We start from the raw sequence: 282,356 nt of genomic DNA, 5'->3' as shown, positions 1-282,356 counted from the left end.
ATACCAATTGTAGCTTAACATTCAATTGAATAAAACAATATCTTAACAAGTTGATCAAGTAGTAAACACTTTGAAATTATTATCTTACATAATTCTAGGCACATTCGACTCTCGACGCTGTGGCGCAAAATGATGTCAGAGTAAATAATTGAGTAATTTCCATGCATACATTAAAGGTGTGAATAATAAAAAGGACGCACACCCAACAAAAAAAAAGGAAGAGAAAGGGAGATAAAAATCTGTCAAGAGGCTTGTCATGTGGCACGTCGTTATCGATATCGGGGCATCCATAAACTTTGATATGCAAACTCTGGCAACTGATGGATGGATGGATGGATGACTGACTGACTGGTTGGTTGCCTGGTTGGTTGGTTTGTTGCCTGGTTGCCTGGCTGGATGGTTGGATGGTTGGATAGCTGGTGACGAGCGCCGTCGGGGATTGGATTGGATGCGATTGGGGAATTCGCTGGGCGCATTTATGAAATGAAGCTGAAATATTGGCTGCTTACTGTGCTGTAACATCAATTTGCATGGAAATCAGCAGCAAACCGCCGTCGCCGCCGTCGCCTGTCAATGTACACCAGTAATCCTCCACACCTCCGCTTCCACTCTAGACACACTGCGGGGGAGCTCCACAAAACATACGAAAACATAAACTTCAATTAGTCGCATATTTTTGTGTGTGCATGGGAGCCAACACACACACACACACACACGTACACAGCTTCCCCCATCCACTGCCTGACCGAGTCGCCTCCCACTGGGGCAGGCACCGCAATTCGCTTAAGCAATCAACTTGGGTACAAAGCAAGCGACACCAAAAGCAGGAGCAAAAGCAACAGAGACTTGGGTGAGGGGATTGATGGATGGACTGCGAGGAGTCGAGTCGAGTCGAGTCGAGTTGAGGCAGCATCAGATGGAGGCGTGACAGTCTGTCAGCACAGCGTCCGCGCGCGCCGCAACAGCGTGTGAGATTTGTCATCAAAGCAGCAACAGCAGCAGCAAAGCAACAAAGTGCCGGGCAAAGCGATGCGACGACTCAAATTAATGTTAAAGTGTCGAAATTGCAACTGGTTTGAGAGTGGATTACCTCACAAAAAGAACGGGTTCGTTACATAATTTCACTTTCTTAAAGTTATCGATAGCTTAGTTACTATCGGAATCGATAAAATGCAGAAAACGATTAATACTAAAAAGGAAGAATTAACAAGCTCCAAATGAAAAGTACGTTACTCAAAATTAAGGATTCTTCTATCGACATATCAGTAGAGTATTGTTGTTATCGATATCAATTAAATTCAAAGAATGATTTTTCTCAATGAAACAACTTAATGATTGAAGAAGCTCAATGTGAAAAGAAGGTTGAATACTACGTATTTTTAAAAGTTATCTATATACGTACACATTGGTTGTTATCGTTATCATTATCGATTTAATACAGAAAATGAGAGCGAATGTGAAGAACGAACAAGGAGCTTGTTGTAAGTTAAATACAGTAATTTTCTAAGAGTTATCGATGCACATATGTACATACATATCGGTTGTTATCGTTATCGTTAACATGCCGCGAATGATTTATACTAACTTTGAGATTGATCTAGAATAGTACGTAAGGATACTGAAAGTTTGTAGATATATTTATCGATTGCCAACCTTATCGATAACACGCACTCAGCCTCGATTTATACTAATTTAATCAAGCAATTCACTTACAATAGTCGTCAATCTGTAACCGATAATTATAGTTTTTAAATACGTCCATTTCCTTATCTATCTTACAATAGTCGTCAAATCTGTAACAAATCAGTAATCGATAATTATAGCTTTGGACTACATTTCTTAATTATCTTAATATAATCGTCAAATCTGTAATCGATAATTATAGTTTTAAGCCGCATCCATTCTCTATCTTTTCATACTAAATGCACGTTGCGAAATAATTGTGTTACCATTTCCCTTACTTATCGCACACTTAAATATATCGATTAATATTAGCTTAAGCTGTGGCTCTGCGTTCGCCGGCATTTCCCGTGGCTCAACTAGCTATCTAAAAGCATTTACCAGGTAAATACAGAGAGCAACTGGCAAATTTAGTGGGCTGAACGAGCGAACCGGACGTACGCCCACGATTCAGAAATTCAGCCTTAAGGCAAATACTATTTTATGTTATGCTAGGGGTTGAGGTCAGCTTGCGATAGGGGTCACTCAGTCGGATATAGTCTGTGATAGTCTCCATACTCGTACTTAGCCCGAGGCTCGAGTCGAAATTGCAAACGGAAGATGAAACTTCTGGCTGAAGACAGCTTATGGCCACCAGGGGCAATTTACTCGTCGTACTCTCGACTCTGCCATTTAGTTAAACAAATGTGCAATTTGCCCACGAAAACATTAAGATCGAAATTCCAATGAAAATGCGAAAGGAAAGTCAACAATTTTATTCACAGTTTAATGTCAGTTTAATTTTTAATAATTTTTCACTATTTTTTCATTTCAATTTTTTTTTTTAATTTTTCTCGATTGCATTTCCGTTGACACTTGGCATATGCCGCTTGTCGATGTGCGTAGTGGAAAGGGGCGTGTCAAGGGGTGGAATTATTAATTATAGTTTTTTTTTTCAATTTTCCCGCTGATGCATCTTCTAACTAACAGAGAGCAAAAGTTCTTTGGCAAAAGGTTGAGAGAGAAAATGAAGTGAAAGAGAAAAAGTATTTGTAAGCTTTTAACATTTTTATTAATTTAATAAAAATACAAATATAATATATATTATATAATATAATTGGTATATTGATATAGTACTACATGCAAAAAATACCATAGAGTGCACTTTTAGCTTTGTTTAAATACTAAGCTGACAATAAATGCCTATGGAATTCTAAAATATGTATTTAAAGTAAAAAATAATAATCTTTAAGAATTTTATTACAGTCCACAAAAATTCAAAACTTTGTAATTAGAATATTATTTGAAATTAAATAAAGTAAATGAACATTTTATTTCTTTTCAGATATACTAAGCTGACAACACATGCATTACCAATTATAAACTATGCAATTAAAGTAAACAATAATATATTTCTAAAACTATATAATATTTAATTTTATTGCAGTAAAATGCAATGCATTAATACATTGTTTTACTGCAGCTTTTTTTTTTGTTGCCATTCACATACTTTTATCAAATTGACAGTCAGCGGAAATTGCGCTTAATTGCGGCGACAAAGCGCAGATAGCAGAAGCAATAAAAAAAGGTGAACAATTAATAGAGTGAGAAGAGTATGCGAGAGTCGGGGCTCTGTGTTTTCTCTGTGTGTGTGTGTGTGAGTCAAAGAGAGGAGCTGAAGCGCAGCAAATCGCCTAAAAGGCGGCATGCAAATTTCAATGCGATGTTCGCTTTGTTTGTTTTGCGGCCAGCGATTATATTCAATAATTGTGTGCATTTAGATAAGTTACAAGCCTCGGGGGCAACAGGGCCAAAACAGGCCACGAATCAACTTGCCACACACAAACTCATACAGAGACAATTGTGCCTCGACTGCGACTGCGACTGATGTTGGCCACTTGAGGCGCCGCATTGAAATGGTGGCCAGTCACGCCATCGTCGCACCCTACCCAAAGCCCAAAGGAGACGTGTGTAGGTGTTGAAAGTAACTGCAGGCAGGTGCATTGTCATACTTGCGCTCTTCCCCTTCCCCTTCCCATCCACCCTCTCCACACGCTCCACTTTAGACTCAGACCGCATGCCACAAATTGAGCAACGTTGCTTCAACGTGCTTTGGGTGGGTGAGTTGGCTGGCGAAATGTGTCGGAAGTCTTTAGTAAAAGTTAAATAGAAAGCATATAGAAGATTTATACGCAACTCCCCGTTATATTTATGCAAATACCTTCGGCTCCTTCTTCTTCTTCTTGGCCGAGTGGCAGCTCAAGCTGTTCCTCGCCTTATCGAGGCCAGAAACCACAAAGGCAATTTATTAATTTCCACTCGTCATGCAGTGCAGAGCATTGCTTAAAGTATTTCGCAAATGAAATAGATAAAAATATTTAATAGATTGCAGATTAAAGGAATGACTTAAAGCTAGAAGAATAAACGTTTTTATTTCGAAATAATTTTGAATTGAATTGAAAGATATATTTTAATGTATTATTACTTTGCACTCTTTGGTATACTTTCAATTCAGTACTATGCCAACATACCAAATAAAGCCTTTGGTATATTTTTAGTATTTTGGAGGAATATTAGTTTGGTATATTTTAAAATTAATAGCGCACTGTTTTTTATTTTCTTTTTAAAATGGAAAGATGTATAGTTTTGGTATACTTTTAGTATTTTTGCGGTATATTAATTCGTTATATTTTAAAATTAATAGCGCACCGTTTTGCTCTCACTCAAATTGGGTATAGCCATTCGTATATTTTTAGTATTTTTACGGTATATTAATTTGCTATACTTTAAAATTAATAATAACGCACTGTTTTGATCTAATTCAAAATGGGTATCAGTTTAGTCTTTAGTATATTTTTAGTATTTTTGTGGTATATTCATTGTTGGTATATTTTAAACAATTAATAGCACACTGTTTTGCTCTCATTCTGAATAGTATATATGTAGTATTTTTTTGGTATGTTCATTTGGTATATTTTAAAATTAATACTGCACTGTCTCGCTCTCAATCAAAATGGGTAGCGCTATAATCTTTGGTATATTTGTAATATTTTTGCAGTATATTTTTAATACTATATTTTTAAATTTATACCACATTGCTTTACTCTCATTCAAAAATGAATACCGGGTAACTCTCAGCCAATCACACTCGACTGTAGCTTTCTTACTTATGTTTTTCTTGATTTATAACCTTTTATTTTCATGCGCATTCAATTGAAGTTCAATCGCCACGTGCTGTGGCAATTATTAAATAGTTACCCCATTATGTTCAAAATCTCCATGGTTTCGTAACTAATTTAAGTAGATTTCACAACTTTTATTCTGGCGGCCAGTTTGAAAACTTCCCCGTCAACGGAACAAAAGTGGCAAGGGAAAGATTTCTCGTTCTTTTTTGTAGTTTAGCACTTTTTGCCGTTGGCTTAGCTGCCGCTGAAAATTAAAACATTTGTTGCCATTTTCTATCGCATCGCAACGATCTGAGCAATTCGAGCAATTTGTCGTCGGCCGAGAGATTAAAATGCGGCAAAATGGAAAAAAAATAAAATAAAATAAGAGGGGAAAGGAAAAATGAAAATAATAAATAAAACGCACGAACAAATTATGAAAGCAATCAACGCAGAAGGGAAGGGGAGGAGAGAAAGTAAGCGAGAAAGAATGAGAGATTTAAGTCTTATCAGCGATTGTGAATTTGAGCGTCACTTGAAAAAAGGACAACTACAGAGAGAGAGAGAGAGAGAGAGAGAGAGGACAGCTTAATATAGACAAGTCGATGGATGAATTTGTCACATTAGAAGTATTAACACAGAAGGCAGCAGCAGCAGCATATGTGAAGGAGCTGATAAGAATCCAATGCAGCAGAAAATCTGGACACAAGAGAGTGAGTGAGGGAGAAGGGGGTGGCTGCTGCTGCTGATGTTGCTGGTGGTGGTGGTTGTCCTTGTTGTTAATGCAATTTTCAAATATTGTTGTTGTCAGCGTAATTGCCAGGATATTAACAGGCAGAAAGGGACACCGAAAATCTCACTGACTGACATCGCCATCGGGGGGGATTACGCTGGGCATTATGAGCAAATTAAGTGTGAAGTGGCATTTGGGATTTATGTACACACACACACACACACACATACATACGCTTAGAGTTGCAGTCAGCGAAGGATGCGAAAGATCGTCGACTCTTAAGCGCCTTTGCAGCCAAGTTCTAAACAAAAGGTTCAACGTCGTTGACATTCGCTCACAAAAGGTGTCACATGTCAAGCAGCTACTGAGCTCCTTCCCTTCCCTCCCCTCATCACTCTCTAGCATTTTTTTGTACTTTTTTTTGCTTTTTGAGAACAACAAACAAACAACATAAACAACAAAGTTTGTCGGCGTGGCGCGATTTAACCCCAAACACACACACACACAACTGCAACTCATCTTAGCTTATCATTTACACTTAAAGGCTCAGCGACATTCTCAATGGCGGTGACGGTGGCGGTGGCGGTGGCACGTGCCTGCATGCCGCATCCAACGGATTCATGCGCGTCTGTCCAGCAATTGACCCCTCCTCCGCCTCCGCCTCCGCCTCCTCCACCCTCTTCCATTCATGCCAAGTTCAACGTTAAAGTATTATTAACCGCAAAATGCTCATAAAGGATCAATTTGTGCGCACACGTGTCCAGGATAATGCCACACAGCATAGCACTTCTCTCTCTCTTTCTCTTTCTATGTGTGTGTGTGTGTTTAGAAGCAACATTAGTAGCTTGGGCGGAGGGGCGTGGCAGCAATTGCGACAAAGCGTGAAGTGCACATAAATCAAAGCAACGGCTGCCAAATGGACACAAATTTGATGACAGCGCATTGGAGTACTGAATGTGAGAGAGAGAGAGAGAGAAGGAAAGAGAGACAGAGAGAGGTGGGAGGAGGAGACTATAGAGTCAAGGGGTGAGTGATGAAGGGTATAGCGAAATTGATGAACTGCTTCCTCTTCCTTAATACTTCAAACGACTTGAGTGGAATGCATATTCTATTGCACTGTTCCACATTCTCACTGTGTTCCACTTTCAACTGTTTCACAATTCCATCGATGCACTTTCTTAATTGTTCTTTCGTCTGTTGTCCCTCACTGTTCCACTTTCTCATTGCGTTCCACTTTAAACTGTTTTCCATCGTTTCACTTTCTTAATTGTTCCTTCGTCTGTTGTCTCTCACTGTTTCACTCTCTCACTTTGTTCCGCTCAACTTTGTTTTACTGTCTTAACGATTCACTTTCGCTTTGTTCAATTTACTGTTCCACATTCTCACTGTGTTCCACTTTCCACTGTTTCACAATTCCATCGCTTCACTTTCTTAGTTGTTCCTTCGTCTGTTGTCTCTCAACTTTGTTTACTCCACTGTTTCACAATTCCATCGTTTTACTGTCTTAACGATTCACTTTCTCTTTGTTCAATTCACTGTTCCACATTCAAACTGCGTTCCGCTTAACTGTTTCACATTGCCATCGTTTCACTTTCTCATTTGTTTCTTCATCTGATTGATAATTCCAACATTCCACTTCCTCATCGTTCAATTCACTGTTTCATTTTCTCACAGTGTTCCGCTCAACTCTGATAACTTTGCCTAGGAATTTCACAATTCCATCGTTTCATTTTCTCAACACTATTCTTTGAGACTATTTTTTCAATATTCCACTGGCTACATTTTCTCAATATTTCAATCCACTGCTTCATTTTCACACTATTCCATCTTAGCTTAATAATTTTGTTTAGCAAGCTGCAATCACATATCGAGTTTATTTAACTGTTTCCCATTTCCATCGTTTCACTTTCTCATCGTTTACTCCACTGTTTCACTTTCTCAATGCTCCGCTCTACTTTGATAACTTACTTTGAAAATTATTGATCACAAGGTGTGTTTAATCAACTGTGCCCAATTCCATCGTTTCACACTCCCATCGTTCCGCCTTGCAACTGCTTGCCATCACAATGGACATCATTATACAGTATTCAATCGCATATTTTTGAAATACAAACTTCCTATCTAAAATTGCGCTGTTCCATTTCAATTTATCACTGTTTCAATTCCATTGTTCCACCATTTTCCCACTTAAATCCTTTCCAAGTTGCCTCCCTGCCTGTTTTAGTTTGTAGGTAGCCTACTTTGGTGTTCCATTCCCACTGTTCCTTGTCACTTTCTACTTTAGCTGCCGTTGCACGCACATTAAACTGCAATTAATTAGGTTCAACGCTCACTTCGACTGCCGCCAATCCGTCAACTGTCCTCAAGTCAGAGAAGTAACAAAAAAAAAAAAAACAAAAAGCAAGAAAAGCAAAAAGAAAATGTGTATTACACCCCCTGCTGATGGCAATTTAGTTAGTTCGAAATCGCGCCTCTTGGCCAAATGGCCTTTAAATTGGCAGTTGGCGCAACGCATCATAAATCCCAAACGGCACCCAAGACAAGACAAGACGAGGCAAGTGCAACCAGCTTCAATTTGTGCTGCTTCTTCTTTAACTTGAACTTCAACTGCATCTTCAACTTCAACTCTTTTCCTTTCATTCATATCACCTTTTTCCTGAGTCGACTTCAAGCTTCTCTGTTTTGCGTTACATCTCCAACAACTTCAGTGTCTTCTTGAACTGCTTCTCTGCCTCTCCCTCTCTCTCTCTCTTTCTCTCTCTCCCTCTTTCTCTGCCTCTGATCTTCCAGCACCTTATTCTTCTTTTCTGTCTTTAAATTCAGTCTCCTTCGGCTCCAACTCTTGACTGCATTTCCATTTCCATTTACGACTTAGCGGAAGTATCGTTTGGCCTTCTCTCTCTCGCTCTCCCTCTCTCCCTCTCTCTCTCCCTCTCTCCCTGTTTGTGTGTCTCTGCGCCTGTGGCCGTGGGGCATCGTTGGCGGTCAGCGGCGGCGGTCGCAAATTATCAACAAATTAGACTTTTCGTCGAAGCCAAGCTCTGAAGCTCATCATTTCGCTGCATTTGTTTGCATGTCTCGTTGTCATTTCGTTGATTTTGGCGGCGTCTCCTCTTTGGCCCCGTCATTTCTCTTCTCTCAGCATGTTCCTCTCTCTCCCTATTCCCCTCCCTCTCTCTCTCTCTCTCTCTGGGTCTCCGTTTTATGAGCTGCTCGCCGCCGCCGCTGGTAAAGTGATTTCTTCAACGCTTTGTTAGCGCACAGGATTAATGCAGCTGTCATTAGGCGTTTTCGGCTTAAACGGATTCCCCTTTTTACCACTCTGCGATCTCCCTCACACACTGGCTCCCTCTCCCTCTCTCTCTTTCTCTCTCGCAACGTTTGCTAAATGCGTTTTTAACGTGCTTTTAATTGTCAGTTCATTTCGAAATTCAGTTTGCTTTTGCTTTTGCTGTTGCCTTTGCCTTTAGACTGAAGCTGCTTGAGCGCAAATTAAATCAAATTGAAACTAATTAACATAAATAAATTTACACAAAATCCAATCCGCAATATGCCTCGTTACAGGCTTTCACACTTCCACGCTTCACTGACTTCTCCTTCCCCCCTCCATCCACCGCTCAGCTGTGACATTTACAAGCGACAACTGTCAAATTGGACAAGTTGCATTTGCAAATAAATAGAAGCAGCCACCGTTCGGATGGCAAATCGTTCAAACGGAAACGGAACTGACGCCACACACACATACACACACACACACACACACACACACACACACACACACACACACACACACACATACACACACACACACACACACATAGACGTCGTTGTCGTCATCGTCGCTTTCCATTAGCCAACTCTCTCCGACTCTTCGACTCCTCTGCCAAAGGGTGTGACCATAGCCCAGTGGGTGAGGAGAGGGGGGAAGGGTGTTCTGCTTCTGCTTCCGCTTCTGCTTCTGCTTCTGTTGTAGCATCTCCATTCGTCTTCATCCCCGTTTCTGGCTCTGCTTAAAGTTTTTAGGCGCAATGAAATTAATTGGATTTGGATGCTGTGGCAGTTAGCTGAAGCTCACACCTTCGACCCCCTTCCCCCTTCCCTCCTCCACTCTTGCCTTGGAGTGTGGCACAAATATTTACACTGCCTTCTGGGCCACGCGGCGTATGCGCAATGTACTGAGACTTCAAATATACACTTTCATTCACAACAAATTCAAAAGTTTTCTTTCTACAGTCATGATTTACTTTCATTTCATTTCATTTTCATTCATTTCATTTCAATCATTTCATAATACACAATAAGATTAGAAACAAATTAATGAAATTAAAGAAATACCATATAAGAAAAATAATAATTTTTTCCATCCAAATTTAAGCTCGTCAATTCTGAAGATATTTCTAAAATCAATATTTACAATTTTGATAGAATGCCTTTTGACGCTGGAAACACGAATTTCGAAATTTATGAAGCTGCAGAAATTTCAATTGCAGTTCTAAACAAGGCTTTTATAGATATGATTTATAATACTATATAACGATTAATTATATATTTTTTTTAAACAAACATTTTCAAAGAAAAGTTTTAAAAATAAAAGACTCGCAAGATGATAAAATATGTAGAAGAACAATTTGTGTATAAAACTTCACTAATTTTAAACAAAATGATTAAATGTTAGAGCAACTTGTATTAAAAATACCATTATAATATAATAATAATACAGATCGCAACATTTTAAACACGACAGATTAGAGAAGCAGTTTATGTAAACAGTTTAGAAGAACTTACTTCCCAATATGGATTGATTATCCAAGAGTATTATAAACAGATTATTATTTTATAAAGATGAACACATAACTAGCGTATTCAGTGCAGTATTATTTAGAAAATATTCCGAAAAAAATATTAAAATATATCAAAGGCCATATTTGGTATATTGACATAGTGCTGAATTCAAAATATACCATTGAGTACTAAAATATACCAAATTGTCAGCTGCTGCAATTGAATTCGAATTACATGAATTTAATTGAATCGATTGAAATAAAAAGAACAACAACATGGAAGAACAAATTAAGTAGTAAATTTCAAATTTAAAGTAAAATGTAAGAAAAACAAAGTATAATTTGCATTGCATTTAATGAACGAAAGAATTACTTAGTTTAGAAGAGCACTTTAGCTTACATCGATTGAAATAAAAAGAACAACAACATGGAAGAACACATTAAGTAGTAAACAATATTCAATTAAGAACAAAATGCTCAAATAACTAGAATTAAAATTACATTTAGTAACAGCTATTAAAGATAGTTCGCATGATTTTAAACATTATTAATAGCAGATTATTTTAAGTAACAAAGTGTGTTGAAAGCAAAAAAATATTAATATTAATTAAGAGAACAAACAATTTGTAATATATTACATACTATTTTATTTAAGTTGAACTTGAATAGCATGAATTTAATGAACAGAGAAGAAGAGCATTTTAGCTTAAACTGATTAAGGATGCGATGGTAATATGAACACATTATTATTGTAGAGCCGAACAAATTAGTTAGTAAACATATGAATATGTTTGTTTGCCAGTCAGTCAGTCAATCAGTCAATCAGTCAATCATTCCAATATGTCCATCTGTCCCTCAGTGTGCACATACAAATATCCTTCCTTGTGGCCTTATCCACTCGCTACTCATCTAACTGGTCTCTGGTGGTGGATTCCCTCATTTCCACTTTCCACTTCACTTCAGTCACTACTCGCTGACCCCGTGTCGACAGTCGACAGTCGACAGACGACAGACGACAGACTGTCGTTGGGTTTATTTGCAGAATGATTTTTCAATAATTTATGTATGACATTGCCCGCAGCCACTTGATTTAATGTGCGGGGTGTTACTTTCAACACCCTCCAATCAGCATAATAATAACAACAACAACAACAACACGACTCAAATAGTAGTCGCAGTTGTTGCTGTGACAATGCAATTATAAATGGTGACAAAATAATTTCCGCTGCGTGATTTTTATGACAGTTGTGTGTGTGTGTGTTCGACCGAATGCATTTCGCAGGCTCCAGATTGAACATCAACATCAGTTCAAATTAAATAAGTATTAAGTAGTTTATGTGCTGCAACCCCCAAAGAGCAAAGCAAACCAATGAAAGGAGCTCACCACCACCACTCTCTCTCTCTCTCTCTCTTTTCCCCCACTCTCAGCGCCTTTTCTTTAATGTGCTTAGCTCGTTTCAAATGCCAATTTAATGAACATAATTGGATAAAAAGCCAACATCGACCAAAAAGGGAAACCATAATAAAAAGAACCAACACAACATTGCATATAAAATATGTATAATTTGTGTTCATCCTGATTTCCGGTCTGTGTTGTGGGTGCTTCGACTTTGCCTTCAACTTCGCCTTCAACATCAACTTCAACTCTAACTTCAACTCTAACTTCAACTCCTTGTGGCCTTGTGGCACCTTCAGCGTTGGCCATCGACAGCGCCGCCAAATGAAATCATAATTTAAAAGGCAGTTCTCTCCATGTCTCTGTCTCTATCTTCACTCTCTCCTCACGCCTACACCTGCCCCTGGCAAAAAAAAGACAACAAAAAAAACCATCGCGATTTCATAAAAGCTTGTCATTTCGTGCACGCAATCGCATTGCGTTCTAATTGGAAATTGGAAATGGCTGAGAAAAGGCATAAAAACGACAAGCGAAACTTGTGCGAACTTCGATAAAGGCATTTGGCTGTTGTTTCGCTGTGGATATCAGACAGAATAGACCCTGTAACTTCTGCATTTCATATAACTAGCAATGCATGCATACAACAACAAAACAATTTTGATGCTAACTCAAATTTTTCCATTTTTTATTGTAATAATAATACAAATAAAACCATATGCTGCAATTCGACAAAATTTATATACTGCAAAAATACTAAAAAAAAAAACTAAAATACACTGAAAGCTATGTTTGGTATATTGATATAATACCATATTAAAAATATATCCTTTTCATTTGCGATTAATACATATTCTAAAATTATACCAAATTAATATGCCGCAAATATACTAACGTATACCGAAAACTATATTTGGTATATTTGAGTTTGTTCGACTGTGAGATCCTCGCTACTCTCCCTTAAATTATACCAAATTAATATACCGAAAATATGTTAGAATATGCCATAGTACAACATTTTAAATATACCATGCAGATAATACAAAATACACCAGATTGTCATTCAAAGCAGCTAAGATCTAGGTGTTCATATGGACGGACAGACAGATGGACGGATGGACAGACGAACATGGCTGATTAAAAATATATGTATATACTTAGGAGATGATTCGTTTTGTCTCTATATAATATATACATATAGTATACCCTTCCAGCCTATGAGTAGCGTGTAGATAAGCAATAGTTGCTAACAAACAATTTGTTTTTCTTAATCACAGCAATATAAGAAACATTTTTGATAATGAATTCAATTAATTGGATGTTGGGTGATTAAAATGTTTTATAATAATAACTTTTCTTTGTTATTTTGGTTTATTAAATAGTTGAACTAATACAGCAATAAAATACCAAAACAACACATTTTAGGGAAAACTCATCAAGACCAAACCATATATGATAATTATCTCATAAGGACGTAAAGTAATAACTTTGAAATAAGCATTATATTTAGAATTAATATAGAATTAATATACAAAATGTAGGAGACAAATATATTTAGAACAAATCTATAAAATACTCTACATGTAATTCACATATGAGTAATTTTATTACTTAATCATAGTCAATGACGAAAGTAGAACACTTACATAGTTAGTAATATTAATGTCTTCAAATAAGATTGGAATATGATAAGTAAAGATTCGCTATATGAACCTAGTTTTCTAATTTTAAGACAACTTGTAAATATGAAACTTATCGATTTGCGTTTAAAACATTGATGGGTTAAATTTAGGATTAAACACTTAAAAAACTTTCTGCATAGTTCTGATTGAAAATTGAGAGTAATCTATGAAAAATATAGCAACAAATTCACAATAAAACTTCAAAATTTAAATAATTTTATTATAGATGATATTAAATAAAGCCGAAGCCGAAATATTATATGTCAGAGTTCATTTTAATTATATTTAGCCTTTTAAAATAAAATAAATTACCTCACTCCCACAATTTGTTGAACAATTATTATATTATATTGAAGGAATAAACTTTATAAAAGTATCATAAATTGCTCGTTAATTTATTATTATTATTATTATTGTATTTAGTTGCAGCTTTGGCTGCTCGAAGTGCGCCAATTGAAATGTTATAGTCGGTGCTTTGCATAACCAACAAATAAAGGGAAAAAAGGTGTCAAATCCACGCGGCCTTCGTCAATTAGCCGCTGCTTGTGTGGCATGCCCCACGCTGGAGGGGGGAGTGGGGGGTTCAGCCTGCTCTCGACAATTGTCAACGTTGTGGCACGGGTCACAGCATTTTCATAATCAAAGTGAAACGCCCCCCGGTCAACGCCTCCTTAGTCCACCTGTAAAGAAATGCTGACAGCTGTTGGAATTTCGCCCTTTTCAATTTGAATAAAAAAGAGAAAGGTAAAGGTAAAGGTAAAAAACAGAAAACCTGCAACACTTGCACCTGACCACAAAAGAACACTTGGACAATGGCATTGTTGATGCAGCCGCTACAACTTCATTACCAACCCCCCAGATCCCCAACTCCTCTCCACCCTCGAGCACTCACAAATCCACCCCACAAGTCAGAGCTGAGCCAGGTCAAGCCATCGCGTTGTGGGTCCTAAGTGAGTTGCCTTTTTATTGGCAGTCGACACAACGACACAACGAAGGAAGGACAACCCCCAATCTGAATGAGGGAGTGGGTGGATGGGTGGATGAATGGGGGGGGGAGGGCTGACTAGCGAGCGAGGTGGATTTTAATTTACCCTAATGCGTCTATAATTCGAGCCATTAGTGCAATCACATTAGAAACGCTCGACAACCCTTTTGCCAAGTGGCAAATGACCAACCAACCAACCAACCAACCAACGAGACAGCGAACAAAACATTCGACGAAGTAACTCGAAGCGTTGCATACCCTGTAAAAACAAATTGTCTTATTAACTTGAATGCAGCAAATGGATTTAATCATATATCAAAATCACTTCATTTCACTTGAGAAAAAATATCAGTTATCAAAGTTATGAAAAAAAAATATGTATTTCCATTTTTCTGATGTTTGATCTACTCAATTTAATAAAGTAACTTAATAAAAAATAAAATGAAATATTAAGTTTATTTCTCTTATTTTTACTCAACTAATAAATTAAATTTCATAGAGAACTCTTATTAAAAATTATTTAATTAAATCGAATAGCTTAATAAAAATTGAAGCATTGATTTTATTTCTATTATTTGGACTCACTTGTTAAATTAAATTTTATAGAGAACTCTTATTACAAAAAATCGAGTATATTAGTAAAAAAAAATTAAACTTTATTTGTATTTCTCTTATTTTTGTTGAACTAATAAATTAAATTGTATTTATCTTTTATTCTTATTTATATTTTTATTGTTCAACTTATAAAATACGTTTTATTTATCTTCAGAGCACTCATTATATGTACATAACTATTATTAAAAGTTATTTTACCTATCCTATGTTCTTAAGCTGCTTCCGGTTGCAGACCAAATTCTTCTTTTAATAGACTTTCCTATCACCCAAAATTTATCTGCTCTACTGGATCTGATAATCTTATAGGCTAATTTATTTTGTATGTTGAGAGTGTGATAAAAGAAAATTTAAAAAAAAATGTTCTTAAGCCTTTTCTATTTTATTATCAAATATTTTCATATTTGAAATCTTTGAAGATATCATAATTGGCATTTCATTTGTCTACAGTTGAAATTAATATGGAGAATTATATTATTAATCTTTTCTCCATATTAAAATCAAATAGTACTTGTATATAGTATAGTATTTCTATTTCTAACATATTAAAATACATAAAGAAAACAAAACATTTGAATCTTATTTGTGCTAGAGTAATATCATTTAGCATCATTTTATTTTCAGCTCAACGCTAATGATTTAATCCAAGAATAAATATCAATCGAAAAATAATTTCAATGTTCCATAAACTATCATATATTCAACAACAGACTTAGCTCAAGAAAAGTTTCAAGTTATTTTTTTGGAATCTGATTTACTTATGCATAGTTCACTTCAACAAAACATAATTGAATCATTGGAATTTGGTTTTCTTATGCACATTTGATTTTAATCAAAAATAATTGTACTACAAATTTTCAAAATAGAAATTATATATATAGTAAATAAGTGAGTCACACCCGATCTGCTCTGCAATACACCCCAAGATAATGTAGGGTATACGCTGCCGTGCAAAAGTCAGCGCTTGAGCTGCGTGCGACGAAGGTGGATTGAATCAAAATATTATTTCATATGTTGACACTCGCACGTAGCACGTAATTAGGACGCCATTCAAAGTTGACTTCAGACTTGAGGTTGGTAGTTGGGTTGCTTGGACACGCTTGATTGGCTGGGCCAATTTAAGTATCGAGTTGAGACAGACACAAAGAAAACAGAAGAGAGAAAAAAAAAGAGCTAAACAAACCCTTCGATAAGCGCAGACTAATTAAAAATCAATCGCTGAGCTCCGCTTTTAATTGGACTGAACAGCAATTAATGTGCATAATAGCCAGCGAATGTTTCCTTTTTGTACTTTATTTTGTTGCCGTTGAAGTTGTTGTTGATGTTGTCAATATCCTCGACACGTGTCCTGCGCAAATATTGCAGGGGAGAAAAAAGAAAGAAGAAAAAAATAGAGAGACGAACTAGATGGGAAAAGTAAATGAAAGCAAATCGTTTGATTTTTTTATGCGTTTATGTTTCATATTTATTTATGGCTTGTCCAACAAATTACGCGCTTCAGTTGCACAAAAAGGCGGCCAACACGTGCCGCACTCCCCTCACCCTTCCCCCTCTTGCCACATCGCTTAGTTGCTGCTGTGACAGCAACAGGGATTGACATTTTCAAAACTGAATGAATCTGCACTGAGCGGAAAATGGATTTCTAATATTTGCTCTTAAAAAACATATTACAGAAAATACCACAAAAAAAAAATGTATGTTTAAAAGAGTTTTCTCTATAAAGATGAGCTTAAAATATGCTACGCTGCGTTCGTCGTCGTCGTCGTCGTCGTCGTCCGCGAGTCTTCCAACTTTTCCCGCAGGACGTCCGGGCTTAAAAGTTGAGAAAAATGAAACTTTTATGAGGCTCTCTCTGCTTCTGCTTCGGCTTCGGCTTTTTAGCATTTTTGTAGCTGCTCTGCTTTTCGATTAAATGCTTGAATAGCTCCCTAAAATGCCGCTCTCTTCACTCCTCCTCTCACTCCCTCTCTCTTTCTGTCTCTTTCTACTACGCCTGCTTGCGTTTTTTGGGCGCTGGCAAAGCTGGAAGTCCGCTATCAAATTCGGATATGTTGAGTGCACGCGATTTGTTCAAGCTCTTCATAAAGTTGCTTTTGCTGCCGAAACCGCCGCCGCCGCCCGCCGATAGATGGCGCCGCTCGCCATCTGATTTGCTTGCTTGCTGCTGTTGCGATTGCATTTGCCGCACTTCCCCGCTCACCGTTGTCGTATAGAGCCGCTTCTTGGCCCGTTTCGCCTGCTGCAGCTTCTCCGGATCACTGTTAACGAGATATATATTTAATATATATTTATATATGTGCATATTTCATTAGCTGACTTACCGCTCGGTGTAGGTGAGACGATTGGTGGGCGGTGCCGGCTTGGGGGCGGCATGCTTGTGGGCAAACTTGCTGGGCGCCTCCTTGAGGGCAAAGCTCTTGGCAAAGTGTCCCATGTGGGCGACGCGCACATTGAATATGGACTTCAGCTCCTTGGGAAATGTCGAATAGAACTTCATCCACGAGACAAAGGCTGCAGAAACCAAAAAAAAAAAGATATACAACAAAAAAAGAGAATGAGAGAAGAGAAGAGTCGAGTTGAGTTGTAGCATGTTAATGCTTTCAGAATTAATTGATGTGTTGGCTTAAGTGCCTGCCATGTGTGTGTGTGTGAGTGTGCGAGTGTGTGTGTGTGTGGCATTCATTACAAAATAAATTTGTTAAAATGACAAATGAGCATTGTCAGCAAAGGATTTCTCGCGTTGCCATCCCCCCCTCGAAAACAAAAAAAAAATGCAGCAACGATGTTGCCGTTGTCCTTTCTCCGCTGACTGCCTTTTTATGTCCCTGCGTCTGTGTGTGTGTGTTGTGGGCATGTCCTTGCTAATTACGCAGCACTTATGCCAGCCAATGCCAAATTATACAACAATGATATCAAATTACCGCAACGTGCGCACCGCAAAGCCGCAATTGTCCTTACAGCATGTGAGTCTGATAAACATCAGTTAGACATTATGCATACTACCAAATATACAGACAGCTCCCATATCTTTGATAGACTACTCTTCCCTTTCACTCTCTCTCTCTCTCTCTCACTCTTCATTCGTTCATTCCTCTAACGCATGCAAATGTGTTGTGAAATGTTAACGTTCTTTGTCCTGCTTTGAGAGAGACAGCTGTGAAGTGCTCGACGATAAAGTCTGACAAATGATTGGGCCACAAAGTGGCTTCTCAAGTGAGAACCGTTCACATGGGAGCAATTCAATCCAACGTTTGTACCGAACCCGAAATACATATGAATATAGATCGCTATCTTAACATGCAAATTGAGGCGTATAATTGTCATTCACTCCTTTGGCAAATCATCGTTACTATTTGCTACTCAATTCGAAGCGTTTATTCTGTTCAATTTCAGTTGCAATTGTACTTAACCACAATCGAACCGGTTCATAGCAGCGCATTTAAACAGTTCTCTAACATTTTCTAACAAAATGTTAACAACATATAAACTATAAACTTAATGAAAGAAGTTTCATCAATATAGCTGCAAGTCAAGTTACTACTGTGAAGTTATGAAGCTGAACCGGTTCATAGCAAGGCAATTAAATAGTGTATTTATTATTTATTATTGTACAAACTAAATTTGAAATTGATCTAATAAGCAGAGTCAATAAAAGAAGTTTCACTAACTTAGCAACTAGCACTGTCACGTTATCAGCCTAAACCATTTCTGAACCGGTTTACAGCGCTGTCATTAAATAATTTATTTATATTGCTCAAACTAAATTTGAAATATATCAAATTTGTTAAGTCAATAAAGGAAATTTCATCAACTTAGCGACAAGCACTGTCAAGTTATCAGCCTGAACCACTTTTGAACCGGTTCATATTATTGAAATAGCAGCAGCTACAGTTTGTCAAAGTTCCAAACCAATTCACAGCACCAACTAATTAGTCAAAAGTATAAATAAATACACATAAAAGCATAAAAACATGTTGAGCCATCTGTGAACCGGTTCACAGCAATAAATAATTCGCTATGTAAAGTAAAGTTGGGTGAAAAATACCGACTAACTTTGGCATCATTAGCTAAACAATAGCAGTGAGCGCATTAATCCCAAATCGAGGCTCAACTTGTGAGAAATGGAGAGCGAGAGATGAGGAGGAGGAGGAGGAGGAGGAGGAGAGTCACAGCAAGAGGGGGATGTAGAAGACATAAAGTCAAAGACGCAGCAGCTCAGCCCCGGCAATTAACTGGCAACAGTCGCCGTTTCATCCTTTCGTTACGTTCACAGCTTTCAGCGCAGCTCAACGCCATCCGTCCGTCTGTCCGTCCGTCCGTCCGTCCATCGTTAGTCCCTTTTTGCGGTCTCTGAGTGTGTGTGTGTGTGTGTGTGTGGGGTGTCTCAAAGTCAAGCCCTTGTCTTTGGGGCTGCTTAATTGCCGCAAATGCGATTACAGTCAAGTGGCAGACATTAAACAAACAAAAAGTATGACGAGCCCGGATGTTTGGAGACGTCTGCAAGCCGGAAGTTGCGAATAAAATAAATGTCATTCGAGCACTCTCGCCCCCCTCACTCTCTCTCTCTCTCTGTCTGTCTGTCTGAGGGTAGCTAAAGCCGTGAAGCCCAAGGCAAAAATCTGAGAGCCCAAAGACCGAATGTCGTGCCAAAAGCAGCCAGTGCACAAAACCGCACAAAATGGCTTTTTATGCCACATTCGTCCCCCCACCACATTCCCTTTTCCTCACCCATTCCTCAGCGATTTCCATTGTTTAGCTGTGGGGAGGATTGAGGAGGAGAATTTTTGGGGAGGTGGTTCAACTAATGCGTCCGTCGACGGCAAATGCAAGCGGATATTTTTATAAAGCGCGCGTGTCCATGTGGTTTTCTCTCTCTCTCTCTTTCGACTGTGTAGGCGTGGCAAATTGTTGTGATTGTTTTCTGTCTCTCCCTCTCGACCGCAAATACGCTCCCTGCTTTGTCTTTTTTTTTTTGTTTTTTTGGTCGACAGGATTCGACTTTCAGCTTCAGTTCTGTGTGGTTTCACACACAAGCAGACAAAAGTATAGAGTTAAAATGTTCATTGTATCTACTTCAGTATTAAGAGCACTTAATCATGTGGTTACACTGGACAATGGCAACAGGCTTTGATGTTTAGTTAATGATTGAATGATTAACGGTGCACAGCTCGTCAAAAAATTCCCAACTTAATGTCAACACAATTCCAAAAGGGGAGGAGCGCTCTTTGCAAATTAATATTATAGTTAAGCAGGAAAGAGAAAACAAAGCTTCAACTGAAATCGAAAAGATTGATTCAGGGATTGCATATCTCTAAGTTCTTTAGTTTGTAACCAGTCAACACTTTTTAATACATAATGTTTAAGAAATATCCTAATTGCAGAAAGAAGTACAAGGCTTGATTTGTAATGAAAAATATAAATCAAGGGATTAATTTATATCTTTGTTAGTTATTAAGCTTGGAGACACGCAACATTTTTACTATGAATTGATTCAGAAATTATTAGTATTATTTTATTAAAATAACGAATACAATTCCTCGGGCCTTCAGGCTATTTTTTTCTAAGCTCCCTTGCTTACGAAATATTTCAATTTCATTCGCTTTGCATCGATTTGATTACTTAAGAGTTCCTAGTAATATATTTTATCAAGTGTTTTCTGCATTATTATTATTATTATTATTTGGAAATTATACAAAATTAATGATATTGCACTAGATAACATAACAGAAAGATATTATAGAATCTTTATAAAATGTACTGTTTATATTCTAGAAATTAATCGAGTTAAGAGTTGAACTAGAAAACAAGTTGATACCGATGATACCAAATAGAACTAAAATATGATTTATTTAAGAAATAACAATAATAAGAACAACGAATCTTTAGAATCTTTATAATATTTGTTATTCATATTCGAATTAAGAATTGAAGTAGTATCGAATAGGAAACAGAACTAAACCATGATTTCTTTAAGAAATAACAATAATAAAAACAACGATATTATAGAATCTTTATAAAATGTATTGCTCACATTATAGCAATTAATCGAATTAAGAATTGAACTAGAAACTGATTTCATTAAAAAATGTATACCCAAATATTGTATTAACTATAGAACTAATTGCAATTACTGTTTCTAAACGAAATTCCTCGACACCTCAAGAGTGCATTTTAGCTGGAAGCTGTTGCCAATTAACATTTGTCCCGACTTATTCAACCAGCACTACGTTGCTCCTTTGACCCAAGGATGTGCAATGACTGTTCTATCTCCCTCTCTCTCTCTCTCTTTGTCTTTCTCTTTCTGTCGTGTATCGTTTTCTTGCTCTTTCGCTCGAGTAGTTGTTTTCTATTTTCGTGTAGTTTGCTTTTATCTGCTGCTTTGTAGAGTTTTGTTCAAGCGTAATACTTTTTAATGGCTTTTTGATTGGACACAGCACAGCAGAGCACATCAACTGCAACCAGCTTCAGTTTCTCCCCTCTCTTTCTACTCCTCTTCCATCTCTCCCTCTCGCTCTCTCGCTTTGTTTGCTCGCCCAAGTTTTACCAAGTGGCTTCCTGTCTTGACGCTTGACTCGACGCTTAAGTGCAATTTGAGTTGCCATTTTGCCTGGTTGCCTTTAACTTCAGCTTCAGCTTCACAGTTCCTTCTCCTTGTTTTTTTTGTCTTCATCTTTATTATCATGGTTTTCTCTTCAGTTATATATATCTCTTCTCCTTTTTTTTTGTGTATCATTCCTGTTGTTTTGCCGTTTGCATTTCACAGTTTCCGTTTCCTGTTGCGATTTTTGAGTGATTCATGATTCATTTGCATCCCATTTTAATCAACGTGGGCGTGGCACTTTACTAGTTCCAATCAAACAGATACACATCAATTTCCTTTCAACTCTTGTTTTCCCTTTCCCTTATCTCGGACTTTCCCCTGACTATAGCTTGTCAACCCTTTCCCACTCTCGACTTTAGCTTTCTTCCCACTTTTTTTTTGGGGGGGGGGAAGGGAACGCATTGCGTCGTCCTTCTGCCTTGGTAACATCTAATTAACTTTTTATTTCTCAACCGCGCTGCAATTACAATTTCAACAGGACATTAACAGGACAGAGCAAAAAACACAAGGAAAAAAAGGGAATGAAAATATATCTACATCAATTGAGTGGCTAAACCGCAGCTGCAAATACACTTTTCTTCCCTTGAATTGAGTTTTATACTTTTTTAAACAATACCTGGCACTTTTTTAAAGCACTACAAATCAGCTAATAAAATTTATTAATTCAATTTCCTACTAAAACGGAGCAATTAATTAAGTTATTAACTGATAAAACAAAAAACCTTTTTTTTTCTGATTTGATGAATAAACAGAAAACTTGAAAATTCTAAACATTCATCATAATAACTTTAATCAGTGATAAAAATCTGTTTCTTGCTGCATGATTGAATTTTGTCAACTATATTGCTTGGCATTGTTTTGATCTTCAATCGGTGAATGAATGAGAACAAAGAAAAGATCACAACGAAATGTAATTTTATATTAAATTATATTATAAAGAAAAGCAATATAAATTTGAAAGTTGAATCAAGGCAATTAATGCTGAATGTTGATGTTAGTTAACAAGCTAAATTTGAGTTGAATAGATTTAAATATTATTTAGAAATAATACACAAAAATGCATAAAATAATTGTTTTCAGACTCAGGAATTCTATGCCAAAAATTCTAGATTTATTTGGCACTCTCATACGGCCATAAAGAAAAATCAGATTGCAATCTAATAGTATTAAATAATACCAAATAAATCAATTTAAAGAAAAACTATTGCAACTTAAAATATAAAATAATATCATAAAACGAATTTGAAGAATTATGATACCAAATAAAATTTTAATATAAAATAATGCCAAAAACGTAAATTAAAGAAAAATTATATTGAAAGCCTAGCAAATTTAAAGTATAAAATAATACAAAAAAATCAATATAAAAAATTATCTCAGATTGCAAACTTATAGTATAAAATATTACCTAAAAACACTTTTTATAGAAAAATTAAATAAGAGGCATTGCAAACTCATATTATAAAATAATATAAAAACAGTAATATATGAAAAAAATGATGTCAGATTGAAAACTTATAGTATAAAATAATACCAAAAAAAACAATTGTTTGAAAAATGACAACGAAAGCATTGCAAACTAATAGCATAAAATAATACTAAAAAAGCATTGCAAACTTATAGTATAAAATAATACCAAAAAAAAGTATATTTAAGGAAAAATAAAATCAAGTTGAAAACTTATAGTATAAAATAATACCAATAAAGCAATCGAAAGCATAAAATAATACACAAAAACCATTGCAAAGTTATGGTATAAAATAATACCAAAGAAAGCAAATCAAGTGCAGTAATCGAAGCGCATTATTCATGTCGTTGGAATGCAGACAGCCTCATTAACGGAAAGGGTATAACGAGCACAAGGATATGCGGTGACGATGGCGGTGGCGACGACAGGAGTGCTGGTCACTTTACACAGCGTGGAGTGGTGGGCGGAATCAGGGGGAAGGGGGAGTGGCAGTCAGTCTGACAGTCAGTCGATTCGACACGCAATCGAAATTAACTTCAAATATGAAATAATTTTTCCGTGTTGTTTTTTTTTTAACGCGCGTTGCCAGCCGCTATACAAGTGGGCGTGGCCTCGAATGTCCAACTTATAATTGGAAAAACAGTGTCTATCACTTGCCTCTCCCCCTTCCCCCCTTCGCGTTGCGCCATTCGACAGAGCAGCGAAAAAAAAATACATACATATATATGTATATGTACATCGTAATTACAAAGTTAATATTCTTTTGGGTGAAAGGATTAAATTGCTAGTTGCGTTTACAAATGGGACATGGAGGATGGAGATGGAGGATGGGGAGTAAAAGTCACAGCCAACAACTGCCATGGGAACTTACCCTTGCACGATTTGTCGTTCAGCTCCCGATCATCCTCGAGCAGCGATTGAAATTTATGCTGCAAATTCGAAGCTGCCTCCTGGACATTCCGTGCCTCCGGATCCCGCGGCACCAGCGCATCCAAATAGCTGTACATATCCGCCTGCTGAATGCGAATGCGTTTGTTCTCCAAGTGACGCACAAATTGCGCCTCGCTCGGCGCCAGGAACAACACCGCTCGACCTCGTCGACCGGCTCGCGCTGTGCGTCCAACGCGATGCACAAAGTCCGCTGTCGTCTGTGCTGCGGTGTATTGCACCACCAGCTTGATGTCGGGCACATCGATGCCACGGCCAACAACATCGGTGGCCAGCAGGACACAGCTGCCGCAATCGCGAAAGCCACGAAAGACGCCCTGTCGCTCCGTTTGCGTCATCGAGCCATGCAACCTGCATAGAAATCAATGAAATTAATTGCAAAGTTCATCTTTTGAGAAATACAATGTCTGTCGATAAATGCAAACCAGTCAAACAAAGTTGCACTTATGTGCAATCTTATGCACTTCAAAAGAATCTCACAACAATTATACATAGAATGTTTTTTATAAGTTTTTCCAAACAAAAATTATTTACTATATTTTTCAAGCAGCGCTGTTTACCTTTTGCATATGAACCTTTCTTCATAAAAAGCAAATAAGTGTTTTAGTTCAAACTTTCGTTTAGAAATTACTTTTCCTAAAATAAGTTCTCATGATATGCAATTAAAGTTTAACGATTCCATTGCTTAGTAATTATTTAAATCAAGAAAAGAAAACTTTTCGAACTACATTTTTCAATTCATTTTTTTTGAAAAGAAAGAAAGCAATATTCCAACAACTTTGCAAATATGTGAAATATGCAATTATATGCACATAAGTTAAAGATTTTTCAATTGTGTTCAAGCAAAGTTTGTGCTTCAAAAATGCTGCAATAATCCAAAATATGAAATGCATTTCAGTTAAGAGCATTAAAATAAATGAAATACGCAATACATTTCAGTTAAAGCAGTTTGAATCAAATGAACTGCATTTAAGTTAAAAAACTTAGTGCAGATAAACTATTTTTTGCAATTAACTTTTCAATATAAACATTTTGCAAGCAGAGCTCATTAAATGAATGCTTCAGAAGTGCTGCAATAATCCGAAATACGGAATGCATTCCAATTAAAAGCTTTCGAGAAAACAACTGCATTTAAGTTAAAGAATTAAGTGCACATAAGCTAAATTTCGCAATTAACTTATCAAACTGTAAAGTTTACGAACAAAACAAAACTAAATCAATGCTTCAGATGTGCTGCATTAATACGAATTAAGAAATTAACTTGGATTTGCAATTAAATATAGTTGCAATTACCGACATCATAGTATTATCAAATATAGTTGCAATTATCGACATTAAACAATCATCAAACACTCACTTGAAGAATCGCAGTCCTTGAAGCAGCGGTTTCTCACCATCATTGGCCTGCTCCTGTTCGGCAGCCAGTTCTTCGTCGTCCTCGTCGAGGACGCGACGTGTGAGCGCCTCGTTCAACAGATCATGATGGAAATTCACCATTTCAGTGGTGCTCATAAATATGATGGCCTTAAACTGCTTTGGACTCGCCGCCTGCTCTTTGGCCAACAGCGCCGAGATGGTGACCAAACGCAGCTTTGGCGGCACAATCACATAGCTGAGTTGCAGATTCTCCGGTATGCTCAGCACACCAGTCAGATCCTCCATGTACTCGCCGAGTCCTTCAGCGAGCTGTGCCTCAATGGTTTCCTTCTCGTAGCCGCTGGCGTTGCCTTTGATCGCCGCCTGAGCGGCCTCATCGCTGTTGTCGATGTACAGTGGATCCTTGAGCGTCAATCCCGCCAGTTGTTGCACTTGCGACGTGAGCGTGGCACTCAGCAACATGCTCTGCATGGCAACTGGAGTTGCTTCTGCCTCTGCTTTGGCTGCCTCTGTGCGCTGCTTATCGATGGCCTCCACCAGCTGCTTGACATCACGTTCATAGCCCAGCTCCAGCAGACGATCGGCTTCGTCGAGCACCAGAAAACGCAGCTTCGACAGATTAAATGTGGCCGTGTGCAGCAGATGATCAACGAGACGTCCAGGTGTGCCCAGGAGCACATTGATGCCCTTGCGTAGACGCGCCTTCTCGCTCTTCCGACTCTCGCCGCCGAGCAATGTGCCCGCCACAATCCAGGTATACGGCTTGAGCAGCTTCTGGAACAGTTCGTATGTTTGCAGCGTCAACTCACGCGTTGGCACAATGATCAAAGCGAGCACACCGTCGGTGCGCTTGATGTGCGGCTGTTGAGCCTGCAAACGCTCCACAATGGGCAAAGCGTAGGCCAACGTCTTTCCCGATCCCGTTTGCGAACGCACTAACACATCACGGCCTGCCAGCACCTCTGGGATGGTCTTCTGTTGCACGGTGGTCAGTTCGGTGATGCTTAGCAAATCGGCCAGATTCTTTTCGGCATGTGGATGCAGCCCCAAGCTGGATACTTTGCTGCCCGAGAAGATGGTCTCCTTCACGGGCTTGACGGCGCGTTGTCCCAGTTGCTTAAGTGCGGCCACATCGCTCTGATCGAAGAGTCCAATCTTCTTGGTGCGAAACTTGTTTGCCGTCTGCGCTGGCGTCTTTGGCTTGCCATCTGCATCTTCTTTAGCATCAGCAGCTATTGTTGTTGGCTGCTCGGCGGCACGCTTTTGTCTGTGCTCCTCATCCAGCTTCGCCTTGAACAGATCCCCGGCACGTGGCTGCTTGTTGGGATTCTCTTTTTGGCCACGCAGAGCGGCACGCAGTTGCTTTTTGTTGCGCAGATCGTTGAGCAGCGGTTTGGGTGGCTCCACCACCTTGGGCTTGGGAGCGGGCACGCTGGGCTGTGCGGTGAATACATTGAACATGAAGCTGTTGTCGTCCTCAGTCGCATCCTTGTTGCCATTAACAGCAGGTTTAACGGACTTTTTGGGCAGTTCTTTTGGCTGCTCCTTTGAGGACTCTTTTAACTGCGCTGCCGGTTTTGTGACTGCTGCCGGCACCTTTGGCTGTGTCGCCACACGACGGCGCACCACCAGCGCCTTCACCTTGGGCTTCTCTGCATTGAACTGGAATTCAAATCCCGACGACGCCGCCGCTGCTGCACGTGTTTTTTTGTTCAGCGCCTTTGCCACAGGCGCCGCCTGCAATACAAGCACATATGTAAAGTCTATCAATGCTGCTTGCTAACGCTTACCTTTTTCACTGTTTTAATAGCCGGCTTTGTTATTACATTGAACGTTATATTGTCATCCATGGCGCATTCGATACGTTTGTCTAAGAACAAATTTTGTAAATAAAAAACGTGCGCGCGCTTCTTCTTCTTACCACGCACTGGCAGAACAGCTGACCAGCACTGGCAAGCAGTGTGCAGACACACAAGCAGTGCGCGCGCAAGCTGTGCAAATGTACAGCGCAGTGTTTGGTGGCAACGCCGCGCAGTGTTGCCAATGCGTGCTGAGAGCGCGCAATTCAAACTCCCGAGAAAATGTAAACACGAATGAGTTTCGCTATTTATTTATATATATATATATATCTTGGCAAATTTAATAACATGTTTCACTTTAAAGTAATGTGCCGCTGCGTGGCTGTTCTCTATGCTTACAACAATTTCTCGATTACAATCACAAAAAAAAAAAAATTAGTACAACAATTGATGCAAAGAATGCTTCATACATATATAGAGAGTGTGTGTGAGTGTGTGTGTTTTTTTTTTGCTTTAAATGGTGGGTTGTGTTTATTTTGTTTTCTTTCTTCGTGTTTTTGTTTTTGTTTTTTTTTGGCTAGCCCCAGCTGCGAGCCCCACAAATGTCAACAACAGCCCAGCTCATAATGGTTACCGCCGGCAAAGGCATCAACTCCACCTGCAGCTCCAGCTCCTCCCCTGGCGCCTCCTGCGTCGCATCCCTCTCCGCCTCCGCTGTCTTCTCGGGTGCTGCTATTGACAACGCCTGCTTTTTGTCTACAACAATATCCGCATCGATGTCCTCCATGTGGAGAATGCAATGCGTTGCCGTTGACATGGCGCCTGCTCCCCCCTCAGCCTCAGCCCCGCTCTCGTCGTGTCGCTGGCAGGCTGCATACATTAACTATGCCGTCACGTAATATTCACGTTGACGTTTTTGGCATTTCTCTCGCGCAATGTAGCACAATGCAATCGTTATAAGCAACGCTATAGTCACGCCCATGCCAATGCTAACCCACATAATTTCCTCATTGATGCCCACATACGAGCGACCTATAAAGAGAGAGATAGAGGGAGAGAGAGAGAGAGAGAATACAGAGGATGAATTTTAAATGAAATTTCAAGCACTCAGTGTACTATGCTTTTCAACTGCAATCGATGCGCATTATTGCAATTGAATGGGCAACAATTCGGTGCCAAATGTTTAAATAAATTATTTAAATTAGCTAAACTCACCATTGTAATAGTGATTGGAGTAGCCGGCTTTACCGGCCACACGACCTGCTGGCATTTTGCTTTTGTTTTAATCTGTTTGTCTTCGTTGGTTTGTTGGCTGCCAAAGAAAAGTTTGCACAGCACAGCGTAATAAATAAACTTGGCGTTCCGTTCCGTTGCCAACAGTTGCCAATAAAACCGCCAACTCTTATTTTCTTTTCTACTGTCTCCTTCAGTAGCTTTGCTTAATTACAATTTATTTTCGGCTGCATTGCGGCCTTGGCTTGATTTTGCCAGTGCCAAGTCAAATGTTCTGTAAGTGAAAAAGATATTAAGCTATTATAGTTTCTATTTCAATTGGCAGCAATAAATTTCAAATGTCGCGCTCTTAAATTCAAATTTAAAGTAGTAGCAAGTAGTGCGCACTGCTTGCACCTTTCGCAATTTGTGCGCTGTTAGTCAACACTATTATGCAACACTATAATATGGCGGCCTAGCCGGCGACGCTCTCAGCTGATTGGCAAGAAAAACAAAAGCTAACAAAAGTTTCGCGCTGCGTTGTTCTATTTCGTATAAATTACGTGTTTTTTTTTATTTTTTTGTTCAGTGAGTGAGTGAGTGTAAGTGATAGTGTGATAAGGTGTACAAATGGAGCAAGATAACGTTGCTGGTGTTGCTGCTGCTGACGAATTGCCAGCGGCGTCTCAAATTGTGGAGGCACAGCCAAATGCCGGCTACGATTATGAGGCGCAATTCGCGGGCAAACAGCTGTGTGAGTTTTGCTCCACACAGGAGTGCACCTGTGGCTGCCGTAAGTACGAAATTTAAATACTTATGTACGTTGAAAGTAGAACACGCCAATCAATATGCACTCCGTTATGCCGAAGCTTATTAGTTTTAAGTATTTTCGTTTCGACCTCAAAAGAATAATATCTTCTAATGGCATACTAATACATATACAATGCACACATACACACACACACACACACACTTGTATTGCTCGTCTGCATGAAAAACCCATTTTCGGTTTGTTGGTAAGGTCAGCAGATCAGAGCTCATTGGTATGCGTGAAGGGCGCTGCTCAAAAATCCATATCATAGCAGCAGCAGCAATGATAGATTAAAGTTCCGCTCAGACGCCTCGTTGCGCACAAATTGCACAAAATGCCTCCTGCTTGTTGCCTGCGCCCCACTTTGTAGCCACAACATGGCGGCAACTCCAACACAACCCCCATCCCCACCCTCCTCTACAGCAGCTACGTAAAAAAAAAGTGTGCACACTCGACTCTAAAATACTCGGTGCACTCTTTAGTGTGACCAACACAATCAAGCAGTGTTTTTAACTGCTTTCCAAAATACTTTCTATTGAACTTCTTAGCAGCTATTCAAATTCTGTTAATTATTACGTTCAAGGTATTTTTATTTTTTCTGGACTCTGCTTCTATAATTAGTTTATAATAATTAAAACAGCTGTTTTCGATAGTTTTTAATATCACAAGTGGCCATTATAACTTTTTATGATTTTGCGAATTTAATTCTATAATTAGCAGCTTTTGAAAATCTATCGAAACTGCCCTAAATAATATAATATATGCATTGAAGGTTTTAAGACACTATTGCTTTGCGTCTTAAGTTAAGTACATTTCTTTAAGAACTAAGTATTCCAATCTTATCAATTTTTCGCAATAAATAAATGAAAAGTGCATGCAATGTTTACCAGTAATAATCTTACAAGAAGCAATAAACTTAAGGGCAAATGCTTGTTTTTACTTGGGCACTTATCTTTTCTATTATTATTATTACTATTTTGAAATAAATTGACTGCCTTACTATAGCCTGCTTGAGTCACACTGCAATACAATTTGTATATATATATTATAATATATAGAGTGAATCAGTTATATGTAAAGTATTCCGATATTAAACCATTTATTTCTCTCTGTACAATTTTCGACTGACACAAACTGAGCATACCCTTCGACAGTTTTTAGCTAGCGGGTATAGGAAGAAGAAAAAAGAGAAATGTTTAGCCACAGGAAACGGCAATAGTGATGCGGCTGCTGTTGTAACAGCTATTGCTGTTGCTGTTGCTGTTGCAACGCCTGCTACTGCTGTTGTTGCTGCTGTGGCAGCTACTGTTGCTGCATATTAGAAACTGCAATTGAAGTGGCTTGAAGGTCACTACGTTGCCCGGATTCGAGTCCGAATCCGAATCTATTTCTCTATGCTGACCGCATGAATTATTCACAAAATCCAAATGAACATTGCTTTTTTTTACGGAATTTTGTATTTTTTTTGTGTGCTGTGCACCCGTAGAAAATGAAGTGAAATGAGCGATAAGACGTAATCGTTATGTGTTTGTGTTTCCAACTGCGCTTTGAGTGTGCTTCAAGATAACGCCCATGCCACACCCACATTGCCTAGTAAACATTTTCAATGTTAAAGTCAACGACTTTAATACAATATTATAAATGAACAGCACTTCTGATGCAAATTATTATCACTTGGAAAAGCTAGCTGCAGATTTGCAATTAAGCTTTAAATATAAAATTAAGCTTATTGTGAAAAGAAGATAAAAAAGAATATTAAATTTGTAAAATAACCAAATAAAAACCTGCTTGCAAATAAAATGCATTTATGGGGACTGTAGTACAAAAAATGGGATCTTTAAAGATGGTTTCTTTTCCCCTCTCTACTTAATCACAACTTATGTTGTCAAATTGAGCTTGGTTTTATATGCATTGAGTGTGTGGGATATTGTGGCATAATAAACTTAAAGTGCATCGTTATAGAGGGAAATTGATTTAAGCTATTTGCTTGATGTTCGCTAAAATGCAACTTTGAAATTGAGTTATGTGAGTTTGAAGCCCCAAAAACCACTTTGGAACTGTTTCCAAATTGACTTTAAAATCCCCACAAAAGGAACACAAAGTTTTAAGGTTTTGTCGAAACTTGTTCGAGATGCTGTCACAAGAGATACAGAGAAAGAGAGAGGAGAGAGAGAGAGGAAGATTGTGCAATCAGGCAACGATTGTTGGGCAAGCTTAATACATTTAATCGAAATCATTCGACGACCTCGACACTTCCGCACACAATTTGCTGAGAAAAAAAAAACAGAATGGAGCTATGCAACCGAGATAAATATAGAGAGCTTAGCTAAACAGTTAGTTATTTCGCTTGCAACAGTTGCAGCAACGAGTACGAATGCATCAAACAATGCTAACACACCGCATTGCAGCCCAGCTCGAGGCACAGCCGCTGTTGAACAACACCCAATTGCTTAACTTCGAGGTGCGTAGCCGCAACATCGATTGGCGACGATATGTCCGTCCCCTCGACACTCAGGTGCGTGGCTCGGGTGTCTATCTGGACGCACACACGGATCTGCTGGGCGGTCATCGGCGCGAGGTGAACGCGGAGAATCAACGCGAACTTCTCGTCTGTCACGACATGATGGGCAACTATCTGGCCGATCGGTAAGCTTTATAACAGATATATACTGAATACGAAATACTGTATATATAATATTTACTAAATATTAAATACAGAATACTATATACTATACAGCAATATACCATATATATAATGTATATAGTGTACACTAAATACTTAATATGAAATACTAAAAACTAAAACCAAAAGATGAAATACTAAAACCCAAAACTTAAAGATAAAATACAAAAACTAAATACTGAATGCTAAATACTATATACTAAATAACATACTAAATACTGAATACTATATATTATATACTAAATGATAAATACTAAATACTAAAATTACAATATACTAAATATATACCATACAGAAATATACTAGATATATACTATTTATAGTGTATATTAAATACTTATTATGAAATACTAAAAACTAAAACCTAAAGATGAAATACTAAAATCCAAAACCTAAAAATAAAATACTAAAAACTAAATACTGAATGCTAAATATTATATACTAAGTAACATACTAAATACTGAATTCTATATATTATATACTAAATGATAAATACTAAATACTAAAATTACAATATACTAAATACTTAACACTAAAAACTAAGTGCCAATAATAAAGTCTAAATACTAAACACTTAATTCTAGGTATACAATATACTTAATACTAGATATACAATATACTAAATACTAAGTATACAATATGCTAATCCCTAAATACTTAATAATCAATAAAAAATACTAAGTATAGAATATACTAAAAACTAATCACTATATACTGTATACCACATAAAGATAATATACTATTTACTATTTACTGTACATTATATACTATCTAATATATGCTATATACCATATACCATTCTAATATTTCTTCTTTTCCCTTTACCCCATATATACTTCATATATGTAATATACTATATATGTACCATTCTAATACTTTTTTCCTTCCCTTTGCCCTTCCCAGTCACTATCACAGCTCGCAAAAGTTCGACGATTATCGTTTTGTGCACTGGTCGGCTGTCGATTATTTCTGCTACTTCAGTCACAACTATGTGACGATTCCGCCCAGCGGTTGGCTCAATGCCGCCCATCGTCACGGTGTCCCAGTGCTGGGCACCTACATAGTGGAAGGATCCGCGGGCAACCAGCTGCTGGAGGAACTCCTGGCCAGCCGCGAGAGCGTGCAACGCGCTGTTGCCGCCCTCACCCGGCTCTGTCTGCACTTTTGCTTCGAGGGCTGGCTCATCAATGTGGAGCACTCAGTGCGCGAGAGCTATATGCCCAATTTATAGTGAGTAGTGCTTACTTTAAAGATAACTTAGAGCAAAATGCTGATATCAATATTGAAAGCTTTAAGTTTCCAAGCTGGGATTCTAGTTGTATACATTTACATTGCACTCATTAGCTAAATCTGTTGATATGTTTATGTACATTGAACCTGAAACTAACATTCTGGCAAGTTTTTATACTCGCTACCCATAGGGTATTATTTTCTGGAGGCTAGAAAATACTTTTGAAAAAAATGTCTACTTACTAAGGGTCTTAGTTGATTTAACTGATAATCTGGTATATTTTAACACTATTGGATATTTTGGCAATATCAACGTGCCAATAGCATTTCGGATATTTTTCTTGTTTTTTTTTTTGCGATATATAAATTTGGTATATTTTAAAATGAATAGACGATATTTTGCTTTTATTCAAAGTGGCACTGCAGCTTTCTAGCTAATTAACATAGTTCAGAGTCTAAAATGAAAATAAATCAAATTGAAATGCGACTTGAATGTTCTTTTTAGTTTGTTATAAAGACTTTCAGCTAGTTTCATATTTCCATTTGGTTTGTAGATTAGAAATGCAACTCGAAAGAGATTGGAATACGTTCCCAATAAGGTTCAATTGTATTGAGTATACGTATACTGACTAAAGGAATTGTATTCGTTATTGCACTTCATGCATTCCTTAGTTCAAATAAAAAAGTCTTATGTAGTTCAGGAGTTGTTAATATCAACAAAAGTGGATTCCTGGACCATAGTGCATTAAATAGTGTCGCCCTCAAAAGTATGCTACAAAATGCATTTACTAATTTGTTTCCCTTTTTCGTTTTGCAGCCTGTTTGTGGACGAGCTGCGTCGCGCGACCGAATCCCAGGTGCCGCATGGTCGGGTCTTCTGGTACGACAGCATCATTGATAGCGGCACGCTGCGTTGGCAGAACGAGCTGAATGAGCAGAACGTGCGTTTCTTTCGCCACAGCCAACGCATGCTGATCAACTACACGTGGAACGATAAAAATCTCGCCATAAGCGAGTTGACAGTCGTCGGAGAGGCGGCGCCTAAGCAACGTGTCTTCATGGGCCTCGATGTGTTTGGACGCAATCAGTTGGCTGGATTTGAGAGTGCACAGACGCTGGCACGGGTTGCCAGTCGTGGCTTCTCCGCCGGGATCTTTGCCCCCGCCTGGTGTTACGAGACGTTGCAAGATTTCGGTTACGACATACGCAACGAGGCCGGCAACGCTGACTTCAATGCGGCCTTCTTGCAACGCAACGAGAAATGGTGGTCGAGTATTTGGCAATTGCTTGCAACGCATCCGTATCGCCGTTTGCCATTTTACACGGATTTTGGCGTTGGCTCTGGATGTGAGGACTATGTCCGTGGCACGCGTCATATGCGGAGCAAAGCCTTCTTCAATTTGGCGCGTCAATCGCTGCAGCCGTCGGTGCCGTTGCATGGCAATGCGGAGCACAGTTTTGATACCGCTTTCGAGGGCGGCTCCGCTTTGCGTGTCCTCAACTTTGAGCGCGCCTTTCGACTGTTTGTCACCGACTTTGAGCTGCCGCTGGGCGTGCTACTCTTGGGCTATGCCTACAAGTTGACCTCGCACCAGCCGGAGCATCAGCAGCTGGACATTGTGTTGCGCTGCTGTCCGTTGCGTCGCCAAGGGCAGCAGCTAAGCTTGTATCTGTTCTGCGGCGATTATGCGGAACACATCATCACGCCGGGTCGCTGCTATTTGCAACCGATCAACGGCGTCATTCCGCGCCATCTGGTGCCCCAGCAGCTGCCAGCGGAGCATGGATTGCTCGGCGAGGGCTGGCGTATGCGCTACTATGTGGCACGCTTCGATGGACCGGTGCGGGTGCTGGACATTGGTCTCAAGTGTCGACGGGAGACGAGGATGGAAACGGAAGCAGAGACCCAGTCGGAGGCGTATCTGGGCGCCATCTTTGTGCAGAGTCTGCAGCTGAGCGATTGGACTGCGGTGCACCAAACAACTGCGGAAAACAAGGCGCTTATTTCCGCCTACCATGGAGCGCTCTTCTTGGGGGCAGCCTCGCAATAATAAATGTCACTTTTAAACACAAACACGCAACTTAAATGCACGCTCTTTCTCTCTCTCTCTCTCTCTCACTTTCTCGGTCTTTGTCTCTGCCTAGCGCTTTGTCTTCGGCGACCTGTGCAATTTGTTTTTTTTTGTGGAGCGCCGCTTTATACCGCACACTCTGCTCAAAAGTAGTAAAGGGTATTGTAATTTGTTATTAAAAGGGAAGCATTCAACTCTGTATTCAACAATATTGTTCAATCGGCGATGGCGCTTACCTGTTTTCACAGGACAGCCAAGTAATATATTCTACTGAGGCAAACTTAATATAAAAAACCTAATTTTTTTGAGTTCTTAAGTCTTCTTTAGTTAAGTCAACTTTTCTATTGTCTGAATTTTGGTATTGCCAAATTTTGGTATAGTATTTTATATAATTTCAATTTTTTTCTTTATCTTTCAACAACTTAAGGAATCGAAATTGAGTTCGTTCCCCAAAACAATTTAGAAACGGCAGCGCCTATCCCACAATGTATGCTCTTCTTATATGCTTTTGATTTCGACTTGTTCGTCGTCGAAATAAATATTTCGATCTCACAAATTGTAATAATAATATGCTTAAGGATTCTACGTTCTACGTTTATTTCATTTAGTATTTGATAGAATCCGTTTGTCCGTTGAAAAGAACTCGTTAATTGTGAGAATTATTTGAGCTTTTGTTATCCGTCTGTCCGTTACAATAAACTTGTTAATCTCAATAACTATAAAATCTAGTATCAGCAAATTTGTTAACAATATTCTTTAAAGTTCAAGGCTTTTACTTAACTTTTAGTCAGACCTACTAACGCTGATATAAGTATCTTTTTTTTTTAATAATCTTGTCCGTCTGTCCGTTTAAATAAACACTTCAATCTCAGGAACTATACGAGTTGGTGTCATCAAATTTCATAATAATATTCTTCAGAGTTCAAGGCATTTCATTAACTTTTAGTCAGAGCTGAATCACGTATTACGTTTTTTTTTTCGATTTGTTTTTTTTTAGTATTTAAGTAATTTCAGTTTTATGTCACACATTGCCAAAGAATTAAATTTCAAATAGTTAATAAACTGCAAATATTTTGTATGAACAGTATCGGGTATCGCATAGTCGAGCACACTCGACAACTTGTGTGTGTTTTTTGGGAAGAAGGTTGAAAGGCAACTCATCATCATTTATCAAGGAGCCAACCTTTTGGGTCAGCTCCGGTTACGCACATTCGCTTCTCTCTTTCTCTCTCTCACTCCCTCGTTATAGACTGTGCAACGATTGTGTTGCATGCCACACTGCTGTGTGCAGTTCATTTGAAAAAGGCTTTAGCTTGTCAGTTTGGCCATTTGGCCATCAGTCAACTTCACTTGCAGCGTCTAAAGGTCGTGTCAGGCGTGGCACTTGCGCCTTTGTGTATACCCGCTACCCATAAGCTTGAAGGGTATTATAACAGACAGAAGAAGGCATCTTCGCCCTATAAAGTATATATATATAATATATTTATGATCAGAAGGCGAGACCATAAAGCTAAGTCCGTCTGTCCATTCGTATTGCCACTTCCTCCCTCGAAAATCGAAAAACAAGCGTAATATTGAAGATATAGTAACGATTTTTGATACAAATAATATTAACTACAGTATTTATGATTCCTCAAAATTTGTTTGCAATGAGATACAAATTGTATTTAGTTATTTAAGAAATACTTTTGTATGGGGTAAAACTTCCACTTGCTTTAGCTGACCATATGGTATATTTGAATGTGTTACTATGTCAATATATCAAATATAGTCTTTGGTATATTTGTAGTATCTTTGAGGTATATTGTAAGAATAATACCGCACTGATTTGCTCTTATTCAAAATGGGTAACGGGTATCTCACAGTCGAGCACACTCTTACTTGCTTTTTTTTTGGCAGGTTGTGATGGGAGGGGGGTTGCAAGTTTGTTTGTCAACAGGCGCCGCACAATATTGCGCCACAATAACTTGCAGCAGTGGCAACGGCTGCTTGTGCTCTTGTGTCCAGTGCTGTTCAAACTGTAATCAAGTGCGCTTGTTTCTCTTTTGGGAGATTGCATCACTGCCTGTGTGTGTGTGTGTGTGTGTGAGTGAGCGAGCGTGTGTGTGTCACTTTGATATAATTTGCATATAAATTCAGCTCACTTCCCCTCTCACCCCCCTCTCCACTCATCCCCTTTGCTGCCGTGAATTGCGTGTGACAATTTTTTGTTGCCTACCATTTTGTGGAATGTCAATGTTGAGTGCGGCAACTGCACTTCCGCTGCAATTTTAATGCAGCTTGCCGCAGCCTGACATCAATGCAACGTGCCACGCCCACTTGCCACAGCATGTGTGTTTGAAAATATAGTTTGCAAACAATTTACGGCATGCTGTATCGTATATACCCTAGGATATATGTATGTATGTACATTCAGTATATAAAAATACTATATGCATGTCATGCAATATGCATAACACACACTACATGCACACCAGATGGCGCCAAAGTGCTACTGTTGCCGCTTCACTCGCAATAAAACTATCTCGATTTATTGAATATTCCACAATATCAAATTGTTCACTCAACTTGGGTGATGTGAAGTGTGTGTGAAGAGTGAAAGAGAGAAAGAGAGAAAGTGGTATTATTATATTAAAACACACACATATGCACACACACTCAACATAAAAACACAATTAAAATGCATCAAAAACAGTTTTCAAATTGTTTTCTTTGAAATTGGATTTAGTTTGCCCAAAGGCAGCTCACAACTGTAGTTAAAACAATTTTATAAAATTCTCTGCAATGCCATAAATATGAAAGAACAGTTTTATATGTTAAATTGTTTAACTGTTTTGTTTGGTGCATTTTAAAGTAAGTTATAAACAAGTTGGCAGCGAAAAATATAGGAAAAATTGTTAGAAAAATTCCTGAATCTGCCAATTTAAAATATCAAAAATGTATTCAAAGAAACTGCTCTAAAAATGTTTATTTTTAAAGAAATAATTCAGTATTAATAGATCATTTTATTTATAATTTGAATTTAAAGTCTAAATAAATCTAGTCTTTAAAAAAAATTCATTAAACTGACGATTTCTAATACCAAAAATGTTTTTTAAAGAAACTGCTCTAAAAAGTTTATAAAGGTAAAGAATTAATTCCGACTTTACAGACCATTTTAGTTGAAATTCTTATTTAAAGTCGAAGTGAATAAAGTCTAGTCTTAATAAAAGAATTTTAAAACTGTCAATTTCTAATACCAAAAATTGTATTCATCAAATTTAAATCCATAAATTTAATTTTGATTAGTAAATAATTCAGACTTCATAAACCAAATAATAAGTTCAACTTAATCTCATAATTTGTAATCTGAATAAAAATAGTTTTCGCATGTTAATCCGTTTAGTTTTCACAAAGTTAGTTGGGCAAAATGTTCTGTAATTTTCATTTATGTAAATGAGTGTACTAAATTTTCGCTAGAAGTTGCTCATACGCCGCGTAGTCCGCAAGTATTAATAGTGAGAGTGATTTATCATTCGACATTGCTAATTGCCAAACTGGGTCAATACAAAAAATGGAAAAGCAGAACGCAGTTTATTATTAAACGAAACGAAACGATTGTAAAAGCGAGATTATGCGAGGGGGAGGGAGACAGCATTATGGGGATAAAAGTCGTATTATAAATGTATCTTTCATATTTATTTATAGACTCTGAGCGAGTTTTTAATGCAGCAGCAGCAGCAGCACTTTGCGCGTTGTCGCCGTTGACATCATTTTAACATGCATGACAGCATCTCTTCTCCTTTCCCCCCTCTTCTTTACCAACCTCTTTTAGTCTCACACTCAGTTTTTTTTTTTTATTTGTGTAGTTTGGTTTTTGTTTGGCCTTCTTCTTCTGCTTTTTGTACTTCTGACAACTTTTGCTTTCGTTGCGCTTTGACTTTTTTGTTCAAGCTCGACAAACTCAGCGCGCTGATGCGGAAGCGTAAACGCAACATGCTATGCACACTGCCACACACACATACAGACAGTGTGGCAATGTGCGAGTAATGTGGTGGCATGGTGGCATGTGGCAGAGTGAGGTGTGAGGCAGGCAACTCATTCTGCCCTGGGTTAACGAAACGAGCGAAACGAGCTGGCGAACGCTTATCATCATTAGCATTATGTGCTTTAAGCTGGCAACTATATATCAGCTCGTGATTTGTGCCACGCCCCCCCGCAACGCCCATGCTGTCAGCAGTTGGATTAATGTTGCCAGCGTAATTAGTAAAGACTGGCCCCCACACACAGTGGGCCAAAGAAGGTCACTGTGAATAGTTCGAAAAAAGCTAATGCTGAATATACAGCTATGATAAAATCCAAAGCTATTTATGAGAGTTTGTTAAACACTTTTAACACTAAAAAGTTTTGTATTGCAAAATGCATTCCTTAAATGGATTCTCTTTAATTTAATCAGTTCTTTAGAATTTCCTTTTATATTTTAAGAGAGTGCTGTAGTTATAATCATAATTGTTCGAGGGAACTTAATAATTAGTAAAAGGAAGCTAAATGTAGTATTAAAATAATACTGAAAACAACACTTCGAAGATTTGAGCTCTACTTGAGTAGATCAAATTATGTTAATATGTATATATGTATATACAATATTTTTATAATGTCTGCGACTGATTCAAGTCGTCATTACTTTGATAGGGAATTTGGTATATTTTGAACTCTATGGTATTTTTTGAGGGTAGTAGTATATCAATATACCAAAGATATCCTTCGGTATATTTTTGTATTATTCGCTTTGTTGGCATTTCGGTATATTTTGTATTATATGGTATATTTTTAGTGTATTTGTATATCAATATACCAAATATAACCTTCGGTATATTGTAGTATTTTTGGCTTTAGTTGACATTCTGCTATGTTTGGTACCTTATGGTATACTTTGGGTGCTCTAGTATATCAATATACCAAATAAAGCCGTCGGTATATTTTTGAATGTGCTATCATGAATCAATATACCAAATATATCTCTTGGTCTATTTTAGTATTTTTCGCTTTTGTTAAACATCTGGTATATTTTGTTCTCTATGGTATTCCACCAAAAAATCAGCAAGCAGAATATATAGCTATTAATTCATTTGCTAATTTGCCCCACTGTGCGCACTGCAATCACATAGCACAATAACAACTCTCGAGGCGCTTGGCGTGGCACGTTGTTTGCAACAGCTCTCGATAAAAGTTCATGCGATGACCGCAATTCGAAAGCTGCTCGATGACCACGCCCACTCGCACACCGGCCCCGCCTTCGCCTCTGCCTTATTATGCGAGAGTGAGTGCGAAATGAATGCAATGCATTCGTTGCATGAATAACTCAATGAAACACCAGCAGCAGTAGTTGGTCATTTGCTTGTTGCATGCCCCATTGCACGTTGCAAAACGTTGCACCTCATTTTTAACAATTTGCTGAGAACGAAAAACGCAAAAATAAAAAAGAAGAAAAGAACAAACGAAAAAATCAACGTACGAACAACCAAAGCACTCAACTGGCAGCTGCATTTGACCCAGTTACGAGAGATGAAAGGGAGAAAGGGAAAAGGAAGGGGTAAAGAGGCGAAAAAGGAGAAGGAAGAAGAGCACAGCAGGCTGTGCGGCGGCATTGTGACCGTGTGTCCTGCTGCTATGATTTACTTTTGCCATTTACCGAGTATTTTGCATTTTGTTTACATAAATTTATCAAAATTTAACAGCAAAATGCAAATGAAATCTTGAGCCAAACCCCAAAGGTCCAATGTGAAATTCGAATGTGAATGTGAATGCTATCAAATGTGCCTTAAGTATGTGAGAGAGTGTGAGAATGTGTGTGTGTGTGTGTGCTTCATATGCCAAGATAGTTACTTGAAATGCAATTTCGGTAGCTACTCGTTGCTAGAGCAGATTTCACTTGCTGCGCACACTCTTGAAAAGTGAATGAGTTGGTGCACTCATCAGCTTGAGTGAATACTTCAGCTGCTGCTTCACGTACTTTAGAGACTTTAGGTTATGAGCCAAGCCAACCATTAAAGCGCAGTCTCTCTTTATATACTACTTCAGAAGAAGACGTCCAAAAAACAACGATTGTGTCATAAAAATTGTACCCCGGAAATTTCACGTTAACGTTAAACAAAATTCGTAGCGTGCTTTTCAGCGCGCTTCAAATAAAAAAATTGTAGCATACTTTTCACCGCTGCTTCACGTGCAAGTGGACCAAAAGAGATCACCTTTAAAGTGACTCTAAAATGAAATGGGGAATGAATGGAATACGCAAAGTAAGCAGAATATAAAGGATGTTTATTTATAAAGCAAACAAGTAAGAAAGTTACAGTCGAGTGTGCTCGACTGTGAGATACCCGCTACCCATTTTTAATAGGGGCAAAATATTGCGGTATTATTTCAAAATATACCGAAAATACTAAAAAATACTAAAAATATACCAAATGGTATATGTGGTATATCGATATAGTGCCGCATTCAAAATATACCATAGACGGCACAATATACCAGATTGTCAGACAAAGTAACTAAGAGCCCTAGTAGGTAGGCGTTTTTGCCCATACAAAAGTATTTCTTTAATAACTTCGACAATTTTTATCTGATCGCTACAAAATTTTCAGGAATCATAACTACTATAGTATTTATTGTATATACCAAAATTCGTAACTCTAGCTTTAAAATTACGCTCGTTATTCGATTTTTTTACGTGGGCGGAAGGGGGCGTGGCAAAAATTTGAAACAAACTTGATCTGCGTGCAAACATAACAAATGTTGTCGAAAAAAAATTATAGCTCTATCTCTTATAGTCTCTGAGATCTAGGTGTTCATACGGACGGACGGACAGACACACAGACGGACAGACGGACATGGCTAGATCGACTCGGCTGTTGACGCTGATCAAGAATATATATACTTTATAGGGTCGGAGATGCCTCCTTCTACCTGTTACATACATTTCCTGCCGGCACAAAGTTATAATACCCTTCTACCCTATGGGTAGCGGGTATAAAAAGGTTTTTTGTAAACAAAAGTTTGAAGTTCAAAGTTGCAACAAATTTTATTTTAATATGTCGACTTATGATCTGTTTATTTGTAATGCAAAAAAGTCTTTTTTTAATTTATTGAAGTATCAAGAATTCTACAATCTTTTATAAGAAAACTATCCAATTTAGAAACTAAGCAAAACTTTGACATTAAATATTATTTATCAAGATTAAAGCATCAGTTTATGGTCTCCGGCAAATGAAATGCAATTTGTAATTTGTAATTTTGAATGTAGAAGCAAATCTCAAGTAAATTCATCAAGCCTTGACAGCAGCATTTACTTAAAACGTATCTTGCGATCTCTGCAAAATAACTGATGAGAATTTGCCAGTCGGTTAAGCCTGCACCGAGCATCGAGCAACCAGCAACCAGCAACTGAAGCTATGCATCAAGCACACTTTTGAGTGCAAGACTCATTTGAGATACGAGTGGAAGTTTTGTAATAATCTGGCAGTTAGCTTTCATTTGGCAGCCGTAGTTACTGCTGCAAAAACTTTGCAATAAACCAACATAAATAATAATAATTATAATAACGATGATGATGATGATGATGCAGCCACTCATAAATGTCGGTGGCAATGTTAACAGTGTGTGTGTTGGCGGCGGTGGCGGCGACGCTTGCAACTTTGGCTCAGAAAACTTGCAACATTAATTGGCAAATGCCAAAATGACAGTTTTTGTTACTACCACTTGCAGCAAACTTGCAAGCAAAGGAGAAGCAAAGAGTCTTCCAAGCAAGTGGAGCATGCGAGAGATGCGCTTTAATGTCGCAATTAAAAATAATGCTGTATACTTTCGGACGGCTGTTGAAATTACCAAAAGAAAAAATGCGCAGTGGACAACGTCCAGCAAAAATGTTTGCTCAGCTGCTCTTTTCATTCAATTTCTATACCCGCTACCCATATGGTGGAAGGGTATTATAACTTTGTGCTGAGGGAGGCATCTTTGACCCCATGAAGTAAATATATTTTTGATTAGACGAAGCGGAATAGCTGTGTCTATCTATAAAACTGGTATATTATGTGCACTATGGTATATTTGGAATATAATGGTATATATATATATTGATAATACCAAATAAGCCTATCCATCGGTAAAACTAATACAAATATATAGCCTATGATATATTTTAATGATTTTTTGCTTCGATTGTCAATGTAATCTATTTTGTATTCTATAGTATGTTTTGGATGTAGAGGGATTTAAATATACCATTTATATACTATATAAATATACCATTTATACTTAGTATTATAGCCATGCCCGTCTGTAAATCTGGTATATTTTGTACTTTATAGTATATTTTTAATGTATTGGCAAACCAGTATAGCAAATACCAAAGGGTATATTTTTTGGTATTTTTCACTGCGATTAACAATCTAACATATTTCATATTCTATGGAACATTTCAAACGTAATGGTATCTTTATATACCATTTTTAGCCTACGGTATATTTTGGTATACTTTGCTATATTTTAATATTTTTGCGGTATATTTTTAGAATATGATTTTATTGAACATGGATAGCGGATATCTCACAGTCGAGGACAATCTTTCTTCAGTTTTTTTATATGTTAAACCATTCTGCTGGGAATTTTGTGCTCATCTGCGTTTGCTTGTAATCACAATTAGATTTAAGGCATCGAAATGCTGTTGATGATCCCCATGCTGAATGCCAGCGAGATTAAATTGCATGTATATCGAGTGCAGCACAAACACAAACACACACGCAATCGGAAATGTGTGTGTGTGTGTGTTTGGTATTTGGCTTTTTATTCTTTGCCGCCCACAAGGCATCATTATGAACGCACTAATGAGTTTTCATGCTGCACATTCGCATTCGCATTCGCATGCCGTTTCTGTCCCTGGTTCTGCAATTACGCACAGATTAAAGCATACTTTCGGGCTGTTGTCGCTTTAATTGCAAAATAAGCCCAGTCCACACACACACACACACACCGTAGGCAACAAACGCCAACTCATCTCGAATTTTGCAACGATTGCGTTGCGGTTTGCGGTTCTTAACAACGCAACGCAGAGCAACGCAACGCAATAATTTTGGTGAATTGATTCACCTGTTAAAACGTATGACGCACAGCACAAAAATACCACAAATGAACCGCAATGATTATGCATAAATACGCACATTCCTCAGTTCTGAATTCTGTGTATTTACGATTTGCCAACAATTGGTTGCACTTTGCCTGTATGCCAACAATTTGTGTGTATCTCTCTAATGGTTATTAAGCATTGCCTAGCAAACATTAATTATGAACTCTTACCGCAACTTAATTTTGTGTGTTTTATTCAACTCTCATAATTATTGTACATAAATGAATTTATGGATTATTTTCCACTAAAGCAATTTCTACCTCAAGTATATTATAAATTGTATCTCAACTAAGTCTTTTAATTATTGCTCATACAGAAATTTTTCCACTAATAACATTTTTAATTCAATTACATATTTCCCTACAGTTCTTATCTCTCTTAACTATTTTGCATATACTTGACAATAAAATAAATTACTGACCAAATAAATGCTATTTATTGTATCTCTTTAAAGTCTCATAATTATTCCTCATTTATGTAAAGTGAATAATCGAGCAATCAGTTTATTACCATATTTATTTATGAATTTGTTAACTCGCATAATAATTTTGCATATCTTTCAATTTCAATAAATTACCTAGCAAATTATTATGGATATTTTACCTTAACTCAATTGCAACTCTTTTGACTCGCATTTTTAATGTTCACTTTTTCCATAACAACAATTTGATTTAATTTTTACTTTTACTTAAATTCAGCCAAGTTATTGTTATTGCTAACACTTTACACTTAATTTCTTTTAGCTGTTTCTTTTTGAACACGCACAATTATTATTCATATTTGTAAATTGCATTTAATTGTCTGTAATAAGACTTTTCGCTGGCCACAATTTCTTCGCTTTTTCCCATTCATTGCAACGAAATAGAATGGAGTATTCCGCAAATCACTAGCACCTTCAATTCGCCATAAACAAAATAAGAAAATGGAAAAACTGCACGTTTTGTTTCTGTTTTATGTGCTTTCTTGTTGCGTAGTTCATCTGCGGCTCAGCTCGTAAATCTTTAACTAACAGCCTTAGCGTGTTCCTTACACTCATTTCGCAGTCTTCGCTTTGATTGCCATAAAAAATTAGACAAACGAATTGAAATCCCCCAAGCTTACCATAAAAATTATTTTCTTTTTTTTTTTTTGCTGGGACTTTATCATAAAGCCGAGCGTACAACACATTACGTATACGCAGCGTATATCCGGCTATCACTTTGCGTTGCGTAGCGTCGAGTCGAGTCGCTGAGCATTAAATTGTTAGGGACTGTATTCGAGTCTCGCGGCGCCTCATAACTTTTCCACTTGGTCCGGCAAACCGAGCGACAACAAACAACACACAACAGCGAACAGCGAACACAACAATAGCAGCAACAACTAAAAATACAACAACAATGACGATGATGGCGCTAAAATTTGTCGGCCGTCGTTTTCATCTTCCGTTTTGCCTCCATTTGCAATACTCCTTAAAAGTTCGGACAATTGAAAGGGTTCTGATGCTTTTGATCGATACTTTGGCAAGGCTAAGAAAATGTTATTTAAACATATGCATGGCAAATTCACAGCGAACAGCTACTACTTATTTTTAATACTATACTATTCTACTGGAAATTGTATCAGGTATCAAATTTTAAAAACATTAGTTTCAGATTTAATCATATACTTTCCTTGCCTCATTAAAAACGCTTTCGACTCTTAAGCGTATGTTGCCATTAATAATATTGCATACGATAGTTTAACTTTGTGACTTTTGAGCTTTGCACTTTTCATAATTCATTATATTATAATATTTTTAACTATTTTTACTTAGCTGTTGTTTAACATAATGAGTTTCTAAAGCATCATCGCATTTTTTTTTTCTAATTTAAAATTAATTTTTATATTTAGAAACTCATTTTGTTAAACAATAGCTAAGCAAATAAATGTTAAATATATTAACATTATGATAAACGAATATTAAAATGTATTTAGCTTTACAGCATATCTATCAGTCGATCGATTGTCGCTTCAGCTGCTTTTTGTTTTGTCGCCTTGTTTGTGTTTGTCGCCGTCGCCATCGCTGTGGTGAGAAAGGATTTCTAAAGGATTTCCCATGCACAAAACTAATTTTTCTTGTTTGCCAACATGGCTAAACAACATTCATTATTTTTTGTTATTTTTTTTCGGTTTTGGTGTGACGGATATCCGTCATTTCTTTGTTGTTGTTGTTGCTTTCTTTAGGTAATACGAAAATAGAACTTGCAGCTTTTCGCTTTTCTGCTGTGTCAATCGCAAACCCAAAAGAAACATGGAAGAAAGCTACAGTCGAGTGTGCTCGACTGTGCAATACCTGCTATCCATTTTAAATGGGAGTAAAACAGTGTGGTATTATTCTTAAAATATACCAAATAAATATACCACAAAAATACTAAAATATACTAAAGACTATATTTGGTATATTGATAAGTACTACGTTCAAAATATATCATATAGTACAAAATATACCACAAAACATACCAAATGAGTATTTCCGAAAAATACTATAATATATCAAAAGCTATATTTGGCATATTGAATAGTACTACATTCAAAATATACCATAGAGTGCAAAATATATCACAAAATGAATCGAGTTAATTTACCGCAAAAATACTAGAATATACCAATAGCTATATTTGGTATATTTATATAGTGCTGCATTCAAAATATACCAGATTGTTAGCCAAAGCAACTAAGAACCGGTTCTTTTTGCAATACAAAAGTTTTTCTTAAATAACTTCTAGAATTTGTATCTGTTCGCAACAAACTTACAATACTTAATGGGGTCGAAGTTGCCTTCATCTCCTTGCTACATATACTTCGTGCCAGCACAATGATATAAAACCCTTCTACCCAAATGGGTAGCGTGTATGAAAACTTTATACTGATTTATTTTGGATGCGCAATTGTTGGGGAATCTTGTTGCCAATCAGCTCAGCAAATACAAGTAAACACTCACACACACACACACACCCAAGCACTCACACACACATATGCATAGAGCTGACCATGCAACAGGCGTTGAGACGTTGTGTTATCCTTGGGCCAACACTTTGAATGCGCAATAAATCAGCAAAATCACATTTTGATTGCTACTCCACAGCTCGAGCAGTGCTGCTCAAACTGTAGGCAGCAGGCAGCTATTTGAGCCATTTATCTCGCTGTGACAAACAATGAGAAGCAGCAGCTGACGTCCTCATCACTCAAGCATAAACATGGCCCGATCATATCCTTCAATATGGATGACATATCATCCAACTTTCTCTCTCTCTCTCTCTTTGGGCTAAATGGCCCATCATTTATCTCAGGGACAGAAACTCGTAAGTTGGTTAGATTCATCGATATTATGTGAGACTGGCTGACTGGCTGGCTGGCTGGCAAGTGCCTAGGCATTTGACAATGCCATGAATGATGGACGATTTCAAAAATCAGTTGAAAAACTTTTGCAGCCGACAGCGTTTGCCACTCAAGGACACTCAAGGAGTGCCTTTAATCAGCCTATTAATTCATTGCATTGAATTAATATTTAATCACGTATTTGCGCAGTATTCAATTTTGCAAATTGCTTTAATCAGTTGTGAAATGTCTTGCTTACGATTTCTATAGCAATATCGATTCGAATTATGTGGAAAAACAAGCTTTTATTCAACGAGTACAATCACTCAGTTAATGCTTTCTATGAAATTGAGTTCTTTGGAAATGCGTTGAATGCAAACTCAACTCAAGATTTATACTTGATGTGCTCTTTAAATTTAAATGCCAAGATGACGAATATTGTTTAGTTTTCGATTAAATGAAAACTCTTTGACTTTGTGATGAGTTCAACACTCGTCATATGGTATATTTGGAATGAACTAGTATATTGATAATACCAAATATAGTTTGCCATATATTTTAATCAAAAGGCACATTTTAGTATTTTTTCCCTTTGATTGCCACTTGAATATCTAATATATTTCGTACATTTTGAATGTAATGGTATTTCAATATACCACGCTATGTTTTAGTATAATTGAGCTTTGCTTGACAATCGAATATATTTTATATTCCACATATACCAAAGGGTATAACTATCTCTCATATTTCCCATTAAATTGATAGCATATTTTAGTTAGTTAAAGGATGGAAAACGTGCTTTCATCAGCATGTTTCTCATATCTTCAAACCCTTCAGTCACCTGCTTGCCTGCCTGACAAACTCACAGTTTGGGCATCACTTTGACGTCACACGCAATTGTTTCTCACTGTCGTTGAAATTGTTTGAGTTGTTGGTGTTTAGCTGCTTAGCCTGTTGTCATAAAATGAAGAAGAAAAAAAAAATGAAAGAAAATTCAGCCAAGTTTGGCAGCGCGAAAATTTGCGCTGTCAGCGTCGTCAGACGCCTTCCGTTTATTTTCGTGTCCTTACTCTCTCTCCCTCTTTCTTTCTCTCTCTCTCTTTCTCTGCTTTCCCTTGACTTGCTCCTGACACACTTTGATGCCGAGCGACTTGAGCAAACACGAAAGTGGCAAACACACACAGACTCCAAGACTCTTCAGCTCAGACAGCGACTGCGATTGCGACTGAGACTGAGACAAAGTCTCGCTTTTGCTTTGAGTGTGGCTGTGGAATGTGGGCTGCTTATACAGGGTCGGATTTCAGCCGGAAAGTATTTAAAATCAATCAAACAATATTATCTTTAGCCCACTTCGATTTCTGAATCATTGTATTTGGAGCCAGTTATTTTGCGCTACAATATTTATGCAATGTAATTCATGTGTTTACGCAGCTTAAACAAATTTTGCATAGTAAATTGTGGGTTTGCCAATGCTAATTACACACAAATTATGAATGTCATTTCTAGTTCGGTTTACTCGTAATTCAATTTACCATACATTTCATTGGCAATTTCAAATTGTGAGAGACTTTAAATTTGATAGTTTTATATGGCCACAATGTATATCGAATTAATTGATTATCAATTTTGTCTATAACTAAAATATTCCTTGATTTATGTACTAGCATTTTAGTTCATGATGAATTTACTGACCTTTATCTGCTGTGTTTATTAGTTAAACGCTATGAAATGTCTATACTCTTAACTACTCTATAATGCATATATCTTTATTCTTGTCTAAATTTAATTCGTTTCCATTTATGTAATGGATTTTTATTACACATCCTTTCTCTTATCGCATTGACGTAACCACATTAATTAATATTATTATGTATTGCTCTTTAAAGTGATCTATATATTCCTCCCTATTATATACATATATATAGTTATTAATATGATAGGCTCAACTAGACCCTTTTAATGCTTAATACTTGTTTATTGAATTATCGCCTTTTGTTATCACATTAATTATTGATATGGTTTTTATTAAGTGATCATTGTATATACTCCCCTTTATAAGTTTTATATAAACAACTTCTAGAGGGGAGTATATACTATAGGCTCAGCTAGACCCTTTCAAGGTTTAAGTCAAAAAACTGACCACATTATTTATGCCTATCTAGTTTCATTCTGTTCTTATTTGTTGACACATTGATTGTGTTATGGACTTTTTGCGCTATACATATAAGCTGTTTATAGACTCACCTAATGCAAATTATTTTTGCTTTCTATTATTTCTTTGGGTAAAAGAGACTATAAGAGATTCCCCATTTTTTGACAGTCCGTATTACATTTCGGTATATATTTGAGTATTTTTCATATGTTAATTTAGTATATTTAAATGATGATACCATGATATTGTAGTATTATCGGAATATTAATTCAGTATATTTAAATGATGATACTGTATTATTTCAGTATTTTTGTTATATTACTTTAGCATAGTTAACTGATGATACCACACTATTTCAGTATTTTTTTGATATATGAATTTAGCATATTTAAATGATAATACCGCACTGTTTGGCTTTTATTGAGAACGTGTGTATCTTACAGTCGATCACACTCAACTGTAGCTGTCTTAGTACTTCTTATAAATTGTCTAGCTTTATATGTTGTCATTCTCTTTCCTGCTTTTCTCGCTCCCACTTTTGGCGGGTGATCTATTCACTGTGTTCACCATGTAAACTGTTTATAGGCTCACCTAGACCCTCTCACTATGCTCTCTATACACTTCTTAAGCTATCGCTTGCCACACTCCGCTCCTGAGCACACACGCACACACACACACCGTAACATACACACACTCACACATAGGCACGCACACACTCGCCTAGCCTAGAGTTTTTATTATACATAATGTGTTTGTTGTTTACGAGCTACGCACTTTTCCATAATGGAAAACTAAAGTTTTGCTTGGCATATTTTCACCAGTTGTCGAGATGATGATGTTGTTGTTGTTGTTGCCATAAATAAGCGCTTAAAGCAGCAGCGCGTCATGGCTGCCAACCTATCTCCCTCTCTCTCTCTTTCACTTTCTTCCTCCCCCCCGTTTGCCTACGTGTCTGACTCAGTTACTTGTCTGCTTATGCTCATAAGTTAGTGACATGACATTTGTGACCCTGTGACCATATCCCATGTCCATTGTCGACTCTGGCATATGCAAAGCGAGAGTTGAATAAATCAAATCGTTTGCCAGAGCAGCAAAAACAGCAGTAGAAAGCAAAAATTGTTCGACACTGACTAACTGTTGGCATTGTCAGCCAGCCAGCCAGTCTATGTCCTGGCCCCAAAGTCCTGGCCAAGGTCAGTAGTTGGCACACACTTGGAATTATTCTCATTCCAAGGCTTGGCTTCTAGGTCTACAAGAAGCGAGGAGGAGCGAGGAATGTTTGTGTGTGTGTGCTTTGTTGTGCTCTGCCAGGCGAAACGGAAGCCATGTGACATGAGCACTCCTGTCACAGGATGTTGCTCGGCATCTGCATGTGATCCATACGCATTCACGTACACAAACACACATTCGTCCCATTGCTCATCCAAGGATCATCGTCGTCGTCGTATTCGTCGCTTATCCTTGTGTCATTCAAATCTTGCTTAAATAAACTTGTCGCTGTCTTTTGTCCTGGGCGCCACTTGGCAGCTGCCTGTCAGACGCTGCAAACGCAACACACACACCCTCAAACACACACACACACACTTTACACACATAAAGCCATCGCTCTACACAATTTCAATTAGAACTTATCTGACGCCCAAGCGCAGTTGATTGTAAAAAGTTGCGCTGCTGCATTGTGCATTTTGTCCGCTCGTCGCTCGCTGTCTGGCAGCGAACAAAAATAGAAAAAGAAATGTAATAAAATCAAAGCATAAAACGCCATAAATACCCTTGACAACGGAGGTCAACTTAATGCTTACACTTTGCCACAAAGCATGCTTTTGTAGCTGCATTTGGCGTTTGTTTGTTTGCTTTGTGCATTCAGACAGCTGCAGAATGCAAGGCATGTTTAGTATGTGACCCAGAGCTACATTCATTCAGAGTTGCATTGCAATGGTTTTAATGAAAGCAAAACAGTACTGAAATACCACAGGTTATTTTTGGTATATTTATATACTAGTACATTCCAAATATACTATACCACATAGTAAAAAATATACGCGATTTTTAATCAAAACAGAATTTGGGACGAGTTTATATACGAGGGCGTTCGGTAGAGCTTTGGTACAATATACCAAATTAATATACTTAAATATACCAACATTTATTTTTAGTATATTTATATACTAGTACATTCCAAATATACCACATATGTGCTTTAGAGCTCATACAACATATCAAATTAATATACCAAAAATCACATACATTATACCAAATTAATATACCAAAAAGCTCATACAATATACCAAATTAATATACCAAAAAGTTCATACAATATACCAAATTAATATACCAAAAAGCTCATACAATATACCAAATTGATATACCAAAAATACTGAAATTTTATTTTATCGATATACTATTTCGTTCACAACACTTCATTAACTCTGCCTCTCTCTGAGACTTTAATTTGTAAATGTGATGGAAGTGTTACGAACGTTAATAAAAACGTATATCTAAAACATTAAATAAAATATTAAAACATCAATCCGATATTTAACTTTTCATGAGAGTTCTACAACATTCATGAAACCAGTAATTAATTATTTATATATAATATATTTAACAAGTTCTATTTGAATGCTTTAATAAAAGTTGTTTATCTTTAATTACAGATTCTATTTCAGTGAAATCTGCCGCAATACTTTTTGGGTAAGTACTTAAATTCAATTCTAATTTTAAATAATTCTTGGAATTTAATTTTTCAATTTGAAATTTTGGTTAATTCTTGGAATTCTTCTTCGACTTCTTAGATCTATTGCTAGAGCATCTGCGTGTCGACTTTGCTCGCAAATTCAACAGAATCGCATTGCTTTTGTCGCTTGTTATAATTTCGACCCTTAAGCTGCAATTGTCAATTGCATTTGTGCCCCTCTTCACCCTCTTCTCCCTCTGCTTCTGTATCTTTTTGCGCACTCTTCCCTTACTCAGTTGTTACTGCTTTATTGTTGAGTTACTTTTGCCGCTGGCAACCTTCACGTTGGCTTTTAATTAACTCTCCAAACACATTATCAATATATGTATGTATGTGTCCCTCTCTCTCTCTCTATCTCTCTCTCTCAGTCTCTCCCTCTCTCTTTCTCGCTCTGTTTGTATCTAAGTGGATTTCCCAATTTGCAGTGCATTTTCATGTCCTTGTTGTGGTTGCTCATTGCTGTCATCTGAATTAATGATAAACATCGATGTGTTCTCAACGCCAAAATTGTGTTCATGTCTCTCGTGCATTGTTGTTGCTGTTGCTGGTTCATTGTCAGTCCACCCAGGGCGTGGCACAATGGGAAGGCGTAATTACACGTGGCCAGCTAATCAAGTTGTGCTTGCTGCTAAAACTATAGCATACTATACTATAGCATACATACTGCGTCAATTGAGAACTCAAGAGTTTCGAGTGGAATTCTGTGATTGTTTCGAATTAACTGTTCGAAAGTGTTTGGAAAACAGAAAACTTCAGCAAGGAAATTGAACGGTTGCAACTTATTTCGTTTGGCAGTCAATGCAAAATGTTGCCAAATAAAAGTGCAATAAATATTGCATTAAATTGAGTGCTGCAGCATTTGATAAATTTTATTGGACTTTCGAGACAAAAAGCGCACACGCAATAAGTTGGCAATTTACTTAGACTTGTGTGCTCACAAATGGCATGTGGCATGTGGCACGTGCCAATTTCATGCAACTTATTCAGTTGCAACATCAAATGTCAAGTGGCATTCTAAGCATGCAGTTTGACAGCCATTGGAATTGAGCTAGACGAAGCAAATGGGTATATAAAAAAAAAAAGAAACAAAACAAGGGAAGACTCTTGAGCGAATCTTTTTCTGAGCAATTAAGAGTCAAATGAGTTGTAAAAGAAGTGAGCTAAATGAAAAGCTCTAAAGACAGGGAGCGCACGCATCTCTAGACCCAAGTGTGCTCTGACTAACAATTGCAAAAGTTTAGCTTAGCTGCCACAAAAAACACACTCAAAACACTCTAAGAAAGAGAGAGAGAGGAGAGTGGAGAGAAAAGAGCGCAGTCAGCTGCAAGAATTGCACGACAGACAAGACAGCATGAAATAGCAAATGAATTTGCAAGGCAACGGAGAGGAGTGGAGTTCACATTGAATTGCCAGCTGAACAGACTAACTGTAATGCCCACTAACAAGCATGAGCTGCTGCAAGGGATACGCACATGAAGTGGCCTGCCCCCTGGTGGCAAGTTGAAGGCAAACAAGCGAATGAAGCCAAGATATGAAGAGGGAAAAGACAAGAGCAGCAGCAATTGCAACGGCAAAATAAAGTGAGAATGCCACATCAGAGTGTGCTCGACTCGGAGATACCCGGTACCCAAAAGTAATGCAGTATTCCTTAAATATACCAAACTAAAATACTTAAATATACCGTAGGCTAGATGTGGTTTATCAATATATTAGTGCATTCTAACTGTTCAATGCAATATAAAATATACCAGATAGTCAACCAAAACTGAATGATGCTAAAATATTCCGTAAGCTATATATAATATACCATTTCATTCAAAATGAACTATAGAGTACGAAAAAATACTAAAATATACGTATTGCCGCATATTTGGTATATTATTATACCATTGCATTCAAAATGTACTATAGTATATGCAGTATATTAGATTGACAATCGAAAGGAAAAAATACCAAATTTTTATATAATATACCAAATATTGATATATCACTACATGCTACTATAAAATACAAAATATGTAAGATTGTTCGTTAAAACGAAAAATTAAATAAATCTATCTATTGTGTATCATCAATATACCATTCAATCCTAAATATACCAAAGTATACAAAATATACCAGTTATACAGACAGTACATACAAACATACATATGTATATAGTTTTTAGCTTTTGATTCATTTCGTGAATGGACAAAATTATAACATCCTTCTATCCGTTTGGTTAGCGAGTATAACTACATACAGCAAATAAATTGAATGCTAAATGCAACAAGGAGGGCAAGGGAAAAACAGCAGAAAGCGAGATGAAAAATTGTCTATATTTTTTGTATGCTTTTGGGCGCATTGATGGGCGTGGCTGTGAAGAGAGAGTGAGAGAGAAAGAGAGAGAGAGAGTGCGTTACACTAAGCGTGATGTGCATGCTTTGCGGTTAGCCAGCGGCATTTTAGTCCACAGACACGTACAATATCCTCAATAACATCAGCGTCAACATATTAATACCGAACAACAAGCAGAAGCCCAGTGGGAGCATCACGTGAAAGTGCTGACTTTGGCAGCATAAGTTCATCAATCAATTAAGTTAATATTATCACACACACTCGCTTCAGCTTGAAGGCAAACGAGCGAATTCGAAATCATTTTACTAGTATTACGATACAACGTTAGCGTAAGTATCTCGAGCACTTGATGTGCACTAGAAGCTTTTACAACACTGGCTATTGCGAATGACAGCTCGTTGAGTTAGTAAAGCAAATCGAATTTAGTTAATGTCAGCTTACAGCTGTGAAAGTTATGCTTACAATTGGAAATTGTTTCATTATAAACTGCAAAATTAATTTGAAGCTTAAGCAATATATGAATTTACATAGTAAAATATAAATTTATAGCTCTAAATTCAAATGAAGTTTAGTAATTTAAAATTCATATACTAAACCGATTTAATAAGCAAGTTTATGCTTAAAATACTAAATAATGCATATTACAAATTAATGTTAAATCAAACTATTAACATTATAGTTTACATTTAGATGTAGGCACACAAAATTTAAAATTTAAATGTTCGATTAAAGATTTTATTTAATTTTGTAAATTCAAATTTTATTTGAAATCAGAAAATTATATTAAAAAGGGTTTCATAACAAATATAATAGGAAAACTGTTTTCAATTGAACTCTTAAATTTTGAAAAATAAATATAAAATCATTAATATGAAACTGCTCAATTAAAATTCGTTAAAATTTAAAGCTGAATGCTCTTTAGCTCTATCTCAATTTATGGTGCATACTATAATAACAAAAGTATTTAAAATTCCTGCAAATTTGGTTTTGATCAGATAAAAATCTGGTATATATTGCACTCTTTGGTATATTTTACACTCTATGGTATATTTTATATGTAGTATAGTATTACAATGTCGGTATAATTTTAGTATATTTGTAGTATATTAATTCGGTATATTTTAAAATTAATACCACACTGTTTTGCTTTTATTCAACATGGGTAGCGGGTAAATAATAAGTAAATAATGACACTCATTACCATAAACAATGAAACTAATTGTCGAAAAACCAATCAGACTAAAAGGGGACAAACTTGAATTATTGAAATGTTAAACAATTAATTAGTGTACAATGTGCTTGCATATTAGATTGGATTAGCCTGGAAATATTAACGCACAATGCCAAAAATCAGTGCCCAAAGCACTTTATTTAATTATTATTAAGCTAAAGTTTCGCTGAGTAAATTTTGTGTGTTGCTTTCGCTGCTGCTGCGAAACTTTCTGCCGAGTTTACAACATTTTCTCACCACATATTAACTTTTCCCATATGCATTGTAATACAAATAATTGCGCTCAAAAACGCTGTTGAATATTCCATAACCCCTTCAAAAATAGAAAAACTAAGCAATTAAAGTGACATAAGAGTAGAAAATTGGATGTGATGAAACGAAGTGCACTTTAATTTCACATTATGCATTCAAAAAGCAAAGCTAACATTTATGTCAAAAGCAAAACACTCGACCAGTAAACAAGCTGAACAGATAAAGGAAAACGAAAATGAAATCTATTAAAAGAGAGAGAGAGAGAGTCTGTCCATATGTGTGTGTGTGTAAGAATGAGACATTTATTGATACAGCATAATGGAAAAAGGCAACAGAAACTGTGCGAGAGAGTCGAGAACAGTTTTATTTGCTCAAATCATCTGCAAAAACAAATTGAAAACGCGTCGCAGCGTTATCGATACACAAACACACAAAGGCACGCACACACACACATAACTATATAAACACACACACACACACGCACGTAAAAGGAGCAACAACAAAACACACACACACTTATACTTTAATTGGCAATGATATTTAATCATTTGCCAGCATTGCGACATTGTCTCTAACCTGACGCCGCCCTTCCCTTTCCCCTTTCCTTTCCCTTGCCTTGCCCTTCGCCCCCTCCCTCAGCATAGCTGCGGCTGCTACTCAACTTCTGACTTTTGTTCCTTCGTGAAATCACGTCAGCCTCCCAAAAAATCTGTATGAAAATCTGTTGCCCAGGCTCAGGCAACTCACAAACTCCCATTCTCGACGACAGCCAGTGGCATTTTTTTTTTTTTGGTTTTTTCCCTATGCCCCCTTCTATATACCCTCCCAAGAATTAGTCAATGCGGTATATACGACTCGCACGCACTTCATCTCAAAGAAATTTGTGACTATGTCAGCTTCAACTTGATTTTTTCTCACTTTGCAGTGCAAATTCAGTTTTACAGTCTACAGTGCTTGATAAACCTGCGACTAAGTTTGATCAGTGTATTCAGTGCTTGTCAAATCTTCAAGTAGATTTGATCACAGATTTTAATTCTTATAATAACCTATTCCAAATATTGAAGTTTTTCTTTTATTTATATCCTATTCTTTAGCACAATTCATCAAGCCTTCAGTGCTTGTCAAACGTTGTAATGCATTTTATCTCCCGATTCTATTAAGTTTTTATTGCCGCACTCTCTTATTTACAGGGAATTTAGTGCAGTTCATCAACGCGATTTCGTACAAGGTTTGATCACAGTATTCAGTACTTGTGAAACATAGTTATGAAATTAAATTTCAGCTCTTATTCATGCTCTATTCGTGTTCGTTTTGCAGAGTATTTAACACAGTCTATCAATTATATGAATTCGCTGGCATTAATGCTTGTCAGCTTTCGCATCAATTAAGTTATGTATGCTGCTTTATTTTTCTTGCAGGGTATTTATCGCTGCCAATCAGTGCTTGCAAAACCTTTGAAAATCTCTGCCATACATTTCACGTTTTATCCCCTTGCAGGGTATTTGTCGCAGTCGCGCATCGCACGCATTCTGCTTGCGGCATTATTCATGCTTGTTTTTCATTCACATGGCAGCAAATACATAAAAATATTATGGCATATATTTGCCGACTGACTGCCAAAGGCAGCAACAACGAAAAAATAAAACAAATAAGAAAGCTATAGTCCAGTGGGCTCGACTGTGAGATACCCGATGCCCATTGTGCATAGAAGCAAAATAGTGCGGTATTAGTTTTAAAATATACCAAATTAATATTCCTCAAAAATATTACCACATTTATATACCACAAAAATACTGAAAATGTATCAAAGGTAATGTTTGGTATATTGGTATAAAAATAAACCGAATTAATATACGGCAAAATGCAAAAAATATACTGAAGTATGGTATTAGTTTTAAAATATACCAAATGAATATACCGAAAATATACTAAATGTAATATTTGGTATATTGATATAAAATATACCACATTTACATACCACAAAAATCCTGAAAATATATCAAATGTAATGGTTGGTATATTGCAATAAAAATATACCAAATTAATATACCGCAAAATACAAAAATATACTAGAGTGTATGTTTGGCACATTGAAATACATATGTATGTATGTATTCATTATATACTACAAATTATACCATAGAGTGCAAAATATACCAGATTGTCAGCCAAAGCAACTAAGACCCATATCTTCGCGACTGTTGACCCTAATCAAGAATATATAATATATACTGTATAGGGTCGGAGATGCCGCCTTCTGACTTTTACATACATTATCCAAAGTTATAATACCCTTCTTCCCTGTGGGTAGCGGGTATAAAAAGGGGGAAAGGCAAAGTTCGAGGGGAGTTCAGGGGGAAGCAAAGGTTGAGGCAGTCGTCTTTCAAGAATGTCAATTCAGTTGGCACAAAATAACGAAAGCAAAAATCAAATTTCAGCAGCATAAATGTTTTGCTGCAATTTCATAATTGAATATTAAATGAAATTTGAAATTTGTGCTTAAGTAGCTTCAACTTTATTGATTGCGTTCGTTTTTGCGGCAACAACTTGTGGCATCCATCGACTGCTTGTTATCGGCTTACAGTTGTCGCTCTCTTAACGGGCATTCACATACATACATACATACTATGAGTACTCATAGTCGCATTCGCATTCGCACTCGTTGTTAGAGATTATCTCAAGCCATTAGTATTTGAAAGCTCAGCTCGCACTTTGCCTTCTAAGCTTCAGTTGCGCGCGTCTTCATCTTCATTTCTTCGATTCTGTTGTCGCTTAACAGCTCCCTTGTTACTCTCACTCTCTGTCTCTCTCTCACTCTCTCCCTCTCTTGTACACACCCATCTCTCTCTTTCTGTCGTGGTGATTCGCGTCTCTATTTGCTGCTAGTGACGACTCTCGGTTGCCACCGCGGGGAGTCCCCCAAGTCGTAACAATCTTATTCACGAACATTTTTTATGCGCTGTCAACCTTTTTTGCTTTCGCTTGCTTCATTTTATTTTATATCCTCTCCCTCTCTCTCTCTCTCTCTAATACCCTGTAAATACTCTTCTTAACGAGCGCAAATGCATGTGTTGCTAAAGCATTTAACGAGTTGTGTTTGTTCTTCACAAATATTTGCCATTGCAACATTTGGCAATCAGCTCTGACAATGAAAGGTTCGCTAAAGAATAAATGTGTATTTGCTCAATTATTTGATAAGATTGACTAATACAATAATAATAGGATTAATAGTTTCCAAAAAATGCAATATAAAAACAAAAGCTTCTTATAAAAAGCTTATATTGGGACTTGTTAAAGTCGAGGAGCACTCAATAAAATATTTTCTTAAATAAACATAAAAAATAGTAGAAAAATTATATTTATTGAAATAGAATCAGTTAGAAACTTAAAGCTTAAATGTCATGAGCATGTTTACTTCTAGCTAAATATAACAAGTAAGAAGGTATCCATTTGTAATAAAACTATCTTCTAAAACTATCTTCTTCTAAAATGCCTATACCAAGCATAGGCTTAGGTATATTTTAATGGTATATTTTTAGATGGTTTTATTGAATATGGGTACTTTCTTACTTGTTATACTTAGCTAGAAGTAAATGTGTTCATGATTTTTATGCTTTAATAGTTACAGGCGCATTGGTCTACCCTATGGGTATTATTATGGAATAACACTACAAGTTTGACGCGCTGAATATCTATTACTACTTAACAATACACATATATGGTTACTTTGCCCTGAACTGTGTATCAACCTACAGGGTACTTACATATGTATCACCTCATACTTAAATTAGAATTGCTCAATGGTTCTTAAAGAGAAATAAAAGCTTTGTCAATATATTTGTCAATTTCCATGCAAGTGTTGTTAAGGTTATTTTTATATTTGTATTTGTTAATCTATTTCATTCAATAATTTAACTTTTATATCGCGAATTTTTTCAGTGATGTGGTTGTTTTGTTCTTTACCATTTCCGTGACAAATTTAGGCACATAAAAGTTGCTAAAACGGTCAGTCTAAAAGTGGTGGTCATTTGTTTCTTTCCCCTGGAAATAATGATGGAGCAGACAGTAAATAGCATTGAACTTAAATTCAAAGGAACTAATAGAATTCTTCTGTTTAGTCACTTCATTATTTTGTAATTTGAAAAATACAGGAAAAATGCTAGTCGTGTGGCTAATCATGAAGTGTGTCTCGATGCTGTTGTCCAGCAAGACGCGAGTAGCAGTTGGCATATTGTTGCTTTGGCTGCGAACTATGCACATTAAGTCAAAGCCACATGCTTTTAGAGCACAGCAAATAGCTGCCCCTCCATCTCCCATGCAACAGCCCCCCTTCTTCGTCTTGCAACAGAGCGAGTCTCAAGTGCTGTCGCATCAACTGTGGCCTGCATTTCTAGAGCAGGACACTCGAGACAGACGCAGACACAGAGACAGAGTCGGATAAACTGCAGCTCGTGGATCCTTAGCACATCAGCAGCCTGATTCCAGTTGCTGCTGCTGCTGCTGCTGTTGCTGTTGTTGTTGTTATCCTTGTTGCTGTTGTTGTTGCTGTGGTTGCTGTCATCGCTGTTTGCATTGTTTTGCTTAGATTATCTGCCGGTTTCTGCACAGCTGCCTTCGAATGGGATGGCAACAGCGCGATATCAAGCATGCTGCATGTGCTTCCTTGTTGTTGTTGGTTGTGCTTATAGAGCTGTTAACCATAGCATATACCCAGCCACGCCCCCCTCCCACAGAGAGAAAGAGGTTTTGTCTCTATCTGACATTTTCATGTAAATTAAATAATACTCAACGCAAATAAATGTAGGCAGAACAATGCTCAGCTACAGCTACAGCTACAAGGATATGCATACGACCACGCCCCCTGCTACCCCGCCCACAACGAATATACACATAAAAAAAAAGGTCAGCACGTATCCTTTACAATTGGAATCAACGAAAAACTTTTTTGCCCATCATCAGAAATTAATGAGTTTCAACAAGTGGCAAAGAAATACAGAAGAAATATAGACAAAAAGGTACAAAGAATTCCTGGTATTGATGGGGCGGCAGTGAACGACTAGGCACATACCCTAGGCCACGCAATTGTGCTGAAATTTTAAGAATATGCTTTTCAAAGGTGTACATTTCAGTGTATTAAATAATAAGTTTGCAATCAACAAATGACGAATGTCAAATAAGGTTTTGAAGTGTGCTAAAGTCGAGAATTGTTTTTATCTATTAGATAATATCTAAGCTGTTAAAGACTTTCTTAGCTGTTAACCAATTATGCTGAAATTTTTACATTATGCTCTTAAATCGTCGATATTTCAGTATATTAAATATACAATTTGTGTTTTGCAATTTGCGAATATGAAATTATTTTTTTAAGAGTGCTAAAAGTCAAGAACTATTTCTAAGAATCAGTTAGAAGTTACCCTTGGCCATTAAAGATATTTGGCATGTAATTTTCTGAATATGCAGGTCAACATTGTATATTTAGTATTTTAGTAAATGCATTTTAGAAGTATGCTTAGAGTCAAGAACTATTTTCAATTCTGCATCAGAAGTTACCCTCGGCTATTAAAGACTCTCTTAGACATTGAAAAACTGTGCCTAAAAATTTTAGAATACGCAGTTAAATCGTCTACATTTCAGTATATTAAATATTATACACAAATTACGAATGTATAATGAGTTTTGAGAGTGTGCTAAAAGTCAATAACTATTTTAAATTATCTTTCTACGAAAGTAAAACGATTTCTAAATGTAGCACAAAAGTCGAAAACCATTTTAATGTATCAGTCAGAAGCTATAAAGCAATTGTGCTGAAATTATTGGAATGTCCAGTTAATCGGTATATATTTCAGTATATTAAATATTCAATTTGTAATCCATAAAATACTTATGTCCAACAATTCCTAGGCATAGGTAAAAAATTCAAAAAAATTTATAACTAATCATAATATTTTATTTGTTTCTAGATTGACATAAACTCGCAGCTGCAGCTAAGTTTTTGTTGTGGTAAGTTCAGAATATATTATTATTAATAATATTATTATTACTATATTACCATTTAATAATAAGAAAGAAGAAAAGCTTATAATATGGAGATCTTCCCATGCATTTCAATTCATTTTCGAAGCTAGCGTATAGAAGAAACAGTACGTGATATTTGGGCGCTCTAATGTGACCACACTCAGAGTTCCTTGAGGTTGAATTCAATTTAAAATGTTGTATGTAGAAGTGTGCAACCCTAATGCCACTCACTGCATATATTTGCACTAGTTAGCAAGGCCTTTTTGGCCAGGATAACACAAATATGTATGACGAGCGCGTCGTCGTCGTCGTCGTGCTTGAAAGCAAAAGTTGAACATAACTTGAACTTGACCACGCCCACATACCACTTTTTTTTGAGGGGAAGGGGGCAACACCAGCAGCGGCAACAAGAACATCGCGTTTAGGCCCTTTGGCATTTTGAACATTTTCCACATTCTTGCCCATTTTTTTTTTTGGTGTTTTTTTGGTTTTGTCTTTGGCTGCACGAATTTTTTGTAGAGAAATTCAAGCACGTGTTTTGGTTAAGCAACATGGAATATAGTTGAATCCTTGCCACACTTTGTGTTGTTTTTCTTTTTGTTGCTTAATTAAAGCAACGGCGGCGGTAAAAATAAAAACATACAAAAGGGACGGCCAGAAGAGAAGATGGACAAAAATGATTCAATTAGCGGGCAAACGTTGAAGGCAAGCTGCTTGGTTAGCACCGCATTGCTCATACGCCGCGTGTGACAGACCAAAAGCAAAAAAAGAAAAGAGAAGTGAGATGAAGAGCAGCTGCAGCTTTGCTCGTTGGCTTTGCTCAAAAATGTTAATTACAAAACCAAATTATGTTTATGCATATTTCAGGCGCTTAATGAATTTATAAAACTCTCGCTCTTGCGTTGATGAACAGGAATCGCAGTCGAGTTGACTTAACCCAAACTTTGAGAGGTGTGGCAGCAGAGTAGAGGGGTAGAGAAGGAGGTAAGACTTGAACTTGTACTTGTGCCTGTTGCGTTGTACAACAACTTGTGCGCGGCAACTTGAGAGCTCTTCAGCTGTTGCCCACGTTGTCGCTATAAATGGCAAATTGTAGTCTACTTTTAGGCGCACCTGACAAAAAGACTTTTACTCTCATCTAGCAGACATCGCTCCGCTTCTACACTCTCGGGAGCTGCCCTTATTAAAGTACAGCCCCTTGCAGCAACGAAATAGAAAAAGTTACTGCAAAGCTGACATAAATCAAAAGCAAATGCAAGTCGGCTTCTCGCTTTATACCCGCTACCCCAAAAAGGTAGAAGGGAATTCGAAATTTGTGCATACCAGAAAATTTAGGTAACAGACAGATGGAGCCAACTCCGACACCATAAAGTAATATATATATATATTTTTGATCAGCTATGTCCCTCTAAGCACCTGCCTTAAGCTTGTGCCACGCCAACTTCGGTCACCTCAAAATGGAAAAATCGAATATTAAGAGCAATTTTAAAGCTAGAGTCATAATTTTTGGCACACACAAAACAGTATATATCATTCCCTCAAAAATTTGATTGTGATTAGATAAAAATTGTCCCCAGATATTCAAGGAATACTTTATGTGGCAAAAAAACTGTTAACAATCTGTCACATTTTGTAATTTATTGTATATTTTGAGTGTAATACTATGTCAATATACCGAATAATACCTTTGCTATATTTTAGTACTTTTTTGGTATATTGGGATTATGTTACACTGTTTTGTCTTTATACAAAATGGGTAGAGGTTTAACAATCTGATATATGTTGTACTCTATGGTATACTGTGAATGGAATAGTATATAAAAATACCGAATACGTCTTTTGGTATATTTTAAGAATAATGTCTTATTGTACTCTATGGTATATTTGGAATTTAATAGAATATCAATATACCAAATGAAGCTTTTGGTATATTTTTAAAATGATGAGACTTTGAATTATTTCATATATATAATATATTATTATTATTATTATTATTATTATTATTATTATTATTATTATTATTATTATTATTATTATTATTATTATTATTATTATTATTATTATTATTATTATTATTATTATTATTATTATTATTATTATTATTATTATTATTATTCTACATTATTATACATTATGGTATATTTGAAATGCATTAGTATATCAATATACCAAATAATACTGTAAGTTATATTACAGTATTTTTGGGTATATTAGAATAATGTCACACTGTTCTGCCTTTAATCAAAATGCTTATCGAGTATCTCACAGTCGAGCACACATGATTGTAGCTTTCCAAGTTGTTTTTCTTTCTTGTTTAGCTTTATGTGAAGTCAAGCACCTAAAAGCAGGCAACAAACACACATTGCTCGCAATTGTGCTTGGACTTTTGGCTCTGCCTCGGCCATTAAATCTCATTTGAAATGTAATTTAGGACTTTTCATTTGGAGAGCAATAATTGAAACGAGAGCACAAACTCAGGACTCAGACATTCCAGCAATTCAGAATCCAGAATTCGTCTGCTTACTTTCCATATACACTTTAGTCTGATTTAGCTGGCTCAGATCACATTGCATTACACCGTTGAACAACATTTATTGGCGACTATTAAATTTGATGTATAATACCAGTTTATATTTCACGCACAAAAATGTGTCGCCTAGAATTAATGTGTCAAATTACAATTAAATCATAACAATAACATTTTAACGCGCGGCAATAATATTTATGTAGGCATATAAGCATTAAAACCGAAACGTAATTTAATAATAAACATATCATTTTAATGTGTGATGGAAATGTTTTAATATTTCCTCTACTCAACATCATTTTCTTTAAACATAGAAAAATATTTATTGAATACAAAATCCGTTCATTTGTTTCTCTTCACAATTCGTTCGTTTTCTAGAAATTCGATTCAACACAAATATTTATATTTGTGACAAAAACGGTATTATATTTTTACGAAATAATAACAAAATGCGCTCATTATTTTGAATTCTTTCATGTAGCAAAAATTGTCATTATATTAAGCCTCAAAACATATTTAATGCCTATCAAATGGGCTTGAAGTGTGATTGAAATTTATTAAACAAAATAATTTTCGAAGTACAGTAGAGTGTGCTCGACTGTGAGATACCCGCTTTCCATTGTAAATAAAAGCAAAAGAGTTTAGTGTTTTGCTTAAAATACAACAAATAATATACCATATAAATGCTAAAATATACCAAATGCCATATTTGGTATATTTGAATAAAGACAAAACAGTGTAGCATTCGTTTTAAAATATACCAAATAGTATGCCACAAAAACTACAAATATACTGAGGGCCATCAATGAAGCGCTACATTCGAAATATACCAGATTTTCCATACAAAAGTATTTCTTGAATAAACCCAAAAATGTGATTACATATATATTTATAAAGAACAATATTTTTAATAAATTCTTAATTGACGTTTAAGAATTTGTGATAATGTGATTAAATATTTCTTAAATTTAGTAGAATCCTCAATTCGAAATGCGCACTCTTCATTTTTATTTGAAGACATTACTAAGAATTATGATTTTTATAAGTCCTAATATCTCGCAATCATAATTTGTATTTCGCATACGAACTGGAGACAGTTTGATAATATTTTATCATCAAGTACTTTTTTAAGAGCAATTTCTGTAGCATATTTCGCAAAGAAATTGTTCGCCGTCAAGCAACAATTTGCAAATGAAAAACAATGCACGATAAAAATCTTGGATTATGAGAATTAATTTTTACCTGATTTTGATGATGCGCCGCACTTTTGTGTGTGTGGAGCAAAAGGTCATAAATCTAAAGATAATTTAATGCGGCGCGTTTAACGACGCTTTAGCGACCTAGCAACAGAGACATAGCGACAACATGAGGGTAGCAGTTGCCACGCCCACTTCGGGAGAGGAGGCGAGGCGAGGCGAGGTCAATGAGCTCGAGTCGCAACGTCGCGACGTTTTGTTGCCACTTAAAGCCTTACCTTTTAAGCCGCACTAAGCCAATTAAACTGGACAAGCGAAAGAATATAATAAAATGAAACTGTTGCACACAGCAGTGGAGAGAGAGAGGAGAAAAGTGTGTGGCATGCCCCAGTTTGGGGCAACTACAGACAGAAAGTTGATAATAAATTCAACTTTGCGCCGGCAAACTCATTATGCAATTGCCAGCTAACAAGCGAAGACAATCACTCGAAAGTTAAGATCAGCACGAAGAAGAGCATCCAGCAGTGCTTCTGCAACTGTACAATGCTCTTCAAACTAAAGTGAAATGCAAATGGCAAGTGACACTCTTCGTGTTTATGCGGCGTATGCTTGATTTGCTGCCTTTCATTTATTTATATTTATTTTTCGCCTTATTTTTTTTCGGTTATTTTGTTATGTTGACTTTCGTGCAGCTAAATAATAGATGAGGCATGCCACAGCGTACGGCGCGGCGCGGCGTTGGTGGCAGGCGTGAAAGATTACAGAGGCTTTTGCCCGAATGTCAAAATGTGAAAAAGGACACTCGACAAACAGACAAACAGAAAGACAGGATTTAAACGGCGCAAGTTAATCGCCGCCACATGTTGCAACTAAACACACACACATACTTAAGCTAGTCACAGTCTTCTGTGAGGTGCATGTTCACATCAATACTCACAGCGTGTGTGAAGATATCCGCAACAACAACAACACAAAAAAAGAAGAGCAATTTTTACTTTTTTTTTTTGGCAACGCCTCGTTTCAAATTTGCAACTGTTATTTTGTACGTCGCTCGGATTTTGTTTGAATTTCTATCTGCGGCAGGCCACAGGACGCGTGAGGCAAGACAACCTGCCACTGGGCGACACAAATGCGAACTGAAGAACTCAGTCGTTGGCTGCTGCTGTTTGCTGTTGCTGATGCTGCAACGAACACGACACGACTCGGAATTGGCGCCTCGTGTGTTCAGTCCCGATTAAATTGGCGACTTGCCCCGCGCCACATTTCTCGTTCTTTTTCCTGGGTATGTATGTGTGGAGGTCTGTGTGTGTGTGTGTGTGGCCAGGCTGGGGCATGGCACAGCTTAACTTTGCCCACATTTGTGCCACAGAAAAAAGTAAATTGCGTCGAATAACAGAAGAAATAAGACAAAAAAACAACAAATAAAAACAAACGCACAACACATCAATTGCAATAACAGCACAATAATTACAGCAATAAAATTAACAGTGAAGCTAACAGTAGCAGCCACATTAACAGTAACATTAACAGTAACAATAACAGTTGCACTAACAGCCATGGGAAGCATTAGAAGCGCAGTAACTGTTGCAATATAATAAAGTAATAAAATTTACAGAATTTAAAAAAAATTATATAAAATTCATCAACGATTTGCTTTTCTATAATTTCATTAGACAAAATAAAGATCTCATTGCAGTAGACTTCATTTTATGCTCAAGTCAAAAGAAAAGTTTCTAGAAATTGCAAACTTATGAAAGTAATATACTAACTTTATGCAACTTGAAGGCTGCGATGAATAATTATTGTTTTGCATTTCCTTTTCGTAATTATGACAAAGAACTAAATGGAAATTGCGTGGCAGTAAATTCGAAATGAAATGGAACTCTTTATATTAATCAAATTCATTTTAATACCCGTTAACCTTAAGATAGAAGGGTAGGAAATGTAAGTAACAGGCAGAAAGAGGCAACTCCGACCCTATAAATTATATATATTCTTGAACAGCGTCAACAGACGAGACGATATAGTCATGTACGTTCGTTTGTCTGTCCGTCTGTATGAACACCTAGATCTCAGAGATTATACAAAATAGAGATATTTTATTTTTTCGACAGCACTTTTGATGTTTGCAAGCAGATCAAGTTTGTCTCGAGTTTTACCACGCCCACTTCCGCCCCGTATAATAATAATTACTTTAGTTTTTATGATTCCTGAAAATTTGATTGTGATCAAATAAAAATTGTAGAAGTTATTTAGAAAATTCTTTTGTATACGGGTCTTAGTTTCTTGGCTGATAATCTGTTATATTTTAGAACTTCATGGTAAATTTTGAATGTAGTACTATATCCACATGTCAAATATGTAATTTTGTATATTTGTAGTACTTTTTCGGCTTATTCGTTTGGTATATTCTAAGAAAAATACTGCACCGTTTTGATTTTATTCAAAATAAGCAGCGGGTATCTCATAGTCGAGCACACTCGACTTGTTATTGCTAAATATGAATGAATTTAATTATCTTAAGGGTTTTCAATACAAAAATTAGTATTATTATTATTTATTAGAATTATACTTTGCGTTATAGTGGCTGTCAACTGAAAGTCTGACTTCAAGTGTCGCTCTGTCAAATGCTTAAATAGTTCTCAATTCAAATTTACCAGCTAACGATGCTTTCTATACAACTGTTGCGAGGGTGGGCTAATAAGTAATCAGCGTAACACAATAATAATATATAAAATAATATATAAAGAAAAATATAAATAAATAATAACACAAATATAAAAAATGCTTAAATTATATTGTTGTTGTTAGTAATTACTTGAGTCTTCAAGAAAAAGTTTAAATATACTAATTAAAATTAACACTAACACTATTACTAAAGCACTTCCTGTAAAGGCCTTCAGCTTGATTTTTATTATTATATTATATTATTATATAATATATAAACAAAAAACCAATTTTACTATTTGATTTAGAGTATGTTATAGATAAAAGTTTAATGTATTACTATATCTATATACCATATGTAGCTTTTGGTATAATATATACTTAGTGCTTCCGTATATTACTTTGGTATATTTTAAAATTAATACTGCATTATTTTTATTCACGATATATCACAATCGAGTACACTCGACTGCAGCTTTCAATTTGTTAATTAAATTTCTAGCTTAAACATTTCTATGTACAAAATAGTTTCTAAAATCGGGCGAAATTCTTTTAATAATTGTGTTCTTAAAAAAAGACTAAGAAAAAAACATTATTCTTAAAAAAAAAACTTCCAAGATCTCTAAATAAGAACTAAAATACTAAAGTTAAGTTACAAAAGTCTCTGATAAAAGAACTTGATTTTTAAATATGCTCGAGATCAAGATGCGTCTTCTTAGTTCAAGATTTTCGTGCGCATTTTTTAGATTCAAATTCTTAGTGCTTAGACTAAAATTTTGATTTTAGAAAAGCTTCTTTTCTTTTATTCTTTATTAGTATATGAATTAAAGTACTGAGAAAAATTCAAATGCATTTAAAACAGAAGCAATTTTTTAGGCCGCCCTCGCAGTGTTTCTCAGTTGGCTATTTGTTGGCAGATTAATCGCCTGCCAGTTGCAAGTTGCAAGTTGGCAGTGTGAAATAGCACTTGAATTTACAGCTCGATAAAGTAGTAAAGCAATTGCAGGAATTCACGAATACCAAATACAATTACGAATATGAATTTGTGTTTGCTTTCGAGTTTGAGTTTGAGTTTGAGTTCGAGTTCGAGTTCGAGTTGCATTTGCATGCTAATTCTGGCAGCAAGGAGCGAATGCATTTGACATCCGAGAGTCAAAGTGACCAGCAGGCCAGGTGTCTGCTGTTGTTGCTTGTAAGTAAGTAAGGGGCATGTGGCATGTGGCATGAGGCATGCTGCACTCAATTTGCAGCATGTAATTGCAGTTCGCTGTGCTTCGCTTTGCTTTGCTTTGCCACCATTTGCTGCCTTGAGTGGCATTGCGGCTGTTTTTGAGTGCTGCTCTCGTGGCAGCCTGAAGCAACAGGCAACACATGAGATGCTGATGCCACATACGTAAGTGCCAACTAATTTGGCCCAAAGGTGTTCTTCACTCTCGAGTGTTTATATGCGCCTCAACACGCCACAAAGTGTAGCTCATTTCATATCACGGATGGGCTGGCATGTGATCTATTCAATGCAGTTGCGAGAATAGAGTTTAAAGTGGTAAAGTTGATAATAAATTAACTACTAGCCAATATAGCAAATATTCTAAGGGCACACAGAAAGAAAAAACGTGCTTAAATTAAGAATAACATATTGAATCAAGATTATATGATGTCAAAATTGAACCAATAATGTTTAGTCTAAAATCAAGATCAAAATTCTACAAAAATTCTAGATTCACGAATGAAAAAATCTCTAAAATGAACCAAAATCTTAAATCAAAGAATGCTTGATGCATTCTAAAATTTCTACTATTTTAAATGAATAAAAAAGGTGTTATACAATTTTAACACTTTCCACTTTTGATGTACAAACCAAACCGAATTTGAACCCAAGAACAAAGACCACATGACACAAATTTGGTTATAATTAAATGAGGATCCAACATTTTAACAAACAAAAACATAATTTGAAATGTTTTTTTGTCTTAAGAATAAAATGATGATTGAAGAGCCAAATCTTTCAAATTTCTTCACAATTAATATTTTCTGTGCTGGTAAATAAAAAGAATTTCTGAAGGTATGTCTTAAACTACATATTTACAATTCTAAGTAAAAATTAGATAAGGTATCGCTTAAAATTACATTTGTTGCATTTGTTTGTTTTAAATAGAAATTAAATTAACAATTTGCATTTTAGTCTTCTGAATTGAAAAAGTTAAGCAAATGCAATTTAATTAAAATCTAATTAATGTCTGTCATATCTAATAAAAAAGTTATTTAAATTATTTGTGAGAAGAAGAAATTGAAGTGCATAATAAAATTGAATTTGTTATGTGAGCAAAAAGATATGAATTCAATTAAAGCGAGCGCAACGCGTGCTAAACAAATGTTTGCTAAACTTTTACTCTTATGATAAATGGGCAATTGTATTACTATTTTAAAGTGAATCAAATATCAAATATATATATATATATGTACAAATGTGTGCTATTCATTCACTCTCTATTCACTTTTGCTCTCGTTGAACTCGTGCTCAAGTGTTTGAGTGTTTCGAGTGCCAAGTGAGTTTCCTTTTCGGCTTTGGCATCGAACAAGCAAATAAGCGAGCGACTCTCCAACTGACGGTTGAGCATGCACTGTGCTGTGCTGTGCTTACAGTTTGATGGTCACTCAATTGGCATGCAATGCATTGTGCCAGGCAGTCAGTCAGTCACTCAGTTAGTCAGTCAGTCAGTTAGTTCGTCACAGTTCGCTAGTTTCCTGTGCGTCGTTTCGTATTTATTTATTATTTTGGCAAATAAAAATGAAGACAGCAAACAATCAAATCAATGCAAAAGCAATAACAAAACAAAAAATACAACTATAACAATGGCAATGACAGCAACAGCAGCAGCAACATTTAATTGGCGCTCAAGTGGCGTAGCTCGTGCAACAGTTTTTTTTACTGTCGTCGCTGTCTTCTGTTACTTTCTTTCTTTCTTTCCGCAAGCGAGACACCCACAGCCAGCCCCATGTGGCATACAAATGAAGAGTTTTGCGACGCGCTTGCCAAGATCTCTTTTCTCTCTCTCTCTCTCTATTTCTCTCTCACCCTCTCTTTCTACCTGTCTTTCCTCCATCCAAGACTTGGCCAAAAAAGCGAGCAAAATGCCAGCGGATGGATCAGGCAGTCTGGTCAACTAAATTGAAATTCGTCGTGTTCCGCTTATGCAAAGCGCGAGCGAAGCAACGCAAAGCAATGAAAACAAAAGAAATGCACACAATTATGTGAAGCAAAAGTAATACGCAGCACGGCGAATGCACGGCTCGCAAATACCCTGTAAATAGAGCAAGCAATTCTTTATTCTATTAAATTGATAGAAGGCTATTGGAATGTTTCTGCAATTCTACTTTATTACTATCGATAGTTGTGATTCAAGTGTCTATCGATATTTATTTTAACTTCTTGAAAATATGTATAAATTATTCTATAAAACCAATGAAGCTATTGAAATGTTTCTACAATTCGGCTTTATTACTATCAATAGTTTTAATTCAATCCCGAACGTTTAGTTCTTTATTCTATTAAATTGATAAAAACGTATTGGAATACTTCTGCAATTCTAGTTTATTACTATCGATAGCTGTGATTCAAGTGTCTATCGATATTTATTTTAACTTCTTGAAAATATCTATAAATTATTCTATAAAACCAATAAAATGTTTCTGACATTCAGCTTTATTACTATCAATAGTTTTAATTCATTACCGATAACATTTAGTCAAACGACTATCGATATTTAATTTTCTTTCAATCGCCTCTATTTTAATGAATTTAGTTTGCTATAAATGTCTGTGTACAGATATTTGACACACACTGCTCTAAAAGCCAAGGAAATAATTCTTTAACTATATAAAGTTAAAATAGATTTATATTACTATCGGTTGTCTAAGTTCCGATATATTCAAATCGAGGAAGAATTCTTTATGTGACTTAAGGCTTAACACAAAGTTTATTCAAAATATTTTGGATATTCGGCTTTAACGCACTTTGAAAATAAATTTGTATTACTAACGATTCTGGTAAGCTTGTTATCGATAACATTTAGTCATATGACTATCGATTTTTATATATTTTACTTGCCTTTTAAGTACATTTAGATTGCTAAATATCTGTGTAAAGATATTTGACAAACAATTTTCTTAAAAGCCAAAAAATAATTCTTCTTTAACTCGATAAGAAAAAAACATTTTTATTACTATCGGCTGCTTAAATTCCGATGTATAGACGAAGAATTCTATTTTCGGTTTTACAAAATTCTTGTTCGAAATATTTTGGTTATGCTCTTTTAACGAGATTTAAAAATAAATTTATATTGCTATCGATTATTATATTACTATTATTATCGATAACATTTAGTGAAATGGCTATCGTAGTTGTTTCATTCAAAGTCGCCTCAATTTCGCCTTAAATTTCAAAGCTTACTTCAGTTACAAAACTTGTTTCTTCTAGCTTAGCATACCCACTTTTAGGTTGTAGAATGCGTGTGGAGGGTATGACAACAATTAAGCAGTTTACATTTTAAGCAAATATTTGTAATAATTGTTGTAAAATTGTTGTCGTTGCCCGACAACTGGGCCAAGTCTAGCTGACCAGAAAGGAAAAAAGACAAACGACAAAAAAAGCAGCTAGGTAAGAGATAGAAAAATAAAGTAATTAAATAATTTGGACTGGCCACAGCTGAGAATTATATAATAATGTTCGTAAATATTGCCCGATTATGACGCTTGTCATTATTTGTTATTGTTATTTTTATTGTTGCTGTTGCCGTTGCCGTTGCTTCTCTCTTTTGTTTTCCTAAAGGGGGGAATTTCAAATAGTTTTTCGCTGCGTGAACATTGGCCCAAAGACGACGACATTCATTTGACTGAACCGTGGCCTACAGTGTTAAGTGATCTGTGTGTGAAAAGCTCCCCCTCAAGTTCCCCCCTTCAGACACTCTTTTTGCCCCTCGCGTAGGCGTGAGAAGAGATCAGTTGAACTTGCCGACAATTTTTATTTTCCGTCTCGGTCTCTAGTTCATTGCGTCATTTTATGCACTGCAAAGAGAATCCCCCCAAAATAATAATAAAAGAAAAAGATTGCGCAAATCAAATGATGAGATAAGCCACAAAATTCACTTTCCATTCAAGTTTACCTTTAGTACTTTGTAATTTCCATGCCAAAGAAACAAAGCAAAAGAAACAAAACAAAAACTTTGCAGATTCACCATGAAGCTGCTTTGTTGATCACAGAGTTGTGCTCTGCTCTAAGCCCAAATATGGGGAGCGCACTTTTGCGATTATCTAAATGCGAATTCAATTGCCGCCTTTCAGCATTTTCTTTACTACTATTTTACAATGTTGAATAGTTAGATGTGGGACTGAATTTAACATTTCCATATGCACTTTTGTTTATTTTGCATTTTCTTTTTCAAGAATCTAAAATACAGATTATTTATAATTATGGTTAGTATAAAAGCCTTAGTTGCTTTTGCTCATCTCATAAATATAATATAATAAATAAATATAAATAAATAATTCGTATGTTTCCTATTTTTCTTTCTTTTTGTAATATGCTAGTTTTTCAATTAATTGGCATGAGCAATTAACTTTTATATGAGATATAAAGTGTTGCCTTTCTACATTCTTGACGATTTGATGATCTGTGAAAATTTAATTGCGATCGCCTAAAAAGCTTAGATATTATCAAAGAACTAATTTTCACGAATATTTTGTGCTCTATGGCATCATTAAGGGATTATCGATAAAGCGTATATTTCAGTATTTTTGCGGGGTTTTTTAGTATATTTACATACATGGTATTTTAGTATTTTTTGAGGTATATTTTAAGTATATTTATATTATATAATATATCGGATTATCGATATGCAAAAAAAAACATTTGGTATATTTCTGTATTCTATATGGATATTTGTGAGGTATTTTTTCGGTATATTTACATTGGTATGTTGGATTATCTGTATACAAAATAAAACGTTTCGTATATTTTAGTATTTTGTCGACATATTTGCATATATAATGCATTTGGCATATGTTAGTATTTTCGAAATATTTTTTCTGTATATTCGTGAGGTATTTTGTTGGGATATTTACATACATATTTAAATGAGAACATTGCATGAACACTTTAACATATACTTTGACAATCTTGTTGTTATTATGCTGAATTTCCGATGTTATTTAGCATTATTCTATCAAATGCTTATTTTACTTACGTAAATACACTTTTTATTATAAAATAAATAAACTACACAAGTTTCAAAGGCAATTTGCATGTGTACAAAATGTGCAAATTCAATTGAATCGTATTATTTGATTTGTGCAGTCATTAAAATTCATATACTATACATTCAGTTTTTTGTGGCTGTTTGAATACCTCAGACTGCCTACTTTGATATAAAAAATATAGCGAAATACCACATAAAAAAATGTCAATAATATTGTCAATAAACACACAAAAAATTTGATTGTATTTATGTCTAAATTTGACGTATATGAAATTAACGTGTACTTTTGCAAATTTCGTTGTGTGGCAATAATTCGATTATAAATTTGCGATGTCCCGCGACAGTTCGATAAGAAAGAGTGTCTTTGTCGGCCTGCCGCCGGATCTGAAGCCATGGCAACGCATCGATTGGCCGCCGTTAATCCAGACGCGTCTCTTAAAGGACTGGGGACAATACTACAGCCATCGGCTGTGCAACAAGAAGGCGTTGGCATCGTTTCGTCGCGCCCTCGAAGTGTCGAGGGAGATGGAGACGAGGAGCACAACGGCATTGCCATCGGTTGCCTCCTTTCGTCCATCATCAATGGTGCAACAACAACAATCGATGCACTATCAGCTGGAGGCATATAAAACGTTGCATGCGCGGAGCAAGTGTCATCGTGGCATGGCACAGAATGAGGATGCTTACAGGGATGTGTTGGAGGCGCAACGGCTGATGGAGCTGAAGGGGCAATTGAACTCGGGTCTCATACTCGACAAGTGCGACATGCTGCTCGATTGCAATCGCTTCGAGGAGAATCTCTGTCAGCTCTACAACGAAGCGACCAAGTTTCGCGGTCACTCGATCCACGATCGCTTCGTGAAGCACAGAGCTCTAGTGAGTTTGGAAGATCGCTAAAAAGATTCTTATTTCCTAAACATTCAAATTTTCACAGTAGTGTTTGCTACTGGTCGGATTTCCATCTGCGTATATTTTTCAAAATTATGCTTTTCCCTCTAGTTTTTCTCAGTCTTCTGCTAATCATTCTCTAAGTTCTCCTCTCTCATTATGCAACGCATTTTCTATTCCTTATTTGATTGGCTTGGTCTCTCTATAGTTCATGAATCCTTTAACTCAATTTTGTATATTTTCTTTCTAATTCTTCACTAATACTTCACATTTTGTGTCCCTTGTTATATTTGTTCTTTTTATTTTTCCTGTGTTTATTTTCCCACTCTTCTTTCTTATTCTTCTTTAATCACATTTCTTTCTTTTCTTTTTTGCATATAACATTTAATTTTTTCATTACTTAATTTTTTTTTATCTTAAAAGTAGTTTATTTAATTTTGCATTTCCTCTTATCTTTTATTTGCTTTAAGTTTTCGATTACTCTATCTGAATTTTCCAACTCTTCTCTCTCATTCTTCTGCGAACACTTAATTTTCTATATATTATTCCACACATTTATTTAATTTGTTTAGACGCTTCTTCTGTGCAATTATTTAAATGTCTATCTTCATTCATTTTCCTTTTTTCGATTTTCTGCAAATACATCACATTTTTGTTCTCTTCTCCATAAAGTAACTTTTTCTTTATTCTTTGCTGCTATTCTTTTTTGTCTTCAAATTTTGCATTCTTCATATTCCATCTCTTTACCATATCTTCTACCTTCTCCTAACTTTTACTGAATAGAATTTCTATATATTTTTTGCTTTCTAATCATTGATCTAAATTTTTCATCTCTTCTTCATTCTTCGGCTAATACTTAATTTTCTCTGATCTTTACTTACTCATAAAAGTAGTTTATTCTTCATCTCTTATTTGCCATATCTTCTACCTTCTCGTAAATTTTACTGAATAGATTTCTATATCTTTTCCTTTCTTTTATTTTCTCTTATGTTAATGAATTTTTGTCTTCATATTTCATCTCCTCTTTCTCATTCTTCTGTTAATACTTCATTTTCTGCATTTTCTCTTTATTATTGAACACATTTTCTGATCCTTACTCACAAAAGTACTTTATTCTTTACATTACATCTGATCATTTTCATTCTTCAATCTCCTCCTATCTTTCAATCCTTTCTTCACATTGTTGAATCCTCCCCCATCTGATTTTTCCATCTCTTCTTTCTCTCTACACCCCCCTCGTGCTCTCCTTAGACCAACACAGTGCTCGACGATTGTTTGGGGAGTCGTCTGGATCCGTTTATGCTGCAGAATCTGCCATTAATACTGCGCAATCGTCCCACAACCACCGCCTTTGTGCCACGCCCCATGTGGCAAAGGTTGCGCGAGAAATCGGAATGCGATGTCGAGAGCGTGACCCTGAAGAATGAGATATCGCTGTCGCCCTTGGAGCAAGCGCGTCGCCGTGTCACCGAGAAAGTGTACAACTATCATTATCTGGGAAGCAGTGCCATCGATGTGAAAATGTTGCAAGGACTGCGCAACAACAAACAGTTGCTCAATCCGCTCTACGTGCAAACCGCTGACAAAATCCACGAATTCAGCTGCGAACAATATGCGATAGTCCGAAAGTTTATGGTAAAACTATCGATACTAGAATATATTTTATATATAATTATTTTGAATCTTTAGAAAATGATGCATGTTCGAAGGCCGATTTATCCGATTTGGGAAAAGCATCGTGAGAACTATCTGTATTATGTGGAGTATCAGACGAGACGTGATTGTTATCGCATTTTGCGTGACGTTCGTCGTCTGCGCCTTGAGCATAATATCGATCGTCTCACCGACTATGTGGAGCACATAATGTCAACGAAAATTGTGCTGAAAACCCAACGAACATTGCCCTGGAAATTCGAGTTCATCAACGAGGTGTACAACATTTTGGGTTTGGCTCACATCGATCGACGTGCGGTGCCCAAAGATGTGGACTTCTTGAATCAAAAGAATCAGGACATACTCTATAGACTGCCAAAGGATCGCATGCGAAATTTTTCCAGCATATTCGGTGGCCACAACGTATACGAGGATGTGGCCAAGGCTACCGAACGTGCGGAAAACTCCACGTAAGTGGGCGAAGTAAATCAAAGTACAATAGGGAAAGAATTTAAAAGGCAGATGAAATTTAGTATTAGTATCAAGGAATCAACTATTTAAAAGGCAGTATTTTGTATTGGGATGGGGATTATATTTGAATGAGCAACCTCTTTCAAATAGTTGCTTTTTCAATAATCCCAATCTTCACATGAGGTGAGGTTGGGTCCCCAATAATAATCCTGATCTATATAGGCATACAATTAAAAAAAAAAAAATGTTGTACCTTAACATTTAATGTATCCATATGAAAATTGCGATTATTGAAAAACCAACTAATTGAAAGACAGTTCACTTGTTAGGATTTTAAATGACAGTTCTTCCATATAAAGTTGGAAACTTTTACTGAATTGAGAAAAATTTTTAGACTGAGAGCGGTTGAGGATTGTAGATGTCAGACATCCATTTAGATCGACAGTTCATCCATATGAAGCGTAAGAAGTTTTATTGAATTGTGAGAGCGTTTTTATACATTCCTACATATATTTATAAGGATTCCAAAGAAACCTTCAGGACTGGAGGTAAAAAGGACTAGGTCTAAAGACAATTAACTAAAACAATTCATCCAAATTGGAAAAGATGAAGCTGCCAACATATACAAATTTAACTACCTGACTGCAGACTGACTTTTTGCCCAAGCTACCAACGCTAGAAAGCTGTAATTTTTGCACTATTACATTTCACAGTGCAATAAATCAAGGTTTTTTAGAAGTGCCAACTCTTAACATAGGTACTTTTCATTAATGACTGACAAGCGGAACATCTGAATTAAAAGGAAAATCAATGTTTGGTTTATTAAAATGAAATCGGTCTGTAAGGCCAACTAAACGTATACTTAATGTTAAGTTTCAAAGATATTAACTACTGTTTCATATCAAAATTCTTCATTTCATTATGTGGTAAAAGTTAACATTGCTGTTGTGGTTCTAAGGCTCCAGAGTACATGGGCCCTAGTACCGAAAAAATACTACAAAATACCCAAGGCCATAAGTAGTATATCAATAAATTTTAAAATACCACAAAAACCTATAAATCGATCAATTTCAAAATATATCAAAAGTCATATTTAGTATATCAATCAATTTCAAAATATTAAAATATGCCAAAAGTCATATTTAGTATAGCATAGATAAATTTAAAAATACCAAAAAATGCTAAATATACCAAATGTCGTATTCGGTCAATTTCACAATACCAAAAAAAGTTACAATATACCAAACGTCATACTTAGTATATCCATCAAATTCAAAATGCCGCAAAAATACTAAAATATACCAAAACTCATATTTAGTATATCGATAAATTTTAAAATCTTCCTTCTCTCTCTCTCTATCCTCTTTTTCTCTCTCTCCGTTCTCTCCTTCGCATTCTCTCTTTATATATAGATATCTCACTCTCTACCTCTTTCCATCTCTTGCAGCTTGATCATCGACAAACTGAAGGAGCGCTTTCGTCACTCGCGCTTCGGCATCGAGCGAGCTTATCTGATGTTTGCGATAGCGCGCCAGCATTTCAAAGAGTCGCACTTTGGCAAATGCGTGCGAATGGCACGCAATGCGGAAAAAGGTGAGTTGAGTTGTCAGTTGACTACAAATGAATAGTTTTTCAATGTCGAATTTCCTTGCCACAGAGGCAAACGCCTGCAACAGTTTGATATGGCGCTTCAATGCCTCGTTTCTGATCTGTCAGGTGCATGCGTCACTCAATCGACACGAGCGCTTAAGGGACTCACTGCAAAAGACCAATACCATCGCCAGGAAATTGAACTCGCCCCAACTGTTGGCCTACTTGGAGCTGTGCAATGCGGTGAACAGCTATCAATTGGAATATCGTCGTTATCATCGCAAGCGCAAGGAACGTGGATCGCGCGGGGCTTTAGTTTAGTGTTCTTGTGGCAGAGTTGCAAGTTGCAACTGAGAAGTGATTGCAGCCGCAGCGAACTGATTGCAGCAGCAAATGTAGTTGCAATCGTTTTGCAGCTACAATTGTTGCTCCAATTATTGCTGCTGTCGCTGCAAATTTCGTTTTTCTTTCAAATTGGTTTTGTGGTTTTTCGTATTACTTTTTTTTTATGATATTGTTGAGCTTTATAAGTGTTTTAACAACCATTTAATATTAACTATTTCTTAATAATTCCAAAATTTGGTTTCTTTTATTTATGTTGTTGTTAATTTATCGTCTTTTTAGACTTTGCTAGCAATAAATACATAAAAAATTAACAATAACAATTTCTATTTTATGTTTTTTTTTATGTCTATCAATATATAATCATTTTTTAACTAGCAGTAAGAATTTATTAATGTTAAAATTGTATTTTGTGTACTTCGCTATTTTTTATACCCGCTACCCACAAAGTAAAAGGGTATATATAACGTTGTGCCTTCAGGAAATGTATGTAACAGGCAGAAGAAGGAATCTTCAACCGGATAAAGTATATATATTCTTAATCTGGCCATGTCCGTCTGTCTGTCTGTCCATCCGTCCGTATTAACACCTAAATCTCAGAGACTATAAGAGATAAATATATATTTTTTAGTCGACAGTATTTGCACGCAAATCAAGTTTGTTTGAAATTTTTGCCACACCCACTTTCGCCCCACAAATCAATAAAAATTTAACAACAATTTTGAATATAAATTCACGATTTTGAATACATACAATTGAAACTATAATCTTTCGAGTTTAATTTTTCGTCTATGCTGTCATTAAATAATTATTCTTATTAAGCATTTGCAATTTAATAATAACTAAAATAAATATAATTTGTGTTTATTTTTTTATATATTTTTTTATTAGCGTTTCAATAAATAAATAACAAGCATTTAACAGTAATAATTTTTTAATTAATCAAAATAAATTTATTGTGTGACTTCTTATTTTTTAATAGCATTTTTTATTTTTGTTTTTTTATTTTTTATAAAAAAATTTGTAGCATTTTTATTCGAGTTGAATTTTGTTGTCTATGCTAGCAATAAATAAGTATTAATTAACAAGCATTTAGCGTTTAACAATTCATTAACAATTACAATAAATTAATAACAATCGTCTGCAGTTGCAATGTTGCAATTAAACAAAGCTGCGCTGACGCAAGCGCAGGCGACGCCAACGTTGTTGTTGCTGTTGTTGTTGTTGTTGTTGCTGTTGCTGCAACTGTTGCTCCTCTTGTTGCTGTTGTTGTTGTTGCAGTTGATGTTGTATCTCATTAGCTATGTCATCAACAGCTTGACGATTTGGCTCATTGTTTAAAGCGTTGCTGCTGTTAATGTGGTTGCTGCTGCTGCTGTTGTTGCTGTTGCTATGGCTGCTGCTGTTGTTGGGCCTCGCAGCACTTTCATTGCTGTTGGCAATTGCCGCCTCCTGGTCATCGTCTTTATTATCTTCTGCTGCATCATCATCATCATTATCATTGTCATCGTTATCTTCTTCGGTTGTTGCTGCTGCTGCCTCCGTCTGCGTTCCCTCGCCATCCTCCTCCTCTTGCTCCTCCTCCTCTTCTTCTTGTTCAGCAGTTGCCTCCGTTTTAATGTCAATGTCTTCGGCTGCCGTTGCTGCTGCTGCTGCTGCTTCCTCTGCTGCAGCTTCAACTTTGTCATCATCATCCACATTCACCTCATTGTCAATGTCGTTTTCTATTTCAGCTGTTGTTGTTGCTTCTGCTGCTGCTGCTGCTTCCTCTTCACGCGACGCCTCTGGCTGTTCAGTCTTCGACTGCTCCTCCTCCTTTTCATTCTCCTCCTCCTCCTCCACCTCTTCTTCGTCATGTGCCACCGCCTCCGCTTCTGTCTCCTGCAGTTGCTGTTGCTCTGTTGCCTCCTTTTGCTCTGTTGGTTTTTTGGTTGTTGCTGTCGTTGCTGCTGCTGTTGCTGCTGCTGTTTGTTCATTGGCAATTGTTTCACTTATTTCGTTGAACTCTGGCTCGCTCTCATCGCCATAAAGCTGACCAAGACTGAGCATTGCTGGTTGCTGTTGTTGCTGTTGTGGTTGCTGCTGCGATTGATATTGTTGCTGCTCTGGCTGTTGTTGTTGTTGTTGCTCAGGTTGCTGCTGGGATTGATGTTGATATTCTTGTTGTTGTTGATGTTGCTCCTCTTGTTGGTGCTGTTGCATTTGCAGCTCTTCTGCTTGGGTTGCCTCCTCTTCTTCGTAGTCTTCTGTTGCCGCTTCATCTTCTTCACCCGCCATCAGCATTTCACTTTCAATGGGCAATGGCTCCGGCTCCAACTCCAACTCTGATTGCTGTTGTTGCTCTGTTTGTTGCTGCTGTTGTTCCTCTGTGTTCTCCTCCTGTTGCTGCTCTGTTTCTTCCTTCTGTTGATGCTGCTCTTGATGCTCTTCTTGCTTCTCCTGTTGCTCAGCTTGTTCCATTATCAACTCCGCATCTGGCTGTTGTTCTTCCTTCTGTTGCTCCTGTTGCTGTTGCTCCTGTTGATGTTGCTCCTGTTGCTGCTGCTCCTTCTCCTTCTCCCCCTTCTCCTCCTCCCCCTCCTCCTCTTCCCCTGCCTGCTCCTGCTGCTTCTCTGACTCAGCCACATCCGTATAATCATAATCAGTGTGCTCATCTTGATCCAACAGCTCCTCCTCCTCCTGCACCTCTTCCTCATCCTCCGCCTGCTCCTGCTCTCCAATGGGCAACACTGGCTTGCCATTCTTGTCCACATACTGAACCCCACTCAGTCCCATGCGCATGCACTGGAAATGCATCTCGAAGAGATCCGTTGTGGCCAGCCGGACCACAAAGTCCATGCACATGTTGAGATTGTTCTCCACCATTTGGATGTCGGTGAGTTGAACGCACATCGCCATCGGCACGCCCATCATGACGGGTATGCAGAAGGGCGTCGGGTTGCGCAGCGAGATGCCAAACTTGGACGATGGTCGCTCGTTTAAATACATCTCCAGTTGCGCCTCCTCCAGCTGTGGCACAAAAGTGATGTTCGCACAAACTGCAACAGTGAAATGAAACGAAAAATTAAAAATACGTAGCTGAGAAATGGAAAGTTGCGGGTGGCAAAGCGACACAAAACAATTTGTGGCATTTTGATTGGCAAATGCAAGCGTGTCACGACATGGCGTGGCATGCCACACACAACATATATCTCTCTCTCTCTCTCTCTCTCTCTTTCTTTCTGTCTTTCTCTCCCTCTCTTATCCTCTCTCTCCTTTCTCTATTTCTTTGTCTCTCTCTCTCTCTATATATCTTTTTTTCTGTCTTTCTCTTTCCCTCTCCCTTTCTCTCTATATCTTTCTCTCTCTTTTCTCTATCTATCTTTACCTTTTTTCTCTATCTGCATCTCAATTTCTATCTCTTTCTCAATTTCTCTCTCTATCTCTCTATATCTTTCCTTCTGTATTTCTCTTTCCCTCTCCCTTTCTCTCTATATCTTTCTCACTCTTTTATCTCTATCTCTATATCTATATTTACCTTTTATTCTCTATCTGCATCTCAATCGCAATCTCTCTCTCTCTCTCTCTGCATCTCAATCGCAATCTCTCTCTCTCTCTCTCTCTCTCTCTCTCTCTCTCTCTTCCTCTCACTCTTTCTCAATTGCTCTCTTTATCTCTAAGTCTATATATATCCCTATCACTCCCTCTCTTTCTCTCGCTCTCTTTCTCTAATGTTATCTTCATATCTACGCATGTATCTTTCTCTATGTCTATCGCTCTTTCTCTCTATGTCTATCTCTCGTTTTCTCTCTCTCTCTCTCTTTCTCTCACCCACTCTGTCTCTCCTTCCTACCCCTATTTCTATCTCTATCTCTGACTCTATGATTATGTTATCTATATCTAAATCTATATCTATTTCTTTCTCTCTATCTCTATCTCTATCTACATATCTATATCTATATCTATACCTATATCTATACCTATATCTATACCTACATCTATATCTTTATCCATATCTATATCCATATCTATATCTATATCTAGCTCTATATCTGTCTCTATATTTTTCTTTAACTTTTTCTTTAACTTCAACTTTATCTCTATCTCTATTTTTCTATCAATCTCTATCTCTACCTCTATCTCTGTCTCTACTTTTATCTCTATCTCTTTCTCTCCCCATACCTCCATCTTTCTCTTCCCCACTCATTCATTTACTCACCCTTCTGATCGAACTTGTACTGATCGACCTTGAGGCCGGCACAGCAGCCGCATGCCACGCCGCGGCAGACGCAAGGTTGTCCGAACGTGGACCAAATCGAACCCTTTTCGGAGTACTTGACGCTGGCCAAGTTGCGGCCACGGGACACGCTCACCGTTGGGGGCAAGTACGGTGTGTGTGTGGCAAGGTCATAGAAGATCAATCCATTGCTGTAGCTGCGTGCCTCAATCAAGCCGACGCAGATGCCGCACAATAATAATGCCACATTCAAGTACCACATTTTAAATTAAATTACGAAAAACACTTTACGGAAAATATCCTTTAAAGCACCGCAAAAAAAAAAATCGAAGCAGTTTGAACAACACTCGAAAAAAAACAGTAGAAAAGAAAATCACTTGCAAAAAAAAAATAAAATACACTCAAAAAATCAACGCGCGTTTTGCTGTTGGCAATTGCTGTTGTGATTGCTGTTGTGATTGCTGTGGTTGCTGTTGCTGTTTGAACCGCTCGCGAGCAACGACAATTAAATATTAAAACGCTGAACGCGTCGAGCGTTTGCTTAAAAATGAAATGGAAACTGCCACAGACGCCAGTCTGCAGTCGGCGCTGGCAGCGGCAGAGGCAGCGACGCTGGCAGCGACAGCAGTGACAAAAACAACAACAACAATCGCAGCTACAATTGCGGGAGTTTTTTTTTCTGTCTTCTTTCTTCTTTTACATTTTATTTTATTTCTTTTGCTGCTGCGCCAAGTCCAAGTCCAAGTCTCCACTCTTCACTCTCCACTCTTCGCTCTCCACTCTTCAACTCTCCACTCTCCACTCTTCAAGCAAGTCGATCAATTTACATACACAGATAATCGTGATTTATTTATTTATTTTGCAAGTTATTTATGTTTTCTTTTTTATTTTTTGCACAATTGAATTGTTTTGATTTACTTGTTAAATTGCATTTCTTTTTTTTTCTTTTTTATTTGCAGTTTCGTATGCAATTATGTATTTGATCTTTAATCGCTGTCTTCCCAATCAAGTTACAACTATTTATTCGTTTAGTTTTAATGAGTAATTTGAATTTATTTGATTTATGAGTAATTTGAATTGGTTTCATTTATTATCTAGCATTTTATTTAGTGTAATTTATTTTAAGCTATCCCAAAAACTAGCAAATATTTGCAGTCTACGTGTTTTTTTTTAATTTTTGCTAACAAGTTTACACTTTTTCTAACATTTTATTTATTGAAATATATTTTAAGTTATCTCACGCAGCGATTTTTTTTATTTCTGCTAATAATTGTAAAATAAACTGCAATTTATTTATTAATTTTTTATCTTATTAGTTTTTATTTTTATTCAATAATTTTTTTTTCTTATTATTATACATTTTAATTTAAGAATTGTTTTTCTTATTAATTTAATTAATTATTAATTTTCATTTTTATTTAATAATTTATTTGCTTATTTTTAGTTTTCGTTTTTTATTTTATTATTAGATTAAACATATGTACATAAGTTTGAGAAAAAGTAATATTGATCTTGTTGCATTAAATTTTTGGTTGCCATTTTTTTATTTCTATTCACTTTTTGTTTAATCATTTTGTTTCAAAATGTTTTTTCATTAAACATTGATTAAATATTGCTTTATACATATTTTAGCAATTAGAGATTTTTCTTTTTTATAGATTACTGAATAACAAAATTAAACATTATTTTGTATTTAGTGTATTTCATTTTTTTTTTTTTAATAAGTTTAATTAATTTTGTGTGTGCTTTTTTTATATTTTATTTGCTTATTGTATTAAATGAAGTAATAAATACTAAATTCAATTTAATGACTCGAGTATTTATATTTTATTGCTCTACCTTTCAGAAAAACCTTCTTACTTGAAGCTTTTAGCTATTTTGTTTTTAGTAATTTCATTGGGCTAAAATATTTATAACGCTTAACAAATTATTGTTATTAGCTAAATTATAGAACTATCGAACAATCAGCTCTCTCGCTCGCTCTCTCTCTCTCTTTCTTAATCTCCTAAGCAAAAAAATCCGTTAACTCCCCATTCGCAATAGTTGTTATCAGCACGCTGCAATCATCGACGTCGCTGCCTCTGCCTCTGCCGCCTATCGACTGCGACGCTGGCGTTGACGTTGAAGTCGCTGCCTGCTGCCTGCAGCCGGCTGACCGCGCAGCTGTTGTTGTAATTGCTGTTGTTGCTGCTATTTGCGATGCTTCTTTTTTCTTTTTCTTCGTTTGGTGTTTTTGACTTTTCTTGTTGTTGTTTGCTTGGCTTCTTGACTTCTGCTGCCGTAAAGCTGGTGTTGTTGTTGTTGGTGCTGTTACTGTTGTTTTTGTCATTGCGGTAGACATTTTCGTTTTTGTTGTTGTTGTAATTGCTGTAAATTGTGCTGTACCTGTTGTTGTTGTTGTTGTTTTTGTCATTGCAGTAGATATTTTTGTTTTTGGCATACACTTTTGTTGTTGTTGTTGGTATTGCTGCTGTCTTCTGTTGCTGCTGTTGTTGGTGTTGTTGTTGTATCGTTTTGTTGCGTGTGCTGCGCGTTTTTCGGGTGACTTTGACAAGAAAATTGCGATGGTCGTGACTCGCTGGGAAAGCCGAAAAAATGCTGCTGCTGCTGCTGCTGTTGTTTTTGTTGTTTTTTTTTTTCTTGTTATGCAAAGCATCTCTGGCTGCTTGGCTTAGGTCAGTGCGCCTCTTCTTCTTCCTTTTCTTCTTTTTCTTCTTCTATGCTGTTGTTGTCATACGAGTTCTGCTGAAATAACTGCGACTCCCACAATAAAACAAAAAACGCCTTTCGCGCATACGAGAAAGAAAGAAAGAGAAAGAAACTGAAGAAGAAGAAGCAGTAGCAGCGGGAGCTTTTTTTTGCTGTTGAAAGCCATTTGCTGGTAAAAGCGTCTGATTTGTGGCCAAGTGTTTTCTGTTTTTTTTTTTTCGCTGATTTATCAATGGAAAGCAGCGCAATTGTTTTGGGCCATTTGCTGTTTGGCCAATTTGGCCACAAGACGCCACACACAAAATCGTCGTCGAGCCTAAACGAGAGAGTTTTACAGTGTTGGTAAAGAGCGGAACGAGGGAAGAAGAGGAGAAGGAGAAGGTGAGGAGGGGAGGCAATCCAAAAGGGTCTTCAACTTCAATCGCATTAAGCGCAACGTTGTCGCGATTGCATAATGAGTTTAACTTAGCAGCAACCTCTTTTTATATCTGTCTCGCTCTCTCTTTCTCTCTTCTAATAACTCGCTCGCCATCTCACTCGCACTAAACGAGCGACGCAAGCGCAAATGCAACAGCAGCAGCAACAGCAGCAGCGACTACTGGCAATCTTGTTAAGCGTTAAAGGGGGCGCCGAAGCACAGTGCACAGTGGGCACAAAACACACAAGCATGACACGAATTTCTAACTAGATGAAGAAGTCAACTTCATGTGTGACCATACTATTGAAAACCGTATTATACTCTTGTTCACTATATATTCGACTTCAAAATATTGTTGTCAGCAAACAAATAAATAAAATAATAATGACAAATTAAACAAAACTTAAGTTTATTCTATAATCTATAAATTAAATAATAAATAATAATGGCATATTAAACAAATCTTAAGTTTGTCCTATGATTTATAAGGTCGAAATGTATGTACTTGTACTTATCAAATACAAAAAAATAAAATAATAAAAAATGATTAATCATGAGAAGTTAAACAAATATTAAGTTTATACGATAATTTATACGCTGAAATAATCTGTTTTCAAATGGAAAGAAATATAATTATAAAAAAAATAATAATACAAAATTAAACAAATCTTAAGTTTATACCATAATTTCATATGTTGAAATATACTTTACTTATATTTTTCAGATGCAAATATTTTTTAATCCTTGACAAAAAAAAATATGCTGTTAGCTTAAATAGCTAAAACTCTTTTGTGATCGCTAGATAATGAACGACAGTAAGTGTTTTAGCATATGCAATAAACATAAAAACTATCAAATAAAACTGAGATTAATTGCATTTATTTATTTTTTGTAGTGGAATAATAATAATAATATACTTAAGCAGATAAATGAAATTAAGGCAAAATAATGAGTTGAACTATTACGTTAGTTCATTAATTAATTAGAAGCAAAAATTCAAATTTAAAAATTAATTTTGCGAGAAATATTTTACTAGAAAAAATCAGTATAACACAACAACCCAATTCAAGTTTTATTAAATTATGAAATTTATTGCAAACAATGTTATGATAAGAAAGTTTTATATTATCAAACAAAATATGTAGAAAAAAAGATTGTGCTATTTTTAATCTCACAGCTGTCAACTTTTTCGATAAAACAGAATTTTATAATAATTAAACAAAGCCATTACATAAAGGACAATTTGTGAATTTTATAACAATCAAATAAAGCATTCGACTTATGCACAATTTGTGTTGGAATATTTGTGCAAAAACTTTGAAAGACATAAGAGCAACAATTTGACAAACAATTGCCATGACATTTTGGCCCACTGTGCAACAATCGGGGGGAGCAATGATTGAAAACATTGTCACCGTGTGTTGAAGAGCTGCGACAATTAACGCTAATTCGACGTCGTCATCGTCATCGTCTGCGCCAATTGCTAGCAGGTGAATTGTGGAATGCAAGGCGAAGAGAGAAGAAAAGCGAAAGAGTGGAAAGGGGAAGGCAAGGGGACAATCATTGGTGCAATGCGCCTCGTTTATGTAATGAGGATCGTGGCCATTGTAGACAAGACACGATCTCCATCTCCATCTTCAGCTTCAACTTCAACTTCAGTCTGCGGCGTCGCGTTATTAGGCATTATTATTCATTATTCAGTTATTCATTCAGTTATTCATTATTCATGTACTACGAAGACTGATATCATCAGTTTTCGAATGCCACCTCTCTTTTTCTGTCTGGGACGTCATTAGTTGTCCCCGTCGACTAAAGTTTTGATCAATTGTAGCACTGCGAACAGTGCACATTGGGATGAAATGCCTTTATTTTGGCAAAAACCTAAAAAGTTCATGTTAATATATCAATAATGTTGCAATTATTTCAAGCTTAGAAATGTCCCTAGACATCGAAAATATTTTTTTTGAATTTTATTGCGCAGCCTTCGTCTTGCACCAGCTGTTTAAAGTCAGCTGTTCTTGCCACGTTGTGCGTGCAAGCTTGCTGACTAGTAAAATTTCTTAATTTTGGCGTTGTCGTATTTTTAAACAGTTTGACTTATTAAAATACCTTAAATTGGAAAATGTTCTTCATGGTATGTAGAAAATATTTGTATAAGTTTTTAATTATATTTGTTTTTGTGTTGTCATGTTTTTAATGAAATACGTAAGCATTAGTTTTGTTGGTTCTAACCTTAAAATATTTGTGTTTCGTGGAGCATATCTAGCAAGAAACAACAGACAACAAATAACAACTTATGTGGTAGTATGAGTTATTATGTGTATATTCAGGTAGCATTTAATTAATTTGCGGGAATTTGCGGGGGGGTTAAATATTTCAATAGATACAAGCAAGGTTTCTCTTCGTCGGGGTGACTAACTAAAAATTTGGCTGGATTCAAATCGCAATGTCAAGGCCTCTTTTGACTGGGTAATTCCAAATGATTTTCCGGAAAACGATTTAGAGGTGATTAAAAACAAAAAAAAATAAAAAATAAAAACTAAAAAAAAAAAAAAAAAAAAAAAAAAAAAAAAAAAATCCGAAATTCACAAATAATATAAGCAGCAAATTCTCCAAGTTTCAAGTTTCTAGCTTTAAAATTACGGTTATGGCCAAAATAAAGGCATTTCATCCCAATGTGCAGTGGTTCAAAAAACATCGCGTTGATCTGGGTCAAGTGATGTTGAATGCATAACGTCGCAGTCCAAGAGCCGATTAGCGACACTTGCAACGCACCCCGAAAATAAGAAAATAAAACAACACAATTATGATTCACATACCACCAAAAGAAATGTGTACGAAAATAGTTTCAACTATTTAAAGTTCAGTTAAGCTTCCAATGACGTAAGTCCGACACGAGTTGGGAATTGGGCACAACTGTGGATTGTCTCTCTTTGGGAAGAAGGAAAATGATCTGAAATTAAGTTCAATTATGTTTTGCAGCTGGATTATTGCCGGAATTCTAATTTACATATTTGAGAACAAATGTAGGAAAACAGATCAAGCATAAAAACATAATTATACCAAATTAATATACTGCAAAATACTAAAAAATATACCAAAGGCTGTATTTAGTATATCGATATAGTACTACATTCACAATATACCATAGAGCACATCACATACTAGATCACACTTTTCAAATATACCAAATTAATATACCACAAACATACTAAATATATACAAAAAATGTATTTAGTATATTTTTATATGTAGCATTATATTTAAAATATACTATAGAGTCCAAAATATACAAGATTATGCTTTTAAAATATACCAAAATAATATTTTTTAATTTCTTTGACAACTTTTTCACATTTGAAATCGATTATAAAATAAAAAGTATTTATCAATCCAAGTTGGCTTTGAATTTTTGTAAACGAGCTGATGATGAATTTCAAGTTCTTCCAACAGTCAGCTAATCAATCTAGAATAGGCTTTCACTGAGAGCACAAACAAAGTCAGGAATTCAAGTAAGGCGCGCGATACAATCACACAAAATCCATTAACATTTCAAATTTTCTTTATGCACTTTACAGGAATTGGTATAATCGAGAATCATTTTTCCTTTGTGGAACAAAAACGCGAAAGTCTTAAGGATATATCTTCATATTGAGCTCAGGTAAGTCGAAAAGTAATGTAAAGAAAACTAGAGTACAGAAATTAGCCTAAATATCAGATTTCTATATTTCAATCTAATGCAATCTGAAATGCAATAAATTATTCGATTGCATTAAAAATCAAGTGGAAATAGTATATTTTAGCATATTAAGTATACGTATTTATAAAGTATACGTGGCTTTGTTTCTATTACAATTGAATATACAGTATTCAAATAAATAATAATAAAAAGTAATTTTAATAAACATTAATAATATATTATATAAGGAGAAGATTTTTATCTTTTTTTGATTTGGTTTTTATTTAAATATTACGTATACGTATATGCATTAATGAAATATTTCAAGTGCTAATAATAAGCGTAATATACATAGTTATTATTAATATTATTACCTATTATCTGTTACTTATTATCAATTATCTACAACTTATTATCTATTATATATTATCTATTATCTGTTGTACTATATTATCTATTATGTATTACCTATTACTTATTATATATTATCTTTTATCTATTACTTTTTAACTATTAACTACTAACTATAATCTGCAATATATTATCTATCACTTATTGCATTTTATCTATTATCTACTATTATCTATTATGTATTACCTATTACCTATTACTTTTTAACTATTATCTATTATCTTTTATCTATTACCTTTTACCTATTACTTTTTAACTATTAACTTTAAACTATAATCTATTATCTATCACTTATTGCATTTTATCTATTACCTACAATCTATTATATACTATATTGTAACCTATTATCTATCATCTACAATCTCTTACTATAGTATTATTATTTCGTTTCGTTCTTCAGCATTTATCTATTACCTTTTACCTATTACTTTTTAACTGTTAACTACTAACTATTATCTGTAATCTATTATCTATCACTTTTTGCATTTTATCTATTATCTACTATTATCTATTATATACTATATTGTAACCTATTATCTATCATCTACAATCTCTTACTTTAGTATTATTCTTTCGTTTCGTTCCGCAGCATTTGTGCAAAGTCGTCGAATATTTTGATGTGACTATTGAAAGTCGCATCGTCTGTCTGCTTCTCGTGACCTCGTCTTCATCATCTACCGCATCATGCCCTACTACACTGGCAGAAGCGACGAGCAGCTGGGCAACTCGATGCGTTTGCAGATCAGGGCCTCTATCGCCTGGTCGTCGGAGCGTAATATGGTCGCCAAGTTGACGCCGTTGGTGTGCACTTTGATTGCCGCTGGCTTTACCTATGGCTATACATCGAAATTCATTGAACCCTGCGCGTATCCGACGCGCGATGTTTTCTTTTCGCGTTACATCAAGAGCGGATGCACCAAGGCGGAGATGAAGGCATTGGACACCATAAGTATTGGTGTTTTGATCATTTTGCTCACCTACATCGATTTCTAATCTGAAATCCATCTGAATTGTGGCAAAAGAATATGAGAAAGTAGAAGAGAAAAAGGTTCCTAAACGTAAACGTATAAATAAATAATTATGCGGATCATTTTCATATCTATCTATGTACATTTCATATTTCCTTAAATTACTAAATTCATATGTTGTTAAGTAAAGTCAAGTACCGAGTGAGTAAAGAAATGTTTTAATTTCAAATTCAATTTAGTTACTGAACGAACCTCGCAATAACTATTCCAAGAAAATCGATTAGCTAGCGTTTTGGCATTTGTTAAATTGACTTGGTTACTCGTAACCGCGAGTAAACATGCAACTATTACAACTATAGTACTGAGAGTACTACTCATGAATTTATTATGCGCATAAATCTGTAACATTTTGCTACAAACGCTTCCTCGACTCGAGCACCGCACAGATATGCGACATAAATCAGTATCGAAGTCAGCGCTAGAGATGAGCGCGTGTCACGACCAGAAGGGCACAGGGCGATATTATATAGTGTTGGAAAACAGTGGTAGGAAAATAACTGAATGCATCAATACATCAAACTTTTTCAATTTTAACTAAATTTGAAATTATACAAAATAAATAAGAACAAAGAACGATAAAAATTTAATTGTAAAAGTAAAGTATACAGCTTAAAAATAAATACCAATTTATACTTTAAATTGTGTTGGGAAATAATTAAATGTTTTTTAAGTGTAAGTCCAATTCACGCTAAAAACAAAAATGTTAAAGTAAAGTATATTGCTTAAAAGTAAATAAAAGTTGAGACTTTAGATAGTGTTGGGAAACCATAAATTAAAGCAATTAGAATAAGGGGTGAAAAACTAATTCGATATATTTTTTAGTTTAAGATAAATTTTAAATTAAATAAAATGAAAAAGCTGGAAATTAGAGATGGTAGTAAAAAAATAATTTAATGTATCATTCGATATGTTTTTCAATTTATATAAAATAAATTAACTAGAAATTAGAAATGGGAGAAGAAAACAGAGTAATGTAATAAATGGTTAAAAAAAATATTAAAATGAATTCTATGTTTTTTAATTTTAACTAAATTTGCAATTATGTAAAATGAAAAAAAAAACATGCAATTAGAGATAAGAGTGGAAAACATAGTGATAGTAAATAGCTCATCTTTAATTTGTTTTAAACTAAATAAAATAAAATAAATAATTTATAAAAATAAAATGAATTATATATGTTTTTAAATTGTAAACAAATTTTAGTATAAACTAAATTTTAACTACATATATTTTAAGGAAGCTGTGAGATAACGCTACCACTTTTGAATAAGCGCAAAATTCGATTGTAGCTTTCTTTCTTGTTTTACCACCTCTAGTTGCCTTCGTGTCACGCCACAAGGCGACACATCACTAACAAAGCCCATCGCTAATAACCGGTCAAGTCCAAAATGTGATACAACAACGCTGCTTTTGTCTGTTACAATTTGCAATGCGACTAGTTTTGTGCCGCCGGCGCCTGTTCAGGAATTGGCCCACGCTGCTGTCAGGTCTGGGCAGGTCTGGTCGAGTCTGCTCGGGTCTGGTCTGCCATTTGCTGGTCTGGGCAGTTGGCCATTCAAAGTAACCACGACAGCAGCATTCATAACAAGTGTATAAACGATGTGGTCAATACCGTTTCCTCGACTAGATGACATCCTAGCAAGTAAAATGAATGATATAAAATATATATATTTAATTCCATACCATTTCATTCCAAATATTTAATTGCATTATGGTCACCTTAAATTGTTATATAAATATAGTACTTCCATTGTTTTTATGACATTTGAAATACTTGTAGGTCTACTCGGTTCTAAATCGCAGTTGTCCTGCGTCAAATGGTCACCCTTAATATATCAAATGGTAGACATTTAATTCTGCACATTTTAATACTTAGACATATAGTTTACTTTTCATTGACTACCTGCTTGAGTTGTTTTTGATTGAAAATATTTAATTTATTGTAATATGGCCACCCTCAATACAGACATAATTATTTCTTGTGTTGCTCCTTGTTTTTATGGTATTAATAATTCTTTTTTATGTTTGTTCGGCACTAGAACACAGTTCACTTACATCAAATGGTCACCCTAATTATACTAAAGGCTAGAAATTTTTATATTGTTCATTGTTTTCTGTATACTTTTACATATACTTAGCTTTTAGCTGTAAATTTCAGCCTGGGATGTTAAGTATTAAACATAAAATATGGTCACTCTAAATGTAAAAGTACTTTTCTTACTCTTCTTGTGTTTCTATGCCCTTTTTTCGAACTCATTCAAAACATTCAAGCAGTCGAAGTATGGTCAGTCTCATCTCTCTCTCTTTCTCTCTCTCCCTCTTTCTCTCTCTCATCTCTTTCTCTCTCTCTCTCTTTCTCTCTCTCTCTCTCTCTTATTTAACTAAATTATGGTCACTCTAATGTATATACCTTGCTCATCTAAAAGTTTGGTTGTGGGAGACTTGGGCATAACTTTAATCATCTAATTTGTAATCCTCTTAAACATGGTCACTCTATTTCACATCCTTTGTAATCAGACAATCTTGCTGCAGTCGTTGCCACCCTATTGAAGAGCCTTGACATGTGCAGGGTATGAATAAAAGTAGTTCGCTGTCAGGCTGGATGTGTGACGTGGACTTGGACTTGTAATCAATGAATCGTTTGTTTTGTTGTTTTTTTTTTCGGGGCGATTAGAGTGACCATTTGTGGCATGACATTAACCAGTTCACCCGCTCCACGACTGCTTTTTTTTTGTTATTTGGTCTGGTTTCTTTTTGTTTTGATATTTTCCTCAACACTTCCGTTTTCCGGTCACCAAAAAACTAAACTGGATTATGGCATGTGGCGATATACATAGTATAAATGCAGTGGCAATCGCCTGGTGGATGAACAAACGTGTCGCAACAACGACGATGGTGACTACACAACAACGACAACGACTGATGCTGCTGCTGCTGCTTTGCCTCTCCGGCAGCATTGCGGCAGCCCAGCAACTGTTTATCGCGCGTCCTCAACGCTCCATCTACGGTGCACCTCCGTTAGGTCCATCGGGACCGCCACCATCTTTAGGCTGGAACAGCGTGGGCAGCTTTAATCCGTTGAGTTTCGGCCACATGACCAAGGATGAGCTGTTGACGCTCCTCGAAGCCTGGCAAGAGGTGGAAGAGGAGAGTGCCCCGCCCCCAACGCCAGCGCCCGAGCCCGTGGAGAAACCAGCTCCTCCACCACCGCCCAAGCGTCCGATTCGTCCGCCTCCACGTCCGCGTCCGACGGCGCCGCCAGCAGCAGCCGGAGCTGGAGCAGCAGCTGGAGGAGGAGGAGGAGGAGGAGGGGGAGATGGACCGGCAGTCCCGCCACCTGGCACGCCGGTGCAAGTGCGTCTGCCCGCCTTTGTGCCCATACAACTATCCGCCATGTACACGCCGCCGCTGGCCGTGATTGGAGGAGGAGGAGGCGGAGGAGGAGCTGCTGCTGCTGCAGCGGCGGCGGCTGCTGGAGGAGGAAATGGAGGAGCAGCTGCCGCTGCTGCTGCTGCAGCTGCTGGCGGTGGAGGAGGAGGAGGAGGAGCAGGAGTTGGTGGAGCCCAAACTTTCGACAGCGATTTTCCCGACATCGACGATGAGGATGCAGCGCAGCCGCGTCTCTTCCGCTACATGCAACTGCCCATGACGTTGGCACGTCCACAATCTCAACCGCAACCGCATCCACGCGGCGCAGCTCCCCCGCCACCGACGCATGTGATGCGCAACACGCTGGAGAGCGTGGACGCTGGCATTGCGCCGCTCTCGAATTTCGTCAATGTCAAATCGAAGACGGCGAACTTTAGGCCGCCAATGAGTCTGCCCATTAAGCCGCCGACGCCATCGGCACTTCAGGGACCAGTCATAAGACCCAGGTGAGAATAGTCAAGAAATATCCGGGAACTGCTATTTTAATGTTCAATGCACTTTCTTACTTTATGTGAAGTTTTACTGATAGGATACCTCTATTAGCCGGACACTGTTTTTTTGTGCTCAAGATAATTGCCTAATATGAGTGAAGTTGTACCACAATGCAAACCTCTATGAGTCCGTTAATGTTTAATTCACTTTCTTACTTTGTGTGAAGTTTTACCACAATGCAAACTTATAGGGCACCCCCATTAATCGAACACTGCTATTTTAATGTTTCAAGACAATTTGTTACTTTGAATGAATCTGTACCACAATGTAAACTTATAGGACACCTCCATTACTGCTATTTTAGTGTTCAACACAAATGCATATTTTGCGTGAAGTTTTACCACAATGCAAACTTATATGATACCTTCATTAGCCGGACATTGCTATTTTAGTGTTCAAGGAACGTTTTTACTTTGTGTGAAGTTTTACAACAATGCAAACTCAAAGGATACCGCTACTGTTACAGGCAATTTCTTACTTTGAGTGAAGTCATACATACATACATTACTTTGTTTTTCATTATTTGTATAGAAATTTAATGTACAAGTATATTTTTGCCATATCCGACTCTTTGTTAAACAATATTTCATTTCAGATTTCTGATGCCACCATCGCTGCCGTATTTGGCCAATGCCCCCGGACCGCTGGAGCTGGTGCCATCCTCGCAGATCATTGGCGATTGGCGCGAGTAAATTCCAAAGGCCATCATCCACCTTTAATTTTTGTTTTATATATACACTTTTTTTTGTTTAATTAATAAGCACAAACATATTAATTTATAAGCACAGCGGAAAACATTTCAAATATGTGCAATATTTTCAAATATTGTCAGTATTATTTAAGCAAACAGCGAACCGACTTTTACATTCACATTCAAATTTACGCGGATATTCGTGCAGCTTAACGAAGTAGTTAAGCGCCGGCAACTTAACGAATGCCAAGTAATATACAAAAATGCCTATTCATATGTTCATTCGACTGTAAATAACAACATTAATTTAAATATATATATATAAACATTAATTAAATGTGCAACTTTTATTGAAATTTAAGTGCATTTGAGAACTTGACGAAGCAGTTAACCGCTGGCAACACAATTATTTAACACTGATTGCAACAGCTGACAGCACATGAGGAGCCGCTTGACGTGAGGAGCAACTGTTGCTGTTGCAGCCCAGCTGCAAAAGCGTTGCCCATACACACTCGACATTGCAACTAGCTGGCAACGCCGCCATCGCCATTGAGTACTAAGGCCAGCCAAGTACTCGATGCTTGCGATAGCAAAACAATAAAAATTTCGAACGATTTGGACGATGACGAACGCGACGTTTAATGGAGTCAACAATAATATTTAAAAACATATCCCAATTAAAACAAACTCATTAGCGAGCGTACAAACCGCGCGTGTGTGTGTGCGCTTAAAGTCGAAAAAAAGAAATAAACGAAAAGAGTGTGTGTGTGTGTGTGCGCAAAGTAGTTGAAAACAGTGCAAATTACGGAACTAAGAGCGTGGCAGAGGAGCGGCAGGAAGAGTGTGGAGGAGGAGCGGAAGAAGGAGGCGGGCGGGGTGTCTAGAAGATGAGCGCCTCGGACAAATATACGTATCAGCGGACAGTGCTGTGTTTGGCCCGCGTGCTCGCTGGCATTCAGCCTACGCCATGGGACAAGGTTCGTATGTGATGGAGAGGAGGTCGTGGGTCGAATGACCAACGTGTGGAGGAGGGAAGGGGGAAGCGGAAGTGCACAGCTGACCAGGGTGAAGGTGAGGGTGAGAGCGGGGCCGGTGGCGGGGGCGGTGACGACTGTGTTTAGGCAAATTGAAAATCGAATATTTCGCGCAACTAACGTTGACCTTGGGCAGCCAACAGACATGCGTGTAGTGTGGACACCCCAAAGCGGGTGGCGGGGGCGGTGAGAGTGTTGTTATCGTGTTATCGCCGTGTCCCCTATTGACCTTTGCTATATCTATCTCTCTTTCTCTCTCTCTCTCGGTGCAGGTGCAAACGCTCTTTCGGTATTGCCCACAAGAGAATGCCTCTGGAGTCTTTTGCCTTGATTCACGTGCCCAGGATGCTGTGGTTGCATTGGGCATTTACTTTCTGGAAGGCGGCTGCCAGCATGAGGCACAAATTGTACCCTATTTGCTGCGCTTGGCCAAGAGTTTGCCCAAGGCGCGCATCCACGATGAGCGCACCACCAAACTGGAGCGTAAGTCCCTGAGTTAATCCTCTCCAGCAATCCCGTGTAATCTACTTCTACTACTTCATCTTTTAGGTGTTCGCATACCCGCGGCTGAGAAGTTTAGCTTCTGCCTGAACACCCTGCTCTCGGACATAGCTGCCAAATGTCCGGATTCACGGGAGGAGATCATACTCAATCAGGTGGAAACGCTGGGCACACTGGCGAACATTGTGAAGCCCAGTAAGGATGGCAACAACTCGACCCCATCGCCCCTGGTGCTGTGCAATGCAACGGTGCCGCTGCTCTTCGGTTTGGCCCGCTCGATGGGTCGCTATGCCAGCCACGATCCGCCGCTGTTGTGTCGCATCTTTCCACCCGAACAGTTGCCCATTATGCGGGGCAGTGCGGTGGGCAGCAGCGGCATCGGTGGCAGCAGCAATTCGAATGGTTCGTTTAGCAGCAGCGAACGTTTGGCCACGACACAATTTCGTCCCATCATCCCGAGATCGATGTCGGGCAGCTTGGCGGCGCATCAACAGACCGCTGTAGCATCGCAGGACGAACAAGGACGTTTGCGGAGTAGCATCAATGGCAAACAGAAGCCATCACTTCAGAGTTACTTCTCGGTGCCCTACGATCCACGCACACATTTCTTCACACGCTACGGCTCCAGTTTCAATCAATTTCCCCACATGCGGGTGAACAACGTTTGCGAATCCCCAAGCAAATCGGGCGGTAAGCCACCGATGTATCGTGTTCCCCCGTTTCCCATACAACATCTGCAGACGATCTTTGCGGTGTCGAAGAAACTGCTGACAAAGGATACGCTCGAGTATCTGGATGAGCTGGGCAGCGATATATTCTCGCTGCACTTGAATACGGGCAATTGCTACAAGAGTTTCTCGGAGATGTTGAATCTGGTGTTGGTCACATTGTTGCGTGAGTTGTTGCAACATCAGGTCGATTTGCCCGCTCCGTTCACCAAGGATGTCCAGGAGTTTGTCAAGCGTCTGTTTCTCAATGGCCAAACGGAGCTGCAGAACAAGCAGCAGGATCAGGAGCGCGAGCGACGCGAGGAGAACGGAATTGCTGTTGTCAACAAATACAAAATCAATGTGATGGCCAATGCGGCGTGCGTTGATCTCCTCGTTTGGGCCATTCGCGATGAGACGGGTGCGTATTGTGTGCCATCTCTAATTCTAACTAACTCACACATCTCTAGGTTGAACTATCGAATGATTAGCAGCTGTGGCTTGTGCCCAGGCAGCAGAGAGAGCGAGAAAAAAGAGTCCGTCTGATTATCATTCGAAAATTAGCTATTTTGGGTTTTTGTTTCGTGGGATTTTTCCTACATTTTAGTACAGCAATAATGTATTTATTTCTTGTAATTATTTGTGCTTGACTGCACCACAAATTTTAATTGTCTGCCTTATAATGATCGTTATAGTTTTGCCAATCCGAAACCGACAACCAAATATGTCCAAATGTGATTTAGACTTTGTTTACAATATGCTTTGTAATTAGGAGTTCATTTTATGTGCTTCAGCAACCATTCGACAAAAATAGATTAGATTAGTATTTTATAGTTTTTTCAATGATAAAAATATAGTTTATTTGTAGTTGTAAATTTTATAGTTTTCTCAATATCATTCACTTTCCGTGATACTAATAACAGTTTATTTGTTAAGAAGCATTAACAGCTGAAACTTTCAAATGAATTCATAAAGAAAGACTTCTAGAATGCGCTACAAAAGAAATTTCTACAAATATTCACTAAATTAAAAACAATATTGAGAAACTTAAACTAATTAAAAATAGCTTTCGTTGGCATGGAATTTTGCTAAAACATATTTCTAAATTATATCCAGCTGAAGCTTTAAAATGAATTCATAAAAGTCACTTCGGTAAACTAACATTGTTGAACTTCTTTTTCAACTTAAATGTACAACAATTTAGGAAAACAAAATGGGAAAAGTTATTGTATGAGATTATATTTCTGAAATTTGTGTCAAGATACTTTGAAGTAAAACTAATTTAAAAGAAAGTTAAAGTACAATATGCTAATATTATTGAAAATGTTGCTAGTCGGTGAATTTAAGGAATATAATTAAAGAAGTTTCGAGATTGTATATCTGCGATGCTTTAGCGTAAAATACCTTTAATTGAGATTTATATTTACATCTCAGATATTTATCTAAGCTCTACGATTCTGCTGCCTGGACACAAGTGAAAGAGTTTAAGGCGTAAAAGAGTAGCTTAAGTTGTGTGCTGGTTTTTTCATTTTTTTTTTATCAATTCTTTTGAGTTCCTTGAGTTGATACGGAATATTTTTACAGTTGACGTCGACTATAACGTGCCATCCTTGCAAAATGGCTTGCATTTTTTATTGAAGAAAGGTCAAGAGCAGTTCCCAGTTGTTGCGTTTCTTTTCGTTCCTATTGTTTTCTTTTCTTTTTTGTGTTCTCGTTGCTTTCACGGCATGTGCGAAACACACAACACACACAAAACAATAAAAACAAAGCAAAAAACACGCACACCGTTCAGATCAGTTTGATTTTGCATGAACTCGTTCGAGTCCTCAATTTGTTTTCTATCCCCAAAGAAGGAACAACTTGAATAGAAATTTCCAAACTAATCTCGCTTTGTTTTCTCGCCAACACAGAGGCGGATAAATTATGCGGTCGCCTGTCACAGAAACTGAATCTGGTGCTCAGCCACAAGATCGTCATGGATCACATGCCCCTGCTGATGGTCTGCCTGGAGGGATTGGGAAAGCTGGCGCAAAAGTTTCCCAACATTGCCGGCACCTCGATCTCGTATCTGCGCGACTTTCTCGTCGATCCGAGTCCCATCTTGGGCAAACTTCATGCACATGCAATGCAAACGCTGGCTCTGCAAAAGAAGGAGAAGGAACAGACGCCATTCAAGATTGTTGTCCAGCATTCGGATTCGCGTTCCGTTGTCGACATCTTTGGCGACAATCAGAAGCAGGCTGGCGCCACAGGACGCAGCGGTTATGCCGCCTTCGAGGCTCTTCGCGATGCCGCCATTGAGAATCTATCGATTGCATTGAGAGCTGCGCACACGCTGGATCAGTTCTGTGTGCCAGCGTTGGTGGCCAACGTATCCAATCGACTCTTCACCGCCGAAAAGCATGAGAGGTGAGTGCTACTTTGATGAAAAGTGTCAATTGATTGCGGTTTTATAATAAAAACAAATAAGAAAGCTACAATTGAGTCTGCAGCAGAAAATACATCGAATGAATATACTAAGGAAATACTTAAATATACCGAAGGCTATATTTGGTATCAATATAAACCAGATTCTCAAAGCTACAGTCGAGTGTATAAAACAATGCGATTTTATTATACTAAAATACACCGAGAGTTATATTTAGTATACCGTCCTCATTCTTAAAATATACCGAATTGATATACTAAGAAAATATTAATATATACCGAAAGCTATATTTGGTATACTATATTATCAAAATATGTTAACTGTCTGTCTTCATAATAACAACAAGAAAGCTACAGCGAAAAGTGAGAAATAATGCAGTATTCTAAAAACACGCCAAATGAATATACTAAGAAAATACTAAAATATACCCAAGGTTATATTTGGTATATCAAAATATATCAGGTTGTAAGTAAAAGAAGTCGGTATTATTATAGAAATATATCAAATATATATACTAAGAAAATACTAAAATATGTCGAGGCTATTCTTAGTTTTACTAGATTGTCAAAATATTTCAACTTTTATCCGTATTCATAAAAAAAATAAGCAAAAAAATAAACAAACGCTATATTATCTATATCAATACTACAGCCAAAATAGAGTAGAAAATATATCAGATTACCTATACCACCTATACCACTTCAAAATATATCATAGAGTATAAAATATACCATACATATGTCGATATATTACTTCTTTCAAAATATACCATATATACACAAAATATACCGTATTACCTATTACTACATCCAAAATATATAGAGTACAAAGTGTACCAGATTATCTATATACTACTGCATACTCAAAATATACCATAAAGTACAAAATGTACCATATTGTCAACCCGATTGAAGATGCTTACTTTTATTTTATGTACAATTAACCTTTTTGCACTCTTCTAATGTATTCTTCCGTTTTGCGAACTTTCAGCGAATCGACGCTGGTCAGCCTGAACATCATTGTGATGCTGGGTCATGTGGCCGTCGCCCTCAAGGACACCTCGAAGACAACGCAGAACATACTGCAGTTCTTCATACAGCGCTTCTGCAAAGTGCCATCGGAGCAGAACGCACTGATTGTCGATCAACTTGGGTGCATGATCATTTCGCAGTGTGAGACGCACATCTTCGATGAGATCATGAAGATGTTTTCGCGTGTCACGGTGCAATCGGCATCGTTGGCCTACAATTCGGATCCGGAGCATCGCAAGCAATTCCATCATGTATCCGATGCCGTGGTGAATGCATTGGGGAACATTGCAGCGAACATTCAGGGCGATGCAGAGATGTTGGAGCTGTTGGGCAAACTCTTGGAGTTGTTTGTGCAAATTGGTCTGGATGGCGAGCGTTCGTATGACAATACGCCGGGGGCACAGAAGGCGAGTTCGCGTGCCGGAAATTTGGGCATGCTGATACCCGTGATTGCTGTGCTCATGCGTCGCCTGCCGCCGATTAAAAATCCCCGCCAGCGTCTGCACAAACTCTTCAAGGACTTTTGGGCCTATTGCGTTGTCATGGGCTTCACCAATGCCCGTCTCTGGCCAGCCGATTGGTATCAGGGTGTCCAACAGATTGCTGCCAAATCGCCGCTGCTCATCTCACAGACAGCGCACAAATCCGATATGCGTGAGCTCAACTATACGCTGGCCATTAAAAGTGATTCGGTTAATGAGCTGCGCAGTCAGATTCTTGTGCTGCTCGAGCATTCGTCCGACAATGTCGCTGGCTCCATTAATAAGCTAACCTTTGCCCAGTGCACGTATTTGTTGAGTGTCTATTGGCTCGAGATGCTGCGCGTCGAGAATGCCGATGAACCCAGTCTGGAGCCCATCATGAGTTACCTTTGTGACACCGCGCTGCAGAAGGACAAGACGGGCATCTGGCAGTGCGTCAAGTGGTGAGTGAAGGGGTGAAAACAAGCGGAAGAAGCAGGGAGGAAGAACAGCAGTCTACCTTTAAGAGTCCAATCTTTGATTCTTAATCTGTAGTTAAAAGCAGCTTGCAGTTAAATTTCCAACTAGTCCGAACTCTGTATTTAACATGAACGAAAGTAGTTGAAGAGAAGTCTGTTTAATCCGTTAATCTAGTAAGGGATTTGATACGACTCGTTATTATTGTTTATTTAACTTGTAGAAAGAGAAGGTTATTTAGTTCGATTGTCTAAAGGCTTTAAGTGATCATCATTATTAGTTGAAGCTACCGTTTTGTTCAAATCGTATGGTTATATAATATATTTTACACTTAGTATATTCTTTTATTCTTAGTATATTCGTCTATTAACTCGTAGAAAGAGAAGGCTGTTTAGTTCGATTGTCCAAGTCACCTTTTACCCAAATCTTATACTGTATTATATTCTTTTATTATTAGAATATACTTTTATACCTAGTATATTCTCGTATACTTAGTATATTCATTTATACTTAGTATATTTTTCTATCAACTCTGTATTGTAGTAAGAAGAAAGTAGCAAATGAAGTCTGTTTCCTTATCAAGTAATTCAAAACTGCGTGCCAACACTTTTCACAGTAATTTGATAAATTTATAGCTCAAAGATTGGTTGAAGACGGCTTTTATATTAGTCTTGACTAATGTATTTACATAACTATCAAGCCTGCATTAAAAAAGAGAGAAATCAGAAAGAATAGAAGTTTATAATTAGTTAGTCAATGATTTTATAGACTTATTTCAGCATCAATATCGGACAACTTTAAGACGAGAGTCTTTAATGATCATTGAACAACTTAATTTCAGTTCAAGCATTGTGTAGAGAGTCCACAATTTTGTGCAGTACTCGTAGTTAAATCTTTTGTTTTTGCTCTAGAAAATATTTTGGTTTTTCCATTAACCTTTAGCGTGTTCTTTAAGTATTGTTTTAGTATAGCTTTATTAGCAGCTGTTTTCATGTTAATACTATTATTATTGTTAATATTATTATGTATTCTGTATTTATTTAAATATTATCATTATTATTTTTGCATCAAAGCTGTAATTCATTAGAAATCATTTAGGTCTTAGATGTCTAGGAATTCTTTTACTTTCTCCACGCTTGCTCGCTGCTCCTTAAATGAATTTCTTATACATCTTACAAACATTAGCTAATCTCCCTCACTCTCCATCTTTTAGCGTCGCCGATCAGGTGTTTGAGAAGTTCCGGAATGTGCTGTACGCCCATGATGAGATACGGGAGAAGGTGCTCGAGTCGCAGGCAACGCTGCTGTTGGTCTACTTCAATCACATCCACAAACAGATTCAGTTGGTCGCCGATCAATATCTCTCCCAACTCGTGGATCGCTTTCCCCATCTGCTGTGGAATCGTCGGGTGTTGTGGTGCATGCTTGACATATTGCAACTTCTGGCTTATTCCCTCTCGCTCGATCCCAACGAGGAGACGCCAACGTTACGGGTCGTCTCAACGCCGTACACGCTGCAGCTGATGGACTCGCTGCCGGCACGGGAGTTGCGACTGAAGGATTTCGCCGACCGATGTCAGGGAATTGTGAATGAGGCAATGAAATGGGCGCCACGCTCAACCCGATCGCATTTGCAGGAGTATCCCAATCAGATACCGACGCCAGTGCTCGCCCATCACAGTGGACTGGCTCTCGCCTTCGATTCGGTGGTAAACAGCGGGACACTGCATCCGGGGAATACGCTGAGCAGCCTGAGCAAGCGTCCGAGTTGCGTCAACTCGGATACCCCGCGATTTGTGAGCGTTCTCTGCTTGCGGAGCAAATACGCCGGCGAGATAAGCGGACTGCTGTCGGTGCTCAGTGAGCAGGATAAAGCGGGACTCGCTGAACGCTTGGTGAAGGATGTTTGGGGCGCGTGTGCGGAGAAGAGCGATGCCAGGCATCGTGGCGCCTTGTGGCGTGCCACAGCGTATTTGATCATCTGTGCTGAGATCGATCGGAAACTCTTGCATGCGGTGGCAAGTTCACAGCTTGAATTGTTCACCGAGTCCGCAATGGAGACGGCCGTCGAGTGCTGGCAATGGGTGTTGACGGCACGACAGGATTTGGAGTTGTGTTTCATCCAGGAGATGGTTAGCGCCTGGCAGACCACCTTCGAGAAGCGGATGGGTTTGTTCGCCTGGGAAATGGAAATCACACATCCCCTTGCTGCGTACGAAGGTTGCAAGCTGGTTAGCAAACCGATATTGATTGCACCGCATTTGATTTGGCTCCAGCTGCTCTCCGAGATGGTCGACACTGCCAAGTATTGCAATCGCGACAAGGTGGAAATGTTCTGTCTGCTCCTGCATCGATGTCTCCCCATCCTGAAGAGCAGTCGACAGAATCGTCAGGTGGCCACGGTCGGTTGTCGGTTCAAGCTGCTGCAATGCGGTCTGTCGCTGCTGCAGGGCAACACGATACCCAAATCGCTGGCACGGAACATTCTGCGGGAGCGCATCTATTCGAATGCCTTGGATTACTTCTGCGGTCCGCCAACGTGTCCGAATCAGAGTCGCGAACAACTGCTCGAGGACATTTTGATATTGCTAAAGTTCTGGCAAACGATGCGCAGCGAAAAGAAGCATCTGGTCACCTCAGAGGTGGGTGACTATGACATCACCAGCGCCTCGGTTAGCTCCACCCAAATGCTGGCGGTACGCAACAACCCGGAGACCGCATCCCTCATCAGCGGCGGTGCGGATTATGGACGATCGATGAGTGCCACGGGCAACACAGGAGGAGGAGGCTGGTACAATACGATACCGCATTCGACGTCGACGCTTTCGAAGCGTTCGAATCGATCGAAGCGACTGCAGTACCAGAAGGATTCGTACGACAAGGATTACATGAAGAAGCGCAATCTGATTTTGGAGCTGCTCGCCGTTGAGCTCGAGTTTCTCATCACGTGGTACAATCCCAACAGCCTCACCGACCTCATTGTGCCAGGTAAGCTAAGCTAAGAAAGTAAAGCTCTATCGTTGTCAATCAGTCAATCAATTTTACTTGAAAGGGAAAAATTTCAATGTCAGTCAATCAATCAATCAGTCATCTAATTTTAGCTTTTGTGAAATTGAATTTATTGAGCGTTTTAACTATTTTTGTGTTGCTTTCTCGTAAAATATGTACCAAATACCTTCAATAATTTGATCTGCATTTTGCTTAGACATTTTCTCTTTCAATGTCAGTCAATCAATCAGTCAGTTTATTTTAGCATTTAGTCTCCAACTTTGTCAATTTCTCATTTAGATTTATTAATCAGCTTTGACGGTCAATTAGTTAACTTAACCTAACTATATATTCAGTCATGATTGTAAGCCATTAGTTATTGAACATCAATCAACCGTCAATCGGCCCCAGCTTTGCATTCATTTAATCGTTCAGCGAGCCAGCCTTTAATTTGCATTTCCCATCTTTTATCGACGAATCTCATTTATCACCTCAATTAAGCAGTTAAACAATCTAAAGTTACCAATCAAACATTAATTGGTTGGAGATTTCATTCATTTACTTAAACAGTAAAGAAATCTGCATATCAAATTCATTATTTAAACATCAATCGATCGGAGATTTCGTTCATTTACTGAAATTGTAAACAAATCTGTTTATCTAATCCCTTAGCAATCAGTTTTATGAGCATTCTGCTTATGTATTGTCAATCATGACAAGAAAATTATGAACAATTGTTCAAAGTGAGTCCTCAATTTGTATCAAGCTTCAATCTTTGCTCTCTTCAATCAAACATCAATCGTTTTCAGCATTCAGATTGTCTTCAGTCCACATTTCTCTTGCTGCATCAATCAACTCAAGTCAGACATTCTAGTATTTTATATTTTCTATTTATTTTGGCATCACTTTGCCTTTGCTAAATAATTGCTGCTACTTCAAATGACAACATCAATCTCGCTCATTCATTCCACTGCCAATGAATCATCGTTGTGACTCACATTCCTCCAATTATTCGCTTCAATTGAGTTGAAATGAGTTGCATCATCGCTCTCGACAATGATTTACGACTATTTTTAGATTTTCTTGAAATTGTGTAGCGCTTTAACTATTTTTGAGTTGCTTTCTCATAAAATATGTACTTTCATTAGTTTGATTTTCATTTTCCTTAGTCTTTTTCTCTTTCATTGGTACACTTGAAGTTGATTTATATACTGTCACATTAAAACAAAAACATTTCTTTTTTGTTGCTAGATTCGTAAACGTTTTCATTCAACTTTTGCTTTTGCATTTTATTTTGTTGCCGCGTTCGTAGATGTTTTCTAGACATTTCGTAACAAAGTTGTTTTTGCCTTTCTTTTTTGTCAATTCGCATTTATTTTCGCATTCATAAACGTTTCACAGGCACTTTGTCACTTTTTATTTGCCTTTAAGTTTTCTTTTCCATCATTCCTTTTGTAAAATCACATACATGAACGTTTCACTGTCTGTTTTGCACTGTGCAATGAAATTTCGAATGCTTTGCAACTTCATTTTAACATTAATCTTTGCTTTATAGTAAATTTTCTCTTTCAACTTCACATTCGTATGTGTTTTCTAACACGTTGTTGATTTTTCTGTAGCTTTGCTCAATTGTTCTTACCATTAGCAATTCGTTAACGTTTTACAGGCAACTTCGCGCTTTGTAATTATGTTAAGTTTTTTTTTTCTACCTTTTCTGTGTGGTTGTTGCTTTATTCTTCTCCTCTAGTAGAATTCATAATCGTCTTACTGGCAGCCTCCCTTTTTGTCGCTTTCCTCTTTATAGTCACATTCGTAAACGTTCCACTGGCAGCAGCGTTTGTTTTCTCTACCCGGTTTTTCTCTCTCGCTCGCTCTGTGCAGTCAACTCGCTTGCTGTCTCCAATCATAATTTTGCTGGCAGCTTTGGTTTTCATGCATTCCTTTTTATAGTCATATTCGTAAACGTTCCGTTCTACTTTGTTTTCCTCTCCCACTCACTCTTGCTTGCTGCGCTATATCCGTCTTGCTCCTACTCATGTTGTGCTGTCTCTCTCTCTCTCTCTTCTGCAGGCGAGGAACAGATCACAGAGTGGCGCAATCGTCCCTACAAGCCGAATGTATGGCGTGACTACGCTCGCCTCGCCTGGTGCTACAATCCGGCGCTGGCAGTCTTCCTGCCGCAGCGCATCAAGAACGCCGAGACGATCGACGAGGAGGTTTCGCGTCTCGTCTGCTCCGATCCGATTGCCGTGTGTCACATACCCGAGGCTCTCAAATATCTATGCACCACGAAGAATCTGCTGCAAGAGAGTCCCGATCTTGTGTACATTCTCTCCTGGTCTGCCGTAACACCGATCCAAGCGTTATCGTACTTCTCACGTCAGTATCCATCGCATCCGTTGACCGCACAGTATGCGGTGAAGACGCTTAGCTCGTATCCGGCGGAATCGGTGCTGCCGTATATCCCGCAATTGGTGCAAGCGTTGCGACACGATACGATGGGCTATGTGGTGGAGTTCATCAAGAACATATCGAAACGTTCGCAGATTGTGGCACATCAATTGATCTGGAATATGCAGACGAACATGTACATGGACGAGGATCAATTGCATCGTGATCCCAATCTGTATGAGGCTCTCGATCAGCTCACCCAGAATATAATTGCCTCGTTCTCGGGCGCTGCGAAACGTTTCTACGAACGCGAATTCGATTTCTTTGGCAAAATCACAGCGGTGTCGGGTGAAATTCGCTCTTTCCCCAAGGGCATTGAGCGGAAGAACGCTTGCTTGGCGGCCTTGAGTCGCATCAAGGTGCAGTCGGGTTGTTATTTACCCTCGAACCCCGAGGCCATGGTCTTGGACATTGAATACAGCAGCGGCACACCGATGCAGAGTGCTGCCAAGGCGCCGTATTTGGCGCGTTTCCGTGTCTATCGCTGCGGCATCACCGAGCTGGAGACACGCGCCATGGAGGTGTCCAATAATCCCGTAAGTTTTACCTTTACTTTTGCCAACTCTTTCACTTACGATATTATTCTCTTTAACAGAACTCCCAAGAGGATGCGCACATGACGCTGGGCGTGGAATCGTGGCAGGCGGCCATCTTTAAGGTGGGCGACGATGTGCGTCAGGATATGCTCGCCCTCCAGGTGATCACCATCTTTAAGAATATCTTCCAACAAGTCGGTCTCGATCTGTTCCTGTTCCCCTATCGCGTGGTCGCCACAGCACCCGGTGTAAGTAGCTCAAAGTCATACAGAATTTAAGTCAGATTTTAAACTAAATTCGTTATCTTTAGTGTGGCGTCATTGAGTGTGTGCCCAATGCCAAGTCACGGGATCAGCTGGGCAGACAAACAGATTCGGGACTATCCGAGTACTTCCAGCATCAGTATGGCGATGAGAGCTCCAAGGAATTCCAGGCGGCACGCGCCAACTTTGTTAAATCAATGGCCGCCTATTCCCTCATCGGTTATCTGTTGCAAATCAAGGATCGACATAATGGCAACATTATGATTGACAAGGATGGACACATAATACACATAGGTAAGGAGCAGACGCTATGTGATTTATGTTTATTCAACTGTATAACAGTTTGTATAACAATATACCAGTTTTCATGGCAGTATAGCAGCTTGTATAACAGTTTGCATTAAATCTAGCAATTCTATTATTAGTTGTTTAACAGTTTATATAAACGTATACTAGTTTTTACACATTACCATAGTTTATATAGCCGTATAACAGTTTATACACTTTGCAACACTTACACCGATTATAACCCTTTATTTTACAGATTTTGGCTTCATGTTTGAATCATCGCCCGGTGGCAACATCGGTTTCGAGCCCGACATGAAGCTCACCGACGAAATGGTTATGATCATGGGCGGCAAAATGGAGGCGCCCGTCTTCAAATGGTTCTGCGAGCTGTGCGTTCAGGCCTTCCTCGCTGTGCGGCCGTATCAGGATGCCATCGTTTCGCTGGTATCCCTGATGTTGGACACCGGTCTGCCCTGCTTCCGAGGGCAGACGATCAATTTGCTGAAGCAACGTTTTGTGGCCACCAAGAACAACAAGGAGGCAGCCGCCCATATGCTGGCTGTTATACGCAATTCGTATCAGAATTTCCGTACGCGTACCTACGACATGATCCAGTACTATCAAAACCAGATTCCCTACTAAACAACATCCGAAAAAGGAATGGGCGTCATACTTACAAAGCAGGGAGAACAGGGCTGGGCTTGGTTTATTCCTCCCACTATTTCCTCGTATACTATTATTATTATTATTATTTTTTCGTTTGTTATTTGCGGGTTTCGGGAATTCACATTGCTAGCCAAATGCTGTATTATTAATCTTATATTATATTACTGTGAATGTATTGTGTGTATTTTGGGCGAAACCTCTTAAGTTCTTTTCTGGGCGATTTTTTTTTCCTTTTTAACTATGTAATTTATTAGTGTTATTTTTGTGTTTGTTTTCTATTTTTTTTTGTCGAATTTGAGAGCAGCTGTTACGAAGTTTTCGAAGATTTTACGATGCATACTAAATCAATTATAGGCGCAATATGTTGTACAATGTATTTGTTACCTACATATATACGTATACACGAAGCATATTACTTAACATTACTTATATATATATATATATATATACATAAATATATATACGATATACATATATAATAACGGGGCAATTGAAAATATATAACACCCACAGAAATAATTCCATATATAATACGAAGCGAAGTAAACCTATATAAAAATTATTTATCTAATTGTAAAACATAACCACTGTGTAATTATCCATATATGTGTACATATATAAATAGTACATATATACGTATTATACCCATATTTTTTTCCTCGTTGCAAAACAAACCAATGTTGAAATATACAAGCTAATTTGCATTGTTTGTTGGACAAAAAAAAAACGATATCCGAATTTTATTTTACATTTTGAGTGTTGGCGCGCACAGCAGATAAAACAACTTCACTCGGAGAGTGGCCAATTAGTCGAAATACATACAATATACCATAGAAAGTGCAGCTCGCAAAATACCGCTATAGGAAGACTGGTCACTTTCAAGTATATTTTTAAAAGATGTATTTATTTTCTCCATCTCTCTCCCACTACAGCAAAGGGTGCATTTGCTTCACCACTCGGCTGTTAAGTAACAGTGCAGCGCAACGGAATGTTAGGCGCATGGTTGCGTTGGCAGGCCAGTGTTGGGCAGCGTGCGCTGCGATTGAGTTGAGTTGAGATTGGATAAGAAGAAGCATCAAGCAGCAGACGGGCTAGCAGCAAAGAAGCTAAAAGTACGCCTACAATATCGAATAATTATCGTGCAATGTTCTTCTATTCATTATCATTCGTTTGCTTTCGCACTTCATTCGTCGTTTAGTTGCTTCTCATACACGAAACGAACGTGAACGTGGTACGTGAAACGCGCGGCGCAAAATTTATTTTTTTCGTTTAGTGAAAGTGTAAGTAGTGTTGTTGTTGTTGTTGCAGTACTAGCAGCAGCAGCAGTAGCGACGTTTTGTGCACAATACACACACGGCCGCCATATTAAAATGGCAAAAAAAGGTAGTCGATAAAACGAAACCAACCAATACAAAAAAAAAAACAAAAAGAAAATAGTAAGCATTTAATTCTCGACATTATCATATTCTGCTAACCCAACCAAAAGAAAAAAAAGAAAAGCATAGAAAAAAAGCAGCAACGTGTGTGTGTGGAGAACAAACGACGAACAGCGAAAGTAATTAGAACGAAAACGAAGCAAACGCAAAATGTAGCAAAAACCCCCAAATAGCAAGAAGAAGCAGCAGAGCAGCGCATAGGTACAGCGAATAAAGCGTATCATATACGAAAAACGAAACGAAAAAGAAACTCGAAACACCCAAAACCAATACAAAAAAAGTAAAAGAAAAAAAATAGTGATACAAAAACTGTGCTAAAAAGTTGAGAAGATATTTTGTGTGCGCCTCAAAAAAAGGCCAAATAAAAATTCATCTTGTACCAATTTTTGTGTGTTGTACAGCGATTCAAAATTCTTTTTTTTTCTCACAACGACTAAAAAAGTATATACGGAAGCAAGGTGAAAAAAGGCAACGGCAGCGGGTCGCGCTCTGCCTATGTAAGTGTGAGTGTGTGTATGTATGCATGTATATTGAACTGAACTGTGTATGTGTGTCGTGACGTGCAGCTGTGTGCGTGTGCGTGAGGCGGCGGCGACAGCAGCAGCTAAAAGAAAGCAGTGAAGAAATACATGCATACATATGTATGTACGTATGTGTGTGTGTATATGTGAACAAGAAGAAGCAGACAAAACCGAAAGAAAACTTATACATACATCTACAAGTATGTACATAAATGTATATGCATATGTTTAAATACATATGTGCAGTGTGTGTATGTACAAATGAAAAGCACAATTCTTTTTTTTTTCCAACATTTTTTTTCTGTGTGACCAAGTGAGAGCAGCAAAACAAAAAAAAAGCATTCATATTAATACGCACACACACGCATAGAAAACACACCACACAGACACATACATACATATTTAGTGTGCTAATGCACAAGAGAAGAAATTGCGTTACACAAGCACCCCTCTTTTACCACTGCCGCGCCGCCTCTGCCGACGCCTCAGCTAGCCTCTCTGCTGCCGCTGCTGCTGTGGTAGTTTGTGTATGTGTTTGTGTGTGAGTGTGGTGAGAACAAGTGCCTTAATCAGCGTGCGTGAGTGTGAGTGAGCCGCTGCTGCTGCTGTTTGCTTGCTTGGCCCCAGCTAGTGCGGGTGTATGTGTGAGTATGCGTGCGTGTATGTGAATGTGTGTGTATGTGCTATTTAATAAACTATATATTCTTTATATTTTCCCCTTTTATTATTAGTAGTTAATATTTGTTGAGTTGGAAAGAGAATTGAATTAATGAATGCAAATGTAATAAACATTGATTCAATATTTTTTGCGTTGGCGCGCCGCGCGTTCATGTTTCATGTAGTGTCGACGTCACTATTGCTCCCTCCCCCCACCAATTCACTTGCTCTCTGCACAGTGGTGCCAGATCAATGAGTAAACGTGATGTCGTTGTTGTTCTTGCTGTTGTGCATTGTCAATTATATTAATGACAATCGAAAATTGATACGCATTTAATTCAGAAATGTGCGGAATAAAGTAAATGAATCAGCAAGGCAAGGCAGAGCGCGCCTTTGTTGTATTTATTGTTTATTGTTAAGAAAAAGTTAACACCTCGCTTACAATGACCTCAAACTTTGTTGTTTGCAAAATTCTCTCACTTTCCAGTTGAAAGTTGTCAAGGTTATTTTCCCATTGTTTTGATTGCAGTTGGGCACACTGTGCAGGGTTCTGCGCACACGCTTGCTTAACTAACTATTTGCTGCCGTTGCTGCTGCGGAACGGTCAAAGGAATTTCAATTAAATAAAACGAAATTTGCACAAATTTGTCGCTGTCATCGTCAAGTTGCAGACTGCACTAAAGCGAGAGTGAGAGAGAAAGAGAGAGAACATTGACTGACAGACACGAACAACATGCAAGCACAGTCAGCTAGAGTTGTCAACTAGCCGCAACTGCTGCACGTGTATGCAATAGCGATAGAGCGAGAGGGAGCTGCCTGGCAACGGCGTCGTTCTACAAAAAGAATAAAATATTATTTTTGATTTCAAAAGGGTTTTTGCGCCACACAGCTGTTTCCATGCAGTGTGCGTGTGCCAGTGTGTGTGTGTGTGTGTGTGTGTGGGCTGGCAACACTTTTACGCCTGCGTTGTCCTTCGCCTGCGCGTGACATTCCGATACTTCTTTGTACACAATTTGCACGCCGCAAACTTTTATCGATTATTCCAGCAGCAGCACCAGCAACTCACATACATATACGTGACCTGTGTGTGCAAGTGTGTGTGTGTGTGTGTGGTGCCTTGCAAATCGATTGGCCCCGCCGCCATCGCAGAGTCAAGTCAGTGTTGTAAAGCAGCACTAGTTGCGCCCATTGCAGCACTGACAAAACACCAGCTTGCCAGCCAGCTAGCTAGGCTGCCTGCCTGCCTGCTGCCAGGCTCTCAGTTGCAGTCACAGTCGCTGCCGACGTCGCCGTAGCAGCGCAGGCTAATGTAAAAGAAATTGAAGCGTTCGGGTTCGGTTTGGTTTGGTTTCGTTTGGTTCAGTCAACGCTGACGCCGCCTTGACGCTGGCGTCCTGTGCTCCGCGTGTTTTCGTGCTCTTGTTCTTGTGGCTGTGTTGTTCTCTTTTACCCGTTAATCGTTTGCTTTGAACGTCAGTGAACAATTAACAGCAACAACAACAGCAAAGTAGTTCATCTTTCTATCTTTTTGTTGTATTGTTGTACATTTTTATTGTTTTAAGATCTAATGTGAAATGTAACACACAATTGTTGTATGTGCGTGTGTGTGTGTGATTTGCACTCTATAATTGGCTGTGAAGCAAAAAGTGTAGAGGGAAACCTGAAGAGAGGGAGAGGAGAGGAGCAGTTGAGTTAGTAAGTTAGTCGGTCGTTTGTTTCGTTTTACTTACTGCGGCAGCAGCTTAGTCAGCTGCTTACATAATTGCTGCACTTTATATACTTGTATGTATGTTTCATATGTGTGCGTGTGTAGGCGTATGCGTAACTATGTATATGTGTGTGTCTCACGTGCGTGCTTTGTGCTCAGCTGACTGCTTGAGCTCTTGAGCTTTGATCTTTACTTGAAAAGGAAAACCGGCAAGAGAGACAGAGAGAGAGAGCAAAAGGTAAAAGCTCTCGATCAGCTGTTTTAATGAAAGGGGAAAGGAATACCGCTACTCAATAGAATCGCCTCATTATTATTTAGTTTTTTGGGTTTCTGCTGTCAAATTGTGCGCCCCCGCGCTTATCAATAGGCATTACTTTTTGTTTTTTTGTTGCTTGATATCTGCTGATAGAAGGCACTCAGCGCCTTTGTTGTTGTTGTGCCGTGAAGATTTAAATTTAAAACTCCGTCACGCAAAATATAACCTTACGAGACTCGATAAGATTATGAACCTATTCCCCAATTCTTTGTTTCACACACAAATCTACAGCAAAAACAAAAGAAAGATATGCATATAACCACAAGTATGTACATAATATTTAATAAATATGTTCACGACTTTTGTTTAACTTTGTTGTTGGTAAAATTCCAGCAAAATAACAAAACCAAAAAACAAGCAAACGAAAGAAAAACAAAAAGAGCGAACGACACGGAACCCAGTTATGAAAGCAACCGCAAACTTGTGCTATAAAACTACATTTTTCTTTAATTTCTAATTTCCATGCTTTGCTTGCTCTTGCTCTTGCTCTTTTTTCAAGTACTCTGTGCCAAGCGAGAGTTATTCACTAGACTTTCGAAAAGTTTACGCTCTTTTTAGTACACGACCGTAGGTAGAAAATTTCTATAGGGTTTTTAACGAATAAAAAATGATTCGAATGTAAAAATTACAAGTCGATTTTAAGAAATCTAGAATTTTTACATTTTTAATACAAAAATTTGTAAAATAGCTTATTTTAATTTATAGCTAGAGGAATTGAAACTCAAAGAAGAACAAAAATTAAGTTCATAAAAACAATATTGAATTTTAAAATTGTCCCTTTCCCTTTCAAGAACACTTTTAAAGACAAATAATTTAAAGAAATGTTCTAGGAAAAAGAGAATTTATTATTTGTATTGAATTTTAGAATTCTCTTTTTCCAGAACACTTTTTCCTTTCATTTTAATAACAGATATTAATCGAATGTGTATTAAATGTGATACTTTTTTGATATATATCTACAAATCGTAATAGCTATTGTACTTTTTATAGTTTGTAGCAATTACTTAAATTACAAGAAATGAATAACCAGCAAAAAAAAGCAATTTGGGCAAATTAATTGAATTGTATTTTTGGCAATTTGCAAACGCTAATTTATCGATAATTTGTAATAGGCTTCGATAGGTGGCGCTGCTAATTTGCCTATGAGCAAACGTTCATAATTTTGTAGCTTACTTTTTGGCGTTTTTGCGTGCTTCTGAATATTCGACGGGGGGCGAGGCGGGGAGGCAAATGTTGTAGCAGCAGATGTTTAAGATAATATACGTGCTCCCCTCGTCCCCGCCCCCCCGTGCTATGGTCGTGTCATAGCTTCAAAGAGACATGTCCAATTGGGTGGGTGAAATGGCACGCAAAACGTTTTTCGTTTCGCGCGTGTGTCAATAAATAAAGCAACTAAAAATACGTGCGAAGCAGCTGAAGAAGAAGAAGAAGCAGCAGCAGCAGACGAAGCTGAAGCAGCAGCAGCAGCAGCAACAAAGAACAATTTGAAAATATGACGCGCGAGCGCGGGGGGCGTTATCCCAGTAGCCAGTTCCCCCTCCCACCCCCCTCTCCGTCCCATTCACTTGGGCTCTGTCAGGTTACCAAAAAATAGAAGAAGAGCAAACATAAAAAAGAAGAAAAAAAAATGCCGCAAGTGGCGACAAAATGGGCCACACACACACACACACACACACACACACACACACGCACACAAAGAGAGCGGGCGCAAGAGTGAGAGAGACAGAGAGAGCGTGGCAAAGAGCAAGAGAGTGGGTAGCAGCATAAGGAAGAAGTCGAGCAGCAACTGCTGTGTGTGTGTGTGTGTGTCTGTATGTGTGTGCGTGCTCTTGTGTATTTATTTCGTTTTAAATTCAATTAAGCAACTACGGCAAATCGAACTGCCAAATTGAATGGCTATCGAATACTCACTCACTCAACCAATTTATTTCGTTCTTCGTTTCGTTTCGTCTCTTGCACTCTCTTCTTCGTGTGTTGTCCCCGTTTCGCTGCTCTTCACTTCTTCCTTCCTCTGTCTCAGTTTGTGTGTGGTGTTTGCTGCCAAAATGTTTGCCATGACGCTTTTAACCTTGATGGATTTGCTCAGTGTGCGACAAAGACGGGGCGACAACTAGCAAATTGTGTGTGCGAATGTATGCATGTGTGTGTGTGTGTGTATATATACCGTAGCATACTTTTTGGAGTATGCTTATGGAGATTTAACGTTCTCTCCCCCCCCCACTTTTTACTTCACCTCATTGCTTATCGAAGCGTTGCTGTTGTTGTTTTTTCCCCCTTCTTTTCTTTTATTTTTTTTTGGGGCTGTCGCCTTGGTTGCGCATTGATTTTATTTTGGCGCCAGGGTTGCCACGGCTGCCCACGAAATTGATCAAATAATCGATATGACACCAAAAAAAGAGAAAAAAAAATACCAAGCCAAAGGTTGATGATCCAGGATTTTGTTATTAGTTTATTTTTGCTGACAGCTTTCGCAATCGATTAATGGCTATCGATATGCAAAATCCGATTGTGCAAATTTACTTAAAGCTCGCGCGTTGTTTGTAATAATCCCTTTTTGGAAAATGAGCTCATGAGGGCGACAGCAGCGATGACACTATTGTTGACACACACACACACACACACACACACGCACACACACACACACACACACACACACACACACACACACACACACACACACACACACACACACACACACACACACACACACACACACACACACACACACACACACACATACATAGAAGACGACGGCTGCGACATTTGCGTTGTTTTGTGGGTCAAACGGCTGCCGCATTACAGCAGCAACAACAACAACAACGATAAAAAGGAACGTTGAGTCAACCCAGCAGCAATGTCGTCTCCTCTTCTAGCTCAAGGGGGTCGTCATCATTCTTGGCCAACTGACAGTTTTTTTTTTTTTTTTTTTTTTGCACAGCCTTTGGCCATTTTTATTTGCAATTCCATTTTCTGTCTGTGTGTGTGTGTTTTTGTTTTATGTATTTTTGATCAAATACATATATACATAGCTCTTGCGTGGTCGTTAGTCATAAATTTTGGTGACTGCCCTCGCGCCCTTTTTCTTTTTTTTCTCTCAGTGTCTGTTGTCCTTTGGTGCATTCCAAAATGGTGTCATTGTCAGGCAAAGCTTTCAATCGCTTCGCCTCATTCACTGTCTCCCTCTCTCTCTCTCCCTCTATATATCTCTCTCGCTCTTGCTCTCTTGTGTCGTGTCAGCAGTTTTATTGGCATTTCAATGCATTTGTGCTGTAGTTTTGCAATTAAATATGCACTTATTCAATTACAGCATATCGGAATTGAATCGCATCGGATCGAATAACTATCGCTCAATCAACTTGTCATCTTGTCCTGCACTCAATTCAAGCGTTCATTGCATACGCACAGGCGTCAGACAGGCTCTGTGTGTGTGTGGAGTCAGTGATGCCAATTTCGCTTTTTTATGGCTTCTTTTTCTCTAATTTTGACTTTGAAAATGTTAGAGAGAGAGAGAGAAAGTCATTTTATTACTGCATTGTGATGTGTAATATGTTTAGTAAAGAAGTTGAGTTTCAGTTAGAAAAGAGGCTCCTTCTTTTACATTTTAATAAAAAAAAAAAATAGATTTTAAAAAGGGATAAATACTTAGTTAAGAAAGACTCTAATCTTAATCTAATATTTTTAATTCTATTCTTGCATTTAATAAAAAAAAAGTTTTTAAAAATGGATCACTACTTATTTAACAAATGTGACTCTCCAAATCTTAAAAACTTATTTTAACTTGCAATTAGTTGCATCCGAGGCGACCTTTGGATTAGTAAATTTTGATTAGTAATAGGTTTACTAAACAAATTAAAGTTGACTTAGAAAAGAGATTCGTATTTTTACATTTTAATAAATAAAATAATGTTCAAAGGATAATTATTTATTTCAAAAAATGTGACACACTTCAAAGCTCCATTGAAGGCATTTGGCTTTTTTTGAAATGCTTGGCAACACTGTTTTGGGGATTGTGAAATGTATATCAAATGAGTTTAGCTTGCTAAATGTATTTTTACAATTTCTTTAAAAGAAGAGTCCCTGAGAAATAATACCTAAAATGTATTTTCAATAGAAAATGCTGAGAAATATTCTTAAAATGTATTTTCGATAAAAGGAATTTGTCCTTTTTTCGAAATGCTTGGCAACACTGTTTTGGGGATTGCGAAATGTATATCAAATGAGTTTAGCTTGCTAAACGTATTTTTACAATTTCTTTAAATGAAAAATAGAGTCCCTGAGAAGTATACCTAAAATGTATTTTCAATAGAAGGAATTTGGCTTTTTTTTCGAATGCTTGGCAACACTGTTTTGGGAATTGTGTGTTGGTAACTGAAATATTGACGTCGACAAGTTGGGCCAGAAGAAGAGAGACTTGCCGGCGTCAGCTGTCGACGCAAAGTGCGGAGCGGAGCGGCGCAGCGGCGTCCACTTGAAATGGGGTCAATCATTTGGAGTCTATTCAGGACGCAGCCACGCCCAATAATGTGTCCAATGCAATGTGATGAACTGGCAGCACAGTAAAAGCTTTAGTGAGAGTGTCTCTCAATATGTGTGTATGTGTGTGTGTGTGTGTGTGTGTGAGTAATTGCCAGCAATTTATTTATGTGACAGCAAACAAAGCTGCAACTACAACAAAAACAACGCCTTGCTAATGGCAGTCGTAGAAATGCCCCCTTCCCTCTGCTCTCGTCCCCATCACTTGCGCCTTTCAATGTTGACTTGCTTTTTCGCATTTCACATTTTTGCAAAGTAAAGTTGAAGCGCTGCCAATAACAACAACAACAAAAACGACACCAAGGGATGCGGTCTAACTGCAACGTGCATGTATGCATGTGTGTGTGTGTGTGTGTGCAGTGTGTTGTGCAATTTGCAGAGAGCCAGCAACAATATGGCGACAAACGCGTGGCATTGAAACATAAGCGAGAAGTTAAAGCAAGACGTAAGCAATTCGTCTTCGTATGTGTGTGAGCAGTAGCAACAACAACAACAAGCAGAAGAAGAAGAATAAGAACAGAAGAGTGCATAGAACTTAGCATTAACAGCATATACTAGAGAGAGAGTGTGGGTGTGAGCGAGATAGACCGAGTGAGAGAACGGAAGCTGCTGTGCTACGAAATGAAATAGAAATAAAAACACGTGACACGCTTGCCATTGTATAGTTGTAGTTTTAATTACATATACAAATATATATATGTATATATATATAGTATATATGAGCATCTATTATGTTTACTTATTTTTTCGTTTTGGCAATGAAATTACAGTTTTATATACAATTGTGTGTATTTTTTTACGAATTTTTTTTTCTGTTTTTCTATCGATTGTTTGCAGCCGTTTAACATATTGACGAGTGTTGTGTCTGTGTGTGTTACTACCAACAACAACATCAACAACAACAAGCAAGAACAACAATTAAACGTGTGTGGCCAATTGCCTCTTCCACCCCCGCTTAGCAGCCAGAGCAATATCATCATTATCACCACCTCAAGGAGCAAGCAAATCGAAGCAAGAAGAGTGCAGAGAACAGAAATCAAAAAGCAACAAAAAAGCTAAACAAATCACAATCATCAAGAACAACAACAACAACAAATAATAATAATTATAATAAGTTAATAAATAATAACAGCTACAAAAAATAAAGAGCGCAGCAAAAAAAAACATCTGTGCGAAAATTCGACGCGTGTGACTTTGTGTGTTGTTTTCCTTTTTTTTTTGAACAAAACAAAACTAAACAAAAATATAGTTAAGAAAGAAAAGTTTAAATACAAGTAAAAGTAAAATATAAAGAATAATATACCTAATAAACAATAGCAACAATTCATAATTATAGTACTTTGCGACACGCGCAAAGTGACAAGAAATAAACAATTGATTATTGATTGATAACGTGCAACGTGAGAGCGAGATAGAGCGACTGCAGCGAACGACAGAGCGAGCGAGAGGGAGAGCAACAACAGCAACGTTGTCACCATGAGCGGACGTCCGAGAACATCCTCATTCGCTGAGGGCAACAAACAGTCACCGAGTCTGGTGCTAGGCGGCGTCAAAACATGCAGTAAGTATCATTTCCCACTTTCATTAATCTCTCTATTCACTATTGAAACTTTGCATATTCGCGTTACAATTGCCACTATCCTTAAATGAAGAAAGTACTAATTTCAATAGTTACTAAATCTTTAAAAACTAATTCTCAGTTCATTAAAACGCATTTTCACATTTGCGTTAAAGTTGATGCATATAAAAGTACTTAAAGATGTTTACACTGCTCGAATAATAAGAATGTCCAAAAGTGCTTAAAGATGTTTACACTGTCCGAATGAAGGGAACATCCTAGTAGCCCTTTTCCCTTATTGGGAGTTTCCTTAGCTAAACACAAAAATTAAATCATTTGAGAAAACGCATTTTCAGAGGACGAATGCATTTTTACATTCGCGTAAAGTACTTAAAGATGTTTACACTGCTCGAATGATAAGAATATCCTTAAAGTGCTTAATGATGTTTACACTGAAGATCCTTAAAGTGCTTAATGATGTTTACACTGCTAGAATGATGAAAATATTCTAGTTGGAAGTCCATTTAGCTCAGCACAAAAATTAACTAACTTGAGAGGAACGCATTTTCAGAGGAGGAATGACTAAAGGAGGAGTGACTAAAGATGTTTACACTGCTCGAAAGATCAGAATATCCTTAATGTGCTTAACGATTTTTCACTGCTCGCATATTCTAGTTGTGAGGTCAATTTCCTTTATTGAGAAGGTGACTAAATATTAGCTAACCACAAAAATGACTTAATTTGAGAGGAGCGTGATAAATATAAATATGATATACGTTACTCCAAATAGAACGATATATATACACATAAAATAAGTATTGTGCAATTTATTTTGGAGTAAAAACCAACTAGTCGAATAAAGGGGAAAATCCCATTCTCTGACAAAACTTGAAATTATAGCGATAGTCGTAAAAATAATAAATACTTGGCCCGCTACTATTAAATTAATGGTCTTTGAACTTGGCGTGTCATTACGCTTTGAAAACTTTGCTTAATCATTTTCTGTATTTTTCAAATCATTAGAACAATGAGTTCTGTAGTTTTTTTTTTTAGTATTTGCAAACTTTTCAATTGAAAGTTAAACAAAGTTTTGTGCGTTGGACTTTCTAGACTTCTAGACCTCTTGATGAATCAAACTGAGAATAAGAACAGGGAAATTACAAGGGAGGAAGATATATAGACGAAAGATAAGACTAGAAGTCATTCAATGGAAAGCGAAGTAGTCATTCGCTTAACCCCATTTCCAAGTAAGCAAGTGAGCGAGGGAGAGAAAGAGATGGAATGAACACGATTTAGTAATTGTGTCGTCCGCCTGCCTGATTAATTGTTATCAGCAGCTTTCGGTAATCGTTATCGTCTCTCGCTTATCAGCGGCAATCGAAATGCAACAACAGCTGATTGAACTGCAGTCGCAGTCGCAGCAGCAGCGTCACCTGGAAACCCAAACACCCTCACCTCACCCTCTTCTCCATCACCAACACACACGCCTGCTTCACACACCACCCTCTCTCTCTCTCACTCAATTTGTGACTCTCTCGCGGTTAACCCAATACACCACACCAGGCCAGCTGCTGGTTGCCCAGCACACAAAAAGCACGCGCTGTCAACTAACTAATACTCCCTCCTTACTTTGGCTCCCCCCCTACTGTATATGTCGCTCATTTGCTCTCGCTGCTGCTAATTGTGTGTGAGTGTGTTTTTGTTGTGAGCTTTCAAACGTAGCATAGAAGTAGGTGCGAGCGAGAGAGAGAGAAAGAGTGGTGAGAGAACCACGCGCAGATCCGATCTGCGTTGCGTATTTCATTTTTCTTTCGCTTTTGTTGTTTTGCGCTTTTGCGTTGTTGCATTTCACTTGTGAAACGCACACACACACACACACGCATAAACAACTAATCTATAGAACTAACTGTTTTAAGCAGCAATCAATTTAAAATGTGGTCGAGGGTTGTTGCTCAAGTTGTGAATTCAAAATTGCAAATTAATAATGCCAATTGTCAGCAGCAAACAACATATTTACGTGTATGTGAATGTGTGTGTACACTTATGTTAGTATGTGTGTGCGGGGTTCGCATTTTTTATCATCAGTGGGTCGCGCTGTTGACTAAGCCAATCTCCCCACACACACACACACCTCTTTTTTACCCTTTGTTGATCCGCCCAAGCAGCTGTCGGGAATATTCATTTGCCTGCACCGCCAACCGAGAAGTTCAATCGATTTCACACAAACAAACACACATACACAAGCCCCAAACGCTTACTCACCACAGCCGTGGTGCGACTCTCTTGCTCTCTCTGTCTCTATGGCACAGTTGCAAATTTTTTGTGCTTTGCGTGTGGTGCACAGTGGTGCAATGCAGTCAATAGTGCCGGTCACATAACTGAGCACACTGTGCGCACACCAAAGGTGATGGCGCGCACCGACAGCGACTGCGACGCTGACGTTCAAGTGTCGCTGTTTTGTCTGTTGCTCACCAACAAAAAAAAACATATTTCAACACACATTCACACACACACATGTATACAGGTATTGGAGCTGCTCAGAGTTCTCGCCGCTGTCACCGCATGGCGAGTGTGACGCGCATGCCAGCACAGCGAATTCGCACACAGATACACACACACACACATACAGACCCATGAACGTTTCACCTCGCACGACCTGCTGCCGGGGCTCTTTTGCTCTCCCACTCTCTATCTCAGCTCTACTGTGCTGTGCTCTCTTTCTCTGTCGGTCTCTCTGTGACGTTCTGCCCGTTGGTCGATTACTGAGCTCGCGTGTGCATGTGTGTGTGCGTTTGTGTGTCGACATCTCGACATCGATTCGTTACGTTCGCTGCCGTTTTGGTTTTGCCTTGCGTTTGGCTTGCCTGTTTGCCGTTTGGTTATTCGCCGCTAGATTCGCCGCCAGTGCATACAACAGCAGTTGTATGACGAGTTGATTTTGCCGCTGCTGCCTTGCCTGCTGCTCGCTCGCGTGTGTGTTTGTCTCTCTGTGTGTGTGCGTGTGTGTTTCTTATATTCTTTTTTTTTTTTTGTGTTCGCTCTGGAGACTTTCAGTAACACGAAATTCGTCGAAGTCACGCTGAGAACAACGCAGAAGAAAAAAAAACGCGCGCGCGCTGCGTTCACAACTTCAACAAACTAAATATCTATAGTATATATAAAAATTAAACTATAGTATATAAATAATTTTTGTTATTGTTCAATTCGTTTTTTACCGAGTGTTTGTGCGTGTTTGCGATGTGCCTCTCAAACAAACAACATAACGTTTAACGTATAAAAAATGTGAAGAAAATTTGTTGTTTTCGGCTGTGCAAAAAAAAAGAAGCAGAACAATTTCGCATAATTCTTGCTCACTCTATCTCTCTGTCACACTTATTCGTGGTGGGTAACTAATCTCTCCCCACCCACAACACCCAAAAAAAATAAAAGAAACAAATACAACGAACTGTGTTTTTTTTTCTACTGCTGCTGCTGTGTGCGTGACGTCGTCTTTAGAGTTGGCAGCAGTTAAAAGTGTAACTGTCCCCTCACCATCCCCCCGCAAAGAAAGTTCAACGATAATAACAAAATAAAAACCAAAAAAATAAATAAAACGAAAAACAAAAATTGAAGAACACAACGGCAACGCCACTTGAATAAGAAGGTCAGCAGCGACATCGACGCGCTCTCTCTCGATTCGCTCTTCGTCCTCACGCTCTCGGTCTCGGTCGGTCTCTCTCTCTCAGCTGGCCGCACTGCTGCGGTTGCAGTGGCTGCGCTGCATAGTGTTTTTCTCTTCTTTCGCTTCTACTGTTGACTGGTGAAGGCTACGAGCATGTTGATCAACAGCGGTTCACTGCTTGAAGGTAAAACAACAACAATATCATAAAAAAAGAACGAAAAAAACAAGACAATTAAATAAAAGAAAACTTTAAAAATGCTGTAAAAATAATTACTTTTTAATTGTATCACAAACACACACACACACTCACACAAAGTAGAAGAGTCAGCTGTGTGTTACCTGTTGAAATTGCGCTCTCCCTCACTCTCTTTTTGTAAACATGTGTTTGCATATGTGTGTGTGTGCAGTGCCTTCGTCTCACGTAATTTCTTCAACCTGTCCGCTCTCTTTCGTTTACGTTGTGCACGATGATCGCCTGCAAGGAGTGCGGCGAGTGCAAACGCGAAGGGAAAAAGGAACTAAATTCAATTAATACTCATTATGAATATTCAACGTGTAAGAATGCGAGTGTTGCATAGGCGGCATAAGCATGTGTGCGTGCGTGTGAGCAGGTGAGCGTCTTAATTCAATTTACACGCTGGCCTGCGATGACGTTCAGCCATGGGTAAAACGAAGAGGAGGGGAAGGGGTGGATGATGGCAAGTGGCACGCACAGTGGGGCAATGCTTGTGAAAATAATCGTGCAAAGAACCATTATTAAATTTCATTTAATCAGCGATAAAATATCCTTAATCAATTAAAAATTTGTTGACACTTGCGTCAATTGCTAAGGAGATAAAATAATTGTGCATAATAATAAAAGAACTAACGGTATTTCTTGGACATTATTCAAAATTCATATCTGTATTTGTATATTAAGCAGATTTTCTTATCTCATCTCAGATTCTTTTTGGGGGAATTCCCGTCAATTATAAAATATCAAATAGAGCAATTAAATTAAGGCTTATGTTGTAGATATTCTTAAGATTAAAAAAGTCTAAGAACTAATAAGAAATTGTTTTTACATATGTATTTATAAAAGCAATTTAGTTCTCTTAGACAAGTTGAAATTAACTTTGTTTTTGCAAAATTCAATTTATATTGCTGTATTTTAGGATTTTTACTACTTTAACAGTTTTCAGCATGACTTTGCAATACTTGAAGATTTAAAGGAAGTTCAATTAAATTGTACTTGGCCCCCTCTTCCGTTCTCCCCCACGGCACGACTTTTGCTCGTCTGGAAAGTTCAATGCAATTTGCTGCAAGCAAATGAAATTAACTTTGAAATATGCTTTCAACTACATTAACACACACAGACACACTCACATACACGTATACACGCAACTGTCTGTTTATGTGTGTGTGTGTGTGTGTGTGTGTAATGCATTGCAATGCACATGTGCTTTATGCTCTTCGTCAGCTTTTGCACACAGTGCGCAAAAATACATCAAATACTGACGCGCACTCACTGGAGGGCAAAATACACAAACACATGCACACACACACACACACATACATTTATTCACCTCTCCCTCTCACCGTACGTTAATTTGATCGTGCTGCTCTCGCTTGCTGCGTCATCGACGTCGACGTCAACATCGACATCGGCATCGACGTTGACGTCGACGTCAGCGTCTTTTGGCGTAAACAAGATAATGACCCACATAGAGACAGACGGGGGCGCATACCGTGCGTTAAAGCAAGCGGCGCATTGCAATGCGATGCGATGCGAGTAGAGAAAGATAGAGAGGGAATGCCTATCTCCTTCTCCCACTCACTCTCACTCTAGTGGGTGGTGTGCTTTTCATAAATATTTATTTTATATTCTTATTTATGTATTTACATACCTATATATTGTGTGTGGTACCAACGAACAGCGAACGGCGACCCCCAAACAAAAAAAAATGTGTCCGTCGGTCCGTCCGTCCGTCTACTCCAATTGTGATTCTCATTTATAATTATTCTTGCTTTTTTGGCTGCTTGCCAAATTGTTGCCCTAATTTATGCATTTTATTAGTGTAATTTATGAAAATTCACAAAATATCATTTCGAATGGTATTTTTCAATGTGAATATCCTGCAATAGCTTTGTGCAATGTCATGTTGAACTCGAGCTGTGCGAATTCCAGGGTATATATGTATATAAATATGTTTTTGGGCCAATGCACTCCAAAGGTGATGATCGCAAAGTTCAAATTAAATATCTAATTTCACTGATTAACTTTTAATTGTGTATTACAATATATAGAATGTTAATTTTGCGATTTAAAGTGTTAAAATTCTAAATTACTTGAACATATATGTCAAAAATATTTCATGAAAGTATATATTTCATTATTTGCCGAACCTTTTTTTTAATATTAACGGATGTATCTTAATTAACCGCAATAGCTTTAATATAACGCCAATGTCTGCATAATTTTTATACCCGTTACCTATAGGGTAGAAGGCAATTATAACTTTGTGCCTCCATGAAATGAATATAATAGGCTAAAGAAGGCACCTACGACTCTATAAGGTGTATACATATATTCTTGATCAGCCATTGCTGTCTGTCCGCCGGTATAAGCACCTATATTTGACTGACAATCTGGTATATTTTGTACTCTATGCTATATTTTGAATAAAGTACTGTATCAATATACCAAATATAGCATTCCGTATATTTTAGTATGGTATATTGATCCGGTATATTTTCTACTCTATGGTATATTCATATATATATACGAAATATAATTTAGTATATTTGTGGTAAATTTGATATATTTTAAGAATAATACTGCTTTTATGGTATCTCACAGTCGAGCACTTACGACTGTAGAATTCTTACTTGGTTTTTTAATATTCTTATGTTTTTAAATTTTGTCAACATGAGGTTTATGCTCAGTAAACTCGTTTTGATTTGTCGAAATTTCCCTTTGAATCACAATCGTATTTTCTCTCGTAATTCTCATCATCCCCCTGAATTGAAGATATCCAAAAAACTTCGTTACCCACAATAAATTGCTGGGGACGTAAAGCAAATTTCGAATGAACTATTTTCGGCATTGAATTCAGAAGTCACAACCACAAAAAAAAAGAAGAAAAACTCCACAAGGAAACAACTGAGGCAAATACACATTATACACATACACACACACACACACACACACATACACAGATATATGTATATATTATATTCTATATATTATATACAAAGTCAGTCGAACGAAGAAAAGCTTTCAAAACGGCCGCCAACCGTGCAGTGAAGGTGAAGGGAGCCTCTCGTGTGGGAGGCACCACCGCCAACACGACCAAATTTGCCACCACAAGTTCAAGCAAGCAAGTAACTCCCCTGCCCCCCGTTCCCGCCCCTCTGGTTACCAGCCAACACACCACCTCAGTTCGCAACTTTGACAAGCATTTTGTGCAGAATCTTTCGGGTTCGTAACTACTTATAATAATAATAACTATCATTCATTAATCATCATTTTATTTGCACTACAATAATAATCATTTTTCCCTTTCTCTTTTCAGGTAAGTTGACCAACACTCTTTTCATTTATCGATAAATAACAGTTATTGCAAGTGCGGGTAAGCGAGCAAATTTTTTTAACAAACACGAAAGCTTTTCATATATCGCCGACAGAGCTTAAAAGCTCAACACCCTAAGCTAAGCTGCTTTTAAGTCGCTTGGTAGTGAAACTTGGATAAAATATATAAATAGCGATGTGGCTAGAAAGTCGATAATATATTTTATTTTAAATACGTTTTAAATTCTTGCCAAACATTGATAAGATTGACGATTCTGCATATTTGATTAGATATTTTTCCTTTGTTGAATTAAGTATTTTTGTCGTTTGTCGTGTTGCAATCTGCATTGAAAATCCATGTCGAAATAACACACCCAAAGCTCGTCGGCCAATGGATTGCAATAAATATATATAAAAATAAAATAGTCCAACGCCTTGAGAATGAAATAGTATCAATGGCAATCAAAACACAAAGCAACACCAACAAGCAAACGTAACATTTGCTCGAGGCAATGCAATTTTGTTTGTGGATTTTGTGTCGCATACTTTTAGGCGTCACACGAAATTCGAGCGCCGGCAATTTGTTGTTGTTGTTGTTTTTTCTGTTACTGTCTAACTGCAGGTGTCCTTTGCATTGTTGTTGTTGTACTTTTGGTTGAATCATTCGGCAAAAGCCACGCTTCGTGTTGCGGTTGTGTTGTGCTGTTACCTAATTATAATTTCCATTGCGGCTTCGTCGGCGTCGACGTCATCTAATTGAATGCTACACAAGTTACCGCAAGTCACGCTCACTAGCACTCACACACACACACATGCACACTGCCTGCTAGCAAGAATTTCTAGCATGTGCTCTTTTTTTTTTTCGGCCAGTGAGCGCACTTCACTTTACTCCGCTCTCTCTCTCTCTCACTTGGCGCTCTCTCTATTTCGCTCCATGGCGCGCTCTCTCGCCACCGCCTGTGTGCTTTGCTTTGCGTCGTGTGTGGATCAACAACGTTCAATGCTCCAGGGCAAAAGAAAAAGAAGAAAAAAAAAGCACAGACAAGAAAGTTACAGTTAAGTGTACTCGACTGCCAAATACCCATACTACATTTTTCGGAAATACAAAAACAAAAGGGACATAAGTTTTCTCCATTATTTTATTTTTATTATTTTTGCCATCTGCTTGTTACATATATTTTCGATTGCCGACAACTTGTCATACCCACTTACAGCATATGCGGAACGAGCAATAACACACGCACACATATAAGAGCAGCGGCGTTGGCGTCGCTGCCGTCGTCGTAGCTGCGTCTGGGTTGAAGCGGCAAAATGTTTAGTTCAATCGCGTTGAATCTACCGAACTGGCGTATACGTACTTTCGTCGCCTTCGCCGTCGTCTCGTCTCGTGTGTCTTCGTTTCTCGTAGTCGAGTTGAGTCTTTTTTATTTTTGTCGTCGTTTTCGTTTTCGTCTTTGCACATTTCGCTTCGTTACGTCTGCACACGCCGTCGCCGCCCCCCTTCTTATTCATACACCTCCTCACCGCATAGCGTTGTTGCTCTCAAACGGAGCGCTCTAAATCGTACAACAAAAAGGAAAAAAAATATACATGCATAAAAAAAGCAAAAAGTTAACGAAGCAGTGAGAAAATGAAATGAAATAATTATACTTAAAGTGAAACAACAAACGTTTATACTTTTTTGCATATACTTTTTTTTTGGTTTTTTTTCTAAATAAAATACTCTACTTTATTGTTGTTGTGGTAATTATTTATTGTTAATTGTGTGTAGTGCAGTGTAATTGAATACATGTACATATGCATATGTGTATATGTATTTGTATATTTAGCAAAAATGAAAAAAGCCAAATGCTTATTCTAATTCAATTTTAATGTTATTAGATTCAACTTTTTTTTTCGCTTTGCCATTTGCTTTGATTTCACAATATATGGAAAGTAGAAATAGAAAGAGAGAGAGAAAACAAATGTTTAAAACAACAGCAACAACAAATGCACAAATGTTGCTTTTTGGATGTCAATTGAAATGTTTGGCTGCTCATCAAAATTCTCGATAAACGTCTATATGATCGATTAATTGGTAATTATTCCCTGGAAAGTTCTCGAAAGCGTTTTGGCGGCGAACAAGATTTTTGGGGGCCTGGCTTTTGCATGGATGTGAAATACTTAAGTTGAGTTTACATTCGAAACAATTTTGCGGATGGAAACTTCTGGCAAAAGTTGGGAGTTTTAACAATCGTTAATCGATTAAATTACTTTGGTTTGTTCGTTTGAAAATTGTGACATTCGATTTGTCTTTTAATAGAAACGTTGAATCGATTACTTTGCTAGTTCTATTGCAAATGTGTCGTAGTATTGAGCTTTTGTCAGTCAATCAATGGACCATGTAATCTCTTCTCCACCTCCGTCTGACTCCCCTTTCGTTACTCCCACCAAAACGGCATTCAACAAAAATTCATCAATGGAAAAGTTTGCAATAATGCCATCTCGCTCGCACGCCACGCAACAAGTGAGCAAAAAATAAAAGAAGAGAAGCAAAAGAAATAAAACACGCCAGCGTCGCTTTGGTAGCAGCAGCGCAGCGTCTTCAAACCAGTTTCGTTTCACATTGTTGTTGTAGTGGTAGTTGTAATTGTTGTTGGTGTTGGTGCTGCGCCTGCGCGCTAATTGGGTGGCTTTTGCTAGCGAGTCAATCGTTAAAGTGTCTTTCCATCCCATATCATTCCATCCTTCTTTCACTCACTCATTATTACTTTTTGCAGAGGCTGATCTCTGCATGCGAAGAAGTTCTTTGAGTGAGTGAGTGTGTGCGGGGCATGGGGAGGGGAGGGCGTGCAAGTACGTGCATGCAATTTCATATTGGCGACACACGCACCCAGACAAACACACACACACATATGCACGCATACTTGCAGACAAGCGCATGCCTTGGGCCAAAAGTGAATTATTCATGTTGTTGCTGTTGCGTTGTGTGTTGCCAGTGGAAAATTCCCAAAAAAAATTCGCATGAACTGGGGCTCCGTCGCATGTGTGTGTGTGTGTGTGTGTTGCCGGCGTGTTGTCGTTGCGCCCCCCCGGACCTCCCTTCTCGGCTATCCTCAGGCACAAAGCAGAAGTCAAGTCAGTCAACGTCTCTTTTGTTGTTGTTGCCTTTGCGCGCTCTTTCGCTTCATTTTTTTCTTTCTTTCTTTTTTTTTTGTAGCTTGTTTCTTTTTTTGTACATTTTTTTTATAAAAATAGCACAGACGAAGAAATGTTTGCATACAACAACGACAACAACAACAGGAGCAGCAAGAAGAAGCAGCAACAGCATTTCGTCTGCTGCTCATTTTCATGCCGACGCTTTTGTTGCTTTTAAAACAATAAATTTGCATAAACTGTGCAATTTCTCTTGTGCGCTCTCGCGCTCTCTGGCTCTGCTCTCTTTGGACGCGCACCCACGCGCAAAATGTGTCAATGGTTCAAGGCAGCAGAGTAGAGCGTCGATCGGCGATGCTTTGCTTTGGCGTCGACGTCGGCGTTGTAAGCGCAAACGCAAAAAAAAAGCTTGAGCCAAACACACACGTAAAAGCTCCCTAGGCGAGCTTTAATTTTTGCACTACATCGCTCTCTCGCTCTGTCTTTCGTGCAATGTTGCGTGCCGCTCTCACATGTTTACTTTTTTTTTTGTTGTTTCTTCTTCGATTTTGTTTATTGCGCTCTCTGCGCTCGGCGTTTCATTTCTCACGCGTTCCATGCCAAAAATGTGCAACTGCTGCCCTTTTTTTTTCAGCTTCTGCTGTCGTTTTATAAATATTTTCATGTGTGTGCGTGTGAGCGAACTTGTTGTTGTATTTATGGCATAATGACGCTAATGATGACGCCCATAAGCGAATGCGAATTTCAACTTGTTTGCGATTTCTCACGCCCATTTTTGGAGCTGCAGCTGGAACAACTGCAAACCAGAAACAGAAACATTTGCAAAAAATAACAACAACAACAACAAAATACATTCGATAGCATAATACGACAAAGCAAGTGCAGCAAACACGCCCCGATTCGCGATTTGACAACAGAAGGGAATTTCGTTTTGTTTTTTTTAACGACATTTTCCGGCGTCTGAAGACGACGATCCTCGATAAGTCGATCCTCTTTATTCGCCCCTCGTTTCGATTGGCAATTAAAAGGCACATATTTCTCTACTCAAGGGAATGCCGAAAAAAGCACAGCGTACTGCAATGTTTCATTCCGGGCGTTCCACTGCTTTATTGCATTATTGTGTGTTGGCAACTACGTGATCAACAAAATACCTTTAAATTCTAATTAATTATGCATTATTCATAATATGTGCAGCTCGAAACGTATGAATACCCTGCACATGATGCACCAAACGGGTATGATGGGGAACTGAAAGTGCATATGAAAATATTCCATGGTATTAAAATAGTCTTCAATCGAATTTTGTTAACTATTTGGCATACTTTTAGTTGGTTAAGTTTATAAAGTATTTATTAGTCAGTCAGTTATTAAATTCATATCAAATTTTCTTGTTCTTTTGCCTTGTTTTTTTTTGCTTCATGTTCACGGCAAAGTTCATGCCAATTTTACAAGGTAGTTAAACTGCGCAAAAACAAAAATAAAAAAAATCAAGAAATCGATCACATTTCAAAGTGGAACATGAGAAAATGCCAACAAAAATCAAATTGTAAATTTGAAGTTTTTGCTGTGGAAACGAAACATGTTTCGTTCCAATTGTGGCATTCGACTGGTTTTTTTTTTTAATTTATTTTTTCTAGAGTTATGGGCATAGCCAGTTGCTGTTGTTGTTGTGGTTGCAATTGTTTCATTCCACTTGTTGTAGGTGAAAATAATTAACTTTATCTAGAAAATGTCGCGAGAGTTAGCGGAGCAGGGGAATGCGAGGGAATGGAACACGCAATTGTTTTGTTTTTTGTTCGTAGTCGTTGTCGATGATGCATTTTGCGGAAATTTTCTACGCTTGTGTTTTTTAATTAATGCGAGACATGTGTTAAGAGCTATTGAACTTGCGGTTTTTCCATTTTCCTCGCCAGCCCCACAAAGCGCCATAAATCTAGTTGTAAAAAGACAGAGGAACACTTGAGTGTAATTTCATTTAAATGTCATTCATTTTTGCTTAACCTTTTGTGGTAACGATAGCGATAGACGATAAACGATGAACGATCAACGATATACGATACATTTAGCGCATTTCAAGTGTCTTTGGCTTTGGCTTTGATTGCTTTGCGGTTCTTTTGTTATTGCGTCAATTCGCGTTGAGGCCAGCGACTTGACTTGGCTTTGGCTTTGGCCAAAACCAGTTCAAAAAAGATATATACACACATACATACATATATATATATATCAACCCCCTGCATTCTCCGCCCTCCTCCCTATGGACAAGGCCGTCAACGATTAACACAAAGTCCGATGGCCGCCGGCGGTGCGAAACGTTTAGAAAGTTACCAGAGAGTTATTTGCAGTTTGATTGATTTGTGCGGCCAAGCAATCCCTCCCCTCCCCTTCCCTCTCCTCCCTCCCTACCACAGAGTCTCCTCCTCCTTCGTGTACACCTGTCAGCTACAGTTATGGCTACGGCTAGGGTTAATGGCTTTTTGCGTGAAATTCATTTAAAATGGGAGGCAAGAAAACAAAATAAACCATATATGCTAAACTTTTGCACTGTTTTTGTTGGCCTTGGACTTTAGGCTGCGGTTCGTCCGGTTTTTATGCTCCTCTAATCGATCAAACCGCCCAAAAAAAAAGAATTCGCCACAAACAATTGAGATAAAAATAGACGACGTTTGTATCCATTTTTATTACACCTTCCGCTCGCAATTATCGCCTTTCTTGGCTATTTTTAAAATGCAAACTCGAAATACAAATTGTGTGATTCGGTCGTGTGCCCAGAGCGTAGTATTTATTGTCTAATGTGTTTGAAGAGGGATGAGATTGTGACTTCTTTTTTTTCCATTTTTGTTAATTATTTTTAGCATTTTGCCACGCGTGTGTGAAACGCATTTGTATACATCATATATCGTCCGTGTCACATGATCGGCAATTGATTTGGGGGTATTTGGTGGGAAAGAAAAGGAAACTTTCCAGTCTGCTGCACATTGTGTAAAGATACCAATGTGGAACGTGCGAAATGGAACAACAAAAGACCTGCAAATATTTTTGTGTGCTGCAATTAGCGAATGGCATCGGCTGCCTATCGAAATTAGCACATCTCTAATGGGCGAGTGTCATTCATTTGCTTCTGCTCCTCTTCTTCATCATCGAGTGCAAATTAATTTAGCACGATTTGTTTGCGATGGGAAACGATAGAGAATGAAATGCGCACGCTCGCCGCAGCCGTCGCTGCCAAATCAATTCGTTTCCTCCTCTTGTAAGAGGAAACACTTGAAAATGGAACAGCAAAAATAATGATTACGACTGTGGAAACTTTTCATTAGCGCACTCAAAAGGATCTTTGCTTTAATTTTCCGCTGTTTATTGTGTGTTGTCTCACATCCCGCGCATTCCGTTTCGATTCTATTGTGTTCCCAATGCCCAATTAGCACTTTGTTATTTATATGTCAAAAAAATCTCCATGCACATATTGATTTTCCGCTTCTGCTCTTCTGAACTTCGGACTTGGGGGAACACACACAGAAAACTTTGGCAAAGTTTAAATTGAATATTTTTCCATTTGCCTAAACAATTAACAGCTGCCATTTTATTTTTCTTAATTTACTTTTTATTTTTGTCTCGCTCTGTCCATCTCTTTAATATATGCGCGTCACGTGCACACACGACGAAGACGGTGATGATGATAACACGAAAAGTCATCAACACCCAAAAACCACCCACAAGCGCATTACGTGCTTAGCTATATAGCTAGATAGTGCAAGAGAGTCAGAGAGAGAGAGAGAGGCAGACAGTCAGTCTGTGTAGTATTGGAAAGCACTTTGTGCGAGGAGTGTTGCGCAAGTGCACTCGAGAAAGTGGGTCTAGTAATCTTATCTGCTGTTGCAGTGTGTCAAGAGCTAGCAGAAGCGGGGGCAATGTAATCAAAATGCTTTGCTTTGTGTGGGGTAACAGCAATTAATTAATGTGCAGCTAGTGTTGGTAAATGTCGAAATTTTGAAAACTTGTTTTCGGTTGAAATTTCAATTATACAATTTACAGTAACACCAATAATTTAATGTGTCAGTGTTGGTAAACGTCGAAACTTTGAAAACTTGTAAGATTTCAATTGTAAACCTTCCACTAACAGCAACTAATGTTGGCCAGTGTTGATAAACGTTGAAAATCTGAAAACTTGTAAGCTTTCAATTCTACAAGTTACAATATCAGCAATTAATTAATGTGACCAGTGTTGTTAAACGTTGAAACTTTGATTTAAATTGCACAATTTACACTAACGGTGTTTTGAAACTGTCCAAAATGATTATTGCCGGACTATTGCGCTGCCAGTGTTGATAAATGCCACTTGAAAGTGAAGTGAGCTAAATTCCAGAGCAGCTGCCACGAGCATTTTGCAATTTACATTTCACAATTTCTGTGGAATGCATTCGAAATGTCAAACTTAACATTTCATTTTCATCGTGTGACCTTATCAACACTAACACACACACGCATACTTGCACCGCATTTACAGTTAGCCGCAAAGCGGGAGAGAAGGAGAGAGAGAGAGTTCGTCACAATAATGTTTTCTTATCAGCAGCAGTGTTGACTGCACTCTCTGTCAGCTTTGCTTTGCGTATGGCTTCGCCTTTAGCTTCGCTTTGCAACTTTGACTACGACTTTACATGTTTTACACGCACACTCTCTCTCTCTCTTTCGCTGTCCGTCTGTCTAACTGTGCGTATTATTGACCTTTGTGTAGCGACACATTTATGTGAAAAGAAAACTTTCGTCGTCGAAAACTACAACTTTAAAAGTTATTGCCGATTGTCGGCAGCGCAGTCGATGTCGACGCAGTGAACGTTGCCGGTTGACGCAAACGCAGCTACGCATTGCGTCATTTGACTGACATAAGAAGCAGAGAGCGAAAGAGAATTGAATGTGCTGTGTGTGCGTGTGTGCGTGAGGAGGGAGAAGAAGAGCGCGCGCCGTGAGAGAGAGCATCGGCATTTGGCGCTGCTGCTGCTTCTGTTTCTTTTTTTTTTTCTTGCTTACTTTAGTTTCGGTTTTTTTTGGGGCGCACACGATGATGACGCATGGCCCAGTCATTCACTTCGTCGTCAGAGCGAGCGAGAGGAAACGAGTGAGAGAGTGGGAATGGGAACATTGGAGCGTGATTGTGGACGAGTGGGAGTGCAAGTGGGAGGGAGAGGGAGAGTGAGGCTGACAAAGGCGGGTCAGGGTAGGCCCGGCAAACTATAAATATTTGTGTGTGTATATATACTACATAAGGAGGGAGACGCGATTCTGAGAATTATTATGCGCTGCGTAAAAGGAAAATCAATTTTCGCTTTTTAATTGAAGCATTTAAAGCAAATGAAATGCCAAGCACCCTCTCGCTCTCTCTCTCTCTCTGCCATTCGATCGTGGCTCATGGAGATCGTCTCAATGCCGCACGCGACATCCACCAGTTGTTGGTATAACACCTACTCTATGCGTGTGCTCCGTTTGTGTTTGTATGCGTGCCTTCAAATTGGCTGATGCAATTAATAACTCAGCTTGCGAGCGCCGCAAATTCATCAAAACAAATTTAGCAGAAGCGAGAGGCCGCGGGAAAGGCCACAACATAAATTGTAGAGCGTGTTTTTTTTTGGTTTTGGTTTTGGTTTGTTATTGAAAGGGTATTGTTGTGTAGTAGAGCGAGCGAGAGGGAAGCAATTGGTATTTCTGTGTGTCATACACACACACAGCATTTAGTCAGCAAAGCTTACGGATCAGGTTCGGTCGAAACTCCTCCGCGTCGAAAGCCGGAGTCAGAATATAGCTTATGAATCAGCCAACAAAAATGGGAGACAGACAGACTGATAAATGACCGAGAGCAGACTAACCGTAATGCCGGATGGGTATTCCCCTGATTAAAATAACGAATAACAAAAAATACTATTAAAACGGAAATATGCGAATTTTATGCTTATCGATAATTATTGAGAATGGGGTATTTATGATATTCAATTGGGTGTGATAATAAACAGTTCTGAATGAAAATCATAATTTGCGAAATTTATAAGTAATTAATCGAAGAGTTATTGAGAAGAAGTTGAGGATTTCCATTAGCCTTAAGTTCAAAATGAATTATGAAAATGAAATGGAAATTGTCAACAGCAATTTCCCTTTCGGGGGCTGAATGGCAAGTCATGCGAATACAAAGAAAAACAAGTAAGAAAGCTACAGTCGAGTGTGCTCGACTGTGAGATACTTAATGAAAGCAGAACAATGCGGTATTTAAAATATACCGAATTAGCATACCGTAAAATGTTGAAAATACGCCAAATGCTATATTTGGTATTTTAATACAGTACTACATTCAAAATATACCATAGTGTGTAAAATATACAAAATTGTCAGCCAAAGCAGCTAAGATTTAGGCTTATACGGGCACACAGACATGACTGATCGAGAATATATGTATATACTTTATATGGCCGTAGATACCTCCTTCTGTCTGTTACATACTCATTTCATGGAGGCACAAACCTATAATACCCTTCTACCCTATGGGTAGCGTGTTAAAAAATTAAGCGAGAAAAAAAAAGAGAAAAATAACTCGACTAACGAATGCACTTGGAATGACAATTGTTGAACCATTTGAACTAGTTTCTCAATTGGATGCTTGACAACTCTTCAAGAGTTGCGCCAAAAGAGGGGAACCACTTTTGTTTTGTGGGTGTGCGAGTACTGTCTGTCTGTGTGTGTGTGTGTGTGTGTGTGTCTGTGTTTGTTGAGTCATGGAACAACAACAAAAAGCGCTGACATTATGTAAATTTATTGTGAAGCGAGAAATCTTTTATACTCTGTAATGTGCAATGCCTGATAATTATTATCTGCGTCGTCGCCTCTTTTTTTTTTATTATATTTTATTATGATTATTGTGTAGTTGTTGTTTACAGTTCGTCGTCATTGTTTTTGTTTACGGATTTTGTTTTTGTCAATCATGCAAAACATCATCTGTTGCAGCTATTTGCAATCCCGTCTCCTCTGCCCCTGCCCCCGTTCAACTTAATTCTAATTAAACTTGCCACTGAGCAAAGCACTCTAGATATGCGCTTTCCATGTTCTTTGCAACACGGGAAAGTACTTAGGGGCAAACGCAAACGAAACCCAGTTGCCATAATTAATTGCCTTTGTTCGCTATTTCATTTTCTATTTTTTGCGCTATTCGCCTAATAAAAATTGAACCATTATTATATTATTTTTGCTTGATTAATTAACGTGAATTTTGCATTTAGCGTTTTTAGATAAGATTAGTCTAACGATTCCTTCCTTCCACCTTCATCAGCAACCTCATCGCTGTATTGCTCAATATTAATATAATAATGATATGCCAAACTGTGTGGAGCGCGGAACGTTGGCAATGGAACATCATGGGGTGGTGGTGGTAATCAATGCTGCATATTTTTGCCACCTGTTTTCTGCTATCTGCAGTGAAATTCATCGCAAAAGGCGCCTCATTAGTTATTTACTTTTTGCAGCGTATTTAATTTCAATTTAATTGCATTTATCGTTAATTGAGGAACTGCGTTGTGTGTGTGTGTGTGTGTTTCACTTTTTATCTAGCGATAATGTCGATTGCATTACATGCGTATTTACTTGTTCCATTCACAAATCAATCAAGCTGCATTCACTTTTCTCTTGTCAGCGACCTTGTTTGCAGTCGGTTTTCCCAGTTGCTTTTTATGCAGTGTTCCATTTCCATATCGTTTCCAAAGTACAGGCCATGATCTGTTTCAATGTAAAGTTGTTTCAGTCTTGTAAGGTTTACTAACTTCTTAAATGGATTAAATATCTTGTTCCATTGCATTTCGTTCCACTTTGAAAAGCTTGATGTTTGGTGGTTATGCATGTTTCATTTTCATTTCGTTTCAAAGGTACAGGTCATAATTTGACCAACTTCTTAACTTGTAGTTTATATTGGGTTTCATTCCATTTCGTTCCACTATGTTCCTTTTCCATTTCGTTTCACTTTAGAATGCACAACATGTGCGCATCGGGTATTTCCAAAGTTTACTTTAAGTTATTACTCTGTGGAATGCACTTTGGATTTGCATTGGGCATTTCCCGTTAACGTTCCATTGCCACATTGTGTGTGTGTGTGTGGAAAACGATGCTCGTCGTTAATCGAAATCGCTCTGGAGTACAAAGTCGCATTGTTTCTAAGTGTATTCATATCACGTTGTCATCAAATTGGGTTAAATAATTAACATATAATTATACTGTTAAACATGTGTCGCCTCCCCTCATCCATCCCCCTTATACGCCACCCATTCCACAATTCCCAATTCCAAGTGTGTTATACATAAGCATACATACTAAATAGCAAGTGTAGTATAATAATAACAGCAACAATAACAGCAACAACAACTATTGCTCATCATCGTAAATAAGTATAAAGCGAGTTTCAACTAAAAAATTATCGCATTTCGTCGAATGTCTAAGACGCAGTTTCAGTTTCCCCATCGAATGTGTGAATGTGAATGTGAATGCGAATGCGTCTTCCAAATGTCTTTTGTGTTGTGTTGTGTTGTGTTCGCTGTCTTTCATTCAACATATGAACGTCAGCAGGCTGGCGCAGTCAGCGCTTCTTTGTTATTGCTCTTGTTGCTATTTGGAACATGACAATGATTATATGTACTTACTTAAAGTACAGTCGGTCGCCTCATTAAAAGACTCGAAACGAAATAAAGTCCAGCAGCAGCGTCCACAAATCGCGTGTTTCATATATCTTTTCCTTTTTTTTCGTTTTTTGTGATTTAAACACCTTTACAAGAAAAAAAAATAAAATAAACCAACCTCTGTTGGTAATAATAAAGTGTGGATCGTATATGGATATAACACAAAAAAGAAAAACCAAATGAAATACATTTCCACTCTTTTTCATATATAGCAATATGGTGGAACGATGGAATGTGGCATGTTCTTTGCCTTTTCTGACGACGTCAACACAACGATTGAGCGTTATGTGCTATGTGTGGTCTCGTATCTTCTTCTTCTGCATTGTTGTGGTCGCTTCTGGCATCGTCTTTCGTTCACTTGTCATTCCCATTGACTTTTGACACCCTGTGTGCGGTGTGATGATGCATGCACAGTGGGTAAACTTTATGAATATGTGCATTATATAATTGTTAAATTATTATTTTATGCATTATTCAACTGTCAACCAAATTCCAATTACTAAAAAAAAAAAAGATTATATACTTTTTCAATATATCCATAAAATTCAAAATAAAAGAAAAGGGACGAGGTGTTTGTAAGTCGAGTAAACTCAGTTTGCTTCACTTTATACTTTGTCTTTTTGTTGTCCAGTTTCATTATTGTTCCTAAAAACTATTATAAATTTTTTTAATTAATAAATCTTAGAACAAGGTATCTGCACGTCGAGTAAACTCAGTTTGCTGTCCCATTATTGTCGTCATCTTATTGTCTTTATCGATTTGCGTGTCACACACACTTTTATGTGTGTGTTTGTGTGTATTTGTTGTCATTTGTCAACAGTTTGCATGCTCAGACAACTAACGGGACACGTTGTAGCCACGCCCCAGTTGTTCCCTGATTATCTATGAACTGCCTGCCGTCTAGTCTGCTTTTGCTCCCCCCCATATTTCCCTTTTGCTTTAAAACCAATTACTTAACAAAGGAGCAATCCCCATTCCTCCCCGATCCGACATATGCAGATGTGTTGAGCTCTGCACATAAAAAAGCAGCTATAGTTTCTTGATGATTCTACATAAATTGGATTCCTTTTGTATTTCTGCTGATGCGCGATTATTTTTGCTGCTTGTTTATCTTTATTTCTAGCTTTATATTCCATATATTGCAAAGTTGTTGAAATAGTTCTTTGAAAAACAAAATATTATTTGGAAACTCTTTAGCTTTTGATACTTTCCGAAACGAAACGTAGATGAAGAAGTTCATTTAAAGAACTACACGATGAAACTCTTCTACAAATATCAATTTAGAAACTCTTTAGCTCGATATTTTCTGAAAGAAATCTTCGATGAAAAAGTTCTTCCACTTTTTGAAGACAAATATCATTTGGATTCTCTTTGGCTTAATATTTTCCGAAACGAATGAATATTTAATTGCAAGTTGATTATTGTTTGTGCACAAGTTTAACCAAAAATATCAAATCGTGTTTGCCTTAATCGCTTTCGCCGAGGTCAACACGAGCCACTAATCGAGACAGCTCCTTGTTGTTCCTGTTGTCCTCCCCATCCCCCTCTCCGTCCCCCATGTTGGAAATCTAGTTATAACCGATAATTGACTGGTTAGCGGTGGCTTGTCAACCAGTTAGCACTGCTTCCAACTCCCTCTTGGTGTTTGGCTTTGTTGTTATCTGGGAAAAGTTCAATTAGCAGCTGCTCGCCCGCCTCTTGGTCAGCAGGTGCTCCTCCAATTCTGTATTTCGATCGCTCTATCAATAGGTAATTGCTTTTAAATGCCAAACGAACGCCTCCTTCTCCTCCCCAAATGCAATTATTGATAATTGACAGTCTGCATGTCTGGCTTTGGTCATTAGGCGACGACGACAAGCGAAACAATTGAGTAGCGATAACAGTTTACATTTCGTTCCATTCCTAGCCCAAAGCTCTTCTTCTTTGGCAAATAATCCCATAACCCCCCCGAAACGAAACAAAAGAAAATCTTTTGTTGTTTCGCAAATGAAATGCAAATATTTTTTTTGCCCCGTCTCTTGGCTTTTGTGATGTTACCTTTTACTTTCATTACGGTTGCGCTCCCATTTCGCCCAGCAGATGGCGCTGCTGTGCCGTAAAACTATTTTCGTATTGCCCCCAGATCGGACAATTTGTCATTTTCTGCCTGCTTTCCTCTCCCCAGTTGCCCATTTTTCTTCTTTTATTGTTTTCTTGCGTATTTGCTGCCTTCTGGCATTATTTTTAGTTGGATCCACGATCATGGGACTTTTTTTTTTTCTTTTTGGGAGCTTGCCAAGCGGCCTAGACCCAAAAACGAAAAACGATAAGAAACAAAGTGGTGGGGACTGTGATATGTACCCTGTAATCAAGTGTAGTTAAAAGTAAAGTGGTCCAGTGGTCATCTAAAATTGTATTACATGAAATTACAGGGTATGATAGAGCACATCAAAGAAGGTTTAGCTTTCGAAGTAAAAGAGACAGTGTGAAATACCCTGTAATCAAGTGTTGGTACAAGTAAAGTGGTGCAGCTTTAAAAATATCCTGCTTACATGAAATTACAGGGTATGTTAGAGCACATCAAAAGGTGCCAAGCTTTCGTCATAGGAATACGAAGTTCCAAGTAACACAACAGTCCCTTTTTAACCTTAACAAACCGCATTTTTAATTGCTGTGAGCATTTCTCAAGAATCGATATGAATGCGCGGGGCCTTGGGAGGAGCGAGAGAGACAGAGAGAGCCAGAGAGAGCAAGACTATGGGTGAGGGAGGAGAAAAAAGTACAGAAGAACAACCCTTGCCTGATTTTCAGTTGCTATTTATACATATTTAACTACTGGCGCCTGCTACACGTGTCGCAACTACACTCGGAACATGCTATATAGAGGAACGAGCCTCCCTCTTTTACCCCCTTACCACCTTTACCTTTATACCCCTGACTGCAAAAACAGAACGTGGAATTATCGACATGCAAGTTCAAGTCCGTCAACACAACAGCAAAGAACACTAACAACAACAACAACAACAGGCGACGACGACTCAACTCATTTGCCATGTAAATTGAAGTTGACTTTTTCCTTTTTTATAATGGTGAGCCCTCACTTTGTAAGAGATAGAGGGAGAGAGAGAGAGAGCGGGGGGAACTTGGGGTCGTGGAACTGGACACGTGGAGCTCAAAAGAAAGACGAAAGTCATTGCCAACGTTGTTAGCCGCACGATTTATGTTTAATAAATAAAAAGCGCGAAAGGGTTGACTCTCCCCTCACCTGTCCGCTCCTCTCCTCTCCCCACAAACAAATCCACTTGTCAGAATGTGTGTATTATGTATACTATGCATATCTAAGTCGTCGTCACTCCCCGTCTACTCTCAATGTCAACCCGATAAAATATATATAATATCTCGAATGAAAAAAAAAAATACAGCTACTAACACACGCCCTAAAAACTGCGCACTTGCTTTTGATACCAACCCGAAGAAGAGAAGGAGGGGAGATTACGACAGTTAAAACAATAAAACACAGGGGGAAAAAGGGGCAAACCGAAGGTAAAGAGAACTCAGACAATTAAGCTAAATGTCAGGTGGTCAGCTTAGGGTCAAATGCTACGTCAAGATGATGATGATGATGAGACTCAACTGCACTTAGCGCGGAGAAAGTGCTTAAATGTCAATGGGGGCTAGCTAAATTATTTAGAACTACTTAGATGCAGGTTCCATCTAATTTGTGTGGTTGATACATATCGAAATTTATTTCATACCTTTTGTGCTACTCTCTTATCGAGTTCTATTGACCTTTCTCGTTATTTATGTGTGTCCTTTTCGTCTGATAATTCTCAATTAGCGCCTGAGAAAGTAGGTTGAGGTTGTCTACTCCCTAGAGCACAGACCTCATATAATGGAAGAAGATGAGTTTGAGCGAACTTGAACATTTCTTAATTGAGTTGGGGCTCTCAAGGTGCTACGGTTATGACCTATGATGGAAAAGGTTTACGAAGGTTGTTGAGTTCTTAGGGGAACTTGCAGAATGTTAACTGAATTGGGACTTCAACCTATATGCAGTACTAGGTTTAGGAAGGTTGTTGGGGGAATTTGCAATATGTTGACAAGCTTTCGCTCTTTCAACCTCTATCCAGTGCTATTCGGTTAAACCCTTTCACCCTACCTGTTCAGCCTCCTTGACACTACAAACAGCCCTTTAGCTTTTGCAATCAGAAATTTAAAACCATCTAAGTACATAGTACTCTTGCTTACTGTGGCTCTATTACGGGACTGTGCATAGCGTCATTTCTTGTTTCATTCCATTTCGTTTCGCTTGCTGACACTCCTTCTAATTTGCGCTAATGCGTCGTTCGACGACGGTCAACGATATTGCGCTGTTGTCGATACAAATGAGCTTCCTTTGAGGAGCCATCTTGCTATTCCTACTACTACCTCCTACCTCCTCCTACCCCCTCCCTGCCAAGTGGTGCCTACCCTTTGCGCCAATCCTTTGTCAACAGTTTCGGTCTTTTGCGTGTGTGCATTGGAAATGTTGGTAAAAGACACAAGCCAAGTGCAAAGCAAGCAAAAGAACTCGGGACAGTCGATGAACGATGGTGGTGGGGAAGAGGGAGAAGGGAGAAGGGAGAAAGAGAAGCAGGGATGAGAAGGTGGAGGTGGAGAGGAGAACACAAAAAAATTTTCCACTGTTTGCACTTGAGCAACGGCGGCAACTGAATGTTGCCTTCTACTATACCATGTTGTTCAGCTTGTTGTTCTCGTTCCTCCTCCTCCTCCTTCTCCTCTCCTTCTTTTTCTTCTGGTTGTTGTTCTCGTTTCTGTGCTGCTAGTTGCGGCTGTTGTTGTTGTTGTTGTTTATACACTCGAGCGCGTTTTTTACAATATGTACATATTTAATAAGTTTAACTTGGCTCCCAGCACCCTTGATATGTGCTACCCTTCCTTCATCCATTTGTTTTATAGTTGAGATTTGTGTTGTAGCGCTTTACAGCTTAAAGACGAATCCCCCCTCTGCCTGCCAGTCTTCTTTGCTATCAGCAATGTGTGTGTTGTGTTTTGATTTAACACCTCCTCATAAATATTCAGTGCTGCAATTGTATATTATTACAGTTAAGACAGCGCTTCAAGAGAGAGAGCACCAATAGTTCGTCTTTTCTTCGCTCCAACTCTGGTTTTTTCGGGTAACAAAGATAAGATAAAACATCGAAGTATAGTAAAAGTCATTGATGAGAAGGAGGACTGCGTCACGCCCCATTTTTGGTGCTGCATTCGCTTGACTGCAGTGTGAACAATAAACGTTTCAATTCCACGCGTTCCACACGCGCGCGCTAAACGACGCCAACTTAATGACTTTCGCTTTTGTGCTTTTATCATCGACGCCCAGCAAAAGCGCGCGTTCTCTCTCTCTCCCTCTCTCAAACGTTCTCGCTGTTGTGTTTCGTTTCATTGCCATTTCGTAGCGCGTTCTCTCATTGTTGTGTGCGTTTGACGTGCGTCAGCAGGCGCCAGCAGCAAGCAGCGACGTCGCAGTCGCTGTCGCGGTCGCCGCTGCCCCGTTTGATAATTTGGAAATTGAGTTTCTGTTTCTGTTGCTGTTGCTGTGTTTTTCAGTTCAATCGCGACCTCAAGAGCGCCCGCACACACATATGTTGCCGTTGCCTTCTCTGTTGCGCTACACAAACATTTTGCAATAACAACAACGCGTAAAGAACAACGACAGCAACAACAACAACAACGAATTGCGCGTAGTCTCACAGCAAAAGTATTTAGCTTTTCTTTCGCTTTTTTTTTTTTGCTAGTGCTTGTGTGTGTGTGTTTGGTGTGTGTTTTGTTTTTATTGCGTGGCGCGTAGCAAAAGAAAGAAAGAAAAAAAAAAGAAAAATATATCTCATCTATTTCTATTTTTTCACTTCATTTTCGTTTTTCTCAATTTGTGTGTGTTTTTTTTTTTGTTGTTGGTGTGTTTTAAAAGATTTGTATTTTTTTGTTGCTTTTTTTATTGTTGTTGCGAGCTAAAAATAGCGAAGCAAGCGAAAAGGAAAAGTGCACGAAAATAAATAGTCTAGCAATGTTTACATAAAGCAATAAAAACAAAGCAAAGCGAAAAAAAAAACGAAAGAGAAAAGTTAATTAGAATTTGCCAAAAATAAAATTTGCTAATAAATATATGTTTTGAATGTTATCGTTAATCGATTAATCGAATCGATAGGCAATGTGACTCTGAGGCAACCAAAGTTGTCAGTGAGAAAGAAGAAAAAGTAAAATATACTAAAAATAAGCAAGAAAACAGACTTGAAATAAATACTGTATATAGTATATAGTATTTGAACTATTATCATTGAAAATTGAAGTGACAAAACCTGATGGCAACAACAGCAACAACAAAAGCCGCAGCAGCAGCAACAGTCGCAGCAGCAACCACACTTGCGCCGCCAACTGTTGCCAGCAACAGCAGCAGCAACCACAACAACATCAACAACAACATCAACAACTCAGCAGTAATTAGTGCACCCATCAAAATACCGTTAAGTGAACGCTTCTCGACACAAACCTCAACGGGCTCTGCGGACAGCGGCGTCATCGTGACGAGTGCCTCACAGAAGCAACTTGCCGCACAACAGCAATCGACGCTGTTGCAACTGCAACAGTTGCCGCCGGTGCGCAGCAGCAGCGGATCGCTGAGTTTGCATGGCCCGTTGCCGAAATGGCAGCGCCAACAGCAACAGCAGCGCCAGCAACAACAGCAGCAGCAACAACAACAGTTGCTGCTGCTCAGCCAGGACAGCGGCATTGAGCAGAGGGGCAATGAAGGCGCCTCCTCGGTTGGCGCTGGCGGTGGACAATCGAACAGCAGCAGCGAATCGCTTGGAAGCAGCAGCGGCAACGAGGTTGTCGGCGGTGTTGCGACCATCGGCAGCAGCAACAGCAGCCATCATCATCGTCGGAGTCGAACGCGAGCGGCATCCGCTTTGGAGCTGAGCAGCGTTGGGGTCTCGAATGGCGTTGTTCCTTCGGGTGGCGTTGGCGCCTTGCGTCGCATCAAATACAAGAGCACGAACAGCACGCAAGGTTTCGATGTCGAGGATCGCATCGAGGAGGTCGACATTATCGATAATCCCGACGATGATGATGACGAAGAGGATGAGGAGGAAGCCGATGATGGTGTGGCTGTCGATGAGGTCGATGAGGAGGACACACAGTCGGGCATCATCATCAATATTGGTCCCGGCGGTCATGGTGATGAGTTAGACGGCTCCCAGAGGCAGCAACAACAGTTGCTCGCATCCCTGGTAAAGGCCGAAGAAGATCTCCCCCTGGAATTGGCGCCACTCACAGTCGCTGCGGCCGCTGCGAAGCGCAAGGATGTCCGCAATCTGGGCACCGACGGTCACATCTATTTCCCCCTACTCAAGATCAATGAGGATCCGCACATTGATGCGAAGCTGATCAATCGCAAGGATGGACTGCAGGATACAATGTATTATCTGGACGAGTTTGGGAGTCCCAAGTTGCGGGAGAAGTTTGCGCGAAAGCAGAAGCAGCGACAGGCCAAGCAGCAGAAGGCGTTGCTAAAGCGGGAGCGTGAGGAGCAGCGCAAGAAGCGCAACACAACGGTGGCATCCAATTTGGCTGCCAGCGGCATTGATACCAAAGAGCAGCAGCAGCCTCATCCGCAGCAACAAGTGCCACAGAAGCAGCAACAAGCTTCTGCAGTTAACAACAACAACATCAACTGTGATAGAAATCATCATGATCATGATGATGATCCCGATGCGGACGTGGTGAAGATGCGAGTGCGCAGCCATAGCCATGACAATCATTATGATGCCACCATCAATAGCAACAGCAGCAGCACTTTTAAATCCGCCCGCCGTCACTCCGATGATCGCAATAGCAATCGCAATCGAGATCATCCGCACGATTGTGCTGCCGCTGAAGATGTTGATGACATCGATCTCGATGCCGCGACAGCGGCTGACGATGATGTCGATGAGACGGGAGCTGAGGCCGGTCTTGATGCTGGCCTCGAGAGGGTTAAGACTGCGAAATTGGCGAGAACACAATCCTGCGTTAGTTGGACCAAAGTGGTGCAAAAGTTTAAGCACATATTAGGTAAATAATCGTTATCGAGAGTTATCGATTTGTCGATACCCAAACCCGCACTTGCAATTATTCTATCGATCTCCTTATATTATGGTTCCTCTTTAAAACAACTTGTTTTACTAATTTCAATTTTTAACTTTCTTCTCTTTCTAGGTAAGTGACAATGTTTCAATTCCATGTGTATCTAGACTAGTGACAACGGGTAAAGGGTAAGCTGCACACTCAAAAAAAATGTAAAAACGTATGGAATTGGTACGACTGAAATTAAAACACAATTGTGTTTGTTTTGACTTTTGAAATTGGTACAATTGGAATTAGAACACACTCGAATTTTCTTTAATTTCTGATAGTGTAAATGACTAGCATAAATTATCGATTTGACATTATCGATCGGCAATTTCTTAGAGAAGCAAATCTAATCAGCGGAACAACTGGTAATAGAACACCTCAATTGGCGTTTCCTTTAATCGATGGACATTATAAATTTGCTTTATGTGACAATCACAATCTAAAGCACATTATCTGACTATAAATATCGCTTAATCACTGAAACGTTGTGGCATTGGAACATCTGCGTTTCCATTCGATTCCCCCATGATGTGTACTTCGATTCAATTAGTATTATAATGCGAGCATTACTGTTGACATCTGACTGCCTGCGGCTGGCTTTTTAATGACCTAATCACGAGTTCTTTTTTTAATCTTTAATACAAATACATTGTACATGGTCGGAGCTACTAAATGGGTGGGGGAATATCAGAAACAAATGGCATGAACACAACGACCGACCGACCGACTATATATACATACATATATACAATATATAGATTATAAATTATAAATTCTTTGCGCTTTGTTTTCGGTGTCTTCGCGGTCTGGTTATTTTTCCTAGTGATGAAACTCCGACTGAACGAACTTTGTACTTGCTTTTTCTGATAAATTCCCGTTATTTGCCCACTACACTAGTCCATTACCGATCGTTCCACACACAACGTTCACAAATCATCAATGCATGAGAAGAGCTGTGTGTTAATTTTTATGATGATTATTGTGTCGCGTTTCTTCAATTGTGTCGTTGTTGGGTCGACTGATAAGTAGAAAGCAAAGCGGGCTAAGGAGGAGATGCCACGCCCCGTTTAGCGGTTGCTATCACTGGCCTTTGTTGTTGCTCAGCTCAGAGATTGATAAGACCGACGAACAACTGTTGATTTATGTTAGCCAATGATTTTCTCTTTATTTTGTTTTTGTTGTTGGTCTTAAAAGTCATCGTATTTCAAAAGAAATTCTTCTACATTATTCTAGGCGTATAAACCGTCTCTATTTATACGACATGGCTTGTAAACGTTTTTGCATTTTATGGGCGGAAATTTTGTGTATTAGCCAAAAAGGCGGAACGAATTGGCATTGAAACACGTTAGATTAGCATAACATTCTCGAAAAAAAGGTGAATTGCGGCAATACAGTTTATTACTATATGGTAGACAGCCGGCACGTTGATTGTTAAGATTAGAAAGATAGAAAAATAAAGATATAGCACACATTTTGTTCCATTATAATAAAGCTTAACATTTAAGGTAGATTACTTAGTCATAAAAACTAATGGCATAAAAGTGTTAGATTGCAATTTCAAAGAAAGAAACGAAATGAAATGGAACAAAAAAAAATGGGAATAACATAAAAACGCATCAAAAATCTGAGGCTTAAGTAAGAAACGAAATGAAATGAAACTAGTCAAAATAAGTAACGGGATAAAAGGCTAAAGTGCAAAGCGAAGTAGAATGAAACAATGTGTTGTGAAACGCCAACAAAAAGTAATGGGAATGAACTAAGAAATAACATAATAAATCTAAAGTAAGGAACGAAATGAAATAGAACTGGCCAAAATAAATAATGGAATAAAAGAGAGTGGAATTGCAAAAAAAGAAACGAAATGAATTGAAACAATATATTGAAAAACGTAAAGAAGTAATGGAATGACTTCATAAGTCTAAGGCAAAGTAAGGAACGAAATGGAATTGAACAAAATATTGTAAAACGTCAATAAAAAGTAATGGAAATGAATTAGGAAATCATAAAAAATCAGAGGTTAAAGTAAGGAACATATGACAAATTAAAAAAAAAAACCCCGGTTGAAACCGTATTAGACAAATCATTTAGTATAAATGGTGGACGATTGTTGTGTTGAGAAGTCTAAAATAGGGATCGAAATGGAATGAAATATGAAAAATAGAATCATTTAGTATAAAAGGTGGGCGATTGTTGTGTCAAGAGGTCTCACGTTGAGCAAACAATATTTATAAATAGTTAAGCTGCCCCCAACTAGTTGATCATCTGTTTTATATGCACGTTACGAGTGGTAGCATCTATATTTCAGGTAGCACTTAGTATAACATTCAGATTGTTGGGGCCTCCCTTTGCTCTCTCTCTATAAGATGCTGAGTGATAAGACAAGCGACGACACACGGCTGAGCTGCTTCATCATGTTCTTGTCAGGTTATCAGTGTGTTTAGCAGGGCGTCAAGTCGTGAAAGATGTTGATTACTATATGGTCGCCATATAATAATAATTATAATACACTTTCTGTTCATACTTTATGCGATGATGTTTCATCTTTGTGATGATGATGGCGTTGTCATTGTCGTTAGCAATCACGCGCTTGTCTCATAAACGAAATGAAACGAAATATGTATTTCCAAAAATAATGCATACACCAACGATCATCAGAGACTAAGTACACATATATAAAGAGAGAGACAGAGAGAGAGAGAGAGAGGGAAATATAGAGATAGAGTGTATATATAGGGAATATATATATATATATATAGCTTTATATAGCAAATTGGAGGCGTGTCTCTCGTTGTTGACAGCTGGCAAAACTTTCGAAAATATTTGTCAACTTGTTTTGCAAGCTATTTTTTATTCATATTTTCCTTCTTGTTTTTTTTTGTGTTCTTATTTATAATTTCATTTGATTTTGATTTGAATATTTGCTGGGGGGGCGCAAATGAAACGCACTTATCGACCAACTGTTGTTGCTGACTGAGACAGATAGGAAAAGATCGGAGCAAAGCTTTTTATTGTCAGCGCTTCAGATCAGCGGAAACTAAACTCGTGAACAAACTAAGCTAAACATTCGATGCGATACGAAATAAACAAAAAAAAAAAAAAAAAATGTATTTAGTCAGCGGAAAAAACGGCGACTGCAAATCTCGCCCCCCCTTAAAATATCATCGTCTAGATTAGCGCGAAAAGTAGTGATAGAAAGAGAGCGGAAATCGCGTAGACTTCACAATGATTTGCATAAATATTTGTTCGTAATCAAATGCCAATAACAACATGATTATGCACTCAGCAGTCAAACAATTAACTAATTGACTTTAATATTCGATACAATATTTATACAAATTTGCACTTAATGAGGTAATACTGTACCAAACGAATTTACAAGTTCATCAACGAAATTGTTAATCTTCTTTCGCTGGCCTTTGCTCAGCTGTGTTATCCTCTGTGTGTTGATCTAACGAGTCGCTTCACAACAACACTCGATTTGTAACGCATGCTCGATAAACGAAATACTATTGATATTTGTAATAATTTAAATTGTGTTTTCTTAGTTCAAGTATTAAGTAATATCGAGCTAATTGAATGTGAATCTAATTATGCAAAGCGTATACAAACTTCGTTATGACTTTTATACAATTTGCTTCTTTTATTTTTCTCGCTCGATACACTTGAAAACTGTTGCGCTCTGTTTGAGCAGCTGAGTTGTCGTCAGCAGCGCAGACTACTCGCTCTCTCTCTCTTTGATTGTTCCCTTCTTGTTCTCGCTCACTTTTGTTATCGATTTCTTTGGCAAAATGGCTTCCACCATATCGCACGTCTCCTTCGTTTATGCAATTGCAATGCGGCGCGGGGGTCGCCTTCACTTTTGTGGCTTCTTCGCAGCACCTAAAAGTATGCAACGTAAAATGTGCGCAGCACAGCAAAAGAGAGGGAGAGAGGAAGAGAGAGCGAATGCAGCGTGCAGTGCGATGAAATTGTCAACAGATCAAAGTCAAAGTGTTAAATGGAAAATTTTTGTTGGCGAGCTTTGCGATTTTCGCAGCATTAACAATGTATTCGATGCGAGTTGATCATCGATAAAAAACCTCTCTCTGTCTCGCTCACACTCGCTTGCAGTCTGCTTCTTACGTTTGTCTTTGCCTGCGGTCGAGTCATCTCGTGATCTTACCGCGTGCCATTGTTATTGCCGCCCCTCCCCCATCCCCTTCCTCTTTCCACCTCAGGAATATCACTTTAGCTACCTGCTGAAGTCTTTTTTAGTCCGATTGCTGTGATTGCCAAGAAATGTGTTTGTGATTTGGCTGATTGCTGGCAACAGAGACGATTCTATAGCATAATCGGATGACGACGATTCGCGCAAAGCAGCTGCTAAAAAAAGGTTTGCCCAATTATTTCTGTAAAACGAACTTTAGTCGCCCCAGTCCGCAGTCGCGTATGCTCGCTTTAAGCGCCTGCCGATTACAGGGTATCTTGAGAGATGCAATCGCATGCTAATTTGACTGAACGCCCAAGTTAAATTTGGATACGTGTCGTATTCCTATTCTATTGTTTCTGTTATGTTTTTATCAGATTTCATGCCTGCCTTCCTCCCTCTCCCTTTCTCTCTCGTTCTGACAGCACCTACTCATTCCCACCCCCCACGCTAATAGGATGGAAGCTATAAAGTTTTTGGTTTCAGTTTACTGCGCTCTTCTTTCCTCCCCCGCTCTCTTTTTTGCTGCCTGTCTTTGCGCTCTTTGCCCTCTCTCCATCTCCAACTTGTGCTCTTTCTGCCAAGTCATGCCATAAGCATTGCACATGCAGCTCTCTCCCGCTCCCCCTCCATCCCCCGCTCTCTTCGTGCGAGCGCGATTTCTTCTGCTTGCCAACTGTGTTTGTATATCGATTAGTCGCCGTCGTCGCGTTACAACAAATAAATAACGCGAGACCTAAAAATTGCTTTTCACCCACTGCGCTTCCCTCCTCCTCCTCCTCTCTTTTTCCCTCTGGGCTCCATTTAATATACCCATGACTTGTTTTACAATGTTTACAGCTCTCGAATGAGCGCAAAATTAATGTTTTTTTTTGTTTGCTGAGGGGAATGCATCATATTGGAAATAGCGGGGGGGAAATAGGAGGGATGGGTAGCTGTGGATAATTTGATTTATTTTCCACATAAGCCAAAATATGAATACGGCATAAACATGCATTTGGGATATTCTATCGACATGATGATGGACGACGGTTTCATATAATCTATGTATATATAAACTGTGGATGGGACGAGTCGATTTCGAGATATTTAACATATACAATATGGTTATGAATATCCAAAAGATTTCCATGAGTGAGTCAAGTTCATGTTTATGGTTTACTTCAGAATGGAATTTGCCTTTGGAAACGCTTTTATTTGTCTGATTTTTATTCTTCTCTATTCTATTGCACACATACAATAAATATTTATTGAATATGTACTTTAGAATGTTAAAGTGGTTTTTTAAGAAATGCAATAAGGTTCCACCCATTCTTCAAGTGTGACCATATTTGATAGGCAATTTAATGCTAAAAATGCCTATAATCTATGCTCCATGCTTTCTTATCAAGATTAAATTAAATAATTAATAGTCATAGAGCTATAGACGCTATGCAAAAGCTCTTTTTTATGAAATAAAGTAAATAAATCGAAAAGGTTCCACACATTCTTCAGGTGTGACCATATTTGCTAGACAATTTGATGTTAAATAATGTTGACTATTCGCTCTATGTTCTATGTTTGCAAGTTTGTTGTCAAGATTTAGTTAATTGCTTAATAGTCATCGAGATTTTTGGGCCTTTGGCTATGCCAACATTATTGTCGATATTGTTGTTGTTGGTGGCGCCTCGCGACGCAAACAATTCCAATGTCGTGTATGCCACATTTTTGCTTGGCCTCCTTTTTTGTGGCGCATTTCTCTCTTTTACATAAAATTGCAATTTATTTAGTTTGTGTTTTTAATTGATTCATTAGAATGAAATGAATTGCATTTCGCGTATCCTTTGATTGCTGACAGCTGGCCATCTCGCTCGCACCTACACTATCGCACGCAGTCTTTCTCTTTCGCTTGCATTGAGCTGTCGCAAGTCGAGGGAGATTGAGGTTAGATTCGGCTGTCACATGCTTGGCTGCGCTTGGCTGCTACCCATCGTTGGGCTCTAAGTCTGTTGTTGCTGCTGCTGCTGCTGATAGACACCTGTCTCCCTTCCTCTCGTTCTTGCTCTTCCTCTTCCTCCGCCCCTCATCTTCTCATCGTGGTCAACCTTTTGCGGCTGTCGTTTCGTCTTATCGTCTTCGCATGTTCTGTTTTCTTCATGCTTGCAATTTTCCTGCAATTAAATTTGCACTTGCCCGCAAATCTAAAATATCAAAAACATTAAATCAAAGCAAAGCGCACGAAAATTATGAAATTTTCATGTGAGAAGGGGGGAGAAGAGGAATTGCCAAAATCAAGAAAAGAACGAAGGCAGAAGGCGTTTTAAAGCGCGTTGCCATCGCGTGCGTTCGTTCGCTTCAGCTTCGTGTTCAAACAGCTGATTTTTTGGTTTTTGCTTGCTTGCGTTTTGTGTGGAACGTGTGTGGAACGTATGTTGTGTGGATCGATTGATAATCGTTCGTTCATATGTTCGTTTGTTTGTTTGTTCGTGTTGTCATTGCCTCGATCGATCGTGTCGTCCTCGCCAAATTGTTTTTTTCGCTGCGCCTCGAGACAAACAAGAAAGCTGCTTTTGGGCCAATTGTGCAACGGAAGTTCGAGCGATCGCATCGTCGTCTTCGTCGTCGTCGTTTTGTTTCTTTTTTTTTTTTGTTGTTGTTGCTTTTATTCCTATTTATTTATTTGTTGTGCCTTTTTTTTTATCTAAAAGATAAAACAGATATATAGACTGATTATAGCTAGCGAAGCAGCTATATACGTGAATGTGATTTTCGTTTGTGCTTTCTATTTCGTTGTTGTTGTTGTCGTTGTTGTTTTGGTCATTTGAAGATCGATCGAAATTGTAACAGAAATCGAAGCGATCGAAATCGTTTGATTGTTCGCGACGCGTTTCAACGTCAAACGTCGGCGAGAAAAGTTGGTCAAGTGGGCAAAAAAATAAACCCACACGCGCAACACACAAAAACTAGGCCACACACAGAGAGGAGACTAATACACTCGCAAAGTGGAGAAGACACAGGCGCCGAGTCGCCTCCGCAAGGTGGTGCGTGTGGTGCGCCGCAAGAAGCGCACCGCCCTCAACGATGCCAGCGAATCGGATGGCGCCGGCGAAACGGCGCCTGGAAGTGCTCCCCCCAACTCCCAACAGCAGCAACAGCAGCAGCATCAGCAACATTATTACAATGCACCCATAGCGGAGATTGAGGCGGTGCGTGCGGCACATGAGGCAGCGGCCGCTGTGGCAGCCAGCACCAGTCGACCTTGGACACCGATGCCGCCGCGCAAGCCACAAGTCGCCAACAAATGCAAAACCAAATGCAAAGCAGCCAAAACCAAAGCCAACAAGACAACAACCAAGTCTGCAACTAGCGGCAACTCGAAAACTGGCAAAAAGCAATCGAAGCGCGACTCGTCCAACTCGAGCGATGGAGATGGAGATGGAAGCACAAGCACCGATGAGGAGACAACGGCTGATAATGCCACATCAACAACACCGACGAGCAGCAACAACTCCTCCTCCTCCTCCGCCTCATCGTCGGACAGCTCCTCATCATCATCTTCATCAACAACATCGCCCAGCTCATCGACAACACGTCGTCGTCCTGTGAAGGCGACGGCGGCAGCGGCGAATGGCAAATCGACCAGCAGCAGCTTGGTGGGCGCCTCATCGTCGTCTGCCTCGCTGCTGGCCGCGCTCAAGAAGCCAAAGCTGCAGACGCGCAGCAGCACGGCTTCGATGGGCAAGCAGTACAAGGATCCAAGTACAAACTAGCTTACTACTTTCCACTTCCTTTCTCCCTATGCTGTTCCCAACTACCAAACTAGACTAGCTTAGTACTTTCCTTGTCTTACTTCCATTCCATTTTAACTCACTAGCTTACTCCTTTACTTTCCTTCCCCTTATACCATTCCATTCCACGAAGTAGACTAGCTTACTACTTTCCTTTCACTCTGTTTCATTCCAAACCCCCAAACTAGACTAGCTTGTTACTTATTCCTTTCCCCATTTGGTTGCAACCCAAAAACTAGGCAAGCCTACTACTTTCCCTATTACCTTTCTCCATTCCATTCCTAACCCACAAACTATCTTACTACTTTCCTTCCCTTCCCCCTATACAATTCCAATCCCCCAAACTAGACTAACTAACAATTTCTTCCCTTACCTTTCCCCATTACAAATCCTAACCCACTAACTAGACTAGACTTGGAATTCCCATTCCATTCCAAACCCCCAAACAATACTAGCTTTCCCTTCTTCTCCCTTATATCATCCCAAACCCCCAAGCTAGTCTAACTTACAACTTCTTCCCTTACCTCCATTCCAAACCCTCAACCTACGCTTCTCCTAATTACTTACTGCGCTTCGTCGCCCGTCTTGACAAACACTCACACACAGTGCATTCGCTTCGACGACCTCCACCTCAACCTCACATGGCAACGCCACGCCACGCCCATATCAGCATTTACCTTGCCTCCCCCCACACACACACACACAGACACACACACATCACTTTGTGCATCTCCCGAGTGGCAGATGGGGCAAAGCAGCTGCTGCGACGTCGTCGTCGTCGTTGTCGTTGAAACTTGTGCTTATGCCAACATTAATTATAAATGAAATAAAATCAAATTAAATAGATTCCTCTCTATAGACAGCGCGATTGCCATTGGGCCGATCACGTAAAGCAGCACGGGCAGCGCACCTCCTCTCTCTCTCTCTCTCACCTCGCTAATAAATACTGAATACAATGAAGCAAGAATCCCCCACAACATTTTAACCACAAACAATAACAAAATTCCAAATCTATTAATTAAAAACATGATAAAAATATGTCACATAAATAAATTATAGCAATTTGCTATATAAACTCAAATGCGATAACATTCCAAAAGCTCTAAAAAAAAAATTCTAATCTAATTACAATACATATGTTTATGAAAAGAAAAGCTCAAATACAATATTAATATTGATAAACAATCCACATAAATAAATTATACCATAAACTAAATGCTATAACTTTCCAAAAGATAGTAATATTAAAATAATGGTTCCAATCTAAACATTCCACCTCAAAAAATTAAAAAAAAAAAAAACAAAATTGGGTTTACCAATGAAATTAAAAAAACCCAACAACTCAGCGAAAAACCAAGAGAATATCATGCAAATTAAATAAATGAATAGAGTAATCATTAAAAAGCAAAGTTGAATTCCACAAATCCAAGATCTCTGCATGTTCTCTCCCAAAAGAAGCACGCCTTTCTCTCCACTCTCCACGTGTCTCGTTTACTTCCGTCCGCTCTTCCCACTCGTCGCTCTCTACTTACATTTTCTATCTCTATCTATCGCGCAACTCTCCTCAACGTCGCATTCAACTGCTGCTCTGCTGACTGACGCGCTGATGGTGTAGGCATGAAACAATTGATCGGCAAATTGAATGATTTGTGGCCCGAACATAGCGTCGCATTGTCCATTCCAAAGGAGGTCGATAGGAGCAAGGAGAAGCTAGAGGGCGCCTGGGAGACAACAGGTATTCAGAATGTCTCCAAAAGAAAAGGGTGGAGAGTTGACTGACTGACTCTTGACTATTTGAGTGTGCAGCTGAACTTTACTGTTAACTCTACATACTATATAAGTCTCCACATTCGATACTTTACTCATGTGTTATGTTCTTGCTTTTTACAGGTCGTGATGGTTCCAAAATTACAACAGTCGTTGCAACGCCCGGCCAAGGCACCGATCGGGTTCAAGAAGTTTCCTATACAGATACAAAAGTCATCGGCAATGGCAGCTTTGGTGTCGTCTTTCAGGCGAAACTCTGCGATACCGGCGAACTGGTTGCAATCAAAAAAGTTTTACAAGACAGACGATTTAAGGTAAGTGCTTGATTGATTAATAATCCATTTCGTTATGTTACAAAGTATGTTTTCTTTTCTACAGAATCGTGAATTGCAAATAATGCGCAGATTGGAGCATTGTAATATTGTGAAACTTTTATACTTTTTCTATTCGAGTGGAGAAAAGGTAAGTGTGTGAAATGTGATTAACTAGAGTAATATATTCACTAGATATGACGGGAACTATATCGAAACGTTGATGTCTTAGGCGCTGTTTTTTTTTTTTATGTTCGACTTTTCGATTAATATTATTGTTGTAATTATTTTTTGATTATGATTATTGTTGTATTATTTTTATTGCATAGTTGGCCGAGTTTCCCATCGATTTGGGCATTTTAGCCGCTGTGCTCAAGCCGCAGGTATCGAAAACGAGGCGCGTCGAGAAGAGAGAGTCTCTCGCTCTCTCTCTCTCTGTCGCGTGCTCGAATTCTTTCTCTCTCTCTCTCTCGCTGTCTTGAACATTCGCACATTAAGCTCGCTCTCTCATGCGTTTATCGCTCTCTATCTGTCTCTCTCTTCCGTCTGTCTGCCTCTTCCACATCAAAAAAAAATGAATATATTTTCATCTCTCCCTCTCTCTTTCCTTTGAGCTGTGGCGAAATGTGTAAGAAGCAGCATGCTAGCAAGAAGAAGAACAACAAAAAGAAGAAGAATTAGCATGTGTTTAGTTCCACAAATAAATCCGATTCATAACCCCTCTCATTTTTGGCTAGCTTCTAGTTTGAATACTTTACAAAAAGTATCCCCCCAAAATCCGTCAATCGTATCGTTTATCGTCTATTTGTTATCGTTTATCGCATTCGTCATCGTTGATCGTTGATCGCGCATGCGCTGCAAACCAACAACAACAACAACAAAAACTCTTCCCGCATTTGCAGTTTGGAGCTCGCCTGATCGATCGCTCATTAAAAACAAAACAAAAGAAATATATTTAATTTCAAGCAATAATACTTCAAATGTATAATTAATATATCTTTTCCACCTTTGCAGCGTGATGAAGTATTTTTGAATTTAGTCCTCGAATATATACCAGAAACTGTATACAAAGTGGCACGTCAATATGCCAAAACCAAGCAAACGATACCAATCAACTTTATACGGGTGAGTTTATCAAGTAATTCGTATCGAACTTCAACTGAATATTGATTTCTCTTCAAAATCTTATAGCTCTACATGTATCAATTGTTCAGAAGCTTGGCCTACATCCATTCGCTGGGCATTTGCCATCGTGATATCAAGCCGCAGAATCTGCTGCTCGACCCCGAGACGGCGGTGCTGAAGTTGTGCGACTTTGGTAGTGCCAAGCAGTTGTTGCACGGCGAGCCGAATGTCTCGTATATCTGCTCCCGATATTATCGGGCACCCGAGCTCATATTTGGCGCCATCAACTATACAACTAAAATCGGTAACTATCTATTTTGATATACTTGTACATGCTGTAATACTATTTTTGGTTATTAATGTGAATTCTTTTTCACTTTCTTAGATGTATGGAGCGCCGGTTGTGTGCTTGCCGAACTGCTGCTGGGACAGCCGATCTTTCCGGGTGATTCGGGTGTCGATCAGCTGGTCGAGGTTATCAAAGTTTTGGGCACACCGACAAGAGAACAAATACGCGAAATGAATCCAAACTATACGGAATTCAAATTTCCACAGATTAAGAGTCATCCATGGCAGAAAGTAAGTCGTCCCTCTCTTCGCGGGCCCCGTAGATCGCGCCACCTCCCCTTAACCGCGCCCCTCCTCATCATTCAATGATAACGCGAACACACCCCCCTAAAGAAAAAGAAGAACTCGTTATCTCTAACCTCATCTCACTCTCAAAAAAAAAAACAGCGATTGAGCCTCTCCTTTTGTCACTAACTGTGTGTACGAATGTCGTATAACAACAACATTCACTTTGTCCGTTCGCTCTCTCTCTCTCTCTCTATCTTTCTCTCTCTTGCTCTCTATCTTAATCGTGTGTTTTCTTTTCAAATCGTAATTGAAGTGTACATAACAATTCGTTGCAGTCACTACTCGAACGCACCCAATTTCCAAACGCCCTAAACCAGAAACAACAATTGAGAGTAAGCCGAAACGAAACCGAAACAAAAAACCACAAAAAAAAAAACCCAAAATTTGCTTTTACAAAAGAAAACGGACGAAAATATTCAACGAAAATGCTTAGAATGCTCATTGCGGCCATGCTTTCATACGAATGCGCACCTTTTAGAACGTATAACAGTTGTATAACAACTGATTGGACCGTTATTAGACATTACGAACTGTATAACAGTCGTATTTACCGACTACGCACCGCATAACAGCAGTATTTATCGACTACACAAATGTATAACAGTTGTATAACAATCGATTTGGACCCTAATTAGACATTATCAACAACGCCACTGTATAACAACAGATTGAACCGTTATTAGACTGTCTTAATCGACAACGCACCCTATAACTGTTCGTACTTATCGACTACGCAACCGTATAACAGTTGACTGGACAGAGCTATCATCGTTCTCTTCGCAATACTTTTGCAAATTCATGGCTTTTTCCACTTTGCCAAGCTTGAGCTTGAAACTCATAAGCTGTGCGCTGTGCTACACGCTGTAAAAGTGTTATACATTGCTTAAATGTTTATTGATTACATTTGAATTTGAATTTGATTTGAAATTGAATTGAATTGAATTGATTTGCTTTGACTTGACTTGATTGTTGTTTGTGTCCTGTCCCCACGTCTCTGTCGCTGTCGCTGTCTACGTTTTCCCCTCCGTCGCGCGCTGTATAAAAGAAACGCTTACAATATATATTCTGGGATATATATTGCGATTGTTCCCGCCCATTATTATTATTATAGAATGTTTGTTTTGAATGAGAAAACTAATTGTGAATCTCCATTTTGCCAGGTTTTCCGTATACGCACTCCGACAGAAGCTATCAACTTGGTGTCCCAGCTGCTAGAGTACACGCCCAGCGCCCGTATAACACCGCTCAAGGCCTGTGCACATCCGTTCTTCGATGAGCTGCGCATGGAGGGCAATCACACCTTGCCCAATGGCCGCGAGATGCCGCCACTCTTCAACTTCACAGAGCATGGTGAGTGAGCTGATGAGCCCAGCTTCTGTTTATCATATCTATCATATACAACAAAAAAAAATATATATATATATCAGTTATGTATATGCGATAAGGCACAAACTATCTAAAGCAAATTACGAGCGCACAAATCCTATATGTAAACAAATAATTTAATTTATTTCTTTTTTTTTTTTCGACTAATAAAATCAGTTTTGTGAATTAATCAATCAATCAAAAACAAAAACAAAAAAACATGTATCAAAGCAAACAATTGGTTAAGTAGAATATAATAAAAAGAACAATTTATATATATATACATACATATTATTTGCATTCAATTTAATTATATAGTTTAATGCTGTAAATTGTAAATTCAAATTAGTTGGCGAAAAATTCTCAGTTATTATGTTGAAACTTTCATCACAAATAAAACAAAAAAGCTGAACTTTAAGTGTATTTTTTTTTTTTTTTTTTTTGTGTATGTTTTTGTATTATGTCTGTTTTGTTAATTGAAATTTGTATTTTGTGCGTACACCACAGAGCATATAAAATAAGCGATATTCTCACACATGTCTGCGATATTAATGAGCATTTCTGTGTTGTTTTCTGTGTAGAACTCTCGATACAGCCTAGCTTAGTGCCACAGTTGTTGCCAAAGCATCTGCAGAATGCCGCAGTGCGTGCCTCAGCTGGCGGCAGCGGCAGCGGCGCAGCAGCTCCAGCCTCGGCGGCCAGCGGCTCCACCAGCGTCTCCTCCACGGGCAGCGGCGCGTCAGCGGATGGCGCTCAATCACAGCAGACTCCAGCGGCAGCAGCAGCAGCAGCAGCAGGCGGAGCAACAGCAGCAGCAGCAACATCGGCAACATCAGCAGCAGCAGCAGCAGCTGGTGGTGGTGGTGGACAAGGCAACAACAGCAGCAGCAGCAACAGCGGCGGCGGCGGCGGCGGCAATGCAACCAACGCTGCGCCAAATTCAGCCACCGCAGCTGCAACGGCTGCGCCGCAATCGAATGCGGCCGCAAGCGGCGCTGGCGGTGGCGGCGGCGGTGGTGCTGCGGCAGCTGCCACTGCAGCCGGCGGTGCGATTGCCACAAGCAATGCTGGTGGCGCCAACATAACAGGTGAGTAAACGTCTTGACTAACCAAAAGTCAAGTCCAAGTCAACAGCAGCATCAGCAAACGCACTCTCTTTCTCTCTCTCTCTCTCTCTCTCTCTCTGTCTCGATCTATCTGTCTTTCACGTTTTTATTACGTCTCTGTTCAGCTAAAGTGCCAAAGACGCAGCGCAAGCAGCAACAACTCATTCAAGTCGCAGCTCAAGTTCAACTGCAAAGTCAAGTTCAAGTCCAAAATCAAGCCCAGAATCAAGTCAAACTCAATGCGAATGTGATGCGCGGCCAACTTGCCACACACGCACACAATTAGGCGCTGCCAACTTGCCGCCAATTAAGCCCTGCCAACTTACCGACAATTCGGCGCTACCAATTTGTCTAAACACTACTTTTCACGCTCACTCTGTCTGTCTCTCTCACTCTCTCTCTTTCACTCTCTTTACACTATATTTTATTGTTTAGTCAAAAAAAAAGTGCTCTATATACTGACGTTTGGCCTGAATGAAATTTCTCTATAATGTGTTATTACACTTTATTGCTTGTACTGTTTCAATTGCTTAATAAATCGGACATCTTAAAAAAAAAAATAAATTATTCGGAACAATTGTCTCGCTTAACTTTTGTGCTGTGTCTGCGTCTATTGGTTTTAGGGTCCAGGTCTCACTTTCCTCACCATCCCCAAAGATCCCAAACTTCAACTCTATATATATTTATGCCTTCTACATTCTCTTTATGTTATTCAGTTTTCTACTTGTTTCTGTTTTGCGCTCTTTCTAGTCTTTTTTTAGCCAAACCCTTGCAGAGCTGTAAATATATTTCAATTATAGCCGAAATTATGATTAAAAGATGAATTAACAATACTTTTTCTATCGGCCCATAATGATATGAATGAATTAAGATACGATTATAAAAAGATCCATTATTAATCGGACCATAATAAAAAATAAATTAAGATGTCATATATCGATCATTATGTGTAGATTTTTAATAGGTTTATTGAAAAACTTTTTCATATTTCACATAGGAAATGCAAAGTTTTTCTATATAGTAGCCTTTGACTTAACCTTTAACCTTTGAAAGATGTACAAATAAAGATCAATATTATTTATTCTGATACCATATATCGATCATTATGTGTAGATAACATTAAAAGATCTATAAATAATGATAGATATTTATTGTTATGGTCCGATTGATAATATTCATAATAATCATTTCGGATATAATATAAATATATATTCTTTTTAACTCTGCAAGGGAATTTCCATTTGAACTTCGGTATTTGACCGAAGAAAGCTCTTCTTGTTCTGTTGCGTTTTTGCATGCGCTATTTTAGAAGCTAAATATATACATATTTATTTACGAATATACGAGTATAATCTTCATTCTATATATATATATTGTATATATAGTAGACCTAAGCGTAGTCCAGCCCAAACGCTGCTTCCCCGTGCCTCAAAATCCTATAAAATGCATATATAGAACGACCCCAGATATTGTTTGGAATTATATATATATTATATATAGCTGCCGTTTACATATCTTTTGCTACCTCATTTGATTTGATTTAAGTTATGATTTGATTTTGAATTTTATTTAATTTCTTTTCTTTTTCGTTTCTTTTTTTTTGTTTTAATTGCAGATTCATAGGGGCAATAGTAACATACCTATATCTATATATATATATTTATATATATAGTAATAAATATATATGCATATATATATATATACTAAAAGAAATCAACAACAACACACACACACACATACACCACTACATGCATACCGCATACACTGAGAGAAAGGCGTATACAATAAAAATAAACTAAAGAGAAAAAGAACACAAAATAGAAGTGAAAACAACTGGCAACAAAACTAAATATAAAATTATATATACATTGATATATAAATACACACACACACATACACCCTCCCCATACACACACAAAACACAATATAATTAATACATTTAAAGCAATTTGCAGAAAGTTCATAAACAAAACAAAAGAAAACAAAAAAAAATCAAAAAGAAAAATGCATATAAAATAGCAAATAAAATATATTATGTAAAACTCAAAAAAACAAATGAGAAAAGAATAACTGCAAATTATATATTATGAGAAAAATTAGAAAAACAAAAACAAAAAACTAAAACAACAAATGTAATGCAAAATTTTACATAGATAAAAATTAATTTTATTTTAAAAACTAAAATAAAAACAAACAACAAAAAAAAACAAAACAAAACAAAAAACTAATAATAACTGTAATAGTAATGTCATTGCTAATGCCAATAATGGCTTGTTTTTATTATTATGATTATTATAATTATCCTTTTTTTTAAATAATAAATAAAGAAACTATAATAGATAACAAACAGCTGGCAAAAATTAAGAAAAAAAACAAGAAATTGGCAGCTTTCGCTGTGGAATTGTCATCCCATAATACACACACACATACACACACTCACTCACTCACACACACACACACACACACATATGTAGTTAAAGAAAAGTCATTGCATAACGATTTCCCTTATTTTTATTATTTTTTTTTTCTGTATAATTATTATTATTATTTTTAGTATGTTAAAATGATGAGATATGTGTAGCAAAAAGCAAAACAATAATAATAAAATATAATAACAACAACAAAGCAAAATTAACAACAACAAAAAAGCAAAACTATACGCAAAACTTGAATTTTGTTGATCCTTAATAATAATAAAACTAAAATAATATGATGATAATAATGAGAGAATATTCGTTCGTTCGTTAACTTGACATCGATAACAAGTGTAACAGAAAATTGCAAGAGAACATAAAATATACAAATATATTTAACATAAGAGACGAAGAAGAAGAAGAAGAAGAACAAGAAGATGATGAAGATGGCTGCATCAAAAAATCAACAACTTAACATAATGTTAATGCTATGTTAAATTTAAAATTATGAAAATTTAATTGAAACAAAGAAAACAAAACAACAACAAAAAAAACATACAAAACAAAAACAAAACAAAAAAATACAAAGCAAAATTGCAACAACAACAACAAATTAAGCAAATATACTAATGTTTTGCGTTATATATCTAAACAAAAACCTAATTAATTAATGCATTCATTAATTAATTAAAACGATTATGATTACACATAAATAAAATATAAATAATTTTTTTTTTTGTAAAACGCATTATAAACATACATATATATACATACATACATACATATTAAATAAATAAATTATTTTTATTAAATAATTATTATTATTTTGTAATAAATGAAAGAAGAAGAAAGCAGCGTGTGCATTGAGTGAAGGAACAACCATAAAACCAAAAAACAAAAATGAAAGTAAAAATACAACAACAACAATTTCACACACACACATGATTAATAACAAAACAAATATACAATAATTAATTGTATGTATATTAAATTTAGTGAATTACTTAAACAAAAGCAACAACAAATATATAACACAACACAACATTTATAACAATTTTTGATGTAAACACTTAATTACGTTTTTTTTTTTGAGAGATAATAGTTATAATTGTATTTAGGAGAAGTAAAGAGAGAGTAAAATCATGCTCTATTATACAGTTATATACATAGATAACATGGCACACACACACGTACACGTACACACACACAGGCACAGAGAGAAACACGTGTATGAATGTATTCGTATCGCTGGTTTAGTTGCAATATGTAGATAAAAATACATAAAAATGAGATAAATATACATACATATATACATTTATATATATACATATATATAAATACTTATACTAAAATATACCTATACATAGCTAACGTCGTGTATTCGTATGTGTGTGTATAATCGATAGAAAACACATCAGCACATAACGCAGACGCAGCAACAGCCGAAAATGAGTTTGTTCAATCAGTGAACCGGTTCCGCTCCGCTGATTCCGCCAATCACAGTTATCGATATCGCTGCCGATATCGATTGCGCGTTTGCGGACGAGCAGCTCTCCCTAGATAAGAGCGCGCTTGCTTGCTGATTTTGAATTCAACAATTTGCAAATTGCAAATAATAACGTAATTATTAACAGATAATTGTAAAAACAAAAAACAAAACAAAACGTATATATTTATTTATATAGTTTATTATAAAAGCACTTTAAACTAATTAATTATGCTAATTACACACATAATATATATACATATATATAAACAATTAAAAACAAGAATACAACAACAATACACACACAAAAATGAAATCAACTTTTTTCCTAGTAATGTAGACAAACACAACAACAGCAAACAATTGACATTATTTGGCGTTAATCAATTGATTTAAATTAAATTAAATACAATAACGAAACACACACACACATATGCATACATAAATACATATTACCAATTGTAATGCTATAATAATAACAATATAATAATAATATTCATGATAACAAATACATAGACAAAGGAACGAAAAGAAACAAGTTGTTGATAAAGATAAATGGAAATGAACATGAAGAACACATACACTGAGCAAAATTACAAAAACAAAAACAACAAAAAAAACGAAATGCTGAAAAACAAGAATAAAAAATAATAAAAATAAAAACAATAAAAAAAAAAACAGAAAAAAAACATTTAAACGAATTCATATTTTTTTCCGCCTTATTTCATTTATACATTTTGTGTTTTTGTTGTTTGCTAGCAAGGGTGGTGGGGCGACGGGGGGATTCTGAAGTGAAAAAAAATCCTTTCCCCGTTATTGCATTTGAAACTCTTTTCATACGTATGTAACTGTTGTTGTATGTATGTATTTGCTTCTTCTTCTCCATGCTCATGTACTTGCATGCTCTCTGTGAACTTGTTGCGCGCTAGCACGCTCTCTCTTTTGATCTGTCTCTCCTCCTCTCTCTCTTTCAATCACTGTCTTTGTTACTATGTGTTTTTGCGAATGCCTTTGTAGCTGCAAACAGGAACAACAACAACTCTACTCTCTGTTTCTCTTTTGACAACCAAACATTTGCAGGCTCGCAGTCGAACAGCGCCTTGAATAGCAGTGCCGGCGCCAGTGGTAATGGGGATGGTGGTGACGCCAGTGCTGCAGGTGGTGACGGTGATGTCGGTGGTGGTGGTGGCGGCAACGGGAACGGCGGCGGTGACAACGGCGCAGCAGCAGAGGCCGATCAGGCGGCAGCGTCGGCCAGTGCATCGGGTTAGCGCAATAATGGCGGTGTTCTGTTAAAGTAAATGTTGTTTACAGCGTACTGTTATTAACATTTTTTCGCTCGCCCGGCTGCTGTTAAATTTACTTAAGCCCCGCTTTGTGTTCTTATTTTTGTTTGTTTGCATAAAAGTAAGAACACAAAGCGAGGCCTTAGTAAATTTAACAGCAGCCAATTTTCAACATGCACACGCAAACTCACATACATACATACATACTCCTGCAAAGTTAACAGCAGTGAAACTTGAATTGTGCAAAATACATAAAGCAAGTGATTGCATTCGCACATGATTAACCGAAGTGCTTTTTTTCTTGCCCTTCACACAGAAGAAGAAGAAAACAACGCCGCCGCCGCAGTGCGAAAGTGTGAGCAAAGTGTGTGACAACATGTATGAATGTGTGTGCGTGTGTGTGTGCGTGTTGTACACTGGACGCAAGGCAAATATTTAGCGTAATATTTAACAAATTAACAAAACGGAAACAACAAAATGAGAATTCTGAAGAAAAAACACAAAGCAAAGCAAATGCCTAAATTATGCATTAAAAGGAAATATTTATTATTAATACAAATACAAAACAGATAAAAACAAAAACTACATATATGTATATACATACATACATATACATATATACGTATGCATATATAATGACAGATAACACACAATCTCTCACACACACATACACACAATTGAGAAAATGTTAAAAGAATATTAAACTAAATTAAATTAAATTAAATAACAGCAACTAAATACATTATAGTAAAAAAAAAAACAAAATCAACAACAATTTGCGAAAAATACAAAAAACAAAAGCAAAACGTAATAAATGATAAGCAAATCGAGAAAGAAAATTTAGTGAAATAAATCAAAATTTTTTGTCCCATTTAAAGTAAAGTACGTATACAACATTAATATAGTTAACCGCGACAACAGCAGCAGCAACAACAACAACAACAACTCTAATGTGATGTTGTTGTGGTCAAGGAAAAGCAGAATACAAAAAATTCAATCGTTTCTACAATGTATGCAAAAATGTTAAAAGTAAAACGTAAAACAAAAAAAGCAAAAAAAAAAACTTATACGTATAGTAAAAACGTAATCACAAAAAATACAAGTTTTCCCCCATACGCAACAACTATATACATACAACATACATACATACATATAGGCATATACTCTCCATACCGATTTCGTACTTGCTACAACAAGAACATTAACAGACAGTCGGGTAGACAGAGACAGCGACAGAGACAGACGGAATTCTTTTTCTCTCCCATCACTTCCGCAATTGCCCCGCAAAGTATGCTTTGGATTGCGGCAAATGTGAAACATGCGAAGGAAGTAAATGTAAAACTGTTTCTCTACCATATTATGAAATCTCTCGCTCCCCCATCACCCTGTCATCCTATGCACTAAGTATTTAGTGCCATTCTACAGTCCAAATCTAGCATATATATATAAATATATATATATTATTAGTACGATTATAAAACGACAAATCCAATAAGAGAATACGGAAAATAAATTACTCAGCGCTGTTCCGAATTTCAGCAAATTCGCCGGCGAGCGAATGTGAAACTCGGAATGGGGCTGATTAGGAAACGCTTTTAGCGCGCGACGCCACCCATTAAAATAAATAATAAATTTAAATTTACAACAAATACAAAGAAATTACAAAAAAGAAAAAAAACAAACAAAAAACTTAAAAAACAACAAAACCAAAAAATCTAAAAAACAACAAAAACAAAGAAATCTAAAAATAAAGAAAAAAGAAAAGAAAATAAAATATGCGAAGAAGAAGAGGCAAGTTGATTGAGGAGAACTCTCGAAATAGTAACCATGATTATAATGCATTAATTGTAAAGTAATCGTAAACGTTTAGCTGCAATTGAAAATTTAAATTAATTTTAAAATTTATAAAAAGCGTAAAAATAATGAAAAACACAAACAAACAAACAAACACACATGGCACGAGGCATATTCCATATATACACACACACAGAGACACGTACATATTTAAATAGATGTATTCCAGATGGTAAGCTCGCGGCTTTCGTTGCCGCCTCGGACCATTACACAACACTGTTTTTTTTTGTTGCCTGCCACAAGAAGAAGAGATCAAAGCAATTGCATCATCTATTTATATCTATGTAGCGTGTAATATCTCAGAGCCTGCCTATAGAAGATTCCCCCAAATCAAGAAAAAATTAATAAAAATGCTACCTTGTTTCTCATACCGATCCCCGCCCTCGCCCCCGCCCCACTGCGATCTTTTAGCAAATGTTTCCAATTCGCTTAAGCAAAGAAAACAGAAAAACAGACAAAAACAAAAAAAAAGAAACTGTAATAAACTAACTGTATTTGTATATGTATATGTATTCCTAGATTCCATTATGTCTTATATTGTATTTCCTATACATTTTTTTTTTCTAAACTTAGAGAACCAAAAGAACGATTAAGAAGTTCAAGTTGAAGAAGTTAAGCAAAAAAATAAAAAAAAGATACTTATTGAAGGTTTTGTAGTAATATCCAAGCAAAGATATTTATTATAATTTCAGAATAAACAAAGTAAAGAAATGCAAAACTAAAAAAAGAAAAAAAAATACAAATCTAAATAAAAATAACAAAAAGCTCCACAACATTTTAGAGTATAATGTATGAGACAACTACAACAACAAATTATATATAAAAATAATCTACTCACACACACACACATACACACCTACACCCAAACACACACACACATTCACAGTAAAAATTCACTTTAATTTGTAATTATAAATTCGAAAAAAGAATTCCGCAAATAAGCCCTTCCCTAAAGAACAAAAATTATTAAGAAAAGAGGCAGTCGAAAAAAATTATAAAAAAAACTATGAAAATATATATATATGAAATACAAAAAAAAAAAAAAAAAAAAAAAATTAAAACAATTTTCAGCGTTTCGCTTAAAGGAAATATGAAAAACTTACATTTAAACACAAGACAAAAGAAAAAAATAAAATAAAATACTAAACTAAATGCAAAACCAAAATCCAACAATAATTACAAGCAGAACAACCAAAAACAACAACCAGACAACAACAACATGAGACACATAAAAAGGAACATTAATTTAAAAAGAAAAAACAAAAAAACAAACAATAAAAATTACAAACAAAAATATTATAAACAAGTGTTTTTGTTATGTGGGAATAACAAGGAGAAATTATGGAGTTTGCAGATATGTGTGGAGTATTCAGTGAAGAGTTGTGGAGAGTTTGTAGAAGAGTTTGCGTTGCGGAGAAATACGCGAGATTGGGAGATAAACACATTGAGGAATTTAATTTGGAAAATGCGACGGAATTATGGCGAAATTGGCGTAATAAAAATGGTTTGCGAAAACAAGGAGAAATTGTATGGAGCTTGGAGATATGTGTGGAGAGTTTGTAGAAGAGTTGGCCTTTGCGGAAAAATATTGGCGAGATTTGGAGAAAAAAACATTGAGGAGTTCGATTTGGAAGAAATGGCTGAAAAGTTGGCGAAAATGCGACGGAATCATGGCGAAATTTGCGTAATATAAAAATTCGACTTGCGAAAGCAAGGAGAAACTGTGGAGTGTGTAGAGTTTGTAGATGAGTTGGCCTTTGCGGAGAAATATTGGGGAGTTTTGAGGAGTTCGATTTAGGAGAAATGACAAAAAAGTTGGCGAAATTGACGTAATAAAAAGGTTTGTTCTTTATAGTTTATGGTTTTACTTTAAATTTCGAATTTAAACATATATTGTAGTGTAATGTATCTAGTCTAATCCTGAGCCGATGTCTCTAGGGCTTGCGGCGTTTACTTTGGCTGCTGGGATTCAACTCTTCCTCCTTTTTGTGGCGTCTCTTACTGCCGCTGCGTCCACTTGTCACAGCCTTGTGCTGTGTAGCAACTGTTGTCACAGTAGAAGTTGCAGCAGCTCCTGTCCCTGTTGCTGAATGGTTGGTGTTCGTTAGCGCTGTTGGCGTCTCCTCGTAGCTTGTCTGCTGTGTCTGCTGCTCGGTTTTGATGGGCGCAATCATGAGCAAATCATTTCCACGCTGCGCTGATCCATTCGTCTCCCTATCGAGGCGTTCGCATTTGATGTGATGCAGTGCATCGACCGCATGTCCGTTTGCCATGCGATTGTCATTGTTGTTGGGCTCATCGAGTCCAGCAGCCATCGAATGATGTTGCTGCTGTTGTTGCTGCTGCTGCTGCTGCCACTCGAGGATGCCGGTGAGGAGCTTGATGTACTTGATGGCCGAGCGCAGTATCTCGTTCTTGGAGAGCTTCTTGTCCGGCGGATGCGTGGGCACCAGCTTCCGCAACTCAGCGAACGCACCCGACACATTCTGCTGACGCCAACGCTCCCGCGTGTTGGTGAACACCTTGCGCACAGGACCGGGAGCTGCCAATCCCGATGCATTGCTGCCCGGTGGCGCCGTCTGACCGCCAAACAGATTGTGACCGCTGCCACTGCGCGGTGAGTTCGACAGCGAGCGACTTGCTAGGGAAAGTCAAAGAGAAAAGACGTCAGCGAATTGAGGAGATCATCGTCATCGTAGTTTGCTTACCATCCGCCTGATTCCCGTTGAGCACAATGTAATCCCGCAGCTCGTCCTCGTCTTCCTCGGTGTCGTTCAGCGAAAAGTCCGACAGATCGCCGTCGGATATGGACTCCGTCTTGGGCTGCACATAGGGCGTGGCATGGCGCAACAAAGCGGGCGGCTGACGCGTTGTCGTCGTCGTCGTTGTCGTTGTCGCTGTGGAGCTTCCATTCACGTGAGCTCCATTGGTCTCGGTGTCGGTGCGGTGTCTTGAGGTGCCGCCATTCGCTGAGCTGGAGCTGGCACTGGAGTGACTTCCGGCCGTGCTGCGCTCGTCCGCATTGTCGGCGCCATTGGAGCTGCTGGGAAGCCAAGCCATCGGTTAGTCAGGACGTCTGACTCGCTGCACGTTCGGTGACCAAGTGAGCTGACAACGAGGATTGAAGCAGTGGCGTAGCTTTGTGAGTGAGGCAGCACCGAACTGCGGGGGAGGAACAGGAACAGAGAGCGTACCAGGGAGAAAAAGAGAGAGCAGCAGGGAGGTAACAGAAGCAGAACTGAGGAAATTCAACCCTAAAAGCTGACTGCCGAACGAAAAGGGGCGGCGCCTGAGCAACCCTTGTGTACAACTGACAGTGCCTGCAAAAAGTACTGCATCGTTTTCTACAACTGCGACTGTTCTGATGTGAATTCGAAGAGCGAACCGCGTCGCACATTGAAGATGGGACGCGGCACCGAGGGCAACGCCAGAGGAAGCCCCGCTGACAGCTCTTCCTCCTCCTCCTCCGTCGCATTGGACTCCATCGTCTGTGGCTGCGGTTGTTCCTGCTTCTCCGTTCTGGGTAGGGCAACGCTCTTCACTTGGAACTTGGGCTTGACAACGCCAGAGAGCGGCGCCAAAGTGCTGAGACTCAGTTGCATGGCGAGCGGGGGACTCATGAAGAACATTTTATCCTTGCGCTCGTGTCCCTGGAAATTCATGCGCAGCTCCACATTGTATGTGCCATCAAAGACATCGTTCGGCTTGTACACATACGTGGTCGGGGTCATCGAGCTATCGATGTAGTCCACCTGCAGTTCGAGGGGAAAATCGGTGCTCAGCACCTCTGTGATCTCGAACGGTGACGAGTCGGCGACGTGAAGACGCAGGGGTAAACGCGGTGACATCCGGAACGTCACACGCTTCACATAGTGACCCATGTCGACTCGGTCCTGTGCCTTGATGTACACACACCATGTCGGCTCAAAGATGAAGGGGCGAAAGTCGTCGGTGCTTTCCGGCTTGCAGCCAATGATCAGGTCTTTGCATATGATCAAACCATCTCCGGTCGCGTTGTCCCGTACACTTCTGCACTCACCTCCCCGTTCTCGCTCCCAGAAGCGATCCAGCGACGGATTGCGGCAATAACTCACTCGCTGACAGCCGTCAACGGTGCTGGAGTATAAGTTGGAGTAGCTCATTGCGACAGAAGACGAGAGAAGAACACTGTAAGGTTTATTTGTTTGTTTTAGCTAAGAATTTTGCGAATTACTAGTGCAAGAATACAGAGAATGAATACCGCAATACGTGTCTGATTCTGTGACTGTGACTATGACTGTGAAACTAAAACTATATATCGAGTAACAAAAACATCAAACCGAACCGAACTGAAGTAACAACTACAGCTGCTAAAAGGCCAACTTGATGAGGGACTTCAAGGATTGCACTTTGACCAAAGTAAGTGAAATTTTTTATATAATTATAATAATGAGTGATTATCTATTTTATCTACTCGACTACTTTCCATGTTATGACAGCGGTTTGGCAGTGGTTTAGCTGTAAATTGGGAACTATTCTTAAAATCTAGAGATTTTCTTTTTCTACCAAGTTTACAAGTGATATTTTAATTATCTATAATGTATCTATATTTATTTATATTTCATGTTATGAACCGGTTTAATAGTGGTTCAGTGCATTAGTTAATTTAGAGAGAGCATTTACTACTTTTCTTTGTTATGAACCGATACGGCAGTGGTTAAGCTGCAAAATTAGAACTTTTCTAATCCTTTTTCTACATAGTACTTCAGCGTCTAAAAATCCAGCTAGATGAGGTAATTATTTATTAGTAAGTTCAAAGATTGGAGTTTATCAAAAAGATATTGAGTCAATTTAGTTTTATTTTGTATATTGTAATAATGTAGAGTGATTATCTATTTCATATAGTCCATATTATGAATCGGTTTAAAAGTGGTTTAGATGGTGGCATTAGATAAGCTATGGTCATACCTTAAAGGAGGCATAATGTATACTACTTTTCTTTGTTGTGAACCGGTTCGCAAGTGCTTTAACTACTGTCAAGAATATAGAGAATCACGAAAGCTATTCAAATTAGAAATTATTGTTGTGCTGTAAACCAATTCATCAAGCTTAGGCGTGATTTAATAATTCCCTTGATTTCAAAAATGAATTACGATTTTCATTGCCTTAACAGCTTTACTTTATCGGAGCTTAGTACAAAAATTAAATTTAAAAACCTGTAATGGATTTTAGATTTAGATTTTTCCATTTTCCAGTTGCCTGTGCACAAGCTTCAATCTTTTATTTCTTGACTTGACTGGGCAATTGTCTCCACTCAACTGTGGCTAATTGCAAAGATGCCGCTGTGATGATTGCAACGCCTTCACTACGCGAAAGGATTAAAAAAAAAAGTTGTCGCAAGTGAAGCGTGAAAATTTCAACGCTATGGAAAAGTTTTGCGATTTGCCTACGCCAATTTTTTCACGCCCTGGCATTTGGATGTCCCAAACACCAAAACCCCTCAGCTTACGACACCCATTCAACACTGCCAGGGTTGCAACCTCTTGGAAAGAGGTAGGAAAGAAAGAGCGAGAGCGAAGGACTTCGAGACAGCTGTCCATTGAGACAGCCGAATGGCGCAGGCGCTCTCAACAAAGGGGCGTGACCAATGAGCAACCCTCTCTTCTGCCCCTCCCATTTGCCCCTATGATGTCCGCACCTGCAACTATCCGCAACTTTTGTTGAAAAATCACAGCAGTCTCTGGTTCATTTGTCTCGCGACTTATTAAATAATTTCCATCAAAGAAATTCAGTTGTTTTCGCAGAGTCAAAAAAAAACAAGATTTCTACCAAGTTCGCTGAATTTTCTTCAGTTCCAACATGTTTGCAAAACTTTACCGCCGGCATTTGGTAGATAAGTTCAAGAGGATTGAAAATACAGGACATCTGCTTTTGGCATTATATTACCAGTTGCATAATGACAAAATGTACAGAATTCCTGGCCCAAGGTGACAAAACACTCTAGCAATCTATCAACTATAATTATATCTATATATATATATATCTATATCTATCTATTATATATAGAGAGGAATTTTAAATTTACAATCGTCAATCAAGGACATTACAACCAGAAGGAGAGGATTTAGGATTGAATAGCTGTAAAACTATGTAAGTTATTTTTTTCTTATTAATATTTGTTTTTTTTTATTTTTAACATAGATTTATGGGTAATTCAATTTCGAAAAGTGTCGAGTGCGAAATTTGTCTTTATTAAAAAAGTAATGTTTCTTTAACTTTAAAAAGTCGCACGCGAAATTTTTATTAGAGAATTGCAATGGTTGCAAAGTAAATAAATTAAACAAAGATTTTTAATATCATTAATAAGATGTTAAGTAACTGGAAAGAGAGCGTTACAAAATATTAATAATTAAAAAACGTAAAATTCATTAGTTTGTTATTTGATTTCGATACTCCATTTTTAATTTTTTTTTTGTGTGAAAAGTTGTTCACTGAAGCGTAAGCTTCTAATATTTATGTTACATTTATTTAAACTACAAATATATTCCAACTTATGGAGAGAATTTAAAGTACAGTAGCTGATTATATATGTTACAATCTCGGATTTGGCTATTTGTTTCTTATATCGCACGTTGAAAATAACGAAATACGCACCACAAAAGAACCATGAATAGCTCGAGCTGAATAGAATTTAATTAATATGTTTTTTTTATTGTTTATTTAGATATTTTGTAATTGAAAAATATATGCGTAAATTGTTGAATTATATAAAACTTAATTAAGTAAATTATATTAAGCTGTTACATTTTGCTTCGAAGTTGCGTTTATACTTAATGTTATTTTTAGAGTCGAAGTCTGGAAATTAAATTTAGTATTTAATACTTTTGAATTTTAACCCTCGGGAAAAACAGAACAAACAGATACAGATTAGGAATATTTATTTTACTTAAACAATATGTTGAAAACAGAAAAATAGTCAAAACGTATTATTATATTTCATTTATTTCAACAAACGTTTGTTAATTTTAAGGTGGGAAAAAATTGAGTAATTTAAAGAACCGTTGGAAAGTGCAAATATTGAACTTTATTAATTACGACAATTTTTTCTATTTTAAAATTGAATAAAATATGTTCAATATTAAGCAATATAGATAAAAAAATCCATGAGAAAGTGCCAAATAAAATGAGACATTGGCGAAAAGCGTGGAAACTTTCTCTGACAATGTTGATGCAATATTTATCCGATTATAATTTGAACTCATTTGATATTCATAGGGAGATGATGAGCAGGCGCAGGAAAATCAATTTGAAGTGAACGCGGTGCGGTCATCAGTTTGGGATTAGACCAGACACCAGTCTTCACAAGTGACTTGGCCAGCTCATTTGGGGCAGGAGAGGAGAGGAGAGCGATGAGAACTTGTGCCTAATCCAGCTCACAGACATCATGTCGTGCGCCAGCGGTGGCAACAACCCTCAAATGGACAGCAGCGCGGTGTGGCTCATAAGCGGATTTGAGGCAATCAAATCAAAGTTGCCACACACAACAACCAACAAAAAAAAAAAGTGAAGAAAAAAGAAGTAGAAGGGAGTCAGAAGTCAAGTCGACACATCGTCAGCATCAAAATCAAATTAGCACCACTTTTGGTAGCTAATTTTGTTATCACTCGCATGCAGTGTGCAATGTATGTGTGTGTGTGTGTGTGGCACGTGTGGCACTAAAGATAAGATTGTCGAGTCAACAAACAGCAGCCACGAGTCAACCAACCAACAACACACACGTGTCCCGGTGACCATAAGCTGGAGTTTAGGCTGAAGCTAAAGCTGCAGCTGCCCAAAAGTGGGAAGCTGGAAAATCAATATTGCCTTGCCACGCCCACCAGAGTGGTGCGGGTTTCACACCCACTTGAAGGCATCCAGAGTGTGAGCAATTATTTGATGTGATATTTTCAATTACATTACGTGGTTGCCGGAATCCGATTCAGTTATTCGATAAGGTATTAGTATAGCATGTTTCAGTGGGCGTGGCTGAAATCGATAAGCTGTTGAATGCCCAAAGGTCTTTAATTGCATGATTTCCTTAACAACTTCATACAATACAAAATAAAATAATCGATTATCATATATGTATATACATACATATGTCCAAAATCCGTTCATTCTTAAAACCGTTTTGAAGCACTACTTTTAAAACAAAATTTCGTTATACATATATAAAAACTTTCAAAAACTTTTCCCTAAAACCTTGCAATCCATAATATTCGTTGCCTATCACACAATCGCAAAGTTTAAATACTTTACTCATCCCATGGATATTCTTGATTTTTACCTTAAAATAAAATTCAAAATTTGAAAACGGCCAATTGAATAGTTAGTTTTGAATTCGGTTTGTAAATTTTCATAATTATTTTTTATTTTTTGTCAAAGCTTTGTGCATTATACGTTTCGCACCTTACCATAAATCCAAGCTCTGCCCTACTTTTTTGCAGCAATTAAATTTAATTTTGGCACCATCTCTTTCCAAGTAGCAAGTGAAATCACCCGGCGTTTAAGTGCTCCACGCGGATGTAGATTGTTGTTGGCTACTTGAATCTGCTGTGAACGGCAAGGGAAATACCAGGCGAACAGAGATCAACAGAAAGCAAACATAGGCTTATTTAGTAACGCAGCACCCTCAAAGTATGCTACAATAAATTAAATATGTTTGCAAATGCGCGCCCGAAATTTAAAATGAATGGCCAACATTTCGAAGATCTACTGTATCTCCGTTATTTGAAGGGCGATCGAAATATCCGTCGACATAAAGATTTCTGTTCTGAATACAAACTGATTTATGTACTTACAAGGACGAAAGTCCTTACAGGACCCGAAATACAATAAGACAGCGAATATCTCAGGCATATCCTTTTTGATCCTTGCGAGTCCTATGTCAATCGAAGCGTATTCGTAACGACTATTATCCTGTCAAATTTCATCCCGATCGTCCTTGTGGTTCTTAAGATATCCTGAAACTAACGATTTTCGAATATATAATTTATCCAACGGAGCTGAAAAATTAAAGGTGTTGGATGCCAATCGATAGAATTGGTCCCCGAGATCCTTGCATTATATGTCCTTTGAAAATCGGGCAGGAATTGGCCGAAATATAGCGTGTTTTCGAAAAAAGACCCTGGTCACACCCTCGAAGTATGCTACAAAAATTTAATATTTTTGCAATAGCTTTTGCGCGCCAATTTGAAATTTGAAATTGATAACCACAATGTTGTTGGCTACTTGAATCTGCCGTGGACGGCTCAAAATTGCCAACTCAGCGAGTGAAATACCAGGCGAACATAAATCAGCAGCAAGCAAACTGTAGCTTGTTTAGTAGCGCCATCTATTAGCTGATGCTGGAATTACAATTCCAAATTGAATCAACGCACCCTTAAAGTATGCTACAATAAATGAAATATTTCTGCAATGAACTGCGTGCGCCAATTTCAAATTTGAACATTAATGTATAATAATTTTAAAAATCTCAGTTATTTAAAGGACGACCGGGATGTCCTTCGGCATAAGGATTGCTCTTCTGAATACAAACTGATTTATGTACTTACAAGGACGAAAGTCCTTACAGGACCCGATATACAATAAGACAGCGAATATCTCGGGCATATCCTTTTTGATCCTTGCGAGTCCTATGTCAATCGAAGCGTATTCGTAAGGACTATTATCCAGCCAAATTTCATCCCGACCGTCCTTGTGGTTCTTAAGATATCCTGAAACTAACGATTTTCGAATATTTCATTTATCCAACGGAGCTGAAAAATTGCAAGTGTTGGACGCCAATCGATAGAATAGGTCCCCGAGATCATAGCAATATATGTCCTTTGAAAATGCGGCAGGAAATGGCCGAAATATAGCATGTTTTCGAAAAAGGACCCTTGTCCCACCCTCAAAGTATGCTACAAAAATTTAATTTTGTTGATGTGGCTTTCGCGCGCCAATTTTAAATTGATAACTAGCCGCAAAAGCTTTAAGTTTAAAACCAATAACCACTTCGATGTTGTTGGCCACTTCATGCCGACATAAACGTCTAAGATGTGTTCACACAGCGAGTGAAACTCCAGGCGAACATCGACGTGCTCGACGTGAATTCAGATTGTTGTTGGTGGCCGCTTGAAGCATCCGTGAACGACTTAAAATTGACATCTCAGAAGATGAAATACCAGGCGAACAGAAATCAGCAGAAAGCAAACACTTGCGTATTTTGTAACGTCATCTATTGCCTGGTGCTGGAATTAAATTTTGTAGTAGCGTCATCTTTTGGTAAGCAACAAGCAACCACTTGCTTATTTAGTGACGCCATCTATTTCTTGATGTTGGAACTAAATTTTCTATTAGCGTCATCTTTCGGCAAGCAACAAGCAACCACTTTCTTATTTAGTGACGCCATCTTTTTCTTGATGCTGGAACTAAATTTTGTATTAGCGTCATCTTTCGGCAAGCAAACACTTCCTTATTCGGAGACGCCATCTATTGCGTAATGCTGGAATTAAATGTTGTAGTAGCGTCATCTTTTGGTCTATCTTGCAACTGAAATTTTAATTGACGCACCCAAAAAGTATGCTACACGAAATTAAATATTTATGCCATGAACTGCGCGCGCCAATTAAAAATTTCAAATATGCAAATTTTATATTTTTAAGAGAAATCACTAAGGGTTTCGAAAGGACAGACTTTTTAGTATTCTAAGCAAAAAGCTTTATCGAAAAAACACTACATATCATTTGTATAAGTACATCAAAATGTATATATTTTATTTAACTTACATCTAATTACACATTAAGCTGTTTTTGTTTGGAATTTACGCTTTACGCTTCACTGTATCGAAGTGAACAAGGGTTTAATTAACATTGACAATCGTATTTTCAAATAATTACTATAAAAAATATATTCACAACGCCTTCCGTAATTTGTGTGCGTGTTTGTGTTGTTGGCTAAGTTTGCTGCCTTTCGTATCATGTATATGTATGTATATATATATAAATATATCGTAAAATATGCATAGAAAGTGTGTGTACAAAAATAAATAAGTAGAAAGGATGGATAATACATATTAGTGCGCATAAAGGACACTTGTCAAATCTTCTATATATACAAGTTGTAACATCAACATGCTGCTTGCCGGCTGTACAAGTGACAAGTCCGGATAAAAGATATTTACGTATATAATAAATTACGATTATATAAAAATATAGCACAGGAATGTGTCTACAATCGATTGCTTGTTTTGTTTTTGTTACAACTATCAAAAACTACTCTACACGTACTCGCAGTACCTAATTAATGATGGCCTAGATCAAGTGCACTTTGGACACGTAGAAAACGCAGGGGCAGGGAAAGGCAGAGGAAAAACCTGAGGCTAATGGAGAGGGATCTTAAAGTAGATTATGTTGGTGGTTGGTTTGGTCCGCTTCAGTTGTACTCAGGCTTGGGGAAATAGTCGGGCACAAAGATGTGGATGATGATGCCGGTGGTCATGAGGGCAAAGTAGAAGATGACCGCCACCCACCAGAGTATGCGCTCCCAGCGACGCACCTCCAGATTGCGCAGCACTCCGATGCCCACAAGCAGACCGGCAACGGCGCCCGATAAATGCGCCACATAACCGATCTGATCGTGCTGATCGGTAAGATGGCGATACACCGATGTGCCCAGATCGGTGAAGCAGAAGATGAGGAAAGCCAGCAGCTGCACAATCGCATACTCCATCTCCTTGTAGTTCTACAAAAAGAGGAAAAACGAGAGTTAAGCACGAAGGTACTATAAATAGAAGACTCTCAATCTCTTACCATGATGATGGTGGCAATGTGGGCGGTGATCAAAGCGTAGACACCGCCAGAGGCGCCGGCGAGAAAGATGCGCGGACTGGTCAGCGAGGTGCCCATGGAACCGGCCAACACACCAGCCAAATAGACGAGCGCCACACGCCACCAATGATGCACCAGCTCAAGGGCGATGCCCAGAAAGATCTGAATGATCAGGTTCATCATCAGATGCATGATGCCGACGTGAACAAACATGTAGCTGAGGAAACGCCATGACTCGTAACGCTTGTAGGGATTGTAAATGCAGAGGGTCGCTGCCGGACCATTGGTGCTTTCGCCCAAGCGTTGATTGTGATTCGGATCATCTCTGTAAACAAATAAATTGCGAGATTAGCATTGAACTTAAGCAGATACAAAATTGACTTACTGAAAGTAAATGACATCCACGAGAAACATGATAATCTCCACAATCGAAAAGATGACCATGGTCAGCGGGGGCGGGCAGATGGACATTTGTTTCTCGTACGCACCGTCGGGCTCATCGCCCTCGAGGGGCTTCGGTGGGGGCACAATGTAGCGACAGTAGCGCGTCAAGAGGTTCCGTATCATCCATTTGTGGCGCAGCGACATCACATAGAACTCCTCAAAGTCCAGATGCCCATTATTGTCCACGTCACTGCGTCGCAATATCTGCTCCGCGATGTGCGGAGGAATGTCGCGACAGTAGCCATCCGATATGAGACTCTTCAGCTCGTGTACACTAATCAGTCCGTCTCTGTCTGAGTCGTGCTGCAATCGAGAATCGATAAAAGGGAAATGTTGTGTGAGTATTGATTTGTTCCTTACATTTATATTACAATCATTCAATATTACGATATTTACTAACTAATGTATGTACATAATTCGTTTCCTATTTTACTGCTTCAACTTCATCTCTTTCTATTCCAAAGTCCTCTTTCGGTGTTGCAGCTTTCTTTATGCGTCTTGCATTATTGATATTTTGTATAAAACAGATCAGACTACTATATCATATACAATAACTGTGTTTCTCTTATTGATTTGACATTTATGTTGAATTTTGAAGCATTTATATTATGCTTTAATTGATCACAAACAAATATCGAATCTATTTATTTTCATTTTAAATGAAACAAATTTGTAAATGCAATGTTTATCTTTCTTCATTCCTTGTTCACGTTGTTGATAATATATACTGAACTTTCATTCAACTTGTTCAACTTTTATATTTTGTAATAATTTAGGATTTGAAAAGCAGGCGACGCTTTTGTCGTCGTTGCTGACTGGGAGGAGTCGATGTCATTTTGTGTTACAGTTACAGTTCAGGTGCTTCGTTTGGCTAGCAAAAGCAAAGGCAACAAACAAATCAGGTAAGCAGACATAGAGAACAATAAAAGCGACTTAGAACAAGAGCGTGACTAATCAACTTATTCCAGGTGAACAAGGATGACAGGTGTGTGGCAGATGAGCAAGCAGTTGCTGCTTTGGATGATGGGCCAGCCGGAGGAGACGCAGTGCAAATACGATTGGCTGGACGATGAGGAGAACGATATGGAGGAGGAATCATCGGGCATTGGCACAGTGATTGCCATCTGCATGGCGCTGGTGGGATTGGGATTCGGTGCCTACCTCATACCCAGTCCGCTGACCCAAGGCACTCGACCCAATCGTCGCCTGGCTGTTGTCGAGGAGCGAGAACAGCAACAGCAACAGCAACAGCAACGGCAACAACAGTTGGAACGGGAACGCGAACGTCGCGCAGAGGTAAAGCTAAGAGGAGCAGCGTCCGATCCTTTTGACAACTGGCAAGATGTGCTGTTGCCACATGGCGAGGAATTCTCGTGGCTACTGCAAGCACAGCAGCACAATCTGCGCTGTGTCTGCAGCGATCGCCAGCAGCTGTTGCAGTTGCAACAACAATTGCTGGTCAGCCTGCAGCTTCAGCAGCCAGCGGATATATTCTACGATTTTCCCAGCAACGATGAAAGTCACGAGGAGGACTTCAAGGATTTAAATGACTCCAGCCAAATCGATTTGGCTGCAGCTGTGCAACAATAGATGCTTTTTTGTTAGCCGTCAAACAATGTTGCATTCTCCCAAAATTCACAGTCAAAGCTCTCTAAACAATTCCACGCAAAAAACACAGAGAAAAACGCGCAACAGTTGTTCAAAATGTCGAATAAAGCGAGGGCCAAGCATTAATTATTACGAAATGCCATTTGTTGGGAGGTGTTGCCACATGTTGCATATTGCATGTTGCATGTTGGTTGTGCAACGTTGGGTACCAAATGCGGGCAAGTCAAGTATCTACTGCTGTCACTTGCCCACCTTATAAGGGGAAGTCCACAAAAGCTGTCTTATTAAGTGGCCAAAACCAAACTCAAATAACTCAAAACGAGGACACGAAAAAAAAACAAACATCAAACAGCTCTGACAATCGATCAGTTGTAATAAGTTGTAATAACCTTATAGATAGAGTGACACAACAACCAGCAACTAGTTGGAATTGCGGCTTAAAGTTGCTTGTTAACAATTTAACAAACAATATTTCGAATATGAATGAAGCTCTCATATTTACTTCTCTAATTTGTTATCTTATTATAAGCAGAAGATTCTATTAATAGAAGCAGAGTCTAAAAAAAGTAGATCTTATAATCTCAGACTAGATATTTAGTCTAGTGATTAGAATCACAGCTGTTAGATATGCCAGATAACAGTTAATTCAATATTTTATAGCTTGTGTAGCTAGAAGTTTGCTTTTCATTTAAAGATTTCAATAAATTTCCATAATGTTGATCTTGTTTGCTTTCTATTCTGACATTTTATTAGTCGTTTCTTGCTAATGAAAATAATTATTTTCGTTGACTTTCTATTCTTGGTTCGAAATATTTATTTTAGCTGACAATCTGGTATATTTTGAATTTGGTACTATATCAATATACCATTCAATATATATATATTTTTTTGTATTTTTGGTATATTAATGTAGTATATTTTATGAAAAATACTTCACAGTTTTGCTTTTATTCAATATGAGTAGCGGGCATCTCACATGAAAATAATTCTCTTCGCTTACTTTCTTTTCTTGATTCGAAATATTTTTTGTAGAATTTTATTAGTTGTTTGTTTTTTTTTTTGCTAATGAAACCTAATTTTGTGGTCAGTGATATGAACTGAGCAAACTATGTTGGCACTAATTTAGTTCTTCGACTAAAAACCATCTGTGTAAACAATATCAAAAAAAGAGCTCGTATATCATTATTATTGCAAATTTTCAGTTGATGGCACTCCCCATCAAATCTATCAAGAATTCAGCAATGCTGTCATGCCATAAGGTTTAAAATTTATTTGTAATCAATGCATTAATATTAATAATAATAAGGTAGACCATTGAATTTCTTTGGATATATGAATAATTGACTTATACGAATATATTTCCTTGAATTCCTAAAATAAACACATGCTTTACTCAACTCAAATGTTTATGCGTAATTTTGATATAGGGGCTTTCTCAACTTTCTACAACTAGAATATTTGAAGAATTGAAAATTCCTAGAATCTACAGAGCATCTGTTAGTCGAGTATGCCATTTCAGAGTTCAGTTTTACGATCTAATAAAGTTGTTTCCTTATATGCAATTCTTTTGTCGATCAAATGATAATATTTAATGTTGAAGCATTCGCAAAAAAAAAACGAACTCGTCAGATCATTGAGCTGAATACAGAATATAAAGTATTTATATAGAGTTCCAATATGACTAATGGCTAACAATAAAAGGCTAAAAGCAAAATTTCAGCTAGCAAAGCAATGTTAAGTTTTCTTCAATTGTTTGCACAATGCGAACAAAGTTATGTGTTTGTGAGTAAGTGGCCATAAACAACAGGTATTCCCATGTGAGGTGAGCGAAAGAGAGAGACCGAGATAGTGGAAGGAAAAGAGAAAGAGAGAGAGAGAGAAGCTAAGCACTTGTACTGAACAGTTGTAGATGTGTCTTAGATATTTGAAAACAATGCTAAAACAATAAGTTGTCGATTATGCTCGACTAAAAAATACTTCCACAGTTGCATTTGGTATATTGGACAACGTTACTTTCATTCAATGATATTATTTATGTACTTATTAAATAATGTTTTACGAAATTATTCATCAGATTTAGGTCACCAAAATATTGCACAATATAAATTAAGATGAGTCGATGACCTCAGCAGCCAACACTCTCTTTTCTGTATATTATAATACTAGATTTAATATTATAAATAAATAAATACAATTAATAAATTGCTACAACTTTCAGCAATAAAATATTCGTTTAATAGTTAAAGAATACATTATTTCACGAGTGAAGAGAAAATACGCTCAAATTTATTAAATTTTAAAATGTATTATATAATGATTTTCTCTGTATTCTTATTTTTATTTATTTTAAATCCTCATCCACATAAGGAATTATAAATATTCCTCAAACAAATAATAATCTTGAAAAAATACTATTTAAACACTAACAGAAAACAACACAACATTTTTTAAGGTCTCAAGCATTGCCACGCATTGAAAACACCCGCTTGCGCAGCACTTGAGTGCAGGGTATAAACGTGAGTAAAAAAAAAAGTAAGAACAAAATACACAAATGCGATAAGCTGTTTTCATGTTGAGCGTTTGAAAGGCGAGTGCAGTGGAAGCGGGGCAATATTAATAAGGAAGAGCTTGAGTTACTCACACGATTTTATTAATTGCAGGTTACAAAAACAAACACAAAAGCAAACAGAAACTCGACATCTGAATCAGCATCGGAATTAAACTGCAAATGCTTTACAGCTGCATAGCTGTGTAATCATATGTATGTGTGTGTGTGTGTGCTGAATTGTTAAGGCCATTAAAAGTTTTTGGCGTTATGTTCGAGCAAAAGAACGTAGATAAGATTACACAGCGAATTCTTGAAAATTAGAGCGAAACATCGATAGGCAAGAAGGAGCGGAAACAACAGGTAGCGTGAGGGAGAAAGCACATCGATGTGAATTAATAATACCAGATATTCCAGATATGTTTAATTATTTATATATGCATGTAAAATTAACCGCAGCCGCAGCCGTTACCGCAGCAAGACGGAAACCGCACTCACATTCAAACATTGAGACAAACATGTAAATGAATCCATGAATCCAACTCGCAGAAGAATCAGAATCAGAATGAGAAGCAGAAACAGAAACTGGTTGAACAAAATGATGAAATGCAATTTGTATGTTAAATTCGCCGCACGGCGATTTCTGATTCTGTTGTCAGTTGCCAGGCAGCAAGAGAAAAAGAAAAACAGAGAGAGAGAGGGGCCAATGAACGAACAACAGCGAGCCGGCTGAAAGGCAGCTAGTTGTGTGAGTGCGAGTGGGAGAGCGATAGACTAGAATGAAGGAATGTTGTGAATTAGAAAGACAACGCAAGCAAAATGAGTAAAACAAACAAAGAAGCAGTGGAAGGGAGCAGACTAGCACGAAAGGGGGAAGGGGGAGTCAAGTTTCGTGATGCGATGTGACCAACATGAATGACAGGGAGCGACTCTTGATAGCGCCTGGCATATGAACATAATATGTACATTTAAAATGGCAACAGTGGCGGCAAGTGACTAAGTCATGTCAAAGAACTGACAACCGCGAACAACAACAAACCAAGTCAGAAAGTTCCCCACACACAAATGCTTTATTAACACATGTGTGTATGTGTGTGTCTGTACTTATAACCGGTTTCTTCTTCTGCAAACGATAACAGAGTTTGTCTTCTGCCCACCACTGTTAAGTCTGTCTGCAAACACAAACACTGTTAACATTGAAAGCCATATGCAAGTGTGAAAAGACGGAAGACACGAAGACGTGCAAATTTGCCAATGCGTAAGATAAGCTCAGCTGCACTCCACTTGGCGCCTCACTCTCTCTCTTTTCGTCTCACTCATTCACACACGCGCACGCACAGAACGAAGGCGCGCAGTCGCAGCGGATGCATTAAAAATAGAGCGTGACAATATGCAATGAAATGCGTATGTCTGTTTGTTGTACTGGGGGAGTGTAAGATTGAGAGAGGTGGGGGCAAAAGGTCGAGAAACGGCAATGGTAAATGACTCACAATAAGCGTCATGACTCGACCAACTTTCACCAAGGGCAAAGCACAACACAACGTTCCTAGGCAACAACAAGGAAATTCATTCAGCGAACAAACGACAAAAAGAGCGAGAGAGAAAGAACTCAACTACTGTAAATGCAATTGCTGCGCTTGTTTTACTCACATTATCAAATATTTCGCGCATCTTGCGACGATCCTCGGGCTCCTGCATGGCATTTGTCTGGTTCAACGGTATCTCCTCCATGTCCACGGTGTCTTGGCGCATTGGTCGCATTGGACGCGACGTCGGCGAACGCTGCTCTGGCGGTATTGTGGGGTAAAGGCCATTTTCAACGTCCCGCTGCTGCTGCTGTTGCAGCTGCTGAGCGGGTGTTTGGCTCTGTTGTCGTGTTACTGTCTTTGCTGGCATTATTGTGAATTATGTATTCTTTGTATTTCTTATTTATTTATTAATTATTATTTGTTGGCTCACTACTTTGGTACTGTGTTTTGTTGTTATTTGCTTCGCTTCGCGGTTGCAATGCTAAGGCCACACTACGGTCTCAATGGCTACGACACTTGGCAATAAATTGTGCTCCGACTCATGCTTGCTTGTGATAAGATTAACACATCATTTGCTGCCAGTCGCGTACACGCTAACTAATAAATGCAATTGGAATCACAAGCACCACCACAACAACAGTAAAAAAAATAGCCACAACGGTAACACAACTTAAATGTTGCCGCACGATACGAAATTGTTGCGCACAAAAAAAACGCGTCCGTTCTCTTCGCCCAATCGCAGTAGAATGAGAGGTAGAGATGGCCAAACATCGATGGCCTCATCGGTGCATCGATGCTATTGCAGTTTTTTTTTAACATCGATATTCTTTTTCTGGTATTTTTATACTGAAAAGTATTCAGTTATGTATGGCTGTTAATTTACAGAGCGCTGGTATGTTTAACATTTTGCGCACTGCTGTAAAGTGGCTTAACTACCACTGACTGGCAACGCTGCCAGAAGCGGGTAACTGAAATTTAAAAAAACCTCTCAGTAATTTATAAACGAATGTGTTGCAATATATTTTCAGTATTGGTTTATTTGTTTGCCGCATTTATGTGGGTATTTTGTTTTGTTTATATCGTACATTTTTGTTTGTAAACCGTGCCTATTTTGCATTGAATTTGCCTTTCATTTGTAATTTCTTTAGTTGCTTGGTTTTTCTGCAGGCATTATTAGTAATTTGTTGTTATTCAATTTGTTACACCATACACATACATACAATATACTAGATTTTGTAGTTTTATTAATTAATTTTTCATATTTATTTGATTTTTGTTTTGTTTTTAATATGTATAAATAAAAACTTAAACAAATTTACTGCACACACATTTTATATACCTTGTTGACTACAAAAAAAAATATTACCTTTAAATATATATGTTTTTTTGGTTTTTTATATATTGTTTTTTTGTTGTTTTGTTTTTTTGTTTGCTTGTATTTAGAATCTTTCAAGTGTTCAACATTGTGTAACATAGTTTGCTAAATTACTTGACGCCGTTTTGTAGCAATTACTTAATAAAATTGTTGCTGTCTATCAACAAATTTTGTTGTATATATTTAATACATACATATATATTTATGTAAATATATATATACTCAATGTTCATGCCTAAAATTTGCAACTATTTCTTCGTATTCGAATTTTAGTTTTTCTGCACGAGTTTTTCCTTTTTTGTTTTGTTTTTTCCATTCACTAATCGCATTTTAAATAATTAATTACAACAACACTTATTTTTGGAATTACTTTTGTTTCATATATGTTTTTTGTTTTGCTTCCATGTCGCTTAAACTAACGCCTAGATTCTTTCATTGTTTATATTATTATTATTATTATGATTATTGTTAGTATTATTTTCGTTTCTTTTTTGTTTATACAATGCTTATTAAACTTGGCTACGCTTTGTTTTTTGTTATATTCTTCATGCTATTTTGCTTTTGCTGGCGAAATGTATTATTATTATTATTATTATTTCATTTATCATTTTATTCATTTTGTTACTTATTAGTTTAACTTGTTTTGTTTTGGGTGTGAGTTTAGCTTTCGTTTTATACTCGTATTTCTTACTTCTTTGTTTTATTTGGCAATGACGTACTGATTTTGTTGTTATCTCTTCTTATTTAGTTTTCTTGTTAATATTTGTCTTCTTCTTCTGTTTGTTTGTTGTTGTTGTTAAAAATTAATTGTATTACTGCATATAATTTATGTGTATATTTATTTAGATGTATAGTTTATGTATATATTTATATAAAGTAAATAGATTACGTAATTGCAACATTCGCTTTCAATCCTGTCCATCTTCTATTCTTCTCTCTTATCCTTTACTTTCTCTCTCTCTCTCTCGCTCACACGTTGTTTATGGACTCGTCAACGGTCGCTCTCTCTCTTTCTATCAAACGGATTGTTTTTGATCTGTTAACATTTTGTTTACGAGTTGCATTTTTCGATCTCGATTCGATTTCGATTACAATTACAATATCGATTTCAACTTCGATATTACCTTCGTTTCTCTCTTGTGTTTCTTTTTGTTTTGTTTTTCTTTAACAAATTAAAGTGTTACTCTTCATATTCGGTTTTGATTTTACAATTTCAATTCACTTTTTGAAATTAAGGAAGTGCTTAACAAATATCATCATTAATTAAAATTATATTAATTACAAAAAAAAAGCATTTCAGTTTTAAAATTGAATAACAATTTTTGTGAACATTGTGTTTAAAAAATACAATACAATACAAGTACAAAAAAAAAGCATTAAATGAAATAAAAACGAACGTGTGTCGTAGCAAATGTTTGTTCATGTTTAAAATGCATTTGCAACAAACAAATATACAAAACATACATTTAACTAATACGATTAGTAAAATGGGTCAGGGAAGGGGAAGGGGAATTGGTGTTATGGATATGGAGGGGGCTTTAAAGTACACATACATAATTCAGTAAGTAAAAGTTAGTAAATAAGTGATTAGGGCCAAAGTCCGAGTATACACATATAGCGAAAAATAAGGGATTCCCATTGCCCACTTCCAGTTTCCGTTCCAGTTCCAGTTCCAGTTCGAATTCCAGTTCCACATCCACATCATGGCTGAGTCGTGGACACGTCGTATTTACAATGGATGACCGAACCGAAGCCGAAGTGAGGAAGATTTCCTAAACGGGGAGTTGCACTTGTAATTGTAGTTGTGGCTGTAATTCGTCTCTGGATGTGCTGCGGTGTGGTTTGGTTTGCTGTGACCTGGGTGTGCATGCAATGCAGCACCCCATTATGACTCGTCGCGATTGTTGTGCACCCATTGGGCGGGCACCCATTGCGGCTCGCGTTCCAGCGAATTGATTTCGGCGAGCAGCTGATGATACGCCCGCTCCGTGTCGTTGTTGATGATGATCATGTCAAACAGATGTCCCCAACGAGCCTCCATGTCGCGTGCCGTCGCAATGATGTCCTTCAGCTCCTCCTCCTGATGTCCAGAATGAGAAGTGAGAGAGTTTTGATTAGTCACATATTAGCAAATTCATTCCTAATATCTTCCGGTGAAAATATCGAACCACTAAAGCAATTCCTAAGTAACATACCTTGAAAGGCTCGCCATTGCGCACCTTCTTTTGCCGCAGTTTATCGAGGCTGGGCGGCGCCACGAGCACCACGTAGGGCTTGAGGTCGGAGGCGCGCAGCAGCTTTAAGCTTTGCGGATGCAGATTCAGTACACAGATCTTGCCACTGGCAACAACCGTGCGTATGGCCTCCAGTGATGTGCCTGTAACATTTTGGGGAGTTAGTCAAGAGAAATGGCAGTTAATAAAGAGAGGGCGACATACCGTAGTAGGCTTTCTCGTATTCGCCGTGCTCGACAAAGCGACGTGCCAAGATGTCCGCTTCGAACGCCTGCCGCGTGATGAAATGATAATCCACACCGGGCACTTCACCCTCGCGCCTTGCTCGCGACGTGTCTGCAGAGAGATGGGAAGAAACATTAGCGATTAGTCTTGGTAACGAAATAACAGGAGAAGCGGGAAGAAGGCGGTAAGAAGCCAAAGCTCAACTATGGGTAATTGCTCTAGCAATGCGCCGGGATTTCAATTTGCGACCCTTTGGCTATTACCCTTGGCCTGAGCCGCCTTCAGCTTCTCCTGCAGCAGATAAAAGACTGCGAGCGAGGAGCAACAAATAAAATCAGTTCAATCGATGTAGCTCAGGGACATTATTGCACTTACGTGGCACTGCCGCCGAGAAGCGTTCGGAGTCGGCCATGAGACGTTGGCGCAGCTCGTGACGTCCGATGTTGGGCGGGCCGATGAGTACGATGGGACGTTTGTGTGTGGCACGCGGATAGTAGAGCGCCACCTCCTCGTACGTGAGAATTTCCTCGGGATCCGTTTCATCCGGTGCGGTGGTCGCATACAGTGGATAGCTAGCGAAAGTAAGAGACACAGGTATTATTATTGGGGAATGAGGTATAACGTCTGATTGCACTTACCCCGCCTCGGAGCTGGCCTTCTTCTTCTTCTTGCGCCCCTTGCGCGCACAGAGCAACGTGGCCCCCTTGCTGGCAGTGCCGTCTTTGCCGCGCGAACGCGCCAGGCCCGCCTCCTCGGCAATGGCCAGCTTCATGGTCTCGCGCTGATGCTGAAATGACTGACTAGGTATGAGGCCGGCCAGCGTTTGGTCCTCTTCGCCCTCGCGATACGCCTGCCACCAGTTGGGATCCTCGCGGGAAATCACATGCAGCACATCGCCCTTCTGGAAACTGATTCCCAGCTCCCGACACGGTATATACAGATCATCCTCCGGGTCGTAATCGAAGTGCGCCCGCACATGCAGCACAGCAGTATCCCGATGCGCCATGCCACCGCCGCCCACATGATGCATGCCCCCCAGGCCGCCCAGACCACCGCCGAGACCGCCTAGACCACCGCCTAGGCCGCCGCCGGGCGGTGGACCGCTGCCCGCTGGCACAATGAGAAACGTGAGAGTGCCCTGCATGGCGCCGAGCAGTGCACACACTTCGTTCACCGTCTTGCCGCGCAACTCCTGGCCATTGACCTCGAGGATCTCGTCGCCCTCGTGCAACAGACCGGACTTCTCGGCGGCACCGCCGCGCACAATGCGACCGATGACCACAGCCTCGCCCTCGTTGCGCACCGTGGCGCCCAAGGGTTCGGTGGACTTCTCAATCTGTATGATCCGTATGTTGTCGTTCTGATCGTTCAGCGTGCCAAAGCAACCGCTCATGCCCGGCGGCGACTCACCGCGTGCAACAGCCACAGCTGCCACTGGCAGGGGCATGGCACCGCGCTGTGCCACCGACTGTGGCGGCACCACGGGCGGCAAGACCGCAACCATGCTGCGGCCGCTGTTCGCCGAGGACTTTGTGCCCGCCACCGGACTGCTGTGACCGCTCAGACCCGCCATCGTTGTCGGTGTTTGCGATGGCGTTGGCGTCACGCCCGCATGGGACGATGATGTGGGCGATGGCGATGCATCCGTGTGACTGGCAATGCGATCGTGGGCCAACAGCAGACCCTCCATCTCATGGCTGGTCAGCAGATTGCCCAGTTCAATGGCGGCCGCCGTATTCGATTGCGTCAGCAGCTCCACAATCTCCTTTTGCAAACCCAACGCGCTCACATGCAACGGTCCTGCGATGCGCGGTCTGCGTCGCTGCAGCACCGCACTGCGGGCGGCCAGAACGTGCGCCACACTGGCGCTGGCCAGGACGCTGTGCGCCGCAGAGACGCGACCCGCCAGCGTGCTTAGTCCGCTCTTGGCCAGCTGGCCCTGCAGTCGGGTCAGCGCCGCAATGAGCTCGCCGTAGCCTGCAAGGTAAAGGGAGTGGAAAAGAAGAGGTTAGCTCAAATGTATCACTGGGGTCTTGGCTTGTTGCTATGCTATAGTAATGTTCCTAACTCGTGAAGAGCATGCTAGGGTGACACTTGGAACAGGACTGTGAAAAAGACCTACTTTGTGAAGCAGTCTCATCCGAAAAGAGGGAGTTTTCCGGAATAGGCTGCGAAGAAGTGACCTCAAAGAATAACCTAACATACTTCTTAAAGCAGTCTCGTCCTATAAGAGAGATTTTTCTAGAATAGACTGCGAAAAAATGATCTCAGGGAATAACCTAACACACTTCCTGAAACAGTCTCACCCGATAACATGGATTTTTCAATACAATGACTAACACGTTAAAAGGAATGCTTAGAATAAGTTAACTCCTGAGTTTACTGCGATCTCTGTCTTAGGACTGGCAATTTTCCTCAACTCTTAAACGTTTTAGTTTAGGCTCCCTGATATTTCATCTCAGTTATAATTACTGGAACCAGGGAGTAGCTAGATATGGGAATATTCCGTACAACAAAAGCAAGCTCGTCTAGACAGCTTTTATTAAAAAATTGAGAATTAAACTCGGGAATTCCACTGAGATCTCAGAACTATTCAACTGAACTACCTTGAACATACAAGATCCGGAAATCTATCCTGCAGCTCTCGGAAGTTTCGCTTAGGTTGCAAAGAAGTCTGCGATTCTCGAAAGTTCCCCTGAGATCATTCAGACTATCAAACCTATTTCAGATCCCTTTTCGATAATATTATATTGTTCTAATTTTGACCTGCGCAATCTGCAACGTCTCTTCCATCATCCAAGTCTTTGCTACTTACCATCGATGTGCTCCGCTGGCGTCAGGTCTTCGTCGGGCAGATATGCCTCGTTCTCAACTCCAATGGCGATTGTTGCGGCTGTTGCGCTGTTCGTTTGTTGCTGGGCCAACGCTTTGCCCACAGTGGGCGTGGCCGTGGCAGTGTCCTGCAAAGCCTTGAGCTTGCGAGAGCCACGCAAACTGTTGCGCAGAAACTCATTCTGCTGAGCGATGCGTTCCTCCTCCTCGCGTCGACGACGCAGTTGCTCCTGCAAATACGCAAATACGTGGCATGAAGAATTAGTTCAGCATAATCATAAATAAATAGTTGCGGAAGGGAAGCGAGCAAGGTTCAGTGAATGGAACATGCGAGTCTCGTTGTTATCGCTGTTAATATTGTTGGTCGCACTTAATCCGCATTCGCGGCAATTGTGCTAATTTAATTAGCGGCTTTCTGTGGCACGCAGACCGCGCGTCAGTGGCAAGTGGATAACCCTACAACTACACCCAACGACCAATACCCCGCAGTTCAAGCTGCCACAAGCTGTTGCAGCTGTGGCACGAATGCAAAAAAACAAATCCAGAACAAAGAGCGAAACAGTTAGAGTGAGTCCGAAACAGAGAGAGTGAGAGAGAGCGATAGAAAGAGAGTAAAAGGCTTAGGCGTAGTGCCGCTGTGTCGCTTCTGTGGCATGCAACAAATCCCTGTAGCAGCAGCAACAATGAACAAAACGCATCAAGTGACGTGCTAATGAACATTCCACAGCGAGCTGCAGCAAGCGAGGCGAGGCGAGGCGAGCAGAGGAGAGGGGGAAGCAACTGTGAAGCCGCACATGTGCTTTGAGCTGTGCTTGGATTAGGTCAGTGGGTGGCAAACAGTCGTCGGCCAGCGCTTGTCAAACTGTCAACGCACTTGTAAGCGACGCGCAGAGCGCTCGTCAAACTGTTTTGCAAAGCTGTCAGCCTCAACAAAAGCAATCGATAGGCATTATTTTTGCCTGATCAATCGCAGTTGTTCGATTTGCAAGTGAAATGATAAATGGCACATAAAAATACACACATTAATTAGGTAAATGAAATGATAATAAATACTTATATTATTCTATGAAAAAAATATACTTTTGATCTTTCTAGCGTACACTTTTTATGAAGATTGTAAAATAGTTCAAATTGATCTTGTATAATCTGTTGTGTTGTATTATAATCTCAACAAGATCTTTCATCAAGTAAGATTTGATTCGGTTGCGATTTGCCTGCGATTCGGTTGCGATTCGGTTGCGATTCGCATGCGATTCGCATGCGAGGAAATGTCTGAAAACACAACTTATGTTATATTTTTTAAATATTTGAATATAATAATTGAAGCATTATTAAATAACTAAGGTTTGAACTTTTTTTCAAAAATCATTTAAATAATAATGCGAATAAATCGCAGGCGAATCGCGAGCGAATAAATCGCCCCGCGATTAACGTTATGTTATATTTTTAAACGATTTGAATATAATAATTGAATCGAATCGCAACCGAATCGCAAGCGAATCGCAACCGAATCGCAACCGAATCGCAGGCGAATCGCAACCGAATCGCAACCGAATCGCAAGCGAATCGCAACCGAATCGCAAGCGAATCGCAACCGAATCGCAAGCGAATCGCAACCGAATCGCAAGCGAATCGCAACCGAATCGCAACCGAATCGCAGGCGAATCGCAACCGAATCGCAAGCGAATCGCAGGCGAATCGCAGGCGAATCGCAAGCGAATCGCAGGCGAATCGCAACCGAATCGCAACCGAATCGCAAGCGAATCGCAGGCGAATCGCGGGGCGAGAAAACACAACTTATGTTATATTTTTTAAATATTTGAATATAATAATTGAAGCATTATTAAATAACTAAGGTTTGAACTTTTTTTCAAAAATCGCAACCGAATCGCAGGCGAATCGCAAGCGAATCGCAGGCGAATCACAGGCGAATCGCAACCGAATCGCATGCGAATCGCAACCGAATCGCAGGCGAATCGCAACCGAATCGCAGGCGAATCGCAACCGAATCGCAAGCGAATCGCAGGCGAATCGGAGGCGAATCGCAACCGAATCGCATGCGAATCGCAACCGAATCGCAGGCGAATCGCAACCGAATCGCGGGGCGAGAAAATGTCTGAAAACACAACTTATGTTATATTTTTTAAATATTTGAATATAATTATTGAAGTATTATTAAATAACTAAGGTTTGAACTTTTTTTCAAAAATCGCAACCGAATCGCAGGCGAATCGCAACCGAATCGCAAGCGAATCGCAACCGAATCGCAGGCGAATCGCAACCGAATCGCAACCGAATCGCGGGGCGAGAAAATGTCTGAAAACACAAGCATTATTAAATAACTAAGGTTTGAACTTTTTTTCAAAAATCATTTAAATAATAATGCGAATAAATCGCAGGCGAATCGCGAGCGAATAAATTGCCCCGCGATTAATGTTATGTTATATTTTTAAAATATTTGAATATAATAATTGAAGTATTGAATCGCATGCGAATCGCAGTCGAATCGCAACCGAATCGCAGGCGAATCGCAACCGAATCGCAAGCGAATCGCAGGCGAATCGCAACCGAATCGCTTGCGAATCGCAAGCGAATGGCGGGGCGAGAAAATATCTGAAAACACAACTTATGTTATATTTTTTAAATATTTGAATATAATAATTGAAGCATTATTAAATAACTATGGTTTGAGGTCCCATGCGAATCGCAGGCGAATCGCAACCGAATCGCAGGCGAATCGCAGGCGAATCGCAACCGAATCGCAACCGAATCGCAGGCGAATCGCAAGCGAATCGCAGGCAAATCGCAACCGAATCGCAGGCGAATCGCAAGCGAATCGCATGCGAATCGCAACCGAATCGCAGGCGAATCGCAACCGAATCGCAACCGAATCGCGGGGCGAGAAAATGTCTGAAAACACAAGCATTATTAAATAACTAAGGTTTGAACTTTTTTTCAAAAATCATTTAAATAATAATGCGAATAAATCGCAGGCGAATCGCGAGCGAATAAATTGCCCCGCGATTAATGTTATGTTATATTTTTAAAATATTTGAATATAATAATTGAAGTATTGAATCGCATGCGAATCGCAGTCGAATCGCAACCGAATCGCAGGCGAATCGCAACCGAATCGCAAGCGAATCGCAGGCGAATCGCAACCGAATCGCAGGCGAATCGCAGGCGAATCGCAACCGAATCGCAACCGAATCGCAGGCGAATCGCAAGCGAATCGCAGGCAAATCGCAACCGAATCGCAGGCGAATCGCAAGCGAATCGCAGGCGAATCGCAACCGAATCGCAGGCGAATCGCAACCGAATCGCAACCGAATCGCAGGCGAATCGCAGGCGAATCGCAACCGAATCGCAACCGAATCGCAGGCGAATCGCAAGCGAATCGCAGGCGAATCGCAACCGAATCGCAACCGAATCGCAGGCGAATCGCAACCGAATCGCAAGCGAATCGATACCGAATCATTTTACTTTCAACTTATTTGAAATAAAACAAAATATTTCAATTGAGTTTCTTCTAATTAAATTAGAGTACTAAAATAAAATGCAAAATAATAATTAAATCGATTACTTAGTGTCTATATTCTGAGTTCGTCTTAGTGAGTTTTCACTGTGCAAGCTAAAATAATGCCAGGTCATTTATTAGTGGTATGGCATAATTAAGTGCCCGGTATCAAGTTGATATATGTATGTATGTTATGTATAAAGCAACTTTGGTGAATGGATTAAGCGCCAGTTGTTTTATTATTTTGCGGTATTTTTTCTTCTTCTTCTTCTTCTTCTTCTTGTTCTGCGCTCAACTTGCGGCGTGTCAAAGTTGCCAATTTTCGGTTCCGCTTTTGGCCACTTGACCGAGAGTGAGAACGAGTAAGAGAGAGAGAGAGAGAAAGGGAGGCAAAGCTAGAGTGCTGATGAGACCTTTTCGCCCTGCTTCAAATTTCTCACACTTTGTTTTGTTGCCATCACTTTTGTTGTTGTTGTTGTTGTTGGTGGTATTTTTGGGATGCGGAAGAAGCAGCAGACAACAACAAGAAGCGAAAAAAAAGAACTTAATTGAATAACAACAACAAAGAACAAGGCAAAACGAAGGCGCTGAAAATTCCACAAAAGAAACAAAAAAATTGCTAAACTTGCATAAGAGCAGAAGACGACGAAGAAGAAGAAGCAGCAGCAGCAACATCAGCAGAAATTATGCAGACAGACCCAAGGGGCGAGGGAGGGGACAGAAGTTTCCCCCTCTGTGCCGCTCTTCAGACGCGACTGCAAACGTGTGTAGAAGAAGAAAAAACGTAAATGCGATGTGAACCAAATAAAAGTCGAAGTTAAGAGAACAAAACAATACCCGTAATAAATACAAGACAAAAGATGAGACAAGTGGAGGGGCACAGAACACAAGAAGGGGAAGAGACTGTGAAATAGCCATGCGATGGCATTGAAGTGGCATTCTTTAAGAGCTAAGAGGTAGAAATATTGTAGTAATCGTAATATTAATAATAATAATTTCTAAAAATAAAAAAAAGCTCGCTCTCGCTCAAAAAGCGTCGAATGGAAGTCGAGCAGAGCTTTAGGTTGAAGTCATAATAATAATAAATTATAAATAATGAATACTAAATAATATGGAATAAATAACAAAAAAATATATATTGTTAATACGTAATAAAATATAAATAAGAAAACATAAATAATCATTAAAAGGTAATCAATTATAATATAATAATATACATATAAAGAAATTAAAAATTACTCTCGCTCAAACAGCGTCGAATAGAATAAATCTTTCCCCCTCAAACAGCATCGAATAGAATACGATCACAGGTAGAAGTGTAACGAGTCATAATAATATTAAATTATAAAAATTAAAAAAATAATAAGTACTAAATGATAAACAATGCATAAAAAATAGTACATACTTAATAACAAGAACTAAATAAAAAAAAATAAATGATAAAAAATACATACTAAATAATAAATAATCAGTAATAAGTAATAATATAATAAGTGTATTTTAAAAAAATGATAATACAATTAAAATGGCTCAAATAATAAAAGATAAATAATAATCATTATTAAATAATAACTAACAAATATAATCATAATTTTAATAAAAAGTATATTTAAGAGATATATTAAAAATCTTTCCCCCTCAAACAGCATGGAATAGAATACGAGATGCCTCACGCCTCCACATCGATCGCATGGCATTAACCAACACTGGCTGTCAGTGCTGCTCCGTTACAAGTCGCCTCTCTCTCTCTCTCTCTCTCTGTCGCTCTTTCTCTCACAACTACCCTGTCAATGTCACTCTTTTGATCCCCCGCTATAGATCAAGCGTAAAGCCCACTCGACTCGCCGAGCACATCAATCACCACAGCAACAACAACAACAACAACAACCACAACAATTTAAGCAACACCAATAACATTTACTGAAATTAACATTAGTTGTTGTTCGCAGGTATAAACCATGACATCATCAACAGCGCCTTCTTGTTCGTCGCACATCGTAAAATAAATATTGAAAAAGCAAAAATAACAACAACGAACAAAAAAAAAAATACAATTTTATTAACTTTGCCTTATTGTTATTGCGTACTGTAGTATCGCTCAGTGAGGCATAGCAAAGTTTACAACAAAGTTGGCGACATTTGCAAAACTCATTTACAAAGCACCAAAAACTTTGCAAACGAATCGCAAATGAAGTCGCCATAAAACAAAAAAAAATAGAGTTGAAGAATTCATTTAATTGCAAACAACTAATTAAAACTAATGAAATTGAAACTTTACATTTTCCAGCAACAAACGCAAATTTGCTTTCGACATTTAAATACACTTTTAGCTCATTTAAAAGGCACGTATTATAAAATATGATAACTATTCGGAAAGACAAGGAATTGAATAAATTGAATCGCATTTTGTATTTCCCCTAAATATCTTTTATATGTAAATAGTTAACTTGAAAAATTTCATTTAATAAATTATACATTCTTTTATAGATCTGCCTTATTTCCATTTGAGTAATATTCTATTTTATATTATATTACATACTACAAAAAGAATTTAATATTTCTCGAAAAAATACTTTTAATTTTTAGAAGACTGGAAAAGCTAAACAAATATTTAATTTATAAAAGAGGAAATGAAAATAGTTGATTTATGTTAGAACATAAAATTGTCAATTTCCCAAAAGAACAACACTAAAACTTAAAAGTGAAAATCAGTCATTCAAAATGTTGCAACTTTAATACTACAATGATCGGTTATCGATAACAATATCTTTTGTAATACTATAACAAAAAAATAAATTAAGCTTTTCTCAAAAGTATTCTAAAAAACTCTTAAGAAATCTTGCAACGATAAAACTGCACTTATCGTTTATCGATAACCATGTTCTATAATAAAAAGTTTTATAATAAAAAGTATAATATAATATATGAAAACAAAAAAAAAAGATTAAATTTTTCTCAAAAAGTATTCTAAAGAAACTGTAACTTTTTTCGTGGAACGTAAAAATGGAAATGTTTGCAACGATAACAACACAGACCGTAGACTATCGTCTATCGATAACAAGTGTGTGTGTGTTTGTTAATCAACAACTTTTTCTCTATCGCTGGCACATTTATTATGCCAGCCAGTTGTTGTTTCTGCTGCTGTTGCTGGTTCTAAGGTTGTTGTTGCTGATGTTGTTGCTGTTGTTGTTACTGTAAGCAGCGACAGCCAGTTAGCCTACTTTGTTGTTAACTGGTTAGCATACTGGTAGTCAACGAATAGGTAAGTAGATAAAAGCCAGTTTGCGATAGCCAAACCCTGAAGGTTGTCAACGGGAGCAACACGTTGTGGTTGCTGCTGTTGTTATTCTTGTTGTTGATGTTGTTGTTGCTGCAACACTTGCCTGTTGTTGTCGCAAACGCATCGAGGAACTTTGAATTTGTGTGCCACGACGCAGCGAAGAGCCATTTCTCTGTGGCGTTGCTGTCGTTGAAGATGCTGCACGTTGTTGGTGTTGTTGTTGTTGTTGCAATTGCTCGATGGTTGCTGCTGCTCCATTGCCGTTCATATCACAATATTTGTTGTAGCTATTGCTGTTGTTGTTGTTGTTCAAATTGGCGCTCAGTTTATCATTCTCCTTCTCGAGCAGCAATTGCTGCACTTTGCTGTTGTTGTTGTTGTTGCTGTTGCTGTTGCTCATGTTGTTGATGTTGCTGTTGTTGTTGCAGAGCACTGGCAACCGGCTGGGCGTTGTTGTTGCTTCTGTGGCTGCGGCATCAGCTGCAACATTTGTGGTCTCCAATGTTATGTGCAGCGTCGATAGCACCATGTTATCGTTATCGTAATCGTTGATCTCGTTATCTTTATCGTTATCGCTATCGCTATCGATATTTTTCACTTTTTGTTTTACGACTCTTTTTACTACACTGTTCACTTCACATTGTTGCGACTGCTTGAAAAAATATTTCAAGTTGATTTTTTCGATTATGTTTCTTCGCATTGACCTCACTTTGCCACGCCCCGCAAAAGCCCCCTCGAAACTTTCCCAACTATGCAAATAGCCGCCCCAAATACAAGTCTTCTTCTTCTTCAACCATTGACAGCTGCAACGCATAAATTTGAATATGAACAAACTTTTTTTTTCGGGTTTTGTGGCTCAAAATGAAATGCAACTTAATGCGCATTTAAATGCAGCAACTGTTGCTGTTGTTGTTGTTACTGTTGTTGCTGCTATTGTAATTGCAGTTGCGAGTGGCAACCACAACAACAACAACAACAACAACAATGCAGTTCAATTCGAAAGCGAAAGCTGCAATTGTTCTTTTCTTCAACAGCAACATCAACATCAACAGCAATCTGAGCAGCAACAGCAGCCACATTTCCACTCGACAAAACACTCGCAGCTTTTCACTTTGTTTTCGTTTTTTTTTTTTTTTTTTTTTTTTTTTATGCATTTCATTTTACATAATTGTTATTTACGTGTGTTGCATTGCAAACTGAGTCTTTTTTTTTATACTTTTCGTTAACGTTTACATTTTTAGTTGTTTTCTTTTGTTAAGTGTTTTTTTTTTTTTCTTTATTATACGTATTGTTTATTTACGTCGCATTATTTTTTTTATATTTCTTATTTATTTTTATCATAAAATTTATTTATAATTATTTTTTTTTTATATTTCTCATTTTTTTATTACATTGTTTATTCAATTCGCAAAAAGTATTCTAAAAAACTGTTAAGAATGTTACTAATTGTAGAATTCTTTAATCGTCAAATGTAAAAATCTAAATATTTGCAATGATCAAACTGCAATTATCGTTTATCGATAACAATATTCTATTATAGTATAATAAAGGAAAGGAAGTTATATTTTTCTCAAAAATTAAAATAAATTAAAAAAGCTGTTAAGAATGTTATTAACTGTAGAATTCTTTTTTCGTGGAATATAATGTTGATTTTATTTTTTTTTTTTTTTTCGTTAACATTTTTAGTTGTTTACTTTTGTCAATTGATTTTATTTGTCATATTCCTTATTCTTTTTTGTATGAGATTGTTTATTTTATTCGCTTTATATTTTTTTTATTATTATATGTTGGTATTCTTTTTTTATCATATTGTTTATTTACTACGTTTTAATTCGCTTTATTTTATTAATATTTCTTATTCTTTTTTTTTATCATATTGTTTATTTATTTTGCATTATTTCTTCGCAGTTGTTTTGTCTGTTGTTGTGTTTATTGAATGCGAATTGCGAATTGCAAATTGTGAGTCAGCCACGAAATTCCTTTCGACTTTTTGTTGCTTTGATTGCTGTTGTGCATAATTTTGCTGCTGCTGTTGTTGTTGCTGTTGATGTTGCTGTTGCTACTCTTCAGCAATTGTTGCTGCTGAAACAAAAGTTTGTGTTCTATGCTGCTGCTGCTGTTGCTGTTGCATAAGTTGTTCATAAACAATAAGTTTGGTTGTTGTTAGCTGACAACAGTGGGCCACGCCCACAGCGCCCACAATGTAAATTTGTTGCAGTTGTGATTTATTTTGCGACGTGCTTTCAGCGCAAATGTGGACACGCCTTAATTTCTACCAAAACTGTATTCACTTCCCCGAAAAAAAAACAGAAAAAGAAACGAAAACAAATTGCACAAAAAAAAAATACAAAACAGTTGGTTCTCAAACTGTAGCTAGCTTATACAATGCAATGGATGTAAAACTGTGATTGGGCGGCTGTTTTGCAGGGTTACGAGGCGTGGCAAGAACGCACTTTAAACTCGCTTTAAATAATGCAAATCACACACACACACACACGCACAACAACAAAAAAAGTGTAAATAAATAAATTAAATTCATTTTTAAGTATTTTCGTGAAATGCACAAAGTTTGTACAAAACATTTAAGCTTATCGCCTGCAACGCACACACACACACACACACACACACACACACGCCAACACACACATACAGTCACCGTGACACACGCACGTTTTGGGCCGCGACTAAAAATTGCGGCCGATCGCAGAACGCGTAGAAAAACAACTAAAAATGCCAGCTGAAAAATCATAACAAATGAGCGATAAACCGCTGTCTTGCTGTCTCTGTGTGCGTGTGTATGTGTGTAGACACCATCCCTCTCCCCTTTCACGGCGCCACCCGCTCGCTCTCTCTCTCTCTCTCGCCCATTCTACAACGTTCTCCCCCCCCTCTCCGTGCATTGCCATTCAAGTGCTCAGCGACAGCGACAACTGAGACTGAGTGTAAACTGAGCACGAGTGTGAAAGAGTATGTGTGTGTGTGTGTGTGTACAGGTGAGTGGTGTGTGTGTGTGTGTGCGAGTCGAGTGGGAAGTGTGTGTGTGTGTCTGTGTGTGTGTGAGCCAAGTTAGCGGCCGCTGTCGTTGCGAGACCAAAAAGCAACAACGACATCAACAATTGAAACAAGTAGAAAACCGAGTGGCCAAGTGTGACTGACTATGAAATACCCCTTATCAGAAACAAACTTTGTAAATATTTCTTGATAATTGATTTACAAAGAGCAGAAAATAAAACTTTGTACATACTTTATGATTATCGCTGTACAGCAAGAAAGTCTATTAATATTATTCTGCCACTTTTGTACACAGAGAAAAAAAATGTCGATTGAAAAGTAGATTGCAATTCTTGATTTAAGAATAAACTTTTTTTGGTTCAATTTTGTCATCATCGCATTTTAGCACGCTTTTCTGTATGCGTAGTTATGTTAAAGTCTTTCTAGACATTCTAGTCCAGACTTTTCAGTTTGATGTTGAATATTATAATTGTATAACTTTTGTCAAGAGAATGAATGCTTTTTGTCTAGACGTTTTGCAATATTATATTATACAAATTTGAAATGGGTGCTGAATACCCCTAATATAAGAATAAGGCTCCTTACCCAATTAATCTTGGCAAAATGGTAATGAATTTAATGTGAAAATGGAATAATATCGATTTATGATTATAATGAAGTTATTGTTTGCTTGCCATAAAATATTATACTAATTTTTAAGCAAATTTTGAATGCGTCTTGGCTTAAATGACGACTTTGAAAGAGTGGAAACTGACAAAAACGCATTTTATAATAGCTCCTTAAAAGCTTCTTGGGTTAAGTGAACATTTTAAACTAAAATGAAAAGTGGCAAACACGCATTTTATCGTACCTCTTGAAACATATGTAATTGTAAATGCAATAAGGCTTGATTACATTTAGCTTATTAATTTGTTGAGATCATATTAAAATGAATATGAAAACAAATATTCAATATAAATGCTATTAATACGACAGTTTCTCAGACAAAAAAAAAACGAAAAACTTAATATTGCTTTATATAGAAATAATCAAAAGGTATTTGAATGCAACTGTTGCTAATAATAATTGCAAATCTCGACTGTTGATGCAACTTTAAGCAGGTGAAAAAGTTGTGAATCCCCATTAACTGTTAGTTAATGGGTATTCAAATAAAATAACTCGCAAAGTCTAAAACAAAATGCGATGTGTGTGTGTGTGTGTGTGTGTGCACATTCACGTCTCTCCAGCAGCGAACGTTGGCAACCCGTTGACGTCGTCGTCGTCGTCGCCGTCACCGTCGCGTCGTCGCGTCGCATAAACAAACAGCAACAGCAATAGCACAAAAAAATTGTTTAACTAATTTGCGTAGTTGAAGCAACAACAAAAATGAAAAACAAAAAACAACAACAAAAATGCCGCAAAGCGAAAGACAAAACCTAGCTGAAAAGTAACATACGACCACAATGAATGAGAAGAGCAAAGACAACAACAATTGGCAAGAAGATAAAGAAGAAGAGGAAGAAGAAGCAAAGCAGAGAACAGCAAACAGCAACAACAAAGATCAACATCAGCAGCAGCGACAACCCTTAAAACACAGCTGAGCTGGACAAGAGCAAATAGATGCGACTAAAAAATACCTCGCAGCCAAATGCAGTGCAAATACTTGCATCAAGAGACCGAAAACAGTGGCGAGTGTTGACGACTGTTTGCTACCCTGTAATATAGAGATATGGTGTATAGTTTTGCAAGCACTTTACACTTCGTTAAATAGAAATCAGATTTAACTCAAGTTAACCATAAAATCAATAGAAACCATTTAAGAGTAAAGCTTATAAATTCTCGCTGTTCTCGCTGGCTTCACTCACTCTCTTTCCCCTTTCTTTTTACCCCCTTCTTCACACCTTCTTCATCGTACCTTCTTTTGTCTTCACTCGTGTTTTCTCTGCCAATGCAAGGCTTCAGTTTAGCCTCCTTCTTTCGCTCTCGCTCTCACTCTCTCTCTTTTCACTGTTGTTGTTGTTGTTGTTGTCTTTAAATGCTCATTAACGTCGCGCAGTTTGAGCTGCCCGCCACGCTTCAGTGACTGTGCAACTGTGTGCGCTTTTTTGTTTTGTTTTTAATTAATTAAGCATTTAGCGTTACTTTTCCCGTTGCTTTGTTTACGCTTTTTTCTCTCTCTCTCTCCCTCTCTCCGTCTTTGTCTTACCCTCTATCTTTGTTTCCCCCACGCAGACAATTCGATTAAAAGTTTGCATAATTAATCATTGCATTTAACAATTTCCTCCGCCATGAGTAATGCTTGCCGCCCCCCTCTCTCTCCCTCTCCCTCTCTCAGTACAAGCCACGCTCAACGCCCACGCACTTCAAATACCTGTTATTGTTATTATTACTGTTGTCTCCCCTTCTTTCATTCTTCCCCTCTTCCTGTCGCGCACATTTTCAAGTGCGGCGGCAGTATACAAAAAAAAATATATATATGTAAAAAGTTGTTGAATAAGTTTTATTCACGCTGCGCCTCTCTGATAAAACCCACCCCTCCCCATCCCCATCCCTATCTCTCTTCTCTTCCATTTCCCCCTCTTCTCTGTTTTCCCCTCCCTACACTGATTGTCTTTTTTTCGTTGTTGTTCTTCGCTTTGTGTGTGGTAAACTTTGTCATAGTTTTGCGTGCTGTCCACAGTTGGAGAGCCACTGCTCGCGTAAATGGTCAATGGCCCAGCGCGCCGAGAATCAGAACGAAACAGGAGGGAGGGGGAGAGAGAGAGTAGAGGGGTAACCGGAAGCGTTGCCATAGTCGCCGCCTTCATCAGTTGTCCATTGTCGCAGGGCAAACAAAAGGTGCTATCAAACTACTAGCAGCAAGAGGGGGAGGGGGAGGGAGGGGGAATCGGGTCGTGTGGCATGTGGCACGGTGTGCGGTGCGGCATGCGGCATGCGGAACTGCCTCGGCTACCTGCTGTGCATGCCAATGACTATTTCTACAGGGGGGCATGCACTTAACTCAACTCAACTCGACTCGACTCAACTCAACTGTGACCATGTTCAATGTTCAGAAATTGCAGCTCTGTCCGCAGTTTGACAGCCACTGCAGGTGTGCTTGCGGTTTGGGAGTGATTAACTGCTTATGTGCTCCATATGCAGTAAATATTTGGTTTTGCCAACGAGCGATAAACTACGCAAACAATCTGCTTTACAACTCGATTTCAATTTAAAGCATCTTTTCGTGAGTAACTTTAAAAATACTTATGAAACATACGTTGAAAAACCAAAAAAACAAATTCCATTTGAGAAATGCCAAATTCTCAAAATACAAATTACAAAATTCCATAATCTATCGAAATTCCTACTCAGTTCTTATCTAATTTCCAGTATTTTCAGTTAGTCGAGCTGTCGCGATTTTTTCCTCTTATTAATTAGAACTTGGTTCTTATGACAAATGTTCTTGAAATCAAGATGTTTTTTCTTATATTAAGATTTTTGGTACTAAGACCAAAATATTGATTTTGATGAACTTTTTTTTAGTGTATGTATATTCAACATGTGAAAAAACAACGAGAACATTCTATAAACTCCGATGATTAACAATGGAACTAATCATAGTAAACATTTGGTTTACTAATGAGGTAAATAGAACATTTGCTGGCATAAATCTAAACGATGAAATTGAACTCGAAAAGTCAGCTCTCAAATATTAATGTTTGATATATGAAAAGTATGCATAAAATGCTGTAATTCAAAGAATTACTTAAAAGTGAAAATCTGTACAATTTTACAATTACCTTAACAACACAGCACAGGGAAAGTCAATGAAAATAAAACCAAACTGAATAATAAAATGCTTAATAAGCTTAAGCTGAATAATAAAATGCTTATTAGATAAACATTTTCAGTCAGTCAAATTAAGATGCCAATATAATAAAATGAAATAGTAATAAATAAGAATGATGTGCGCTCTTCAAACTTGTATTTACTCGTATTTTTTCTTCATGTAACCTTAAATTCAACTTCTTTGCGAATGCGTTACGCTTTACAGTTTGGCACGCGCTTTACAGTTGTGCTGTCATACGCATAATGCAGAAAACTTTTCGTAGCCTAACCAACAGGCGCAGCGATTGTGAAAGGGGTCGAAGAATGAATAACGCTGAACGCTGTTGCGTTGCACTCACCTGATATTTCTTAATGCTGTCCAACTGCTCCAATGTGGGTTCCACAATTTGCGCAATTTGTTGCTGCTGTTGCAGTGGATGTTGTTGTTGCTGTTGTGGTTGCTGCTGTTGCTGCTGCAGTTGTCCGTTGCCGCCCGTTGGGGCACGACGATCGGGCAACTGAGGCGCGGGGGGCGCAATTGATGAGACGTCCGTCCTTCTCAATGCGCAGATGATCACGAGGCGGTGGCACAGGCTTTGAGTTGCCATTCAGCTGAGTGAGTGAGACAGCGATAGCGATAGCGAGTGAAAGAGAGAGAGGGAGAAATACATAGAACATAATTAGTTGAAGTCTTTTTTTTTATACTAAGCATGTTTGTTCCTTATGTGTGTGTGTGTATGTTATGCACATGTATTGGTATGCGTATGTATGTGTATGTGTGTGTGTGTGTGTTGCTGATGACTGTTGCTGCTGTTATTGTTGCTGCTGCTGCTGCTGCTGCTGTGGTTGTTGTGGTTGCTGTTGCTGGTTGCTGTTATCTTTCGTCGGCTGCTTTTCTTCGCTGCTCTTTTTTAATTAAGTTTCTCCCCCCACACACAGAGACAGAGCAACAGAAATACATTTAATACATACACGATACAAACATATAGACATATATATATATATATATCCTTGTCCATAAATAACACTGGACCTTGGCTGGTTGGTTGCTGATGGTAAGGTGGAAAGGTGAGAAAGAAGAGCGCCAACACAAATGCAATTACCCTTTGATTTGATTCATTCTTCATTCATTCATTCATTGCTTTGCATTGTCAATTTGTTGCCTGTTTGTTGTTGTTGTTCTTGTTGTTGCCCCCTTAACTATCTATCAGCCCCATGCACAAGTTGTTGTTGCAGTTGCTGTTGCTGCTTTTCAACCCCAGCAACGTTTTTTTTTTGTGTGTTGCTTTTGCAAAATTTATCGACAACGAATTCTTTATAAATTACTCGAGTGTTTTTCTTACTATTTCTTTTTTTTGTTTTGTTTTGTTTTGCACACACACACACATATACACAAAGAAAGAGAAAGAGACGGAGAGAGAGAGAGGGAAGAGGAGACAACAGACAGCTTATGGGCATATGGAAGCGACATCGTGTGGGCGGGCGAGAGGGCTGAGAGGGGGGCGTAGTGTTCTTGAAGGCAGCTTAGGATTATGTTGCTAACGAGGGCAACGTTGCAACGCAACAACGTCTCACGCTGGAAGGCATTCAACGGGTGGGGAGGATGGAGAGGGGAGGCAGTGGGGCGTGGGCGTGGAATTAGGCCAGCTACAGTTGCCAGCGTGCCAACAACACACCAACCCAACCCACTCCTCTCCTAAACCCTGAGACAAAAATATGGCCAGGAGAGAGAAATCAAATCAACTTTGTAGGCGAGGGGAGTGCCAAAAAAAAGCTGAAGAGAAAATGAAAGAAAAGCTCGTTGATGACAGAGACAAGGATATTTGGAAAAGTAAACTAAAGATTTGCCTAAATCAATATGTAGATTGCCAATAAATTTTGATAATTGTTGCAAATCGAATTGCGAAAGAATTTTGTAGTCGAGAAACTGAGAAATATATTTCTTACTTTTATATGAATTTGGTATATTTCAGTATTTTTACGGTACATTAATTTGCATTTTTTAATCTGTTTTGCTTGGCAATATTTTGTAATATACTTCATATTTGGTATATTTTAGAAGTTTGTCGGTATATTGATTTGGTATATTTTAGTATTTTCAAAACGAATTGGGAAAGAATTTTGTAGTCGAGAGACTGAAATATAACATATAATATTTATCAACTTTAAAAGATATTTCCTCATCAATAATTTAAAATGTATTCGAACAAGCAAATAATTTTAATTAATTAGAAGCTTATTCTAATTCTAATTCCAAAATCAATATAGAATGAAATAGTCAAAGATTGTATTCCCTAAATTTCTAAATAAGCGATAGAAATGGGAATAATTAAAAGCAAACTTTTCCTATGATCTATATAGTTAAAGAATATATAAAATTTACAATTTAATAAGTGAACTTTGTCTAGAAAGTTATTCTTAAATCAATAAGTTGTGAAGAATTTAAAGAAAAGATAAAGTGATATAAATATTTATTTTTCCAAAAGATTTTCCTCAAACTTTAGGTTTAGTTTAGGACTTTGAATATTTGTCAGATTTTAAACTATTTCAGCAAGTAATATTCAAATAATTGCCAACATTTTGCTTGCGGATATTTTAAGTGACAATTCAACAAAAATATGGAATACAATCTGCATTAACGAGACATAGACACAAATCGCAGACAAACTGCGTGTGCCAGAAATCAAGGCAAAAGTTTATGAATAATGAACGTAAAAAAATGGAATGAAGAAAAAATTGAAGCAAAATAAAAAGTGGTAGGAAAAACTGAAGCAAAATGCGGAAATTGCAGCAATACAGCTGTTGTTGTTGTTGTTGTTGTTGTAGGTTCTGCTGTTGGCGTGTGAGAAACTCAAAGAGAAAGAGTGAGCGAGAGAGAGCGAGAGGGGAAGGGGGGAGAGCGGAAATGCCAATGAAATGCAAATTGCAGCTGATTTATGTCATAAATGGCAGCAAATGACGCGACAAAAGGAAGTCAAAACGACACAGCGTCAGGAGAGAGAAAGGTAGAGAGAGAGAGAGAGAGAGAGAGAGAGAGAGAGAGAGAGAGAGAGAGAGAGAGAGAGAGAGAGAGAGAGAGATTAATCGACTGTTGCCCCCGTCTGGGGCATGGCCTGTTGCAAGTGGGTCGCGGCAGTAATTTTTGCGCTGCGATTCATAAATGACGCGGTCGAAACTTAAACTAGGACAGAACAGAGAAAGAGAAAGTAGGAGGAAATATAATTAGGGGGGGAGAAAAATAAGAGAAGATCGAAAAGACGAACAGCGAGAGAGAAAGAGAGAATGCAGGTAGAGAGGAGGGCAGAAAGTATGACAAACAGACATTTAAAAAGAAGTGTATAAGTGACTGAGAAAGGGAATAAAATACAGAAAGGAGGAAAAAACAGAGATGGAGAAGAGTTATAAGGAGCAATAAAGAAGAAATTCACAAGGATAAATAAGGAAAAAGGAGAGAGAGAGAGTTAAATGAAAAGTTAGTTGGAAAGAGTGAACAGAGAAACAAGAGACGTAAAAGTGTGAAGTTAGGCCACGGGAGAAAAGTGAAGAAGGAAGCAGAGCAAGAGTAGGAAAGAAGCAAAGTAGAGAGAAGATAACAGGGAGAGAGACAAAGAAAGTGATTAAGAAATGAGAGAGAGAGAGAGAGGGCAAAAGAATATGGCAGAGAAAGATGTAGAGATGGGAATCGAAGAAAGTTGAGAAGAATGAAAAAGGAAGAGAGACAAGAGAGTAAAGAAGCAAAAAAGACGAGAAATGTTCAGCACAAAAAAAGAGAGAAAGTTAGTAGAGAGAGAGAGAGAGAGAGAGAGAGAGAGGAAAGAGAAAAAGAGAGAGATATCGGAGAAACGCACAAAGAGAGGCGCAAAGAGGAGAGAAAGTTAGAGAGAGCAGAGAAACGCACAAGAGAGTGGAGAGTGGAAAGAGAGGCGCAGAGCAGGAAGACAGACAGTTGGCGAAGTAGGAGAGAGAGAGAGACAGAAGAGAGTACAAATTGTGGTTGTTGTTATACCTCATCAGCAATGCGTTTGCCATCGCTTGCAGCAACCGTTGCCGCTGCAGTTGCAGTTGCAGTTGCCGGTGCAGCAGTAGCAACAACTGTGGTTGCTGGCGTCGTGGAGTGCGTGGAGAGAGCCAGCGAGGAGAGCGTTGTGTGGACCGTCGACGAGCTGGCATTGGAGAGCAGCGAGGCGCGCGAGGAGAGATGCGGGGGTGGCGGATAACGCGGCGGCGTCTTCACCATCTCAATGAAACTGTCTGGCACATCGACGGGCAACTCGCGATGCTTGCCCAGCAGCAATTGTTGCTGCTTCCCAGTTGTTGCTGTGGGCAACAGCAACAGTTGCTGCTGCTGCTGTTGTTGCTGTGGTTGCTGCTGCTCGTAGCCAGGTGGCGCCAGACTAAGATCATCGGGCACCGTTGAACTGTTGCTGCTGCTGCTGCTGGCGCTGGCAATGTGACTGCTGCTGTGGCTGCTGGTGTGCATTGAGCTGTTGCTGCTGTTCAAACTGTTGCTGTTGCTATTGCTGCTGCCATTATTGCTGCTGGTCGTCTGCTTGCTGCCGGTTGCCGCTGTGCTGCTGTTGTTGCTGTTGTTGTTGCTCACCGATTGCTGTTGCTGTTGCAAGTGGCGATAGGCAATCGTGCTCAGCGCATCGTCGAAACCACTCGACGCTGGCGAGCTGCTGCCTTTGCTGCTGCGTTGATAGATGCCATCGACAACACACAGCAGCTCATCGGACATGTTGCTGCCGTTGCCATTGCTGTTGTGGTTGTTGTTGCTGCTGGTACTGTTGGTGTTGCTGCCGCTGCTGTTGCTGTTGCCATTGCCAAAAGTTGCTGCTGCTTGCAACTTGTTGTTTGGCGTTTGCTGTTGCGCCGTTTGTGCTGCCACCAGCAACTGTTGCTGCTGTTGTGTTGTTGGTTGTGGTTGTGGTTGTTGTTGTTCGGTTTGCAATTGATTTTCATAGTTTTCGATTTGTTCCAATTTGAATTGTTGTTTTTGATTGTACATATTTTGTGTGGCGACATCGAGTGCAACAATGTTGTCGGTTGTAGTTGTTGTTGTTGTTGTGGTGGTGGTTGTTGTTGTTTTTGATGAATGTTGTTGTTGATGTTGTTGTTGTTCATGTTGATGTGAAGAATGATATGCAACAATTAACAATTTGTTAGCATGATCATTGTTAGTTTTAGTGGTGTTCTTGGTGGTGGTGGTGATTGAGGTGGTGTTGGTGGTGTGCTTGGTTTTGTGGTGTTTCTGTGTGAGTGGTTTTTTGGTTGAAATGATGCGGTGCAATTGTGTGTGATTGAGGTGAAGAAGAGAATGCAATGAGAGTGATGAGTGGTTGTTGTTGTGGTTGTTGTTGTGGTTGTTGTGAATGTTTTGTGGTTGTTGTTAGCTTAGTTATTTGGTTGTTAGTTGTGGTTAGTGGACTTTCGGTGTGTTGGCTATTGTTGGTTGGTTGTTTGGTTGCTTTGGCATTAAAAAAGGCTTATGCTTTGCTTACCTGTGGTGGACGGGGCGGCGGATATCTGGGTGGCGTCTTATTGCGAGCGATAAACGTATCTGGACAGTCGACGGCCATCTCGCGATGTGGACCTGAAAGAGCGAGAGAGAGCAGCAATCATTAGTTGTTGCTGTTAGCAATTGCTGGTTGCTGGTTGCTTGCTCACCGTTATCTTGATTCACCGACAGCATCGTCAGCATTTCCTGATCAATCTCCCTAATATCACTTGAGTGCGTGCGATAATGCTGCGACTGTTGTTGCTGCTGCTGCTGATGTTGCTGCTGCTGTTGCAGCGCCTGTTGCTGCTGCTGCTGTTGCTGTGCCTGTGACAGTTGCTGCTGCTGCTGCTGATGATGGAGGTGATGATGCTGACCGCTGATGTAATCATCCGGCAGACATGGCTTCAGATCATCACCATCAATGACCACAATACTTGAGCCGGAGCGACGGCGTGGCCTGAAAGATACGTGCAAATAAAATAAATGCCATCAATTAACATCAATCATCAATTACAGTTGCAGTTTTAATAGGTATAAAAAGAGAGCACAGTTATGCTTTTGTGACCCATAAAGTGTACCGCTTGAATAGCGGGAAATTATGCAATATGCCAGAATATTACTTGTATGATATTTATAAGCATTCAGCTATTCACTCTTAAAACACTGCCACCCAAAAAAAAAAAAATTATACGACCGATTGAAATTTAATTTTTTTTTCCACTTTTGACATTGTTTTGTTCATATTTGGTATATAGTTTAGTATTTCGTTGGTATATTTATTTGGCATATTATAGTATTTTCACGTGATATATTGAATATTATTTTTTTTTTGGTATATTTAAGTATTTTGTTGGTATATCAATTTGGTTTTTTTGAGTGTTTTATGGGATATTAATTCTTTTTCATTTTTCACTTTTTTTTGTTGGACAATTGTTTTAACACATTTCATTATTGGTATATTTCAGTATTTTGTTTGTATCTCAATTCGGTATATTGCAGTATTTTTACGATATTACTTAGATTTTACTACTTGTCAATTTAGTTCTATTCTATTTAAAGCAATTGTAAATAATACAAAATTCAAATGTAAATAAAAGTAATCAAAAACTTTGTTGCATTTTATCTAGAAACCAAAACTATAATTATATATAATATTAATCTTAAAATGTTGCAATTGCGTTCTACTCAATGTTAAATGTTCTTTTGCTAATAAGCGAACATTTTTGTGCAATTTGGAATGCAATTGAGTTCAATTGATTGTCAGCAATTAGCGTGTGGCAGTGAAAGGACTTCGAGAGAGGATAAAAGATGCACGATTGGGAGTGAAATTCCATTGGGGAAAGCGAAGCAGTCGACAAGATTTTCGTGGCAGACATCGATTTGTGCTGTCAATTAGCTGCTGTTGCCACTGTGCAACACAGACACACACACACACACACACACACACATATACACTCTGCCACAAGTTGCACGTCGTCGAGTTCGAGTGCGAAAGTCTGCTTGCAATATATAGATATAGTTTATGTTCAACTGTGTCCGGCAGCTGGAGCTGAGCTTTAATTCCCCAAAGTGAATCCGTTGCAACGCAGCCCACAGTATCCTTGAGATACTTGCCACACACACACACACACACACACAAGCATGAGTTGTAGTCGTAAATTTCATTACATTTTCATGCCACATTGACAGCTGCTGTCAAGTGTGCAATGGTCCAGCCAACAAATCGGCTCAGGTGCATTTACCGCGCGCTTCCCTCCCCACAGTTCCCCCTTTCTCCCTACACTCTCTATCTATCTTTTTGTGTGTGTGTGTGCGAAGGATTTGCCACAAAAGTTTGTGGCATGCTGGGGCTGCGGATGCCGTTGCCGTTGCGAATCTCTTGCCAGCGCAAAGTCATTGATTGCTCTTCTTATTACGAAAACTTGTCTTCTCCTCTCATCTCTCTTCCCTTCGTACCCCTCTTCTCTTGCCGCACATTGAGGCAACACACGCATGGCAGTTGCCATTTCTTCTTTATAGAGTGCGCGTAAAAATTACATTTTAATGTGAAGCGAAAATAACGCGCTTAACAACGATAAAATATGTGTGGAGGAAAATGCATTACAATTTTATCATTCTCTCTCTCGATGGGAAATTTGTTGGAAAATTGTTCGAATATTTCAATTCAATAAACATTTTATTACATTTGCAAAGCGTATGAAATATTTTTTTATTTAGAAATTGCAGAGATTTGAATTTAGTTCGAATTTTATTTTCTTTATTCCATATTCTATATAATTTTTGATTCTATATTCTATCATTCTATATTTGTATATTCAATATTCCCTATTTCATATTCTATATTAATGTTTCAATTCTTTAGAAATGATTTGAAATTGAATTAAAGAAATATAAAACAAATACTAAAACAACAATTGAATCAAGAAATAAGAAAGGATGCAAAATTATCAAACTATATATTTGTCTATACAGAACGTTGATTCCGGCAGAAATTTTAAGATTCAAAGAAATTTCAAGAAACATAAAATATATTAGGCTCGAATTCAATGAAAAACTACTAAAAGTTAGGCGACAAAAATACTGCAAATCGTATAAGATGTTCCCCAAATATGAATACAAGTTTTGAGTGGTTTTGCGACACTGTGCATCTAAGTTTTGTGAAACTTTCGGTGCTCGCTCTCGGTCTCGCTCTCTTCGTGTGTTCGCCAGGGGACAATTTGCGCCTTAATTTGTGCGACTTTTGGCTTAAAGGTTTTAGGCCCCTTTATGAGTGGCATTTGATGTGGCAGGTGTGTGAGGGCGTGTGGCATGGGGCATGGGGCACGCTAATTGCGAGATTGTGCAACAAACTCGGTGTGAATATTGTGACGGGGCCTAAAAGTATGCAACGCCAGAAGCAATTTCCAACGCACGCACAACAAATTGCCTTGGATGGCAAAACTGCAGTCAGCGGGGCCGGGGGCGGCAAGTGGGCAGTTGCTGCCACGGGGTGTTGCAAGCTAACCTTGTCAGCAACGTGACCGAACAGCAACGGCATCAGCATCAGCAACAGCATCAGCAACAGCAACTCGACTGTCAATGCTGATGTCGCTGTCAATGGCGTGTGGCACGTTTGTCTTTATTTATAGAGAGGCAACAAACAATAACGACAACAACAACAACAACAACGATGATGACAACAACAAGAACGAGAATGAGAACGTTGCTGTAGATGCATTAAAAAACCGATTTGCGGCAAATGCGCCAATGGCCAAGACAATTTAATTTGCGTAACAGCCGAAGGACGCAAGCTGGTCAAAAGGGACTCTGCCAATGAATGTGAATACAAATACAGATGCAAATGCGAATAGCAAACAGAAATGAGACGGGGGAAGATAAAGAGTGAGAGGCAAAGCTGCAGCAGCTGAATCATTTGTAAAACTTGATGCAGCGGCACGTAAGGAAATTATTGAAGGAGTTCGAACGGGAGAAAAGAGGCTGAAGAGAGGCATGGCTAATATTAGAAGAGAGTGGAGAATAAGAGGGGAAGGAGTGGGGGGCAAACAAAAGAAGCTGTTAAGCAATGCGAAATAGAGTGTTGGGAAAACTAAGATGTGGGAATCGGGAGAGGAATTATGAGCAAAGAGGATTACAGATGAATTAGGTAATGCATGAGCTGCAAAATGTGCATTAGAAGCGAATGGATTTAATGCGGCGTCTTAAGTGAGAAGTGGAAGGTAGTCAGGAAGTAGGAGTGTGTCGCTGAAAGGGAGTTAGACAGAAACCAGGAGAGGAGCCAAAAACAAAAGGAGCCAAAAATAAATAGGACAAGAAGTAGGGTAGCTTAAGAAGAGAAATTTGCAAAGGAAACAAAAGTAAAACCAAAACTAGGCACGGATAAGGAGAGGAATCTGGAAAGGAACTAAGAGAAGAAACAAAAGACAAACTAAAATAGGATATAAGACAGAAACCCGAAGAGGAACCAAAAGAACTGAGAAAAGACTCCGGAGAGGAATCAGGAAAGAAACCCATAGAGTAACCTAAAGAAGAACCAGGATAAAACTTACGATCTAAACTAGAAAAAAATCCAGCATAGAAAACAAAAGAGAAACCAGGAAAAAATAGAAGAGGGAGGTGAAAAGACACCAGAAAAGAATCAGGATAAAAAGAATCAAAAGAAATCACGATAGGATTTAGGATAGGAACTTGGAGAAATCCCCGGAAAAACCTGGCAAAAAAAAAGCAGAGGAAGAGGAACATGAAGAGACACCAAAAGAGGAACCAAGAACAGTAAGCAAGCGGAACACCAAGAACCAAAACATCCTACTCTAAATTGGAGCGAGGACAACGCAAAAGTGGGTATGAGGAGCAGCGGATAGCGACAAAAACGTTGCGATAAATGAATTAAAATGCCTTTGGCGTTGACGTGAAGTGCATGTGTATGGGAATGGAGGGTGCAAATGGGAACAGCGAGCAACAGACGAACTACGCTCGAGAAGGGAGCCTAAGGACCAAGAACCAAGGATAATAATAACAGCGGACCTGAACAGCTGGCGAGGCTCAAATGAGCGCTTAACCCCAACAAAATGTGCTTCATTCGCGAGGTCAACTCGATATTTTGGCACCGACGATATCACAAAGCAAACAATTTGCTGTAGCAGGCAGCTATGAGTGCCATAGCAAGCAGGCTGCCTGCAGTTATTAAAGTTGCGTTTGCTTTTTAAAGATTTCAACTTGATGTTCTTGGTCAAAAAGCTTAACCAAACTTATATCTCACTTGAACTAAAAAAGAATTTGAGTAACTTTCAATATAATATAATATATATAAGCAGCTACGAGTGTCATAGCAAGCAGCTGTTTGCTTTTCAATGATTTCAACTTAATGTTCTTGGTAAGGAAGTTAAACCAAACCTACTTCTCACTTGAACTAAACTTTTAATATAATATTATTGAACGTGACGTATTCTTTTAGCTTGTATTTTTGTCATAGCAAACAGCTACGAGTGTCATAGCAAGTAGATACGATTGTCATAGCAAACAGCTATAAAAGTGGCATATCTACTTTAACGATTTTCGTTTAAAGAGTTTACCACAAACTTATTGCAAACTTGAGATTTAGAAATGTGCGAGTAACTTCTAATATAAGATTATGCAATGTCAAACAAGTTTGCTGAAGGCAGTACTATCTTTTAGCTTGTAGCACGCACAAATTGAGAGATCACACCTCGCTTGTCGCTGTCTGTCTGTCCGTCTGCCTGTTTGGCAGTGTGGCTGGTCATCAATAACCCCAAAGAGCTCAGCACAATTGTGCTAAATGTGGCAGTGGCAAAGTGGAAACGGAATCGATATCAAAATGGGGCAGGAGAAGCAGCCTCGTTTGTCGCTGTCGCTGTCAAGTGAGCATCGCTCTCTCTCTCTCTCTCTCTCCCACTCTTTCTCTTTCGTTCTGTTTAGTATCGAAAATAGGTCTTAAAAATGATGAAGGCATTTGCCAAACAAGGGACAGAAAGATTAAAAGCGGCAAATGGACAAGGCGGAAGTAGAGAGTGAGGGAGATGGAGATGGAGTGGCAATCAAAGCATGACACAAACATATGGCACAAATTGCTCAGATGAATTTTGCATTTCTCCCCCCCAGATTAGGGGCGTGGTGGGCGTGGCGGAAGGGGAAAAGTGCTGTTCAACTGTCCATGCGTTTGTCATATCATAAAGTGGACAGTCGACACACAAACGCATTGTTGTTGTTGCTGTTGTTGCTGGCATTGTTTAGTTGCCGTTGCATGCCACATGCTAATTGTTAATAGCCAGGCCAACGAGCGAGCGAGTTGAGTGTGTGTGCTGATAAGAGCAACGTTGTGGCAAACGAGGGGGTAGAGTGAGGCGGCAGTCATCCAGAGAGACAGACGACACACCCAGCTAGAGCAACTTGTGGCAACTTGTGCTCGCTTCATGCCTCAGCGCATTGCGCACCTGTGGCCGCCACTGCTGCTGTTGTTGCTGTTGTTGCTGCTACAATCCTGGCAACAAGTGGCCAAGCTGCTGCTGCTGCTGCTGCTGCTCTCGAACAGACGCAGACCGGAAGAGGCTTATTTGCGGACAGCGGAAGTTGTTGTTGTCCATTGTCCGTCCCCTTCCTAACTTCTTCACTCTCAGCTCTCAGTTCTCAGCTCGCAGCTGAGTGAGTCATTGGGTTAAGCAATTGGAGCAAACCACAGAAATGTCGGGCCCCTAACTTCATCTCGCATCTCAGGTAAAATATCTCAGACTCTCTCGGCTCGGCTCGACTGCTGTGTTTTGGCCACGTTGCTGCGGCATTTGGTCAGACACCCACAACAATTTGCAAACTAAAGCAAGATGAATGCCGCCGCTTATGAATTGTGCCACCAAATAATCTATGTCTTCCCTCCCTCCCCCCCGCCTCAGGCATTTGCTTGCCACACACACACACACACACACACACACACACACACACACACACACACACACACACACACACACACACACACACACACACACACACACACACACACACACACACACACACACACACACACACACACACACACACAAAGAGAGCGTTGAGCATGCGAGTTGATTCCTCTACATCATAATTAACAGTTGCGGCTTTGCCACAGTTGTGGAGAGCGCGCGCAACGTTGCCAAATGCACTTTAAGCCATATTTGGAGCAAGCCAAAAGCCAAGCTAATTAATAGAGCAAACAATTTTGGCAGCTGTCCTCAGTCCTCGCATTCCTGCACACACAAGTGCCGCTCAATGGCTAATCAAATGCCAGCAGTAGTAGGTCACATCATTACTCTCTCTCTCTCTCTCTCTCTGCTTTTCTGTGCTAATTTAAGCCAATCCATCAGTTGATTAAAGCAGGCAGCTCAAAATGAACGGATTTTAGCACTTCAGTGACGAAAACAAGTAACAAAGTTACAGTCGAATCGAGTCTACAAAATAACACCATCAAAGAAGTATACCAAACAAATACTAAAAAAAACCAAAGGCTATATTTGTTGTGTCGATAAAGGCGCACATTCAAAATATACCATATTCTGAAAACATACTAAATTCATCTAACGCAAAAATACTAGGAAATACCGAAGGCCATATACATATGTTATATCGGTAAGATAGTACGTTTAAAATATGCAATATTGTAAAGAAATACCACATTTATATACCGCAAAAATACCGCAGCCTATATATGTTATATCGATATACTACTATATTCAAAATATACCATATTCTGAAATTATACCAAATAATACCTTAAATCTGATATACTAAACAGTAACTTAAAAAAGAACAAAATTATTATAACTAACCAAAAAGAAAAGCTTTGAATTTGTAATATGTATATAGAATTAGAAATAATACACTACTTGAGGAAGGAACAATTTAATGAAACCCACAGAAATTGTGAATTTGTTGAATAGAGCAGAAATAATATAAGTAACTGGGATTCAAAAAGACTGCATCAAACTAGTAAGCAAACAATTTGGAATTCAGCAGCAAGCAGAAGCTTAATGAAAGATGCCTCAAAAAACATTTGTTAAATACTCTTCGTATATAAGATATATAATGAAAGCATTTTGCAGTAATTTGCGCATCTTCGAACACGCAAGAGCTTTGGAATTACTCAGAAAATGTTTGCGAGATTAAATGAATTAAGTACGAGGACGACGACGACTCTGACTCTGAGTATTTGCTTTCAATTGAGACTCAGACTCAGACTCATCGTCGTCGACGTCGTCGTAGTTTGCTTTAAACAAAGCACTTTCAATAGTCAACCGAATTCTTTGAAAATATCCAGAGAGCTCCGAGCCTTTGTGACGCACTTCCATCGTGTTTTTTTCTGGTCTGGTTGCATTTCCAAGTAATAAAATTAAAAAAAAAAACTACTTTGATGCGAATCCAGTCGTTGGATAGTGCTTAACGCAACTCTCTTGGCTTTGTTATTGCAGCAGAAAAAGCTCTTCAGGTAAATATTGCACAGTTATTTATATACGTAAGTACAGTATATATACATATGTATTCTATATATAGTATATTGTGTGGTATATAGTATATACCAGTTAAAGCCACTTGCAACCGAGTTTAATTACTGGAAAAGCCATAAGCCATTGTGAATGGCAACCGAAAAAGAGGCAACTAAATGGGCAAATGCGAAATGGGAAAATGCTAAAAGGAAATTGTGATGGGAAACTCGGTAAAGAGGGGTGGGAGGGGGCAGCAATATCAATGCCGCTCAATTGCCTGCCCAATCGAGAGACTCTGCCTCACGCCTCGCCTCGGCTCCGTCTTGAGTGTCGAATGTGTTGCAACCGATTAAGTTTTCCATAAACTCTCGAACGCCAACTCACGCAAATTTCTTGAGAATTAATTAAAAGCTAAACACAAACAAAAGCCAAGGAGGAGGGAGTGAAGAGGGGAGAGTGTTAACACCTGATATACACAGACACTCCAATTTCCTCGACTCTTTTGCAATTGCAGAAATTTCATTTGATTTCTGGTGAGGAGTTTTTTCGTGTGGTTTCCCCCAAAAGCTTAAGTGAGTCACTCAAAGGCGTGTCTCGGCCCACAAACGATGCAATTAAAGTACAGTTCAATTTTCCCCAGTTTCTCGATTTGAGAAATTGAAATTGGAATGCAGCTTAATTGATTGCCAACAGCCCCCAAAAGACGGCAGCTTCTCTCTATGTCTAGCACTTTCTCTCCTTCTCCTTCTCCTTCTCACTCTCTCTATCTTCATATCTCTCTCTCTCTCAAGTGTTGGTTTTGTGGTCAAGCCCCAAAGGGCCGCCTTCGTCATCAGACAAGTCAATGGCAATGGCAAATGCTGCCAGCAATTGAAGCAAGCAAAAATCGCCCGTGTTCCATTCCACACTGTTTCAATTTCTTTTGACGTTTTTGTTTGCTGCTTTTTGTGGCAGCAATTGATGCGCAAAATCTTTGTTTGCCAACTGCAAATTATTAATATTGCAATTTCGCCCTCGGCCAACACAATTTCTCTTGCTCTCTCGCTCTCTTGCTCTGGCTCTTGCTATCTCACTCTCAATGCATTTTTAATGTCACACAAGTGATGCGAAAAATCATTTTTATTGCAAACATTTTAATATTGTATTTGTTGACTCACTTAAATTACTTTCATTCACTGTATATTTTTAAATAGATTTTCAAGAATAAGTTACGAAAAGTTAGAAACACATTCTTTAAGAAACATGTTCCAATTCCTTTTTAAATATTTTACCTACTCAGCATCCATATAAAATATATTTATTACTTCTTTTGCAATATACTTTTTCCTTTGCCTCCACATATGTGAAATAAGTAATGAAAAGTTCATAACTTTATCGTCAACAAATTCATTGACAAACATGAAAAGCGTTCCAACTCATTTTTATTGCTATCTGCTAAGAACTCCCTAAAAGACAGTAGCTTTCTTCCTAATAAGAGTGTTCCACTTCCATTTCATTCCCATATACTCAGTAATAGTATTTTTTTTAACACATATGAAACAAGTCAACTACTTTGTTCAAGAAACCAAACATTTAAAATGTTCTAATTCTAATTCCATTATATTCCTATCTACTCAGATCTCTCACCTCTCTCTTTTTTTTGGTACTGTAATAATCTTTGTCACGATTTCCTTTATAAGAAGAGTGTTTCAGTTCCATTTCATTCCCATTTACTCAGAATTGTACACCAAATACATTTATAACTTTCTTACTTTTCCAATGCTGTAGTTTTCCTTAAACGCAAAGTCAACAACTTTCTTCAATAAACATTCAAAAGTGTTTCTATTCCTTTACATTCCCATGCTGTAAAGCTCTTGTAACGGCCTGCGACATTCTGCTATTGAATTTACATTACAATCAAAGTTTTTTTCATGTCCATGCGTCACCTTTCTCTTCTCATCTCGATTCACTGCATCTCAACTCACTTTATGCAGATCTCTAATCGATATCAATCAAATGCACATAGCAAGTTGTCATCTCTCTCTCTCCTCTCTCTCTCTCTCTCTCTATCTCGCTATCTATGCACTTGAGGCAACTTTCGTCGCATGCGAGTGAACAAACGAACGCATACAAAGTCAATGTTCATGTTTTGCCACACAATCGACACACAATCTAAGGTTTTCGGTCTCTCTAAATGACTCGACACATCGTCCAATTTCCTGGCTGCGGTCAGCTGCAGCAATACAACAACAACAGCAACAACAACAACAAGAACGACAACAACAACAATTTCATGACTCCATCGCGCAACGAGTCAGTCTTCCATCTGTATCTCTATCTTCGCCTCAATCCCCAGCGTTCGCCCTCGCTCATGTTTTCTCCCTTTTTCCATTTGGCTCACAGGTGAATCAATCAGGCAACTGACGTTAACACGCGTCTCCGGAGGCACGAATCACGCATTGCCCATCACGTACACACACACACCCATACACACACATACCAAACTCACACATACATCCGATGCTGTGGTTTCGGTTACGGTTATGGCACTAAAATATGCTCCGTAAAATTTTGCGGCAGGTACGAAAGATAGTTTCTGAGGCCTTTTGCTATGCTAGTTATGGCATCTCTCTCTCTCTCTCTCACACTTTTCGAAGTATTCTTCCTGCCTCTCTGACCCTTTTTATTACCATTCTCCATCCATCCTCTTTCATTCTTAACTATTCAAAAATAAATAGGGTATCTTAATAACCTTATGAAAATAAGTAAGTTTCCGAATTTTCAATTATAAACTAACAATTTATAATTATCTAATGGTATAACTAAAATATTTCTATAGGTATATTTCATACATATGGTAAACCTAAAGTTTATATGTCCCTGTTTAAATGAATTCTCAAATTTTGACAACTTCAATAGCAAAGATTATTTTCTAATCTTTCATATTGTGCATCATGCTATACATTATCTTATTAAAATCCTTAAGAATCCTTTAAAATCCACTTGCTTTGGTCACACTAAATCAATTCTTCCCGGTATCTCGCCGTCGAGCTTACTCACTTAACCGTTTCGACTTGTTTCTTTGCCATTTGCCACACACCGAAAATTGGCTAGAAAACTGTGCGAGTTTTCATCATCAGCAGCAGCAGCTGGGCTGCTTTTCCACCTGAGCTGTGTACTCTGCAGATGTGTAATGTGACCAGATCTGTTTTGTGGAATGTGCGGAATTATGGGCCAATCATTTGTCTGCGCCGTTTATGTAACTGACTGCACTTCATTTATGTGCGGCGCACACAGCCCACGAAATATTTGTATTCGTAATGACAGTTGTCGTGTTTTGCATACGAAATGCGCGACGTCTATCTTTGAGATACATTATGCATGTGTTTGTGTGTGTGTATGTGTTAGATATACTCACACACACACACAGACAACAATAGTGCTGATTATCAAGAACGAAACGAAACGAAACGAGGCGAGGCAAGGCAAGTTGAGCTACCTATCTGCAGCTGTGTATCTTTGAGGCAGGGTATCAATGTATCTTTGAAAAGTTTAAATGTATCTCAATATTATTAAATGTATTGTAGCTATGCATTCCTTATATGTATACAGTAACTATTTGCATCTTTCCTATGTTTAAATCTATCTTTTTATAAGTTTAAATATATTTTTTCTGTAGCTATGCATTCCTTAGGTGTTTAAGCGACTCCTTTAAATGACTAAGTATCTTTATATGTATAACCTTTGTATTTCGAAATATGAAAAAGTATCATTTCTATCTATATATTTTTATAAATGAAAATTTAACTAAAAATTAATATCTTTGTATATTTAAATGTATCTATATATCTTTAAGTGACTCCAAGTATCTTTCTATGTATAAGTATCTAGCTATCAAACGTCTATATGTCTTTGTATAAAGAAATATGAAAAAGTATCGTTTCTATCTTTATATATTAATAAGTAGAAATGTATCTAAGATTGAATCTCTTTGAATGTTTAAATGTATCTATATATCTTTTATGTGTTCAAATGTTTTCAACTATCATTTATATGTATAAATATGTATGTATTCTATGCATCTTTTGCATTTACTTAGTTGTTTGTTTGCTGCTCAAATAAAGAGACGAAAAAGCTGCACAAGTTTTGTGCATTTGCCCACACACACACACACACACATACACCCATCACATACATACAAGTATTTACTTAAGTTTAAGAATATATTGTTGCATGCAACATAAGCGGCAGAGTCGCTTTGCTGTTGCAGTGGCATGTTGCATGGTCTCTCACCATTGTTTCAAGATGCGCATTTTGCGGCTATTTGTTGTCTTCCTCTCCTTCCGCTCCTTCTGCTGCTGCTTCCTCTTCTTCGCTTTGTAGTTGCAGATGTTCTGTTTTGTTTTCCTTTGTTTTTTTTTTTTTTTGCTTTATTTATTTGCTTGTTTTCCTTGCCGTATCCTGGCACATTTCAGCTATTTGCTAGCACTATTAAAACACACACACACACAAGCAGAGTTGCAAATGGAAATTCACGTTAAAAAAAATACATACAAACAAAAAAAAAAAAAACTCGAAAGCTGCGCATGCGCAATTCGAAACGTCGACTAACAACAACAACAACAACTGATTGCATGCGCTGCTCTCGTTGTTGTTGTTGTTGTTTATTGACCAAAGTATTAATTACGACAGCGGCAGCAGCAACAACAACAACAACAACAACAACGATGCCGTACAGTTAAAAAGTTGCTTGACCAATTTCTCAGCACTTTCGAAAGAAATTTTTCGCTGTTGCAGTTGTTGCTTTTATCGCTGCTGCAACAATAACAACAACAATACCAACAACAACAACTGACGTTGCATGTTGACCAGACATACACACACATTCACACCTGCAGCGCGCATAGTTTTTGCCACTTGCACATTTCAATTTCAACAACAAAAAAAACAACAAGAGATACGTGCGATCTGGCAACGCTGCGAATAGCAAAAAGTGCAGTTTAGTAGCAGAAAACGTAGTAGACAAAATCTTGTTGTTGTTTAGACTTTTAATTGCAATTTAATTCGCACAAACAAAAAAATATATATTAAACACACACACATTGTTATTTGTTTTTGCCGGTTACATGTGCTCCGTAGTTGTTGTGGTTGTTATTTGCTGCTTTAGATTCACTTTGCACGAGACGCGCGACAACAAAAGGAATAACCGTTTTTACCTCTCTCTGCGAACAAAGTCAGCCATAGACTGAACAACTAAAACGGCGACTGCGACTGCGAGCTGAGCTGAGCACACAAAACGAAACGTTGGCTCAAGCGCAGAGAGACCACGAGAGTCGGAGAGTGAGAGAGCTACCTTTGAGAGAGCGCACGCCAAGTGCACAGCACATGGAAAGAGAGCACACATAACAAGCAGCAGTGAGGTGAGAGAGAGTGGATATGGTGGTGATTGTTGTTGTACCTGCCGTGGGCAGCGCAGCGCAAGTGCAGCACACTCAAAACGCACTCAAAGGCAAGGATACACACACACACATACACTTGGACACATGCACAAGTACTCGCACTCTTGGCGACATGAGAGGCTCACAAACAACAACAACATTGGCTTTGGCTTTGGCAAATTGCAGCGCAAGCAGCATAGGCTAAAGCGAGATAGCGCTCCATGCACTGCACAAGGAATGGGAATGCCAACAAAAGCAAACATAAAGTAGAAGCAGAGCAAGCAAGCAGTGACTGCGACGCCGGCAGCAAAGGCAGCCAGGTATGTACATACATACATACAAACATAGTTATGTTATGCTTGTGTGTTTGAGTATGTCTATATGTAGTTAAGCCTGTTGTTAATGCCTGGCAGCATACAAAAGAACAAAAGGTGTGTGTACCGTCTTGCTGCGCATGTGAGTGTGCGTGTGTCGGTGTATGTGTGCGTGACTCAACAGTCAGCTATGTATGCTGCGACTGCGGCCGTTGCCCAAAGGTAGCAGAAGAGCAATAGCAACAACAACTGGGGCTGCTTGGCGCGCGCAGCTCCAAAGGCAGCCACAGAGATGCCCAAAACAGATATACACACACACACACACACGCACGTTTGTGCTTGTAGTGGTGGCTGTTATTAGCCTGTGACGTGAGAGAACGAAAAAAAAAGAGCGTGAGACGCAGAGAGCGAACGAATGTGCGGCACAGGTAAGAAAAATAATTAACGCATTGTGCTGCGTTTTTCTATGCTAAAGAATCACAATCACACACCGACACACGCACACACATAAGCTTAAGCATTGTAAATGCTACTAAATGAACCGATATTGTGTGTGTTTTGCATCGTTGCAGTGTTGCCGATCTGTCTGTAGTAATTAAGCTGCCATTTACAGTGCAGTGTTGTCGAGCAGACAAATTAACTGCCCCATTCAAACTTTTCGCTACCTTTTTGGTCTGCGCTGCCATTTTGCCTGCTCCCATTTGTGGCGACGGCGACGGCGATTCTTGTTCCTTTTTTGGGAAAAGGGGAGAACGCTTTGTTGTGTGTGTTTCTAGAACACTAAACAATACGACACAAAACAACAACAGGTAAAGTTAGAAGTACACTCGTATAAGGCAGGGCAAGGGCAAAGCAACCACAACAACAAGAACAACAAAAACAAAGCAAAGCGCAGTGAAAACAAAACAAAAGACATGTCGTTGTTGGGTTGTCGACGTCGCTGCTGTCGTCGTAGTCACAGCAGCAGCAGAAAAGCATCCTCCAAAGATACAATCAACAGCACACAACACTTGAGGTGCGCTCCGTGTATGTATGTGTGTGTGTGGTGCCTGTTGGGCATCATTTAGGCCGTCTTTGCCTGCTGTCCCCCCTCGCTCCGTCTCTGCAGTCCAGTTGCCCAGAGTTATTATAACGGATTTATCTCAAGTTACAAGCTGCACACACACACACACACACATACGCAAATATATATGATTTCATTTTATATTCTTGAAACTTTTTGCGCTTTACTTTTGTTTGCGCTTTTTATTTAGTTTTGTTCTTTCACAACTTTAAAAAAAAAGAAAAGAAACAACAACTCAAAAAAAAGTTTACTCTGCTATAGCAGCACAGCAACACTCTGTGTGTGTGTGTGTGTGTGTGTGCTTATTCTTATTCGCCTGCTCACTTGCTCCCCAATTGTGTTTCGTGTCATGCCAAGACCGAGACTGCAAGACTTTTCTGTAGATCGTTAGATGACTCGTCTTGTAGAATGCTTCTTGCACTGAGTCTGGTGTACTCTTAGCGCAACGCGTAATTTCCCTAACGCCTACTTTTCTCGAACATGTGCAATTTTGTGTATCATTTGTCATTTGTTTTGTGAGTGGTGAACAAGAAAGTTGATTTTTTCCTGCGCGTATTTTATAAAACAATAAAAGGTAAGTTGTTAATATTATTAAACTACTATTCTAATCTGATTTAAATTAAAAAATATATTTGTATTTGTATTTGTATTTATATTTACAGTTTTGAGGACCACGAAAGAGCTACGTTGGATGATAAAAATAGAAACTACAAGGCATTGTCCAGGGCGAAGAATATTGAAAACGGCGAAATAAATTAATTTTTTCTTTTAGCTATTATATTATTTAGTTATAAGTAAAACTATATAGATAATATTATATATAAATTTAAGTACTCATTGTATTAGTTTTAATAAATTTAATTTCAAGTATAATAAACATTTTATTTACTGCATATATTTTTGAGCGTATTTTTATTTTGCATATTCCGAACTACGCACTAGAATCTAAGCACAGATTTTCGGCAAGAGCTGGACCGCACATTTTCTACAAGAAACGTCGAGTACAAATTCTGCCAGCGCAGCCGAGGGAAATTTAAATTTCCCTCGGCCAGAATTTATACTCGACGGGTCTTGTATAAAATCAGTTCCGCATATACGGCAAAACGAAGTGATAAAGTCTTTTCGCATCTTGTGTCTACACATGACGGGAATGGAAGAAAACTTGTATATTGTCTACGAATAAAACACAATCGGGTCGACGCTCTCGCTGCCTCCCTCTCTCGCTGCCTTCTTGGCTGCTCTGCTCTGCACGCGTATGTGTGTGTGTTTGTGTTTGCCTTCGCATTTAACGCTGCCTGCGTGCGCGCTTCCTCTGTCGCTGCTGCTGCTCTCCAAGCTCTGCTGCGACGTGGGCGTTTGTCGCTTTGTCGTTTGTTGTTGCTAGGCACAACGACGTAATTTGGGCAGGAAATTAATATTTGTTGTTCTCTTGTTGATCTGGCAACGCTGCTCTAATTGATTTTGTCATTTGTGGGGTGGATGCATGGGAAAGTGACCCTCAGCAACAACAACGACAACAACAACAAACACAATCGCTCGCTCGGTCAGTCCTACCTCAACGAAGCGTCCACAAAAATGCTGCGCCTGCGCGTGCCTCGCATGCCGAATGCCAAAGCGCGGCCGTCTCGACTGCTTGGGACCTGGACAACACACACACACACACACACACATACTCACACTCTTACACTGACAACATGGTTGCTACATGGTTGGCATGCCAAAGCCCCAAAAACACACAGCAGCAACAACAACAAACTTGTCTCAAGACATGCGCAAAATTCCAAATTACAGTTGAAGCGGCACCGTGTTTGCAGTGTACGCTGCCCGATGTTGCAACTTGCAATCAATTTACACTGTGAGAAACACGCAAGCATACACATATATTTCTTTCTGTTTTTTTCTTTTTTTTTGCACTTCCTGTCCGATCCAATTTGGCCATATAAAGAGTGCCAACTCAATTGGCCAACAAACAAGCGGAAACTAAATAAGCAATCATCAAGCTGCAATAAAAGCAAAAAGATCGCCTATTAAGGAACAAACATCAAACTAGTTGCAAAACGTAATAAACCGTTGAGTGTTACATTTACTGCAACTTCGAAAATAACAGCAATAGATTGGCGCTTATCAACACTGGAACACTGCTTATTAAAGCTGGAGTCTGAGAAGTATCGTTCTCATTATTATTGCTTAAGAAAGAATTCTTGAGAATTCTTCTTGTTTGACTATGAGATACCCATTATAAATAAAGACAAAACAATGTGGTATTATTCGTAAAATATACCACACAAATATACAAAGGGCTATATTTGGTATATTGGCATAGTACTGCATTTAAAATATCATAGTGAACAAAATATACCACATTGCCAGCAAAAGCAACTGATTATTAATATTATTATATCTGTACTTTTTCTCATTAATATTATTTTATATATCCTTCATTAATTTTTTTTTTGTAATTTGTTAAGTACTATATTATATTTAAGTTTTAGTTTATATGATTTAAATTTAATAACATTTGTAAGGTATGAGATAAATTATCCGAAATGTAGTAATAATATTCGGATTAAAAAAAAAAACTTTTTACATAATTTATTTTTACTTAGTGTCGATGGCCTTAGTTGCTAGTTATTTTGAATAATAATTAACATGTAAATAAATAAATAATAAATATTTTTAAGTACTATAAAGATATACCTTTCTGTACAAATAACACTTTAAAAATAAAATTCATTAAAAACTTACTTTTTGTATTATTTTACTCAATTTATAATTATTACGAACCCTGTTCTTAACTCTTTGGACCTACTAGCTAAGGGGATATAATATATTAAATAAAATAAAATAGAATATCGTAATATTAAAAGAAGAGTTTGTGAGTACTTAATAATCCCATAGAATTATGAATAGTTAACAACAGTTGAGGAGCTGTCTGAAGTTGAAAGTTGTGCTGAAATCGCTTAATTTACTTGCCACAAAGTTGTATTGCTTTGGGGCAATTTGTCTGCCCTAATTGCCGACTATTGTTGTTGGCAAATTCTTATGTCTAAATCCATCTTCATAGTGCCAAGTGCCCTTGCAAATAATTGGCATGTAATCGTAGGCATTTCCGAATATGAATGTGCGTTTCGAGTCAGGTAAAATTGTAAATGATTGTTTGCTCCGTCTCTTACCTTGCCTCTCCCTCTCTTTCTCCCTCTCTCTCTCTGTCTATCTCTCTCTGTGTCATTGTCTCGTCTAATTGATGTGCTTGACTCTGCACTTGACTCGATAGCAAAGACAAAAGTGACGGACCAAACCCAAAGACTGAAAAGCCACAGCAAAATTCGGGATTTGAATGTGTCGAAGACTAATGTCATCGACATTTGATGCTTATGCTTGTCAAGACGAATGCCAAGACGAATGTCGAGCTCTGGGATCGTAGGAAAAGTAAGTGGAAAGACACAAAAACGTATAGACAGACGCATGAGTAAACTGCAGTAAGACAGACGGACGGACAGACAGACAGACAGATAGCTCAGTCAGACTGTCTGGCAACTCTGTCTCCGTCTCTGCGTCTCTCGTGGCCCCAATCAAAGTTTGACAGTTTTGTCAGCCTGCAAAATGTGCAACAACACAACACTTGATGCAACGCACTTTAATGTGCATTATCTATGACTCTCATTGTTGTTGCTGTTGTCATCTCTCTGTCATTGTCATTGTCATTGCCGTTGTCATTGTCGTTGTCGTTGTCGTTGTCATCTGAGCATCTGATTACTCAGCAGGTTTTCCTCTTGCGACTTGCAATTTTATCCGTTTTTGTGTGTTCGTGTGTGTGTGGCGAGTTCTTCAGCAGCCACAGGAGACAGCGAACGGGGCAATTAGTGAAAGCAAATGACATTCATAGATGAGAAGACGATGAATAGAAAAAGAAGCAGCACAAAGGTAAAGATATCTGCGTGAAAGTGATGATGAATCGAAGGCTAAATTCAATTAATGCACTCATCATTCATATTTCGCATTCATCTCAAATTTTTTGCAAATTGAACAATGAGATTTTTTAAATATTTTTTGCTTTAAAAAATTCTCAATTACGTTCTTAAGTAGTCTGCATTTTTTTTTTAACTCTTTTTGCTAATTAAAAAATATTGTTGTTAATCTAATAAAATTCTAAGTATCATCGTCAAACAGAATATAAGAAACCTTTTAAAGAAACAGCACAAAATATGGTTAGGAATGAGTTAATGTCGTGCATTTTGGTACAGACAATAATAACTATAGTATTTATGATTCCTGAGAATTTCATTGGGATCGGGTAAAAATTGTAAAAGTTATTTAAAAAATACTTTTGTATAGGCAAAAACTCCTACTCACTACAGATTTCATTTGCTTTGGCTGACAATTTGGTATATTTTGATCTCTATGGTATATTTTGAATGCAATAATATATCAATATTTCAAATATGGTATTAATACATTATGGTATTTTTGCGATATATTATTTTTTATTTAAGAATATAAAATTGTTTTTGTTATTTTTATGTACCTCAAAGTTGTAGATTAAAAGCACTTTAAATGCTTTTTAAAAAAAAATATTTCTTTTCCAACATGTTTTTGAAAAAAGCAATTATCAGATGATGCGCAAACGTCAAGCACAATAAATAAATTTTATAATGTGAAAGATGCAACGCTTTAAGTTCCCATCTTGAAAAAGAATGGAGGGACAAGAGAGAGAGAGAAAGAGCAACAAGTGGGAGCAGCCTTGATGATGCGATGTGAGTAGCGCATTTTCAAGGAAAATCGATTCAAAAATGTATAAATATTCAGGGCGCAGGGTGTGGAAAATAACTCGTTAATTAATAATGAGCATAAAATGAGAGCGCGCGTGGCGCTTGTCTCGAGGCGAGATGCGAGATGCATGGGAGATTGAGGGGGCGGTAGGGGCAACTGAGAGGCACTGGGGAGGAAATGGCGAAAGACGATGATGATGGTCTTCTGGTCTGCTTGGCGAAATCACAACAGAGGCAAAGGCAACGCCTGGACAAGGACGTAGTGTGTGTGTGTGTGTGTGTGTGTGTGTGTGTGAGGACAGACGCACTGGAGCATAGACACACACTCACACACACACACACACACTTAGTTAGAGAGGCACAGACACCTGCAGAGAGCAGCTAAAGCAGAGAGAAAACTGCGAACGGCGAAAAATGTGTGAAAGATATCTGTGTTGGCCAAAGGCGAAACGCGAATGCAGAATGAACAGAGAACAGAGCGCAAAAAACAGAAAAAAAAAACTGAAATAATAATAAAAACGAGACTAAGAATGCCATAGAGTGCGAGTGGGTGAGGAAAAGTGCGAAGAGCGAAGAGAGAGAGATGGACGAGGGCGAGGATGAGGACGAGGACAAACCAGCCAGCTGGAAAACCCAGCGAGCCAACCAAGTAAATAAATAAGCAGTCATAAAAACAACGTTCACACACACACACACACACACAGACATGGACACATGTGCTATATGTGGGGTATTTCCATGGCGCACATGATTCCCATTCAGTGTGCGGCCAGGACGAGCAACTGAATGTGAATGTGAATGTGAATGTGAATATGTGAATGCCAAATGCGAAAGGCGAATGCGAAATGCAGAAGGTTCCAGCGCTGCTGTGAAACGGTAATAAATGCTTGGCAAATAGAGAAACAAACAAACAAACAAATCCACTCACTCACACACACACACATACACACACACACACACTTACACCTACACTCATTCACTACACTTGTCCATTTGCACAATGAAGCTGAAGCTGCGGAGTGCGCGGGGGTTGCACAGTCACTGCTCTGGCTAACTGCCTGTCCGGGGGTTGCAGAGTCACTGGCGCCTGTCGGATAGGCAACACTTTATTGCTTAAGTCGTTGCTTTAGTGCAGACACAATGACTTCTCAACTGCGCCCAAATTCAATTCGTTCGTTTCAAAATAGTTGTAATTGTAATTGCAGTGCAGGAAATTTATCGGAATACAATAATAGTAGAATAATAAACATTCGAAATGTTGAACTAAGAAAAGGAAATTCTTTTTTTATGGTACTTGAATATTTAAGAATCGTTTTAAGCCAGTTATTCCATATTATAATATATTTGTACTTTTTCGGCTTTTTGTTAGTTATCCCATACTTTAATATAATACTTGTTCTATTTCTAAACACGGGATTTATTTACATACAATGATTTTCTGAATAGATTAGCATTCTTGTCAAATACTAATCATTGAAGTTCAAATTCTTAGTTTGAATGTGTGAATAAAATCACAGCTTAAACACAACAGGTAAATTTCTATCATAAATTACACATTCCTGCTGCTTTGCTAACTCTGTGTAGTTAAATGCTTTACATTATAATTGACTAAATGTCTATGAAATTCGTAAGCCTGTAAAAGTTATTCAACTGAACTCTGAAAACAAGTAATCCCTCCTTTTTTGTTAATTTACGTGAGTTCTGCGAAAATGGGAAAAATTATTAACTATTAGCAAAAGAGTTACACAGCTGAACCGCCTAATGAACCGGTTCGGTTACATGTTAGCATCTACACAAAATGGTAAAAACCTTGTGCATTTATTAATTCATTTACATGAACTCTATGCATTTGCCAATTTTAGTTCTCTGGCTTTATTGTCAACAGAGTAATACAACTGGACCATTAGATTTTACAATTAATCTATTTTATCTTGCTCATTTACGTGAATTCTACACAAATGAGAAACTTCAGCTCTTTGGCATTATTAGCAAAAGAGTTTCACAACTGAACCGCTTAGTGAACCGGTTCGGTTCGCTAAAAACATATAGTTTTCGCTAATAGTCCTTCCTATCTTGCTCATTAACGTGACTTCTATGAATTTGCGAAGTTTCAATACTCTGACGTTGTTAGCTACAGATTCATAGAACTGAACCGCTTAGCGAACCGGTTCGATTTGATAGAAATATATAGTTTTCACAAGTAATGCTTCCCAATTTGCCAAATTTCACTTCAGAGTCATTCGACTGAACCGCTTAGCAAACCGGTTCGGTTGCCTGTTAGCAGGTTAAAACAAATGCAAATATGCATGCACTTACCTTGATTCTTGTCGCAGCGATTGATCGCCGAGTAAAAGTTCAGTTCTGCCTTTTGATATGCTACTTGTGGGACTGTGTTGCTGTTGCAGCTGCAACTGTTGCTGCTGTTGCAATTGCAATTGTTGTTGCTGCAGCTCAAAGATGGCGGCGCCACTCAGCAAATGTTGCTGCTGCTGCTGTAGATTGCTATTGTTGGCTGCTGCTGCTATTGCAGCTGCTGCTGCTGCTGCTGATGTTGCTGTTGTATTAAATAGGGGGCCAAGGTCATCGTTGGACTGATGTATGATGATATCATCGTTATGCGTTAGTAACTGCGTGTTGGAAAAGAAAAGAGCATAGTCTCAGTAAAAGAAAGCAATGGCAGCAGATTGTGTAATCAATAATGCGAATCATCAAACGCAAATAAAAACGAAATACAAAAATATATAGAATAAGAAATCAATGTTGAAAACTTGAACAGAAAGCGAACTGAAATCATTCTCTCTCTCTCCCACTCGCTCTCTCACCTCTCGTCTCGGTGGATACAAATTATTCGATATTAATAAATCACAATTTTTCAAAGCGGACGTGCCAATGTTGCTAATGTTGCTGATGTTGCCTGATGTGATGCAATTATTGCTATTATTGTTGTTGCTTAAAAGTAAATGCTGCTGCTGCTGCTGTCCATTGTTGTTGTTCAGGTTGCTGCTGCCGTGTTGATGTTGCTGTTGCAGCTGCAACTCAGCGAACGCCTGCTGCAATTGCCCGCTGGATATGGCCGTTGAATATTCGGTTTTCGGCGTCGTCGTTCCATGCACATGAGGCGGCAATGAGATGTCCGCTGCTGTCACAATGCTCACGCCACCTTTCGTTGTCGCACCACCAGCAGCAACACCAGCAGCACCAGCGGCAGCAGCAACCGTTGGCGATGTCGATGTTTGTGCGTCCACAAAGTGCGCAGTTGTTGTCGCCGTTGCCGTTGCGGCTGCCGCTGTTTGCTGACGTTGCTGATGTATCGCCGCTGTGGTGGCAAGTGTTGCTGCTGCCGCTGGCAATGTTGTGGTTGCCGGCAATGTGGTTGTCGGCAACTGGGCGTGCTTGTTGTTGTAACTGATGTAGGTGATGCCACAATAGTTGGCACCATCCACATCATCGTCGTCGTCCATCTCCTCGTCGTCGACCTCCTCGGCCAGATGTTGCAAGCTGCTGGCGAGCAATGATTTCGCTTGCAGCGGCTTGCCGGCAGCAGCAGCTGCTGCCAGCTGTTGTTGCAACTGTTGCAGCTGCTGCTGCTGCGCCTGGCTCGTCTGATAGATGTGTCCCGTCGCGCTGCTCGTCCCGCTGCCACCGCCACTCCCACCGCCGCTGCCTCCTCCGCTGCCACCGCCACCGCCACCGCCAGCAGCCGCTGCTGCTGCTGCTGTGGCTGGTGGTTGCTTGAGTGCTGCTGCCGCTGCTGCTGCCGTCGCACTAACAATCGCCGCCGTTGTCGAGCTATTCGCATTCCGATCGCCACTCGCTGCCGCTGCTGCTGTTGCCGCTGCAACCGCTGCACTCACGAGTGCCGCCGATGGTGCTGTGGCTGCTGCCGCTGCGGCAGCAGCTGTTGCTGTCGTTGGCGCCAATGTGGGAGCACTTATCGGGCCACCGGCCGTGGCTGTTGTCATCGTGGCACTGCTGCAGGTGATCTGGTTGCTGCTGAACGATGTCACATAGATGGGCGTCGAGTCGCTGAGGAAACTTAGATCCTGTTTCTGGCTCGTCGTGTTGCCGCTTTTCGTTTGCTGCAACTGTTGTTGCAATTGCATTTCAAGAGAGGCAAATCGAAAGATGGAAAATAAAGCAAGGTATAGGTATAGTATAGATTCACGACCAAGTCAATCAACAACACCAAGAATGCTCTAAATTGATTTCAATTTTTGTAAATTTATCGATACATACTATCGCTACTATCGGGAAAAGAATGGTCAAGTATTCTTTGATTTACGGTTAGATATCAATATCTCTAATGCATTTTAAAAAGTCTAATAATTAGTTATTAATTTGAACTATAATTATTGATAAAGCGTTGAAACCATTTGACACATATATCAGCATTTAAATTTATCGATATTTACTATCGTTATGGGTACAAAAGTGGTCAATTTATTGATTTATTTTTAGAAATCAAAATGCCTAATGTCTTTAAATAATTCTAAATATGATTATTGATAAAACATTGTAACCATTCGACACATCTATCGGCATTTAAATTTATCCATAAACACTATCGTTATGGGTACAAAAGTGGTCAAGTATTTATTGTTTTATTGTTAGAAATCAATATCCCCAAAGTCTTTAAAGAATTCTAATTTGGATTATTGATAAACCATTGTAACCATTCGACACAGCTATCGACGTATAAATCGATAAATACAATCGGAACAAGAGTGGCAAATTTTCTTCGTGTCATAATTTATCTTCTTTACTGTATTCTAATTACTAGTTTATTAATTGGAATTTTGATTATTGATAATGCATTTAAAATATTCCATACATTTATCGATATTATCGATACTATCGTTACTTGTTAGAACTGTTCTTTTTTGCTTGCTGTTAGAAATCTTTAGTTTTAATTACTTTAAAAGATTGCGATTAATATTTATATAATTAGTTGTTGCCACCAACTTAGGGATTAATCGCATTAATCGATAGCAGATTTAAAGATTAGTTTTCTACTATTTCAAACAATTGTTATGTAAAGGAGAATAAATATTGCATAGAGTAAACTAAATATAATAATTAGCGCATAGTACAGACTCAAGGACACGTGATTTCCAATTTGCCTGGTTATCGATAAAAATATCGATGACCAGCGGGACGACTAAATATAGCCAACAAATCTACATAATTGCCATTAGATAACATTGTATTCCCATTTGCAAGCGACCGCATATCAATAACATTAATCGATTGTTTTCTTGTTATTTTTTTTGTGTTTTTTTTTGTTGTATTCAAAGCCATTAATTCGACATTTCACCCGAAGCCAAGAGGCAAACAATGTGGCTCTGCTCTCCTCGCCTCAGCCTCAGCATCCTCGCTCAGTGGCATAATAAAAAGTCAGCCCGCAAACATCGTCATCATTTAGCGATGCTGACAGGCTCCATTCGCATATGCAAATCAATCAAATTTCATTAAAATAAAGCTAGCCAAAATAATCCAGACGCAAGACGCGACAAAAGCGAAGCCTGCCAGAGCCTCAGGCTTGTTCCAGTTCCTCTCTCTCCCTCTCTGCTCTCTTCGAGCGAGGATTTGGCTTTTGTGCAGCCAACGCGTTTCGCCTAATGAAATATGCATTATTAATATGCATACAGTGGGGCCCCACTAAGATGACAAAGTATCCATCTTAATTACGGAGTATGGAGCAAAGCGCATCACATTAATCATAATCATGTCACTCAAGTAGCTGCTGCAAACTGTTGACTGCAACAATGCTGCACGAAAATGCTGCGTGCACAAAATTCTGAAATAGCCAAGGATGCTGCGCTTTAGATTCTAGAGGAAATTAGAACTGTGAATGCAAGTGGAAAATCGAAAAAAATAAACAGTTTATAGACTGAAAATCATCGATTGTCATATGATGAATTCTTTACAAACTGCTAAAGAGTCGTTCTCTTATATTCCTAAAGCATTAATTCTCAAGACTTCTTCATCATTGTTTTCATTCCATAATTTTACTGAAATTGTAATTGGATAGTCAAATTAATAAACAAACTTCTTAGTGGAAAACATTTCAATTATATTTTAAATTTTCTACTGGAAGTTTAAAAACTTATAAATGGCATTGTAATTTCATAGTAAATGGGAGCTGAAAACTTTTATTCTCTAATTATTCTTTGCTCCATTGTTCAATTTTCCATTAGAAATATATATAAGCCAAGTTCATGGAAAATAATGATTTCATAGTCTCAAAATTTTCCACTAGAGTTGTATACTGTAAATTATAACAGTAATTTGATACCAAACTGGAAATTTTTATTCATTATTTAATCTTTTTTCGATTGTTAACAGTTTAAATTTCCATTTTTGCTATTGCAAATAACATGCCAAGTTCAAGAGTACAAAATAATTTGCTATAATTGTAATTTCATCCTAATTTATGATTTCATTTTTAAATAAAAAGTTATTCTTTCATTGTTTCAAAATACTGAAATAGAAAGAAGTAGCTTTATAACGTTTCTTTAGCATTCAGTCTCTGGGAACTTGAAATAGTTTGCCATAACTTTTAAAGAATTTAAAATATGATATTTATTTAAAAATGGAAAGAAGTTGCTTTATCGCGTTTCCTTAACATTCATGCTTCTCAATTTTCCAGTGGAAGTTCTGGAAACTGGAAAGAGTTTGCCATCATTTTAATAGAATTTACTTATAAAACAACATTCTTCTGAATATTCCACTGACAAAATGTGTTCTTTATTATGAAATTGAAAGAAATTGCTGTATCGCATTTCTTTAGCATTCATGATGCTCAATTTTCTAGTGGAAGGTTTGGAAACTGGAAAGAGTTTGCCATAAGTTTACTCATTGCATTTTGTTATGGTCTCGTCAAGCAAATGATCACTGTACCAGTGAGACTTCTTTTGTGTGCGATGTGTGCGTGGGTGTGCCCACTGTGCGTGTGTATGTGTGTGTGTGTGTGTGTATATATGTGTGTGTGTCGCTGTTGTCTGGCTGCGTGGGCTGCGCCTGTGTCCCAAACAAAACAAAAGGCGACCGCACCCCAAAAAAACATTGCAAGCATACATATAAATATATGTGTGTGTGTGTGTGTGTCCCACCAATTGCTGTCAAACTGTAGGCGACAAAACTCACTGGCAATTTAATGAAAGTGCAAAAGGTGTTTTTGCGGCTAATGCAATTGCCTAAAATGCTTTGCTAAAGCTAAGCTCTTTGGACAGCTACAGATAACAGTTATCCCTCCTCCCCCCCCTCCTCCCCTCGACAACAGGTGGCGCAACAGCTGCCACAGAGAACAGACAACAGAGAGCAAAGAACACAGAGAGAGAGAGAGAGAGGGGAAAGAGCAGAGCGAAAAGTTTAGCCACCCACGCGGATGCAATTACAGCGACTGCGACAGCGGCTGCCACATGTATAGCCCAGATATCTAAGCACTTACTACACACATATAAATATATATATAGTATATCTTTTGTATATATATTATACTATATGTTGTGCACACATATTATATACATATATATATAAAAGTATAGTATATCTAGTGCTGCCGTCAACAAAATGCTTCACGCTTCGTGCACATTCCACTTGTGCGTTCAATTGCTGCAGACTCTCTGCCTCCCTTTCTCCCTTTCCACTCCCCTCCTTTCACCACTCCACTCCACTCCTCTCTCTTCGCTCCACCTCAACGGCCTCCTCTGGCACGCCTCGTAAAGCTGCCTCATAGTAAATCCAACCCGAGCTCAGTTCATTTCAATATCCCTCCAACAGCTTTGCCTCCGTCTTCACCCCGCACTCGTTACTCCGCTGCTCCTCATTCCCATTCATGCATTCAGCTGTTCTTATACCCTAGCAGAGACGCATACCAAGCGGGCATATTGACTAGCAAGAGCTTTTCGCTTTTGCTCGCTTTTGTTCTACCTTCACTCTCTCTATCTCTTTGTCTTTGTCTCTGTCTCTCTCTGGCTCTCTCCGTCCCTCTCCTTGCCTGTCTGTCTCTCGCTCTCTCTTTCTCTCTATAACACTCTCTCACAGTTCTTTCACTCTTTTTCTCTGTCTCACATCTTTTTCTCATTCACTCTCTCACTCTGCTTTCTCTATTTCTCTTTCTCTCACTCACACTTCTTTTTCTCCTTCTTTCTCTTTCTTTCTCACACTTCTTCATCTTTTTCTCTCTCTCACACTTCTTTCTCTCATTCTCTCTCGCACTTCTTTTGATCTTTCTCTCTCTTACATTTCTTTCCCTCTTTCTTACTCTCACACTTATTTCTCTTGTTTCTCTTTTGTTTGTCCTTGTCCAATTCTCTCTCTCTCTGTCTCTCTCTATCTCTCATACTTTGTTTTCTATTTGTTTTTCTTTCTTATCTTCTCTACAGCGTATCTGTAAGTCGATCACGCCCGTTTGGCGTAAGTAATTTGCAATGCCAAGCTAACGCCGCTTTACAGTGCATCTTCTAGTCGATCTGTTCATTTCTCACTGCTTTACATTTCTCGCTTTCCCCCTTTGCAGGGTATCGGCTAGTCGAGTAGCATCCATTAAGTATGACGCAAGTGCTGTTTACACGCGCTTTTTTCTTGCGTTTATTTTCTTCTGCGGGCCATCCGCATTTTATCGGATTATTGACAGCCAAGACGCGACGCGTTGAGTCGTCGCTGCCTCCGCTGCTTCGGTCTTTTGCTGCGTGCTGATGGCAGGCTCATCATTCTGTCCTGCCCCGCCCCCTCTTCCCCCTACTCCCTTTGAACTCCCCTTTACACTCCTTGCTCCTCGATTCGCCTGCTGCAATTGCACTCAAGCACTTATCGCACTTATAATCATTGATTCGCTTTCGGCTTTGGTTTGGGTTTGGGTTCAGTTCGCTTTCGGTTCAATTGAGCTTGGTTTCGCTTTGGCTGTGTTGTGGTTCGGTTCATGCTTTGGTTCAGTTCGGTTCGGTTTGGTTCGATTCGCCTAGCTTCGATTCGATTCGATTCGGTTCGGTTCAATTGCTGCCCGTGGGGCAATAAGCGATTGACTGTGTTCGCTCGCTTCTGATAGCTTTAGCTGCTGAATAATAACTTGACGCGAAACCAAACGAAGCACCAGCTTCCCCCCTCCTCCTCTTCCTCCTCCTCCTCCTCCTAAGGCGGGGCACCCGCAACAGCTGCGGCTGCATTGCACCACCCAATGACTCTTGAGGCGGCTTTCTCAGTGCCTCTTGACGAGAGCCATGTTTAAAGCGTTTGCACTTGGCAAACACAACGAGCTGGATGAAAATAAGCAAAGTGGCGCTAGACTTCGTGTGGAAGATGTTCGAATAAATATTTCTAGTTAATACTATACATAGAAAATTGAGAATATATTCTTAAATTATACAAATTGCTAACACTCTTTAGAATGGATTAAAATCAGCATAAAACACAACAAGTTAGAAACATGTATAACCAAATATATAAAAGCTACACTACACAGAGAGATAGACGGAAAAGCAAAGCTGCGATCAGGATAAATAAATTAATTAATTCCATAGTATTTAAGATTTCTTAAAAGTTTGGTTGCGATTATATACAAATTTTGGTAGATTTTTAAAAAATACTTTTTTTATAGACAACATCGCTTACTTACTACAGATCTCAATTGTTCTGGCTGAATTTGGTATATTTTGCACGCTATGGTATATTTTGAATGTAGTACTATAAAAATATACCAAATATAGTAACTATATAATATACCCGTTACTCATTTCGAATAAAACCAAGCATATTATTCTATATAGCAAATAATATACCACAAAAATAATCAAATATACCAAAGGCCATGTTTGGTATATCGTTGAAGTACTACATTCGAAATATACCAGAGAGGTCATAATATACCAAGGCCAAAGCGGTTAAAACCCGATTTGCAGTAGGCGTAATTTGCCATACAAAATATTTCTAAAATACATTTTACAATTTTTACCCGATCGCAATCAAGTTCTCAGGAATCATAAATACTCTAGTAATTTAAGTACTAAAATTCGCAACTCCGAATTTACGCTTTTAATGCGATTATTATATGTTAATTTATTGAATTCAAATCGAGTTTATTAAATTTATAACAGTTTCAAATGTCATGCAACTTTTACAATTAGTAATTTGCTCATTTCAGCAGTAATTTATGCGCTTCTATTATTCATTTCGATTTATGTATATATATATATATTCCATACAATCGTAATGAATTTCTGCATTCCCAAAGGTGTTTTGAAAGCCAATTCGTTGGAGATTAAGCCATTTGAATTTGTTGAATTAAATCCCTCTGCGAATCATTACGAACACTATTCACGCACTACTCACTTGGCATTCATCGCTTGGACTCATTCGATTCGGCTTGCATAATACGTTAAAGGCTTTCGAATAATTGTGAGTGCACTCACTTTACTAATTTCATTAGCAAATGCTTAACTCGTACTCGAGTTGTGAGTTAACAATCATCATGCACAGCTGTCAAGCGTAATTTGAATACACTCACACTCACATTCACACTCGAACTCATTGCCCACTCACTTTCAATTGGCCCCACACACACACACACACACATAACTTGTACTTGATTTGCAGTTACAGTTTTTTGTTTTCTGTATTTTGCAGCTTACCCTGTAAAATACTTTTTGGGGTAAGCTCAACTATTGCTTGGTGTAATTAGTTAAGCTTTTTCAATTCGTAATCATACCCTGTAAATTGGCGTAGTTCAAGCTAAAATCATTTTATTTCGTAAACATACCCTATAAATTACTTTTGAAATCATTTTAGAGGGCATACATTTTTATTAAGTGAAAATACCCTGTAAAATAGTTGAAGTTGAAATAACTTCACAGGATATTTTTTTTATTTATTCTGTAAATTAGTATACTTCAAGTCGAAATCATTTTATAGGTTATCTCTATCTATTTAGAAAGCATACCCTGTAAATTGGCATACCAACTGTTTAACATATTTTACAGGGTATCTCGTAGCCCTGCTTCTGTGCATGTCATCTGTTATTTCTTTGCATTTTGTTTGCCCAAGTTAACACAACGTTTGTCTCCACATTTTGTTTCACTTTTAGTTTCTATTTCGTTTTCCGTCTGTCAGACTGAAATTTGTTATTGTTTTTTTTTTTTTTTTTTATTTTTATTTTTTTGTGTCGTTTTGTTTGTGCACTGTTTGTTGAATTTTTAATTGAATTTGCGACTATTTCCTCATTGGTTTGTTGCTATTTTTTATTTTTTTTTTGCTCTGCTATTGCCAAGCCGGTCAAAAAAAGGGGGCCAAGAGGCGAGGCGAGGCGAGGCGTCGACTATTTTAACTGGTTTCGAATACATCTCGTATTTTATATGTATTTTTTTTATATAAGTATGCATAGACTACACGGCATTCATATTGACAAACTACACTACTCTCTGTGTGTGTGTGTGTGTGTATGTGTGTGTTTGTGTGCCACACAAATTTCATTTCAATTTCAATTTGCAGTCTGCAAAAATGTTTCGTTTGCCCCCAAAAACGAGTTGCTGACTTTTAGATTTCCCCATTTCGCCCATTCCACCCATTTCCCTTACCCCACACTCGAGTTTGCAGCAGTTTTCCTGCTTTCCATTCTCCTTGCTGCACTCAATTATTCATATCGGAATGCGAGCAGATTCATGCCATTCGATTCACAAGTTGCGCAAAACTTTTCGCATATTTTAGCAGCAATAAAGTCAAGAGCAAGTCGAGACACAAGTCAAGTCGAGTCGAGTCAAGTCGAAGCTCGTTTCCTGCTAGACACGACACACAGATTTCTACAAGGTGTGGCAACGCTGCGGGGGCCACCAAAGTTGCCAGATTAACATACAAATTGTGATTGGAACAAATAGTTTAACCAGACTCTAAGGTCCACAAACTTGTTCACCGCCTTTAACTTTGAGGCATTAAGTTGTCAGCTTAACATACAGTGTCTACAATTACATTCCAGTGTTGCCAGATCCGCACAAATACACTTTCGAAGTGCTGCTTGCCTTTACAAAAATGTCGGAACTCAACAATCCTTAATTAAGTTTTACATTTCAATAGTTATAAGAAGCAACTTTAGTTAGTTGTTGCTAATTTGTTGGCTGACGATCTGGCAACTCTCCTTGTTAAATTGGCTGCGCCTTTTGTCACGAGCTTACATTTCAGTGTTGCCAGATCAGCACACTTTCGAAATTAAATTTTTCTTTAAAAAAATATTGGAATTCAACAATCCTAATTTATATTTTATATTTCAATAGTTCTAAGAAGCATCTCTTAAATTAGTTATTGCTATTTTGTATATTCAACTTTTGGCTGACGATCTGGCAACTCCCCTTGTTAAGTTGGCTGCGCCTTTTGCCAGGAACTTACCTTTTTCGACAGCTGCGTTATATCCACGGGCGTAACGCGATTGAGGGCCGCCAATCGTTGTAAACGCTCCCTCGCGTGCTCCTCCACGGCAATAACAAACGCGTCCTGCACCGAGTTGCCAATATCCCAAGCTGCAAAAGAGGAGAGAGAAAGAGAGAGAGAGGAATGCGAATGAGTGAGATGGCAAAAAGAAATTAATAAATTGCCATAAGCAGGCAGAGCAAAGAGCTGAAGAGCTGAGCTGAAGCTCTGCTGCCAAATGATTTATGGGGCAAATGCGATGTTGCTGCCACCGTCGCAGTCGCCGTCGCAGTCGCCGTCGCCGTCGATGTTGCTGTTGCTGTCAGGCTGCGGGCCAACCGCGAACCACCAACCACAACAGCAGTAGCAGCAGCAGCAGCAGCAACATCAACAACAGCCAGCAATATCTATGCTATGCTGTGTTGTCGACAACAATGCGCATTTTGTGCGTGGCCACACAAAATAAAAGCAAATACAGTAGAGACTTCAATTAAACAATGGCAATAAATTAAACATTTCAACTAAATTAAATTGAATATATAAGAGTACAACAATGAACAAGGAATGAAACCTTAAATTATCGGACTTTATTAGTACTCAAAAATCTGTCAAAATTTGCCAAATAAAAAAATTGTTAAAAACCGACAAATATTTAAACAGAAAAAATAAAAATCAAGCAAAACTTTTAAGTTAAATAAATTATAAACATTCACCGAAATTTGATCATAAAAATATTCAAATTTTGCCAAAATTTGTAAAAGAAATAAATTATAAAAATCAACCTAATTTTGAATCTTAATAAAAATTAATACAACAATTCTAAAAACGTAGTTAATATAACTAGTAACAATATAGTTAAGTTATCAGAGCAATACATTTCATAACAATATAATTAGAGCACCTTTCTATTTCCGATTTTGAAAAAACTTGGCAAGTAATCAAAGAACTTTATTATATTATGTTTTCATACATAATTATAAAATTATTCTGCTTTAAACTTTCTACTACTTCTCAAAATTATATTGCATTAAAGAACTTAATTGTGGCAAAACAAATTTATCAACATTTGTTCTACACTTTAGCAGAGTTGCCTCTTTTGTTGTCAATTAATTTTTACACATTATACAACACTTAATCTAAGTTATCGTTACGCATTACTTAGCCCTTGAATTATTCAGTAATCATAACGTACTACACAACACTTGAACTAGGGAAGGATCGAAGCGAAGAAATTGGGAATCTAATAAAAAATTTATAATAATAAAATATAAAGGATATAATTCAAATATTATCCTATTACACCTTATTAAATTTGATATCGATTTCGATGCTCGCTTAAATCTATTCTTTCTTTATGAATACATTCAAGAATTGTAACCAACTCATTACTCAGTAATGTGTATGTTAACCCTTGGTTCGATCCACTTGAAACAACAACATTGCAAACACCGCCAACGTTTAATCGAATATTCAAATCGAAATATATTTGTTATGTTCTGCATTTGATGTGTGGCACATTTAAACGCAACTTTTGACATTTGATACGTGTGAATCAACAGCACAGCATCCCCACTGTAAGCACAGCGAGTGTCTGAATGTGAGTGTGATTGGCAAGTGAGTGTGTGTGTGTGTGTGTGTGTGTGTGTGTGTGTGTGTGTGGTGGCCAAACATATTCATTAATAAGGCATTTCCGTTTGACGTTCGCCATAGGCAGTCGAGACGACGCCGTTTGTACAAATCGAACAATACAAATTGCTAGCTTATTGTGCACACTCACACACACACACACACCCATGAATACACTCATACATACATATACATAGATATGCAGAGAGTCTCGCACAGTCAAGTCAATATTATTCATATGGCAAATTGTATTGTAATCTCAATCGTAACCCAAAAATGGCAAGGAGAAAGAGAAGAAGGAGGGGGAGGAGGTGGAATGAAGTTATGAGAAGTGAATAAGAATGAATACTCATATTATTATACAGTTACATGCGGCATTCACATTCACATTCGCATTCACGTTGACGTTCAGTATGCATGAAGCACGAGAGGAAAATTCGGAATTTCCCTTGCCCAGAGTTTCGCATATTGAAATGTTTAACTCTTGATTTAATCATCTGGAAAATCGAATATCATTTCGAGTATGTCATACGTACGTTGCGTACACTGCGAGTACTATTAAATCATTTCATGTTTTGTCAGCAGCCAGTTGAAGCAGCTATGGAAAAATATTAAATAAAATTAGCAGCCTCTGGAGAAGTTGCTTCTTTAATCAGACTTCAAATGTGAGATTTTAAATCGAAATATAATGGAAATTGCTATACAAAACAAAAGAACCAATCTCGTTAAATGGGGATAATAATTCAATAGTAATTTGAACGTGTTTTAAACAATGAAAACAAGCAAGAAAGCTCGAGCACACTCGACTGCGAGATACTCGCTCTACTCTTTGTATAAAAGCAAAATAATAATATCCTTAAAATATACCACCGAAATACTTAAAACTACATTCAAAATATACCATATATTGCAAAATATACCAAATTGTCAGGCAAAACAAACGTATTAAGTAAGAATTTTCATTAATTTCTTCGCAATTTAAACAAAAAGCCATAAAAAATAAAAACAAAAAGAATTAAAAACACATTCCTGCACCTGCAGAAGGGAAATTCAATCAAATCGCTAAATATCAAGCAATCCGAATGCTTCTTAAAGTAAGACAGCTTAAAAGTGAAATCGGAAAGCAAAGCGCACAAAAGCTTCAATCAGAATGTGAATAAGTCTGAGTACAAGTATTGAGCAAGGGCAACAACAAAGCGAGGGAGGAAGAGAGGGCGAGAGGAGGGAGGAGGGGTAGTAGTTTACTATTGCGAGAAATGCACTCAAAGTGAGTGGAGGGTTCAGTGGCTGCCACAAGTGGCACAAAGGCGCAGACGACAGATTCCCCGTCTATTTCTATTATAAATACATATTTATTTAAATTTGTAGACACACTTAAGCACACACAAACACACACACACTAGGCACATGTGTGTGTTTGTGTGTGTGTTTTGTGTGCGTCCTTTAGGTTTTTATCGGGCGCTTCGGCAAAGGAATCGTGTGGAAAAGCAAAAGTTTTGCTCAAAATTCGCTTTATGCTGTCAGCGCGCTGACATCTTGCACCAAATCCCAGGCATCTCCCGCTTTCCCCCTCTCCCTCTCCGCCACTATTCTCCTCCATCACTCATGTCCTTCGTCCTTCTGCTTGAAATGTTCTTCACTTTGGCAAGCCAAAAGCCTTTGCCCGCACTCAACTTTAGCTGTCACTTTTATTGCTTTTCAGCTGCAGTTTGGCACGCCCGCACATCCATGTTCCCTCCCTCTCCCCCTCCCTTTCCTCTGCCTTCTCCCTTCTGCCACACCCATTCGCCTTCTTCGGTTGCCTGCTTCCTCCTCCGCCCCTGGGCTAGCCTTAAAGCACCCGCTTACCATCAGGCTTTAGCGCATCCTGAGCACAGCATCGACTTTAATTTCATTTTGACGCCCTTGCATTTGCTTCGATACCCTGTAATTGGCAACGACATTAAGGCAACGACTGCTGAGTGATTCATAAATTCGTATTGACAGTATTTTTTCATAAGACGATAGTTTTGCACCTTAGCTCGACTTTTACTTGTTTCTTATCTCATTATTCAAAATGGGTAGCGGGTATCTCACAGTCGAGCATACTCAATTGTAGGTTTCTTACTCGTTTTTTTTATCACTTCCTCAAATATTTAAAGTGGAATGCATCAGTTTTTCTATTATTTTTTAACCATTCTTTTTTAATTTAACATTTTTTCCAATTATCAAATTTTGTTCGAGTTGATTTATCATTTCTAACATTTTTTTGAAAAATCCTTTCATTAAAATATAAAATGCGTTCCACTCTTTTTTTTTTTAATTTTTAAGCGTTGTCAAATTTTTGGAAAATTTCGATTTTATCTAAAAAAATTAAACGTATTTCTCTTAATTTCTTGTCTTGTTATCTTTATTTTGCCTTTAAATACAACGATGTTTGTGCCACATTTCAACTTACTTCATTGTCTGTTACTTTATTAATTTAAAATTTTTTTAAAATATCCTTTATATTACATAAAACTTTTTCTCTTTGCGTGTTGTTCGTTGATATTCTTTAAATTACAGGGTATTTCACAGTTTATATTCTTTTGCTGAGCATTCTCATTTTCTTGCTTCAACGTTTTTTTTTTTGTAGTTGTTGTAAGTTTTGCTTGTTAGTATTTTTGGGTCTGTTGATTGCGCCGAAAAGTGGCCGTCAGCGGAGTCGCAAGAGATGGTGCATGCAACGTGTGGCAAGTAGGTGGCAGTAGCAGGCACGGCAATGACAAGGCAGTAGCTCAATCTCAAGCCTGTAACTGGGCCGTAAGCGAGCTTCGACTTCGGTCTGCGAGAGTCTGACTCTGCGAGTGAGTGTGAGTGTGAGAGTGAGTGTCAGGGTTGACAGTGAGTGTGAATGCGATGGACGATGTGCGATGAGTATGTGCAACGCCCACATAGGAGGCCCTTATGGCCGCCCATTCGCCGTGGCCACTCGCAGTTGCAAATCCAATTAGGCATCGTTGCGACGACGACGACGACGACAGCGTCATATGTCGTTGAACCTCCACAGGCAATGTGCCTCTGCCTTTGCCTTTGCTTTTGCGGCCTCCTCTGCTTTACCGCTGCATTTACCCCAGCCCTGTTAGTGTCGCAGCCCTGTTTATGCATTTGCCTTGACTTGTAATCTCATTTGTCTGCCTGTGTATGTGTGTATGGGTGTAAGTGTGAGTGTGAGGCTTGCGCACATGCAAATGTTTAACTTGCACAGTTAAAACTGTAAATTGTAAGCTGAGTTCTGTCTCCGATGCCAATGGTGCTATATTATTAACCTCAATTAGTAATTAATGGCGCTATGGGGCCTAGAAAAACCAAAGCAAGCTAGCTTCCTTCCTTCCTTCCTGTCATTCTCCTCCACAGAGACACTCATGTACCACGGGGCGGATGAATTATGTGCATTCAAAAAGTTTATCATCGGCATTGTTATCATTATCAGCTTAGCGTCATCAGCTGCCATTCAGCAGGCGAAATCGAAGGCAAGCAGACGCCTCTTAATTGCCGCTACAAATTGTTAAACAATAAACCAAAAGTGTGCTCCAGTTGCAGAGACAATGACAACGACAAAGGCAACACAACAATTCCATTCACAGCAGCAAAGTTTTAAAAGCACAATGCTTGTCAAACTGCGTTAAGAAGGTTTTAGCAGCGACTTGAATACTAAGCGCGTAAACTAAACTAACAGACATCTTCTCTTCATTGAATTATTTACTTTTATTTTCGAATTTTGTATAACCAATTTTATTTTCAATTTGAAACTATTTTAGTTAAACTATTTTCTCTTTAATTGCAGCTAAGCTTAAAGCATTCGCTTTTCAGTTCACCAGGCAAAAACAATAAACTGAAACAAGCTATCACAAAAAGAACATGTTGTAGAGTTGACAAGCTGCCAACGAAGCAGCACAACAAAAAAACTGTGGCAGACTGCAGATAAATTATCTTGCATCTCCACAACAGTCGTCTATCTAGCTTATTTTTTTGTATTATTATTTATATTAGATAATTTTCTCAAATAAATTGCGATAAGAGAGTTGCGTGATTTGCTAGCTTCCCAAGCAAACAAAAGATTGTCTAATCATAAAACACAAATTTATACTTGTGCATACAAAAGATGTACGTATGTGTGTGTGTGTGTGTGTGTGTGTGTGTGCATACGTATACGTAATTTATTTCAATTTAATTGCCCGCAATGGGCTCTCAAGTTGCGAGTTGCGAGTTTGTAATAGAATAGCAATGAGACCCTTGCTACTTTCATTATTTATTTATGCGATTGTCTGTTTAACCGTTTGATTGTTTGCTTAACACTTAACAACAAAGATACTCGATTACCGTTTGTCGCTACTGTTAATAATACCCTGTAAAAAATGGATATCTAATTGATATCTTCAAGATATATTGCAAAAACTAAAAGCAGCTGATTTTGGCTCTTAATTACCTTGGTCTGTATATTGCTGTAATATAATAGTATATTTATATAGCGTTCGGTATATTTTAGTATTTATTTGATCTAGTATATTTTGAATTGATATATAAATAGCATTCGGTATATTTAATCATTTCTCCGGTTTAGTATATTTTGAACTTTACGCTATATTTTGAATGTAATAGTATTTTTAATAATATACCAACTACAGCCTTCGATATATGCCAGTATTTTTTCTGTCTAGTATATTTTGAACAGTGTGGTATATTTCGTATATAATGGCATATTGATATACTAGTTATAGCCTTCAGTATTTTTCGGCCTGGTATAATTTGTACTGTATGGTATATATTGAATGTAATAGTATTAAGATATACCAAATACAGTCTTCGATATATATCAGTGTTTTTCAGTCTGGTATATTTTGAATGTAATAGACTGTAATTAAAATAAAAAATTCAGAATTTTGTTGATATATTTAGGCATTTATTGAAAATGAGTAGAGGGCATCTCACAGTCGAGATGCCAAATTCAAAATGTTGTTTCCAGCATTTTATGCTGATTTTTGTCAATTTCGCCCTTTAATCAGCTTGGGCAACGCTTTATCATAATCACAATGAAAATTTGATTGTAATTAAATAATGATGTGTCGCGTGTTAATTGTGAGCACATCGTGAATTCGTATTTGTTGAACGTATTTGTGCATTTAATTGCATATGAATAACTATTGTTGTCGAGATATCGTTTTAAGCTTCTTGTTGTTGTGCGGCTATTTTCAGCAGAGCTGCCCGAGCACAACGCACACACACACATGGCGTATACGTGATATTTTTTGGATACTGCATATTATTAGCGCCGCTTTGGCGGTTGCTAACCGATATTTCTGTTCTTTTTTCTGCTTTTTTTTGCCACTCCACTCACTAATTGGCCATTAAATAATTAATATCATGATGCAAACAAAATGCTGGCAAAGAATTTAACATTGTCATTGGTTCAAATTGGTTTCGTTTGGCTCAAATCGCATTTTTTGCGTTCTAGTTTGGTTTTCTCGTTGTGCAGCTTTGTTGCTTCCTTCCAAACTGCACTTGCTCTTTCATTATCATATTCTGCTTCCGCTTTCGTTGTTGCCGTCTGTTTTTTTTTATTTATTTTTCTTTCTCCCTCTCCTCTTCCCCATCACATTGTCTCTTTATTATAATAGTGGCTGCTGCTGCTGCTGCTTTCCCCTTGTTAAAATGCGACAAACATTTTTATTATTACAGCATTACGTTCAGTTTCCAGTTCTTACAGCTTGATCTCTATGTCCACACACACACACACACACACAAGTTTTATATGTGTGTGTTTCGTTTTTATATGCTTAGCGTATATATTAAATTTTAACAAGTTTCGCAGCTTGATGTTACTTTGCAAAACTCTTGAACTTCTCTACTTTGTTGATTCTCTACAACACTTGGCGTGTGCACTTTAATGTCAAGCTCATATTCATTCAAGGTTTCTTTTCTTTATAACTTCAATTAACATCTAGCATTAAACTTCTCTCGCAGAAACACAACATCAAGCTGAACTTTTTCTACGATTTCCTTATAGTTAAGTTTCACTATACTTTTCGAAATTAAATTCTTGACTAGATCTGATCTTTGTTATCTTATTTTTCTTATCTTAATAATATATTACTTTACTCATATTATACGTTATCTACAGTCTTGCCAGCTTCTTTCTGAATTAAATTTTCATCACTGAAATGAACTTTTCTATTAAAACTTCTCTACTTTCCCGAACTTCATTTTCAGTATGCAATCTTCATTATTTAAATAAAATTTTCTATTTAAACTTCTCTAGAAGTAAGTGTTTTCTTTTAATTCTAAATTTATTTTTCTCAATTGAACTTCTCTATTTGAATAAGTCTAATTTCAAATAGTCTTCTTAAATTGATGTAGTTTCCAGTACTCCTTTCTTAGCATTAAATATTCACCATTAAAATATAATTTTCTATTTAAACTTCTCTCTAAACTTTACTTCGAAGTTCTCTATTATAATATTATCTTTATTCCACTCATCAACTCTTTTCCAATTCAAAGATTTTCAACTTTAATATAACTATTTGAGCAACTTGCTTATATTTCCGTATTGAACTTATACAACTCTAGCTTCGCTTCTCTAATTCTTTTGCTTTTTGCAAACATGAAGAGTTACGGAATTTTTGCGGCTGTGTTTTTTGTGGTGCTTATCTAAAGTGAATAACAAGTGTGAATACAACGCGTATTCGCAATGCTACAAATTGAATACACAAATCGCATAGAGTTGCGAGTGTAATTCTTATCTAAACGAGTTAACTGTTGGCTGTTGCTTTAACCTTTAAGCGAACCTTGTTTTCTGAATAGTTGATGCTGGTATTTTGGTATATACCAGCATTGCTGTTGGTATATACTAACACGTGTTGAACACATATTAATATTATTATATATATATATTTTGATTATTATTTGAACAACTCTGTTGCTCTTATCTTTACTCTTTCTCTGTCTCAACTCTTCACTTCTCTTTTCTTTGTTGTATGTACTAACTGTTGGAATATACTAAAAGTTGTGCATAATACTAATATGATTATTATTATTATTACTATTATTATTATTATTATTTGACCATTTCTTTTGCTCATCTCATAACTCACTCTCTCTTTTTCTCTATCAACTCTTCAATTCTTTTCTCTGTTCTATATACTAACTGTTGGTATATACTAAAAGTTGTGCATAATACTATTATGTTTATTATTATTTGTACTATTATTATTATTTCAGCATTTCTTGCACACTTCTCTTCACTCTCTCTCTCTCTTTCAACTCTTCACTTCACTTCTCTTCTCTTCTCTGTTCTATGGTTGCTTCTTGTTCTGTTCTGCTTAGCTGTTGTTGTTGTTGTTGTTGCTGCTGCCATGGCTAGTTGCTGTTAGCCATGTTTAAGCATTGCGAAACTCGTTTTGGGTGCACAAGATTTCGTTTTTATACTCACATTCTGTGTGTGTGTGTGTGTGTCTGTATTTATCTGCGGCTCTTCTGCCAATTCTGCTTCTTCTTCTTCGCTTTATACTATATATATATATATATATATATATATATATAGATGTATATGTTTCGCGTTTTATTTATTTTTTTTTTTGTCGTGTTTCTTGCTCGCTGTTCTCTACTCTTCTCTGTATTTTTATCTACGTAGCATGTGCGCGCGGGTTATGTAACCGCAAAATGATGTATCGCATTTCCGAGGCGGCCGCAGCTCGGCGGCTGTAAAACTCTGCTGCTCAATGGTGAGGGGGTGGTGGGAGGTGGCGGCTCTTTGTCCCTTGTCCCTCTCGTGTCCCTGACCAACAGCCTTTTGGGGCCATGAACTTTTGCCGAACCCGTAATGCGGTTCACCTGCCTGCCCCTCCAGCGCTTGCTAAACTGTAACTGTCTGTGTGTGTGTGTGTGTGTGTGAGAAAGGCGGGAGCAATTGAGTTAGGGTTGCCGCCCCCTTTCATCTTTTTCCTTTTGCGTTAGAGAGAGAACATAACCTATGCCAACTAGAGTTCCCCTATATCATTGTTATACTAAATACATGACGAAATATTTCATTTACATATTGATAAATATTGATAAGTCTTTCTTCTTCTTAATTTTATGCGAGAAATGGAAAGTAAGCTGTGTGTGTTTGTGGTTTTTATTTTGCATTTGACTTTCGTTTTGGGCCACAAGAAAGTCCCAAAAAAACACACACACAAAAAAAAAAAACGAAAAGTTTGCTTCGTTTTTCGTTTTATGTCTCACGTAATCCACATTAAATGTTCGCTTTTCTTTTCTTTGGCTTTTTCTTTGACAGATTTATTTGTCTCGTATATACGTTTTTTTTTTCTTCTGCGTTCACAGATAAGAAATAGCAAACATATAAATCTCTGACTCTCGACTCTCTCATCATTTAGTATTTTTATACCCTGTAACCATAAAAGTGAGACACCACAAAAAAAAAATACACAAAAAGGGTAAGCAGCATTCATTGCATTTCCCACACTCTCTCTCTCTCTCTCTCTAAGGTCAGCTCTCTCTCTCTCCCTCTTTTATTTTAAACCGCAATGTTATGGCCAAAAAGCGAGCGCTGCCACGCGTAATAGTTTTGACCGGATTTACAGCTCATTTCTGCACACTTGCAGCTCGAAAACGTGACGTTTTTTTATTTTTGCCAGACTCTCTCGAATACTTGGCATTTCCCTAGCTCGCCGCATTTAATTGCAGATAATCATCTCATGCATTTACAATTTACAAGCATCACATTCTTTTCATTTACTGCCACAGCGAAGAGTTTGTGCATTTCGCATTCATTTATTATTAGCAGGTTTAGTAATCAATTTTAGCTGGCTTTTATTAGGATTTGCATTGAATCTTTTCTGACTTTTATTTAAGTTCAAATCAGTAATATCCACTACTATTTCATCGCTTGTCATTGAGTTTTTCATTATCATTCATTATCATTCTCATTAGTGTTTGCATTATTTTATTCGTTTACCATTATTATAATTTAGTTTATTATTATTTATTTATTTATTGACTAAGTAATTGAAGTTTTTGTCAATGCTACTATAATTATCATTACTATTGGCATTATTATATTCGGTTTTCATTATTTTTAAGTACAATAACTAATACTATTGCAATCATCATCAACATTATCATTAGCATTTACATTACATTATCATTGGCATTAGCATTAGCATTATTATTATTAGTATTATTTATCAACTATTTTGTATTAAAGTTCAAATAAGTCAACATTATCATTAGCATTTTCATTATTCTATTCAATTCTCATTATCATTTGCATTATTTTGTACTCTTCTCATTATGCTTTTCATTGTCCTTAAAATTTTCTTGCTTATTAACATTATTATTATTAGTTTATTAAACATCTATTTTGTATTAAAGTTCAAATAAGTCAACATTATCATTAGTATTTTCATTATTCTATTCAATTCTCATTATCATTTGCATTATTTTGTACTCTTCTCATTATGCTTTTCATTGTCCTTAAAATTTTCTTGCTGATTACTTGCATTATCAGCGGTAACTACTAGCATTATTTTCTTCGGTCAACTGGCAAACCAATTGCAAAAGTAATTTTCATTCATTAGTTATTGTTAAGTGGCGCCCCCTTGCCGCACACACACACACACACACACACACACACTGTGCAATTCATTCACTTTTCAGTTATTCAGTTTGACTACAAGCAAATGATAAAGTCATTTAAATTAAGTTCCCCCCTGCTGAATGTCCAACTGTCTGTCTGTCTGTCTGTCTGTCTGTCTGCCCGCCACGTTGTCTTGTGCTGTCTGGCATGCGATAGCCTCAATTTAAAGCGTATGCATATCAATGTGTGTCAAACAGATTTGATTGCCTGGCCAACACACACACACACAGAGAACACACCCTCTTGCGCACCCTTGCAATACGTAGGAAATTACTCATACGCCACAGTGGACGCGCAGTCGAGTGTCGCTTATCACTCGCTTATCAGACAGCAGCACTACGTAAACAAGAGTGTTTCTCTTTCTCTTTCTCTTTTTTTTTTTTGTTTTGTTAATTGTTGGCATTGCTAAGGCAGCATAGAGCGAGAGGGAGAGAGAGAGAGAGGTAGAAAGCAGGTGAAAGAGATGACAGACGTTTTGTTGTTGGTTGTCTGATGGACGGTCGCAGTTTTAAATGCCTTTATTATGACAGCGCAGATAGAACACTGAATGAGCGAGAGGGTGAAAAGCGAGAGAAGGAGATAGACAGAGAGAGGGGGAGAAGAGGTGTGTGTGTGTGCGGTGTGTTTACCTTTTAAGCACTTTCAACTTTAAATTGAATTCATTTCGCGTTGATGATGACGACCCTGATGATTGTCACCGTTGCTGGTTGCTGGCATTTCAGTTACAATTCTCTTCCCCGCTCTCTCTCTCTCTGTCTCCCTCCCCTCTACTCTATACTCCTCTCTCTCTCTCTCTCTGCTTCCTCTTGTTCAGCTGGTGCTTTCAACTGTTGTATTGCTCAGGTGCGCATTGTCTCACGTTTGTTTATTTATTTGCTCGCTTGATTGCCTCACACATGGTTTGCTTTTCTTTTCTCTCTGTTTCTGCTTCTGCTTTTGCTTCGCTTTCTGTCTCTGTCTCTCTCTGTGTGTGTCACTTATTAGTTACTGTGACGTCTTCCAATTGCAGTCGCAACTCCCCAAACTCTTCCCATCTGATCCGATCAATCTTTCCCCAGGCGTTTTCAGTTTCAATTTCAATTCACAGCAAAAATCAAGCGGAAAATTTCTTAGGAAGCTTTCGATCGATCGCCAAGCAATAAAATTATGAAAATTATTATTATTATTATTATTATATTTTATTAATTTTTTTTATTATTTTAATATATCACATTTCATTTAAGCGGCTACAACATTAACTTATACCAATCCAAGGCTTGCTTCATTTAACGAAAACATGTAGCACAATCGTAAATTTTCTCCTGTCTTTATCTTTATAGAAATACATAGCTGTAATCTCCTAACCAACCTTATCAGCAATGTTTCTGCGTCGTATACAAATCTGTGTAAACAATAATTCAATATATTGGCCTCATTCAATTTCGCTTTCATATCGAGTTCTAATAAATCTATAATCAGTAAAGTATTCTAAAAAAGTTGAATCGATTTATTAAATATTTTTTGTGCGTGCACTTAAGCAATACTCACACTTAAACAATGAAAGTTGTTATTGTGTTGTGTTTATTTACTTGTTATTTTTTTTACTTCGAAAAACCTGAGAGACATTTAATACTTTAACAAATGCAACTTGATCTGCAGCTTCATTCATATGAGAGAGTTTCATGTGGCAAAAAAAAAGGGCAGCTTGTTTATTCTTGTTGCTTATGTCGTTGGCAACAAGTGGCTGCCACAACAACAACAACAACAGCAGCAGCAGCAGAAGAACAGCAGCAATATGACCAATAAATTGGCTATTAAACTTATCTGGCCATATCCAATTATAAGCGCTGCGGATTTATAGCGGTAAACTCAACAGCAACAACAACAACACAAACAAAAGCCAACATCTAAATAATAATGGCCATAAAGTTGAGAGCATAGAATGGAAAATAAAAAAAAAACCAACAACAAAAAATAAAAACAAACGTCAAACAACAACGACAATGGGACAGCTGAGCACTGAGAATTAAATGTCAAACAGCAACAGCAAAATAACAAATAACAACAGCAAAATAACCAGGCTGCCAAATACCCTGTAAACAATGCAAACGACTGCAGAAAAATGTCAAAGAATGCCGAATTGAGTAAGCAAAATACTAATGGAACCATATAAAGATAATCTATAAATAATTGAAAACAAAAAAAAATTTGTTCTAAAATTAATTTAATAATTCTAAATTATTATAATTTAGTAATTGTAATTGAAAAATTTGAGAATAAAAAAACATCATAAGACTTGTACATTTCTCTATTTTATTATTACTTTTATTCTTAAACATTTTCCAATTTATTTTAGACTTGGAGATGCATAGAAAAATATCAAAAGATTTAAATATTTTTTTTAAACTTCAAACTCAAAATTATTTAAATATTATTTTGTATTTATTATAAATCAAAAAGCTTATTATTCTCTCAACGACTTTCTTTCAACGCAATTATTTTCTTAAAAATATTCCAATTAAGTTTAACAAGTTTTATGAAAAACATCAAAATATATGTACATATATGGTAAATATTCCTTTATTTTCAGAAGGGATATTCTTTTGTTTACGTCTTTTTTCCAACACAATCTTTAATTTAAAATTTGCCAATGCGAAAGTATTTATTTATAATTTACAATGTACTTAATCAGAAAAACAACGGCCAAAAGAAATCTGAAAATCTGAAAATTTGAATATTTTTTTCTTCCATTAATTACTAGGTTTAATATAATATTCACAAAAGTATTTCAATATATTTTAACAGTTTTTATTCTCAAAAGTATTTCAACATACTATATATGCAATTCATAGTTGTTCTTTGGTATTATTAAGCAGAGCTAGCGAGTGAACGCAATATATTTACAGGGTATGCAGTTGCAATAAACTGTTGGATAATGCAGTTAGCATAGTTAGTGAGAAATGCGAGACTCCAAGAGAGAGAAGGAGAGAAAGATATAGTCGATATATAGGAGCGACAAATGCTGTGGTGCTGCTGGTGAAAGGCACCAACAACATCAACCAGAAGGAGTACAACAACAACAAATAGAAAACTTGCAGGTAGAACGACAACAACAACAAGAAAAATAAGCAGAAAAACAACAGCAGAACATGATAATAAAAAAGAACGACAAAAGACAATAGCAAAACGCTAAGCAAATAAACAAAACAAAGCAAAGCACAAAACATTGTAGCGAAAGCAATAACAGCGACAACAACAGCGACAACAACAACAACAGCGACTGCAGCTGCTGTGGTAGAAGAAACAGCTTTGAGCTACAGTGTGACCAGAGCTGAGAAAGCTATAAATATCCGAAATTCGTGTTCAAATACAACTTATTAAAATCCATTGAAAAATTATTGACAAAACTATACACAAAGCAAAGGCAAACACATTTTTTATGCTGCAGTGTGACCAGAGCTGAGAATAAGCAGATTTTATTCTCAAAAGTATTTCAATGTATTTCAGCTTCATAGTTTTTCTTTCCAAAACTTACAATATTTCAATATCAGCAGCATATTTTTATAGTATAAACATGACATGAAAATTAGTAGACTAAAAAGTAAAATATATCAAAAATATAAATTCCTCTTTCTATTCCAAGCCAAATAATAATTATTTTTCAAATTGTGCTACTCAAATGTTATTTCAAATTAGTCGATGCGACCCAACTTCAAGCATACAAACTGCAGGGTATATTTGGGTGCATTACTCATGCGGCAATTGCAACTGCAACTGCAACTACAACTGCGACAACGTCAACTGTAACTGTAAATGATTCACAATATCGATTCGTTACGATTCATTTGATTCGCTCGACTAATTAAGGCTGCCAATTGAATCAGCTTCAGTCGCCAAATGACTCGTGAGTCTCACGTTTGATTAAGGGCACCTTACAAAACATATTAAACGCACATGATGATGTGAATGTGAGTGCGAGTGTGAGTGTGAGTGCACTCAATCGCATTCACATCGCTTTACGTGGCAGCTGCAATTGCAATTGCCACTGCAACTGCAGCTCCTGTGCCATTTTTTGTTGCTTGTTGCGGATGTTGAGGTCAAGCTATTGGCCTCCGTTCCCCGTTTGCCAAAATCTCTGCTCCTTTCTTTCCCATTCCCCCCATTCTCTTTGTAGCGCATGGTCAACAAAACAAAGCAAAAAAAAATACTACACAGATGACAAGAAACGAAGCTTTGCTTGAGTTGAGCTCGGCTGTGAAATACCCTTTACACGAACAAATTAAGTGTGACCAAAGCAAACTGATTTTCAAGCTATAAAATGAGTTATTTCTTTTTAATATCTCTTGCCAATAATTTAGTTATATTTATCTAAATTATAAATTGTCATAATAATATAATAAATAAGTGTGACCAAAGCAACCTGATTTTAAAGCCATAAAATTCTTCCTATAATATTTTTTTGCAAATAATTTATGAATATTATTGAGAAGTTCAAATAATTCAAATAATAATAGAATAATTCAATCACAGCTTTGAAATTGGTTTTTTATTTTAATAGGAATAACAGAATACTGAGCTTTCAATAATACGTTATAGCAATCATTTTTGGTTAATCATAGAAATTACGCTTATTATTGAAATAAATACTGTAAATAATAAATTGTGAAATTTCCACAAATATGTGAAGCGTGAAATCACAAAATTAAATCAGTTTTTAATATATTTGTATGTCATGCATTTGTGCATACTTTACACATATCATCTATGAAAAAAAGATTGGTATCAGAAACCATTTCACTAAAATTCTATTTGTCCTTTTTCTAACTTCATTAACTCATGCTAAAAGTGGTTATTCATCCAAATAGCTTTATAAGCTTTTTCCTTTTTCTTTTTCTACCTCTTATTTTTTTTTATTTATTTATATTATATGTTTAATCCTAAAGACTATCAGCGTTGTTTTAAGTTCGATTTGGCCATTATCTAGCTTTGATCAAACCCACTCATTTTAGTTCTCCCAACTTACAATATTTTTGAAATATTCTTTGTTCCTATATATTATTATTATTATTATTAGTATTATTTTTTTCCGGCTATATTATTTTTTTTATATTATATCAATACTAAATATAAATTTTAAATACCAAACTTAATTATAATATAACAAATTAATATAATAACAAATAGTAACTACTTTAATGCCCTCTGTCGCTTTTAGTTGCCGGGTATAAGAAATATATATATATAAGAAGAGAAAAAAAAGAAGCAGCAGCAGCACTTTGGGTCTCTTTTGAGGCAATGACTTTTACACATCGCAGCACATGGCTGGCCAACCACATTCCCCAACTTCCCCCCGTCCCAGTTCTGCTCCCCTCTCCATCGACCACAGCACCCAGCGCATCTTAGCCACATGTGTGTGTGTGAGTGTGCAAATGTGTGTGTGTGTGCTCAATTGTAGCCGCCATCATCGGAGCGCGTGTAAAATCGTCAGGCAAACTCACACAATTGACTCGCAGCAGCAGCAGCAGCAGCGACGCCAAGAAACTTGCCTTACCGGATTTTGGATGCTGACCCAGCTAGCCCCGTTTCCCCTTCCCCATCCCCATCCCCTTCCCCTCATCATCTTCTCTCTATGCCCCTTCCGCTGTCTCTTCTTCTCCTTCTACTTCGGCTCTCTCTCGTCACCCGCGCTTCTCGCACACCTGAATGGACCGTGGGCAATGGCAATAGAAAAAGCATAGAGCGCCCCTCTCCCCCCCTTCTCTCACTATCCGCCTTGTCTTTATCTTTGGCTCTCTTCTCTTCTCTTGCACGCTCTCAGCGCTTCGCTGTTGTCTCGTCTCTCTATTGATTTCGTTTTATACAACAAATTCATGGCTTTGGAATGTTGCGACTGTGTGTGTGTATTTGTGTGTGTGTGTGTGTGTGTGTTAGCAAACAAGTAAAGTAATAAGTAACTTCTTTCTTTCTTTCTTATTTTCTTGTTTTTTTCATAAGAAAACTGGAAATTCTTGCACCCATTTGGCTGAACGCTGTGACCCAAAAAATACAAATACAAAATTGTGAAAATCGGAAAAAGAGCGTAAGACATAACCATAACTCGTCTAATAGCTAAATCTATATTTAGAACTGCAGAAGAATAGAATAGAGAATGTGAGAATGAAACTTGATTGATTGATGCACAAAACTGTTAATTGGAAAACATAACTTTAAGCGGAATGCATAGCAAAGAATGCAGAGAATATTTTAGTATTGAACTTGATTGTAGAACGATTGCAGAAAATATTGTAAAGCATTTCAAACACGATTTGATTAGACGACGAAACTAGAAATACCAAAAATATTAAAATGTTCTTAAAGAACTTGATTGATGTTTGATTGTATGATTGTTTAATTGAAAAAGCAACACAGAGAGACATTTGTTGTTATGATATTATATTACTAGAATAGGTAATCACATATTTAAGATATCGATAGACTGAATAAAGAATAAATAGAAGAATTTGGCAGTTGATTGATGTTTGATTGATAGATGACAAAATCAGTAAAAGAAAACCCATTCAACAATTCGATTTGAACGATTTAACGATGAGCAACTTAAACTCAGGTGATCATCTCTAAGTTTTAGCAATACGTATATTCCAATTATTTTGAATTTTTATTAACTATCTGTGATCATTGCCTATAATTTGTATGGCATGCATATTTTGATTTAGTATGTCCGTAAATTGTCGATAATATGTATTTTAGTTTTTTTTTCATGCAATTATTATTCACGTAACGCCCCTCAGTTGAGGCAAGTTTGTTTGTCTATATGGTATTATCAACTGAGGAACGCCCTTCGGCGATTCCCATGCAAGTGCAATCGCAGTTTGAGAGTCGCTGATCACAACAGAGATCTGTCGGCGAACAAAACTTGTTTCGTTTTGAGGTTAGTTTCTAAGTTGCCGTTACTTGATTTACAGTTTGAGGAGCGCTCACGTGGCAAACAAAGAAATAAAAGTTGGTGTACTATATTTATATTTGCTATGTTTGTATTTTTTTTTCTATTTCAATAATTTCCAGTTGGTTTGGCAGCACTCAACTCAACTCAACTTAACTCGACTCCCACTTCCCACTTGCCTTTCCAGTTCGTTCCAATGTGATGCCAAAATAAAAAGCACCATTGAAATGAATGCTGCCCAGTTTGTAGTTGTTTTTGCTTTGATTTTCTCTTTGCCTTTGCCTAAGCGACTTTTAACTATTTGCTGTCATTTTTGTTTTTGCACTCACAATGTATGAGCTAGCTGTAAATGTGTGTGTGTGTGTGTGTGTAAAGAATAAAGAGCAAGTCACACACACACACTCACACACATACGCATGCATTTGTGCTTGTAAGATTCTGCAGTTTTCAAGTTGCCGGCAAACAAAAGAATTATTATTGTTGTTGTTGTTATTTCTGCTGCTGTTGTACTACAAATGTATTGCATAAAAGCAGCCGCGCTGCGCTGCCCTTCGCCCCAAAAGCAACAGCAACGACGCTGTCATTGCTGCTGATTCATGGCCCCATCATGCATAGCTCAGCTGCCAGCTGGCTGTGCTGTAAGCGACAGACAAACAGACAGACACTCAGTGTGACAGAGACAGAGAGAGAATAAGAGACGCAAACACACATACGCTCACGCATACAATTGGAGAAGCATTACATTGTGCACTTACTTTTTTCAGCTGCGACGAAGTTTGCCAAATGGAATTTTTATATTTTCTTGTTTTGAATTCAATTGGATTCAATAATTGAGACACAAGCACAAATAACAAATAACACACACAACAAAAATTATATATGCGCGTTAGAACAAAACGCTCTGGCGCAGTCGCAGCTGCAGTCGACGTCGAAGCTGGCAAGCTGCGCGCGCGCACAACACACAGAGCCTAGCTCTGACCGTGGATAAGCTAACACCGAAAAAAAAAAACAACAACGCCGACAGCGTGAGCGAAACACGACACGACGCGACACGATTCGAAAACTTGGCGCAGCGAACAGAAACGAAAAAGGAAAAAAAAACAAATGAAATAACAACAAATGAAACAACCGCGACGCTATGTACGGCACCAAAAACGTCGACAGTTGCCGCACAACTGATGCGATTAGTCGACGTTGCGAAGCGCCAACGTCAAGCCCAGCCACAGCAGAGAGCGCAGCCAAAGAAATAGAGAGAGCGAGCGAGAGTGGAGCGTAAAACGTTTGGAGCTGACCACAGAAAAACAAAAATAAATGGAAAATAAAAACAATTGCAAAAACAAAAGCTGCGCGCGATGCGAGCTACAGCAGCGAGAGAGGGAGAGAGCGAACAAGAGCGTTATAGAGCGCGCTTAAAGTGTCCAAAAAGAGCACAGTTGTGCGGCAACTGCAGTGGCTAACTAAGCAAACAGCTGACAGCTGAACGTGCACAGATTGAAAAGCATTGCGATTAAGTGCAAGCCTTGCTCAACTGTGCGCTTAGTTTGAAAACAACTGAGCTTGCAAAGTGTTGATCTCGCATGGAATTTTTTGATTTTTTTTTTAAACTTTTTTGTTACACATAAAACATCTATTATTAACACTTAGCTTCCTATTTAATTTTTAATACATTTTTTAATTTATATAGACCCCATTAAAAATAGATAAAGATCATCTTCTGGTAGTGTTATAAATAATATTCAGACTTACCCAATCTAGAATCATTTTTCTTGCGCACTCGCAAGCAAATTGTGCAGGATTTGATGCACTAAAACGACAAGAAAAAGAAAATTAGTGATATCGATAACTTACTATCGATAGTTTGCATACTTACATCGTGTATGTGGCGAATGGCTTCGGTGCGCGATATATTATCGAGTGATAGGCCATTGACCTCGAGTATCTCATCGCCCACTTCCAAATTATCGCGATCGGACGGCGAGCCATATAATTTAATCTTGCCCTCCGCATTCTCAACGAGTATGATGACATATCCAGATAGTTCGACAACTTGTTGCTGCACAGACAAAACCAGAAAAAATAGAGTTGTCAGATAAAGAATGTATGCAATAGAAAGGGGGGGGAAAAGTACAATTTTGTTTGAAAATTGCCCTCTGTGCCTACTACAACTTTTGCAGTCCTGCTCATAAAGTCATTTGCATAAATGCTACAAAATTCTAAATGTCCATGGGGTTGCCGAAAAGCAGGGAGGGGGGGCGAGTGCGGAGCTGGTGGGGAAGGCTGTCCAAAAACAAATTAATTATACACAAATGCGGGCAACTTTGACTAACTTCTCGGTGCTGTATTCGCTCTCCCTCTCTCCCTCTTCGCCCACATACATACATACATAAGTACTACATACATACATACATATATTGTTACCCTTTAGCTACAGCACAACCCCCAGAGCTACCCTCTCCTTCGCCCCCGCAATTCCTCCATCGTTAGATTTGCTGCTCGTTTCACAGCAGGAGTCGCAATTTCAGCTGCTTTTTCTTATGTAGGCGTTTCATTTCCTCTCTCACTCTCTCTCTCTCTCTCTGTGCGTGTGTAGGCAACTGTGTGTGTAGGTAAATGTGTGTGTGTGTGTGTGGGAAGTTTTGCCCATTATTGCTTGGGCTGGCTCGTTATGTTAATTACAACAAATTATGCTCGTGTGGCAATGCGTGAGACCAAAAAACCCCTACCGAGCACCCCTCCGATCACCCCCCAATCATGGTCATCCCCCCTCCACCCACTACCCTCACCCATCAACCACATTGTAGTGTAAGACCTAACACCGCCTCGGCTTTTGTCTCGACTCGTTCTTCTCAATGGAGCTACGCCCACCTGGGAACACAAAGACAGACAGACAGACGGACAGACAGACAGAGAGGCTGAGTTGAAGCTTCATCAGCAGCGTATCAGAATGGGTAATAGCTTGGTCTCCAACCCCCTCCCCTCCCCTCCTCCCTCTCCTCACAATCCTTCTCCTATAAGTATTCACTGTGCGTTTTAGGTGTCTGATAGCAAGCAGTAATGAGCTTTTTTGGCTTTTGTCGGTGATACGATAAATGCAGTACACACAGTTTGAGCAGCACTGCACTCTGTCTGCAACTGCAATTCTACAATTAATTATTGATTATTGTTATTAAATTCAGGGACTTATTAACAGAAAGATGGATTGATAACCAGATCGATTCATTGATTCACAAATATTAGTTAAAAACATAGCGTTTGATTAATTGGTTGATTATTTGATTGATTGATTGACTGATATATTGATTATTTGATTGAAAAGTTTGATTGTTAAATATTGGCTTGATTAATTAACCGATTGAGTAAATGAAAAATATTTTTAATTAAATACGGAGATTGCTTGATTGATTGACTAAATATATTGATTGTTTGATCCGATTAATATAATATTAGTTATAAAATATTGGGATTGAATGATACATACAGGAATTAATTAACGGATAAATTGATTGTTTAATTAACCAATTCATTCATTGACAAATATTTGTTATTTAATAAAGTGATTGATTGATTGATTGTATATCACTTAAATGCAAGGATTGATTGACAAGTATTTGTTATGAAATTCAGCGAATAATATTGTAATATTGCATGATATATTGATTGATTGCTAAATATTGGTATTTAAATATATGGATTGATTGGTATATTGACAATTTGATTGACCGATCGACTGATTGACAAATTATTGTTATTAATAACAGGCATTGATTGATTGGTTGATAGACTGATATATTGATTGACTGATTGATTGATTGTTGAATATTGGTTTGATTGATACATTGATTGATTAAGCGATTGATTGATTGACAAATTATTGGTATTATACATATGAAGTGCATTAATTAATACAAACAGATTTAACTGTTAATAAGCAATTTTTACCAGAAATGAGAAGATTCGAAATTAAAAAATAAAGCTTGAAGTTATTACTTTGAATAGTGCTGCTCCTTGGAAGGCCATAGACAGAAAATTAACAGCGCTAAATATGAAGAAAACTCATAATTTCTTCTAAAATAAGTAAATAAATTTTATAAAGAAAAGCACAAAATAAAAACCGATTCAATCAAAGTGCCTGTGCAAACAAAAAACCCTGAAATATTTCCGTAAAGTGTGCATAATACGAAAATCAGGGACAATGCCAGTTAGAGCAGCTTTTAAGTACATAGTTTTGCAAAAATTGCCTTGATTTAAGCTTTTTTTCTGCAGCCTAAAAGGCGGCAACAGAAAAATTGTAGAAAAAAAAAACTGCAACGAGCTGAGGTGAAAGGTTGTGAACTGGGAATGGAAAACAATGTGAGAGTGTGAGATAACGAGTGAGAGAGAAAGAGAAAGGGAGAGAGAGAGAGAGAAGAGAGTAAACCGCAAATGATCAAGCAAAGCGGGGAGAAGGAATGCAGTGGCAAAGGGGGGAGAGGAGGGGAACATAGAGATGGCACAAAGCGAATGCTGCGGCAATTGTGGCACACACAAAAGAATTGGGCGGCGATTGGGCGTGGCAAAAGTGCAATTGTTGCAAGGCTAGGCACGCGCCGCAACACGGAATGCGACAACTACAACAACAACAGCAACAACAACAACAACGTTAATAACAACGACAACAACAGCGACAGCGACAACAAACAAACAAAACTCTCGACAAAGCAAAACTCAAGCGAACTGAACTCGAGTCGAGTTGAGTTCAGTTGGCAAACAGCCAGAAAAAGCTACAGAGAGAGAGAGAGAGTGATGAGAGAGGGGAAGCGTAAGGGAGCAGGACACAATGCCACAAAAGGCACAGGTGCAACAACAGCAACAAAATTCAACATCATGACGATTATACAGCTCATCACGATGTTGATAATGATGATGATTATGGCGATGATGACGATGATGATGATGATGAGAAGGTGATGATGGCAACTTGACATTTGATATGCGCCGCGCTTCAAACTCGGCTGTTTTTCTATTTCACACTTTTGCATACCCGGCACAACCTGAAGAATGCGATGTGCGGTTTGTAAGTATTCAAATCAAAAATATATATATCTATCTAAAAATCATTCCCATTTCCATTCGTCCGTCTGTCTGTCTGTCTGTCCTTTGCTTTCAACTGCCAGAACTTGAAAACCTTAAAAGAGCTAGAGTAATAAATTCTGGACATTAAGGATAAAAGTAATCCTAGTCACGACCGCTCATATCATCAAAAAAAGAGTTAAGAGAGAAACCTTATTTTCAACATTTCAAAGGCACTTTAAGTATTTATTTGGTAATTCTAATGTAGTATTCAATTCTGAATAAACAAAATATACTAAAAATAACACAAGAAAGCTACCGTGGAGTGTGCTCGACTGTGAGATGCCCGCTACCCATTGTGAATAAAAGCAAAATACATAATATACTAACGACTACATTTGGTATATTCGGGTATTGGTTGCTTTGTCAGACAATCTGGTATATTTTTCACTATATTGTATAGTTTGAATGTAATTCTACATCAATATACCAAATATAGCTTCTGGTATTTTTGTGGTATATTTTGAAATTAATACCGCACTGTTTTGCTTTAATTCACAATTTAGTATCTTTGCGGTTCATAAAATACTAACGACTACATTTGGTATATTCGGGTCTGGTTGCCTTGTCAGACAATCTGGTATATTTTTCACTCTATTGTATAGTTTAAATGTAATTCTATATCAATATACCAAATATAGCTTCTGGTATTTTTGTGGTATATTTTAAAATGAATTGCTTTAATTCGCAATTTAGTATCTTTGCGGTATAATAATGTTATATATTTAAAAATGAATACCGCAATGTTTTGCTTTTATTCATTTCATAGTCGAGCACACTCGATTGTAGCTTTCTTGCTTGTTTTGAATTGTCTGCAAGCATTACCAACAATATTTTTCTAGTATCACAAGCTAATTGTATAAGGAAATTTTATTTTTGAGACGAACAGCAGCCTCAAGTGAATGAAACTGCATGCCGGGTATCACGATAGTCGTGCTTGTGCTTCATATTCTTTTTTGCTGTGCTGTTTGTTGTTGATGTGATTAGGCGCGGGGCAACAAAGCGACGACAAAAGTCGCGTCAATTGCCGCTGCCGCTGGCCGCCAGGGGGCGTTAAAAAAAACACACACACACACAAAACGACAGTAGAAAAAAATAGAAAGAAAATAAAATACAGGAAAAAGAGAAGAAGAGAAAAAAGCAGCGACATAATTATTGGCGTTTCAGCGCCGGATGCGGGCACTCAGCAGCCACATACACATATATAGAGAGGGGCAGACAGGAACAGACATGCAGAGACATGCACACACTTGAGCACAGACATGTGTGTGCATGCTCTTGGGGCGTGTGGAGGACACAACGCAACGCAACACAACGCGATGGCGACGGCGACGGCGACATGGACACTCAACTGGAGCAGTCACAGTCGCAGTTACACTTCACCCCTCCCCCTCCCCATCCCATCTTCCCACGCCCCTCCCTCATCACAGCCCCTTCTGCCTTCACCATGCCGCACTCGAATGAAAAATGACAGCAATTACGCTTAAATTATGCGTTTGTTTTCATATGGAGCGTCCTTGTCAGCTCTTCTTCTTTTTTTTCTTCTAGTTGTTGTTGCTGTTGTTGTTGTACTTGAAGCTCATTTCACACATTGACACATAGCGCACACAACTATGTGTGTGTGCGAAAGAGAGACAGAGACGAAGACTGAGAGTGGCTGAAAGATGGGCGACAACTTTATAAAATGCTCTAACCTCAAGAATTAATGTCCACGACATTGTTGTTGGAGTGAGGAAGAAAGCGACATAGAGAGAGAGAGAGAGTCTGAGAAACAGGGTCAAAAGAAAATGAAATAGAATGTGCAGGGAAGAGAAGAAACAAAACCAGATGTCGAGAGGTGACCGAAAAAAGAAAAGGAGTACCAAAAAAAAGAAAAAAAAATTAGTTAAAAAAATAAAGAAGTCTTAAACAGTAAGAGCAAGTGAGATATTGAAAGAAGTTGGGAAGAAGTAAAAGAAATTAGAAGAGCAGTCAAAAAGATAAACATTAAAAAAATTTAAATATATTTAAGAAAGTACACAGAGAAAACAAGTCTAGTCTGAAAAAACGATTGCAAATCTTGAATTAAGATTTTTTCGATCTTACAAAAAAAGAATTTCGTTCTTTCGTTTTTTAAAATAATGGAATCCCCTTCCTTTAAAATTAGAATTCGAATTTACTTTATTTTTAAGAAAAAAACCATCTTGATTGTATTTTCACATCATATAATCTTGATTCAAGATTTTATTCTTCATTTTAGAACGTTTTTTTCATTCTGTGTAGATATCAGAAAACTTTGAAAATATGGTATACTACAGAAACCTTAAGTGTATGAGGTTCTCAAATGTACTTTTTACAGCAATATTACATTATGTTACTTAAATTAATAAAACATAAATGTAAATTAAAAAAGTTCTCATATCCCAAAAATAGTTCACGTGCCTTTGTAATTTATTTGAATTTATTCAAACTAATGATTTAATTAGTTCAATCTAATTTTTTCCAAAAGACTTCATTAAAAAGAACAATCCAAACTGAAGCTCTATAATAACGAGAGTTAAAATCAAGTGTGACCATTAAAAAAAATAAAGGATATTTAAAACTTTATACGGTCACGTTTGATATGCTAATTGTGATATATTTAATATGGCCACATTTAACATACAACATACATAAATAATTATCAAAGAATGCGACTCCATTTGATTTTAGCAAGCAAAAGCATAGTGTGAAAATTGTGTGACATTCTCTCAACGCAAGTTTCGCAGCTGAAGCTGCAAAAATGAAGCAATTAAGGAAATAAACAATGCTTTTCTGATTTTACAAACATGTTGCAGTAACTGTAAGTGTAAATGTTGCCTCGTAACCTCAATGCGATGACAATGCTTTGTGTAACGCGGTTTAATTAAAACGTTTTCAGCTGCGGCTGCCCTAAAAAATATGCAACGTTTTATGAATTTTAAAATTATACACTTTATAACGTTAATTCGCAATTACTTTCAATTACAATTATACCAACTAATAGTAATGGTAATGTTCTTTTTAACTTTGAAATTGATGTGATTTTGTTTACTGTTTTTTACTGAAAGTTTAACAAGTTATACGTAATAAGAGGCGAGAATAAAAATCATGGATCATCTTTACAATAATTTATAAATTAGAAAAAAATTAAGTCTCGAATGGAACAGACAATAATAACTAAAGTTGTAGTTGCTTTGTTTGACAATTTAGTATATTTTGCCCTTTATGGTATATTTTGAATGTAGTAATATGTCAACATAAAAATTGTATGATATAAGAAATTCTGGTATATTTTTAGTATTTTTATAATATGTATGATGTATGTATTTCGGTAAATTTTTAGTATTTTGTGGTATAGAAATTTGGTATATTTTAAAATTAATACCTTAGTTTTTTTTACTTGTTTTTGTATTTCAAAACTTGTTCATTTTAATATTATTAATACTTTTATTACTTACATATTAAACATTTTCGACTTCGTATTATTTTATGTAGTCGCTTTAACATAAAATTATATTTGATATATAGACGTATGTCTGCCTAAGACTTTTACATTTTTTCAACCGCCAACCAAACGTGTGTGTGTGTGTGTGTAGGCAGAGCATCTGCCCTGCTTTTACTTTGACTTAGCTGCTAATCACACACGCACACACACACCCACATACACACACATGCATTGAAAGGCATAGCAAACAATAAGAACAACAATAACAACAACAACAAGAATGACAGAAAACACTTGACTTGTCATATTTGACATATAAATGGCGAAACAAATCTCTGGATATTGTTTTAAATGATGCACACACGCATGCACACACACACTCGCACACATACACATACAAAGACGCGTCGTGGCGCAAAAACAACGCGCGATGCGGGCAGCGACGTTGACAGCGACAGCGACGGCGACAGAGCAAAGCGGGCTAATCAGACAAAACGAACGAACGAACGAAAAGAGAGAACCTGCAGCAAGTGGGAGAGTGCGAGCGGGAGACTCTGCGTGTGTGTGTGTTTACGTGAGTGAGAGCGCGCTGCGTGTGGAGAGCTGTGTGTGTGTGTGTGTGCTAAGCCGGCTGGCGGCTGCTGATGCTGCGTGTAGACTTTTAGGCCAGCTGCCAGCCTAATGCAGTGTAGACTTTTCTACCATCCAACGAGAACAAACAAAAACGAAGCAAAAATGGAAAAAAAGGCTGCCAATTATTTGCGTCGTTGTTGTTGTTGTTGTTTCGTTCGGTTGCCAGCTGCTTGCTAAGTATTTGTTGCTGCTCTGTGCTCTGACTTTGTGTAGAGTTTTTCATGTCTTGTTTTGTGTGTGCGTGAGTGTGTGTGTGTGTATGTTTTTTTTTTGTTAGTCGGCTCAGTCAGCTGCGCTGCCAGCGTTAGCATATGTACCGTTTACTGGACTGCGAGCTGCGGTCCAGTTGCTTGATGATGACATGCGCAATGCCCCCGCACACACACTCACACACACACACACACACACGCATACGCACACACAGTCATAGACATAGAGGCGAGCACACATGTGCGCTGCTGCTGCTGTCGACGTCACTGCCAGCGTCGCTGTCGCCAGCGTTTTGTGAATTAAAAGCAGGCAAACTCACACACACACAAGCTCGCACGCATGCTACACCTAATGAAGCAAACAACAGCAACAAGACAGCTAAAAACTTTTCGTATTTCATGGCAATAGTTGCAAAGTTTTGACAACTTCGCGTGTGTCACGTGTGACACAAGGGGTGAGAGCGAGAGGGACAGCTCGACGTGTACTTGTGCGTGTGTGTGTGTGTGTGTGTGTTTGTAAGAGTGTGTGACGGTGTCATAAGACGCCGCTAGCGTAATTTACACTTTGGCACCAACACAACACACACACACACAGACATACACACACACACTCTTACACTACACGTGATAAGTAAGCAAATGTGTCGCGACGTTGCAATATTTACCTTGCATACTTTTCAGCGGCGTCTGTAAATAAAACCCACATCATTTATGCAGCATACTTTGCAGTGGGCGACAGTAAATAAAACCCAAATTGTTAGTTATGCACAAGTTTGCACTTAAAATCTCGTTTCGCTTTCCAAATTGATATACATTTGTGACATTCACGAATGTGTCGAAAGTGCCGCAAAACTATTGCACAATTCCATTAAAACGTTCTACAATTACTACATTTATTAATGCCAGTTATGCCAGATTTCAGATTTATCAGTGCGCACATGTCAAGCATTAAATTGCATTTCAAATGCATTTAAACACAATGTTGTCATAGCTTTGCACTATTTCGGAATTTATATTTTCAATGCAATGCAAAAGCGTCGTTTGTATTGAATTTCATTTGAAATGTGCCACATTAAGAGAGCAGCGACCATTTCATTAAGTTATTGTTGTACGCCGCCGCCTGAAAGTATGCAATTAATTTTCGTTTTGGCTCAGCACGTGACACAGCAAATAGCCATGGGTTAAAGCGGAAACAACAAAAAGAAAACATTGATTTTGGCCAACGACGGAATGCAATTTGCATTTAAGTAGCAAGCAGCAAGAACAATAACACCAGCTGCCAATAAGTGGGTGGATACAAAGAGAGAGAGAGGGGGGTGTGTGGTCTGCACTGCATTTGCATAAGGCTGACAAAAAGCTCGCTAGTGCAGTTTTAAAGCAAGCAGCTGTTGTGCGTCGTCGTCGCTTTGCTAAAGCAAAAAAAGTGTTGCCTACTTTTGTGCGGCCAGCGCAGCTGTTGTTTTGCTTGCTGTTGTTTTTAAGCTGCCGCTGATGATGACAATATGTAATGACAAACGGAGATTTTTACTGGCTTTTTATGACTTATCACACGCTCACTCACACACACACACAAACGCACACAGGCACAGCTTACATGGCAACACAAGCAGAGAAGATATCGCGCTGTCGTCGTCGTCGTCGTCAACTCGACTTCAAATTGTGACGGGCAAGGCCAACAGCAGCTGCTGCCCCCTCCTCCCTCCCTCCACACTCACCACTCTCTCTCTCTCTCTCTCTCTCTGTCGCTCGCTCTCTCGCTCTGCACTCAGCTCGCACTTGGCTTTGCCCTTCACTCGTTTGCTCTCTCAGCTGACTGTCGAAGCGGCCACTGTATACGAACAGCTGTGTGTGTGTGTGTGTGTGTGACACACACTTAGCACCCACACACAGACTCACACACACGCACTGAGATGAAAACAGACTCTTGCAAACGGCAATGTTTAATTAAAAGCAACGCGTGAAAGTTGCTGCGATGCAAATGGCAGCGAAATGCGAACGAAACAAAGGCATCAGAAGATGCACAAGAAGAAGAACCCGAAGAAGGAGGGGAAAGAGAAGGAGCAAGAAGAAGAAGAAGTGGCTGTTGTCTTCGCTTTGCCATGGCACAAAATTATTTCACGCGCTTGCGACAATTTCAATCAATATCTCTTGCAATTTTAAGCATATCTCCCTCGCTCGCTTTGCCCAAAAATTATTGTAGCATAACCGCAGGCGCAATGACAATAACGAAATTCTGCAATTAGCAAGCATTTTCGGCATTTGCCACTGATTTTGGTTGCTGCTTCATTTAAATGCTGGCATTACTGCCTTCCTCCAGTTGTGCTGTGGTCACATTGCATCTGAAGCCCAAACATTTGCAATGCGTCGAGTAAAATTCAGTTATTTGCTGTAGCTTGGGAAATATTTTCGACCACAATCGATCAAATCGCTTCAATCCAATTTGAATTGACTGTGATTATCGACAAGTTTGATGGATCAATCACAAATCAAATGAAATACCGAGATGAACAAAAGAAAAGAAGTTGGAAATGCATCGAAGAAACGAATGAAAACAAAAGAGAAACAAGTAAGAAAGATACAAGAATATTAAGAATATACCAAAGGCTATATTCGGTATACTACATTAAAAATATGCCACAGAGTGCAAAATATACCAAAACAAACGTATTTCTTATAGAACTTCTACAAAATCGACCTGATTTTTAGTGCAGAAAAGTAAAATTGGATAATTTTGAATTACGTTTAAATCTATGAGAAAGTAAAACTTTTAATTATGAGCAGTTCTCGGGACTCTCCATGCAACAATTCCAGGAAAAAGTGAAATGCATTCGCGCATTTCCTTTTGCCATATGAAAGCATTTTCCGCGAAAATCGTTTGTAGTCTAGAATGAGAATTTTCCGCATGTGCGTGGGTGGGTGATGAGTAATTGTTTTTGGAATTCGAGAATTAAATGCGTAGCATCTTGAAAAAAATAAAATAATAATAATAATAATAATAATAATAATAATAATAATAATAATAATAATAATAATAATAATAATAATAATAATAATAATAATAATAATAATAATAATAATATCGTAAATTTGTGATTTGTCACTGAATTTCATATTCAACTCATCGTTAACTTATTTTTTTATTTCCTCCCCTCGCTGAGAATCGTAATCGTATTTAACTCATTAAAATGTTCAACTAATTGCCAGAGTGTGTGTGTGTGTTTGTTTGGCAAATGTCAATGGATTCACAGCTTGAGGCAACAATTTTAATTATTGTCATCAGCACGATGATTATCATTTTTAATTATGATATGCGAAAGCAGCATGAAAACGTTGCAAATTATTTACGAATTTATTTTTGCGTGCAACTAAGCGAGAAATGAAACACAAACCCACACACACACACACACACACATGTCAAGAGAGGAGAGAATCCAATTTCATTTTAATTAGACGAGTTTTGTGTGACTTTTATTGCAACATGGCAACAGGCACATCAGGTGATGCTCCTCTCCCAACAAAGTTTCCCACTCGATTCAATGAATCAATGCCACACAAAACAACTATTTGCGGCAATCCATTGTACTACAAAAAATGCAGCACAAATAAGTTAGTACACTAACATTTTACAATGTTGACTACCACAAAACGCAAAGCTCAATGCTTCATTTGACATTTATCACTTGTAGTTTGACTAATTGTATTCACGCATTTAATTCAATTGGTCAATAATAACATCATTATTAATGTACAAAAAAAATATTATATTAAGTTGTGTTTAATTTTTTAAATACAAATTGAAATAAAGAAAAATTATGTTACAAGTAAAGAAACCTAAAAGGAACCATGCTAAATTTTCTAAATACAAATCTAAATAATTGTTTTAAAGTAAAGTGAATGAAAACAAGATATCCGGTATTCGCTTTCAATAAAAGCAAAAGTATGCGGAATTATTATTAAAATATACCAAATAATATACTACATTCGAAATATACCAGGGCGATCAAAACATAGCAGATTGTCAAAGCAGTCATTAAAAGCAATTTAATGTACTAAAAAAATTAAATATATCGAATGTTATATTTGGTATACTAGAGTATGAAATAAAAGCAAAACAATGCGGTATTTTTCTTGAAGCATACAACATGATTATAGTGAAAAATACGCAAATATACCAAATACAATCAAGAGGTGCTTAAAATATACCGAAGGCTACATTTAGTCTACCATAGAGTACTATTATTCCTTAAATATACCAAAGTAATATACTTTTGTATATCGTAGAGTACTGAATAAAATGAAGAAGTACAAAATTAATTTACGTAAAAGAATACAGAAAAATACCGCAGACTATATTTAGTATATCATAGAGTACTAAATAATAAACTCTCGCAGAATTGTCAACGCTGTGTCCCTTTTTGTGCACTGTAAAGCAATTGCAAATGGGTGTTGAAAGGAGCGAGTTGAGTTATGATAGATTGCTTAATTAAGGGGGTGAAAGAAAGGTAGTTAGACTTGGTACGAGAGTGGAGTATGGATTGGCTATTTGTTAAACGAAATGCGAAATGGGAAATGGACGTACGTGGAGAGTCGAAAGTGCTTTTGGGACTATCGCTAACGCTTGCATAATTGAGAGGCGCAACATAGCTCGCATACACAAAGGACACTTGAAAAAGGATGTGCACACACACACACACACAAACACACATACACTGATTGACGATGCAAAGGGGAAGCAGGGGGAATTGGGCCTAGGCCCAAGGCACTTAGGGCCCAGGAGCACAAAAAAACAAAAAAAAAAAAAATGAAACCAAAACCGATGCGGCTCTCGTCCTTTTGGGAGACGGCAGAAGAAAAGGGGAATGGTTAGGGTTGCCCAATGGGGGGAGGGGGACGGGACAGAAGAAGCAGTAAGGGAGGGAAGCTCCTTGGGGAGCGTATGGGCATTGAATTGAAGTACGCTGCTTTGTTGCCGGGCTGCCAATGGGCGCACATAATGAGACAACCTCTCTCTCTCTCTCTCTCTCTCTCTCTTGCTCTTGCTCTCCCTCGCCTTTTCTTTGCTTTGTGCTGTCCCTTTTACGCTCGCTCGCTCTTTTGGCGCTCGCCATTCGTTCCATTCTTCTTTTTTGCAACCCATTGTCATGGATGTCCATTGAGCAAATGGACTGCGTCCGTCGCTGACTGAATTCGTGACAACAAACTCGTTCAGCCATGCAGCTGCATCTCAGTTTTGTTACGGAACTCATGAAACTGGCCATCAATCAATCAGTGCATCAATCAGTCAAGCGTTGCATTTGTTAATGGCTTTTTGCACGCTCAACTCATTAGTATCCTTTACAAACATAGTAATTTCTCTCTCATTTAGTGGTAGATCAATCAATTATTTTCCCTTTTGCGCCACTCATCGATGTAACAATCAATCAAAAGATCTTCGTATGAATCAACTTTCTACCATCAATCATAACAAATTTGCAATAAAGCGATTGATCAGACAATCATTTGACCTAATTCAAAGCTCAACAAACTAACAATCAATCCATCATAACATCAATCAGTCGAGCATTGATTGTATCACAGTAGTTTCTTTTAACTATGCTTATAGATGATATCAGTCAGAATAAGCATTGATTGTTCAATCCATTATTTAACCTTTTTCATTGAACTGACTACCAATCAATCAATCCGTCAATCGAGCCTTACTTCTTTCACTAAATAGTAATTACTCTTAGTCGAATAAAATCATAATAAATTGATTGTTCAATCAATCAATTAATCAAACTATACAACAATATGACATCTCAGGATATTTACCTATTAATATTGTCAGTCAAAAGTATTTCGATTGTTCAATCAATCACATAATCTATTTCACGGAATTGACTATCAATCAATCAATCAGTGAAGCGTTGCTTCTTTCACTAAAATAGTTATTACTTTTAGCTAACCATCAGTCAAATGAAAGAACTAACAAATTGATCGATCAATCAATCAATCAAATCATCAATCAGTCGAGCGTTGCTTCCTTTACTAGAATTAACCTTACTCTTAGCTAGCCATCAGTCGAATGACTGATCAGTCAATCAATCAAACAATCAATCAGTCACGCGTAGCTAACCATCAATCAAATGAAATAGCTAATGAATTAGTTGATCAATCAAAGCATCAATCAAGCTTTAAAACACCTTAGGATATTTACTTATAAATGTGGCTACAACTCACCTTTCCCTGCGACGAGGATATCGTTGAGGCCGACGGTGTGCCCGAGGATTGTGCGCTTAACGTGGATCGGCTGCTGTTCGCTTGCATTGCGCAGCGCGGCGACTTTCCCCTCGCGTGTCTCGCTTGCCTCGATTCTCCTGTCCTGAGACCTATTGAGGTGGCAGACACAATCAACTCGCTATCGCTGCGAATTCTTTGTCTCCCTCAATTGTTGTTAACATTTTTCCACTTTCAATTTGTTTTCATCGCTCATGTTTTTATTCATGAATTTATCTAAATTGTTTTAAATTGCTAGATGCGCTAAGTATTACTAATTTTTTATATTTTTTGTATTTTAACTACTCCTTAAACTTTTCAATTTTGGCGTTTTGGGTTTGTGCGTATTGCTGAAAGTGTAAAAAAGAAAGCAAATATTATAATTAATATTCATATTCACAGCATTAAGCAAACAGTAAATAATTGTCAAACATTTTGTCAAATTATTTAGTTAAGCTTAAGCATTATTGCTTGACTTGCTTCAGTCTGTATTTGAGTTTCTCTAGTGAACAAGGTTTAACAAGTTGTATTAAATGGTGAGTTGAATCAAATTAAAATATTTGCAATTGGTAATCAATTGTATAGTGATTAATCTTTATACGTTAAGTTCAATCAGTTTCATAAATAAGTTTAATTGTAGTTTACTTAAAAAGACTCTCCACAATATAATGATAAATAGTTCAAGAGTAAGAATAAATAAGGAATTGTAATGAGGGCTTTAGGGAAGATCCCAACTTGACTAATGAAATAAAAATGCTGCACAAAGACTGTGCAACATTAACGCACAACAACAGTTGCACAAATGCTGCCGAAAGAGTTTACAATGCAAATTATTTGCAGTCGCATAAAAAGAGCTCTCAAGGTTGCAGCGCTGACTTTAAGTAAATTGGGGCGCAAAACCAAAAAAAAAACACTTTGAGAGGGTGTGTGTGTGTGTGTGTGTTCGGCCTTAAAATGTCAATTGCAATTGGGTAAGCAGCGACAGCAGCAGCAGCAGCAGCTTCAGTATATTGCAACTTGCAGCATGCAACGACTGTCTGTCTATCAGCTGCACATAAGTGCACCCCATAATTGTCCTGCGAATGTCTTTGTCCCTCGCCCCAACCGAAAAAAACATTGTCTCGAAGTGCCTGTCAAACTGTCAGCCTGCAGGGTATGCAACACTTTTTATTATTATTATTATTTCGGCGCGCTGCACACAAAATATGGCAAAAGCACAACGGAAAGCAATAAAAAACTATAAAGAAAAACACACACACAAACACATGCGAAAAGCAAGAAAAACAGAAAAACAAGCGAAATAGCAATGTAAAGGGAAGGGGAAGAAGTAAAATGGCAGCAACCGCAAAACTCTGGAGCACAAATCAAAAGAAAATGTCACAGTCAGCGTCAGCGTCGACTGCGACTGCGACAGCGGCGTCGCGGTCGACAGCAAGCAAGTTTTTCGACTGCTCTCAACGGGGCGAAATCCAAATGCCCAAAAATAGGGCTAGGTCATTTATGGAGCACCCAAAAGCACAGTAGAGCACAGCAAGGACAAGCAGCCAACACACATACACAGACAGACACACACATACATAGACAGACAGCAAAGGATGCTGCAACGCGTGCTTTGGCTGCTGGCACGCCCAATCGAAAGGAGGGCTAAGCAGCAAGCAAGCAGAAAGCAGTAAACAGCAAGCAGCAAGCAGCAAAAGCAGCCTCCGCAGCAGCAGCAGCAGCATCAGCCACGACAATTTCATGCCAAGGGCAGCGCGGCCAGCCAAAGCACATTTTGCGGCGCAGACATAACCTCAACTTCTTGCGCGCTGCTTACCACGCTGCCAGCGTTGACGTCGACGTCGCTGCTGTTAGAGCAGCCATTTTATAGGCCAGGCAACAGCTTTGTGTGTGCGATTTATGCGCACACACACACACACACACACATATACAAATTTGTTGGCTGCTTTTTCATGTTTCTTTCATTTGCAAATTTATATGCAAACAACAAAAAAAGAACCAAAAATAGTGTCAAGGCGATAGCATTGAGAGTTTGAGAGGCTGCAGCAAGATCAGATGCAGCGACTTCAAAGCTGATTGCTACGACTGCGTTGCATACTCGTCCAAATAATAATAAATTAGAATGTAATTTTAATAAATTTGAGCATTACTTGTAAGACACCTAGGATAATGCGTTGTTAAACTTAGTTTTGTGCGTTTCGTTTCGTTTATCTTTTTTTTTGGTTTTTTTGGTGTTTGTTTGCTTTTTCGAAGAGCTTTTCGTAGATATTCATTGATGCGAGTTGTGCGTTTTGACTCTTATTAATTTTGTTTTCTTGTTATTATTATGATCTGTTTATATATTAACATTATTATTTATGTCATTGTTGTTGTTGTTGGTGTTTTGATTTCGCTGCTGCTTCTCTTGTTGTTGTTGTTGTTATGTAGCTTCACATTTTCATAGGCTCTAGCTTTTGTTTGGCATACGAGGGGATTAAGGCGAATACCGTGAACAAAAAAAAATACTGTAACACACTCACGTACACACACATGCACGCACGCAAGCTCACATACACACACATACGCATACACGCGCGCACACAGCAAGAAAAAATTCGAGTGGCGGCAGCGACGGTGACAGCGACGGCGACGACGACGACGGCAACGCGTTTAACACACACCAAAAAAAAAAACCGAAATAAAGCGTTGCGAAATTTGTAGCAAAAGTTTCCAACGAATTCTTTATTTTGTTG

At 38.1% G+C, this 282,356-nt stretch overlaps 14 protein-coding genes across 25 annotated transcripts; 7 read left to right on the top strand and 7 right to left on the bottom strand.

Moving 5' to 3' along the window:
* Positions 1-16,628: 16,628 nt before the first annotated feature.
* On the bottom strand, positions 16,629-27,582 carry LOC133847171 (probable ATP-dependent RNA helicase CG8611). Its single transcript, XM_062281998.1, has 5 exons — positions 27,194-27,582; positions 25,384-27,140; positions 23,950-24,377; positions 17,331-17,520; positions 16,629-17,267 (listed from the first exon to the last, which is right to left on the bottom strand). Exons 1-5 carry the CDS (start codon positions 27,251-27,253, stop codon positions 16,997-16,999), a joined length of 2,706 nt encoding a protein of 901 aa, XP_062137982.1. The 5' UTR covers positions 27,254-27,582; the 3' UTR covers positions 16,629-16,996.
* Positions 27,583-27,756: 174 nt separating this feature from the next.
* LOC133847174 (uncharacterized) lies at positions 27,757-67,290 on the bottom strand. The gene is made up of 3 exons (XM_062282009.1): positions 67,088-67,290; positions 28,418-28,709; positions 27,757-28,234 (listed from the first exon to the last, which is right to left on the bottom strand). The coding sequence occupies exons 2-3, from the start codon at positions 28,470-28,472 to the stop codon at positions 28,086-28,088; spliced, it is 204 nt and encodes a 67-aa protein (XP_062137993.1). The 5' UTR covers positions 28,473-28,709; positions 67,088-67,290; the 3' UTR covers positions 27,757-28,085.
* On the top strand, positions 28,914-35,225 carry LOC133847172 (cytosolic endo-beta-N-acetylglucosaminidase). Of its 2 annotated transcripts, none has more exons than XM_062282001.1 (4): positions 28,914-29,207; positions 31,634-31,871; positions 32,812-33,138; positions 33,956-35,225. In XM_062282001.1, the coding sequence occupies exons 1-4, from the start codon at positions 29,045-29,047 to the stop codon at positions 35,187-35,189; spliced, it is 1,962 nt and encodes a 653-aa protein (XP_062137985.1). In that variant the 5' UTR covers positions 28,914-29,044; the 3' UTR covers positions 35,190-35,225. The 2 variants fall into 2 exon arrangements, with proteins under 2 accessions (XP_062137985.1, XP_062137986.1); XM_062282002.1 differs by having other exon boundaries at positions 29,081-29,207; positions 31,582-31,871.
* Positions 67,291-75,287: 7,997 nt separating the features above from the next.
* LOC133848446 (uncharacterized) lies at positions 75,288-80,210 on the top strand. Its single transcript, XM_062284007.1, has 5 exons — positions 75,288-75,947; positions 77,211-77,594; positions 77,649-78,082; positions 79,531-79,676; positions 79,741-80,210. The coding sequence occupies exons 1-5, from the start codon at positions 75,402-75,404 to the stop codon at positions 79,992-79,994; spliced, it is 1,764 nt and encodes a 587-aa protein (XP_062139991.1). The 5' UTR covers positions 75,288-75,401; the 3' UTR covers positions 79,995-80,210.
* Positions 80,211-81,034: 824 nt separating this feature from the next.
* LOC133847707 (cilia- and flagella-associated protein 251) lies at positions 81,035-84,740 on the bottom strand. The gene is made up of 3 exons (XM_062282895.1): positions 84,214-84,740; positions 82,148-83,053; positions 81,035-82,087 (listed from the first exon to the last, which is right to left on the bottom strand). The coding sequence occupies exons 1-3, from the start codon at positions 84,491-84,493 to the stop codon at positions 81,177-81,179; spliced, it is 2,097 nt and encodes a 698-aa protein (XP_062138879.1). The 5' UTR covers positions 84,494-84,740; the 3' UTR covers positions 81,035-81,176.
* A 6,027-nt stretch (positions 84,741-90,767) lies between these two features.
* Positions 90,768-92,514, top strand: LOC133849067 (uncharacterized). Its single transcript, XM_062284917.1, has 2 exons — positions 90,768-91,019; positions 92,038-92,514. Exon 2 carries the CDS (start codon positions 92,133-92,135, stop codon positions 92,439-92,441), a length of 309 nt encoding a protein of 102 aa, XP_062140901.1. The 5' UTR covers positions 90,768-91,019; positions 92,038-92,132; the 3' UTR covers positions 92,442-92,514.
* A 2,839-nt stretch (positions 92,515-95,353) lies between these two features.
* On the top strand, positions 95,354-97,419 carry LOC133847114 (uncharacterized). Its single transcript, XM_062281915.1, has 2 exons — positions 95,354-96,351; positions 96,993-97,419. The coding sequence occupies exons 1-2, from the start codon at positions 95,369-95,371 to the stop codon at positions 97,087-97,089; spliced, it is 1,080 nt and encodes a 359-aa protein (XP_062137899.1). The 5' UTR covers positions 95,354-95,368; the 3' UTR covers positions 97,090-97,419.
* A 249-nt stretch (positions 97,420-97,668) lies between these two features.
* Positions 97,669-111,094, top strand: LOC133847113 (phosphatidylinositol 4-kinase alpha). Its single transcript, XM_062281914.1, has 10 exons — positions 97,669-98,065; positions 98,395-98,605; positions 98,672-99,751; positions 101,241-101,739; positions 102,749-103,714; positions 104,941-106,715; positions 108,786-109,702; positions 109,762-109,950; positions 110,013-110,259; positions 110,510-111,094. Exons 1-10 carry the CDS (start codon positions 97,976-97,978, stop codon positions 110,893-110,895), a joined length of 6,360 nt encoding a protein of 2,119 aa, XP_062137898.1. The 5' UTR covers positions 97,669-97,975; the 3' UTR covers positions 110,896-111,094.
* Positions 111,095-121,292: 10,198 nt separating this feature from the next.
* On the top strand, positions 121,293-171,205 carry LOC133847703 (protein kinase shaggy). Of its 11 annotated transcripts, XR_009895184.1 has the most exons (11): positions 146,908-148,778; positions 158,682-158,872; positions 158,937-159,020; positions 159,199-159,252; positions 159,884-159,994; positions 160,061-160,298; positions 160,380-160,573; positions 161,791-161,980; positions 162,577-163,083; positions 168,082-168,576; positions 168,610-171,205. XR_009895184.1 is itself a non-coding variant. In XM_062282888.1 (10 exons), the coding sequence occupies exons 1-10, from the start codon at positions 121,567-121,569 to the stop codon at positions 168,270-168,272; spliced, it is 1,845 nt and encodes a 614-aa protein (XP_062138872.1). In that variant the 5' UTR covers positions 121,293-121,566; the 3' UTR covers positions 168,273-171,205. The 11 variants fall into 11 exon arrangements, 10 of the variants coding, with proteins under 10 accessions (XP_062138872.1, XP_062138873.1, XP_062138874.1 ...); XM_062282888.1 differs by lacking the exon at positions 146,908-148,778 and adding an exon at positions 121,293-121,651 and having other exon boundaries at positions 168,082-171,205; XM_062282890.1 differs by lacking the exon at positions 146,908-148,778 and adding an exon at positions 125,208-125,493 and having other exon boundaries at positions 168,082-171,205.
* A 775-nt stretch (positions 171,206-171,980) lies between these two features.
* LOC133848022 (T-cell acute lymphocytic leukemia protein 1) lies at positions 171,981-173,201 on the bottom strand. Its single transcript, XM_062283388.1, has 2 exons — positions 172,850-173,201; positions 171,981-172,782 (listed from the first exon to the last, which is right to left on the bottom strand). Exons 1-2 carry the CDS (start codon positions 173,199-173,201, stop codon positions 172,076-172,078), a joined length of 1,059 nt encoding a protein of 352 aa, XP_062139372.1. The 3' UTR covers positions 171,981-172,075.
* Positions 173,202-173,477: 276 nt separating this feature from the next.
* LOC133848023 (YEATS domain-containing protein 4) lies at positions 173,478-174,477 on the bottom strand. Its single transcript, XM_062283389.1, has one exon. The coding sequence runs from the start codon at positions 174,281-174,283 to the stop codon at positions 173,486-173,488; it is 798 nt and encodes a 265-aa protein (XP_062139373.1). The 5' UTR covers positions 174,284-174,477; the 3' UTR covers positions 173,478-173,485.
* Positions 174,478-180,884: 6,407 nt separating this feature from the next.
* LOC133847704 (protein rhomboid) lies at positions 180,885-188,841 on the bottom strand. The gene is made up of 4 exons (XM_062282893.1): positions 188,217-188,841; positions 182,355-182,716; positions 181,952-182,294; positions 180,885-181,883 (listed from the first exon to the last, which is right to left on the bottom strand). The coding sequence occupies exons 1-4, from the start codon at positions 188,460-188,462 to the stop codon at positions 181,575-181,577; spliced, it is 1,260 nt and encodes a 419-aa protein (XP_062138877.1). The 5' UTR covers positions 188,463-188,841; the 3' UTR covers positions 180,885-181,574.
* LOC133847705 (uncharacterized) lies at positions 183,189-184,158 on the top strand. Its single transcript, XM_062282894.1, has 2 exons — positions 183,189-183,315; positions 183,382-184,158. Exon 2 carries the CDS (start codon positions 183,392-183,394, stop codon positions 184,001-184,003), a length of 612 nt encoding a protein of 203 aa, XP_062138878.1. The 5' UTR covers positions 183,189-183,315; positions 183,382-183,391; the 3' UTR covers positions 184,004-184,158.
* A 1,776-nt stretch (positions 188,842-190,617) lies between the features above and the next one.
* On the bottom strand, positions 190,618-282,061 carry LOC133847702 (uncharacterized). Its single transcript, XM_062282880.1, is given in 18 exon segments — positions 190,618-191,550; positions 191,666-191,847; positions 191,909-192,040; positions 192,305-192,501; positions 192,568-193,906; positions 194,745-194,991; positions 208,716-208,886; positions 208,888-208,968; positions 212,363-213,607; positions 213,858-213,949; positions 214,024-214,313; positions 235,700-236,010; positions 236,206-237,468; positions 245,756-245,886; positions 265,720-265,777; positions 265,844-266,026; positions 279,589-279,974; positions 281,775-282,061. Coding segments are annotated over 17 exon segments (6,204 nt in total). The 5' UTR covers positions 279,676-279,974; positions 281,775-282,061; the 3' UTR covers positions 190,618-191,355.
* Between the last annotated feature and the right edge of the window lie 295 nt (positions 282,062-282,356).

Source organism: Drosophila sulfurigaster, chromosome X (assembly GCF_023558435.1).
Source record: "Drosophila sulfurigaster albostrigata strain 15112-1811.04 chromosome X, ASM2355843v2, whole genome shotgun sequence".
In the NCBI taxonomy this organism is placed as follows: Eukaryota; Metazoa; Arthropoda; class Insecta; order Diptera; family Drosophilidae; genus Drosophila; species Drosophila sulfurigaster.
The sequence above is the reverse complement of the archived record's forward strand: the minus strand, read 5'-3'. Positions and strand labels throughout refer to the sequence as shown.

Excerpts from the sequence above, each read along its gene's own strand:
- LOC133847171 (XM_062281998.1), bottom strand. The coding sequence starts at position 27,253 with ATGGATGACAATATAACGTTCAATGTAATAACAAAGCCGGCTATTAAA. Across the intron at positions 17,521-23,949 it reads GAACGACAAATCGTGCAAGG|CCTTTGTCTCGTGGATGAAG; the intron begins GTAAGTTCCCAT and ends TGGTTTCTGCAG. Across the intron at positions 17,268-17,330 it reads CGTCTCACCTACACCGAGCG|TGATCCGGAGAAGCTGCAGC; the intron begins GTAAGTCAGCTA and ends TCTCGTTAACAG.
- LOC133847174 (XM_062282009.1), bottom strand. The coding sequence starts at position 28,472 with ATGCCAGCAGGTCGTGTGGCCGGTAAAGCCGGCTACTCCAATCACTAT. Across the intron at positions 28,235-28,417 it reads CTCCAATCACTATTACAATG|GTCGCTCGTATGTGGGCATC; the intron begins GTGAGTTTAGCT and ends CTCTCTTTATAG.
- LOC133847172 (XM_062282001.1), top strand. The coding sequence starts at position 29,045 with ATGGAGCAAGATAACGTTGCTGGTGTTGCTGCTGCTGACGAATTGCCA. Across the intron at positions 29,208-31,633 it reads GGAGTGCACCTGTGGCTGCC|CCCAGCTCGAGGCACAGCCG; the intron begins GTAAGTACGAAA and ends ACCGCATTGCAG. Across the intron at positions 31,872-32,811 it reads GGCAACTATCTGGCCGATCG|TCACTATCACAGCTCGCAAA; the intron begins GTAAGCTTTATA and ends TGCCCTTCCCAG.
- LOC133848446 (XM_062284007.1), top strand. The coding sequence starts at position 75,402 with ATGTCCCGCGACAGTTCGATAAGAAAGAGTGTCTTTGTCGGCCTGCCG. Across the intron at positions 77,595-77,648 it reads CGATAGTCCGAAAGTTTATG|AAAATGATGCATGTTCGAAG; the intron begins GTAAAACTATCG and ends TTGAATCTTTAG. Across the intron at positions 79,677-79,740 it reads GGCACGCAATGCGGAAAAAG|AGGCAAACGCCTGCAACAGT; the intron begins GTGAGTTGAGTT and ends TCCTTGCCACAG.
- LOC133847707 (XM_062282895.1), bottom strand. The coding sequence starts at position 84,493 with ATGTGGTACTTGAATGTGGCATTATTATTGTGCGGCATCTGCGTCGGC. Across the intron at positions 83,054-84,213 it reads GTACAAGTTCGATCAGAAGG|TTTGTGCGAACATCACTTTT; the intron begins GTGAGTAAATGA and ends TCACTGTTGCAG. Across the intron at positions 82,088-82,147 it reads ACATCAATCCCAGCAGCAAC|AACAGCAACAACAGCAACCA; the intron begins CTGAGCAACAAC and ends AGCAGCAACCAC.
- LOC133849067 (XM_062284917.1), top strand. The coding sequence starts at position 92,133 with ATGCCCTACTACACTGGCAGAAGCGACGAGCAGCTGGGCAACTCGATG.
- LOC133847114 (XM_062281915.1), top strand. The coding sequence starts at position 95,369 with ATGGTGACTACACAACAACGACAACGACTGATGCTGCTGCTGCTGCTT. Across the intron at positions 96,352-96,992 it reads GGACCAGTCATAAGACCCAG|ATTTCTGATGCCACCATCGC; the intron begins GTGAGAATAGTC and ends ATTTCATTTCAG.
- LOC133847113 (XM_062281914.1), top strand. The coding sequence starts at position 97,976 with ATGAGCGCCTCGGACAAATATACGTATCAGCGGACAGTGCTGTGTTTG. Across the intron at positions 98,606-98,671 it reads GCGCACCACCAAACTGGAGC|GTGTTCGCATACCCGCGGCT; the intron begins GTAAGTCCCTGA and ends TTCATCTTTTAG. Across the intron at positions 109,703-109,761 it reads TGGAGGTGTCCAATAATCCC|AACTCCCAAGAGGATGCGCA; the intron begins GTAAGTTTTACC and ends TCTCTTTAACAG.
- LOC133847703 (XM_062282892.1), top strand. The coding sequence starts at position 147,029 with ATGGCAACAACAGCAACAACAAAAGCCGCAGCAGCAGCAACAGTCGCA. Across the intron at positions 158,873-158,936 it reads TACAAGACAGACGATTTAAG|AATCGTGAATTGCAAATAAT; the intron begins GTAAGTGCTTGA and ends TCTTTTCTACAG. Across the intron at positions 159,021-159,883 it reads TCTATTCGAGTGGAGAAAAG|CGTGATGAAGTATTTTTGAA; the intron begins GTAAGTGTGTGA and ends CCACCTTTGCAG.
- LOC133848022 (XM_062283388.1), bottom strand. The coding sequence starts at position 173,201 with ATGGCTTGGCTTCCCAGCAGCTCCAATGGCGCCGACAATGCGGACGAG. Across the intron at positions 172,783-172,849 it reads CAACGGGAATCAGGCGGATG|CAAGTCGCTCGCTGTCGAAC; the intron begins GTAAGCAAACTA and ends GACTTTCCCTAG.
- LOC133848023 (XM_062283389.1), bottom strand. The coding sequence starts at position 174,283 with ATGAGCTACTCCAACTTATACTCCAGCACCGTTGACGGCTGTCAGCGA.
- LOC133847705 (XM_062282894.1), top strand. The coding sequence starts at position 183,392 with ATGACAGGTGTGTGGCAGATGAGCAAGCAGTTGCTGCTTTGGATGATG.
- LOC133847704 (XM_062282893.1), bottom strand. The coding sequence starts at position 188,462 with ATGCCAGCAAAGACAGTAACACGACAACAGAGCCAAACACCCGCTCAG. Across the intron at positions 182,717-188,216 it reads TGCGCGAAATATTTGATAAT|CACGACTCAGACAGAGACGG; the intron begins GTGAGTAAAACA and ends TCTCGATTGCAG. Across the intron at positions 181,884-181,951 it reads ACATTGCCACCATCATCATG|AACTACAAGGAGATGGAGTA; the intron begins GTAAGAGATTGA and ends CTCTTTTTGTAG.